Below are 242,847 nucleotides of genomic sequence, written 5' to 3'. Positions count from 1 at the left end.
GGTGCAGTGCCTGGCACATACGGGTAGTAGGCACTCAATCGCTGTTTGTCAATGAATAAATTTCAGCCAGGGAGAGATTAAGTAAGACCTTAAGAGGGTCTAAACACTAAGGATTATGGTGCTCCTCCCCCATATTTAATTCTAACTAGCAATTTTGGTGCTCCTTCCCCATATTTAACTCTAACTAAAAACAGTACTAAACCACACACTTACACGTACTGAAGCAAAAATAGCTTCTTTCTAGATTATCTGATTGTAAATCTTGGACTCCCTGCCTTGCTAGTGCCCTAAGTTTATGTGCTCTTCCTCCATCCTGGGGGAATCTAGCACTCAGCCCTCTAGATGTGTTGGACACTGTTTTAGTTTAAAATTGCCTATGACTACAAACAATCTTACTGGGATATTGATGAAAATTATGTTAAATCTATAGATCAATTTGGGAAGAAATAACATCTTTATTGATTCTTCCAATCCATGAATATAGTATGCCATTCCAATTAGTCTTCTTTAATTTCTTTCATCAGCATTTTATAATTTTCAGCACACAGATCTTGTACATGTTTTGTTAGATTTACATGTAAATATTTCACGTTCTTTGGAGCAATTGTAAACGGTTCTGTTTTTGTTTCCACATATTTATTGTTAGTATGTAGAAAACCTTTCTCAGTAAAAGAAAGAGAAATGTACTCTTCGGTGAAATAAACTTGTTTAGTGGTTTCTCCTTCACCTGCTGGGCAGGTAACAATCTATTTATTTTAACATTCAAGTACCTCCACAATGTGCCTCTGTATCTCTTAAACTTAACCTCATACCTAATTGCTACATACCGATTTCTACTGCTACTGGAAGGGTTTACTCTTCTCTCACCTGAATACACCTTACTCATCATTCATTCCACCTCCTTGTCTTGGTTCATTGCCATTTGCCCTCTGGAATTGTCCCTCCACTGGCTTCTTCACTGCAAACTAAATCTGAATTATCCTTCAAGGATAAGGTCAAAACTCTTTATAAGGTGCCTTCCCTTATAATCCCAGCCTACATTGCTCCTTTTCTCTTTTTTGAGATGGAGTCTCACTCTGTTGCCAGGCTGGAGTCTGGAGTGCAGTGGTATGATCTCGGTTCACCGCAACCTCTGTCTCCCAGGTACAAGTGATTCTCCTGCCTCAGCCTCCTGAGTAGCTGGGACTACAGGCGCCCACCACCATGCCCGGCTAATTTTTGTATTTTTAGTAGAGATGGGGTTTCACCATGTTGGCCAGGATGGTCTCGATCTCTTGACCTCGTGATCCACCAGCCTCGGCCTCCCAAAGTGGTGTAATTATAGGCTTAAGCCACCGGGCCCGGCCCCCTGACTCTTTTAACCAATATTGTACATCACTCAATCATTGATTTCGTTTTTAATGAGCTTTAATCTACGTCTTGTTTCCAGAAATAGATGAAATACCCTGAGAGGCTTCCATGATAGCTATGATGGCACCACATCATACATTACACACACTTAATTGTGTAACTGAGGAAAGGGGAGAAACGTTTCAAGCCATGTCAGTTAAAGCAAGGTTACGGGAACTTTGGCATGCAAAGGGGATACCATTAATTCTCACGAATCTTTCCTTCAGGCAAGATCCATGCTCTGTACCACTAGTAAAATGACTATCTTCTCTTTCATTCCTAAAAATCCCAACACCTCCAACAAAGGTCTACAGTTAGTAGATTTTTAGGGGTTTCCTGGTAGAGCAGAAATAATCCCAGGGAAGCTGCAGTAACACCTCCTGGCCAGCAGAGGACAGGCAGCAGTGGGAGAGATTTGCTTCGCCTAGCAGAAGTCTTCCAGAGGCCAGAGGCATAGGCTCCAAGTTGCTTCTCCATCTGTGGCCTTCAGGCTTTACCTACTACTGCCAGAGGTGCTAGGGCGCCTCCCATCTTCAAATGGGCTTTTTTCCCTCCTATAAAAGATGGGCCAGAAGTTCCCAGAACCTTACCCCGCAACACTAACCTTCAATGATTACCAATCATAAGGAATGCCCTTTAGTTGCAGGACTTAAAGGCAGAAAAGTAGTAACAGGGGTGTATTATCTTTCTAACCCACCCAAACCTGCTTCTCAGTTCTTTTGCTAGTGGAAAAAAGTGCTTTAGGCAGGGTGCACATGGATATGCCACAACAAACAGTGCCTTTAGGGTCCAGTGTCCCAATCCGGCACATTGCAAACGGAATATTTTAAGAGTTAGATTATCCCTACACATAAATTCTGGCTCATGGAGCAGTCCACTCGCAGGGGGCTTTTCCGTCATTAATCACATCTTTGTTATGTGATATCCACGTGAGTACTTCTCAGTAGAAGCAGCTTCATGCTCAAATGCTCAAAGAACATTGGAATAAAGCTCCGATTGTCCTATTCAGTGATTCCAAGTCCTGGTTTGTCACCACCTCAGGTCTCTCGTTTTCCAAAGTGTGTAATATCATCTCAAAACAAAGAGACTTTAATGAATTCAAATAATAAAATACACGAGGTACGTGGAGTTAAATCAATAAAGGGTTTTGTACCTCTCAAGAGGCGGTGAACCCCGGTCTGATTTAAAGATGTTTCAGCGCTGCGTCCTGTAGAAAACATTTTTAAAGAAAATGTAGGCTGCTATCCTTGTATTTGTAAATATAAGTAAAGTAATGTAGGAACATTTATGAGGGGGTTTTCACCATAAACATATAGGTAGCTGAATGCCTGACAACAGTAGTGTGATTTTTCTTGAAGTACCTGTAATTTCTGAGAGATGGCAGAGCCTTGCCTTTTGCATTCGTCAGGCTTTTTACCGAGCGATTGTAATTCTCTCAAATCAGTGTTTGCGTTTTTTGATGTTGGTGAGGCAGCTGGAAACAACTCAAGGAGGAGGGAAAGGTTCTGGGTCTGGGTGAGGAGAAAACCCTCCGATACCTGTTGGGGCGCAGCACTGGAGGGGGTCGGGGCCGCGAGCCCGGGGGGCGGCGGGCGCGCGGGCGCGGAAGGAGGAGGAGGAGGAGGAGGAGGAGGAGGGGTAGGAGGCCGCGGGGCCGCCTCCTCCGGCTGCTCCGGCTCCTCCCAGCGGCGCCCGCGGAACCTGCCTCAGAGTCGCCGGACTCGGGAAGAGAACATGACCTGACCCCTCCCCGAGCGGCCGGAACGAGGCGCGGAGCCGCGCTCCGGCCTCGGGCGGCCGCGGGATGGGCGGGCGCGCGGCCCCGCCCGGCGCCCACCGCCCTGCCCTCGCCTGTCTCCTCCTTTCCCCGGGGCTCCGCTGAGTTCATTCACTGGGATTGGTTTCAAGTGACGCCATCTCTTTATTTTTAAACCAATGACCTCATCCGCGCTTGAAGTTTCCTGACCAGCGACTCTTTCTCTTTCCCCCAACCCCCCACCCCACCCCCCCCCCCCGCCTTTGCCCCTCTTTCTATGTATCAGTGTTCGGGGGGCTTTAATCAGTTTTTGAACGATTATTACCACCTCTCCCTCCCCTCAGCCCCCGCTTTCACAACGCGACCCCCCACCTTTACCTCCCTAAGTTCTTCATCTCCTTCGACATTTTTTTTGAAGGCTGATTGGGGGGGAGGGTGGAAGAGAAAGAGTGAAGAAAAGTTGCGAGCGTCTCCTCTCTTCCTAAGCCTCCCGCCCCCACCCACCCCTCAGAGAAGGAGAAGATAATATAGTGAAAAGAAGAGGAGGAGGAGAGCGACGGGACGGGACGCGAGCGGGAGCGCAGCCGCCCTCTCGGCTCCGCGGCGGCGCCTCGCAAGCCCGGGAGGCGAGGGGGGCCCGAGGGGAGACGCCGTGACAACTTTCGTTTCCCTCTGAGGGAATTGGGAGGTCGGCGGCCCCAAAAGTAAGTGGCCTTGGCGGGCCGCGCTGGGTGTGCGGGCGGGAGGGTCCGGGGCCCGGGGCGCCTTGCCGCCCGGCCGCATGGACGCTCCGCAGCGCGCCCCGACTCCCGGTGCGGGGAGCCGCGCTCTGGCCCCGCCGGCTCTGCCTTCCCGGGCGTACCGGCCACCCTTTCGGGAGGCGGCGTGGGGGCGACCGCGGCCGGGGGCCGCAGGAGCGTTTGAAGCGCGGGTGTAGGCCTGGCTGGAGGCTGGCCGGAGCGGGAAGGGGGCGTGCGGCTGGACGCGGGGTCGCAGTGGGTGCGCTCCCGGCCGCTGCGCTGCGAGCGGGCTTGGACCGGGCCCCGCCGAGAGGAGCGGCCGCCGCGGGACGCGGCACCTTCGCGGGCGAAGCTGCTCACTTCCAGGCGCGAGTGTTACACAACACGCCTGCCAAGTGGGGCCCCGGCCTGACTGTTCCCATTATCCCCAATTCGCCTTTGGTGTAATCAGCGAGGCCACCTGGGTGGTGACGGTGCTGCTTTCTTCAACCAACCAACCAAAAAAGCCCTCAATTTTCGGACAGGGGCTCGGGTCTTGGCGTTGGGGGGCCCGATACCTAGTGACTTCTTTATTTACACTAGCTGCAAAACGTGAGAAATAAAAAAGCCCAGGGTCTGTGTATCACGTGTAGTTTCATGTAATGGAACACCACAGAGGGAAATATCTTCAGATGCTGGGTTTATTTCCTAAAGAATACCAGTAATGAACCAGAGAAAATGCAAGTAGATCTGAAAATGAATGGATACTGCAAAATCCTAAAGAAGTTTAGAAAACATCAGCTGCAAGGGTTCTTGGCGTTTTGAAGTCGTGGGTGTCTCAGATTGGAGAAAGCACACCTCTAACCAGCCTGTGATGAATAAGGTGGGGACGAAAAAGCCTGTTGCATAATCTCATTTGCCGTGGGGTTTGCTGTGCCGTCCCCTTGAACCAAAGGGAAGTGAGTTAAGATGCAGGGTTTTAAAACTGTGAAGTTTTTATTTACCCAGTGCTCTGGCTGCCACTTCTGTTTTAAAAGATTATAAGTAAATAATCTGCTCTTCCAAGTGAACCAAACCTATCAAACCTGTTTAGAAAATAAACCAGGTATGTTTCTTTCTCTTCTTTCTTTTCCGGGTGTTTGTGTGTGAAATTTATCATCCATGCAAAAGCTTAGGACTAGTGTTTGGGGAACTGAGACTGTCAGAGAAAATGCCTCTTTATGCCACTCACCTTATGGGGCTGATGGAGAGTCCATGTAAAGGACAACCGTTTCCTCAAAGGATTTTCATCTCCATCAAGAAAAGGCTTTTTAAAGTTAAGGTAAAATTGTAAAAGAAGAGATTTCGTACCAATTGAATTAATTACTCTTTAACACTTTTCCTTGAGAATCACATATATTGGTGGATACCACTTGGGAGGCTCGTGGAGTCTATTTGGTGAAGGCAGCAGCTTGGAGAAGTAAAATGAAAAGCAGAATGTATGGCTTTGTGTAGGGATTTTAGTAAAAATGTGAGTAGGCACGGTGAAAGGTTTTTGTGTTTTAAAATTGTGGAATTTACTGAGTTTGAAGACAATGTGGAAAGTTGCATTAAAATTTTTTTTAAATTTGGCTAACATTTGCAGTCTTATATAAAAATTTAGGCTGAATAACAGCAGCCCAAGAGTTGGATTTTAGGCAAAATAAGTTTTGCATTTATCAAAATTCTACATGGGGGGAAAAATTAGAAATGAACTTATTTTGAATTTTGTTAATGTGAATAGTGTATTGAAAATAACTCGGTTCAAGTACTATAAATGTACATTCAGATAAAAAAATGTGTAAACTGTGGTAATTTTTTTTTTTTTTTAGTATTAACCTCTGCTATATCAGCAACTCAAAGTAAAATATCTCATTTGGCTTGATTATGGTGCCAAATGATCATAGTGCATGATTATGGAGGGGGCTAGGAACAGAACTGCAGAATTAGCCAGTTTTGCTCGTTTTTCAATTGAGAATGCCCTGTCCTTTTGTTCAGTTTGGTGGTTGTGTGTACCTATAAAATAAAAATAGACATGTAAAATTGGGCGTTGGAGTCTCTTGGGCCAAAAACTTAATGGCAGTGACTGAGAAGGCAGCAAAAGAGGAGATCCTGTTATCCCAGTTCTTTTCCTTTTTCCTACACATTTAAAAATTATTTGTGGGACACTTGAGAGTGGCAGTGAGGCTGAGATGGGAGGGGGGGAAGAGTAGGTGTGAGAAGGTTGCAGAGTTTAGGTAGGGATCAGGAGAAGAGGCAGGATTTATGTGTAAGTGTGTTTTGATGCTATTTTCTGTAAATTCCTGTACTGGGAATTTAATTTCATACAGTTTTTAGCATATGGGATTAATATATTGGTGAAGCAGACGTATATAGCTGTCCAGTATTAACTTTTTTCAATTTTCTGCTACTCCTAAAATCCTGCTAAACATAATTTGCTAGAATTACCAGTGTAATAATTTATCCTAGAACTCTAAGTTTTCCTAGACAAAAATAGTTTTCTACTTCGTGTTACCTGAACTAAAAATTTCACTGGACGTTCAGTGTTTTTAGAATGCGTTGAGTTCTCAAGCAAAAGGTACTTTAGTTTGAAGAAGTAAATTAATATAGGGTGAACTCATTTGGATCAGAATCCCAAGAAAATAAGGAGATAATTTAGAGGAAACAAAACAGATTTTATGACAGATTTCAACAGATGAAAGGGGCTAGTTAAAAAGATTTCACAGGAAAAACCATAGTTGATGCTTGATTGGCTTTAAAAGAAATTTCCTGATCATTTAAAACTGAGATATTCACCATTGTAAAAGAAAATCCGAATGTTGGCTTAAACAAAAAACATAATTAGGAAAATAAGTCTTGCCCAAAGCGACATATGATAAATTCCAAAACCAGATGTCAATTTTTTTTTCTGATTTTCTTGTGTTGTAGACAATCTGTTATTTGTATGCATTTCATTATCCTTGATGATCAAGGGTTGGCTGTGTGAAGAGAGGTTCATAAAGGTTGACTGAATTTAAAGAAGCAGGCTCAGGCTTTACGAAGAGGCAGTTCTCCTACACAGATGGATTGAGACGGGGAGTTAGAATTTTAATCAAATACATAACTGGAGGAAACAGTGGCTCAAAAGAAGGATGTAAGACAGATTACCTTGGTCTTGGACAGGTACAAAGAAATAATAAAAGCTTGCCAGAAGTATGATCAGAAAGGAAGGGAATGGAATACATCTTGTCATGAAAGGAAAGAGGAATAAATGGAAAAATGCCCTCTGATACCTCAGCAACAAGAGAGAGTAATGAAACTTCACGCCCTTCTTGATTGGGGTTAGAAACATCATTATAGGTATTGCTACAAACTGACAAGATTTTTTATTACATTAAAAAATGTAGGCCAGGTGTGGTGGCTCATTCCTATAATCCCAGCACTTTAAGAGGCTAAGGCAGGAGGATCACTTGAGCTCAGGTGTTGAGACCAGCCTAGGCAACATAGACCTTGTTTCCAAAGAAAATCAAAAAATTAGCCAGGTATGGTAGGCGGCTGTGGTGCCAGCTACTTGGGAGGCTGAAGTGGGAGGATTTCTTGAGCCTGGGAGGTCAAGGCTGCAGTGAGCTATGATCGTACTGCTGCGCTTCAGCTTGGGCAACAGAGCAAGACACTGTATCAAAAAAAAAAAAATCTTGAGGGAGAGTGATGGAGTAAATTATGAGCATTAATTATAATTATGAGAATGTAAAATTTAAAATTGTCAGAAATTAAAGAGGGATTCACTGTAATATCATGGCCTATTTTGAGTTAATTTTAAAGGGAGGGATACATTATAAAAAACTGAAATTATTAACTGAATTTCTGGATTAATTACTGATATGAATCAAGCAAAACATTTGTTAACAGCGTGCTGTTTACGTGTGCCGAGATGGATGCCAAAAGTCGGGGACGCTGGTCCATGTTCTTACGGAGAACAAGATTATAAAAATTTTAAGGGAGATACACATGCAAAGATAAACAATTACCAGACAGCTGGCAAGTGCCAAATTCAGGTACAAAAGAGAAAGAGGGCTCAGGGAGGTAATCTTCATAGAGATAATAGAGTTTGACCCTGGCGTTAAAGATTGGTTAACATGTGTATGGAGAAAGGGAAGTGGCGGAGGTCAAAGGCAGAAGGTATTCATTCACCCATCTCATTCAGCAAATTTATGCTGAGCTTCTACGAAGTGCTAGATCCTGGCCATACAGTGAAAAATAAGAGAAGGTTTTTGCCCTTACATAACTTACATTCTAGTGGGAGAAGACAGGACAATAAACAAAGACAATAAGCAAGTAAACAGTACATTAAAAAAGTAATGTTAAATAGTGGTAAGTAGTAAAGGTAATGATCAGGGTCAATAAATCGTACTTATTCTGTGAATCACTTGCTTTGCCTATCATAGTCTAATGAATAGTCTTCATGTTACAACTTTTTAATATTCATGTACAGTCCCAATGAATTTGAATAAAATCTACACATTAACCAGCTTTTAAAAAAAGAAACGTGAATTAAAGAAAAAGAAACCTGTGTGACTTTTTTCGGTCAAGGCATGGAAACTTAGTGTTTTTTTTTTTTTTTTTTTTTTTTTTGAGATGGAGTGTGTCTTGCTCTGTCATCAGGTTGGAGTGCAAGCGCCATCTCGGCTCACTGCAACCTCCGCCTCCTGGTTTCAATCGATTCCCCTGCCTCAGCCTCCCGAGTAGCTGGGACTACAGGCGTGTGCCACTGCACCTGGCTAATTTTTTTTTGTATTTTAGTAGAGATGGGGTTTCACCATGTTGGCCAGGATGGTCTCGATCTCCTGACCTCGTGATCCACCTGCCTCGGCCTCCCAGAGTGCTGGGATTACAGGTGTGAGCCACCACGCCTGGCCAGAAACTTTAGATTTTTTTTTTTTAATGCCTCATTAATTTATTCATAATTCTTTTGCTGCCATTTGCTAAGAATCTCATGTTTTTTACAAAGAGATTAATATCATTGTTTACTGTTCAGTTAGGTTTTTCATGTATTGGGCTATATTCTTAGGTTAGACTCTTTCTGTTAGGAACAATAATCACAATAGTGTCATAAAGTGAAGCTAAATTCCAGAGATTGTTTTGTATGGGAACATACAAAAGAAAAGATGTACAGACAATCAACTGTTGGGCTTAATTACCAGTAGGTAAACTAGGGTAAGGGATGACATCTGTTCAGCTTTTGTCCCGATGGCATATTTTTTTTCTGTATTACCCCAAATAGTAAAAACCTGAAGCAAAAATGTTCCAAAATGGGGAAGTTTTGATCTTTCCTGTGGTTATTTGACTACCAGATTTGTTTTGTTATTGTTTAGAAGATGTCCTTCATAGTGATCAACTAAAAACTGATATTATCAGGAGCTATTTCATGTTTTGGGGCACATTTTGTTCTTCTTAAGCATTCTTTAAGAAATATGTGCCCTTCACTCTTTTTGCAGTTTTAAATTTAATTTTTTTTTTTTTTTTTTTAAGAGATGGGGTCTGTCTCTGTCACCCAGGCCGAAGTGCAATAGAGCAATCATAGCTCACTGTAGTCTCAAACTCCTGGGCTCAAGCAATCTTCCCGTCTCAGCCTCCCAAGTAGCTGAGACCACAGGTGCATGCCACCACGCCTGCCTAATTATTATTTTTTATTTTTATTATTTTTATAGAGATGGGGTCTCTCTTTGTTGCCCAGGCTGGTCTCAAACTCCTGGCTTTAAGCCGTCCTCCTGCCTTAGTCTCTGAAAGTGATAGGATTACAGGCACAAGCCACTGTGACCAGCAAAACTTTTTTATAGGTGAAATTGAGGTGAAGGATTTTAAAAAGGGTTGATATTAAGTGTGTCTATAGAACCAAATCCCTCAAGAATTATTCTGTGTGCACCTAACCAATTTTCATCTATAAAATACTTGAGATAAACCTACGGGAAACAATTTCAATACAAGGTAGGAAATTCTTTAGTGCTCTCTTGATTTCCTCCTAAACTAAATGCTTGATTTATTTAATTTTTTTCAATTTTTATTTTTTTGAGACATGGTCTTGCTCTGTCACCCAAGCTGGAGTGCAGTGGTGTAATCACAGCTCACTACAGCTCTGACCTCCTCGGTTCAAGGGATCCTCCCACCTCAGCCTCCCAGATAGCTAGGACTATAGGCCTGTGCAACCATACCTAGTTAATTTTTTATTTTTTGTAGAGACAGGGTCTTGCTATGTTGCCCAGCTGGTCTTAAAACTCCTGGGCTCAAGCAATCCTCCTACCTCGGCCTCCCAAACCACTGGGATTACATATGTGAGCCACCGTGCTTGGCCTTAATTTAGAAAAGAATTACAGCTATAAATGCACTGGGTCTGTGGTATGTGTAATAAAAGTTAGTCTCACTTGTACTCTTCAAAAATATTTGGTTTGGGAAAGACAGAAGAATTCAAGTTTGTTTTAATGTCTGTATGTTGGGGTGGTGGGGCAAATTGCGTTTATAGAAAAAAGATAAATTGTAATGGTATGGCAAGATAATTAATATTTAATATATCCATAATTTCTCTTAAATGGGGAAAGATGTGTAGAGAAGTATATGCTACTTACTGTATACATTGTATACTAGTTTTTTAAATATACAATTTATATCCTAGGATAGTAAAGTAGGCTTTTGATAAATGTTTGCCGAATAATTTGAATCAGTTCTTACTACTGTTGCTTTTTTTTTTTTTTTAATTTTTTAATTTTTTTGAGACGGAGTCTGGCTCTGTCGCCCAGGCTGGAGTGCGGTGGCCGGATCTCAGCTCACTGCAAGCTCCGCCTCCCGGGTTTACGCCATTCTCCTGCCTCAGCCTCCCGAGTAGCTGGGACTACAGGCGCCCGCCGCCTCGCCCGGCTAGTTTTTTGTATTTTTTAGTAGAGACGGGGTTTCACCGTGTTAGCCAGGATGGCCTCGATCTCCTGACCTCGTGATCCGCCCGCCTCGGCCTCCCAAAGTGCTGGGATTACAGGCTTGAGCCACCGCGCCCGGCTACTGTTGCTTTTTATAGCAGTTCTGTTATATCTCTAGCTTAGAGCACTGTGTTTTGAGCTTTGAGTTGCAGTTTGCCAGGGGTTGACTTACAGTCTTGGGTGTGGACTCTTGTTTGAGCAATAGGCTTACTCTAGAACAGGGTCTCTGACCTCACCTCCAGCTTTGACTCTGTGGCTATCCTGACTTCTTCCTTTCCAAAATGATGGGTGGTGGTTTCCAGTCACCTTTTTCAGCTCATAGTGTAACAGCTCCTTCCCTCCCCGAGCAGCTGAGCTGTGTCCTCTTTGGATCACTTCTCAGAATACTAAGGTATATGTATCGCCATGCTGGCTTATTTTGTAGTGAGTTTATTTGTTGTTGCTTGTTTTTTGTTGTTGTTGTTGTTTGGTTGGTGGAGAAGAAAATTCCTTGGGAAGATAGTTCTTGACTTGTTTGTAAATTGTACATGGTATATGAAGCATAGTATTATTTCCTCTTCCTTCCTAGCTTTAGTTAAACATCTTGGGTTCACTTGAAAAAGAACTGGTAAGTGATATTTTGATAATACCCACCAACCAAAAACTAACAAAGACTTTTTTTGAGACAGTCGGGAAACTTGAAAATGGAATATATATTAGGTGATATTTAGTAATTACAACCGTAATATTTTTAGCTATAATAGTGGTATTGTGGTTATATTAAAATATTTTCATGTGTTAAAAATACATATAGAGGTACTTATAGGCAAAATAAAATGATGCCTAATACTCATTTTAAAAAACTTCAGGATGGGCCGGGCACGGTGGCTCAAGCCTGTAATCCTAGCACTTTGGGAGGCCGAGACGGGCGGATCACGAGGTCAGGAGATCGAGACCATCCTGGCGAACCCGTTGAAACCCCGTCTCTACTAAAAAATACAAAAAACTAGCCGAGCAAGGTGGCGGGCGCCTGTAGTCCCAGCTACTCGGGAGGCTGAGGCAGGAGAATGGTGTAAACCCAGGAGATGGAACTTGCAGTGAGCTGAGATCCGGCCACTGCACTCCAGCCTGGGGACAGAGCGAGACTCCGTCTCAAAACAAAACAAAACAAAACAAAACAAAAAAAACTTCAGGATGGGCACAAACACACAGAAGTAGGAAATGAATAAAAGAGTATTGGTAAATTTTTGAAAATTGTCGAAGCTGAGTAATGGGTAAGTTGGGGTTTATTTTCTGCACATTTGTGTATATTTGGAAATGTCCCTAATAATGAGTTAAAATATATAACCAATTATAACTGTAGGGTAAGAAATTAAATGCAATAAAATTATGTTGTTGGGTTGGGTGTGATGGTTCATTCTTGTGATCCAGCACTTTGGGAGGCTGAGGTGGGAAGATTGCTTGAGGCCAGGAGTTTGAGACCAGCCTAGGTAGCATGGTGAGACTCCATCTCTGCAAAATAAAATAAAATAAAATAAAATTATATGCTTGGACATTTAAGCTAATTGGCTACTCAAAAATCTACACTTGGCGTTTTTTTCTTTTGAGACCCAGTCTTACTCTGTCACCCAGTTTGGAGTGCAGTGGCGTAATCTCAGCTCACTGCAACCTCTGCCTCCTGGGTTCAAAAGATTCTCTCCTGCCTCAGCCTCCCAAGTAGCTGGGATTACAGGCGTGCGCCACTATGCCAGCTAATTTTTGTATTTTTAGTAGAGATGTGGTTTCACCATGGTGGCCAGGCTGTTCTCGAACTTCTGACTTCAAGTGATCCACCTATCTTGCCTCTCAAAGTGCTAGGATTACAGGCGTGATCCACTGCTCCTGGCCTGCACTTGGCATTTTCTGTAAGTTCTGTTTCTAGTAATAAAATTTTAAGAATAAGGAAAATTTCGTGACATATCATAAGACACAGGCAGGCATGGTGGCTCATGCCTGTAATCCCAGCACTTGGGGAGGCTGAGGTGGGCGGATCACTTGAGGGCAGGAGTAGACCAGCCTGGGCAACATGGTGAAACCTTGTCTCCACAAAAAATACAAAAAATTGACTGGGTGTGGTGATGCACACCTGTAGTCCCAGCCACTCATGGGGCTGAAGTGGGAGGATCACCTGAGCCTGGCAGGTCAAGGCTGCAGTGAGCTCTGTTAGCGCCAGTGCACTCCAGCCTGGGCAACAGAGTGAGACCCTGTTTTGAAAACAAGAAAACAAAACATCATAAGAAGTGTTTAAAATGCTTAACTTTGAAATCTTGTAATAATAATGTACCTTGTCGTTTATAAGTCACTTTTACATGTTTTGTCTCTTTTATCCTTAGAAGACATGAGTTATTCATTTTACAGATGAGGAAGCTAAGGCTTTAGAGAGATAAAGTAATTTATTGAAATCCTAGAGCAAGTAAGAAGTGGTGCTAGAATTAGAGCCAAGATCTTCTGATTCATATTCAGGTCTCCACTCTTATATACATATATGTAAAAGTGCTCTTTTGTTGTACTATAAACCAATGGTTTTCAAACATTTTGGTCTCAGGACACATTTATACTCCTAAAAATTTTTGAGGACTCCAAAAATCTTTTGTTTATATAGACTATATCTATCAATACTTAACATTAGAAATTAAAACTGAAAAATGTTTAAAATATTTATTTAAAAAATAACAAACATTATGCCGGGCACAGTGGCTCACGCCTGTAATCCCAGCACTTTGGGAGACTGAGGTGGGTGGATCTCATGAGGTCAGGAGTTCGAGACCAGCTTGACCAACATGGTAAAACCCCATCTCTACTAAAAATATAAAAATTAGCTGGGTGTGGTGGCGGGCGCCTGTAATCCCAGCTACTCAGGAGGCTGAGGCACGAGAATCGCTTGAACCCAGGAGGCAGAGGTTGCAGTGAGCTGAGATTGCACCATGCACTCCAGCCTGGGCGACAGAGTGAGACTCCATCTCAAAAAAAAAAAAAAAAAGAAAAGAAAAGAAAAAACAAACATTAGAGGGTTGATAAAAATAAGATACTTTTATGAAAAAGATATTCCAACACACAAAAAAATCTGGTGAGAAACATGGCATTGTTTTATGTTTTGCCATTCTCTTTAGTATATTTCTTTATAGAAGATAGCTGGGTTTGCATAATTGCTCCTGTATTCAATCTGTTGTGATACGTTGGTTGATATGTGAAGAAAACTTGGCTGCCCACAGATACATAGTTGAAGAAGGGTGGGGTATTTTCATAGTCTTTTCATGTAATTGTGAATATTTGTGTTACATCAAAACTCAACGATTGGTAAATTCTTTTTTTTTTTGGAGACAGAGTCTTGCTCTGTCGCCCAGGCTGGAGTGCAGTGGTGTAATCTCAGCTCACTGCAACCTCCGCCTCCCGGGTTTAAGTGATTCTCCTGCCTCAGCGTTGCGAGTAGCTGGGATTACAGGCGCGTACCACCATGCCCAGCTAATTTTTGTATTTTTTTAGTAGAGACAGGGTTTCACCATGTTGGCCAGGCTGGTCTCAAACTGCTGACCCCAAGTGATCCGCCTGCCTTGGCCTCCCAAATTTCTGGGATTAGCCGCCACTCCCAGCCAGATTCTTAAATATTAGTTGCGCTGTTGAACCTGAAACCATGTCAGTGAATTTTGTGTACTCTGTAACATTAAAATCTACTGGTCCGTCTTGCACTTTGAATGGATCTTTGACCTGTGTGTGATTTTGTAACTGCATATGTTGGTCATTCAAAAAATAATGGTTTACTAAGTTGACTGAGCATGGTGGCTTACACCTGTAATCCCAGCACTTTGGGGGTCCGAGGCAGGTGGATCACGAGGTCAGGAAATCAAGACCGGCCTGGCCAACATGGTGAAACCCCGTCTCTAGTAAAAGTACAAAAATTAGTCGGGTGTGGCAGCATGCACCTGTAGTCCTGGCTATTCGGGAGGCTGAGACAGGAAAATTGCTTGAACTTGGGAGGTGGAGGTTGCAGTGAGCCGAGATCGTGCCACTGCACTCCAGCATGGGTGACAGAGCCAGACTCCATCTCAAAATAATAATAATAATAATAATAATGGTTTACTAAGTTATGTACATCTTTGAAATGTTGGCACATTTGGTTACACAATATTAAGCAAATCACATTCATTAATATGACCATCAGTCTCATCCAAAAAATCTTTAAGAATTGGGAAGTGGTGAAGATCTTGGTGGTGAATTCAAAATTTCCAAAATTCTGGTTTTCTCTTGAAAGCTCAAGTTACATCATTGGCAACAGATATGGCCCTTTTTTTTTTTTTTTTTTTTTTTTTTTTTTTTTTTTTGAGAGACAGTCTCGCTCTGTAGCCCAGGCTAGAGTACAGTGGTGTGATCTTGGCTCACTGCAACCTCTGCCTAGCTCAGATTACAGGCATGCAGCACCATGCCTGGCTGATTTTTTTTTTTTTTTTTTTCTGTATTTTCAGTAGAGATGGGGTTTCGCCATGTTGACCAGGCTGGTCTTGAACTCCTGGCCTCAAGTGATCTGCCTGCCAAGGCTTCTCGAAGTGCTGGGGTTACAGGTGTGAGCCATGGTGACCAGCCCAATATTGTCGTTTTTTTTTTTAAAGTGACAGGTTCACTTTAGTCATTTTAGAGAAAATGTCTGCCAGATACCAAAGTCTGAATAACCATAAATTGTCTGCTAGTCAAAAAAGCAAAAATGGTGTCCTATGAAAAAAACTTGTAAGTCAGACGATTGCATAAATGCTTTTCCCCAAGGTAGTCATTGTACTTAGGTATGCAGCAGAAGTGCTTTATGTGTGCTTCCTATTTCATCATACAGAATATTAAAAAGGCCGAATTCTCAAAAGTTGACATTTTAAAAATTAATACTTTTTATTATTTTATCAAGGATGTTGTTAAGTAAAACTGGCTTTTTTTTTTTTTCATTATACTTTAAGTTCTGGGGTACATGTGCAGAATGTGCAGGTTTGTTCCATAGGTATACATATGCCATGGTGGTTTGCTGCACCCATCAACCCGTCATCTACATTAGGAATTTCTCCTAATGCTATCCCTCCCCTAGTCCCCCAACCCCCAACAGACCCCAGTGTGTGATGTTCCCCTTCCGGTGTCCGTGTGTTCTCATTGTTCAACTTCCACTTATGAGTGAGAACATGCGGTATATGGTTTTCTGTTCCTGTGTTACTTTGCTGAGAATGATGGGTGAAACTGGGTTTTTAAAAAATGATAGGCAGTGAAGAATATACAAGTACATGTTTTATTAGCTGTCAGAGTGATAGATACATCATCACCACATACCATGCATCCTTGATTCACTGTTGTACACTCATGAGGGAATGAAAGTGAAGAAGACAGATAGCATCTTCATATTATCAAAAATAGTTTTATAGATCCCTTGAAGGGGTTCCTTTCTCATCTCTGGATCACACTTTGAAAACTGCTGGTGTAAACTAGTAACATGTGCTGACATCTTTTTAGAGCAGGCTGATACACACTTTTTTTTTTTTTTTTAAGACGGAATCTCACACTGTCACCCAGGCTGGACTGCAATGGCATGATCTTGGCTCACTGCAGCTTCCACCTCCCAGGTTCAAGCGATTCTCTCACCTCAGCCTCCCAAGTAGCTGGGATTACAGGCACCCTCCATCATGCCTAGCTCATTTTTATATTTTTAGTGGAGACAGGGTTTCACCATGTTGGCCAGGCTGGCCTTCAACTCTTAACCTCAGGTGATCCACCTGCCTCAGCCTCCTGAAGTGCCAGCTGCGCCTGGTCTGATACACGCATGTAAATCAATAAAGTAACATGTCCAACTTAGTTGATGAATTTGTCAGGGAGAAGGGACTATACTAGTGTGTAGGATGAGCTATGTGGCCTGGAGACCATTATGAGTGGAAGATCATATAACATCAGAGCGTGTTGGATGAAGGGTAGACAGAAGGGAAGAGTCAGTGAGAGCACTTTATAACATAAAAAAGTGAAAATTTGCTCTTTTTTTTTTTTAAATAAAAAAGCACTGTGGCCATATATGCACACATACCTATTCATACTTACTTATATTTGTATTCAAAATCTGGGGTACTGAGTCATTTTTTTTCTTGGATGACGGAATGGGAGAGGTGGTAACATACTTGAGAGGAGAATGGACTTCTCTTGTCAGTCGTTTGTTTCATCCAACTGGGGAGACTGTTCACTGTTTTTTTCTTTTTTTCTTTTGGGAAAGCTAAGGGATGGCAGAAGATAAATGAAAGAAGAAATGGTAAGAGAAGAGTGCATGGAGTAGGCATCAGTGATTATGGAAATAGCTGTAGGCACAATGAGGCTGTGGACAGAGAGTGGAGCTAAGCATGGAGGGCACAGAGGAAGACTGCAGGGTCAGCTGGGCTCCCCTGTGTGCTGGACCTGGAAGAATGGAGCTGAGGAAGTGCAGGGCTAGGTGCAACAGGAGTCAAGGAGATGCACATGTAATTGAAGGATTTCTATCAAAACACGGTTAAAATAACTATAATAGTCTGCCTTTTAATAACTTACCAGTATTCCATTTCTGTTAGTAGAAATTGTGTCTTCAGTTATACAGGGGAAAGCAGCAGTGCCACTTTTTCAGTCATCTTGATGACTGGGTTGTATCTCTAATGATGATGTTGATGGTAAAGAAGGCTAAAGCTAAAATTAGGTTTTGGCTTTTGGGCAGTTATATTTCATTGAAAATGAAAGACTAATTGTATTTTTATTTTAATAGGGAAAGATATACATATGTGCATATTGTCTGTAATTAAAGTACTCTCAGTACAATGCTCTAAGGAAATGCCCAGGTATTTCATTAAAATACCTCCAGCAATCCCAACCAAAAAACAAACTCAAGTGAATTTTGTGGTAAATGAATGGCTTGTGTGGTTTTAGATGCTGCCAGTGACTGTCTCATTATATGTAGCTAATGTGATGTTAGTTCAAAGAGACACAGTTACAATGGGGGTGGGGTGGGGGTTTCCAAGTACCAAGTGTTAGGGAGTATGGTATTCACTTGCTTGGAAAAAGTAGTTTTATTGAAGTTTTAAGTTATTGTGAAATCAGTGGAGATTTTTATATGGAAATGACCCTAATTCACTCATTAAAATAAGTGCATTGGCTTTTAAATCTAATAGGCATTTTTCTGGGCAAAAAATATATTTAGCCCATAGCGTCCTTGTTACCAGCATGAATAAGTAGTTAGTGACTTCTGTGAGTAAGGCTTTAGAAGGGGTGCAGTGAAGATGCATATGGCCTTGGTCATCAGGAGCTTATGCTTGTTTTTAGCATTTCTTTATGGATTACTATTCACAGTTTAAACAAAACACGATAAAAGACTCATTTTTATGCCCTAGGGGTTTTTCAACTTGGGGTCCATCACCCTAGTCTCTGCTTTTTCTAGGCCAAGAGATAAAGTCATGATTAGAAGTGGAGGACAAGCCGCTTGAAATCCCCTGCTGATGATTTCCCCTTTTCTCCATGATTGCAGACCTGCCCTGCTTACTCTAAGAGCAGTGTGTTAGCTGGCTGCTTCTGTGGGATGGCTTGGGAGAAGGAAGATAGTATCCTGGAGCAGTTCTTGACACCTTTAGATTATAAAAGGTTGGGAGGAACACAGCAAAAAAAAGTAAGAGATTTATTGCAAAATCTTTCTTTTTTTTCTTTTTCTTTTTGAAACAGAGTCTCACTGTGTCGCCAGGTTGGAGTGCAGTGGCAGATCTTGGCTCACTGCAACCTCTGCCTCCCAGGTTCAAGCGATTCTCTTTCCTCAGCTTCCCGAGTAGCTGGGATTACAGGCGCATGCGAGTAGCCAGGCCCGGCTAATTTTTGTATATTTAATAGAGATGGGGTTTCACTATGCTGGCCAGGCTTGTTTTGAACTCCTTACGTCAGGTGATCCGCCTGCCTCGGCGTCTCAAAGTGCTGTGATTACTACAGGCGTGAGCCACTGTGCCTGGTCAACACTTGTTTTTAGCTGTACTAATGGGTGTGATGTGATACCTCATTGTGGTTTTAATTTGCATCTCTCTGGTGATTGGTGATGTTCAGCATCTTTTCAAATAGTTGGCCATTTATATATCATCTTGGGAGAAATGTTTATCAAGTCCTTTGCCCATTTTAAAATTGGATTATTTTAGATTTTTGTTGAGTTGTAGGATGCCTTTTTTAAAACTGTGAATCAGCTACTTAAAACTCACAGATTAGATGTGATATAGTTCAGGGATGCAAAAATGGAGTGAGTGGAGTAGAGTAACTCATCTCTGCTTCTCCTGCTCTTACCAGTACTGCTTAGTCAGGGTTTCATACTCCCAAGAGGATTTGGAGGGCTCGGGTTGATTCTCTTCTTCTTCCCTCTTCTCATTATCCGTAAACCAGAGGGATGGACTAGGTGATATCTAAGGTTTCTTCCAGCTCTAAAATTCTAAATTTTGCAACCATTGCCTTTTACCAACTAACTTCTTGTGTCTAAGATTTCCTTGGAATCTCAGTAGTATCTAACTCTTACACTGAGAAATCTTTGCTGCCAGCAAATAGCTAGAAGGTAGCACTCCACCAAAGCTTTGGTGGATCTTTGGTTTTCTAACTTTTGATCTTACTTTCCTGCTTATAGCATGGTATCACCTCAGAATCCTGGGCTTAAATGTTTGTTTTTTAACTGCTGCTGTACACAAGTCCTGTGGTGGGTATGTCCTAGAGTGGTAGAGCTTGTACTTGGGAGGCCCTGGAGATACATGGTAGTATGTTTTGCGATTTTTTTTAAGCCTACTCACGGTGATAGGGAAGTAGAAGGTGAAAAGTTCATTGGACGGTGTATTTTTGTTTTTTGCTTTTTTTTTTGTTTGTTTTGTTTGAGACCGAGTCTCGCTCTGTCGCCCAGGCTGGAGTGCAGTGGTGCTATCTCAGCTCACTGCAACCTCTGCCTGGGTTCACGCGATTCTCCTGCCTCAGTCTCCTGAGTAGCTGGGATTACAGGTGGGCGCCACCACGCCTAGCTAATTTTTGCATTTTTGGTAGAGATGGGGTTTTGCCATGTTGGCCAGGCTAGTCTCGAACTCCTGACCTTAGGTGATCCACCCACCTTGGCCTCTGAAAGTGCTGGGATTACAGGCACGAGCCACCACGCTGGCCTGTTAATTGTTTTAAATACGTAGAGCAAACAAAAGCACCAGTCCAAATTCACCGAATTTTTATTTCTGTTAAGAACAAGCTATATTTTCATGCCAGGTTTAAAGAAATATTTCTCAACCGATTTATTTATTCCTTGTCCATGGCTGTCATATAGACAATGATATCATAATAGTAATTAAAGGTAAGAAATAATGTGATTGTGGTTGAGGTTTAAGGGTACTGTTAAGATATAATTATTTTTAGGTTTCAAGCCCTGATGTTTTTAATTTTTCATGTCTTATAGATAGTATCTGACAGATAGCCAGTCTTTAGGAGCTTATTTTAGTTATGGAGTTATATATTATTGCCATATGGTGCCATGACTTAAAATGTTCTCATGCTGACAGTACTATAGGAGGAATAAAGTAAACAAGCAAAATCCAGTAAACCAAATAGGAATGGGTGAGCAATATGTAGGGTGACTCAGAATGCATGAGATGTTGGTAGTGCTTACACTAGAACACAGCGTATCTATGTATTGTTGTCTTTGTGCTTGACCATCTTGTGACATCTCTATTGCTTTCTGGCCTATTGCCAGGTCTTGATGATGGAACATTGCCAGTCCCTTCTTACAAGATACTAAAAACACCTGAGTGTGTAAATAGCAGAGGTAATGGAGGGACTGAGGCAGCTTCAAAGAACTACATTGTGGAAAGTTGCCATAATGGTCAGAGCCACCCTTGTTCATTCATTCTTAACCTCTGTTATACAATAACTCAAGGATTGAAATATATTTGGTAGTACTATGACAGTTTCATTGCAAAATACTATCTAGGCCCTTTGGGGCTACTTATCACCATCCCTCCCTCTGAGCATAGGCTGGTCATTTAATTGTGAAAAAACAACCACCAAACACAGGTAAAGTAAAAAAGATAAAACAGACTTATGGGTGATCATTAGTAGACCAGAATTCATTAACATAATCATTATCCAGAGGGTGTAGAATTCCCCCCCCCAAATGATAGCATTTCACAAATTTATAACATCGTATAAAGAACTCTCAGATGTTTTCATTATCCATTTATTTTGCATGGGAAATACAACTTATTTTTATAGTGTAATTTCATTTGGGTTTCTAAAAGTACATGATGTTACTGTTATTACATCAATATCACTTATAACAAGTCTTTTTCCATTCAGATACTTCAGAATCCGCATGTTAAATATTAGATTGGTACATTATGGCTCTGGAACTGTGATTTGGTTACCATTTCTCTTACCTGCTTTGAATTTGGTGGGGAAAGATTTGCCAGGAAATGAGACTGAAGCTGTCATATAGTTTTGGCTAGATCGTAGTTTATAGGATATCATTAGACTTTATTTATCCATGTACTCTCTTATCTGTTACAGGGTAACTTAAGATTTGACCGTGATTTGTTTTTGAATTTTTTGGAGTGATGGAAATGTTCTGCATCTGGGATTGTGGTGATGGTTACATTACCATGTACATTTGGTCAAAACTCATAGAACCGTACGCCAAAAAACATTAATTTTACTTTATGTAAGTTAAAAAATAATACTTTAAGAATAAATGTAGTGGCCAGGTATGGTGATTCACGCCTGTAATCCCAGCACTTTGGGAGGCCAAGGCAGGCAGATCACCTGAGGTCAGGAGTTTGAGACTAACCTGGCAAACATGGTGAAACCTTGTCTCTACTGAAAAAAAAAAAATACGAAAATTAGCAGGGCGTGGTGGTGCGTGCCTGTAGCCTCAGCTACTCAGGACACTGAGGCATCAAGCTGAGAATCGCTTGAACCTGGGAGGCGGAGGTTTTCAGTGAGCTGAGATCACGCCACTGCACTCCAGCGTGGCGTGCAGTGAGAATCTGTCTCAAATTCTGTCTCAAAATAAAATAAAGTAAAAATCAATTTAGTAAGATTATTGGATGCGAGGTTGTTGTACAAAACCTGTATTTCTATGTAACAGTAATAATCAGAAAATGAAATTTTTAGATGCTATTTATAATAGCATCAAAAATATCAAATGCTGGTAATAATTCTAAGAAAGAGACCTGAAACTTTTATAGAAGTTTATATAAGTGGATTCTAAAATTCATATGGCAGTACAAATGGCAAGAATAGTCAAGGTAATACTAAGGAAGACCAAAGTTGTAGGATTCACACTATTGAATATACAGTGTGGAATAAATAAATAGATCAATGGAACAGAATAGAGTCCTGAATCACACCCACATATATGTAGATACTAATTTATGATTAAAATGGTACTTTACAGCAATGTGGAAAGAAAGATCTTTCAATAAATGATCCTACGTCATTTGCCTATCCGTATGAAAAAAAAAAAAGAAAACTAATTTTGGTCCTTGCTTCCCTTCATTTACAAAAATAAATTATAGGTTAATTGTAGCTCTCAATGCACAAGGTTAAAAAAGAAAAGCTTCTAGTGGTGTTCAGCCCCATTAGTCATCAAAAAATGCTGAATGAAACTACAGTGAATTACCACTACACACTGACCAGAGTAGCTAAAATTGAGAAACAAACAAAAACTTGAAAATACCGGTATCAGCATGGATGTAGAGCAACTAGAACCCTCATGTATGGATTCTGGAATGGTAAATTGGAATAACTATGGAATACTGGTTGTATCTATTATACGAAAGTGTTACATACTCATCATGCCTCTAACCTAGCCAACCCACTCGTAGGTATATACCCAGCAGAAATGTGTACTTATGCTCCCCAAAAGACATGCCCAAGAATGTTCATAGCAGCACAATTCATAATAACTCCAAGCTGGAAACAACCTACATGTCCATCAGTGGAAGATTAGATATACATTGTTGTATATTCAGTGAGATACTATGTAGAAGTGAACATGAAAAACCTCTTGCTACTTACAACAACATGGATATGAACATAATTTTGTACAGAACATTTCAGACACAAAAGAACTCAAAAACAGGCAAAACCTCAGCCATGGTATAAGAAGTCAGGATTGTGGTTACCTTTGGGGAGAGAGATTAGTAATAGGAAGACATATGAAGCCAAATTCTGGAGTGCAGGTGGGTTTCTATTTCTTGATCAGGATGGTGGTTACATGAGTATGTTAACCTTATAAAAATTCTTTGAGCTGTACATTTCATGATTTGTGTATGCTTATTGGCATATATGTTATACTTGAGTTTTTACAAAATTTATTTTTAAATGCTTCGAGTTAACCATAGGAGTAAATGGCATACAAGATTGTATTAGTTTCCTTTTTCATTAGTAAAGTTTGTATTATCAGTGCTGTAAGGGAGAAAATTATTTATGTTACAAATAACTGGCCCCATAAACAAATAGAATAGACTTAGATTCTTTCTTAACCAAATCCAAACATTCCTAGGCTTCTTGAGTTTTTCATTGCTTTTTTTTTCTAGGGATAAACCAATTCTTTTTTTCTGTTCACAAAAGAATATATTTTTGGAAGTCGTTCTGTATCAGACATCTCTCTTTTTACATGTCCGTATGGTATATACTACATTGATGTAATATATTTAGCCAATTTATCACTCATTAACTTTGAAGTTGTTTCTTTTTATAGTTATAAACATGTTACAGGGGAAAATATTTCACATAATATACTTTTGGGCAGGTATTTATGTAAGACAAATTATTGGAAGTAGAATTTTTGGATCTCAGATTATGTGTGTTTTACTAACTTTTTTTTTTTTGAGACAGAGTCTCTCTCTGTCGCCCAGGCTGGAGTGCAGTGGCCGGATCTCAGCTCACTGCAAGCTCCGCCTCCTGGGTTTACGCCATTCTCCTGCCTCAGCCTCCCAAGTAGTTGGGACTACAGGCGCCCGCCACCTCGCCTGGCTAGTTTTTTATATTTTTTTTCGTAGAGATGGGGTTTCACCGTGTTAGCCAGGATGGTCTCGATCTCCTGACCTCATGATCCGCCCGTCTTGGCCTCCCAAAGTGCTGGGATTACAGACTTGAGCCACCGCGCCTGGCCTTTATTTACTTTTTTATCTTTTTGTTTGAAAATAATTTTAAATTTACAGAAAAAATAAAAGAACAGCATATACTATTACCAGTTTGCTCCCTTTGTTTTATTACTTGCTCTCTCTCCATATTTATATATGATATATTTTTCCAAACCATAAGTTGCACACATCATGGCCCACTATCCCCAAGCACATCAGCAGGTCTCCAAAGAACAAGGACAGTTTTCTACCCACAGTACAGTTGTCAACCCCAGTAAATCTGACATTGATTTAATACTTCTAACCAGCCCACACGTGTATTTCATTCAGCCCTGTAAGTTGACACAACATTCTTCATAGCATTGTACTGTCTAGTACAGTCTTAGTTTGGGTTGCTATAACAAGTAACCTTAGACTGGGTGGCTTATAAATAACAAATTGTCGTCTTACAGTTCTGAAGGCTAAAAATCTGAGATCAGAGTGCCAGCATGGTCTGGTTCTGGTGAGGGCCCTCTTCTGGGTTGCAGAGTACCAGTTTCTCATCATATACCCAAGAAAGCTTGCTCTCTGGGGTCTTTTTTATATAGCATTAATCCCATTCATGAGAGTTCCACCTCATGACCTAGTTACCCTTTAAAGTCTGTGCCTTCAGATACCATCACAGTGGACTTAGGGTTTCAATTTAAGAATTTAGTGGGGACACAAATAATTGGTGTTGCATACAGGGTCCAGTTGAGGATCATGTTCTACATTTACTTGTCATGTGTCTTCAGTTTCTTTACATCTGGAGTAGTGCCTTGGCCTGCCTGCCCTTTTTAAAAATGACAGTTTATTGAGATACAATTCATATACCACAAAATTTACCATTTAAAAAGAGTTGAGATATAGTTTCAGTTGTAAAATTCGTCTTTGAAAGTGTGCAATGCCGTAATTTTTAGTATATTCACAGTTGTGTAATAATCACCACTATCTAATTCCAAGACGTTTTCATCACCCCCAAAACAAACTCTATACACATTAGTAGTCATAACCCATTTCCCACTCCCAGCCCCTGGCAACCACTGATTTGCTTCCTGTCCCTATGCATTTGTGCCCTTTCTGGATATTTCTTTCTTTCTTTTTTTTTTTTTTTTTCTTTTTTTTGAGATGGAGTTTCGCTCTTGTTGCCCAGGCTGGAGTGCAATGGCGTGATCTCGGCTCACCACAGCCTCCGCCTCCGCCTCTGCCTCCGCCTCCAGGTTCAAGTGATTCTCCTGCCTCAGCCTCCCAAGTAACTGGGATTATAGGTATGTGCCACCATGCCCGGGTAATTTTGTATTTTGTATTTTTGTATTTTGTATTTTGTATTTTGTATTTTGTAATTTTGTATTTTTAGTGGAGATGGGGTTCCTCCAATGGTCAGGCTAGTCAAGAACTCCCAACCTCAGGTGATCCGCCTACCTCGGCCTCCGAAAGTGCTGGGATTACAGGCATGAGCCACCACACCTGGCCTTTCTGGGTATTTCATGTAAATGGATTAATATGTGGTGTTTTTGTATCTAGTTTCTTTCCCTTAGCGTAACATTTTCAGGGTTCCCCCATATTGTAGCTGGTATCAGTATTAATTCCTTTTTATGGCTAAATAATATTCCATAGTAGGGCTATACTTCATTTTGTTTATCCATTCATCAGTTGATAGAATGTTTTGGCTATTTATAAATCTGCTGTGAACATTCTTATACAAGTTTTTGTGGGTATATTTTCTTTTTTCTTAAATAATTTATTATTTTAGATTCGGGGGTATATGTGCAGGTTTGTTACATGTGCGTACATTTTCAGTGCTCTTGTATTTACATTTTAATCTGGGTGTTTTATCTTACTTTACATAATTTTTTTTCACTGTTATTTCTTTCTAGGGTTTGTGGTGGAACACATGTAGACAGAGAAATAGTAGACAGAAGACATAGACCTGGTAGTTTGTCACTCTGAAGTGGGCTGTCAGCTGAAAAGCTTGAGGACCATGGGGCTAGACAGACAGCTCATTCCAACTGCAACTATCATAGTGACCAACTCATGAGAATTTATGCCATTTACCTACCTTACTGGGCCTTCCAATAAGATGGACTAATTTTAATAAGAGTTTCTTATTTTTCCTCCTTAACGCTTTGTGGGAGAATACTGTTCGGTGGAAATAATGTCAGTGTAATCTTGTCAAGGCCTGTACCTCTTTTATTCTTCTCTTCATGTTTGTATTTGTGTGGGGCGGGGGACTGTGTGTACCTGGGGTCCAAGGGAAGATGAATTGTCTTCCTCTCTCCCTTATCAGTGCCACAATGAGAATCAGCAGCTGGCCAGGCGCAGTGGCTCTCGCCTGTAATCCCAGGACTTTGGGAGACTGAGGTGAGTGGATTGCTTGAGTCCAGGAGTTCGAGACCAGCCTGGGCAACATGGTGAAACTCCAGCTCTACTAAAAATACAGAAATCAGCCAGGTGTGATGGTATGCACATGTAGTCCAAGCTACTCGGGAGGCTGAGTTGGGGAGATCACGGGAGCCTGGGAAGTTGAGGCTGCAGCGAGCCATGATCAGCACCACTGCACTCCAGCATGGGCAATCAGAGTGAGCCCCTGGCTCAAAATAAAAAATAAAAAGAATCAGCAACTGTCTGCCTCCTGAAGAGAGATGAATATGTGCTAAGTGACCTCCTGGCAGGAAGCAGCCAGCCTTCAGGGACCAGCTGACGGGAAGTTGTCTCCAGAATTAGGAGAAGTTTGCTGGCTGGTGGTGTCCCTCCAAACCTCTTGGCCAGAGGTTATTTGTGAATACAAAGAGATTGTGTAGCACCCTAAGGAGTTGGGGTAGGAGAGCATCCAGAATAAATATATAGGTGAGATTGACCACCTCCTCACCTCCTCCTGTTGACTTCTAGACGTCACTGCTAGAAATCGTGTCCCCCCTACTCTTGCCACGTAATCTCACTGAGCCTTACAGATGTCTTATGAAATCGCTTTAAGTTTTGTCCTCCAAAAGTTCCTTGAGCAAAAAGCTTTGTACAATATAGATATTCAAAAACTGTTGTGTAAGTGAATGAAGCACAAGTTAGACCCACTGTACAAGGAAAATAGCTGAATGAGCATTTTCTAATCTAGTGTTCTTTGTATTGTATGTTAATATGTTATGAAAACTGACTCTGGTTAAAGACCATCTTTAAAAATTTTATTTATTTATATTTTTATATATTTTCAGACAGGGTCTCACTCTCTTGCCCAGGCTGGAGTGCAGCGGCAATCATAGCTCACTGTAACCTCTATCTCCCGGCTCAAGCTCCCCAGTAGCCCCAGTAGCCTCATAGCAACCTCCATCTCCAGGCTCAGCCTCACTAGTAGCTGGGACTACAGGCCCCTGTCAGCACATCCGGCTTATCTTTTTTTTTTTTTTTTTTAAAGTAGAGTTGGGTCTCAGTATGTTGCCTAGGCTAGTCTTAAACTCCTGGCTTCATTTTCTGTCTTTCTGTCTTTTTTCTTTTTTCTTTTTTTTTTTTTTTTTTTTGGATACAGAGTCTCAGTCTGTCACCCAGGCTGGAGTGCAGTGGTGCAATCTTGGCTCACTGCAACCTCCGCCTCCCGAGTTCAAGCGATTCTCCTGCCTCAGCCTCCTGAGTAGCTAGGACTCTGCTACCATGCCCAGCTAATTTTTTGTGTGTTTTTTAGTAGAGATGGGGTTTCACCAGGTTGGTCAGGCTGGTCTTGAACTCCTGACCTCAAATGATCCACCTGCCTTGGCCTCCCAAAGTGCTGGGATTACAGGTGTGAGCTACCGTGCCCCCTTTTTTTTTTTTTTTAAATAACTGCTGGCCCAACCTTGAGAAGGGTGGTGACGTCTTTTATTTAATGTAATATAGATTGTTTGGCTGGAGGCCCAAATCTTGGTTTCCATCATCGACTTAAGTGAAGTTTTACAGGATTGGATTAGAGAGGAATTCTAAAGGACTGTATGCCCTTGTAATGGTGATTAGCCGTTAGTAATGGGAAATTCCTGGGTGGAGATATTTGTTTAACTTGCGTTCAGAAGCCAGTGAACACTGAGCTCTATCTCCTCCCAAGCTTTAACAGTCTTTCCTTGACACATCTACATCTAAAAATTTGTAGATTTTTAAGAAGAAAGATTGGAAACTAGATTGCTTCACCCATAAACCCTGTCTTATTAAACCCTAATTGGGTTCTGTGCTGCAGCATACCCTTGCAGTCTTTTGTTGGGTATCATAAGTGAATTGTTGTGCTCCTTTATTATTATTCAAATTATAGAGGCTGTGACATTGGAGAACTGGATCTCTTACCTAATAAAATGTTCAGAATTCCAGACTTTAAACATAGAAAGCATCTCAAGTAATAGATTAATCACAGTGTTACATGTGCCACCAGATTTCTCCTCTGCTCTTAAACTGCCTTCCAGGTGGCCTGTCCTTTGTGACAGTTCTTTAGGAGAGGGTAAAGGATCCACCTCTGCTTGTGTGTGTGAAAGATACTGATGCCTGGGCCCATTCCTCAGAGATTCTGATTTATCATTCTGAGGTACATATGGATATTTAAGAGCTCCCAGGTGATTTTAATGTGTAACCAAGGTTCAGAGCTACTCTGTTAGTCAGAATGCTCCTTCATTTAATCATGTACTGAGTTGTTCCCTTTTTAGCAAATGTTGGAATTCCCAATAGGTGGGAGGATTACCTGAGCATTTATTACATACTTTATTACATATTTTATTACATACTTTATCTTACTGTATTTTCATGGTGACCCAGTGAAGTTGACGAGCATTTGCTTCCAGGGTTCCTCCCCGCTTCACTAGAGTCCTGCAGGGGCTGTTGCATCACCATTTGGTTCTCTATTTCATGCCTGGCATTTCATCTGTAACTTTATGGCAGGCTGGCATTTTGGTGAGGCCAACTCTCCAAAAGCCACAGCCACACACATCAGGTGTTTAAAAGAGTGCATTATTTCTCATCTTTTGAAATCTATTGCGTTCTGTGTTTTTCAGGAGCCTATTAACATTTTCAGAATGTTTGGTAAGCTCTCTAGGATTGGGGAAAGCACACTCCCTAGAAGCGAATTTCTCTCTTCCACCACTGATGAATTGTGTGACTTTGAATAAATATGTAAATTTTGTAAAAGGGACATTATTAACCTATCAGAAGACATGCACTAGACTAAATGGAAGTCCATCTTCGGCTATGAAATTTCAGTAGTCTTTGACCTTCTTGAATGACATGATGTGACTGACTTCCCATTTCTCCTCTTACCATTATTTTCAACTGAAATCCAGCTTTTGTGCCTCTATGTCCTCCAGGTAAGAGAGACTGAAAATCAGTAGGTCTTGACAACTGATTAAATGTGAACATTGAGAGAAAGACCAAAGATGTGTTTAGGACAGATGTCTTTAGCCAGGCATGGTGGCGCACGGTGGTGCAAGTTTTCAAACTTGCCTGATTCTCCGAACCTCCTGGGGCATTTGTTAAATATGCAAATTCACAGGTTCCACTCTAGACCCACGAATCAATCTCCAGAGGCGGGCCTGGTTGGGCATTTTTATCAAGTTTCTAAGTGATTCTTGTGATCAGATGAAAGTGGGAAAGTGTGCTATAGGAAATTGAATCTAGTTGGTGCTCGATAAATGAACATATTATATGTATTCCATTAGCTCATTTAATTTTTTTCCTGGAGTTTTACAGATTAGCTAAGATCCACACCCCAGAATTAATAGAACAAACACTATTTGCAAGAGAAAAAACTGAACATTTATTATCATGTTGTACTTAGAGGGGCTTTCAGTCTCTGATACTTAGTGATGCTTACATGACGCTTAAATATGTTGATAGCAAATGGTGATAGGTTTATTTTGAATGTATTTCATAATCTGTCCATTAGATAATTAGACTGTGGAGTTTGTGAGCATATTCTTAGGGTCTATGCCGTGGACTATGTTTTAAAAAGATGAGATGGTGAAATTAGATATTTTGGCATTTAGGCATTGAGTTTCTTAATAGACAATTCTATGGTCTGCTTTATACTAAGTTTCACGAATAGCAAGCTTACTGTATTTGTAATGATTTTGTTTATAATTTTAATTTTGAATATGCGTTCTTTGATACTGAAGGTTACGTTTGGCAAAGGAACATTGCCCGATACTGTATCATATATAGTTATGTTGCTTTGTGTAGAATACATATGAATGTCTCGTACCTTGTAGCATGGCTGTCATAGGGCTGTGTAATTACATTTAAAAACTTTTTAAAAATTTGCTCACACTATAGTCACTGTTGGATGAATGTCATGATAGTGTATTAAAACTCATTTAGGTTTCACTTTGACTTCCACATCTTTTTTTCATGACGTGACGTAAGTTATGTCTGATTAAAAATATATATAGTTTTCTGTTATGAAAGTTATCTGTAAAATAGGAAACTTAGAAATTACAGAAAAATATATTGAAGAAAGTCATCCTTGAAGAAATGCCAACCTTTGGAGTCTACCTATTTTTTTTTTGAGACAGAGTTTTGCTCTTGTCGCCCAGGCTACATCGAGTGCAGTGGCGTGATCTTGGCCCACCTCAATCTCTGCCTCCTGGGTTCAAGCAATTCTCCCGCCTCAGCCTCCCGAGTAGCTGGGATTACAGGCATGCACCACCATGCCTGGATAATTTTTGTGTCTTTAGTAGAGACGGGGTTTCTCCATGTTTGTCAGGCTGGTCTCGAATTCCCGACCTCCGGTGATCCGCCCACCTCAGCCTCCCAAAGTGTTGGGATTACAGATGTGAGCCACCGCATCTGGCTTTTTTTTTTTTTTGAAACGGAGTTTCGCTCTTGTTGCCCAAACTGGAGTGCAATGGCAGTGATCTCGCCTCACTGCAACCTCTGCCTCCTGGTTTCAAGTAATTCTCCTGCCTCAGCTTCCTAAGTAGCTGAGATTGCAGGCATGTGCCACCACGTCCAGCTACTTTTTGTATTTTTAGTAGAGACAGGGTTTCACCATGTTGGCCAGGCTGGTCTTGAACTCCTAACTTCAGGTGATCCATCAGCCTCAGCCTCCCAAAGTGCTGGGATTACAGGCGTGAGCCACTTTGCCCGGCCTATTTCAGCCTTTTATTATGCCTGATTATTCTGGTTTATAAACAGTGACCTAATTAGTAAAACTTGAGCCTGTCCCTAGTGCTTATTTTTCTTTACATTAGCTTATCTGAAGCCAGGACAGAATAAGATACTGAGATATTATCAGATATTATTATGGTGGAATAATAATTCAATAATGTAGTCTAGATAGCCATTTTCATGGGTACTTTCAGTGCCCATGACGTATAATAAGGGTATATTCTGTGCCAAGTACACTGCCTTGGATTTAGACTATTAACAATCTCTTGGCTCTCAGGTTTTATAGTTACCATTCTAGGCTGAGCGCATCCATAGATAACTAAAACTATATGGTACTGTAAGGAGACTAGTCAGTTAGTCTCCTTACATCTATTCTCTCCTCACCTCAGTCCATTCAAAATAGAGTTACCAGAGTGAAATTCTCTTAGTAATGTTCTTATGTTATTTTCATAAAGCTTACAGTGGCTTAGATGGCTTTAGACTTCCAGGATACTTTACCATCTAGCCCCTTTTACTCCACCAACTTATTTTGTTACTTGCTGATATAATCTGTAGCCGGGAAAGCCTGCATACAGTTTGTTATCCCTCTGCCTTTGCTCATGCGTGTTCTGCATCTGGAATCATCTTCCTCTCTTCTCTCTGACAGTTCATGTCCCTGTTTTCTTTCAAAACTCTCTTTGAAATTTACATTTTTCGGGAAGCCTTTCTCTTTGACTTGCTGGACATCCCACCGGCATGTTATCTTTTTATATTGGTTCAAAATGTCATTTTCAACATTTACTCAACTAATTAATATCAAGGACTTGCCATCTATTCTGTTTTTCCCTGCATTGGGTTAGAAACCTAATTTAACTTCACCACTGACATGTTGGTATTTTAGAGTGGGAAACTGAGAATTTTGATGGGAAGGTGTTTGCTGCTGCCGCAGGTAGTGTGCCTGAACCCAACTGACATCACACCCAGAATGTATGGAGGGCCAAGTATAGTACTATGTAAAGATGACAGAATAACCTCTTAAAAAAGAAAAAATAAAATCAAAAAGAATAGCAAATAGAAACACCATTCTCTCAAACTTTGATTTGTAGAAGCAGATGTTTTGTAAAAAAAAAGTTTTTTTCCCCTTAGACTCATTGATATTTCTCTTCTTCTACGGGATATAACCCATTACTATTTGTTTTGCTATTAAGATTGTTTGGGAAACCCTTCTAAAGAATTAGACAGTAGTGTTACTGGGAGCTAAGGTAAGGAGAACTAACGGCTCACCCGAGGCTGGTGGAGGAGGACGGGTAGGGCTGAGCGGCTGAGCCCTGGCACAGGTGTCCGTCCTAATGTGCCAGGCAGACTCTTGATGAAGCCAGCTTTTTCCTCATGTGCAGAGGTTACTTTCTGCTTTTAGAATCTGAGCACTAGATTATAAAGTAATTCAGATCCTGTTTTGTTTTTTAAATAATCTAGTGTGAAAATCCTGAGAATTTGTGTTTTCCTGTGAGGCTCAGGTGAAAGTCTGTCTTAGTATCTGGAACATCAGGTATTTAAGGGCTAATATAAATGTAAAATATTGAATTGATGATCTTTACTTAGTATAACCAACCATGTATGAAACACCAAACTGGAAAAATTTTACCTCTCTCCTCCAAAATAAAACTTTTTTTTTAGAGTAACAAATCAAAGATTTTAAAGGCTGATAGATGATAAAACACCTGAATTCATGGGTGACTGTCTCAAACAAGTCTAGAAAATATTACTTGTTATAATAGCAGTACATCAAGGGCCTTGGCAGTTCCCCCTCAAAAAATGGAAAATGAATTAATGATAAGAGCTTAACATCAGACAGGAAGAGGCTTGGTTATAATCATGAAGAGAGAAATTAAGATGAATATGAGGGGGAAGAAACAGCAAAGCCTCTAAGGACAAAAAAGGGTACAGAAACTACAGTTAGGTGATGTGATGGAGCCGAATTATAGAAAAAGATGAACAGTGAAAAGGACAAAGTGGAAAAAGTAACCAAGGGATGAGGACAGAGAATGTGCCGGCTCCCGTCTGGGGCTACTCTGCTAGCCTTTAGTGTCCTTGCTCTCCTGTGGTGCTGTGATTCTTCAGCCTAGGTCTTGGCCTGTCACTTTGTCCCTGATACAGCTTCCTGGTATCATTAACTCTCAGGGCCCCAGCAGGGGGAAGTGTGCGGACAGATGCAATGACTTAAATTAGCACAGCCTAGGACCCTGCGGTGAATGAACAGCGATGCTCTTGCTGCCTTCCTCTGCTACCTGGCCGCCCTTTCTTTTTCCCTTACCTGGTGGAGTAACAGGCCCTAAAGGGGTCTCCTGCATACTGTGGGATTGGAAGAGAAGTGGAAATAGTTGCTCAGAGCAAGCCTTGAAAATCCCCTGTCACAAAAGGAATTATCTGGAACAGTTACCCCAGAGTTACCCATTTTAGTTTGTGTGTTGTAGGGTGTAAACTCTCACACCATAATATGACTGCTTAATGATAAATCAGCCCTGTCCCTGTTAGGAGATTTTGCTAAGAACTGAGGCACACTTACAGCGATATCTTTTTATTCTAAGTGAAATAATCTTTAGATAGTAGTGATCACTGAATTCCTCATCATACAAGTAGGAAAAACACAGACTTGGGGAATGTCAAGTGACACTGTATATGCCATTTTAGCATTTTAGTAGATGAGTTGAAATTAGGAACAAGGTCTCCTGAGTCCTAGTCTACAGTATTTTTTAAAAACAATAACCTCACTTGTCTCTAAATTCCTAGGGTTAGTTTTGGCCTCATGGAGCAAAGAAACTGAGCAGGCCTAGGTTGTAGGTGACTGGCACAAAGAGACTGAGAGAAGGAAGCCTGTGGTGGAGTGTTTTGTGATTTTAGAGTTTTTGTAGCTCCTGCTTTTGCTGTTGGAGCTGAGCAAGGGGCCTGCAGCTACCCCTGGGCCTGGCTGATGTCCCATATTTGAGGCCCCAGAGTTATTTTTAGCCGCAGGGCCTTGGAAGCAGGTGTGGTCCGGGCTTGAAGGCCACGCCTGGAATGTGTTCAAACCTTGTTGTGCATGTCTGCTTAGGAGCTGAGAATAGTGACGAGGCCATTGCATATACTTTGTTAGAGGAATTTGCACTTTTCCAAGTGAGAGGAATGAAAGTCATCCTGTGTTGTATTTGTGACACTTTAAACAGGTTTATTTCAGAAACTTTATAAATTGAATGATATTTTGCAAGTGTTAGTGAATATAATTAAAAAATATATTAGCCATAAATCCTTTGTATGCCAAATAAACTTTTGTATTATAAGAGTCATACCCTAACTGACCTACTTTTGAAGTCCAGTTTCATAGTCATAAACATGTGACTTAAAATTTAATTTTTCTTCCCCCACCCCCTCAAACATTATTGCTGTTTAAAATAAAGAATTCTTTATAAGTCCTTTTGTGAAGCAGCATTTCAGCTTTTACCTTGAGGGTAAACATCAATTTCCATACTTTACATTTGTTCATTTTTTTTTTCTTTTTCTTTTTGTTTTTTTTAGACAGAGTTTCGCTCTTGTTGCCCAGGCTGGAGTGCAAATAGCGCAATCTCGGCTCACTGCAACCTCTGCCTCCCGGGTTCAAGTGATTCTGCTGCCTCAGCCTCCCGAGTAGCTGGGATTACAGGCATGCACCACCACACCCAGCTAATTTTTGTGTTTTTGGTAGAGATGGGGTTTCACCATGTTGGCCAGGTAGTTCTCGAGTTCTTGACCTCAGATGATCTGCCCGCCTTGGCCTCCCAAAGTGCTGGGATTACAGGCATGAGCCACTGTGCCTGGTCCTCATCTTCTTAACCTTAAGCTTAACCTTTGCACACCAAAACATTTATAATGTTAAATTTATAACATTATAAATTTAAGATTTATAATGTTAAATGTTGTTAACATTTATAATGTTAAATTTATAATTTATAATGGTCCTGAGAAGAAGGAGTACAGCAGGACCTGGTACTAGTTCCTGGGTCTGAATGTATGTCATGACCTTTATTAATATTTTTCATAATTTCCAAGGTGATGGAAAAGAATATGATAATTACCTAAGTAAAACTATTACTATGTTTTATACATATCCATCCTATGTGTGTTTGTATGCCTGTGGGTGTTTGAGGTTCTATTTTACCTAACTGTTCTGAGACTTGACTTTATTCTCAATATATCATGACCATCTTTGGCTGTCAAGAAGTATATTTTTACACCATCATTTTTAAATGTTGCATACGATGTTGCAGGATTTATCGTAAGTTATAAGTTACTTAAGCCAGTCCATCCCTTTCTTATACATCTAGGTCTTTTCCAGTATTTTTCATGTGTATTTTAACTGAAAGATAAAGCACTTTCTTGTAAGTCACTTTGTTTTGTTTTGTTTGTTTTAAGATGGAGTCTCACTCTGTCATCCAGGTTGGAGTGTAGTGGCGTAATCTCAGCTCACTGCAATGTCCACCTCCCAGGTTCAAACGATTCTCCTGCCTCAGCCTCCCGAGTAGCTGGGATTACAGGCGCGTGCCACCACATCTTGTGAATTTTTGTATTTTCAGTACAGACGAGGTTTCGCCCTGTTGGCCAGGCTGGTCTTGAACTCCTGACCTCAAGTGATCCATCCGCCTCGGCCTCCCAAAAGTAGTTTAAAGGAGATTCTTGAAACTACCTCCTTGTTGTAGAGACATTTTTCATGCATATATCTTACCTAATATGTCTTTGATATTTTACTACATTCCATATTGTAAAACTAAGATTCTCTTAGTAGATACAACACACTTGGGGCATTGGAAAAATTCTGGGAAAAAGTGCTGGGATTACAGGCATGAACTACCACTTTGAATTTATTCTTGTGAGCCATGTTGAAATTATCTTCAGGAGAATGTAGTTCAGCATTTTGATTTTATTTATTTTAGTGCTAAGAGATTTAAAACAGGTTAAATTCTGGAATATTACTATTGTGAGCTTAAGCTTGAGTGCAGGTGGGTGAGAGGTTTGGTGTTGGTGTTGCATTCCATTCCGTTGCTCCTAGAGCCTTCCAGTCCTCTTTGAAAAAATTAAATTATAACCCCTCTCCCATTAAACTGTGTTCCAAATTGTTCAGATGTTTACTCTGGTCTTAATGCCTTTAGTCAATTAGTTCTTTGTCAACAAAGTATACTATATCTTTCATGTAGTGGAATTTTGTTGTTTCGGGGCTGGTGTGGACTAAAGAGGGGGTGCATATATTAATAGATAAAGATTATAAACTTATATTAGTGTTATCAACCCCTTCAATACATTAATCTAACTTGTAAAGTCCTTATGTTAAGTGTTTGACCCTTCTGACAAGGAGAGAACCCTGAAAGCATTTAAAAAAATTTTAATGTAAAGATCCTTTAAACTACCTCCTTGTTGTATAGACTTTTTTCACACATATAGCTTGCTTAACATGTCTTTGATTTACTACATTCCATGTTGTAAAACTAAGATTCTCTTAGTAGATACAACACACTTGTGGGGTTGAAAAAATTGTATAATATTAACATTAATAGTAATCTTTCTTGTTACAGTATTTCTTTTCATTTCTTTGCCAAGAAATGCACTGTATAGGAACCACAGTTTCTCTGTAGTTTTAAGGAAGAAATTGTACTAAATTTTCTTACATATATATATATCTCTCTCACACTGAAGCTGAAAGTTCAATTGCCTGCCTCAAAAGCATGGACAACAAAAGCAAAAGTGGACAAATGGGATTATGTCAAACTAAAAAGCTTCTGCACTGCAAAGGAAACAGTCAACAGAGTGAAGAGACAACCTACAGAATGGGAGAAAATATTTGTAAACTACATATCTGATAAACAGTTAATACCTCAAAAACATCAGGAACTCCAACAACTCAATGGCAAGAACGCAAATAACTTGGTTGAAAAATGGGTGAAAGGCCTGAATGGATATTTTTCAAAGAAGACATACAAATGGCCGACAGGTCTATGAAAAAATGCTCAGCATCACTCATCATCAGAGAAATGCAAATTAAAACCACAGTAAGATAGTATTCCACTCCTGGTAGTATGGCTGTTGTCAAAAGACAGAAGATCAGTGTTGGTAAGGATGTGGAGAAAGGAAAACCCTTATACACTGTTAGTGGAAATGTGAACTATTTACAGCCATTATGGAAAACACTATGGAAGTTCCTCAAAAAAATTAAAACTAGAACCACCATATGATCCAGCAATCCTACTACTGAGTAAAGAAAATGAGATGTTTGCATACCCGTGTTTATTGCAGTGCTATTTGCAATAGCCAAGATATGGAATCAACCTAAGTGTCTATCAAAATATGAATTAATAGAGAAAATGTGGTATATATGTACACAATGGAATTCTATTCAGCCTTAAAAAATAAGGAAATCCTGTCATATTCTACAACGTGGATGAACCTGGAGGACATTATGTTAAGTGAAATAAACAAGGTACAGGAAGACAAATACTGTGTAATCTCAGTCATATATGGGAGCTGAAAAGTTGATCTCATGGAAGTAGAGAGTAGAATGGTTACCAGAGGCTGGAATGGTCAGTGGGGAGGGGAAGCCTGGGGAGATATTGGTGAAAGTAAACAATTACTTAGGAAAAAATATGTTCAAGGATCTATTGTACAGCATGGTGACCACAGTTAATGAAGATACATAGTATTCCTGAAAAATTCAAGGAGTGGATGTTAAGTGTTCTTATCACAACAATGATGGCTATGTGTGGTAATGCACTTGTTAGTAGAATTAACCATTCCACAGTGTATATATACTTCAGAATATCATGTTGTGCATGATAAATACATACAGTCTTATCCATTAATTTAAAAAGTTTGACTGGGCACAGTGGCTCACACCTGTAATCCCAGCACTTTCGGAGGCCAATGTGTGGGAATTGTTTGAGCCCAGGAGTTTGAGACTAGAGTCAGCAACGCAGTGAGACCCCATCTCTACAAAAAATAAAAATTAGCCAGGTGTGGTGGCACATGCCTGTGGTGCCAGTTACTCGGGAGACTGAAGTGGGAGGATCACTTGAGCCCAGGAGGTGAAGGTTGCAGTAAACTGAGATCACAGCATTGCATTCCAGCCTTGGGTGACAGAGCAAGACCCTGTCTCAAAAAACAAAAACAAAAGTTCAGTTTCCTGGAAATGCATCATTTCCAATAGATACAACCATAGTTCTGAACAAAGCATGAACACCTGCCACTTCTTTTATTGGCATTTGCCCAATTCAGCATTATCTTGACTAGTATATTCACTGGCCCCAGAGAGCTACTATCTTCCAGGTATCCACATAGCTCAGTCTCTTACTTCTCTCCTCTCTCATGTTCTCAAGGTAATGCCTTCTCTGACTACTCTGCTTACAATTTTAACAGCCGCCCCCGCACACCCTTTGCTGTTCCCTGCTCTATTTTTTCTCCCTAGTTCTTATCAGCATCTATCATAGGAAATGTTTTGTTTTTGTTGTTGATTGTATCCCCCATCACTAAATTAGAAGCTCCATAAGGGCAATAATTTTTGCCTTGTTAATTTATAACCAGGCAGTACATTAATAACTTACAATGAATACTTTTTTCATTTATTACTACATTTTCACAGCAGTGCCTGGCACATATTAGGTGCCAAATAAGTACTTGTTAGCTGACTGAATTAGTTACAGTAGGCCTGATGAATTATAGTGATTCTGGCAGATGTTCAAGAAAACCAGGATGCACAAATTAATCCCCATCTGACCTCTGTTTGTCTTATTCTAAATCTTCCTTCTCCTGCCTCCAGCCTACCTTTACTGAAGATACCCTTCTGAAACATTTTCTCCTCAATTCTCAGATTAAGCCAATCCCTGGCTATATTTCCTCTTGCCCAGTAACTCCATCCAGGGATCCTCCATTTCTACCCTCCCAAGACCACCTCCATACACCAGCCCCTCTCCCAGTAGGTAGGGTCCCGCATTTTCAGGCAGGGTGTCTGGAGGAAGCGTTAAGTGTAGAGAGGTAGGTGAGGGAGCCTGTGGGCCGGGAGGAGTGTGGGTAGGATATGTACATGGGTGGCAGAGGGAAAGAGGAAGGTTGGGAGGGGGAAGCAGGAGGAGAGCTCAGGTGTGTCAGGGAAGGGGAAGCTGGTGAAACAGGCGATCATAAACAGGAAGCAGTACTAAGAAAAAGACAAGAGCTCTGATTGAGCCAATACCAAGAGGGGAGTGCTCCTTGCCCTGAGCAGAAACTTTGGTGAAGGCTTCTCACAGATTTGGCTTCTACCTGGGCTGGCCTGTGCCTAAAAGCACAGGCATTATAGGTGGTCTTTGAAGGCTGACTGCTATTCCAGCCTTTATCTGTGGGTCCTTGAGATGTATGTAAACAACCTGCACCTCTGATTGGAGTGGTGGCTTTGAACAGTGCGGTATATCAGTGTGAGGCAACTGGGTTCTACGGTGCGAATAACTGCTGTCTCCAGGTCTAGTATCATCTAAATCGTTTTGCTTCAAGCAGTCTAATTCATTATTTCCATCACTTGTCAGAATATGTGTCCTCAATTTCTGGGTAAGGAAATATGATCAGACATTAATAGGCAGCTAAAAAGCACATTAAGTTCGTAGCTTTATTTTATTTTTTTAAATTATACTTTTAAGTTCTGGGGTACATGTGCAGAACGTGCAGGATTGTGACATAGGTATACACGTGCCATGGTGGTTTGCTGCACCAGTTCGTAGCTTCCTTGATTTTGGTGAGGATGATTTTTTGTGTTTGTTTTTATTTTTTTATTGAATATATTTGCCAAATACCAGACCTCAGAATTTCTATCAAGTTTCTCTTAACCCACAGCTTGTGAGATAAAGTTGCTTTAATCTGTGTAGAATTGAGGCAGTCAAAGTCTAAGGAGTTCTTGTTTGCAGATATGATAGCCTCCTTTTTTCCCTTTTGATTGGTTAAGTTTTTCCTGTTATCGAAAGCCTGTGTTTAGGGCTCTATTGAAATACATTTCAGTGTATCTTGTTGCCTGTTTCTTCAGTTTTATTGGAGGGAAAAAATTTAAGTCAGGCTTGTAGTTTAATAAAAGTAAACGTCTCACCTGATTACATCCTTTCTATAAACTGAGAATTTGAACTTGAGCTCTAGCCCAACCAAATAAAGCTAAATCCCTCTCCTCACTCGACAGACCTGTTAAGCACCCCATAGCCATGGGATCCTTTTTCTTCCCCTGATAATTTCTCTTTGTAAAAGAAAATATTTAAAATGGAGTTGTGCCTCTCTGAGTGGGAACCCCCGTTTCCTCCTGGAGCCCCATCCCATGCTGGGGGCCTTGATGCAGGCCTTGGGAGTGGGTGTTTTAGGGCAGCAGTAGCAGTAGCAGTAGCAGATGAAACTATTGCTGCCAGCAGAAAATAACCCATGGGTAGAAGGAAAGAAATTGTGTGCATGAGAGATGACCACTTTTTTTCTGAGTAGGATATAGTCAGTGTCAGTATGACTGACCTAGAACCCAGGATCATGTTTGGGAAGTTGAAGAGAAAACTCATCTGGGAAGCAGAAGAAGATCCTTAATATAATCACTTAAAAATAATCTTAATCTTAAAAAAAAGGATTCTCTGGCTGGGCACAAATTTTGAAGGCTACAAGTAATAAAAATCAAAACATTTTCCTTTTAAGTAATTAATGGCAAATATTGGTTTTATACATTCAGACTTTATGTTCTTTTAGTTGAAACAAGCCCCCGTTGTTCACTTTAACATAAAAACAGTCTTAGACTTACAGTTCTTAAACATAACTTATTCAGTAGCATACCTCATTGATATACCGTATTTGTGCAGAGTTGGATATAGAGTGAATTTCAAGAAATAAAACTCCAGTGATTTCTGTTATAGTCGTAGATACATTTCCATAGGTAACCAAATGGAATCTAAATAAAAATAAATTACATATTAAAACACAGAAAAAATTGTATATTAAAGGGGGAAGTTGTTATACAACTTGTGTTACATTAAATGTTATAAAATATAAAACATAAATCATTTGCTGAAAGGTAAAATATACCAGAAATGGTATTTCTTTAGGAGATTTGCTGATTTTATTCCATGATCTGGATAGTCACTTTGTTATACTAAGATGTTGATTCCGTTTATCTTTATTCCTAGATAAAGTCTTTTAAAACTTTTATTTTGAACTTGGGATACTTTGCAGTTTTTTTGTGTAGTAGCCCTGATTAAGGTTACTAGTCTTCAGTATGATAAATACTGCCTTGCTGACTTTCGGGTATCCTTTAAAAGATAATTTCCATAACTTCATGAATGTTCACCATCACATTTTAATTTTCTTTTAAGCCAGAGTGGGTATAGAGGGTCTCTAAATAAGATGTCATAAAACAGGCCAGTTGTGGTGACTCCCAGCATTTAATCTGCTAACCTTTTGAGCACACTATGATGAATTACTTGGCAGCTTCTAGGTACTCTGGTATGTAATTTTAGGGGGGAAATTTTATATATGTGTGTATACATATTTTTTTAATTTTTGTAGAGATAGGGTCTCACTGTGTTGCGGAGGCTGGTCTTGAACTCTTGGACTCAAGCAATCCTCCTGCCTCGGCCTTCCAAAGTGCTTGGATTACAGTCGTGAGCCACCATGCCCATATGGAGTTATCTTTTAAATTTAAGAATTTCGCCGGACGCGGTGGCTTACAGCTGTAATCCCAGCATTTTGGGAGGCTGAGGCGGGTGGATCACCTGAGGTCTGGAGTTCGAGACCAGCCTGACCAACATGGAGAAACCCCGCCTCTACTAAAAATACAAAATTAGCCGGGTGTGGTGGCGCATGCCTGTAATCCCAGCTACTGGAGAGGCTGAGGCAGGAGAATTGCTTGAATCGGGGAGGCGGAGGTTGCGGTGAGCTGAGATTGTGCTATTGCATTCCAGCCTGAACAGTAAGAGTGAAACTCCATCTCAAAAAAAAAAAAAAAAAGAATTTCTATATGTTTTATTTAGATTTCCAGACATGCATATATGCAAGGCCCATAGAAATATAGAGTGATTCATTTTCTAATTAAATGTTGAAAAAAATCAGATTCAAGTACTGTAAGTGAAAGAAAAAGCAAGATATAAGACAATGTCTATACTGTGTAACCATTTGAACAAAGAGAAGGAAAAGTGTATATATTTGTGTTTTATTCTGTATTAATTTTAAAAAATCTTTAGAATAAATTAGATGAGACTGCTAAAAGGTGTTGCCAGTTAGAGGGCAGGGTTGGGACCCAGACAGGTGGAGGATAATGGTAGAAGAAGGATTTTGAATATATTTAGTTTTTTTCATTTAAATGTATTTGCTAAATTTTCAATATCATAGCAACTTTAAACACCTTTATTGAGGTATAAGTGACACAATAAACTGTACATGTTCATACTATATGTACATTTTTAGACTTTTTTGAACCATATGAATATATTACCTATTTAAAAATCTAAAGAAAATATTTAAAACTTTAACAGTTGGCTAAATAAATAGATAAATAGCAAAGCTGGTTTACTCTGGATTTTGTTCTATGGACTTGGGCCTTTGTGGTTCATTGTAAGAATTTTTATTCCCCTTGACTTACAGAAATTCTGGGTAAGGTTAGCTTGGTGATATTGCAAGCAAAATATTCTCTTGTCATCTTTCAAATGTTACCTAATGCAAAGGATTTTGAAAACAAAACAGTAAATACAGAGAAATTTTAAAAATTAGAGTTGTAGCCAGTGATGGGGATTTAACCAAAATTCTCTGTGTAAATAAAAGAGATTAAGGCCATTGTTACTTTACCCTCCATGATCCCTTGGCAGGGCTCTGCCTGTCACCTCACCCATTTAGGACTACAGAAAATTAAACGTTGGGCATGAAGTCCTACCAGGAGGACTCCGGCTGGCCTCAGTACAGCACTGAAAGAATGTAACTTCACCCTCACTTCACTTTCACCCCTGTGCTTCACTTACATTCTCAGGTTAGAGTCATTTTGACCAGGCCCTTTCTTGGTCAGGGAAAGGGTCTTTTTGTATCTGTAACTACACTCTGGTTCTGTGGGCAAGAATGACATTTTCTGCTCTGTAGAACCGTTTGTTGTAACCTGTCTTTGGGTTTATGAGAATTGGCTGAGGGCAAGCAAAGATGAGAACTTTCTAATTCAACTTTTGCATGTTTGCTGACTTCTCCCTCCTTCTGTCCCTTGATCTGCTAACCCAGATAATTGCTTTGTCCCATCCGGATTTTATCTCTTTGAGAGGAGTCAATCAGACTCAGAGACCCAGTGCCATTGTTGGAATCAACTTGCTCTTGTTCTCGGATTTCCACTTTCTGTGCCACCTGGGTACCCTCATGGACAATTGGCATCATTCTTTCCCAGTCCAGTTCCATTATGGGAACCAAGTACTTAGGGAAAACAGGGTAACCTAGTAGTAGAAGACCTGGTTTGGGAATCAATCTGAGTACAGGACCTTACATTGCCATGAATTCTGTCACTGAGCAGGCAGAACCTGATTCAGTGGTATGGCCTTGGTAGGTGCTTTGCAGAAGTTTATTAGTGGATTGACTAGGACAAATTCTCTTACAGTTCTTTCAGTTGAAAATAGAGATGACTTTTGTATTTCATTGCCATAGAGCTATACTGAAAATAATACATTAATACATTATAATGTATTAATTTCATTAATAATACATTAATGAAAGTTGTTTCTTGGAAAATAAGAAATGTATTTGAAATGTATTTAATACATATAATGTATTAAATGGAGCTGGTTTGTAAAATGTGGTGTGGTTGAGACAGTATCTCAGGTGCCTTCTAACTCCCTGTGTGTCAGCCTCTGTGAGAAAGGGCACAGTTTGGTTGCAGCTGTACTACAGGAGGATGGAATTACATCTGTTTTTATCTGTGAGTGATGTCTTTTAGATGCCAGATGCAAGCCAGCTTTGTTTGCCATTGGCATCTATAGGGTATTTTTCCTCCTGTCTCTCTGTGATGCGTGGTTGCTTTTTTTTCCCTCCTGTCTCTCTGTGATGCAGCGTTCAATAAATTATATTGTCTTGTCCTCAGACCAAAATTTGAAGAGACAATAATGTCTACATTTGGTAGGGGAAGAAACTGTGGTTTAGAGAGGTTATGTGATTTGTCCAAGGTTACATAAGTAAATGACAAAGCTGCATCTCTGTATATCATGCTCCCCCTTCTGTGTCCATGCTTTAGCTTCTAATTTGTAAGTACAGAATTAGGAAACATGACCTAAAGGTTTTTAAAGGCTCTGACATCCTGATCTGAAATCAGCTAATCAAATAATTATTTAGAGTCTTAAATTGTTTTTGGAACAAGGAAGAATTTACCTACTATAATAATAAATTGAGTATATTATGTCCAAAGTACTGTAGAAGTAAGAAATATAATAAACTTTTGCCATCAAATAGTTACCCTCTAGGCTAGGTGCAGTGGCTCATACCTGTAGTCCCAGCACTTTGGGAGGCTGAGATGGGTGGATTGCCTGAGCCCAGGAGTTCAAGACCAGCCTGAGTAACATGGCGAAACCTGTCTCTACAAAAAGTACAAAAATTAGCCGGGCGTGATGGCGTGTGCCTGTAGTCCCAGCAACTTGGGAGGCTGAGGCAGGAGAATCACTTGAGCCCCGGAGGCGGAGGTTGCAGTGAGCTGAGATTGTGCCACTGCACTCCAGCCTGGGTGACAGAGCAAGACCCTGTCTCAAAAAAAAAAAAAAAAAAAAAAATTTTACCCTCTAGAAGTTCAATGCCAGAAGTAGACATGTAGTTTTCTGTAGTAGAGGATTTCGTATAAGCAGAGATGGACTAGGAATCTGAGAGTATTGAAGGTCAAGGTGAAGTCCAAGCAATAAGCACCAAACTTCAACTAGTGTTAATTAGAAAGTGATTGATTAAAGGAGCTTGGCAAGAAAGGAAAGCACTGAGTCCAACTTTAAGGGCTCTGTATGTCTGGGTTGCTAACTTAAAGTTCCAGGTTAAGGGGTGAGATTTTTTTAAGACTAGGAGTTAGTGATTCTCTGAAGAATGAAGCAGGAAAAAGTGAAGGATAAGCTTCCTTAAGCAACTTGGTGGTAGGGAGGCGGCCTCCGGAAGGAGACATGCCAGGGTCATGGTTGTGAGCTTCGGCACTTCACAGTCCTAGCTCAGCAGCTGCTGTGACAAACATATCAGTTGTTTTTGTCCTTCCTCTTCCTTAAAAGATAGCTGAAATTTATAGAACTTCCAGTTTTCCTGCATCTTCTCTCCTCCATGAGGGCAATTTAAAAAGGCTGCTGTTTGCGCCCTGGTACTTGCGTGAGCTCACATGTGCACACATATACGCCTACCCACTCATGACAGGAATTCTCAAGCCATTTCAGAAGAGATTTTTTTTTTTTTTGTCCTGATAAGACAGGATTGCTAACTTGGTCCTCAGCTGCTATTTGTGGGGTTTCAATAAATAAGCAAATAAAATATAGGAAAACTATTTGGAATAATAATACTTCAAGCAGCTTTTGATAGCCCTTTTAATTCCATACTACAGGTCATTTAGTTCGGAGCCCTGGGTGTTTATAATTCATGATATGTCTTGTTTTGTTTTCTTTGAGTTTTTACATTTTGAAGTAAAATGGAATTATCACTAGTACATTTTTCTGAAGCCATACCAATTTGTCCTTTTTATTTGTTTGTTCAAATGAAGCAGTGCATCAAGTGTGGAATTAGATTAATGGAGTAAATATTATGAATCATACACTCTCTCTAATCTGACACTCTTTCTTCTTCTTTTGACCTCACGTTTTTGTTTTCTGTCTTTCCCTCTCCGCGTAGGCTTTCAGTCCAGTGTAAAGCTGTTGGAGCGCGGGAGCAAAGGTAAAGAATGATGTAATGCGCTGGCTGCCCCAAAGCATCTTTTGTTGTGGAATGGTTATTCCAGTCATCTCTTTATGAATCAAATGTGAGGGGCTGCTTTGTGGACGGAGTCCTTTGCAAGAGCACATCAACGGGAAAGAGAAAGAGACATTCACTTGGAGGGCTCTTGCTGAAAATGGGTTTAACTCTCCTTTTGCCAGTCACCACCAGCCTGACCTCATACACTTTTAGTACAATGGAGTGGCTGAGCCTTTGAGCGCACCACCATTACATCATCGTGGCAAATTAAAGAAGGAGGTGGGAAAAGAGGACTTATTGTTGTCATGGCCCATGAGATGATTGGAACTCAAATTGTTACTGAGAGGTTGGTGGCTCTGCTGGAAAGTGGAACGGAAAAAGTGCTGCTAATTGATAGCCGGCCATTTGTGGAATACAATACATCCCACATTTTGGAAGCCATTAATATCAACTGCTCCAAGCTTATGAAGCGAAGGTTGCAACAGGACAAAGTGTTAATTACAGAGCTCATTCAGCATTCAGCGAAACATAAGGTAAATGCTTTCCTTTTTGCCTTTTTAAAATAAATGGACACACTGAATGGGGAATAATTTTAATTGAAGCCTCCTCTTTAAGTAGAGAAAGTAATTTGAGGAAGTTTTGGTTGCTTTTTAAATTTTGATGCCTTGTGGTATCTCAAAATAATTTACTGTCCATATTGTCACATTTAATAATATTTCTAAACTATGCAGAAGGATTAACTTGCTTTAGTTTGGACAAGTGCTGTATTTTCTTGTGGCTTGCTATAATTATTTTATTAAACACTATTTTATATTATCTGCAAATTTACTGAAAGGAAAGTCATTCTTTTCAAGTTCTTTGGAAAGAAAGTAGGAACTAATTATTAGGGGTGCTTTTTATATGTCATAACACATGTGGTAACACTGGTCAAGACTTAATGATATTATCTTCAAGGAAAGTTATTCCTGGGATACTAAAATGTTGTCTGTGTAGTGAGGAAGGCTGTTTTTTTCTTGACTAATACAAATGAGCTCATGTTTTAATTCAAATAAACAACTGATATCTTTGTTAAGCTGTAAAAGTCATTTTTACAAAAGTTTGTTTAGGTCCAGGGTTATGTTTATTTGCGTATTGTTTGGTTTATTTTGAACTTTACCGTTTTATAGCATAAAGGATTTAAAACCAGGGAATTGTGAGACCACCTACACAGAAACAGCATTGGTTTTGGTTTTTAAGAGTTTTGTATGCTGTCTATCCATAAATTGACTACATCTCATTTTTATTCAAATTATTAATTGAAAACAGGAAGCAATTATTTGCCTCAGCACTGGTAAACGTGAGATCTTACGCAGTAGTTTGAGATTACTTTTCTCACCTTCTTCCTAAGAAGCCTCATGTTTGCATTTCAGGTTGACATTGATTGCAGTCAGAAGGTTGTAGTTTACGATCAAAGCTCCCAAGATGTTGCCTCTCTCTCTTCAGACTGTTTTCTCACTGTACTTCTGGGTAAACTGGAGAAGAGCTTCAACTCTGTTCACCTGCTTGCAGGTAAGGCTCGTGATGGAATTAAAAGGACTCAGAATCTTGTTGAGCTGTGTAAGTAAGCATATTTCACAGTGAGCTCACATTACAATAGATCATCCCAACTTTGGTGTGTAAAATGACTTATTTATAGCTTTTGATTGATGTCACTGTCGTATTTAACTGGAATACTATATCATTCTTCCACATGGGTCAGTGTATTTTTGACTTAGCTCAAGTGCCTCTTCACTTGGTATTAACTGGTAGTGCCACACAGATTTGCACACCCATATGGATAGCTCAAAGCCAGCTGCTTCTGTCTGCCTTTTTCCATTCACCTGTGATAAAAGAACATCAAATGACGAACACCTCAGCTCCCGCTGTTAGTTCCCGTCCCTGTGGCAAGAACCAGACCAATATTACAGTGTCAGACTCTTACTTAACGTTTATAGTTGGAGCGGACTCCAGAGATAAGGTCACCTTTCTGGGCATTATGAACAATGAAATAGAGGGAGAATGTGTGCAGAATGTTTCTTCTGGTAAGTAGGGGAACTGTTTTAAAAGTTACTTGTGTATTTTTATTTGTTTTATAATTTTTAAAAAGTCTCAATGTAGAAATGCTAAGCAACCAGATGATTTTATAAAATGTGTGGGAAGGACCAAATATTCTATATCTGTCCTGAAGGACGGCATCATAGGAGTTAATCCCATCAGATTCCAAAGAAGGCTGTTCATCCTTTGCTTCTCGTTTTGCAAATGAAAATCCTTTCCCTGGGAATATAGCTTGACAGCACACAATAACCTTAACATAAAGCTGCTGTGTTAGGCAGATTCAGCTTCAGTGATAGACAAGAGTGCTCTTAAATATTTGATCTAAGAAAAACAAAAGATTAATTAGTTGTTGGTGTGTTAATAATTTTAAACTCTGTGCAGGTTTAGATAAGATTTCCATGTCTCCCGTTCTCTCTCTCAAGGTTTTCCTCAGTTCTCTAAGAACCAGGATAGTTCCATCTTTTTCATTGTCTATCTGTACACCTTTCATTTATGCTGTGATTCTGTCTGATCTTTCAATTAGTGTTCTTAAGTGAAGCCAGCTTGTCTTAGAATCTAGTTTTCAGAAGTCTGTAACTGAGAATTGTAATATTAGATTCTGTCTCTGTTGATAGACACATTCGTTTACTGGGAGTATAAGTGTGTTAAATATAACAACTATTATTAGCATTTCACTAAACGAATGTGCTGAGTTTAGGAACTCATTTCATGTTTCACATGGCCACTGCATGAGGGACTTTACCTTGGAATCCTGTTAATGGGATCAGGGTATCAGGGTTTTTCTTCTTCTTCTTCTTTTTTTTTTTTTCGAGATGGAGTTTTGCTCTGTCGCCCAGGCTGGAGTGCAGTGGCGCGACCTTGGCTTGCTGCAACCTCTGCTTCCCAGGTCAAGCGATTCTCCTGCCTCAGCCTCTCGAGTAGCTGGAATTCCGAGCACCTGCCACCACTCCTGGCTAATTTTTGTATTTAAGTAGAGACCAGGTTTCACCATGTTGGCCAGTTCTAGTTTCGAACTCTGACCTCAGGTGATCTGCCTGCCTCGGCCTTTCAAAGTGCTGGGATTACAGGCATGAGCCACCACGCCCAGCCAGAGTTTTTCTTAAAGAAGCAGTATACCAAGATGTCCTTTGTGACAGAGTGGTTATCCTGCCCTGCTCTTGTTTGAGACACTTTTACCCCACGGGGAGCCCTTACTGAACATCTCGGTCAAGTAGACGCCCCCCAGAGGAGTGAGCTCACATGGAGTTTCTAGCACAGGTGCTTTAGCCACTTGTTGTTACTCCTTTACCAGAGAGCTTTCCTGTGTTACCTGGGAAGGTTCTTATCGATCCTGTGTAGCCTTGGGAGGGGCACTCACTGGGCAATAAGGAAGAAACAGGACTGCCTGATTAGCTATGTCAACTCTAGGGACACATGGTATGACACACTGAGTCAGAACACCCTGACATCCCCGTTTCATACAGGAAGTGTTTCTTAGGCCTAAAGGAAAGTCTGTGGAGGCCGCGCCAGGAGCCACTTTAACTGTATTAGTAGCACGATATCTTCATCCACACCTCCAGAATCCGGTGTTTCTATTAGCTTAGGAGGTGACTTCAGGGTCTGAATTGCTTGTTTGGGAGTTTCTGAGCAGCTGGATTTCTTGTGACACCTCAGAGGGGATTCTAGATGATTAGAAGCCTTCCCAGTCATCCAAAAGCAATTGGGGATTCTTTTGGTTAGTGAATTTGTTCCTCAGGTTAGGTAGATCATTGGGGTAAGTGGATAACAGTATTGGAGAAAGTTTGGCCATCAATTCTTGGGAAACTGTTTTATTGCCACGGTCCAGCTGCTCAGAGGACAAGCCAGGGATGTGGGACAGAAGGACACATTGACAAAAGTTTCTTAAATGTTTTGGTTGGGGAGAAATAACTGAAAAGCGCGCTAGTTTCTCACAGGGGCTACCGTAAGTTACACGGTCACTGGAGACGATTTTCACTGCTGAGTGCCCCTGTGACTTTCAGCATTTGGAGATTTTTGTCAGTCCCGTTTGGACATGGTCATAGAAAGACAGAGTGGTTTCTTGGAATAATTTTTCTATCAGGTTAGAACTTTCAGCCACCTTGAGAAAAGAAAGCATCAGATATGTGAGATGGTTTTTATGGTCATTAGCTGTGGCAGTGAGGAATTGTGGCCCCACATCTACTCACACTCTCAGGGCTACCTTACCCACAGAAGAATGACTGGGTAACAAGGGAACAAGAGGACTCCCAAGAAATTGATAAGCTCTTTCCTTCAAACAAGAGGACACTGACACTTACCTGGAGGACCTGCTTACATGGTCATAAAAAATGAAGGATTACTGAAGGAGGAGGAAGTGGGATATGGGGAACCTCTACAGGAATGCGGTAGGCTTAGTTCCTTAACATGGACCAGGTCTTGTGTATCTTTGTGTTCCCGCAAGACCTAGCCCTTCTTAAGTTTTCAGTAAATATTTTGATATTAGCTTACCTGAAGATTTTATACTGTTTATATTTCCTATGATTTATTAGTTTAGAATATAAGCGTATTAAGCAGTGATGAAGCCTGAAAGTAGAGAAAACTTCGGATTGTTTTGAAATAAATGATTTGGAAGGTGTATTTATTCTGATAAAGCAAATACATAGCTGCGATGGGAAAATATCTAATATGAAACTTTCTTCATCTATATGAGTAGATGTGAAGATGGTATTAAAATCTGATGAAAATGCTGCTGTAAACAATGCTAATTTTGTGTGGTCCTTAAATACTGGTGTTTGATAAAGAGCTAACAACCCTAGAAATCTAGCTCCACTCATAGGAAGATACAAGTCCTTGAATTCATGTTAATTGAGAACAGTCAGAATAATTATTGTACTTTTTAAAATGTAAATGTAAATTGATTGCTCGATTTAGTCATTAGTAAATAACCTAACCAAGTCAAACCAAACCATAGCATTGTTTCACTCCCAGTGGATTAAAGGGTTTAATATCAATAGCAGCTGGGTGTGGTGGTGCACCCCTGTATTTCCAGCTACTGGAGAAGCTAAGGTGGGAGGATTGCTTGAGAGCAGGAGTTTGAGGTTACAGTGAGCTGTGATTGCAATACTGCATTACAGCCTGGGTGACAGAGAGCCTGTCTCTAAAAAAAACAACAACAAAAAAAAAAAAAAAAGAAAAAAAATTATCAGTAGCAATCTCATCTTAAAAAAAAGAACAAATTTGGATGCCTTAGAAAGTTCTCCATCACTGCCCAGGCATGGTGACTCACGCCTGTAATCCCAGTACTTTGGGAGGCTGAGGTGGGTGGATCACCTGAGGTCAGGAGTTCGAGACCAGCCTGGCCAACATGGCAAAACCCCATCTTTACTAAAAATGTAAAAATTAGCCAGGCATGGTGGCACGGGTCTGTAGTCTTAGCTACTCGGGAGGCTGAGGCAGGAGGATTGCTTGAACCTGGGAGGCAGAGATTGCGGTTAGCCAAGATCATACCACTGCAGCCTCGCGTAGGCGAGACAGTGAGACTCTGTCTCAAAAAAATAAAAAATAAGTTCTCTATTACCATTAATGGGTGGGTAATGGCAAACCACTGTTTCCCTTTTTTTTTCAATTTTGAAGTCAGTTATTGAATAAATACAATTTAAAGACCTGTGTATATTCCCCACAACCCTCTTTGAAATTAAGACTTAAGAATTCATATTGGCTGGCGCGGTGGCTCACACCTGTAATCCCAGCACTTCGGGAGGCCAAGGTGGGCAGATCACCTGAGGTCGTGAGTTCATAACCAGCCTGACCAATTTGGAGAAACCTCGTCTCTACTAAAAATACAAAATTAGCCAGGCGTAGTGGCGCATGCCTGTAATCCCAGCTACTTGGGAGGCTGAGGCAGGAGAATTGCCTGAACCCGGGAGGTGGAGGTTGCGGTGAGCTGAGGTCGCACCATTGCATTTCAGCCTGGGCAACAAGAGTGAAACTCCATCTCAAAAACAAAGAAAAGCATATTAATAGAGTAACAAAATGGGTGTGACATCAATGTATCATAATAATGATTTTATAACCTAGGATGGGCTTTTGTAAGGGAAAAATGCTATAATTCCTATTTGACTAAAAAAATTACAGGATTTCTAATAATTTGAAAAGAATCTAATTCGATTGAGAATATTTCAGAAAAGTTTAAGTATGTTAAATAATTAGAATTGTAGGAAAATATTGACAGAATAAACTGTATATTTTTTCTTTTTAATAAAGTCCTTTGTGTCTGCTAAACTATATTTTGAACTTGTAATAAAAAGTCATAAACGCAGAGAAGACCAGCTTCATGGGAGCAATAGGTAATCTGGGTATAGAAATTATGCAAGGTGTCAGGCATGGTGGCTTATGCCTGTAATCCCAACACTTTAGGAGGCTGAGGCAGGAGGATCACTTGAGCTCAGGAGTTTGAGACTTGCCTGGCCAACAGAGAGAGACCTCATCTCTACTAGAAATTTAAAAAACTAGCCGGGTGCGGTGGTATCATAATTATAGTCCCAGCTACTTGGGAAGCTCACTTGAGCCCAGGAGTTTGAGATGGCAGTGAGCTGTGATTGCGCCACTGCACTCTAGCCTGGGTGACAGAGTGAGACCCTATCTCCAAAAAAAAAAAAAAAAAAAAAGAAAGAAATTACACAAGGTAGAGCTAAAGAGAGCCATGCTCTATGCCATGTGCTGGGCCTGTCTTTGTTTTTTCTCCTGCAGATACAAGATTTAAGATTGAGGGGAAGGGGAAAGATGGGGATTGGAGAATCCAAAAAAGGAACCATTTTCAAGGGTTGGTAATACCTTTCATGTTACTGCTAAACCTTAGATATCGACCAAAGAAAAAGGATCAGAAAAGAGCAGGAGGGAAGAAAAACTAGGTCCTAGTGGTAAAAGTGTTACCTGAGCACAGGATCTATATCTGCATCTGCAGAAGGTTTCAGGGTCTTCTGGTCAACTCAGTGCCATGCCCACACCCATTCCCTAGGTGATCTAACATCTGCATTGAGGAAATCCCTTTAAGCTGGAAAGAACAACGGATAAGGGATCAAAGCTGTAGCCTGTGTTTTCTGTGTGTGTGTGTCTCTGCTCCTTATGGCAACTTTGGATAAGTCATTTAACCTGAATTATCTTGTATTTTTTCATCTCCTAAAAAGAGATAGTAACGCTTGCCTTATTATGAGGATTGTGTTAGACAACAGATGCCAAATTTCTGTATCAATAGTCTAAAAGACTATCCTTTAAAAAAATAAGAAACTTAGCAGTATGAGTTTGAAAACCAAAAGAATCAGTTACCAACATTGACTTTTTGAGCAACCTTTTTTGGTATTTTCAACAACCTGGAGAAAACTAGTTCTCTGAAAAATAAACTTGTTTCTTGGCTTTTACTTAGTCACTATGTATCAGTTTATTCTACTTGTCTATTTCTAAGAGCGCCAGATTAGAAGTAAATACATGTGAAAAAAAGGAAAACGATTGAATTTGGGCTTTTATTTTATGCTGACATACGGTAAAGAGAGTAAATGGGTTAATTTAGTAGAAATAAAGATCAACCTGCATGTGAAAAATGCTGTTCTACTATGTCCTTCTCTCTCCCTAGTTATAGCCTGAGTAAAAGCAAAAGGGCTCCACCAGGCTTATTAATTCCACAGCACTCCTTTCTGTCCTGTGATGCGGTAGAGGATAACCCTACGGCGATTGGGGGGAGAAAACCATAAATGGACCACAGACTTCAGCCCTTTCATTTACAAATGAGGAAAATAACAGAGCTGCTGAGTGACTCTCCCAAGCTCTCGCTGCCCAAGGCCCACATCCACAAGAAATTCCAGAGTCTTCTGGAATTTTGTCAGGAGGCTAGATTGGGAATCAAGGGTTTCGGATCAGGCTTATTCTGAAAGGCTCTTTTTGTAATAGCTCTTTCTCAGTCTTTTTGAGAATTTCCGTCATATTCTTCATATTTTATAGAATATAGCAATCTATAAAAATATACTGTATATAAAATTTTTTAAAGCATTAAACTATGTTAGCCAGAAGAGATCATCAAGTGAAAGTCTACTCTGTTTTATGCTGGTGTATAGCTGTGAATAAGGGTAGAGGATACCATTTATTAACACAGCAAAGGTCTTCGATTAATGTTTGCTATGGTTAAAGACCAAATACTCATTTCTTTGTTTTGAGTTGGACTTACTATTGTAGCTAGACCTACAAGTGAACAAAAATGTATTAGACTCTTTACACATTTTCAATTTAACAAGGACCTAGATTCTGATAACTGTTCTGTGTAATAAATGTATAGTTTTGGTTTAATGGAATTACTATCCTTCCTCATGCAAGTATAATAGAACCTGATCTTCCTGGTTATGGATTTTGCTGTTTGTGCTCTTATAATCAATTCTGTTATCTAGTTTGGTATTTCTTCTTCTTTGTCTGGAGAAGGGAAACGTCAGTAATTCCATTTCGAATCCTGTAGCATTTGGTCAATGAGATTGAAGTTAGTGGATTTCAGTCAAAGTATACCAATTATTAAGGAATTGACCGCTCTTGTGTCTAAAAAACTGCAGTGACTGAGAGTCACTGAAAACAGACTAAAAATAGATGCGATATGCACACATACACACACAATGGAATATTCAGCCTTAAAAAAGAAGGAAATCCTACCATTTTGCAACAATATGGGTGAACCTGGAGGACATTACGCTAATTGAAATAAGCCAGACACAGAAAGACAAATACTGCATGGTATCACTTACATGTGGATCTAAAAGAGTCAAACTCATAAAATCAGTAGAACGGTGGTTACCCGGGGCTGGAGGACGGGGGTAATGGGGAGATGCTGCATAAAGAGTACAGACTTTCAGTTACATGATGAGTAAGTTCTAGAGACTTAATGTACAGCACGGTGACTATAGTTAACAATAAATGTATCATATACTTCAAATTTGCTGAAAGAGTAGATCTTAAGTGTTCTCACCACAACAAAAAGAGCGTAGCTATGTGAGGTAGTCATTCCAAGTGTATATGTGTATCACATCATCATGCTGTACACCTTAAATAGATAAAATGTTTGTCTGTTAATCATACTTCAGTAAAGCTGGGGGAAAAGGTGCTGTTTGCTCACTGGCTGCTGTGTATTTCTGGCTCTGTTTCTGAGTCTCAGTAGGCATGAATTCGTCTAAATTGGATCATCTTTTCTCCGATTGCTATCTGCCAGTGTGGAAAGTCAGTCATGTCTCTTCCCAGCTACCAGTGGCGAAGACATATGCTTGAGACCGTCTTTTGAAACAAACAGACTAGAGAGCCAACTAAAGATTAAAGATAGTCCCTTGGTTCCCCATCCTGATATTGTGCACAAACCAAACAGAAGCACCCCAGATGACAACAGTGACATCAGTCTTCCCTTGCCCCAGTTGTGGCAGCTGTGTGGTCTAGAGAAACACCAGGTCCAGCATATTCTTCAGCCCTTTCACTCACTCAGCCTCTCAGTGTTTGATGGGTACTTCCATGGTTGTGCCTTGGACTGGGCTCTCGGGGGTGAGGATATTGGAAAAGCAAAAGTCTTGCCCCTGCCCTTGAAAATCTAGTGGTTAATTTGGGAAAATGCACCTAAAGTGGATGAAACAAAGAGCAGTGTACGATCATTTGCTAAAATGTATGATACAGTGATAAGGGATGATTCAGTGTAGTCTGCAGAAGTCAGGGAAGACTTAATTAGGGCAATGGAATTTTAATCAAACCTTGAAAGATGAGTAAGATTTGGGTAGGGAGGGTTCTTCGAATTCTGAGGCGGAAAGAGAACATGATTAAAAATGTCAGGAATGAACATAGATTTGGAGGGGCAGTGAGGAGACCAGAGTGGATTTTTTGTGAAGGAGAGAACTGGGAATTGAGAGGATGTGAGAGAAAATTATGTAAGCTCTTTAAATCAGAAGGAAGAATTTGTACTTTAAGGTGATGGGTGTTGTGAGCTATTGGAGATATGGCTGCAACACCTGTCGTCTCTCAGTCACCAGATCTTTCTTCCAGCCTCTTGGGTCTGTCTGGTTTTCTGGTCTCCTGCTACCATGAAGTCAATTGAACGTTATTCCTCCCCCAGATTGCTCCAGGAGCCTCTTAACTGGTCCATTCACATGCTCTGTCTTGCCACCTTCCAATCCGTTGCTCACACTGCAGCTAAAGTTACATTTTTATTTTGTATTTTTAAACTAATTCAGATTATATCACTTCTCAGTTTAATATGCATCAATAATATGCAGTGCTCTTAAGATAAATTACAAAATTTTAACTGATTGACAAGGCCCCGCAGTGGCTGGCTTCTGCCTACCTTGCTAACTTCATCCAGTGCCACTTTAAGTCCTCAGTAGTTGTTTTGCCTTAGCTCCTTAGGCCTCCTCCCTGTTGCTCTAAACCTACAACATCATGCGCCCTGGGCCTTCGCAGAGGCTCTCTCCTCTGCCCTGGGCTCTTCTCTCTGCTATTTACCTAGGTGTTTCCTGCTAGATTCAATGTAGTTGTCCAGCCTTCCCTAGCTACCAGGCAAAGTTGGTTTCTATATGCCTTTGGCCACCTACCATAATTAGTTAATTATTCATCTAATTATTTGGTTAAAGTTTATCCCATAAAACTGTCAACTCCAGAGAAGGCCCTCTGTCTTGGTCACCACTGTTCTGTTACCTAGCACTATGTCAGACTCATAGTAGGTGCTATTAAATGTTTTTTGAACTTATATGTAAAACGCAGTTATCCCTTTCTCCCTCACTGCTCTGTGAGATCTCTTGTCAAAATGTGTAGTCGGCCAGAGAGAAGGACTGTAGACAGAATGGAATATACAGAAGTGGTCTTAGGGGAGAGCCTGCGGCTAGATGGCTTAGAAAGCTTTGCGCTTCACATGGATAGCCTGAGAAGTGAGCTGTATAGTGTGATTCATGGACAGTTTACAAGTTAGTCAGATTTTATTCTTGAATCATTCTCCAGACACTAGACTTGTATTCCTTTTTCCTCTTGACTCAAGTTTCCCCTATTGATAATCTCATTTCATTATCCATTTTGATGATGATTATAGACATGTCCAGCAGCCACACCATCCTCATTTGGGGTGTAATTGTAGTTGGTGTCTCATTGGTTTCCTATGGGATGTGCCCTGATTCCCTGAGCCATGGAGATGTATTACAGGACTCTCCACACCGTTACAGAGTCCTGCACCATTTAGGGGCATCAGAAAAAATTTTCTTTCCCTTTCATGTAAAGTCCTGTGGATATGGAAGAATCATAGTAACGATTGAATGTTGCTTTTGGATAACCAAAGTGGCACTCACCAATTTTATCTTTTTTCCTGTAGTAAAAGAAAAAATGTTTTTTTCTTGCCTTTTGCCTCCCCGCTCACCCTGAGAGTCTTCTGGGGCATTGTGGTCTAGGAATAGGAAGCAGATTTTGTGCCCCCACCCACACCAACTAGCTTTTGGCTTTGAATGGAATCAGGAAATCCTTTGGAACACCAAAAATATACAAGACTTATGTCCATCAACAGCTATTCATTGTAACAAGGAAGGATTCAATAAACATTTATTGAATTCTAATTATGTGCCAGGCACTATGCTAAATGCTGAGGTGATTACAAAGGAGTATAAGACATAATTCTTACCCATCAGCAGCTCACAATAGCTGGAGAAGTAAGACAGGTCACAACACATACAGTTATTTCACAGTTAGTAGGTCAGTGGTAGATACTGCCAAATGATTGGTATAAATTTTATAGAGCCTCTAAGCCGGCAAGACCATGTCTGGATACGCTGGTCAAAGAAGTTGTTTGTTTGTTTTTAAACAGAATTAGGGAAGATAGTATCATGAAACTTTTGTCTTAGTGGTAAGTATGTGTAGGTGTTCAGAGGGTTTGAGTGGAAAATGTATTTTGTTGATCATGCTAAAAAATTTGGGGAACATACTGCTATAGAAGAGGTGCAACTTGTGCTTGCCTGTAGTTTAGAAGGAAATACAAAATGGATTGGAAAGGTTGAATTTTCAAAAGCCTCAAGGCGGGAAAGCACAGATGTGTTAGGAAAACAGTAGGGAGAGTCTGTGACTCTGGCTCTCCTACTTACAGAGCTTGTTAATTCTATTCGGCCACGTGGTAGATTCTGGCTGTATTCCTTTTGATTGGTTATTCTGGTTGCACAAGTCTTTAGAACAATCTTTGTTTCAGGGCGTTTAAGAGGAGTTTTTCTGGGCATAGTTATGTATTGCCAATTTAAAAGATCAGCAGAATAGTATCACTCTACATCTTCTGAGAACTAGTCCTTGAATAACACATCTGAATGTTGCCGATTGAATTGATTTAACTATTATCCTTAGTTGGCCAGGCGCGGTGGCTCAAGCCTGTAATCCCAGCACTTTGGGAGGCCGAGACGGGCGGATCACGAGGTCAGGAGCTGGAGACCATCCTGGCTAACACGGTGAAACCCCGTCTCTACTAAAAATACAAAAAAAGTAGCCGGGCGCCTGTAGTCCCTGCTACTCGGGAGGCTGAGGCAGGAGAATGGCGTGAACCCGGGAGGCGGAGCTTGCAGTGAGCCAAGATCCGTCCACTGCACTCCAGCCTGGGCGACAGAGCCAGACTCCGTCTCAAATAAATAAATAAATAAAATTAAAAAAAATAAATATTATCCTTAGTTATAAGATCTGGACATTCTGAGTCATAAGAAATTACAAGTTGCATAATTTTAGTGTTTAGTGATTTGTCTGCTGGTGCTTTGAAAATTTTTCATTCATTTGTTGTATATGTGGTAACTGTTGTATATGTTTTAACTACCAAAATTAGATAGAATTTCCCATTTCCCAAGTGTGTCAGGTGATAGAGTTGTTTAATACAGGGTGAGCTTTTTTGGAGATGTCATTTATAGGATAAATTTTGTGAGATGTAGGCTACTTGTCAGCCTTCCTGAAAGAGAAATGCGTATCTCTCCACTCTTCTCTTGGTCTGTGCTCCAGTAGATGGTGGGATAGGGTGGATGGAATGAAAGCTTTAAATTAATGCTTTAGATCATTTGGGATTTTTCTTTTTAGTACGGCTAGTTGGAGAGTTGGCTATATGGGAAATAGATGAAATGCTGCTAATGTTGTGGAAAACACGTCACCGCTCTCTACCTTCCTAGGAGTAATTTACCAAACCTGTGTGGCTTGGCTTAGCCAGACCAAAGTGTCTACATTGAAACATTAGTTACACATTTTGTTTGCTTTCTTTAGGGGTATGAAATTATGTTGCTTTTTTTTTTTTCTTTTCTTCAACTAGTTTCAACTCTCCATGTTTACTGTCTGCTGATCCTGAAAGAATTGTGACCATACTTTAGTCTGTTTGTGAGTGTCTAGAGAACGAAGTTGCCTAAATCAGACATGTCAGACTGAGGCATAACAGAATTACTCTTAAGAGCAATTAAAGTACTTTACTGCAAAATAAACATTTTCATTATTTTCCATTTTTAATGTTAGAGTTGTCTCCTTTGTGTGATCATAAAGCAACAGATTTTCTTTCCAGTATGGAGAGAAGAGAGAACTGTCCTCTACAGGTGAAGGTGTACTCTAGTTTTTCACATATATTCTAAAATAAGCAACTGAAAGGATTGTGTTTATGTTACAAAAAGGGAGTTTTGTTTTACAAAATAATTAAACTATGTGAGAACTACAAAAGAATGTAATGGCCAGGCATGGTGGCTCATGCCTGTAATCCGAGCACTTTGGGAGGCCAAGGCGGGCAGATCACCTCAGGTTGAGAGTTGGAGACCAGCCTGACCAACATGGAGAAACCCTGTGTCTACTAAAAATACAAAATTAGCCGGACAAATTAGCTGGGCGTGATGGCGCATGCCTGTGATCCCAGCTATTTGGGAGGCTGAGGCAGGAGAATTGCTTGAACCCAGGAGTTGGAGGTTGTGGGTGAGCGGAGATTGTGCCATTGCACTCCAGCCTGTGCAACAAGAGCAAAACTCCGTCTCCAAAAACAAACAAAAAACAAGAATTTAACTGCATAGTTCAAAACTGTGCAACCATATGAACTATATGCAGATTATTTAAAATATAAAAGTTAAATTTGCATATGACTTTTTAGAAAAATGTCTTCCATAAAGTAGAGCTTTGTATCAATATTATTTCTTTGTATAACCATGGAATCCATTCACAATATAGGGTGGGAGGGCAGTTCTCTTTGATTCTGCCTTCCTTGAAGGCGGCTCTGTCAATTGATAAATCTCTAGTGACTTGCTCCCTATTTAAATGAAGGCATGAGTGGAAAGGTCCTGTCTCTCACTGCAGGAAACCATCTTTAAAGTCATGGAATTGCTAAAAGGATAGGGATCTATTTTTAGAACTTTGGCCTTAAAAACATTTTAAGAATATCACTAAGCCACAGTAGAGTACTACTTTTATTATGTAAATATACTTCCATTTTAAGAAAATACTGTGATTTATAACTGATTGCATGGGTGAGAGGGAAGAAAAAAGAGTGACCAATTAGAATTGTTTAGTAGAGTTGTTATATGTATTTTATTTTGCTTAGCAGATTTTTCCCTCCCAAAATGGAATGGTGGTTCACGTTTGCTTTTACAGAAAATCGTATTTATGATTGGAATTGTGAAGGAGGTGCTCCTAAGGGAAAATGTTTTCATGGCTGAATTAGGATAAGGTGTTATCTAAATCAGGAATGCCTTAGAAGCTGTATGTACCACATGTTTTCTGTGTCGGAAGTAGTATCTATGTTTTTATTTGTAAACATGCATTCTTTTGGTTGGATTTATGGAAGACTAACAAACAGAAACATGGGTTTTTAGCATTGCGGTCTGGCTGCCTGTGCACCCACAGCTGTGGAGGCCAAGACGCTTCTCTGCCTGCAGAGACTGCCCATCCCTGTTTCTCAGCAGGCTGGAAGTGTCTGCGTATTTGTCTTCCTTCCTCTTAGCACAGATACTTCCAGAATAGGGGGCACAGTCATTCTTAGGTTCAGGTCCATGTTAGGGAAACACATATAGGTTACTATGACTCCGTTTTCTGCATTCCCAGATGATAAACAGCATAAAATTAGGAACAGGAGAAACTTGGCAAGATTGGACAGTGAGTCAAGTCTTCAGACAACTTTAAAAAATATGCGCAAATTTTTTCAAGAAGCTTATCAGTTTTTCGGTACTGCTTTTCACAGTAAATAGCGGATAATGGTCGATGTTATGTCTTGTAATGGAATCTAGCTTGGAGTCCCTGGGACAACAAAGTTATGACGAGGGCAGATAAGAGGACGCTTCATTCTCTGTCTCCGTCAGCCATTTGGAGCAGAAAGTTTGCATGATTGAACTTTCCTTCTGAAGTAGATCTTGTTTGTAAGAGAACTTATGAAAGGAAGAGGGACATTTTAAACACGTTTCAAAACTGAGTTGCTGGTGAGGCCACAGATAGTTTTCAGAGGTTCAAGGGAATCAGGCAGTGTCTCATCTGTTGTTAATTAATGAAACGAAACTGGAGTCACTAGAGTGCAGCAGTGAATGAAAGGTCAGTGAATGGAAAAAACTGTCAATGAAGGAGGATGTCAGCAGAGTGGAACATTGTCATAGATAAAGATCAGTGAAAATGTACTCTGGCCGAGGTGGTGTTTTCTGGAAGTGACTAGGAGCCAGTTTGGGACATTTCAAGCCAAACTGAGCACTAAATGAATGTTCTGATTGCAGCTAAATCTGTTAGATATTTTAAAATATTTGTTTGTTTGAATTTGTTCTAGATATCAGTTGAAAAAGCTTCTTTTTGTTTTATAATATGTTTTACAGTGTAGTGTTGTTGTTATGTTTGGCTCTTTTGTTTTGAGGCTGAACGATGGTTTCTTTCTCTCCTTTGTTTCTGTTCTCTGTCTCAGAACTTTCTAGAGCCACATTTACTTTTGAGGTCCACTGAAGTCAAAGTGACGTAGGATTACTGTACTAATTAACGCTAGAGCTGGACCTCAGACAGCCTGGCTGATGGCTCAGTTTATGATTATTGCAGAATTGCGTCTCCTCTGAAAGTTGTTCTGTAGGGGGTGACCTGAAAGCCAAGACATGGCCTCAACTTTACTACCAACTTGTGTAAATGGTCATGAACAAACCAGTGACCATATTTACATTTCAACTAGTTCATCTGTAAACTTTGTTATTGGTGTCGTGTGAAATTGCCTTTAAAGAGATTCTCCTTTCTCTGGTCTTGTCAGATCTTCTTTCTTCTCCCTCATTGAAGCCTTTGAGCAATATGGCTTTGGGGAAACAAGGCTCTTCCATCAGTTTGGGAAAGGACCATGGCCGTTTTAGCCTGGTCACAGCTGGGAGGCCAGGACCCCGTGAATATCATCAGCAAGGCTGTCCCTGCATCCAAGGGAGAGTTGAAGGTAATTCCATAGGATTTAGAAAAGTAGACTTATAACCTGGCTCTTCCAGTTATTATATTACGTGATTCTGAGCCTATATTATGTGATTCTGAGCCTTATCTATGAATGGGATTAGTAGTAATACCTACCTCATAGGGCAGTTATAAGAGTGTGTAAAATACCTATAGAGTGCTTAGAGCAGCGTTTGTCACACAGTAAGCGTTCAGTACGTTCTAGGATTACATACATTATAAAAATAATCATTTATAAGGTTAAAATGAAATTCAAGTGGCATTTCCTTGGATTCTGTGGTTTCTCTTTGAGAACATTTACTGGAATATTGTTTTGTTGGATGTATGTATGTATTTTTTTGAGACAGAGTCTCACTTTGTCACCCAGGCTGGAGTGCAGTGGTGCGATCACAGCTCACTGCATCATCAACCTCCTGGGCTCAAACAATCCTCCCACCTCAGCCTCCCAAGTAGCTGGAACTACAGGAACACACCAGCATGCCTGGCTAATTTTTGCATTTTTTTTTTTTTTAATAGAGATGGAGTTTCTCCATGTTGCCCAAGCCGTTTTGTTGGATTTAAATGACAACCATTCCATGAACTATTTTAGAGCCAGAATAGAAAAATATATGAAGGCAGTTCTTTAGAGAAACACCAGAACTGGCAGGGTGCAGTGGCTCATGCCTGTAAACCCAGCACTGTGGGAGGCTGAGTTGGGGGGATCACCTGAGCCTACGAGTTTGAGACCAGCCTGGGCAACATAGGAAGGACCCTGTCTCTACAAAAAATACAAATATTAGCTGAGCGTGGTGGCGCCCGCCTGTATCCCTGGCTACTCAGGAGGCTGAGGTGGGAGGATCACTCACTATGGACTGGACAGTGTTAAGTTCTTTATATGTACTTAGCTTGGGAGGCAGAGGTTGCAGTGAGCTGAGATCATGCCATGCCACTCCAGCCTAGGCCATAGAGTGAGACCCTGTCTCAAAAAAAAAAAAAAAAAAAAGAGAAACACCAGAACTGCATGTTAATAGACATGACATTAAAATTTAATATCATACAATTAAATTAAAATAGTGCCTGTCAGTTGTTAGGTTGGGTAGGTGTAAGAAAAGCAAAGAATGATGAGAATCTTTAACATTTATTGTTACAAGAACTACCTTGGGGAAAAAACTCACTGTAAATAATGACTGTATTATTCAATTACAGAGACTGAAAAGGAACAAAACACGAATAGAAACAAAAGCATATATTCTAAACGGTGGGCACTCATATACCAATATTGGCTGACCCCCTTTTTTTGAGATTGTCTGTGGGTTATACTTGTAGGTATAGGAGTTCTGATTGACTCCATTTCAGTAGTCGCTTTGACCTTAGCATAGCATTTCGTAAGTGTGAATTCCACTAGCTCTTAATATATTTTAGGGGGAATTCCATGGTCAGATAAGTTTGGGGAAACTTACTAGACTTCAATAAATGAAACCAGTTTCTTTGAAGATACTTCTTAGAACCTTTAATAAGTTAATATGTGCTGTGACTCTCCCAGGGCGCTAGGATATACAATATTTTTCTCATGTTTTGGACCGCTATCCTATCTGTCAGCTTCTTTCAGGACGTTATTGCTCTGGGGCACACTATGAGAAGTTAACCTTACAGGCATTCTTTTTTCCACTTTGTGTCTCAGATGAATCCTAAGGAGGTGTAGCTAAACAATTGTGGATCAAAGGTGGAAGAAGGCCGCACAGATGGCGCTAGGTAACTGAATGTCTGATCACTATAACAAAAAAACAGGGAGACCGAGGCGGGCAGATCACCTGAGGTCAGGAGTTTGTGACCAGCCTGGCCAACTTGGTGAAACCCTGTCTCTACTAAAAATAAAAAATTGGCCGGGCGTGGTGGCATGCGCCTGTAGTCCCAGCTACTTGGGAGGCTGAGGCAGGAGAATCGCTTGAACCCGGGAAGCAGAGGTTGCAGTGATCTGAGATCACGCCACCGCACTCTAGCCTGGGCGACAGAGTGAGACTCTGTCTCAAAAAAAAAAAAAAAACCACTGATACCTCCTGAGTGCTTTACTATTTGCCAGGCACAAAATACTTTTGATATACTAACTAATTCTCTCAACAACTCTGTGAGATACGTGTGATCGTTATCCTCATTTTATAGATGAGGAAACTAAGAGTCAGAGGGCTTAAGTAACTTGACAAATCAGACAACTAGAAAGTGGTAAAGCCGGGACAGGAACTCAGGTACAAGGGCTTGTGCTCTTACTTCCTCTGCTGTATGATCAGGGGGCTTGCCCACATGTGTATGCTGTATGTACTATGGCTTCTACGTGTGCATGCATGGGGCGGTGTGAGGGTAGTATTCTTGGACAAGAGAACAGCATGGAAATGTGAAATAATAGTGAGTTTTGTGTGGCTGGAAGTCATAATTGGAAATGGTAAGAAATGAAACCGGAGGCCAAGGCAGGCGGATCACCTGAGGTCGGGAGTTCGAGACCAGCCTGAGCAACATGGAGAAGCCCCATCTCTACTAAAAATACAAAATTAGCTGAGCGTGGTGGCACATGCCGGTAATCCCAGCTACTCCGGAAGCTGAGGCAGGAGAATTGCTTGCATTTGGGAGGCAGAGATGCCGTGAGCTGAGATCACGCCATTGCACTCCAGCCTGGGCAACAAGAGCGAAATTTCGTCTCAATAAATAAATAAATAAATAAGAATTGAAACCATGAAACAGTAAGGTGCAGATCCTGAGGGCCTGTGACACAAAGGAATTTGTGATTTCTATAATGGATCCACGTATTCTGCCTATCAGGTTACCTTAAGAACTTCAGTTAGTGGAAGACCTTTAACTGCTTCTGTGTTAAAAAATATAGAGACAGACACTTGGTGATGTTGGAGGCCAGGCCACTCTTTTACATTCTGCAGGTGGCATAGTTGTCAACTGCCTACCATTCTAACTTGCTGCATTGAGGACCCTGCACTGAGCCTAGACAGTAGAGACAGGCGTCTGGCTGAATTATGCTTGAATTGAACATAATACAGGGCAGATGATTCCCTCTCAACTTCCTGCACTTCTAGCAGTTTTCAAGGGCATGTTTTGTATGTTTCTTGAAGTGGGAGAAAGTCTAATACAATGTAACTCAGGGAGATGAAGATAAATACTTTAGTGAGATTTCAGGGTCTTGTTCAAGGCTCAGTTAAGAAGGTACTATCTTCTTTTTTTTTTTTTTTTTTTGAGACAGAGTCTCGCTCTGCCGCCCAGGCTGGCGTGCAGTGGCCGGATCTCAGCTCACTGCAAGCTCCGCCTCCCGGGTTCACGCCATTCTCCTGCCTCAGCCTCCCGAGTAGCTGGGACTACAGGCGCCTGCCACCTCGCCCGACTAGTTTTTTGTGTTTTTTAGTAGAGACGGGGTTTCACCCGGTTAGCCAGGATGGTCTCGATCTCCTGACCTTGTGATCCGCCCGTCTCGGCCTCCCAAAGTGCTGGGATTACAGGCTCGAGCCACCACGCCCGGCCGAAGGTACTATCTTCTAATAAGACTTAATATGTTATTTGTTGTTGTTTTTTGTTTTTTTGTTTCTTTGAGATGGAGTCTTGCTCTGTTGCTGAGGCTGGAGTGCAGTGGCGCAATCTCGGCTCACTGCAACCTCCGCCTTCTGAGTTCAAGCGATTTTCCTGCCTCAGCCTCCCGAGTAGCTGGGATTACAGGCATCCACCACCATGCCTGGCTAATTTTTGTATTTTTAGTGGAGACGAGGTTTCACCATGTTAGCCAGGCTGGTCTCAAACCTCTGACCTCAGGCAATCTGCCTGCCTTGGCCTCCCAAAGTGCTGGGATTACAGACGTGAGCGACCGAGCCCTGCCTTGTTTTTTAATTTAATATTAAAAATATACGAGGATCCCCTGTCATCCAAATCTCCTTGATTCGGACTTAGTGAATAGTGAGGGTTCGGATAGGAAGGCTTTTATCTGAAAATTTATCAGAATCTGTTTGGTTCCTGTGTTTGGGTTTGGCTAGCAAGGAATATTTAGATTGGAAAGCAAATAACCTTACTCTTTTTTTTTTTTATTTTTCTCAGAGGCAGTGAAAGCACCTCCTTGGCTACATAGATTTCACGCCATTGAGTGGTGGCAAGACTGGCTTAGTGAAGGTCATAGAGCAGATCATTATAAGGACAGGACTAGAAAAAACTGAATTCTTCTAATTCTGAGTTCAGTAATCTTGCCACAAAGCCTTCCTGTACCCTAAGCAATTAGTCTGTCAGCACTTCTTTATAGTGCTTGCTGAGATGGACAGGAGCTCTGCAGACGTCAGTGGTAATTACGGAGACCTTGACTAACTGCCCAGGGAATCTCCAGAACTTGATAGAATGTGTGTTGGTGGGAGTATGTTTGTGATACCTTTGCAATGAAAAATTTGTATGGTAGGAAGATATAAAGTTAATTGTAGAAATAATTTTTGACTCAATTTTATTTTGAAGAAGTTGCATTCAGCCTCAGTTCTCATTTCTTATATCCCCATTTTGCTTCTGTGAATTATTGGCTTGGTTACTCGCTACTAACTTTAAATCCTCTTTATGTTCCACAAAAAAAAAACATTTGCATGGGGAGTGGGGAGCAAATGTTGTAGGGTATGTGAAGATGAAGAGAATGTCTGAGAGAGGAGTCATTTTAAGTGCCTTCAGGACTGGCCTATCCACATGGTAGCAATACAGGCCGAGCCTAGTGCTGGATTATGCTTCAGTCTTAGCATCAGCAGCTGTAGCCAGGAATAGGTGTGCAGTGATACCCACTTGGATCCATGGGTTCAGTTTTTATGTTTTAAACTGTTGTAGCTGAGCAGTTCACAGAAGGCTGGTTTTTATTTTGTGCGTGGCATAATTTTTTTATAATTTTATAATGTTTATTCTTAGGTGGGTTTGCTGAGTTCTCTCGTTGTTTCCCTGGCCTCTGTGAAGGAAAATCCACTCTAGTCCCTACCTGCATTTCTCAGCCTTGCTTACCTGTTGCCAACACTGGGCCAACCCGAATTCTTCCCAATCTTTATCTTGGCTGCCAGCGAGATGTCCTCAACAAGGTGGGTGCTTTGAAAATATCCTTCATTGCCGGGTTTATATTGTTAGCTGGAGAAACAGCAGTTACCCATTATGTCATTTGAAACACACTCCAGTCTCAGAAAGGAGCTGCTATGCCATTCTGAATGTGCTTCCCAGGTAACAGTTGCATCATCTCTTGGAGTGTTAATTTGTTTGATGTTACTTTTTGCCACAGGACACCTAAACTGTTGTCATGTTTTCTTGTTTTTCATAGGTCCAAGAGACCTGAAGTAGGACAGGATTTTTCAGAAGGTTAGCCTTATATTATTAGGGTATTAATCGATCTATTAAAATAATTGGGCACACTCAGAAAGGTAATACTTCCTGGATTATCACACATTTAGAAATGTATTTATTTATTACAACACACTAGAAAGGGATGCAGGTTGGACTTGCATTGAGGAAGGTCCTCATGATGACTGCTGGCTGGGGGTTAGGGAAAGGTGTTAAAAAGATGGTGAGGACAAAGGCTGAAACTATGCACTGCCAGCCTCCCTGAGCTAAAGCTCTTTGGAGGAGTTTGGTTGAGAAAGAAGAGGGAAGAGCATGGATTCTTGATGAAAAAGACACCGGCCCTACTGGACAAAGCATGCCCTAATGGAGAAACACATTGGATTGAGTGAGGCCTTTGTATATAATAGTACAAGCAGAACAGCAATAGAACTATAATCTGACTCCACAGCTTGTATGCTCTTAATTAGTAATGCTACAAAACAGTGCTCTTACTGCGTGGAAAAGTGATTTTTCTCTAAAATCTCTTAATTTACGTCACCATAAATTGAAAAAGCCGTCAGAGATCTTAATTCAACTATTGGTGATTTACAAGTGCCACTTTCCTCTACAAAGGAAGTACCCCTTAACACTTTCTCCTTGAGTAACTAGAAGAATTGGGCTGGTTGTAAAATAAGCCTCCAGACTGCCTTTCTTTAGCACCTGGAAGGCAAGGCTTCCTAGGAGGAAGAAAAATACCCTATCATCAGGTCATTGGGTAGCAATAAGGCATTCGTGTGTGTGTGTGTGTGTGTGTGTGTGTGTGTGTGTGTGTGTGTGTGTGTGTGTGTTTAAAACTCCTGCCTCTTCAAAATTTTGCCTCAACACTGTGTTGTTAATATGTCTGCTTTTACTGTGAGATCTGCTGACGTGAGATTTAATAGCTCAGGATTGTACCCAGCCTTTCTGGTGGGGTCACAATGACTTTGAGCATGTAGTTATTATTAATTCTTCTTAGAGATAAGCAGGCTGTGTTACAGAAAGCAAAATTAATTTCTTAAAGTCCCATGCCTTCCTAGGGCAAAGCTGGAGATGGTTTATTTAATCCTCAGATCAGAAAATAAAATAAAATTCCTAGTTAAGAGTTCTGTTTAATCCTGGTAAACCTTAACCAGCCATCAGCAGGTCATTCCACAAGCAATTGTGTTACAGATCATTTTTGTTACTTTCGACACTCAGTTAAATGACACATTCATTTTGCTCTATACCTTTTTCAGATTTAACAAATATGTTGGTTTAAAAAAAAGTGAGAGCAGTTAAACCAGAATTTGGAGTTGAGGATGGGAAAAGTAGTAGTTTTCTCTTTTTAACTCTGGCTTCTAAACGTATACAGCACTAAGCAGGATACATAGTAGATGTATTGAGAGGAAATATTTGCAGCAGGGAGAATGGGTTTGTGGAAGTTTATAGGACAACACCTCGGGCAAGGAGTTATTATAGAAGGCTTGTCAGGAAGCACCCTTAAAATAGATGTATAGACTTTTTATTCTGCAAGGATGGTGAGAAACAAGAATAAACTATTAGGCTGGATACCTTTGAAAGCAGTGACTATAAATTTATATTTGTGGCTCACACACTTTGGAATCCTAGCACCTTGCAAGGGTCAGGTGGGCAGATCACTTGAGCTCAGGAGTTTGAGAACAGCCTGGGCAACGTGGCAAAACCCCGTCTCGACAGAAATTACAAAAATTAGCCAGGCTTTGTGGCCCTAGCCTGTGGTTCCAGCTACTTGGGAGACTGAGGTGGGGGGATTGCTTGAGCTTGGGAGGCGGAGATTGTGCCACTGTACTCCAGCCTGGGCGACAGAGCAAAGCCCTGTCTCTAAATAAATAAATACATAAATAATAATAAATAAAGAAAGAAATGTATGTTTGACCTCTAGGTTCGTTGCCGACAAGAGCCTTAGGGCTGAAGGGGATTTCAGAGATCATTTAGTCAGCCACCAGCATTTGATACATGAGGAAATCAGTATTCCAGAAATGTTACATGAATTCCCCAACATCATCCAGTTGAGTTTTAGAACTAGATTTGCCTCTTTTTTACAAGTAGTATAAACTAACCTATCTATCATCCTGCTGAGCTTCCTGATTTATACTTTCCAAGAGAAATAATATGATTCTTTTCTTCCTAAAGATCTCCAGCCGGGCGCGGTGGCTCAAGCCTATAATCCCAGCACTTTGGGAGGCCGAGACGGGCGGATCACGAGGTCAGGAGATCCAGACCATCCTGGCTAACACGGTGAAACCCCGCCTCTACTAAAAAATACAAAAAAAAAAAACTAGCCAGGCGAGGTGGCGGGCGCCTATAGTCCCAGCTACTCAGGAGGCTGAGGCAGGAGAATGGCCTAAACCCAGGAGGCGGAGCTTGCAGTGAGCTGAGATCCGGCCACTGCACTCCAGCCTGGGCAACAGAGCGAGACTCCATCTCAAAAAAAAAAAAAAGATCTCCAAAGATGAACATTTTATAATCTTCCCTAACAGTACAGTTCTTTTTATTAAAATTCAGAAGTTAAAGTCTTTACAAACAGTAACCATGAGACCACTAATGTTATTAGTCTTTTGTTTTGTTTTGTTTCTTTGAGAGGGTGCCTCGCACTGTTGCCCAGGCTGGAGTGCAGTGATCTTGGCTCACTACAAGCTCCCCCTCCTGTCTTTAAGAGATTCTCCTGCCTCAGCCTCCCCAGCAGCTGGGACTACAGGCACCCGCCACCACGCCCAGCTAATTTTTGTATTTTTAATAGAGATAGGGTTTCACCATGTTGGCCAGGATGGTCTTGATCTTCTGACCTCATGATCCACCCGCCTCAGCCTCCAAAGTGCTGGGATTACAGGTGTGAGCCACCGTGCCTGGCCTATTAGTCTTTTTTTTTTTTTTTTTTAATGAAGTGCCACCAAAATATGTTGAAAGCATGTCACAGAAATTTTCTTGGGAAGATCATGTTTTCCGTTTAAAATGCTGGGCTTTTTGTATTATTGCATTTAACCCTTATAATAGGATTAGGAGATACGTTTGCTCTGAGCTAAGTCACCTACCTGAGATTATGTCATTGACTTCAGAGCTGGTCAGTGGCACAGATCAAATGTAAACCCAGGGTGCTGTAATTTTCAGTCCCATGCTTATGTTACACCAAACACGCCCATCTTCTGGAAAAAGGAATTCTCTATAGCAGGCTGTTAGGAAGGGCTGACAAATCTTAAGTCTATTGAGTCACAATTGAGAATTTCGTTCCCTGCTTTTTCTGCAACATCATCTATACCAGTACCATCCAACAGAAATATAATACAAGTCACATACATAATTAAAATTTTTCCAGTATCCTTTAAAAGAAACAGGCAAAATTAATTTTAATGTTTAATAATAACATATTTAACCTAGTATATCTCAAATAATATTTCAGCATGCAATCAGTATACAAAATTATTGAGATATTTTGCGTTCTCTTTTTGTACTGAGTCTTTAAAATCTGGTGTGTATTTTATACTTACAGCACATCTCAATTTGGAGTAGTCACATTTTAGGTGCTCAGTGGCCAGGCTTGTGGCTACCTTATTGGACAGTATAGGTCTCAGCATGTATTAATTTTTACTGATGTTTTAAAGACATGGTTCTTTTGTAGAAGACCATAAGAAGTCATTGGTACCAAAAACATACTTTTATTTTCCTTTTCCCTCACACTGTACTTTTGTTTCTCGGAGTGTGTTCTTTCATCCTCTAGTCTTTATACTAGCGCTGAAATGGGAGCAGCTTATTGTACTAAATGAAAGTCATCTGCTGATGCCCAGTTCATATTTGAAATGAGTGGGATTTGAGAAAGAATCTCTGGTTATTCTGTGAAAGACAAAAGTTCTTGATTGCTTTTCTCTCATATGAGTTACAATTTCAAATGCAGACTTCTGTTCCTATTTAAATATATGCAGCGTATGATGGAATTACCTGTCGGGAGTAGTTGTTAAGCAGAACTGTATCTGAGGTGAACCACTGCAGCTTCTTTTCTAAAGGAGCTCTGTTGCCCGCTCCTTCCCCATTTCAATAATCTGCTGTCTACATTCTTTGTGTAGCTTCTTATTTCAGCCTCTTAACATGCAAAATTGGTTTTCCTAGGCTTTCTTATTCTCCTTGGTGTGCAGTAGGAAGACTGCTCCTTTCTCTGTTGTTTTCTTAGAAGAGTTAGGCAACAAATAGCCTAAACACAATATAGGCTAAGAATGCTTTCAGGGTTTCCAGTGGAAATATATGATCTAGGAACACAAAAGGCTGTCAAAATAATCAGTAAAATATTTCTTCAATGTCTATTATGTCACTGTGTGTAGAATACCATACAGTGTTCAAGTGGGTTGGTTAGGCAAGACCTATTCATTAAACAACAATCCACATGACAAGGTGACTACAGTGTCCCTCCCAACACAGAGGCAGCACGGCATGATGGTTGAGAGCCAACTCTGGGGGTGGACAGTTTTGCATCCCAGTTCTCCACCTTACCAGCTGTATCACTTTAGCTGTTACTGCATCTCAGTCTCTTTACCTACATGCCATTATAACTCTGGCCTCCTGATGTTCATGTAACATTCAAATGAAATGGCATATGCCAAGCACAGTTCCTGGTTTATAGGGACACTTGTCACTGTCATCTTAGGGTAGACTATGTAGCATACCAGGGTGAGTAGTGGATACAGTGCGTTTTGTTGTTTGAGGAAGGCTTGATGGAGTTAAGTAGGACTTGAGGCCAGTTTTGAAGTCAAATGGGTGGGCACATGCAAAATTAGTCATGGAATTGACTTCGGAAAGAAAAGTTACAATTCTTTTATCTAGAATTGCAGTGCCTGTGGTTATTTAATGAGATCTCTGTCCTCAGCCTCACTGAACATAGAGAATTTGACCAAACAGAGCAGTTTCATTAAGGACATATATTAATCTGTTCTCTCTATATTACTTCACAGTCTGCATCAACAGATCATAGAACTCATATTTAGAAATTATTCCGACTACAGGAGAAAGTTTATTTCAGGGTTAGGAGAGAGAAAGTTTTAAAGGGAGAAAAGTTGGGAATGGAAATCATAGTAATAAAATTAAATTTTTCTTGATTCACAGATAATCATTTTTGAAAGTTTACTCAACTGTGTGTTGAAAGTAGAATCATTTTTTTAAATCCGTCGGGGGGTTATGTCTTCCACTTTGTAGATGAACCTCACCTGCTGTATTCAGTGTAATTTCCCTACTTAACACCAATTAGGAGAAAGGATAGTTTGGATTAGTGAAAAATACACACCATGGGCTTTTTTTTTTTTTGTAATGGCTTTATTGAGATATAATTCACATACCATACAATTTACAAGCAATTTTTAAGGTAAAATAAGAGAGCTAACATTTTAGGAGACTCTATATTATGTGTCCTCATACTGGCTTTACAAAATACACATCATTAGCCCTATTTTACAGGTGAGGAAATTAAAGCTACCGGAGGTTAGGTAACCTTCCCAAGATCACCCAGGCGATGAGTGGTAATGCGCTGGGCTGTGCTCTGGTTTTTCTGGGGCCACTACCCATGTACTTTACTTTATTCCCTGCCACACTGAGATTCCACACTAACCACTAATGAATTGTTTATAAGAAGAGATCCTTTAGGAGTTTGCTTTTAGTAAATCGATCAGTCTTCTCAGTATGGCATTTGATAAAGTTCTGTAGCTTGGCGGTAAAACTCTTTAGCTTGATATTTAAGACCCCTCTAGGACCTAATACCACCTTTTTAGTTCTTACCTCTCCTGTTCTCTTCCTCTGCTCATCCTCTTTCAATGTCTGGACACACCTAGTGAGTGCACCCCAGATATTTCTGTCCTGTCCTTGGTCTTCATTCATTTCTTTTTTTTTTTTTTTGGGACGGAGTCTCGCTTTGTCGCCCAGGCTGGAGTGCAGTGGCCGGATCTCAGCTCACTGCAAGCTCCACCTCCTGGGTTTATGCCATTCTCCTGCCTCAGCCTCCCGAGTAACTGGGACTACAGGCGCCCGCCACCTCGCCCGACTAACTTTTTTTGTATTTTTTAGTAGAGATGGGGTTTCACCGTGTTAGCCAGGATGGTCTGGATCTCCTGACCTCGTGATCCGCCCGTCTCAGCCTCCCAAAGTGCTGGGATTACAGGCTTGAGCCACCGCGCCTGGCCCATTCATTTTCTATACCCATTTGGAATGCCTCTACCGCCATCTGAGCTTCAGCTGACAGTTTTAGTTCCCATTATAAATAGTCTTCTCAGAATGCTTCCCTTTGTTTTTACTCCTGTTTTCCAATGCCATTTTGTTTATCCTGCTACATTATATTCATCGGATACCTCTTTGTATCATCATTATTTGTGCAACTGTCTTACATTTGCTAGTAGACTATTCATCCCTCAGTGGGAACACTTGCTTTTTTATGCCCCAGAGTACCTTGATGTGTAGTAAGCCCTTGGTGATTATTTTTCAAAATAGTTATATCCTAATTTGTAACCAGGGCAACTTGTATGAAATGTACATGTCCTTAAAAATTAAGTAAACACAGATTAATTTACTGTGTTAATTTACTCAGAAAATCTTCCGTTTATGAATTTGAGAAACTAAAATTTTCAACCCAGGAAAAATAGTCTCATAAATTATGAAATGAATGGAATGTAAGTTAATGATATTTTACAGTGACTTGTAAAATGAAAATGTACAAGGAACGCATATGAAGATTTCTCATTAGAAGATGCTAATAAACCAGTTACTAGATACTGATTTTAGTCAGCTTCAGGGATAAGGGTTCCTTCATGTATTCACCCAACAAATGTTTATTGAGCCTCTGCCATGTGCCAAACAGTGTTCTAGGTGCTGGGGTACACCAGTAAATGAGACAACAATCTTTGCTTTCATTAGCTTACATCCTAGGAGAAAGAAACTTGATAGGAAGCATAATAAATAGGTAAATTACATAGTATAGCACAGTATGAGTGCTATGAAGAAAGCAGGGTAAGAGGGCTGGGGAATACCTGTGAGGTGTGGGTTGTAGTAATTAAATGGGTGATCAAAGTAGTCCTCATTGAGATAGAGGCATTTGAACAAACACTCCAAGGAGGTCAAAGAGTGAGCCATTTGAATACCTGGAGGAAGAGCAGTACAGGCAGAAGAAGCCACCAAGGCGAAACACATGTGGTATGCTAAAGGAAGAGCGAGGCCAGTGTGGCTGGAGCAGAGTGAGCATGGGAGAGTGTCGTCAGAGAGGTAATGGGAGCAGATCCGGACAATACAAGACTTCTACGTAGGCCTTGTAAAGACAGGAGCTTTTACTCTGAGAAAGAGAGTTCAGAGGGAGTCATTGGAAGGTTCCAAGCAGAGGAGCAACGTAATCTGACTTACATTGTTAGGATCACTTTAGCGTTTGTGTTGAAAACAGGCTGAATTTCCTACTGGAGAGAAGCAGGAAGGCCGGTTAGGAGGCTCCCTGGTAGTGCGTTGGAGTCAAGGTGGCAGTAATGGTGGGATTTGGGCTCTATTTTGAAGGTACAGCCAATAGGATTGGATGGTAGGGGTGTGTGAAAAAGAGGTGTCAAGGAGACTGGGAGATGCAGTTGCCGTTAACTGAGATGGAGTCTGTAGGAAGAGCAGGAGTCAGTTCTGGACATGCTGAGTTTTCGAAATGCCTGTTATACTTCCAAGTGGAGATGTTGAGTAGACAGACGGATGTATGAATGGGGCAGGGGGATCCCTGAGGGAGGAGGTATAAAGGTGGGAGTCATTAACGTACAGACAGTGCTTAAGAGGGGATCAGATAATTACTAAGAGGCAAAATATAGATGAGAAAAAGATTGAGCCGTGAGCACTCCCACCCTGAAAGTCTGGGGAGTTGAAAATGACCCAACAAAGAATATTCAGAAGTAAATATTGAGGAAGGAAGGAAATCAAATAATCAGGAAGGCAAATAAACAATGTATTTTCCAGGAGGAAGGAGCAGTCAAGTGTGCCAAGTAGTACTTTAGGTCAAGGAAGATTAAGACTGAGAATTGGTCATTGGATTTAGCAACGTCACTATCCCTGGTGATCATGGAGCAGTTTTGGTAGAGTGTTGGGGGTGAAAGCCTAAATGGAGTGGGTTCAGGAGGTAACAGGAGGAGTGGAGTTGGAGATACCAAGTAGAGGGGTTCTTTCAAGGACTTTGAAGGAACAAAGATATGGGGTAGTGACTGGAGGGAGAAGCGAAGCTGAGAGGAGATATTTTTAAGGTGGGAGAAATAGTGGTTTGTTTGATTGCAGGTAGAAAGAATGATCCTGTGCAGTGGAAAATTGATGTAGAAGAAAGGAGAATCATAAAGCTATGTTCTTGAGCAAGAGGGGATGAATTTATTTAGCAAGCAGAGAGATTGGCCTTACGAGTGTGGACAGTTCATCCAGAACAACAGGTGGGAAGGCAGAGTATCTAGGTGCATTTGCTGGGAGATGGGTAAATGTGGTGATGGAAGTCTATCAAAATTTGCTTCTGACTGTTTCGATTTTTCCATTGTAGTAGGAAGCAAGATTGTTCTTCAGCTATGAGTGAGGATGAGTGGGGACATAGAGGGAGTTTGAAGAGAAAGGGAAATGGATAGAATGGCAAATGGGAAAGAGAAAAAGTGAATGGACTGGGGAAATACAGTGATTGCTGAGGAGTATGAATTGAAAGTGAAATCAGGTAGCATTGTGGAATGTTTTTCTCTGGCCATGCTCAGTGGTATGGGCAGTGCTGACTAGGTGGAGAACTAGATTTAACTAAGGTTGTAATCTTGCCAAGTGAGTACGAACAATTGATGAGGGCAGAGGAAGTTAGGGTAAAAGGAGAGGAGTGATTGTAATAACTGATGATAGAATTTACGCTGGGCAAGGAAGGCAGACATCATGGGGATGAAGGACAGAGACAATTGGTAGATCATCAGACTGTAGGTCCTCCTGCAGGGGTTGAGATTCTGGAGTGTAGTGTAAGAGAGAGTGAGCTGGAAAGTGGAAGAGTCATCCAAGAGTAGGGTGCATGAAATCAAGCTTATGGAGGGTTTGTGGTTATTGGTAGTGACAGAGACCAGGCTAGCTCTCATGGGAGTGAGTGGCCAAGATGAGGAGTTCAAAGAACTGTGAGGCCACGGTGTTGGAAGGATCTTTGAAGGCCGGTGAAGAAGGATTATCTAATCAGTAGAAAGTGTGTATTTGCACACTTAGCACAAAGTTGAGCTAAATATTTAACAGCATATGATGACTGCTCTCTAGAAGCTTAAAGATTGTGATGTTTAATTGTAGGACAGAGTAAATACTCAGCTGTGTATGTTTTATACAACATGCTGAAACTAAACTGAATGAATTATATAAATATCTCTTTATAATTTAGTAAGAAGTCATTGACACGTATCTATAAATAAAAGCAATCCTTATTCCACAAAAGAATCATTCTTCATAATTATAGTTCCATCTTAGTTTCACCATTACAAACAAAAAGATGAATCAGGTATGGTGGCACACGCCTATAATCCCTGCTACTCGGGAGGCTGAGACGGGAGAATCACTCAAATCCAGGAGTTCGAGGTTAGCCTGGACCACGTGGTCGGACCCTGTCTCTTAAAAACACCAAAAAAATTAAGATCCCTTCCCAGCTGTTTGTATGGAAATTTGTTAAAAAAAAAAAAAAATCTAAAAAAAATCAAGAGAGCAAACAAACAACAGTTATATGAAACTTCAGAAACTTTCTTAACCAACTCCAGAGATTCCACTTCATCTCTTCCCCATGTCTTTGGCAGGTGAATGCCTGCTGCATGAGTAGGCTCTTTGCTGTAGCACGTCTGCCTCCACCATCTGAATAGCATACTTACCAAGAATCATTTGTGTTTGTTCTTGAACTTGTTTAGGCCACTGGACTTATTATAATTATGTATGTTAATTAAAATATGATACATACCAATGAAATGTGAAGGAGGAGAGATGTTTTTCTGTGACCTAAGTTAGGTGTTTTGGAAAGATTCAGGAAGGACAGATTGCTTCATATATATATATATATATCCTTAATCCACAAAATAATCAGACTCATTCTTCATAATTATAGTTCCATCTCAATTTCACCATTACAAACAAGATGAATCATATATATATATATGTATATATGTATATATGTCAAATTAGGTGGGAATAAGGGAGCTGTAAAGTATTTGGGGGACGGTTATAATCTAGAAGGCTTTGGCACTGATAGTGCTTTACAAGTTCTTGCTCTTCTTTAAAAAATGAAAACTGTAAGTGGTAGATGCATTTAGGTGTGATTTGCTTAGGAACTCCAGTCAGCTAAACTAGACAAGAAAAAGCTGTGGTCCTGCATCAGAAATCAGTGTGTTCATGTCCATTTATTTGTTTTAAGTTAAAACAATGTTTTGAGTATGTATGTATCATTTTTAATGATTTCCCCCTTAACTGACTTTTTCCACTGACTACTAATCCAGATGAGAAGGCACTTATTTATGATATTTAATTTAGTAGCCAAATTATATTTAGTGTTTAAGGATTTGGTTTTTTTTTTTTTTTTTTTTGGTTTGTTTGTTTTAAAAATTGTGCTTGTTTTATGTATCAAGTCCCATCTTATCATTCCAAAAAAATTTTCAGGTAGCATCTGGATAGTAGATTTAATCAATAGATCTTTTAAGCTAAAAATTTTATAAATAAAGCCATTGAAATTAATTTTTTTCTCAGTTCATTTTGTATTTAAAATATTTTACTAGCTGCATGTAGTAGCTCATGCCTGTAATCCAAGCACTTTGGGAGGCCAAGGTAGGAGGATCGCTTGAGGCCATGAGTTTGAGAGCAGCCTGGGCAATATAGCGAGACTCTGTCTCTACAAAAAAATTGTAAAAAATTTGTGGGGAACCATGGCACATGCCTGGAGTTTCAGCTACTCAAGAGTCAGAGGCAGGAGGATCACTTGACCCCAGGAGGTCAATAATTGAACCCACATCAAAGGGTGGTTGTGAGAATTAAATGAGACAGTCCATTTAAATGCTTAATACAGTACCTGGCACATCGTAGGCATTCATTAAATGTTAGATATCATTTTCTTAATCAGTACCATGTGTCATTGTATAATTAATAGGTCTCTAACAAAGGTACTCAATAAATATTTTTTGACTTAATATAGGTTTAAGTTGTAATTTCTATAAAATGTAGGCTATTAAGGTTACTTGTCAGAAGTGTACATCGTTGTATTCTTTCTATGGAAAATCAATTTTGACAGTTCTTATTGACTTGCAACATGTTTTCTCTTAGAATTTCTTGTTGTCTTTTGATTGTGTACAGTATATAACACTATTAGAGTCACCTCATTTCTCAGAAACTTCTGTAATATCTTCATTATTGAATTGAGTGGATAGGGATATTACTAATTTCCTTTACTATTAATTTAACATATCTGTAGTACCATTGGTAGAAAGGACTATTGGTGAGAAAGTCCCCAAAGGCTGATTTAATTTAACTCCAGTGACCCACTTCTGTTCTTACATGGGTGATCCTGAACCAGTTCCTGTACCCTGTTGTTGATCAGATAGTACTAGATACACTCAGCTTGGGTTCACACATAGAAAAACAAATGTAACCTTTGCACATGTACAGAAGTTTAAAGGTTGTAGTAAACACCATTAAGATCTATGTAGCCTGATTGTTAACCTAACAGAAGCATGAGACCATCAGAAGACTTGGGCTCTGGCATATCTGAAGGGTGTTGGCCAATCTAAGAAATCCACCTAGTTCCAAAAGCTGTTTATTGACATTGTCATCTCAACAAGAGATGGTTGCATACACAATCTGGATTTATGCTGTCCACGTTTTTGTTTGTTTGAGACAGAGTTTTGCTCTTGTTGCCCAGGCTGGAGTGCAATGGCGCAATCTCAGCTCACCACGACCTCCGCCTTCTGAGTTCAAGTGATTCTTCTACAGGCATGTGCCACCACACCTGGATAATTTTGTAGTTTTAGTAGAGATGGGGTTTCTCCATGTTGGTCAGGCTGGTCTTGAACTCCAGACCTCAGGTGATCTACCTGCCTCGGCCTCCCAAAGTGCTGGGATTTACAGGCATGAGCCACCGCACCCGGCCGTTGTTCACCTTTTATGTAAAATAAAGTATATTTATTGTGCCAAATGTAGTAAATGAATCGATTAGGGAACTGGCATGTTTCAGAAGGATAATATAGGAAGAAAATTGCCAATTTTCTTTCAGGTAGTTGGAAAAGATTTGTAGAAAAGGTAGTATTCCAAGAGAAGGAAGAAATGACCAAGATGGCTTAGACTAATTATTCCAGGCTTGGAACATCTCCTGAGAGTCAGGAGGGGGATGACTAAATGAAACAGGTTTGTGTGGGCTTGCCTGCTAAATGGTGGATGGATGTCAGTTGAACAGATTCGTTTTGAGTGCAACTCTATACCTGGGCTGAAGGTGCGAAAACAAGACTCGGTCCAAGATCTCACTCATTACTTCATTACATAACAGGGGAGATGAGAATTATCTGTTAATGTTAACACACTATGCTAGGTGCTTAATTAATGGTGTGAACAAAGTACTTTGGAAGGACAGGGAACTGAATGGTTAATTATGCATCAGTGGGAAAGAGTTCATAGATGAGGTTACACAAAGTAGGAAGAGTGTCTTCCGGAAGGAGGACAGGGCTTTCTAAGCACGAGAACGGTGTGAACAGAAGCACAGAGGACGGGTATACATTTGATGCTGGGGGTGCTGTATGGGACAGGAGCAGGGAATGAGACTCAAGGAAATGAAAAGAATGTGGATAAAGCACCCAGCCGGGAGTTCATCATAACAGAGATTCCTCTAGTTGTTCAGAACATGGTTTGGAGAGAAAACCACTGCAAACTTCAGGAGCTCCTGGTGACTTTTTTGGTTATCTTGGCTACTGAGCAGTGAATTGGGTATAGAGAGGAGAGGATCAATGGAAGAGGTGATTCCAAAAGGATTTGGCAGCTGTTTGGATGAGGGTCATGGGGAAGAGAAAGCCCCATTTTATTTTCGAGCTCAGCTGGCTAGGTCGATGTTATTACCCTAAACCAATTTGGGGATTACAGAGATGAGGCAGGAGTTGGGGGCAGAACAGGAAGAAAGAGAGTATGTTTAGTTTCTGACATTTTAAATGTGAAGGGCCTGTGGAACATCCTGATAGCCAGTAGGTAGTTGGAGATATGGGTTGGAAATTTAAGAGGAGATACACACACACACACACACATGCACACACATGCCATCAGCATGTAGAACTGGTAATTAAGGCTATATAAATAAGTGCAGCCTTCAAAGAGAGTATTTAGAGTGAGAAGAATGACTAGAACTGTATCTTAGAGAACCAGCGTGTTCTGTGTGGGAAGAAAATGTTGTGTGTCCATATATTCTAAAATCGTATAAACTGTTGTTTTCTTTTGTATTCTTTGTTCCACTTCTCTAGTAATGAAGATAATAGAGATTTGACTATATGAATGATGTGTGGGCTTCCAGCATATTATTTTAAATAGCCTTTGTTGTTCTTAAATTTTTTTTTTCTTAAAACTTGTCTATATGTCATTTTGCTGGGTTTTTGGACTTCACTGATCTGAATGAGTTGTATTTCAAGGAAACTGGGCATTTTTATCATCGCATTAAACTTCACTCTTTCAGAATGATCATGTTTACCATATTATTAGTCACTTTAACTGCTCTTCCTCTCCATAGGAGCTGATGCAGCAGAATGGGATTGGTTATGTGTTAAATGCCAGCAATACCTGTCCAAAGCCTGACTTTATCCCTGAGTCTCATTTCCTGCGTGTGCCTGTGAATGACAGCTTTTGTGAGAAAATTTTGCCATGGTTGGACAAATCAGTAGATTTCATTGGTAAGTAGCTCAAATAATATTACAGGTCCTGTGGGTGATCGTCTCATGTGTAGGTGGACCCCCTCAGCCCTGCTTTTTTTCTTTAGAGAAAAGGAGCCTATTTCAGAGATTTCAAAAGTCTGAAAATAACACATGGTGCAGCTTACTCATCTAGTGGTCAAGGTGACGTGTGTGTCACGCTGTCCCTAAGGACTGACCTTGTGACATTCTAGCTAACATTTAACACCACCAAGGTTAAGCTTCACAGGATCTGTAATTATATATTTGCAAGTGTTTGAAAATCAGTTAAGCTTTTAGGGTTAAATTCTTCCTCCAACTTTTCCAAATCCTACACAAGCCTTTGGGAAACTTTGGTAATATTCCCTGTTGCCTCGTTGCTATGTTTTCCACAGAGAAAAGTTAAATCTTGTGAAAACAAATCCCACTACATTTAAGTCTTTATGTCAGTGTGTCTAAGCCGGGGTCCACATGCCAGTAATTTCAGGTAATATTTGATCTAATAGAATGTTGACACACACACACACACTCTCTCTCTCTCTGTCTCTCTCTCTCTGTCTCTCATTTGGTCACTTCCCTGGCAGTGGTCTTGACGGTATCTCCTCTGTGCCATACTTTGTTCTGCTTCCTGGGCCTGTTCAATTCTGGAGCTTCTCTGGCCCCTGGGTACTGTTGAGGCATTTTGGTGCCACAGGATCAGATCTGCTGGGTGGTAACTTGGTGACGTGTATTTGGAATGTGGCTTTAGTGGACAGTGGCTGAACAGAGGAGAAACACTACTAGCTCCTTAGTAACATACCACATGTGCGACTCTTGATGTTCCATGTAAGAATTTTTTTTTTTTTTTTTTGAGACGGAGTCTCACTCTGTCGCCCAGGCTGGAGTGCAGTGGCGTGGATCTCAGCTCACTGCAAGCTCCGCCTCCTGGGTTCACACCATTCTCCTGCCTCAGCCTCCTGAGTAGCTGGGACTACAGGCACCCACCACCATGCCCGGCTAATTTTTTGTACTTTTAGTAGAGACGGGGTTTCACCGTGTTAGCCAGGATGGTCTTGATCTCCTGACCTTGTGATCCGCCCACCTCAGCCTCCCAAAGTGCTGGGATTACAGGCGTGAGCCACGGCACCTGGCCCTATGTAAGAAATTTTTTCCTCCCCAGTTACATAAGTTTGAGCACTCTAATCCATAATTAAATACTCTGAATTGGTTACCATAATTAAAAATAAAAGAACCAGTTCCTTTAAAAAAGTGGAATTGGCCGGGCGCGGTGGCTCAAGCCTGTAATCCCAGCACTGTGGGAGGCCGAGACGGGCGGATCACGAGGTCAGGAGATCGAGACCATCCTGGCTAACACCGTGAAACCGTTTTTTTTTTCTACTAAAAAATAAAACAAAAAACTAGCCAGGTGTGGTGGCGGGCGCCTGTAGTCCCAGCTACTCCGGAGGCTGAGGCAGGAGAATGGCGTGAACCCGGGAGGCGGAGCTTGCAGCGAGCTGAGATCACACCACTGCACTCCAGCCTGCAACAGAGCGATACTCCTCTCAAAAAAAAAAAAAAAAGTGGAATTGGCCAGGCGTGGTGGTGGGTCACACCTGTAATCCCAGCACTTTGGGAGGCCAAGGCAGGCGGATCACGAGGTCAGGAGAAGGAGACCATCCTGGCTAACACGGTGAAACCCCGTCTCTACTAGAAATACAAAAAAGTAGCATGGTGTGGTGGCGGGTGCCTGTAGTCCCAGCTACTTGGGAGGCTGAGGCAGGAGAATGGCGTGAACCCGGGAGACGGAGCTTGCAGTGAGCTGAGATCACGCCACTGCACTCCAGCCTAGGTGACAGAGCAAGATTCCATCTCAAAAAATAAAAAAAATAAAAATAAAGTGGAATTGGCCAGGCACAGTGGCTTATGCCTGTAATCCCAGCACTTTAGGAGGCCAAGGCAAGCAATTACTTGAACCCAAGAGTTCAAGACCAGCCTGGGCAACATAGCAAAACCCTGTCTCTACCAGTGCACCTGTGGTCCCAGCTATTTGGGAGGCTGAGGTGGGAGGATTGCTTGAACCGGGAGGTGGAGGTTACAGTGAGCCAAGATTGTGCCACTGAACTCCAGCCTGGGCAGTACAGCCAGACCCTGTCTCAAAAACAAAAATTGAAAATATGTGTATTAAGCCCCGTACTATAATTTTCACCTGTGAGGGGAATATTCTGTTTAATGCTTTTGGAACTTTGAGTAATTCCAAAACACTTGTCTTTTTTTCAAGATTTCCAGGTTTCTGAGGGTTTCATCTTCAGTTAGGATTCATTCTATGAAACATGTGAAGATAAATGACTTAGTTCACATTAAAATAATCACAAACAAATGGCCAGGTGGCTCACGCCTATAATCCCAGCACTTTGGGAGGCCAAGGCAGGCGGATCACCTGAGGTCAGGAGTTCAAGACCAGCCTGGCCAACATATAGTGAAACCCGGTATACAAAAATTAGCTGGCCGTAGTGGCACATGCCTGTAGTCCCAGCTACTTGGGAAGCCGAGGCAGGAGAATCGCTTGAATCCAGGAGGCAGAGGTTGCAGTGAGCCAAGATCGTGCCACTCCACTCTAGCCGGGGCAACAGAATGAGACTATCTCAAAAAATAACTAAATAAATAAAAATAAATAAATAAATCACAAACCCCCACAAGTTAACACACACCCTCCCATTGTACTTCTAAACAACATTCAGCGAATCATTCAGTTTTTGCCTCTTTAAAAATAACAATTGGCCGGGAGTGGTGGCTTATGCCTGTAATCCCAGCACTTTGGGAGGCCAAGATGGGGGGATCACCTGAGGTTGCTGGAGTTTGCGACAGTGTGGCCAACATGTCTCTACTAAACATATAAAAATTACTGGGTGTTCTGGCAGGCACCTGTAATCCTAGCTACTTGGGAGGCTGAGGCAGGAGAATCTCTTGAACCTGGGAGGTGGAGGTTGCAGTGAGCTGAGACCATGCCATTGCACTCCACCCTTGGCAACAGAGTGAGACTTCGTCTCAAAAAAAAAAACAAAACCAGTTATGGTTAACGTTCCCATTGCATGTCACATTGATCCAGAGACACTGGCTCTAATTTCAGCTAAAAATCAGATTTCAAAATCTATCTAGAAAAGAACATGGTTTTCTTAAGTCATGACAATATGTAGGCTTTAGGAGAAAAAGTTTAAAGTTTAGTAGAAAAGAGTTAGAAGAGAAGAGAGAATATGAATAAGTTTGCTCCCAACTTATTTTCTCCTTTAATGAGAGATACTGGGGTCATCATGTCACTTTCATTCATACAAAAGAACTTTAACTGCTTTGTAACTTGGTTAAACACATGCACACAAAACACATACTATAATGTATTTGTAATATCTGCAAATACTTACCAGTATTTCATTTGCTTGGTCCTATTAGAGCCATCATCCTTATCCCACCCAAGTAATTCAAGGCAAAAATCTCCAGGCCACTTTTTGAATTCAGCCCGTATTCACTATAATTGCTAGTCCTCTCTCCTCCATGGCGTTTTAAGCCATGGTTAGTATGATGTACCCCCTTAATGACTTACAGGCTCATAGGGATTTTTTCTTTTCTTTTTGTTAGTTAGATTAGATTCTGGTAAGTCTCCGGGTTTGTTGGAGGGACTCAGGTTTATGTGGAGTTTTGTCTTTCTTTTTAGTTAATGTGCTAGTAACAGAGTTTGCCCATTTGTATTATGGGATACTCATGAGGTGCCCCCAAACCCAGCTGTGTATACAGCCTCTTGCTTCCTCTTCACTGTCTCCTGGGCTCTTGCTCCAGCTCTCCCATGCGCAACTCGTGACTGCATGGACACAACATAGAGAAGTGATTAGGACCATGTATTTTGGAGGCAAACTGTCTGTATTTGAGTCCTTCCTACCCTGGTTATTAAGTGAAGTGGTTTGAGTAAGTTACTTCAAACTTCTGTGCATTTCAGTTTCTTGATCTGGAAACTGAAGATAATATACCTACCTTGTAGGAATACTGCGAGGATTAAAATAGATAATGTAAAATGAAAAAAAGAAGAAAAAAAGTAAACCAAAAAGAGAAAATAAAAATAAGTAAAATAGACAACGTTATGTGCATTGAAGACCTTGTAAAGTACCGGACTCATAATTGGCTGTTAATAAATATTTTAAAAATTGTTACCTGAAGTTTCTCCTTTTTTCTGTCCTTTGAGCTGGACTCTGTAACCCCTCTTAGTTATGACTTACTTCTTTTTAGCCTTTGTAACTTCCCATCCTCACTACATCTTTGCCCTTTTCATGTGCAGTTCTCTCTCCCCTTTGTTAACCTAGATTTTAGCCTTAATTTCAGTAATGGCCACCTGCCCGTTTCCAGTTTTCATCATCATTGCCTTCTTGTTCTTTATTCAGAAACCTGAAGAGGCTCCTTAGTTTTGTACATTAAAAAGGTAGCCTTGGCCGTGTGCAGCGTGTGTAATCACAGCACTCTGGGAAGCGGAGGCGGGAGGATTGCTTGAGGCCAGGAGTTTGACACCAGCCTAGTCAACATAGCAAGATCCTGTCTCTATAAAAAAAATGTTTTTAATTAGCCAGGCATGGTGGTGTGCACCTGTAGTCCTAGCTGGGAGGCTGAGGCAGGAGGATCGCTTGAGCCTAGGAGTTCATAGTTACAGTGAGCTATGTTTGCACCATGGAACTCCAGCCTGGGTGAACAGAGTGAGACCCTGTCTCAGAAAAGAAATGTAGCCCTTAGCCTAACATTCCCAACACCCTCCAACACCTGCTTCCCGCCTTTGAAACCTTCTCTCTGGTTACTTCTCCAAGGCAGGATGTTTTCTGAGCACTTTGCTCAGTCCCACCACAGGGCTTTCTTGCACACATTTCCCTTCTCCTCTCTGCCAGGTCTGTGTGTATTAATTCCTTTGCTTGAAGACACAGTTTAGGGCTCATGTCTCCCAAGATGCGTGCTGATGAACCTCAACTCCAGTATAATCACTTGTTTTTTTCATTTTTAAAAGACGTCATCAAAAGAGTTGTGGTTATAAAAACAGTTGTAAGCACATTGCAGAAAATTTGAAAAACAGAGAAAAGGAAACCTATAACCTCAACGTTGTAACACATGTTACTGTCATTGTTTTATTTCCTTTCAGCCTTCTTATTTTTTATTAAAATCGCTTTAAAAATATGTATCAGCCAGTATCAGCTAGATGCCTACTATGTGCCTAGTGTTAAATCTTTTGGGGGATTGTTAGAAGCAAGCAAGATCCTTCTGGGTCCTTATAATCTAGTTTTTGAGAGTATTTTATTTAATTTTATTTATTTATTTATTCATTTATTTTTTTGAGACGGAGTCTCGCTCTGTCGCCCAGGCTAGAGTGAGTGGCGCAATCTTGGCTCACTGCAACCTCCACCTCCTGGATTCAAGCAATTCTCCTGTCTCAGCCTCCTGAGTAGCTGGGACTACAGGTGCCCACCACCATGCCCAGCTAATTTTTGTATTTTTAATAGAGATGGGATTTCACCATATTGGTCAGGCTGGTCTTGAACTCCTGACCTTAGGTGATCCACTGACCTCAACCTCCCAAAGTGCTGGGATTAGAGGCGTGAGCCACCACGCCCGGCCGAGATAATTATTAAAATTAATGAGAGAGTATTGTCAACGTTAAAAAACAAAAACCCAGACTACTTCCAGTAAGGATTTGAAGCAGTTTTCAATAATAGGTTAGAACCAAAACATACACATATTCTCACACATACTCATTAAAATGAGATAAAGGAGCAATAATCAAGTAATAAGGGGCTAGGAAATGTACAGTAACTGACAAAAAATCTGAATTGCTACTTCCTATTGAAATTGAGTAGAAACCTTAGCTTTGAGCTTCTTAGCAGCGGGGCAGAAGGGGAAGGAAACACTGAGAGTAACGTGGGATAAATGATAGCTGAGAAGGAAGGGGACGCTGGAGGCACAGGAAGGCATGAGACTGTGTACATGAGTTTCTATGTTCTTATTTGTATAGCATACAATTCTTTGAGTGTTGCTTGGTATTCATTTGTTATTGTTTTATTGTGTTTGGTTTCCCTATCTAGAAGGAAGCTGCTTGCTGCTTGATTATTCATATACTACCCAAAACCTCTATGTTGCTTTATATATGATGAATAATTGTTATATATAATAATCATTGCACTAGAAACTTATAAGTTTATATAAGTTATGTATATTTATAACATAGGCAGTGAGATTGAAGAGCCTTGTATTATTTAGCTGCCAAAGCAAGATTCATTGCATATCTGTGAATCGTAAGAATTTTAACAGAAGGTTCAGTAGACATTTGGTAGTATCTACCAAGAATGAAAAGGGAGAATTCAGCTTCATGACTGAGCACACATGTAATTATTTAGAATTAAGGTAGTCATGGAACTGGCCAAAATGTTAGTAGCTTCCAGGCTGTGTGGAATAACCTCATCCCCTGCCACATGTACATACTGTTAAGCCCCTCAGCAGTGAGAGATGGCAGCACTGCCTGGATTTCCCTGGTTCTTTGGTTCTAACAAAGTGTCCATGAGTCCTTCCACCGTGGTGTGGGGAATTGAGGTAATGCAACAAAGACAATACCTCCTGGGTATCAAGGAAGGGATGAAAGTTCTCTTGGATCTCATTAAAGTGAATGGCTAAACCTGATTCATAGCATATACAAGGTTTTCTTCTAAAATTTAATAAATAAAGTTGAGCCATTTTATGACATACAGAAAAGTTGTCTGAAGAAAAATAAGGAGGCCAGGGGCATTGGCTCACGCCTGTAATCCCAGCACTTTGGGAGGCTGAGGTGGATGGATCACTTGAGGCCAGGAGTTAGAGACCAGCCTGCCCAACATGGTGAAACCCCGACTCCACTAAAAATACAAAAATTAGCCAGGCATGGTGGTGCACACCTGTAATCCCAGCTACTCTGGAGGCTAAGGCAGGAGAATCACTTGAATCCGGGAGGCAGAGATTGCAGTGATCCGACATCACACCACTGCACTCCAGCCTGGGCGACAGAGCAAGACTATCTCAAAATAGTAGTAATAATATTAATAAATGTAATTATATCTCTTATGTAATCAGGGAAAATTTGAAGTGTCACATAACAGGAATAAATTAAACATTACCCATATCTTAGGGGAAATTACTAACATAAGCCAGGAAACCCGAGTTAGTAATAGCTTATTAACAGATTGCTTATTAACAAATAGTTTTGGACCCCAGTTGTCCTGCTGGGGTCAGTGGTGAGGGAATTACCTTCCCCTATCTCCTGAAAAGAATTTGCAAGGATAAATATGATGTACACAGAGGGGATTTGCGTAGAGGTTTTCAGGTGGAAGACATTGAGTAAGTAAATGGAAACAAGATTTCACTGCTGAACAAAATGGTTAGTAGTGACCTTTCTTGCATTTGACTCATACAGAGAAAGCAAAAGCCTCCAATGGATGTGTCCTAGTGCACTGTTTAGCTGGGATCTCCCGCTCTGCCACCATCGCTATTGCCTACATCATGAAGAGGATGGACATGTCTTTAGATGAAGCTTACAGGTGAGGGCAGGGAAGTGTCTTCTGTGACTGGCTTTTCATTGGACCTGAAACATAAAGAATTATGAGGATGGGTAACCAAAGTAAAGCAGGTCATGATTATTTTAGTCACACTTTTTACAGGTTACTGTGGATTTTTTAATGATCTCGCGAAGATTGGAAAAGAATGCTGTTTTACTGTTTAGCATTAATTCTGCCCTCACATGTGTCAGATTCATCCTCGGCCACTTTTTATGTTTAAGGAACAACAGATGCAGGCAGAGATCTCTATCCTGTTACATGAGTTTATGGCTTTCCCTAAATGCCAAAGTATCCTTGGTGTAAATGTGCCTGTGAGGGGGAAGCTGTAATGGAATGCTCACTGCAGAGTCTCTGTTCTGCTTCGCACTTTGGATTGCTGGGAAGAAAAAGCTTAATACGTGCACCTATGAACCAGATAACTGTCAGACTCCATTCTTCAGTAAAATGCCCCACATTCTAGAGTCGGCCAGGTTGTGTGTGTGTGTGATTTTGACTGGGTTGCCTCCAGTCTCTGATGAATCTGATTCCCCTGCATGTCTCATTGGGTAGAGATGGTTCATTGTTACCTGATCAGGAATCAGAAATAGAGAGACTTATGCGACAGGCCTGATTTAACAGTTGCATTTGTTTTTCCTCAAATTGGAAAGTTTGGAAAACAGAAATGAGCTGCCCAAACACCATCCCACGTAAGTCAGGACCCTGGAGGAGATGGGTCCTCTGGTCATCCGCATGAGCTCTCATGCCCCCGTTCAGGCCTCCCTGAAGTCCTCCTGCTCCATTTAGAAATCAGAAGAAAAGGCACCCTTATATCACGCCATGAAGTCTCATTATGAGGACCCTACATTTACACTAGTTATTCTTGAGCCAGTTACTTCTATTTTTGTGAATTTGCTTAGGTTACTTGATTTCCACGTTTATTTTTTGTTTTTCTTGTTCCTTATTCAAATGCAGATTTTCAGTGTAGTTCTACTCCTGCATCACCTGAAAAGCATCCATGAGGCGCAGGGGCTGCTGACGAATTTGCCTGTTAGCTCTGAGTCTGTATTTCCTCCATGAAACATGAAAGCCATCTAGTATTAGTTTTCATCCTTTGATGAATCTCTTTTAACATGGTAGTTACAAAAGTGGACCCAGATATTTGACCAGCCTGGTTTTGAATCCAGCACCGTCATTTAGTAGCTGTGTGATTTTGGGCAAGTCACTTAAGGACTCTGTGTAGCTAGCTATTTGATGGGGATAAGGACACCCACCTGATGATAGGGTAGTTTTGAGGATTAAATAATGATTCAGTGCATAAGCATAGTGCTTAGCACACACAGACCACTTTGTCGTGGGTATTCTGTCTTGTTGACTATAAAAAGAAGTGTTGCTTTGATACTTTGATCATCTGATACCATTTTCTTTTTGTCATTAAAATGTGAACTGTCTTGAGAAGTGACTGGTGACTTTGAGAGGGGATGACGTTGGAAATTGAAGGAGAGTGGCTGTTACACTGTACTTTTGATGGTAGCACCTGGTGTGTGTGTGTCAGGGCTGTCCTTGGTGGTGAATAGTCATCTCTTGGCCAGGCACGGTGGCTCACACCTGTAGTCCCAGCACTTTGGGAGGCCAAGGTGGGAGAATCACTTGAGCCCAGGAGTTCAAGACCAGCCTGGGCAACACAGTTGAGACCCTTTCTCTACAAAAGAAACTTTAAAAATTAAAATTAGCCAAGCATGTAGTCCTGTAATTCCAGCCACTCAGGAGGCTGAGGCGGAAGGACTGCATGTGCCTGGGAATTCGAGGCTGCAGTGAACTATGATCATGCCACTGCACTCCAGTCTGGGTGACAGAACAAGACCCTGTCTCTTAAAGACCACCACCAACAAAACCCCGTATCATCTCTTATCAGCTGCATTGGGAGCCCTGGGCCCTTGAAAATGAGGCACAAACTAGAGCCTCTGGGGCCCAGCTGCCTCTTTCCGGCATACCGCAGGGGTGCGTGCAGGGCCTTCCCAGTGCCTAGGCCTTTGTCTTCTCCACCTTGAGGCGTCTGCCTGAGCTTTTAAACCAATCACCTTTCAAAGTTTTTGAGGTCTGCCCGATAATTCCCTATCTCATTTATTCACTGAATATTCATCAGATAAAGTGTAATTGTGAAATTCGGGTTTTTGTTTTTTCCTGTCTCTGTAGATTTGTGAAAGAAAAAAGACCTACTATATCTCCAAACTTCAATTTTCTGGGCCAGCTCCTGGACTATGAGAAGAAGATTAAGAACCAGACAGGAGCATCAGGGCCAAAGAGCAAACTCAAGCTGCTGCACCTGGAGAAGCCAAATGACCCCGTCCCTGCTGTCTCAGAGGGTGGACAGAAAAGCGAGACGCCCCTCAGTCCACCCCGTGCCGACTCTGCTACCTCAGAGGCAGCAGGGCAAAGGCCCGTGCATCCCGCCAGTGTGCCCAGCGTGCCCAGCGTGCAGCCGTCGCTGTTAGAGGACAGCCCGCTGGTACAGGCGCTCAGTGGGCTGCACGTGTCCGCAGACAGGCTGGAAGACAGCAGTAAGCTCAAGCGTTCCTTCTCTCTGGATATCAAATCAGTTTCATATTCCGCCAGCATGGCAGCATCCTTACATGGCTTCTCCTCATCAGAAGATGCTTTGGAATACTACAAACCTTCCACTACTCTGGATGGGACCAACAAACTATGCCAGTTCTCCCCTGTGCAGGAACTATCGGAGCAGACTCCTGAAACCAGTCCTGATAAGGAGGAGGCCAGCATCCCCAAGAAGCCGCAGACCACCAGGCCTTCAGACAGCCAGAGCAAGCGATTGCACTCGGTCAGAACCAGCAGCGGTGGCACCACGCAGAGGTCCCTTTTATCTCCATTGCATCGAAGTGGGAGTGTGGAGGACAATTACCACACCAGCTTCCTTTTCGGCCTGTCCACCAGCCAGCAGCACCTCACGAAGTCTGCTGGCCTGGGCCTTAAGGGTTGGCACTCGGATATCTTGGCCCCCCAGACCTCTACCCCTTCCCTGACCAGCAGCTGGTATTTTGCCACAGAGTCCTCACACTTCTACTCTGCCTCAGCCATCTACGGAGGCAGTGCCAGCTACTCTGCCTACAGCTGCAGCCAGCTGCCCACTTGCGGGGACCAAGTCTATTCCGTGCGCAGGCGGCAGAAGCCAAGTGACAGAGCTGACTCACGGCGGAGCTGGCATGAAGAGAGCCCCTTTGAAAAGCAGTTTAAACGCAGAAGCTGCCAAATGGAATTTGGAGAGAGCATCATGTCGGAGAACAGGTCACGGGAAGAGCTGGGGAAAGTGGGCAGTCAGTCTAGCTTTTCGGGCAGCATGGAAATCATTGAGGTCTCCTGAGAAGAAAAACACTTGTGACTTCTATAGACAATTTGTTTTTCTTGTTCACAAAAAAATTCCCTGTAAATCTGAAATATATATATGTACATACATATATATTTTTGGAAAATGGAGCTATGGTGTAAAAGCAACAGGTGGATCGACCCAGTTGTTACTCTCTTAACATCTGCATTTGAGAGATCAGCTAATAGTTCTCTCAACAAAAATGGAAGAGCAGATGCTAGAATCCCCCCTAGACAGAGGAAACCATTTTATTCAGTGAATTACACATCCTCTTGTTCTTAAAAAGCAAGTGTATTTGGTGTTGGAGGACAAAATCCCCTACCATTTTCACTCTGTGCTACTAAGAGATCTCAAATATTCGTCTTTGTCCGGTCCTTTCCATAGTACACCTTAGCGCTGAGACTGAGCCAGCTTGGGGGTCAGGTAGGTAGACCCTGTTAGGGACAGAGCCTAGTGGGAAATCCAAGAGAAATGATCCTATCCAAAGCTGATTCACAAAGCCACGCTCACCTGACAGCCGAGGGACACGAGCATCACTCTGCTGGACGGACCATTAGGGGCCTTGCCAAGGTCTACCTTAGAGCAAACCCAGTACCTCAGACAGCAAAGTCGGGGCTTTGACCACTACCATGTCGGTAGCCCGTTTTCTAGGCATTGTGAATAGGTAGGTAGCTAGTCACACTTTTCAGACCAATTCAAACTGTCTATGCACAAAATTCCAGTGGGCCTGGATGGAGGTAATTTTTTTTCTTCTTCTCAGCTTTATGAAGAGAAGGGAACTGTCTAGGATTCAGCCAAACTGCCAGGAACCTGGTAATCATGATTTAAGCTAAGGTTGGGAGGCTAACAAGTCTACCTCCCTCTTTGTAAATCAAAGAATTATTTAGAATGGGATTGTCAGTCCTTTAAAGATGAACTTGGTTTCAAGCCAGATGTGAATTTATTTGGGTGGTAGCAGACCAGCAGTACCTTCAAGTTCTCCGCCAAAGTAGATGTGTTTGCCCTTTCTGCTTCACTGCATGGATACAGTTGGTAAAATGTAACAATATGGCAGAATTTTATAGGAAACTACCTAGGGAGGTAAAGTATGGGAAGATTAAGAAAGGTATAAATTGCTGAGGAGAAGCAGGAAACCTATTTCCTTAGCGGCTTTTATCCCCTCGGCACGTGATGGGGCTGGTGTTTCTGTAATTGCCTCAGACTTTCGAATTTACTAGTAGGGCTGAGAGAGACTTTAGTGAGGAAGGAATATTCAGAATAAAACTGTTGAGAAAGCTGAGAAGACCACTGAGTTTGGATCAGTCACTGTGAGTAGAGTGCAAAGCCATGGCCAGGCTGTTTCTGGAAACGCTGGCCGGCATGTCTTCAGTGGAAAGGGCACATCAAAATGGAGCGAGAGCAAGTCCTCAACTTACAATCACTGTATGGAATCGGTCCTGGCAGCTGAACATAGGAGGTCATTGGAACAAGTACACAAGTGATAGTGCAGATCTGCCTTCAAACAGCCTCCTGGCTTGAGTTTTATCAGCTACAATGTGGGTCGTCTTTTGAAGCCTTAATTCACGACAGCAGCTTTTTGGGGGTGGGGGTGGGGCTGGGCGGGTGTTGTCATTGTTCTTTCCCTTCCTGTAAGTGTCGCTAGTTGCTGCCTCGTATCTCAGGTTTTTCTCTGTTTGAGAAATGGACAGTTTTTTGACCAGGATGTGACTTCATGTTTCCTATGGTGACTTCTAAAACCAGCACAGAATGATATGACTCAACACAGACCGACTTGGTCATGGGATGATGAGCCGCACAGACATCACTAGTTGTGCACAAATAATGTACTATGATGGGGTGTAAAGTGAAGGCAGAAGAGGGTCAGCCGCGTTATGATACTGGGAAAGTGCTGGTCAATGATCTAATTATATACATTGAAATCTTTAATCAGACATTCTCGTTTCACACAGTAATTTTTGATGTTATGTACACACACACCAAACGTGTAACAGTTCACCACCTCCAGAATGTGGTCATATCCAAAGCATGTTGAAGGAAAGCAGGAGCTCCTTGCTAAGGATGTTTCAGGAGGTTTGGGGGACTTGGTTTTAATGAGCTTCTGTCATTCAGGGCTTCTCTTGGCCATGGTCCCCTTCCTTCTGGAACTGTGATGTAGTCACACCCTACAGCCTTTAGTGCTGGTTCACTAGTGTCAGATAATCAGTTCTTGGAAGCGAGACTGCGAGGCGAAGGGGTGGCCTCGGAGGCAGGCTCTGGAGCTGCTTGGGTGTCTTTAGGTGGGGTGGTGGCTGGCTCTCTTCAGCATGTAATCGGGGAAACCCTGGCGTCTACTAGGGGTGATACAGATGGTGATTTTAAAGAGCAAAACTAGACTTCTATGTGAGGAATGCTGGAAAATGATTTAGGACGTGTAAAGTTAGATGGAAAGACTGTAAATGTTTAATATGAATATAGTGTTCTTTTGAAGGCCAGCTGTTGAACGGTTAAATTGTGCATTTCTCATTTTGATGTGTCATGTATGTTAATGTATGAAATGATTAAATAAAATCAAAACTGGTACCTGTTTATACATAAAGATGAGAAAAGACCTATCTTTGCAGCCATAAACTCGGTGGGAACACCACCGCCCAAGCTGCCGAAGGAGGCAGTGGTGAAACCTGTCCTGTTCTTCTCACGTAAACGAGGATTTAGCTCAAAATAAAGTGGTGGTGTCATCAGGTTTATCCTGTGTTCTGTCATTCGCACGGAACACCGGATCGTTAGCTAAGTTTAGTGCCAGCCTTCATGCTTTACTGTGTACACGAAATGCACACTATGGCGTGGAAGCCTAAGGCACTTGGTCAATGTTTTCTAGCTGACTGACTCCAGAACACACAAGTACATGGTAGGAAGAAAAAGGCCAGCTACACACTCATGGTCCATTTCGATAGAACATGTAAACGATATTATGATTCCTACAGGAAACACAGGAAGGGCAGTTGTTGAAGAGCTGTCCTCTGTCCTTGCCACATACCTCTCAATGACCTCTCCGCTCATGACACTAGATTTGATGACTTAGGAGACTAGAAGCTCAGTCTCATAAAAAATAGGCATTGAAGGAATAAAGCTTCAGTGCAAGCAGATGGAATAATGATTATAGAAAGACTCACAGGTGACCTTGAGGTTGGTTGACTTGAAGTTACATTTAAGAAAATTTATAAGAAGGATTGGGCTGGGTGAGCTAGACCGGAAGAGCTGTCTTGGCCGGGACCCCGCAGAAAAGAGGTGGATGTGGGATACAGGAATAAAGGGAATTAGAATCAATCAGCCTCCAGAGACAGAGGGTAGCAGGAGGAACAGTTGTTTCAGGGAGAGGCTTCCAATGAGAAGATGCAGATCTTGGGAGAGCCTGAAGTTCAGGCCAGTTACTGACAGAGCTTGGAACCCCTTTGCGACCAGCCTCAGCAGGCTATTGTTGGAGGACTGGTTTGGATGTGACAACTACAATTAGACCAGGAATTAAACTAAGAGGGGAGGCCGGGCACAGTGGCTCACGCCTGTAATCCCAGCACTTTGGGAGGCCTAGGCAGGTGGATTACCTGAGGTCAGGAGTTTAAGACCAACCTGGCCTACCTGGTGAAATCCCGTCTCTGCTAAAAATACAAAAATTAGCCGGATGTTGTGGTGGGTGCCTGTAATCCCAGCTACTTGGGAGGCTGAGGCATGAGAACTGCTTGAACCCAGGAGGCAGAGGTTAGTGAGCCGAGATTTCACCATTGCACTCCAGCCTGGGCAATAAGAGCGAAACTCCCATTTTAAATAAAAAACAAACAGAGGGGAAATTAGGAAGGTGTAGATTAAGATGTGAAGAAAAATATGGCAAAATTGGAGCTGAGTGTCCAAAGAGATTACGTGAAGGGTAGAGGGTGTATATGGGACTAGTTGATGGAAAATTTTTAGCTTCAAAACATTCACTGTTATTTTGTCTTAAATACTCCTCTGGTTTTGTTGTTCTGAGAAGCAGGAATGTTTTAGATCTAGTAAAATTTGGCTACGTATTTTTTTTCTGTGAATATTAGTCTTCTGCATCTATAAATGGAAGCGGGAAGTAAACTATTTCTAGCTTCTGTGGGACCCACTCATCCTTGAACAGCCTAATGATACTTGGTTATATCTTTAAAGCTGCAGAATCAACTGGAAAATCACAGCACTGTCCTGGGAGATATTTACAAGTCAGTCATATTGTTGCACTTTATTTGCAGAGACAGCAGTATGTGTTTATGTAAAGACAGTTTCATTCTTTTGGTTCCAGCTCAAACACTAGAATCAGTTTGAAAATGCTGTTCCACAGGAAATGCAGGATGTGACCTTGTAGAAGCAATGTGACAGGCAAATAGGGTCACCTGAAGAGCATTCAGTAATGGTCTGGGTTCTCTTTGGTCGGAATTATGACAACTTCAAAGACTAGATTGAAAGTACTTGGTGCAGAAAAGCTTTTAGCATAACTCGCCTCAAGGAATGAGCCTTGATTGGTGAAGAAAATGGGGTCATCAGTAAATTCCATCAGATCTTACACTGACATTGATAACCCTGGAAAAATTCCGGAGGCACGGACACACACACCAGCATAACACTGGTCACCCTCGCAAGCAGCTACATCTAGTTGCCAACTTTTTTATCTTTTTGGTTTGAAGCATGTGGATAATTATCTGGCTACCCTTTCCCTCTGCAGCCATAGCATTTGAATGGATGACACATGCCTGGTGTGTCCAAAAAACCATAAGAAATTCAATATTATTGATGACAGCAGTCCCCAACCTTTTTGGCACCAGGGACCCATTTCATAGAAGACAATTTTTCGACAGACAGGGAAGTAGGGGGTGGTTTCTGGGTGAAACTGTTCCATCTCAGGTCATCAGGCATTAGATTCTCATAAGGAGTGCAAAACCCAGATCCCTCACATACGTAGTTCACAATAGGTTCGCGCTCTTAGGGGAGTCTAATGCCGGGGCTGTTCTGACAGGAGGCGGAGCTCAGGCAGTGATGTGAGTGATGGGGACGGCTATAAATACACATGAAGCTGGCCGGGCGCGGTGGCTCGCACCTGTAATCCCAGCACTTTGGGAGGCCGAGGCAGGAGGATCACAAGGTCAGGAGATCGAGACTATCCTGGCCAACATAGTGAAACCCCGTCTCTGCTAAAAATACAAAACATTAGTCAGCGTGGTGGCGGGCGCCTGTAGTCCCAGCTACTCGGGAGGCTGAGGCAGGAGAATGGCGTGAACCCGGGAGGCGGAGCCTGCAGTGAGCCGAGATCACGCCACTGCACTCCAGCCTGGGCCACAGAGCGAGACTCTGTCTCAAAAAAAAAATTTAGGCGGGTGTGGAGGTATGCGCCTATAGTTTCAGCTTTGTTTCCCCAGGGAAACAAAGACATGACATCTGTAGACTATCACTTGCTCTTAACTCCATAATTCATTTATTTTATATATATATATATATATATATATGTATTTTTTTTTTTTTTTTTTTTGAGATGGCATCTCGCTCTGTCACCCAGGCTGGAGTGCAGTGGCACGATCTTGGTTCACTGCAACCTCTGCCTCCCGGGTTCAAGCGAGTCTCCTGCCTCAGCCTCCCAAGTAGCTGGGACCACAGGCGCCTGCCACCACGCCTGGCTTTTTTGTATTTTTAGTAGAGATGGGGTTTCATCATGTTAGCCAGGATGGTCTACAATCTCCTGACCTTGTGATCCGCCCACCTCGGCCTCCCAAAGCGCTGGGATTACAGGCGTGAGCCACCGCGCCCGGCCCATTTATTACAAATTTATATACACGCCTAATACGAGGAGTGAAGGCCAGTTTCTAGCAATCTTCCACTTTGACCAGGGAAACCAGGAGACTGCAGACAGAGGCCTATTTGACAGTTTCATAAACAGAAATGAAGAGATCGCAAGATAAGCAAAACAGGCTCTAGAAAGCGCAGCCAGTGAACAGCTAATTTATAATTAAAAGGAAGAAAAGCAGCTCTACCTTGGGAGCTCGGAATTTAAAGTCACCACCAAGACCTAGGGTCACTGCTCCGAGACAACAGGTAAACATGCTCATTGTAGTCGAGAGCTTAGTATCAGAATCGTAGACTTGGAATCTTAGAGCTGGGAGGGCCGTGAGAGCCCACCCAGACCCGCTCATGCTGTAGGGAGGTGGAAACTGAGGCTCAGGGAAATGAAATGGCTTGCCAAAGATTAAGGCTAGAAACGTCCAGCCAAGGGCTTTTTCACAACTCCTATCCCTGAAATACCCCGTAATGGCCAGATAGGTCATGGGGTATTAACCAACAAAGAGAACCAGCATAACTGCTTCTTGAAATACAAATCACTCAGATTCTCAGTTTCCATCAGGAAATAGCAACACATCAGAGGGAAAGGACCTGGTAACGCATTGCTGCCAGTCAGAGGTTCCAGAGAAGAACCACTAGCAATGATGTAGAAAGAGAGGATTGTGAAAGGGGTTTGACCTAAGCAATTAGAGGAGCCGGTAAAAGTCTTGGCTTGGCTGTTTCTTCCTCACCAGACCACAGGCCAGGTGGCCGGGAAGGAGGGTGGGGGAGAGCAAGTACAACCCAGACCTGCAAGCCACAAGCCGGGACCTGCACCTGTCTCTCACCAGAGCCCGAGTTGGTCTCTCCTCATCCCCAAACCTTCATCCTTGTGGCTACAGACCAAGAAGCTGGTCCTCATACCGGCCCAGGGTTTGGAAAAGCCAAAGGCAGAGTTCTGCGGGAGCGGGAGGAGCTGTGGGCCCAGTGGCTGCCCACACCACAGGTGCAGATCCATGGAAACGTGCCCGAGATGGAAGAGGGCCTGACCTACATCGGCTTCCAGTGAAGACGCACGGCTATCGTTCTACTTCCACTTCCAAACCTCATGCAAATCTCTCTCGTGGCCAACCCTCACCAGAGAAACAAACAAGGGAGGGAATACTGGGAACACAGTTCCGTTTAGCCAATTTCACGACACTGCAAAAACCGCAACATGCCATCAAAATATTAAACTAACCAGAATTCTTTCCAGAAGTATTGAATTTGCTTATTGTTCTTCTGCCATACTTCTCTGCTTCCACCTAAGTAGCCTATCACTTACCTACTCAGGACCCCAATCTAAGTGAACCCCATGTTTTGTCTAACTTCTACTTTAGAAGTAGACACAGTTGGCTGGAGAGCTGGCTGACTGCGCGGTTTGTGCTGCGCTGGGTCTGCCATTCTGCCCTGTGCCAACCACTAGCCGCTGCGGCAGTGGAAAGGCTCGGCCATCCCAGGCTGGAGCTGCCGCCCACTCTGTGCTTTCGGCTGTCACTGTATTAAGTGCAGTGAGGATAATGGCACCTGAGCTGTTCTTGTAGCTCTGTAAACAGCCCTTCATTCTTCAAAGCTACAAACATATCCCTGTTCAGAACTGGGTTCTGTATACTCCAGAAGAAAGACAATGATGGTGATGTCTTAAAAATACCATTTTTTGTCAGTCGAGGTGAAAGAAATAGGAATATTCATTGTATTATTCTTCCAAATTTGAAAATGGAAAATTAAAAAAAAATTTTTTTTTATTAGCTGGATTTGGTGGCACATACCTGTAGTCCCAGCTACTCAGGAGTCTGAGGCGGGAGGATCACCGGAGCCCGTGAGTTTGAGGAGGCAGTGTGCTATGACTGCACCGCGGAGCTCCAGCCTGAGCAACAGAGCAAGACCCTGTCTCAAACCAAGATTAGAATCAGATCAAGTCTAGCCGAGATACAGTAAATTAAGTGGATCAGTTTTAATCTTGTGAATCTACTGAAGGCTCTTTCTGGCATCTGAAAACACACCTCCCGAGGCTTGCAGGAACACAGGGAACAGGGTGCTGGCCTGCATGGCGTCCTCGCCCCAGCAGCTCCCTTCAGCCCTGGCTCGTAGGCTCAAGGCGTCTGCCTAGGTCTGCTCCCTGCATTCCATTCTTTGCTTCTCCAGTCCTTCCTTCCATTAGAACACCTAGGATGTGCAAAGTACGACACTAAGCACTTTCGTTGTGACTCAAATCACTTCCTTTCCTAAACTCCCAGAGAAATTCAGCAGCTTTTTGAGTTTTTTCTTTTCAGAAACGAAGGCCTGAGGCTGTTCGGCCATATCTGTATCCCTGGCGCAATATCGGACACATCAAATGGGCGCAAGAAAGGTCTGTGGAATGACAGATCTCTGCAGTCAGCATCCAGAGCCTTCCTGTCCCACCGTTTTCTAGGCTAGTAAAACCACATGCTGGTTAAAACCTTGTTACAGAAACTGGAATCCTGCCAGTGTTGAAAAGAAAGCTAAACTATGTCTGCATCAAGGAAACCGGTTATCAGTGGAGATGAATCTGATGAGGGTGTGGAAAGGGAGGCTTCAGTTTCTGATGACGACTAAGGGACACCGTAACCTGACAGTCAACAAAAAGCCAGTGTTCCACCTGGGCAGGAAGACGCGCCCCAGATAAGGGCTCGGTGTGACGGAAACCGGGTAGAAACAGGAACAACACAGAGACCTAGATTCAGTGAGTTTTTCATGTTGACATGTAAACCAGACAGCCCACTGAAAATGTCATGAGGGCACTGAGAACACAGAGCTGCTTAAAACATTCTCCCCTTGTCTCCATATTCTCATTCCAGTACCTGGACTACGCTACATACTCTCAATTAAACAAACAAACAAACAAAAAAAACAACTAAATAAAAATAATTCTCAATGCAGAGTTCTTCAAAGAATTCCTAATAATTCACATGTTCCAGCTTCAGTTATCACCGAGAACTGGTTTGGTTCCTTTCACATAGGGAAACTGCATCAAGGAAAAGAGTTGGGCAAAGTCAGATTTTCACGCCTGCCGGACTCCTTCGCACCCACGTCAGGGAGTACCAGAGCCTCCCGCTGGCCTCCAGCCCTGGTCAGACGATACGATGTTGGCTCCAAACCTCCTCAGGGTGTCGGTGTCTGGGGCTCCCGGCCCCAGGCAGGCCGGGCGGCAGCTACAGCCTGAGCTCGCGGTCGGGCTTCATGCTGAAGGGCTCCAGCCGCTCGCTCTCGGGCAGCAGGCTGTTGAGCCTGTCCAGCAGGGGCACGGTCTGGTCCACGCCCATCTGTATGCGGCGGAGGATGGCGGACATCTCGTTCACTTTCTGGATCTGCTCGGCGTACTTGGCGTATCTTTTCTGGCGCTCCTGCATGAAGCTGAACAGAGTTTCTACAGACAGATCCATCTGTGGACGGGAAAGAAAAGTACATTACACCTCGCTTAATCAAGTCCTCTCCGCAGGGCCAGGTGTCCAGCCTGTGAGGGACAGAGTCCCGCCGGCCAAGTGGAAGCAGACAAGTTTTACAGAAAGCACCCAGGGCTAAAAAGCCCTTCAGGGACACAGCTTTATCAACTGCTGTGCCAGAACCACCTTTAGAAGAGAACTGAGAGGGGACTGTCCCCGGCTCTATGTTCTGGGAATGTGCCTTATTTGTACCTTGTTGAGATCCTGAGATTTCTATCTCCCTATATGAGGGGAATCATGGATGTGGAAATCCGTCAGGCCAGGGCTGAATCTGGCTCTGCCACATGCATGAGCTGCTAGTACTTATCCTTTGTGTCTCACGTTCCTCATCTAGAAAAAAACTCGGAGCAGATGGGCGTGGTAGTGTGGCGTGTACTCCCAGCTACTTGGGAGGCTGAGGTGGGAGGATGGCTTGAGTCCAGGAGGTCGAAGCTGCAGCGAGCCATGATCATGCCACTGTACTCCAGCCTGGGCGACAGAGTGAGACCCTGTATCTAACAACAACAACAACAACAAAACCCAACCCCCAAAATGCATGTTCTTCCCTCACTCTTCCCCGAACGGCTGCAGTTTGGCAGTGACTCGGGGAACACGGCAAGGGAAGGGTGGCTGTCCCTGCCAGGGCCAACAATGCAACCAAGGCTCCTGTTCTTACAATAGACCACACTGTTTTTTGTCAAAGTGTGAGGACTAGCTCATGTGCCCTTTTCCCCCATTAAAGAAACTGCAGGCTCTGGGCTCCCCTTGCGTGATCTTCTCTTCCCCTTAAGAGGCTCTTGAGTACCTACCGCCCAGATAAAAATAGGGAGAGGAGATGGCCATCATCCATACAGGAGTTCGGCACCTGTACCCCTTCCTCAGCATGGACCCCACTTCCACCCCCTCACCCCTTGTTTCCGTCCCAGGCCAGGAGAGAAACAGCTCAACTACCGAGACCCGCACTCCTATCCCGAGGTTCTCAGGCTCCTCCAGCCCTTCCTTCTGGTTTATTCCTGGAGCACTCCCCTTCCTCACCTTGCACCAGGACAAGGGCTCTACACCTGGTACCACAGAGCCTCGGAAAATGGCTTCGAGAGACACAAAAACAAACTAACAAGAACATGGGGGACCAAAGCCAGCCCCAAGAAAAAAGAAGTTCCCTTTTGCTATCGTGTGTGGGGAGGACATGAGGGGCGGGAGGCGACCACAGCACCTCAGTGCTGCTGTCCTCTGGCAGGCCTGCCCAGCTTGCTTGAGTGCCCGCAGGGCAGGAGGAGCAGCTAGTGGGGCAGGGGGAGAAGGAGAAGAAAAAAAAAAAAAACCATCAGAGCGGGAAACCCCAAATAATGTGGGAACAACGCACACGTTCCGGGGTTCTCTGCAGCCCTGTCTGGCGTTCAGCACTTTGGAAGCAGCGAGCCAGGAGATTCCTGCGGTCCCGACAGTCACCCGCCAGGCCTTTTCGGGGTGGCCTTGCAATGAGCACCGAGAAACACTCCAAACACCTGAGAGCCGGCGGGGCTCGGGGGAGCCAGGTGGGATCCTGAATTGGGAACCTTCTCGGGCATCATTTTACTTGGCGGGGCATTTCTGGCCCTCCACCCCGCCACCCTCCCAGACTAGACAGACACTTGAAGCGTTTCTATCTGAAACGGCCTCCAAGGCTCTAACTTATCAAGTGTAAAGTCCTTGGCAGTCAATCCATCCCCCTGATTCACACCTGATGAAGACTGTTCACAGCCATCTTCACCAGGTGCCTGTCAAATGGCATGTACTTCCCTACACGTTTGCACATCCAGTTGGGGCCCGGGTTTAATGTCGCCAGAGCTTTTGTAAAGGCACATTCTGTTAATGCTGAGATGAGCACACTGAGTTCAAACAGGGTGTTCATGCGTGCTGACATCATGTCTTACTTCCATTATGCTCCATGAAAGAAAAAAAAACACAAGAGGAAACTTGAGTTTGCGTGATTTTGAAGATCTCACAACGACAGAACCTACACTAGACCCCAGATCTCCGAAGTCCAGCAGCTCCCCTCTCTTACACGTATTTCCCGAGCAAGAGCCTGTACCACTGATGCTCTATGAGACTTCCGTTGGCACGTGGCATGGCATTACAGAAGACTGGATCACAGGTAGGGAAAGTTACTACCTTTTAAATGTTTCCCCCATTCTTTGTCACAAAGAAAGTCTGAACCTGGTGCAAGCAACAGTGGAATATCTGGAAAAGGACAGTAAAACGGGTGATGCCTATTTTTGATGTCTCTGCCCTTTGCTCCTGAGGTAACACTGTCCCTGATCCATAATCCCTACCTTTCCTCCATGAACCCCCAGACACACGCTCATCGCAACACATTTGACGTGACCGTAGGCAGTAAACCAGTATCTCATGCAATTCTCAATCACCATTTTGACAATCTAGAGATATATCCTTATTTACCTTTCCTACTTCTACTTTTGGCACATGGACTCTAACAGGATAGCATATATACTAACTGTCTTCTGGATAAACAGAGGTGTGATGATGTCACCTAGGGCTACCTCACTGAATACTCCACAGCCATTCAAAAGACCCAGCTTGGCTGGGCACAGTGGCTCACGCCTGTAATCCCAGCACTTTGGGAGGCCGAGGGCGGATTGCCTGAGCTCAGGCGTTTGAGATCAGCCTGGGCAACACAGCGAAACCCCGTCTCTACTAAAATACAAAAAATTAGCCGGGCATGGCCGCGTGCACCTGTAGTCCCAACTACTTGGAGGCTGAGGCAGGAGAATGGCTTGAACCCGGGAGGCAGAGGTTGCAGTGAGCCAAGATCGCGTCACTGTACTCCAGTCTGGGTGACAGAGTGAGACTCCATATCCAAAAAAAAAAAAAGATCCAGCTTCACACAGGGCAATCTAACCATCCAAGCTGGAGCTAAAGGGCAACCACGAAGCTTGTTTCTGAAATGGATAGTTACAATTTTTGTTCGCCCCACTCATCAATCCATTCATCTACCAATAAAACAACGGTTAAAACTGCAGGTTCTGGAGCCAGACTACCTAGGTTTAAGGGCTACCCTCGATCCAGTATCTATGTGATTTTAGAAAATTACCCAGAAGGGTGATTACATGAGAGCAAGGATTTGGTGTGCTTTAAACCCTGCTATATCTCCAGTACCCAGCACATAGCAGGTCCTGAATAAATATTTGTTGAACAAATGAATCAAAATACATGTAAGCCTTGGTTTCCTCATCTGTAAGGTAGTGGGGATAACAACAGTGGCTACTTAAGAGACTGTCCCGAGGATTAAATGAGATTCTGCAAGGAGAACATTATTATCCTGCCCAGCACACAGTTGAACACTGGGTGAGTGTGAGCTATTAACATACGGGCAACAGACAGTTACTGAGTAGCATCACGTGCCCTGTGCCATGTGCTATGCGAGGTCCTAGGATATAGATATTGAGAACCAAAACTACTTACACCCACACAGCTCACCGTGTACATTAACATGAATTTTCTTTTCCGCTGTTTCTGTTAACATGACTTTACTATTCTAGGAAACTCAGGCCCAGAAACATATGCATTGCAAATAACTTTGTTTCAGGAACTTAACAAAAATGAAATGAATAAACTAGCTGATTTTCGAATAGAAAGTGAACAACTCTTTATTCTCCACGACTCCTGCCTCAAAACCCTCGCCTTGCCGTGACACACGACCAAGTTCTGGTCCATAGTGTGTGCCAGGACGTGTCTCCTGGCAGCCTGCAGGCACCTTCCTGGAGAGTCAGCTGGCACGCACTCTTGGTCGCTTCTCTTCTCCACTGTCCCCTCCTCCGCTCTGCTGCTGCTGCTGCAATGCAAGTGCACCCCATGTAGACCATGAGAATAACAAAGGTTACATCCTGGAGTTGGCATATCATGAGCTAGAAGCAGCCTGGGTCCGTGAGGATGTCTATGGCTAAGAGTAGACCAGGCCTGAGAGAGAAGAATAAACTTTCATTTTGTAGAAGCCACCATCTTTTGGGGTTTCTGTAACACTAGTTAATATAATCTTATACTGATAGATATGAATGCTGGCCAGGCGTGGTGGCTCATGCTTGCCATCTCAGCATTTTGGGAGGCTGAGGTAGGAGGACCACTTGAGCCCAGGAACTCAAGAGCAGCCATGACAACACAGTTGAGTCCTCATCTCTACAAAAAAATCAAATAAAAATTAGCCAGGTGTGATGGAACACACCTGTAGTCCCACCTGCTGCAGAGGCTGAGGTGAGAAAATTGCTTGATCTCAGGAGGTCGAGGCTGCAGTGAGTTGTGATCACACCACTACACTCCAGCCTGGAAAAAAAGAGCAAGGCCCTATCACAGACCAAAAAAAAAAAAAAAAAATGCAATAAAGCCTTTGCCTTCAAGGAACTCATTTACTCAAACTCATACTTCAAACTTTGCCCTCCAGATTCATATATCATCTCTGGGGGCAGTCCATTTCAAAGGACAAGTGAAACAGAAGGGGAGATGATTTGAGGATAGAACTCCAGGCCTCATGACGGTATCAGGCATCTGCAGAATGTGCTCAGGGTTGTTCCAAATACCTTATACGGATGGTGCGGGCCCATTTGCCTACTTGGCTGGTCCACCCAATACATGAACTCAAAATATTAACAAAACCATCACGCTACGTGACTTCAAACTATACTACAAGGCTACAGTAACCAAAACAGCATGGTACTGGTACCAAAACAGAGATATAGACCAATGGAACAGAACAGAGTCCTCAGAAATAATACCACACATCTACAGCCATCTGATCTTTGACAAACCTGAGAGAAACAAGAAATGGGGAAAGGATTCCCTATTTCATAAATGGTGCTGGGAAAATTGGCTAGCCATAAGTAGAAAGCTGAAACTGGATCCTTTCCTTACTCCTTATACGAAAATTAATTCAAGATGGACTAGAGACTTAAATGTTAGACCTAATACCATAAAAACCCTAGAGGAAAACCTAGGTAGTACCATTCAGGACACATGCATGGGCAAAGACTTCATGTCTAAAACACCAAAAGCAACGGCAGCAAAAGCCAAAATTGACAAATGGGATCTCATTAAACTAAAGAGCTTCTGCACAGCAAAAGAAACTACCATCAGAGTGAACAGGCAACCTACAGAATGGGAGAAAATTTTTGCAATCTACTCATCTGACAAAGGGCTAATATCCAGAACCTACAAAGAACTCAAACAAATTTACAAGAAAAAAACAAACAGCCCCATCAAAAAGTGGGCAAAGGATATGAACAGACATTTCTCAAAAGAAGACATTCATACAGCCAACAGACACATGAAAAAATGCTCATCATCACTGGCCATCAGAGAAATGCAAATCAAAACCACAATGAGATACCATCTCACACCAGTTAGAATGGTGATCATTAAAAAGTCAGGAAACAACAGGTGCTGGAGAGGATATGGAGAAATAGGAACACTTTTACACTGTTGGTGGGATTGTATACTAGTTCAACCATTATGGAAAACAGTATGGCGATTCCTCAAGGATCTAGAACTAGATGTACCATATGACCCAGCCATCCCATTACTGGGTATATACCCAAAGGATTATAAATCATGCTGCTATAAAGACACATGCACACGTATGTTTATTGTGGCACTATTCACAATAGCAAAGACTTGGAATCAACCCAGATGTCCATCAGTGACAGACTGGATTAAGAAAATGTGGCACATATACACCATGGAATACTATGCAGCCATAAAAAAGGATGAGTTTGTGTTCTTTGTAGGGACATGGATGCAGCTGGAAACCATCATTCTTAGCAAACTATCACAAGAACAGAAAACCAAACACCGCATGTTCTCACTCATAGGCGGGAACTGAACAATGAGATCACTTGGACTCGGGAAGGGGAACATCACACACCGGGGCCTATCATGGGGAGGGGGGAGGGGGGAGGGGGGAGGGATTGCATTGGGAGTTATACCTGATGTAAATGATGAGTTGATGGGTGCAGCACACCAACATGGCACAAGTATACATATGTAACAAACCTGCACGTTATGCACATGTACCCTAGAACTTAAAGTATTAAAAAAAAAATTAACAAATCATATCCAGAAATACACAAAAAGGATAATACTTTATCACCAAGTAATGCTTATGTCAAGGAGACACGCTTTTTCAACATCTGAAAAATCAATCGAAGTAACTTGCCATTTCAACAGAATAGAGGTTAGAAATCTATGACTGTCTTAATAGATATAAGAAAAAGCATTCAACAAACTGAACATGCATTTATTATGGAAATTTGTTCAGCAAAGTAGGAACAGAAGGAAACTTCCTCAACCTGATAAAGGGTGTCTATGAAAAACCTCCAGCTAACAATATAGTTATTGGTGAAAGACATTTTTCTCCCTAAGACTAGGAACAAGGCAAGCACGTCTCCACTCTTACCACTTCTATTCAACATTGTACTAAATGCAATAGCCAATGCAATAAACCAAGTAAAAGGCAAAGAAATTAGAAAGGAATAAAAGGGTCTTTATCTGCAGATGACATTATACACTTAGAAAATCTTTAAAAATCCACTAAAAACTATTAAAGTGAAGTTAGCAAGGTTGCAAGATACATGGTCAGCATACAGAAATCAATTGTATTTCTACATAACAATGAATGACAAGACAGTGAAATAAAAGAATACTATTTACAACTGCATCAGCAACATGAAATACTTAGGGAAAAATTCAACGAAATGTGTACAAGACCTGTATGCTGATACTACAAAACATTGCTCTGAAAAATTAAAAGGGATCTTAGGAAATGAAGTATATCATGTTCACAGATTGTCAGATTCAACACAGTCAAGGTGTTGGTGTCAAATTGATTAAGAGGTTCATTTGTAATCCAAGTAAAAGTTCCAGAAGGCATTGTTTTACAGGAATTGGTAAGCTGATTCTAAGTACATAGAATGGCCAAAATAATTGGAAGAACAAAGTCTGAAGACTTATAGTACTTGATTTCAGGACTTACTATAAAGCTATAGTAATCAGGATAGCGTGGTGCTGGCATGGAGACACACAGATCCATGAAACGAAAGACAGTGTAAAAATGATCTAAAAATATACGGTTAATTGATTTTTTTGTTGTTGTTACAAAGGTTCCAAGGCAATTCAATAGGGGAAAAAAGTTTTTCAACAATTTGTGCTGGAATATCTAGATATCTACAAAGAGAAAGAATGAACCTGGACCCTTAACATCTCACCCTGCATACACAAGAAATTAACATAGAATGGATCACAGACCTAAATATAGAAGCTAAAACTACAGAACTTCTAGAAGAAAATATAGGAGAAAAATCTCTGCTACCTTGGCCGGGCTCGCTGGCTCACGCCTGTAATCCCAGCACTTTGGGAGGCCGAGGCAGATGGATCATCTCAGCTCAGGAGTTCGAGACCAGCCTCACCAACATGGTGAAATCTCATCTCTACTAAATACAAAAAGTTAGCTGGACGTGGTGGTGCATGCCTGTAGTCCCATATACTTGGGAGGCTGAGGCAGGAGAATCGCTTGAACCTGGGAGGCAGAGGTTGCAGTGAGCTGAGATCTTGGCATTGCACCCCAGCCTGGGTGACAGAGCAAGACTCTGTCTTTAAAAAAAAAAAAAAAAAGAAAAAAAAAAATCTTTACTACCTTGGGGTATGCAAAGATTTCTAAGTTTCAATAAGTGTTAACCATAAAATAAAAATGGTTAAATTGATTTTCATCAAAACTAAAAACTTCTCTTAAAAAGATACCATTAAGGCCGGGCGTGGTGACTCACACCTGTAATCCCAGAAGTTTGGGAGGCCAAGGCAGGTGTGGATCACCCGAGGTCAGGAGCTTGAGACCAGCCTGGCCAACATGGAGAAACCCTGTCTCTACTAAAAATACAAAATTAGCCAGGCCTGATGGCGCATGCCTGTTAATCCCAGCTACTCGGGAGGCTGAGGCAGGAGAATCGCCTGAACCCGGGAGGCGGAGGTTGCGGTGAGCCGAGATCGTGCCATTGCACTCCAGCCTGGGCAACTAGAGCAAAACTCCATCTCAAAAAAAAAAAAAAAAAAGATACCATTAAGAAAATGAGGCCGGGTGCAGTGGCTCATGCCTATAATCCCAGCACTCTGGGAGGTTCAGGCAGGCAGATCACCTGAGGTCAGGTATTTGACACCAGCCTGGCCAATATGGTGAAACCCTGTCTCTACTAAAAATATAAAAATTAAGCCGGGCATGGTGGCTCAAGCCTGTAATCCCAGCACTTTGGGAGGCTGAGACGGGCGGATCACAAGGTCAGGAGATCGAGACCATCCTGGCTAACACGGTGAAACCCCGTCTCTACTAAAAAATACAAAAAACTAGCCGGGCGAGGTGGCGGGCGCCTATGGTCCCAGCTACTCCGGAGGCTGAGGCAGGAGAATGGCGTAAACCCGGGAGGCGGAGCTTGCAGTGAGCTGAGATCCGGCCACTGCACTCCAGCCTGGGCGACAGAGCCAGACTCAGTCTCAAAAAAAAAAAAAAAAAAAAAAAAAAAAATTAGCCAGGTGTGGTGGTGCACACCTGTAATCCCAGCCACTCACGATGCTGAGGCAGGAGAAAATCTCTTTTTTTTTTTTTTTCTTTTTTGAGATGGAGTCTGGCCTTGTCACCCAGGCTAGAGTGCAGTGGTGCGATCTCAGCTCACTGCAACCTCCAACTCCCAGGTTCAAGCGATTCTCCTGCCTCAGCCTCCTGAGTAGCTGGGACTACAGGCGTGCCACCACGCCCAGCTAATTTTTTCTATTTTTAGTAGAGATGGGGTTTCACCGTGTGAGCCAGGATAGTCTCGAGCTCCTGACCTCGTGATCTACCAGCCTTGGCCTCCCAAAGTGCTGGGATTACAAGCGTGAGCCACCGCGCCCGGCCAGGAGAATCTCTTGAGCGCAAGAGGCAGAAGGTGCAGTGAGTCGAGATCGCACCACTGCCCTCCAGCCTGGGTGACACAGCAAGACTGTCTCAAAAAAAGAAAAAAAAAAAGAAAAAGGAAAAAGAAAAAGAAAAAGGAAAGGCAAGCAGTAGACTGAGAAAATATTCATAATATTTTATTCCCTATGAAAATAATGGGCAAAAATAGAAAGAAAGAAAAAATTTCACTATCTATCTATATCAAATGACAGTCTACACCCAGAATATATCAGTAACTCTTATAATTCAACACTAAGAAAAAATCCAGCATTTGGGATCGTTTCAGGAGAACTGAAAACATGACTGAATTACTGTTCTTGAGGGAGAAATATGGGGTAGAAATGGGTCAGAGGCTGGGGAAAAGTCCTGCAGGAGATCGCCTGGAAGTGGGATCTCACCTTCTTGGGACAAAGGAGCCAAGGAAGTGTTAAGAGTAAAACTATTAACAGTGTGGAGATTGCGCCCTTGGGCACTGTTAAGGAAGCTGGACTACAGATAAGGGAAAAAAAAAAGAGAGAGTAGGCAGATGTTACCCAGACAATTGTCACAACAGAACTCCTTTGCTAAAGCCCTGACACAGTATGGAAAGAAAAAAATTCTCTTCAGTTTTCAAATTCCTCTAAGGACTCTGGAGACTTCTAGCTTATGACCACAATTATCCCGAATCCCATCCTTTGTCTCTGGATAGTTACTGCTGCCAAACGAGGAGCGGCTATTCATGACACTGATGCCCACTGAGGCTGCACTCTAACCTCAGAGGGGCCCTGTCTCATGGAAGCGGCTGTCCTGCCTGAGCTGGAGTGGCAGAACAGAACTCAATTGCCTTCAGATCCACTGGCTTAAATTCGCAATGGTTCAGCCGCCAAGACTGAGCCAGAGCTTTTACCTCCGCTGTGGGTAGACCACCCAGACCCTGCAAATGACCTATTTAGACATCTGAAATCATTCCTGAGCTCAGGCTGAGTGACTCAGAGTTTGTGGGGGAGGGGAGAGAGCTTCTATAGAAGCAATAAAATAAAGAATTACTGTGAAGTTGAGTAACCATTCCAGTTTTCTAACTAAAATATACATCACTTACGGATACAGACAGTAGCATCAGACAGAACTGTGTCAACATCTTGCTTCTGCAGATGACTCATTACCTTCATGACCTTGAGCCAGTTACTTAACCTTGCTGACCCTCAGCTTCTTTGTCCCCTAAATTGGGGACATTGACAATGCCTACCTTATAGAGTTGACGTAGAATTAAACGAGATAACATATATAAAACTCCTAGAACAGTCCCCAGGAAAAAGGAGCTCCATCGATGATAAAATGTATGTGAACTGAAACAGAAACTCTGTCTAGAAACCTCTTTTACATGAAGAATGAAAAAGCAAGATAAGAAATGTAGTGCATGAAAGCAGAAAAAAACAACAAATGACATTTTGTGATATCCAAATAGACACAAGCTATCTATTGTGAAGGCAGGAGCTTATGTGGACGCCTCCTCTCGGTTACATTAACTATCTTCAAGGCTTACACAATCACTCAGATGACAACTTACCATTGTGTTTTTTGCTGATATGTTTTATTTTTGTTCTGTACTTCTGCTACCGAAAATCTTACAACAGAGTCACATTACTCATCCCAGTTTCCTGATAGAATCATTTCACACTACGTCACAACTGAAATCATTATTTACCTACAAGTCCTTCCATGTGTTTCTGATCTATATGTTGAGAGTAAAGAGTAACTATTACAACACTGTTTGATGCTACCCAATATGGTAAAAGTAAAAATACATACGTGTACATGCGTCCATGGATATTTTTCAAAAAATATTTTGAAAGCAAAACCAAAAGCTTTAATAAACGATATCCTCTCCAACAAGAGGATACAGTGCTTCAAAAACTTTTGTTACATAAAATTTCCTGATAAAATAAGCTTTGATGCTGGTTTGAAGCAGATGGGTCATGCCATTAAAGATGTCACTGTGGTTTGTTTTTTGGAGACAGGGTCTCGCTCTGTTGTCCAGGCTGGAGTGCAGTGGCCTGATCATAGCTCACGGGAGCCTTGAATTCCTGGGTCCAAGCAGTCCTCCTACCTCAGCTTCCTGAGTAGCTAAGACTACATGTGCATGCCACCATGCCTGGATAATTTTTGTTTTTTATTTTTTGTACAGATGGGGTCTCACGATGATGCCCTGGCTGATCTCCAAACTCCTGGCCTCAAGCCATCCACCCCCTCAGCCTTCCAAAGTGTTGGGATTACAGGCGTGATCTACCACAACTGCCCTCACTATGCTTGATGTAGTTCTTTTCAAAGTAAAGGTAAACTTTCCGAATTAGTGACATACTACAAGGGCTTATTTTAAGTTAGAAAAGATGTGCAACATAATAGTGAGAACTTCATAAAGATAGTGTACAACTTTTAAATTCTAAAAACTTAAGATGTAGATATGCACGAAATGATCAAAAGCAAATTTAATAACCCTCATGGGTCAAAAGAAAAATGAGCAGGTAAGCTGTGTTTCACAGTTAACAAAATTCACATCCATATGATCAATAGACTTATTTTTCTATCCCCAAGATACTTAAGTTTAAAAGAAATGTTAAAAACAAAGACTGCATATGGACCTAAGTAAGACTGCTTTTTTTTTTTTTTTTTTTTTTTTTTTAAGACCGAGTCTCACTCTGTTGCCCAGGCTGGAGGGCAGTGGTGCAATCTCGGCTCACTGCAACCTCCGCCTCCCAGGTTGAAGCGATTCTCCTGCCTCAGCCTCCCAAGTAGCTGCGAGTACAGGTGTGCATCACCACGCCTGGCTAATTTTTGTATTTTTAGTAGAGACGGGGTTTCACCATGTAGATCGGGCTGGTCTCGAACTCCTGACCTCAGGTGATCTGCCCTCCTCAGCCTCCCAAAGTGCTGGGGTTACAGACATGAGCCACTGTACCCAGCTCAAGACTGCATTTAAAAAGTCAACTCATCTTTCCCACCCTTTAAAGGTAATGTTTAGCTTTTAATGTGGTGTCTCTCAGTTAACATTAGTATCAAGGTTAATTTTTATTTGATCTCAACGGATATCTCACTTTCTCTACACTCATTCTACATTTAAATTACTGTTTCCCAAGGAGGTCAGTTTAGGAATATGGAGGCTGGGAGGAGGAGGCATGATGGGTTGAGGCCAGCTAACCAAACGCTGCCTCTTTTTAGGGTTCTAAATCCATCCCCGGCTTTGTTCTTTCTTTGGCTGGATTTCCTTCTGGGTTCAAAATGTAATGAGCAGGCAGGGATATGTAATTCTGCTCTTTTATTGTAAGCACTTTGTAGCTAAAGGGGCTAAATGGAAAAGTAACAATTCATCCTGTTGTACAGCTATTCAAATAACAACATTCTGAGGCCAGTAACAATCTGCTATTTGAAGACGGGCATATTGCTGATTTTTAGCAATGTAAGCTCACCCTTCAAATCCTTGACATCACTAATAATCCATTACCATTAACAAAGTAAGTCAGAAGACCTGAATTTAAACCCTACTAGTTGGTGAACTTGAGCAAGTCACAAGCTGACTCTCAGCTTCTACTTTTCAAAAGTGGGGCTAATAATGGCTAATATTCATCCTATCTCATGGCAGTGTTGTAATGGTTATAATGAGATAATATATGTAAGAATGATCTGAAAACACAACACTGCTATAAACATGTATGTTTATATTATTCTAACAATGAATGGCAAAATATGCTTGGAAGTTTTTTTATGGTAGTAAAACTAAGAAGTTCCCAAATCATAATCACCTTCGAAGAAAACTGCTACAATGTTTTATATAAAGCTTCAATATCCACCCTTCTCAGATGTTTCTGAAATTCAGAACTACCAATTCTCCCAATTAGGAAGCAGTTAGCCTAACTATATAAATCAGTCCTGTTCCTAGGGCAAAAATCTGGCCTTGGAATTACAACTGAAGCCATTTATCCAAAGAAGATATACAAATGGCCAATAAACACAGGAAAAGATGTTCAACATCGTTGGACATTAGAGAAGGGCACATCAAAAGCAAAAGAATACAACTTCACACCCACTAGGATGGCTCAAATGAAAAGGCAGACAATGACAAATGTTAGTGAGGGTGTGGAGAAACCGGAACCCCTGTGCATTGCTGGTAGGCACGTAAAATAGGACAGTCATTCTGAAGAACAGTTTGGCCGTTTCTCCAAAAGTTAAACATAAAGTTACTATACGGCCAGCGATTTCACTTCACATATATTCCCAAGAGAAGTAAATTGTATGTTCACCCAAAACCTTGTACACAAATTTTTATAGCAGCATTATTCACAATAGGCAAAGAGTAGACACAACCCAAATGTCCATCCGCTGAGAAATGGATAAACAAAACGTGATCTATCCATAGAATAAAATATTCTTCATCCATAAAAAGATATGAGATACTGATATAAGCTACAACATGGATAAACCTTGAAAACATTATGCTAAGTAAAAGAAACCAGACACAAAAGCCACATATCACATGATTCCCTTTATATGAAATACCCCCAACGGGCAAATCCATAGAGACAGAAAGGAGACTGGCAGTTGCCAGGGGGTAGGGGAATGGAGGTATGGGGAGTGACTGCTGACGTACACAGAGTTTCTTTCTAGGGAGATGAAAATGTTCTGGAATTACATAGTTGTGTAGCTGCACAATCTTGTAAGAATACTAAAACCACTGAAATGCACATTGTAAAAGGGTGAACTATGTGAATAACTCAATTTTAAAAAATAATAAAATAAACGTATTCAAATACATTTAATTCCTTCTCCCAGACCTCTGACGGATACCAGTAATGCATCATGGTTATTCTTTAAATCTGACTTGGACTCAGAACCCGTCTTGGCACTGAACCCCAGATGGCCACTTTCAAGTTGACAAAGATGAACAAACCTATCTGGGAATCCTGGACTAGACACTACGAAAGTGGCTCTGAAACAAATTGCTGAGGCTAAGTAATACATTTTTAATCACAAAGGAAGGTGGTAGCTGAGTCTGCAAGAGGAACAGTCCAAGGTAAAAAGCTGTGTTCATAGGATCCTGAATCTTTACATTAACTATACCATGCATCAACTAACCCCAAAAGGAAGTATATGATGCCAGTTCTCAGCAATTTCCTTGAACCTTCAAGCCTACTGATTTTTAAATGGACTCATACTGACAGCATTCATTTTTTTAAAAATAAAAACGATATTTACAGCACACAACACGTTTTGACATACATATACATAGTGAAATGATTTCTATAGTCACGCTAATTAAAATCTTCATCTCCTCACATACTTACCATTTTTTGCTTCTGACACCTTCTTTCAGACCTTTCTTCCACTTTGCGAACCCGGTGCTTGTGTTTTCATACATTGACTATCCCGTGATTTGGTCTTTGACTCATGGTAGTAGCTGTCTCCACTCCGAAGAGTAGGAGGCCCATCGCCACAAATCAAGATATGGCACATTCTAGCCCACCTGCCACCTCTATCCCCACCAGACCATGGTTACTTGCCCTGCAGTAGAGATTCAGACAGATTATAAAGGTTAGGCTATGACAGGCTGCAACAAAACCTTTCAGGGTGAACTGTGTGCTTTCTGGCTGTCCAACCCTCCTCCAGATCACCATTCCCATGGAGGGTTTGGGAGTATGAATCTTTTGTGGACGCCTCTCTCTTGCACAAGGGACAACAATGGGCAAATGTTTTCCTTAATGACACCACAGGCTGAATGGCACTAATTACTACATTTTGGACACTTTGAAGTGACCTTGTTTCTGAAGGCAGTAGTTTGCAATGGCAGCCTGTAAGAATAAACTCTTGCCGGTGTGCAGGAGGGAGTGGGTGGGGAAGGATCGCCGGCGAGATGACGGAGGCGAGGTTTGCCCGCCAGCCCCCACCCTGGCCCCCAGTGCCCACCCGGTGGGTCCGGCTCAGCCATGATCAAGGCGATCCCAATCTTAACAACCACGGGAAGCCGCAGCTCTCCAAGTTCTATCAGCCCTACGTATTTGTGGAAACATTAGACAAATGTTTTGAAAATGTGTGTGAACTGGATTTGATTTTCCATGTAGGCAAGGTTCACAATATTCTCGCAGAAATGGTGATGGAGGAATGGTATTGGAGACAACCACGAATGGGATTGTTACACAAATTGATGCACAAAATAAGCTGGAAAAATCTGAGGCTGGCTTAGTGGGAGCTCCAGCCTGTGCTGTACCAGCTGTAAAAAAAACCTGAATCTTCCTGAGATCCCAAGAAATATTAACATTGGTGACATCACTATAAAAGTGCCAAACCTGCCCTCTTTTAAATAAAAATTTAAAAAGGCTACTCCCAGGTAAAATCCAGGGAGGGGAAGTCATGTAAGTTTACCATGCAGTTGTTTACCAAAAATAGAGGAGGAGAGTCAACTTTTGCTCTTGGATTTAACTCAAAGCACTCTATAGAAGCTGTGTAAAGTCAATAAGAAAGTTCAATGTTGCTTTTTTTTTCTTTTTTTTTTTTTTTGAGACGGAGTCTTGCTCTGTCGCCCAGGCTGGAGTGCAGTGGTATAATCTCGGCTCACCGCAAGCTCTGCTTCCCGGGTTCACGCCATTTTCCTGCCTCAGCCTCCTGAGTAGCTGGGACTACAGGCGCCCGCCACCACGCCCGGCTAATTTTTGTACTTTTAGTACCAAAAAAAAAAAGTACTTTTAGTACTTTTAGTACAAAAATTAGACAGGGTTTCACCATGTTGGCCAGAATGGTTTCGATCTCTTGGCCTCGTGATCTGCCCGCCTCGGCCTCCCAAAGAGCTGGGATGACAGGCGGGAGCCACCGCGCCCGGCCAGCTCAATGTTGCTTTTCTTTCTCAGTGATTTTAAAGAAATTGAGTAGTTCTTATGTGATTTATTTTTCTAAACTGCGTTCCTGTGCCCACCTACGGCATGCCTCTATGTATTGGCTACTACAGTGTTTCAAAGTGTTTGAGATATTTCTTTAATAACGTACAACCTAAAATGTTGGTGTTTTGTATGGATCACAAGTGCGGCATTCCTTAATTCCTGCTGCTGTTTGTCACACAATTGTTAAAGAACCAAATATGTATTGCATGGAAACATTATGACGTTTTTCTCTTAGTTTAAATAAACTCCAAGGTAACCAGACTTCTAAAGCACCTTTCTGTTTGCCTGATACCTACTTTAGCAATAATTTTTTTACAACTCTCTGACTCAACAAAGTAATAAAAGTATATTTTATCACTGTTAAAAAAAAAAAAAGAATACATTCTCGCCATTTATTCTCACAGGCGTACCTTTGATCTGTCAACCAGAAAAGAGAAATCCCTCTCTGGTAAATCTCACTCCACACACTCTAACAGAAACAAAACTGGCATCCACACTGGTGGACTATTTCTTCTGGTAATCAATGCACATCACGTTACAATGATTTGGTAGGTAGAAGCCAGTACATAATACACACGAATTCTCTAGTTATTTTAATTATTGTAATAAAATAATGTATAACAGTTACAGCTGCTATCCATTAAGTACCTACTAAGTGTCAGATACTGTACTGTGTAGTTTGCATATATTATCTTTATACCTCATCACACTTCATAGGGAAAGTGTCACTCTCCTATTAGAGATGAGAAATTAGAGATTCAGAGGTGACAAAAGGTGCCCAGGGCCACATAGTTCGTACTAGCAAGTGAAGCCAGAATTCAAACCCATGCTTTTTGGCCTAATTTTTGCCTATCTTTTCTAAAGCGCTAATTAATTCAAATGTCAACTCATTTCAATTAAATACATACCATGTTGAGCAGTGTGTTTAATGCCTTTTTGAACTCCTTAAGAGATGGATTTAAATGGCAATTTTTTATGCTGTCAAGCGGAATGGAAAAACACTGGGGTTTACTTTTCTAATAAAAATAACAAATTACCAGACAAAACATGGACATTTACAAAACAAAAACTGAGAGGAGACCAAAGGGAGTAAACTATCTGTTAGCAGACAAACTTCAATGACATTTTCACTGGCAGTTCGTTTGTACACTTTGTACTCTTGACATCTCATGCGTACAAACATTTCACAATTCTTGACCTTACCAAGGGGGCTTAGACGAAGCAATCTTCAGCTGTAAAAGAACGAGGTACAAGGGTCCTGAGCACCCCGCTCCTTTTACAGATGAAGACTGCTCCCAGAGTGGGCATGCACTATCCCTAAGCTCTCATGGCTGGGACTGACGGGGCCAGGACTGAATTCCAGATCTCCCGATTCCAAGGGCCACCATACCTGTCCTAAGCGACCCAAGTCTACCAGTGACATTTCCTTTTCCATAGCTTGTTCTACTATGCTTTATAACTGTGTGTGAAAACTATGATCTAAAGTGAAGTTTTTCAAGACACTATTTCTGACCATAAGGGAAATAAAAATCTATCATTAGTCAGTGTCAAAAATCAAATGACAAATCCTATCAGACATCTCCACGTCCATCAGTCATAGGAACCTGCTCGGTGAGCCTGGATCTGCAGTGAGAGGGGCATCAGTCAAAACTGCACACACGTCTGCTTCCTTCTGAATTACATAAACCTCCCCTGGCTCCTTATTAGTGTACCACTTCCTGTTGCACCATGACAAACAATGGGGCCGACTGTCGCCGGTGTTTTCATTCATTACCCCACAGGCTGAACCGCATCGATTTCCACATACTGGACATTTTGAAGTCGCCCTGTTTCCTTTGTTCAAACAATGTATCTACATGTCTCAGAAAAAGAACACATTTTATTCAGGTCTTCAAGAGAATTCAGAGATATCAGAACGGCAGGAATTTGAATTGCATGACTGTTCCAATAATTACTTTAGAACTTGCCCAGTTTCCTCTGATGCCTTCTTACTCTTGGCATCATGTCTAGGTGGGAAAGTGGGAAATAAATCCTAAAACCATTCAGCAGCTTCCAAAACTAAACAGGCAGATTATACCTCCCCCAACAAAAGGCCTTGAAAACGGCATTGATGCCAGCAAATCAGGAAAAGAAAAACATCATGAGTAAAAATAAAAGCCTGAGGGTCCGAAGTCCCACTCCTCCCTTTCCTTGGGAGAGCTTTCCTCGGGTCCCATGAAAGACAGCGGTGACATCTGAGATCTTCTGCCTCCTGGAGAAGGCCCCGTCTGCAACCGAGCACCCCAGCCCTGACTCATTCGAGGCTCCCTCTCTGCAACCCCTCCAGAGCGGCAGTGGGGAAGGATGAAGCTCTTCCTCAGCACGAGTCCGCTCTCTGTCTACCTTCCGCAGACACAGACTGTGGAGTCCTCTGGGACGCTGGTGAACAGCTCCATTCTCCAGGGCACGGGTGGAAGGAGAAAAAAGTTATCCCCAAGGTAGGCAGAGTTGTCACTTCAAGAATGTCAATGTGGGGTCTTCAAGGCTATTTTAAAGTGTGGTTGCATCCTATAAAGACTGTTTTTGAGATGCTAAGTATACTGTGACACTAGGCGGCGAGTATTATAAAGGAATACAGGGTAAGGGAACGTGCTTGAACACTGGGCATGAGCAGGAGACAGGCTGGAAGAATAAGCCCTTAAAGAATTGAAGATGAAGCAGGGCACAGTGGCTCATGCCTGTAATTCCAGCACTTTGGGAGGCCAGGGCGGATGGATCACGACGTCAGGAGTTTGAGACCAGCCTGGCCAACATGGTGAAACCCCATCTCTACTAAACATACAAAAATTAGCCGGGCATGATGGCAGGCGCCTATAATCCCAGCTACTCGGGAGGCTGAGGCAGGAGAATCGCTTGAAACCAGAAGGCAAAGGTTGCAGTGAGCTGAGATCGCCATTGCACTCCAGACTGGGCCACAAAGCAAAACTCCATCTCAATAAATAAATAAATAAATAAATAAATAAATAAATAAAAATAAAAGAATTGAAGACAATGGACAAAAAGGTGGAAAGGAAGCACGGCCTAGAGTCTCGAAGGCGGACGTTAGCTCTGAGTTGGCATCCCAGCTCCACTTCCACAACTGTGTAACCGGGAACACATTCGGGTGTCTGAATCTCAGCTGATCGTGAAACACAGATGATATATGCAAAATGCCTATTCTAAACCTGGCACATGGCAAACATGTAAAACCGACAGCTGTAACACTATTGTTGCTGTCACTACTACATCACGAGAGGGGCTGGAGAAGCCTCACAGATGCAGCAGGCGGACAGTGAGGAAAGTCTCCAAGCCATGCCACTAACCTGGACTCCCCTTTTCCGATGTCCAGAATCAAAGAGAAATAAAAGTAAGTTTGTATGACTGAAGTGACACACTCAACATCTTAAAACCTGAGCTAAGGTAATGAAACAGTGTAAAACTGCACTATGTGCTCTGTAATTCCCTGGTGTATCCACCCAAACCATGTGTGAACACAACCCCTTTTTGACTCGGAGAACAGAGCTTAGCAGTGGTGCGTGGGTAAATATTTTACAGCTAAAATAATCCACCCTGTGCCTGAAGAAAGAACCAAGATACCGTACATGGGACGATGATATTGGCATAATGATGTGGTATACTGCCACCGGCGCTGCCTTATGCTCCCGGGCAGGATGCTAGACGGCTGCTCAGGACATCAGGCGGGAGCCTGATTTCCAGTCCAGAGGCCCATGTCATTCCCCATGCAGATGGCTGAGGCACCGACTGAATTTTACCACATAAACTGTTCCAGCAAACACTTCCTGTACACCAGGGAGGCATGAGGAAGGAGGTCCCCTGTGATCAAGGGAAACCGGGACCTCCGCATGTGCCAGGCTGTTGGCGGTTGCTGATGGGAGAGCAGGATTCCTCAGGCAGAGAGGGGGAGCAGATGCCAGAAGGAGGGGACACAGCAGACGCCGGGGAGCAGGAGTGGAGGCTGGGTATTTCAGGCCAGAGCCATCCGAATTTCACGCATTTTGCAGAATACAACTATGACTATTACAATACAAGATGGAGAGGCAGGTGAGTGACAGACTCCAGAGAATCTAGGTCTCCGCAAGGGCAAAGAGAGAATGTGTAAACTTCCAGGTAGAAAGGGGAAGAGAGGAGGCTGGGGGACTTTGGGATACAGGAAGAAACCATCACCGAAATGATGCTGTGTTACGCTACTAATGCTCATACTTCTATAGAACAACATTTTGCAATCCCTCCTTGTCTGGCTGCATTTGAAATAAATGACTTTTACTCTCCCAAAATAATCCTTTCTTTTACATAGCTCCGTACGGTCCTGCAGAGTCCTTCCACATTCATTATGCCTTTTGCTCTGGGCTGCAGGTTGGCTGTCATGGGCAGTTTCCAGCAATAGTGTGATATGGCCTTAGACAAGTGAAACGCTCTCTACTCATGTGTAGAATGAGAACGATGGAGGATCGCCAGGACATCGACTAAAGTCTTACGATATTATACTCAGTCTGTCAGCATGGGCAGAAGAAAATTAAATGCTGCTTCAAGCTTTAGGGACACCTCCTGATGAGATCCTTTGGAAGTCCCTGAAATCTAAAACAATTCAGAGATGTTTTTAAAAGGAGTATAGATCTGCAAGTCTCCTACCAACTAACAACAGAGATAGCAAGTAAGACTCTAGTTCGGAACATTCAGATAAACATGACAATAAGCAGAGTGATCGTAAAGAACAGAATCTTGGGAACTGGGATTGCCATTGGTCAAATAATCTGATAAATTTCAGATCCAGACAGAGTTATAAAGAAGAGCCCCCTGGCTAGCTCTGTACTGACGAGCTGGTCTTTATATTAAAAGTTCCTTTCTGGGAAGGCCTTCTGTGTCACCCCATGTCAAATTTCTACCCTACTGACATTTTGTATCTCCTTACTTTTTTTTTATTCTTGTACTTACCAACTTACCTGCCATCTATTTTATTTTTTTACTTTATTTATTGTCTGTGTCCACAATGGAGTGTAAGATCTCTGAAGGAGGGTCTTGTCTGTTTTGTAGTGATATTTCCTCGACACCTACAACAGGGCCTGACACAGAGCTGACTAGTTCATAAATGAAGCAGACACGTAAAGGCATATGCATACAAAGTTCTGAGGCATATTCTTATCTTGGTGAATCAAAAAGCTGCAGGCAGGGAGATGCAACTCTTATGAGGTTCATATATTGTGAGAACAAAAAACAACAAAAAACAGAAGCCACGTATGGTGGCTCATGCCTGTAATCCTAGCACTTGGGAGGCTGATGTGGGAGGATTGCTTGAGGCCAAGAGTTCAAAGTCAGTCTGGGCAACCTAGCAAGACCCTGTCTCTACAATAATAATAATAATAAAGTTAGCTGGGCATGGTGTCACACACCTGTAATCCTAGCTACTGGGGAGGCTGGGGCAGGAGTATCACTTGACCCTAGGAGTTTGAGGCTGGAGTGAACTATGACTGTGCCACTGCACTCTGGCCTAAGTGACAGAATGAGACCCTCTCTATAAAAAAAATTTAAATTAAAAAGTAAAAGAGCCAGTACTGGGCCTTACTCCAGACCCACTGGCACAGAATCTCTGAAGATGGAGCCTATCCATCAGTTTAACCAAAAAAAAAAAAAAAAGGTATTTCAAAAAAAAAAAAAAAAGTAATGCATGTTCGAGATAGAAATCTTGTAAAACACAGAAAAACAGACGCAGGCTAAAACAAACACCAATGATAATCTCATCTCTAAAGGGCAACCACAATTAAGTCACTGTCATGTTTCCTTCTGTCTAATCATTTATTAAGAATATTTACCACGGCCAAGCACGATGGCTCACACCTGTAATCCCAGCACTTTGAGAAGGTGAGGTAGGAGGATTGCTTGAGGCCAGGAGTTCAAGAACAGCCTAGGCAACACGGCAAGACACTGTCTCTACAAAAAAATTAAAAATTAGCCAGGTAGGTGGCACACCTGTAGTGCTGGTTGTGTGAGAGGCTGAAGTGGGTGGATCACTGGAGCCCAAGAGTTTGAGGCTACAGTAAGCTATGATTGTGGTACAGAACTCCAGCCTGGGCAACAGAGGGAGACCCTGTCTCTAAAACAAGGTTGTTTGGCTGCAGGCCACCTGCAGTCCGGGACAGCTTTGAGTGTGACCTAATACAAATTTGTAAGCTTTCTTAAAATATTATGAGTTTTTTTTTTTTAAGCTCATCAGCTACCCTTAGCATTAATATATTTTATGTGTGGCCCACAACAATTCTTCCAATGTGGCCCTGGGAAGCCAAAAGATTGGACAACCCTGTTCTAAAATAAACAAAAGAATATTTAATACAGTTGAAATCATATTGAATATAAACTATTACATCCTGATTTTTTTTTTTTTTTTTTTTTTTTTACTTATTGTTAAAAATATAAATCTTTTCCTAATGTCACTTGGTATTCATTGGCAGGAGGACTTAAACCAAGCAAAATTTACCATGGAACCTTGTATCAGGACTTCTGAATCTCAAAGTTGGGCTGCAGATACATTTTAGGAATCTAAGCTCGAAGATGACACAGATGTTCAAAATTTAGTGTACCCCTGGGCACACAATAGACTGTATTTCCCAGCCTCTTTGGAGTTAGCTGTGGCCATGTAATTGAATTCTAGCCAAAGTCATAGGCAACACTCATAGGTTTGGCCCGTAAGAACCTCCTATCTGTGCTAGTCTACTCTTTTTTCCCTTTTGCCACTGGACACTATCAACAACGTGGTCGTTGGGGACGGCAGAGTCACAAGATGGAAGGAACCTGAATCCCTGAACTCAATGGAGGAGAGTCACCTGCTAACCAGAAACATCCACCTTGAACAAGAGCAAGAAATAAACTTCTGTTGCATTTGAGCCATTACACATCTTTGAGTCTATTTTTGGCTGTAGCCTAGCTTACTCTACCTAATGCAACCCTCATAACCTTTATTTTCTCTGATAGAATGAGAAAACTTATCAGTCCCTAGGATGAAATAATTGAAGAATATATAAGTTGTTCATTAAACAAGTATTTATTAAACATCTACTACACGCCAGGCATTGTTCTAGGCACTGCAGCAATGCTCAAATTTGCTAAAATTCTTGTTTATCTTCATTGAAAGGGATACAGGACAGGGAATATCTTTTCCCAGCCCTGGTTTCATTTCCATAACCCAGGAGCCCTCGATACCGGCTAGTTGGCTTAGAGACTACAGGTCCTCTGGAGTTCCTCACAAGAGAGGAGACTACACGGGACCTCTGACACTGCCCACTCTGGCGGACTGGAAATGAGCAGGGGAGGGAGAAGAACAGGGGCTCTAGAACCTGGCATCGGGAAAGCTGGCAGAGCCAGCTGTCTGGGGGCATGTCTAGGGCAGGCAAACTGGGGGGAAATGGGGCTGCTGTTCACACACGCTCATATGTCATTGTCCAAAAACGGAATGGAGTTAAATCTCAGAGCAGTCAAATAACCGGGCTCTGCTCATGCCTTGCCAAAAAACACAAGCCTACATTTCCAACAGGCAAGTAATAAACTAGATTCGGCCCTCTTCCAGGATTTCTGGCTTTTGGCAGGACAGTGCTGGTGTAAAGGAAGTGTGGGGCCAGGCCCAAGGAAGCCCTGTGCAGCATACCTTACAGTCCGCCGAACCAGAAGCAGCCCATTCCCCCACCTGGATTTCCTGCCACCCAGGGGACCAGTTATATTTCTTACAGAAAAGAAAGGTTGCCCAAAGGACAAGAAGCGGGGAAACTATAATTACATGGTAAGGTTTCAACCTGGAATTTATGCCAGAGTCACTTGTGACATTCTATGGGAACATAAAATTTTCTTGAAATGTCTTGCCTCAGTATTTCAGCAAAAAGAAGCCGACATCTCAATGTTCTTGTCAAAATTTGTAGTTTTGCAACAGGTACTCCCAATTCATTTTATAATTTCAGGTCAAGAAAGCAGCAACTGAAGCCAAAATATGTTTAAAAGCGGCCACAGGACTCTAACAATGTTGTCATTTAAAGGAGATTCGGTTCACAGTGTCAGGGCGACAGCAACAGTTTCACCTGGCCAACAGCTCACGCTAACCAGGCTTTTAACCGAAGGAGCTCAAAGTGAATGCTAAGGCCAATTCAGACACTGATGCTCTGTGCATCACTCGGAACAACTCATTTAATCGGGATCAATCTCTCCCCCTGGGAGGACACACAGTACAGGAAGTCAGGTCAATACTTGGAAAATGACTCCAGCTGGGTCTTAAACATTACAGTACCGTTGACACAAAGAAATCCCTGCCCAGCCCTGCGTGTGGGCCCATGAAGGGCAACTCTCGCGCATTCTTTCAAACACCAGTGGAGGACTCACCAGGTGAAAAAGGAACCACCAAAAATGAAATGAAGGGCTCCAAAGAGGCAGAACGTAAGAAGTATGGTGCAGTGGGAAAGATGACTCACCTTCTAATACCATCTTGGTCATTAACTAATAGAAAGATATCTGGCAAATCCCCCGTACACTCAAAGGTCCTTGGTTGCTTTATTTGCACAATGAAAAGGCTAAATCAGAGAAACCTTAGGGCCTTTCTATAATCTTGTGTAATCGCACGGCTTTCCAAGGGTTGCAATTTTTTCTTACCGGTTCATTTGAACCCCCTCCATGCTTCACACTGGTTTACAGCAATACAGTATGCTTATCAATGCATCTAAGAATTAAAACAGGAGTTACCAGAATCATATCATGAACGTACTCTCAAGGCCTTTAAGCAAGCACACAGGAACTGTAACAAAATAAACCTTGTGGCTTTATCTTAGTTACGAAGGCGTTCTAATCTGTGAACATATTTACCCACTGACAGCAACTAGAATGAGGCCAAAAGAAGACCCAGGGCAGTGACAAGAGAAGCTCCAAAAGTCTGTGCTGCATCTTCCTGGGGCTGCGGATTTGCCACCGGCCTCGTCCCTTGCCCCCAGGAAAACCACACCTGGGGAGGAAGCACACTCCTTTCTTGTTGGCCTTTCAGTTACCCCACATTTCAATGATAGATGTAACCTAAAACAAAGTGTCTGTCAACTTGAATCCTTAACTAGAAATGAGGCAATATACAGGAAATCCCCCAAATCAGAGGCAGCCATGTATCCACAGCCTAGAAGCCAAGGACTAATGGTTTGCCACCATCCAGCTTCACATTTCTCAAGACCCATGTTCCCCAGGCACGAGTATGCTATCGACAAAGCAGAATAAACAGTAAAATTCACTACAGAAATTCCAAAAACTACATATTCATGGCACGAAAGAAATCCTGCAGGGTTTGAAGGAAACCACAGTGGGCTAAAAAAAAAAAAAAAAATTTTTTTTCTTTTTTTTTTTGCCTTGCCTCTATTTAGTTCTTAGACTTGGGTTGTTAAGAGCAGAGCTTAAAATCGGGCAATATTTAGACAGCTGCTGGTATCAAGTAATTTCATATGGGCCAATTCATGGCAATTAGGATAGGCCTTTCTCCTTAGTCATCATTTCTATTTAAAGCAATAACAAGAGCTAACACTACAGTGTCTACATGGCAGGCGTGGTCCCTAGTACTGAACCAAGAACAACTGATTGAACCCTCACGAAAACCTGAGGTGGATGTCATTCCGTTCTCACTGAACGGAAAAGGAAACTGAGGCTCAGAAGAATTAAGGGACTTGCCTGAGGTCACACAGCTAGTCAGAGATGGAGCCAGGATTGAACCTTGGCAGTGTGGCTCTGGATTTTACACTCAGAACCGTTTTGCCAGACTGTCCGCAAATACAAGTTGCCCTGCCTCAGCTGAGCCCTCAAGGCCTTATGGCACTCATGACTGTATCCAGTCACCATGACCACTCAACAAATGACCCCCCTCTTCTCCACAGAGGATACACAAGCTGCTGGGTGTGACCGATCTGTGCCGGGGACCCTTCTGCCGTAAGCTTGCCTGCGCCCTCCCTGTTCTCTCAAAACCAATGTCCCACAGGGCTCCAACTCTTGCCTCCTCAGGGATCTCGCTCTAAGAATCCCCCTTTCTCCTTCATCTTTGATCTTGTCTCTTCTGCCTCTTCTCCCTCATCCTGTAAACATGTTCTAGTGCACCACCTGCAAAACAAAAATTCCCCTTTGATCTTCATCCACTTTTAATTTAATTTTGGCCACTACCTCACCGTGTGACCTGGGCAAAGTGCTTACTTGCTCTAAAAGGCTTTAATTTCTGCATCTGAATAATGAGAGCACTGGACCAGAGGGTCTCTAAGGTCCTTCTAATTCCAACCTTCCATGGTTCCGAATGCAGAGATTTCTGTGAGCAAGCTCACCGAAACTCTGGCCAGTTTCTTCGTTGTCACTGAAGCCCCGAAGTTAATTTTCTTCTAAGACTGCCGAGCTGTTAGCCTGCAGCAATGCCCCCCTCTGCCTCTCATTTCCCAACTCCTGGGTTTTTTTCCCCAAATACCTAGCTTAAACCCCGTCTGCTCCAGGATATCCTGATCATTAACTCTTACAGAGCTTTAGTTATAAATCACAAATGAGCACCCCCTTCAACAGTGCCTTTTTCATACTTCTGTTCTGTGTATCTTCATTCCCTCATCGAGGCTAAACTCTCAAAGAGCAGGGACCAGGTTACATGTCTCTGGAACCCCCAAAGGACCTCCCACTAGGTGGGTCTGCAATAGCTGCTCAACAGTGCTGGCTGAGGGGCCATCCTATCGCTGTTAAAGAAACCAGTAGTCAAGGTACGTCACTAGACTCCCTGATTGTAAAGTAAATTACCTCCATTCTTCTCCCTCACATACACAAATCTATAAACATAAACTTTTCATTCAAGAGCATCATCCAAATTTAACATAAGGAAAGCTTAGCCAACTCTCTGATTTTCTTTTATCTGAATCAGAAATAGTTATAGCCATGTTTCCCTTTGATGCAGACTTAAGTGATCACAGGTACTGTCATCTTAGGGACTTCTAGGTGGTCCCAGTTCTATACTTCCACTAACAGACATTCTCCATGGTTATTAAGTTCCCTCACTTTTCAACACATAGTATTATGTTACTTCCTCACCTTTCCAACCAAATTTCCAGGAAACATCTGGAATAATATCAGAGAGTTGGTGTTTGATCAAAACGACATCCTCTGCTTTACTCATTTGGAAGTGACTAATTTCAACCCTTAGGTCTGAAGTGAACATAGACGGATGGATATGATTCAGGACTTTGCTAATACTCACCACCAGAGATGCAACGGACACATTACACCACCAATGAAAGCCCCAAAACTGTGCTCACCTCCTCTGCCCAAGCGCCCTGCTGGCTATTGCTCAGTACTGTGAGTGCTGGTCTCTGTTTTGCAATAGTCCTGGGTAACTACTGACTATTCAAAGTGAATCCCAAAGTTCTTCAAACAGAATTTCAAACTGTTTATTTTTTGAGACAGGGTCTTGCTCTGTCGCCCAGGCTGGAGTGGAGATCTCAGCATACCGCAACCTCTTCACACCTCCCAAGTAGCTGGGAATACAGGCACACACCTCCATGCCTGGAATTTTTTTTTTTTTTTTAGTCTTTTTTGTAGAGATGAGGTTTCACCATGTTGCCTAGGCTGGTCTTGAACTCCTGGGCTCAAGCAATCCGCCTGCCTTGGCCTCCCAAAGTGCTGGGATTATAGGCATGAGCCATGTCGCCTGCCAAACTCAGTTTATTTTTAAATGAATGCTCCAAAACACTGGTTCTCACCTGGTTACATATTAGAATCACCTACTGCACCTTCATAAATAACAATACCCAACATCCCACCGCCCCAACCCTATCACCCTTCAAAGATTTTGATCTAATCTGTTTGGAGTGAGACCCAGACATCAGTCTTTTCTTAACAGCACCTCAGCTATACTGAATGAATTAAGGTATCATTGTTAAATATTTTAGGTATACAGCATTGTGACTATATTTTTCAAAAGGACTGAGTCATTCATTTGTGGAATTACTGGTAAAATTCAAAATAAGGTCTCCATTTAATTGTTAGTAATTTCCTGGTGATCACTGTACGAAGCTTATGTAAAGTGTTAACTTTAGGGCAAGCTGCATGGGGCAGGGTATACAGGCACTCTCAAATTATTTCTGTGACTTTTCTCTAAGTCTAAAATTAATTCAAATTTAAAAGTTATTTTTAAAAAGCATCCTTCACTTTCAAAGATATATACTTAAATATTTATGAATGAAATCATGTCTGGGGATTTACTATAAAATATGCAGTTGGGGGTGGCAGGGAGTAGGGATACGGATGAAACAGGAGTATTTGCAAGTTGATGATTGTAGTGGCTGGTAATGAGTACATGAAGGTTCACTGTGTTACCTTGTCTTCTTTTACTCTGTCTTCTTCAGTATATGTGTAAAATTTCCCCTCATATATATGGGAGGAAAAAATTTCCGAGTAATTTTAACATGTAGCCAGGGCTGAGAAACACTGCTCTCAAGCCTTGAAAATGTGGTATAATAGAAGCTCTGTCTGGTATTTCCAGCTACAAAACACTTTCCCCAGCTCTCTGATATACAACCAGTCAGTTAATCTCTCTGTACTATACTTTGCTAAACTGCAAAACAACAGATATGGATTAGAGGGTTTTTGTTGTTGTTGTTGTTTTGTTTTGTTTTTGTGAGATGAAATCTGGCTCTGTCGCCCTGGTTGAAGTGCAGTGACATGATCTGGGCTCACTGTAACCTCCACTTTCCGGGTTCAAGTGATTCTTGTGCCTCAGCCTCCCAAGTAGCTGGGACTACTGGCATGAACCACCACACCTGGCTAATTTTTGTATTTTTAGTAGAGACAGTGTTTCACAAAGTTGGCCAGGCTGGTCTTGAACTTAGAGGACTTTTTAAAAAGAATAAGCACCAAAAAGCCAATTTATTATTATTCTAAGATCTCCTCTCTGAGCATTAATGTCATAGTTAATTAACTTCTAGCACAACAGTAAAAAATGGTAAAGTCTGGCTTGGGGCAGTGGCTCACACCTGTAATCCCAGTGCTTTGGGAGGCTGAGGCAGGAGGATTGCTTGAGCTCAGGAGTTTGAAAACATCCTGGACGACATAGCCAGGCATGATCGCATACACCTATAGTCCTAAGCTAGTCAGGAAGCTGAGGTTGGAGAATCGCTTCTGCCCAGCAGTTCAAGGTTGCAGTGAGCTATGAATGTATCACTAAACACCAGCCTCGGCGACAGTATGAGACTCTGTCTCTAAAAAAATTAAAAAGGTAAAGTCTTACGTCTACAATAGCATTTCCCAAAGAATGTTCTAAAATCACTACTTTATGGGATGTTAATAGATGTTCCCTAAGATAAGTGTTCTGAGGTCAAATAAGTTTCAAAGGTCTGGCTTTCTTTACTGTGAGACTCCTAAGAACTTTAAATGAAATAATATGCTTTGTGATTTTACAAGCGGTGGTGAGGGAATATGCAAAACGTTTGACCTTCTTTACATGGGACTAGTTTTATAGAACTTATTTTAGAAATAGTGCTTAAGACCACTGGTTCCCACATCCCAGCTAACAGAGGGTAGCATCAGTATCATTTGGTAACCTTATGTATTAGTCTGTTCTCACATTGCTCATAAAGACATACAAAAGACTGGGTAATTTACAAAGGAAAGAGGTTTAATTGACTCACAGTTCCACATGGCTGGGGAGGCGTCACAATCATGGTGGAAGGTGAAGAAAGAGCAAAGTCACATCTTACATGGTGGCAGGCAAGAGAGCTTGTGTAGAGGAACTCGCCTTTATAAAACCATCAGATCTCGTAAGACTTATTCACTATCACGAGAACAGCATGGGAAAGAGCCTCCCGCAAGATTCAATTACCTCCCACCAGGTCCCTCCCATGACGTGTGGGAATTACGGAAGCTATAATTCAAGAGGAGATTTGGGTGGGGACACAGCCAAATCATATTATCTTACTAAAATAATGATGATTCACAAACCACACCTAGACATACTGGGAGGAGGGGAGAACTAAGTATTAAAACAAACAAAAAACCCACATGATGCCAATGAATAGTCATGTTTGGAAATTAAAGCTTGGTAGACCATAATATAGTAAAATAAGTTTATAATATCTGCAAAGCCACATCAATGAAAAGCAATATCAAAGGTCATGTTTAATAGTTTTCCAAATAATAGTATTTCACCCATGAGAGAAGAGTATATGCATGCAACATTTTATGAAAGCTAAGTACTAAAATGTTGGCGACATTGGCAAATTTAAATCTGCCAATACAACTAATGACTACTTTGTAGTCTCAAGGATGTACTACCTCCATTGCTAAATAAAAATTGTTAATCTGCAGTGATTCTTGCCCCATTGCTTGTTTCTCCATGTCCATCATCTTCTTTCACCAGAGTTAAAGGGACATGTTGTTATAACAAATCTGGGAGTGCCATTCACATAAGTGGTTTCTCCAATAAACAGCTCCTAACATTCCCTTGATATTACAGTACATCGAGGTGTCAGAAATATAAAGCTTTTCTTGACTGAAAACTTTGGAAAATGTATTCACTTATTCCTTTGTGCCCCTAGAACTGTGCTGTGCAGCAGCTGGTCAATGATACATTTAAGTGCTTAAAGGAAGTACCTATTTACTGCGATTGATAATTATACAACATTTGTAGCATGCTCTTCAGTTTACTAAGTACTTTCACATGAATTACATTGCTTCTTTCCTTTAAAAACTTTGTGGGTTAAATAGGCGTAATTGTTTCCATAAAACCATTAAGAATCACTGGAGCTTTTCGTATCAAGACTCCTGCTTTGAAAGAAATTATAATGTACTGGGAAACAAAATATAAATTACACACAGGAAACGATTACAGTCAATTCAAAGATAGAATGGTGGCTAGAGCAAATTAGTATGGCAAGACTTTACACAAACTAATAATAGCTAACACTTACTGAGCAATCTGTCACTCAACCCTTGGGGTAAGTTACTACTATTAGCCCCATTTTTCACATGAGGAAACTGAGACAAAGAGAAAGAAGTTAAGCAACTTGGCCAAGCAAATCGGTGGTGATCACGATTCAAACTCTAAATTAGCCCAGCTCTGTGGACCACTATTTTCATCATCACATTTTACTGCTAGGAAAAAGCAATCTCCTCAAAGCAATAGTGACAAATGTCAAGTTTTAAGATGGCATCCAGAGTTGCAGAGAATCATAATAACCAGTCAGTAATGTTATTTTCCCGGAGCACATTACCTCTTTGATACGTTTAACCAAAGCATTCTGGTCAAAAGCAACAGCCTCTGCACACTGATGCAGGTGATCTTGATATCGGAGGCAGAGCTGCAACACCTGCTGAGAGTCCAGTTTCTCCAATTTGGCATTTGTTGGGGAAGTCTGGCCACTCAATAGCCCTTCGAAGGAGAAAAAAATGAAATGAAATTAAAATTACTACTAACAAACTTGTGAATAAAGTAGTTTAATAAGTTCACTGAAGACAGGGTAAGACTTCAATTTAATCTTCCATCTTTTGCTATATGTTAATGACAATCGTTGCAATTATTATTTATGAAGCATCTGTTATGTGCCAAGCACTTTTGCTAACTGCTTCCTGTGCACTATTTTTCATATTCACAACTGCCCTGGAAAGTGAGGTATTATTAGCTCCATTTACACAGGAGGAAGCCAAGACGCAGAGAAGTTAAGTAACTTTCCAAAAGTCGCATAGCTAGTGAGTGGTTTCTCCAAGAACAGAGCTCCTGACTTTATCACCTCACTTCAAGGTACTAGGAATATAAATCCCATATTAATTGAAAATGTGGGCTGGGCGCGGTGGCTCACGCCTGTAATCCCAGCACTTTGGGAGGCCGAGACACGCGGATCACGAGGTCAGGAGATCAAGACCATCCTAACACGGTGAAACCCCATCTCTACTAAAAATACAAAAATTAGCCGGGCGCGGTGGCGGGCACCTGTAGTCCCAGCTACACAGGAGGCTGAGGCAGGAGAATGGCGTGAACCTGGGAGGCGGAGCTTGCAGTGAGAGCAGATCTCGCCTGTGCAACAGAGCAAGACTCTGTCTCAAAAAAAAAAGAAAGAAAAGAAAATGCGTGAATATAATTTTTTAAAATAATTAAAATGGTTTTCTGAAAAACTGAGAAAAAGAAATCAAATGTATACAGAAACTGCTAGGAGATGCTAAAATGAAGACATTTAACAAGTAAACAGACTGTCACCTAACAGGCCAGAAACTCATTCTTTACATTTTCTTTCAGCACCAGTTTAGCCATGTAGCCATTAATCTCCCCTATATTTGCATAGAGGATTATCTTTTCATAGGTATGTAGCAGGGCAATTAATAGCATTTTCAGGAGAAGAAATCAATTGAAGAGGCCAAATGATGCCCACATTCACAAAGCAAAGCCCAGTCTAGAAATTAAGCCTATTGCTTTCTGCCAAAGAAACAATTCTCAATTATCAGAACCCCTACACTCTCAAAAATTACCAAGGACCCCAAAGAGCTTTTATGTGAGTTATATCTTTTGATATTCACCTATAAAAATTAAAACGGAGAACATTCTTAAATATTATATCATTTAAATATAATGATAACCCCTTTATACATTAACAAAAGTAACATTTTAAGGAAAATATTCTTCCAAAACAAAAAAGTGAAATGATGCCACTGATTTACTTTTTTAAATGCCTTTTTAATGTCTGCCTTAATAGAAAACAGCTGGAATCTCATAGCTGCTTCTGCATTTAATCTGTTGCCATTTCACATCATTGAGCCTCTGGAAAACTCCACTGGACACTTGTGTAAGAGAATGAGCATGATTTGCAAATAATGTCTAAGTATTATTACAAAAATAGTTTTGACTTCAGAGATTCCCTAGCAGGGTCTTGGGGATCCCAGTGATCCCCCTACCATATGCCAGGCCACTCTGTCTCATAGCAGAGCCAATGCTACAGCATAAGGAACACAGAATACATATGACAGTAGGTCACGTGCAGGGCACAGCAAAGCTCTTTTTTTTTTTTTTTTTTTTTGAGACAGAGTCTTGCTCTGTTGCCCATCTGGAGTGCAGTGGCGCGATCTCAGTTCACTGCAACCTTGACCTCCTGGACCCAAGCCTTCCTACCTCAGCCTCCAGAGTAGCTGAGACCACAGGCACTTGTTACCACACCCAGCTAGTTTTTGTATTTTTAGTAGAGATGGGGTTTTGCTGCCCAGGTTGGTCTCAAATTTCTGGGCTCAAGCGATCCTCCCGCCTCAGTGTGAGCCACCTCACCTGGCCAAAGCTCATCTTGGGAACCCTTCCCCACTGTCCCCAACCACCAACATCCACCCCACACTGTTCTGATATATTAGAGCTGAAGCCAGTATTCTTTCCCTCCAGACAGGCTGTATGAAGGGCTACCCAGCGGGGCTGTCCCAGAGAATCCTGGGAAATGCTGGTCGATGCTCTCAGATCTTCTGAGACAGAGCAGAGTACAGGGCTGGAACCCAAGGCACTGCTAGGCTCCTCCACATTCCACTGCTCAGCCGCTGCACTGCAAGTCCTAACACAGGAAAGCACCAGTTACTTGAACTGAACCTGCTTCCAGGCAGTATGTTTTGGTGAATCCGGTATTAGCAGAAATTGGGACTTTTTAATTGAAATTTTTATTGAGATCCTATGTACAGGATCCCGTGACCCCTTTACCCAATTTCACTCAATGGTAACATCTTGTTAAACTATGGTACAGTATCACAACCAGGATATTGACATAGATATAATCCATATATATAATCTGATCTTATTCAGATTTCCTACCCATCCCTCCCTTTTTTGGTTTAGAGATGGTATCTCCCTTTGTTGCTGAGGCTGGCCTCAAACTCCTGAGCTCAAGAGATCCTCCCACCTCGGCCTCCCAAGTAGCTGGGACTACCAGAGTACGCCGCTGCACCTGGGCAGATTTCCTTTTTTTTTTGAGACACGGTCTCACTCTGTCTTCCAGGTTGGAGCACAGTGGAATGATCTCCTCAGCTCACTGCAACCTTGTTCAAGCAATTTTCACGCCTCAGACTCCTGAGTAGCTAGGATTACAGGCATGTGCCACCATTCCTGCCTAATTTTTGTATTTTTTAGTAGAGACAGGGTTTCACCATGTTGGCCAGGCTGATCTCAAACTCCTCACCTAAGGTGATCCGCCTGCCTCAGCCTTCCAAAGTGCTGGGATTACAGGCATGAGCCACTGTGCCCGGCCCAGATTTCCTCATTTTATTTGCACTCATTTGTGTCTGTATTTAGTTCTGTACAACTTTTCCCCATACACAGGTTCATGTATTCACCACTATGGTCAGATGCTGAAAAGTTCCATCACCACAAAGATTTCTTGTGCTGCTTTTATAACTAGACCTACCCCACTCTTCCTCTCGTCCCCCTTTCCATCTTTAAAACACTGTTAACCATTAATCCGTTCACCATTTCTAACATTTTGTCCTTTCAAAAGTGTTATATAAATGAAATAATACATCATGTAAGCTTTTGGGATTGGATCTTTTTATTTGCCCAACATAAAACTTTAGAGATTTGTCTATGTTGTTGATATATCAGTGGTTAATTCTTTTTTTAATTCTGAGTAGTATTCCATGGTATGTATGTATCAGAGTTTGTTTCACCATTCACCCACTGGAGGACATCTGGGTTGTTTCCAGTTCGGGGCTATTACAAGCAAGTCTGCTGTGAGCTGTCATGTACAGGTTTTTGTGTAAACAGAAGTTTTCATTTCTCTGGGATAAATGCCCAAGAATGCAACTGCTGGGTCATATGGTAATTTCATGTTTAGTTTTATAAGAAACTGTCAGTTTCCCAGAGTGCCTGTACCAAGAAAATGGGAATTCTACAGACCACTAAAATCTCCTAACAAAACTATCAAGGGCTACCCTATCACTGACGAGAAATACATTTCCAGGAACGCAAACTTGGGGGAAGATACCAAAAGTGCTTTGCTGTCAATCCGAAATTGAAAGAGGAAAAGAGGAAGGAGGCACCACGGAAAAAGGAATGAATGATTGTGTGCCATTAATAGTGAACCAGGATAACGCAAAAGCCATAAAGGAAACAGTGATAAATTCAACAATACACAAACCAAGACTCCTCATGACAACAAACACAAGTTAAAATTTAAAATACAAAGAGAATACCCCAAATCTGGGGAAAATTAAAAGCCTGCAGAGACCCCAGGAAGCCTTTTTCCTCCTATTGTGATAACTCATATCACATAGGGTAAACTTCCTAATATATAAAAAGTGCCTAGAAATTGGCAAATAAGGCTGGGCAGGGTGGTTCACACCTGTAATCCCAGCACTTTGGGAGGCTGAGGCAGGCAGATCACCTGAGGTCAGGAGTTCAAGACCAGCCTGGCCAACACGGTGAAACCCCATCTCTACTAAAAATACAAAAAGCAGCTGGGCGTGGTGGCGTGCGCCTGCAGTCCCAGCTACTTGGGAGGCTGAGGCAGAAGACTCTCTTGAACCCGGAAGGCAAAGGCTGAAGTGAGCCAAGATCGCGACTCCATCTCAGGAAAGGAAAGGAAAGGAAAAGGAAAGGAAAGGAAAGGGAAAGGGAAAGGGAAAGGGAAAAGGAAAAGGAAAAGGAAAAGGAAAAGGAAAGGAAAGGAAAGGGAAAGGGAAAGGGAAAAGGAAAAGAAAAGGAAAAGGAAAAGGAAAAGGAAAAGGAAAAGGAAAGGAAAGGAAAGGAAAAAGAAAAGAAAAGAAAAGAAATTGGCAAATTAAAAATCAGCAAAAGGGCCGGGCATGGTAGCTCACGCCTGTAATCCTAGCACTTTGGGAGGCCGAGGTGGGCAGATCACGAGGTCAAGAGATCAAGACCATCCTGGCCAACATGGTAAAACCCCGTCTCTACTAAAAATACAAAAATGAGTTGGGCACGGTGGCAGGCGCCTGCATTCCCAGCTACTCAGGAGGCTGAGGCAGGAGAATCACTTGAACCCACAGGCGGAGCTTGCAGTGAGCCGAGATCATGCCACTGCACTTCAGCCTGGGCAACAGAGCGAGACTCCATCTCAAAAAAACAAAAACAAAAAAACAAAAACATTAGCAAAAGAAAGATGAACAAAAGATATGAAAAGATATTTCACAGAAAAGGAAATGCCAATACCTCAACTATAAAAAAAAAATGCACAACCTCACTTATAGTAAGAAAAACAAATGGAAACTTTACCGCAAGCCCATTTTTCACCTGTCAAATCGGTAAAAATGAAAAGCATGAAAAATACTTTGTAGGTGGAGCTGTGAGGAAACTGGCTTTGCTGCTTAGCGTGTAAGTTGTTAACACCATATGGAGGAGGGCAACTTGGCATGGATAACAAAATTACAAATGCATAGCCTCTGATGCAACAACTTCACCACTAGGAATTTACACACACAGTAGCACACATGCTAAATGATGTCTAATGTATATACAAGAGTGTTCACTGCAGCAGTGATTGTAACAGCAAAGGTCAGCAAACACCGCAATGTCCCGGAATAGAGGGTTTGTTAATTAAATCAAGGTAAATCTATAAATGGTATTACAAGAACAAAGAAAAGAATGAGGGCGCTCTCTATGTACTTACATGGAAAAAATCTCCATGAGACATAATTTTTTTTAAAGGTATATAGATGCATAGAGTGTGCTATCATTGCATAAAAATGGGGGTTGGCGTGCAAATAAATAAGAGTATACGTTCAGATTTGCTTATATTTACATAAATAAACTCTGAAATGACATATAAGAATTACATGGAGGCAAGGGGTAAGGAGGGGGAATTTCATAGTATATTTTTAACAGAACTTTTTAAACCAAATGAATGCATTTCCCCCTTAAATATTTTTTAAATAAATAAACTCACTTTAACAAAAAGTAGCTGAGGTCTTTCCTCATCTATGAGTAAGACCTTTAGAGGGAGTTCTCCCTTCTTCACCCATCCCAAGTGCCCCCTACTCTACAAGTAAAAACCTCATCTTTAATTCTCACCAAAGTTCATATGGCCGAACACATCTTAAAACATTTTCTCGGCTGGGCACGGTGGCTAATGCCTGTAATCCCAGAACTTTGGGAGGCCGAAGGACGAGGTCAGGAGATCGAGACCATCCTGGCTAACACGGTGAAACCCCATCTCTACTAAAAATACAAAAAATTAGCCAGGCGTGTTGGTGGGTGCCTGTAGTCCCAGCTACTCAGGAGGCTGAGGTAGGAGAATGGCATAAACCCAGAAGGCGGAGCTTGCAGTGAGCCGAGATCATGCCACTGCACTCCAGCCTGGGCAACAGAGCAAGACTCCGTCTCAAAAAAAAAAAAAAAAAAATTTCTCTAACGTGATTAAAGTGGTATAACAAATGGTGAGCTGGTTGAAGACAGGGACCACATTTTGCTTATCTTTTATCTCATATCTAGTATAGCACCTGGTACATAAAAGGTTCTTGAACTAGGGTAAGAGTATGCAGTTCTATTGCTGGAATTCCAAGGAAAGCATAAGTCTAGAAGATATTAGGAGGAAAAAGGCTTCTCAGGGTCTCTGTAGGCTGCATATATGCCTAAGAGTGAGTCCTTATCTCAGTCTGGACTCATGCTCTTCTAACATGCATGAGGAAGCTCTTCCACGCTTCAGAAGACTATTGGGAGCCTGAATTGCAGAATGAGGTGGAGGAAGGCTACAGGGCCACCCCAAGCTGCCAGGTGGCTCCAGCAGAGGGCCCAGAAGCCAACCTTAGCTCACAAAACAAAACTCTCACTTCTACCTCTTGAGAAAAAAGGTGGAGGGTGAGGGAAATGAGTAAAGTAGGAGGGGGATTTTGAGAAAGCTGTCAGGTCTAACAGGCACACTAGGGTGTTCAAATTAAGTTGCCTAGCCAACTTCAAAATCAAAGGAATTACACTTTAAGTCATTCTTATAAATCACAATTGCACCCTCCCTCTAACCATCTAAAAACAAAACCCAGGTGCATGAGTCTATCCTCAGAATGTGCTTCCTTGACTCATAGGAATCTCCATAAACCCACCGCAAATCCTGCCCCAGGTCATAGAAGGAGCAAGACAGGACAGAGAAAATTAGAAGATGGGCCACATTTTCCATTCCTGAAGCAACAAAGTTGTGGCAACCCAGGCAAACTCTAGAGGCATTGGATACAATGTTTTCCCATCACCCTCTTGTGCCAGGAAACCATCTCCTTCTAGTATTGATAGCTACGCCTCTCCTGCATCTTCTTAAAGTAGAGAGAAGGACAGAAAGCTGGGTAAATTCAGAGATGGTAAATTTTGTCATTTTTAGGAGACAATAAACCGCCAGCCCTCTGAAGTGTTTCATTCTGAATGCACATTAAGATCTTTTAAATTTTTGGAATGCTTTCAATGAGTTGTCCACTTGCCTGTTTGCTCAGTCCCCACCATCTCCCTCCTGTCTAATGCCTGGCAGCTCCACTCACCCATATTACCCACCTGGCCTCTGCGGGCCTCTGGATTTATACTCCTATTTTAATTATTTCCTACCAACTCCAATAATTACCTAAACCCTTACCATTAATAGAGAATGAACCACATACCACCCTTGAAATTATTTTTTGTATAGTTTTATAAATGTTATTTATACTTAGGATTTTTCTGCTTTACCCTTTATTATGAAAATTTTTAAATGTAGAAAAGTAGGGAAAAAAATGTATACCCAAATACGCACCATCTAGATTCAACAACTAATATTTTGTCATATCTACTTCATCTCACTATATAATTTTTTTCTTTTACTGAGCCGTTAAAAAAACCATAACATCATGACACTTCACTCTTAATATTCCATAAAGAAGAATGTTGATCCACGTACTTATGGTTAGTTTTTCATGTTAAAGAGAAGAAGTTTCTAAATTACATGTTCCTTACAGTTAAGGAACAGGGCCATTGCCTTCAGTTTTCTACTTCTTTAGTTTAACACGGTGATGCACCCAAAGATGTTTATTGAGTTAAAAACCTGATCTAACAGATTCCATATATTAAGGGTTAGGTGTGCAAATGGTAAATACTGGAGATATTTCCTAAGATCCTGTTTAAACCACTTTGTTTATAAAAGAACGAGGAGTAGGGCTCCAGGGAGTGAGTGAAGACCAAGACTGAATATTCCACAGATCCAGCAAACTACCATCTGTAACCACCTCTTTGTGTAAAGTGTTGAGTGGAAAAATCATCAGGGTTAGAAGTGTGGGAAATATTCTGCTGAGTGATCTTTTTCATTCTGTAATGTCAGGTGGGAGGAAACCCCCAGTTTTTCTATAGCACAGTGCAGAGCCACATAATACCAAACTGAATTCCTTAACTCTGAGAGGCTTAGATACTTCTCGGACTAGAAATCAGTATTACAAATATTGGGGCACACAACAAGCTCCATTTCCTGCTACAGAATCCAGGAAGCAGAAATTAAATATAACTTTGACAAAAGTTACTGTGAAGGTACAATTAAACATCAGATTCTGAAAAAAGAAATTCCCCTGTATGGACTGAATGTTTGTGTTCCCCCAAATTTCCTATGTTGAAATCCTAATCCCCAGTGTCATGGTATTAGGAGGTGGGGACCTTAAAGGGTGAGTGGGTATATCATGAATGTGGAGGCTTCATGAATGGGACTAGTGTCACTAGAAGAAGAGACACGAGAGCCTCCCTTCACTCTTTCTGTTCCCGACCATGTAAGGCCACAGCGATGGCCATCTGCAAACCAGGGAGCAGGTCCTCGGCAGAGGCAAAATTGCCGGCACCTTGACCTTGGATTTCCCAGCCACCAGAACTATCAGAGATAAATGCTTGTTGTTTAAGCCACCCAGTTTATGGTATTCTGTTATAGCAGCCCAAACTGACTCTGATACCCCCAAAACTAATAAGAAATTTATTTTCGAGTCTATTGGTCATAGTATATTTCAAAGATAAAAGCATTTAAGCTATGTGTATCCTTTACTTAAACTCTAGTTTCCAAAGGCACTCCCTTCTCTTCTTAAAGAAAAGGAAAGTCTAAAAACATCTTCCCAATTTAGAGAGAATTTTGTGATGTGTGTTAGTGACTGATTCCTTCAGGATACTTAGAAAAAGGGTGCTTTCTAAAGCGGATTCCTTTCGAACTTTTGTCCCCACTCTGTCACCTCAGAGGAGTACTAACCTCGAAGGGGCAATGGCAAACATCGTTGCTTTGGTTAAACCATGTGGCAGAAGAAACTGCAAGTGCAGAACAAGCCCCAGGTAAGATGCTCACCCACCACAACGTTTGCTGAGGATACAAACATTTCTCCCAGGACCTCCGAAGCCCACCAGAGGGCAAGAAAGAGGAACTTTTTAATGGAGGCAGCATGGAAAAAGCTGAATTCAGCTCCCCTATTTATTAGCTGCGTGCATCTGGACAATTTACCTTACAGCTTTGAGCCTCAATTTTCTCATATGTAAAAGCAAGATAATAATCACGTCTCTTCTAGAGTTTGCCTAGCACACAATAGGATTTTGATAAAACTCTGTTCCTTTTACTCTTGCATTTCTTAAGTCTCAGAGAAGTAAAGGGTTCAAGGGAATTTGTGGTAAGCAATGAAAAGCACTTCATCCTTCTATGTTAGGCACCCATTTGGCACTAATTTATGGTACCAAAGAAGCAAGAACAGAGGATGTCACACCCAAAAGTAGACACAACATTTCCAAAGGTCATCAGCATCCACAAACAACACACCTCAGTGTCTTCGAGGGATCCTGTTCACTGCTATAAAATTAGCTTTTCACAATCTCTACCTTTTCCTCTCAAATAATTAAGTAAAATGGAGTAGGCTGTAGTTACCAACTACTTCGTAGAGAGAGGTGAGAGGATTGCTTAAGCCTAGAAGTTCAAAGCCAGCCTGGGCAATACAGCAAGATTCTCTGTCTCTTATTAAGTAAATCTTCAACTGCTCACCCACCCTAACAATTTTATGGGCTTGCTCTCTGAACTTACCAGACTAGGGAAGAGAGACAGCACGGTATAATGAAAAAGTGTGGAGTCAGGTAGACCTGGAATTGGAATCCAAGGATTGCCATTTACTACCTGTGTGATGTTGAGGGAGTCTAAATTTAACTTCCCTTAATTCAAATCCTTCATCTGTACGTGTGACATGTATTAAAGGAGTATTACGGGAACCATATAAAGTTATGCCTACGCAGCACCTAGCACAGAGGCGGCACACAATTTGTATTAATTTCCTCACTGTTCCAAAGTCCCCAATCACCAACTGTAGTAGTCAATTAAGCAGGCTTTTAAAACTTGGCTGTATCACTGGCCTATCCTACCTCTGTAAGTATTTACCAGGCACACACTACTATGTACTATCATGGTAGGAAATAGCAAAGAAATGATCTCATCCTCAAGCAGATTACCAGAAGAAGCAGGAGTTATTTATAAGGAAAGCAAACATGAAAAGGAGCTAAAATTAAAAAGATAAAACAACAAACCACCCAATTGGGCAAAGGACTTAAATAGACATTTCTCCAAAGAAGATATACAGATTGCCAACAAGCACAAGAAGGATGCTTGAAATCACTAATCATGAGGGAAATACAAAACACAATGAGATACCACTTAATCATTAGGATGGCTATTTATCCAAACAACAGAAAATAACAAGTGTTGGCAAGGATGTTCTCCATATCCTTGGAACCCTTGTGCACTGCTGGTAAGAATGTACAATGGTGCACCTGCTGAGGAAAACAGTATGGGAGTTCTTAAGAAAAGGAACTATAGAGGGAATTTGGGGAAGATTGTGGTAGGAAGCACCAGGAATTTGTCTTCCCAACTAAATAATTGCACTGGTGCACTCCGTCTGATACAACTATCTTGTAGCTCTAGAGTCTATTGAAGGTTTGCATCATCCAGAGGAAGGCCTGGATGATAAATTATAATTACTTTCAGTCAATTTCAGCTGTCATCATAATAGCACCTACCCATCCCAAAGCTCTCAGCCCCACTGCAGGCAACTATGCATATTCCTGGAGTGGCTTGCACACAGTTTGTGGGAGACAGTGGGGGAGAAAAGGACCCTGTCCTCTAAATATGGATCTATGCTCTGATCAATGATGGCTGCTTCTGATTACAAAGGTGCAGACAGACAGACAGTAGTCACTGTTATTACACCTCCACCACACTGCTGCAAGGTCCTCCCACTCATGTTGAAGTGACTTCCAGAGGATTAAAAGGGGCAGCATCTATTTTCCCCTCCTTCACTTTTTTCTTTTTCCCTCTCTGGGAGCCGGACATTAAAGACCAGGATATTCAAAAGCAACCACATATATAGGGGAAATGAGAAAGTTGCTGTGCATGCCCAGGGAAGAGCACAGGCTCAGAAAAGATCTGAGGAGACCTAACATGTATACCTCAGGCTGATTCTTGGCACAGACACATCCTGTAACAATCAAAAACCAAAAATAAACCCAAAAAACAGCAAACCCAGGGAAGAGGGAGAATCTGTTTCCAGAGTTACCATATTACAGGATTTAAATGTCCAATTAAAAAAAAATCACAAGTCATACAAAGAAACAGTAACGTATGGCTCATTCAAAGGAAAAATATAAACCAACAGATATTGTCCCTGAAAAAAGACAATGGTAAATCTACTAGACAAAGACTTTAAAACAACTGTCTTAAAGATGCTCAAAGAGCTAAAGAAGACATGGAGAAAGCCAAGACAACAATGTATAAACAAACGGAAAATATCAGTAAAGAGGCAGAAAACCTAAAAAGAAATGAAAAATAAGTTCTGGAGCTGAAATAACTGATAGGAAAAACTCACCGCAGGGATTCAAAGGCAGATTTGAGCAGGCAGAAGGAAGTATGAGTGAATAATGAAGGACAGTGAATATGATCTAGTCTGAGGAACAGAAAGAAAAAAGATCAAGGAAAAGTGAACTGATCTAAGGGATTGATGAGACACCATCAAGTGGATAACCATATGCATTGTGGGAGTCCCAAAAGGAAAACAGAAAGAGAAAAGGAAAGAGAAAACATCTGAAGAAACAATGGCAAAAAACATCCCAAATTTGATGAAAGAGATGAATATAAACATCCAAGAAGCTCAACAAACTCAAAATAGGATTCAGAGACCCACACCAGGACACATTATAACCAACCTTTAGAAAGGGCCAGGCGCAGTGGCTCACGCCTGTAATCCAAGCACTTTGGGAGGCCAAGGTGGGCAGATCACTTGAGGTCAGGAGTTTGAGACCAGCCTGGACAACATGGCGAAACCCCATCTCTACAAAAAAATATAAAAATTAGCCAGGCATGGTGGCAGATGCTTGTAGTCCCAGCTACTTGGGAGGCTAAGGCAGGAGGATCATTTGAGCCTGGGATGCAGAGGTTGTAGTGAGCTGAGATTGCATTACTGCGCTCTAGCCTGGGTGACAGAATGAGACTCTGTCTCAAAAAACAAACAAAAAGACAAAGAAATTTGAAAGCATCAAAAGAAAACCAACTGATCATATAAAAGGGAATCTTAATAAGATTATCAACAGATTTCTCATCAGAAACCTAGGGGGCCATAAGGTGGGAAACTGCTAAAAGATAAAAAAAACAAAACCTGTCAAGCAAGAATTTTATATCCAGTAAAACTATCCTTTAAAAGTGAGGGAGAAAGTAAGACAGTATGAGTTAGGGGGAAAAAAAAAACAACCAAAAAACAAAAACAAAAAAGCAGAGGGAGTTTCTTAACACTACACCTGCTCTGCAAGAAATGCTAAAGGGAGTCCTGCAGGTTGAAATGAAAGCACACTATACAGTCCAATGAAGAAATAAAGATCTCAGTAAAGGTAAATATATGGCAAATTACAAAAGCCCATGTATTGCTCACGCCTGTAATCCCAGCAGTTTGGGAGGCCGAGGTGGGCGGATCACGAGGTCAGGAAATTGAGACCATCCTGGCTAACACGGTGAAACCCCATCTCTACTAAAAATACAAAAAAATTAGCTGGGCGTGGTGGTGGACACCTGTAGTCCCAGCTACTAGGCAGGCTGAGGTAGGAGAATGGCGTGAACCCCGGGAGGCAGAGCTTGCCATAAGCCAAGATCGTGCCACTGCACTCCAGCCTGGGTGACAGAGCAAGACTCTGTCTCAAAAAAAAAAAAAAAAAGCCCATGTATTTACATGGGTAAAGCTACAAACTCTACTTTTGGCTTTCTACATTGTAAAATTAGTCTAAAAGCTAATGTTATTGTAACTTTAGTTCATAACTCCGTATTTTGTTTTTTTTTTTTTTAACGTAATTTGAGAGATTACTACATTAAAAAAGTATTAGTTTATATTTTGGACACACCCTGTATAAAGATACTATCTTGTGACATTAATGACTGAAAAGGATGGAAACCAACCTGGAAAGGAGCAGAGTTTTTCTATGTTATGAAAGTTAAGCTGTCACTGCTCTGCCTATGGAGGCCATTCCTTATTCTTTTACTTTTTTTTTTTTTCTTTTGAGATGAAGACTCACTCTGTCACCCAGGCTGGAGTAGAGTGGCACAATCTCGGCTCACTGCAACCTCCACCTCCTGCATTCAAACAATTCTCCTATTTCAGCCTTCCAAGTAGCTGAGACTACAGACATGTGCCACCGTGCCTGGCTAACTTTTGTATTTTCAGTAGGGATGGGGTTTCATCATGTTGGTCAGGCTGGTCTTGAACGCCTGACCTCGGGTGATCTGCCTGCCTAGGCCTTCCAAAGTGCTGGCGTTACATGCGTGAGCCACTGCGCCCGGCCTCCTTCACTTTCTTAATAAACTTGTTTTCACTTAAAAAAAAAAAAAAGAAAATAAAAGAAAGCTAAGCTGGTATAAATTCAAATTATTGTGTTACAACTTCAGGATCTTACCTATAATCCTCATGATAAGTACAAAGAAAACAGCTGTATAAGCACTAAATGCCCACAACAAAGAGCAGTAAAGATCCAAAATCAACACCCCAACATCACAATTAAAAGCAGCAAGAGCAAACAAATTCAAAAGCTAGCAGAAGGCAGCCAGGCACGGTGGCTCACGCCTGTAATCCCAGCACTTTGGGAGGCCGAGGTGGGCAGATCACGAGGTCAGGAGATCGAGACCATCCTGGCTAACATGGTGAAATCCCGTCCCTACTAAAAAAAAAAATACAAACAATTAGCTGGGCATGGTGGCGGGCGCCTGTAGTCCCAGCTACTAGGGAGGCTGAGGCAGGAGAATGGCGTGAACCCAGGAGGCGGAGCTTGCAGTGAGCCGAGATAGCACCTCTGCACTCCAGCCTGGGTGACAGAGCGAGACTCTGTCTCAAAAAAAGCTAGCAGAAGGCAAGAAATAACTAATATGAGGGCAAAACTGAAAGAGATAGAGACACAAAAACTCTTCAAAAAATCAATGAATACAGGAGCTGGTTTTTTGGAAAGATCAACAAAATTGATAGACAGTTAGCAAGACTAACAAAGAAGAAAAGAGAGAAGAATCAAATAGATGCAATAAAAAATGATAAAGGGGATATCATCACCAATCCCACAGAAACACAAACTACCATCAGAGAATACTATAAACATCTCTACACAAATAAACTGGAAAATCTAGAAGAAATGGATAAATTCCTGGACATATACACCCTCCTAAGACTAAACCAGGAAGAAGCTGAGTCTCTGAATAGACCAATAACAGGCTCTGAAATTGAGGTAATAATTAATAGCCTACCAACCAAAAAAAGTCCAGGACCAGACGGATTCACAGCTGAATTCTACCAGAGGTACAAAGAGGAGCTGGTACCATTCCTTCTGAAACTATTCCAATCAATAGAAAAAGAGGGAATCCTCCCTAACTCATTTTATGAGGCCAACATCATCCTGATACCAAAGCCTGGCAGAGACACAACAAAAAAAGAATTTTAGACCAATATCCCTGATGAACAGTGATGTGAAAATCCTCAATAAAATACTAGCAAACCGAATCCAGCAGCACATCAAAAAGCTTATCCACCATGATCAAGTTGGCTTCATCCCTGGGATGCAAGGCTGGTTCAGCATATGCAAATCAATAAACGTAATCCAGCATATAAACAGAACCAAAGACAAAAACCACATGATTATCTCAATAGATGCAGAAAAGGCCTTTGACAAAATTCAACAGCTCTTCATGATAAAACTCTCAATAAACTGGGTACTGATGCAATGTATCTCAAAATAATAAGAGCTATTAATGACAAACCCACAACTAGTAACATACTGAATGGGCAAAAACTGGAAGCATTCCCTTTGAAAACCGGCACAAGACAAGGATGCCCTCTCTCACCACCCCTATTCAACATAGTGTTGGAAGTTCTGGCCAGGGCAATCAGGCAAGAGAAAGAAATAAAGGGGATTCAGTTAGGAAATGCGGAAGTCAAATTGTCCCTGTTTGCAGATGACATGATTGTATATTTAGAAAACTCCATCGTCTCAGCCCAAAATCTTCTTAAGATGATAAGCAACTTCAGCAAAGTCTCAGGATACAAAATCAATGTGCAAAAATCACAACCATTCCTATACACCATTAACAGACAAACAGTCAAATCATGAGTGAACTCCCACTCACAATTGCTTCAAAGAGAATAAAATACTTAGGAATCCAACTTACAAGGGATGTGAAGGACCTCTTCAAGGAGAACTACAAACCGCTGCTCAATGAAATAACGAAATAAAAGAGGACACAAACAAATGGAAGAATATTCCATGCTCACGGATAGGAAGAATCAATATCGTGAAAATGGTCATACTTTCCACAGTAATTTATAGATTCAATGCCATCCCCATAAAGCTACCAATGACTTTCTTCACAGAATTGGAAATAACTACTTTAAAGTTCATATGGAACAAAAAAAGAGCCCGCATTGCCAAGACAATCCTAAGCCAAAAGAACAAAGCTGGAGGCACCACACTACCTGACTTCAACTATACTACAAGGCTACAGTAACCAAAACAGCATGGTACTGGTACCAAAACAGATATACAGACCAATGGTACAGAACGGAAGCCTCAGAAATAACATCACACATCTACAACCATCTGGTCTTTGACAAACCTAACAAAAACAAGAAATGCGGAAGGGATTCCCTATTTAATAAATAGTGCTGAGAAAACTGGCTAGTCATACATAGAAAGCTGAAACTGAATCCCTTCCTTACACCTTATACAAAAATTAATTCAAAATGGATTAAAGACTTAAATTTTAGACCTAAAACCATAAAAACCCTAGAAGAAAACCTAGGCAATACCATTCAGGACACAGTCATGGGCAAGGACTTCATGTCTAAAACACCAAAAGCAATGGCAACAAAAGCCAAAATAGACAAATGAGATCTAATTAAACTAAAGAGCTTTTGCACGGCAAAAGAAACTACCATCAGAGTGAACAGGCAACCTACAGAATAGGAGAAAATTTTTGTAATCTACCCATCTGACAAAGAGCTAATATCCAGAATCTACAAAGAACTCAAACAAATTTACAAGAAAAAAACAACCAACCCCATCAAAAAGTGGGCAAAAGATATGAACAGACACTTTTCAAAAGAAGACATCTATGCAGCCAACAGACACATGAAAAAATGCTCATCATCACTGGTCATCAGAGAAATGCAAATCAAAACCACAATGAGATACCATCTCATGCCAATTAGAGTGGCAAACATTAAAAAGTCAGGAAACAACAGATGCTGGAGAGGATATGGAGAAATAGGAACACTTTTACACTGTTAGTGGGACTCTAAACTAGTTCAACCATTGTGGAAGACAGTGTGGCAATTCCTCAAGGATCTAGAACTAGAAATACCATTTGACCCAGCAATCCCATTACTGGGTATATATCCAAAGGATTATAAATCATGCTGCTATAAAGACACATGCACACATATGTTTATTACAGCACTATTCACAATAGCAAAGACTTGGAACCAACCCAAATGTCCATCAATGATAGACTGGATTAAGAAAATGTGGCACATATACACCATGGAATACTATGCAGCCATAAAAAATGATGAGTTCATGCTCTTTGCAGAGATATGGATGAAGCTGGAAACCATCATTCTCAGCAAACTATCACAAGGACAGAAAACCAAACACTGCATGTTCTCACTCATAGGTAGAAACTGAACAATGAGATCACTTGGACACAGCGGGGAACATCACACACTGGGGCCTGTTGCAGGGTCGGGGGCTGGGGGAGGGATAGCATTAGGAGAAATGCCTAATGTAAATGACAAGTTGGTGGGTGCAGCAAACCAACATGGCACATGTATACCTATGTATCAAACCTACACATTGTGCACATGTACCATAGAACTTAAATAATTAAAAAAAAAAAAAACAGCTATATAACATACACAAAAGGGAATGAGAAAGGAATATAAATGTTTCACTGCAAAAAATCAACTAAACACAGAAGAAGACAGCAATACAGAAAATGACAAACAAAAAAAAAGCTATAAGGCATCTAGAAAACTAATAGCAAAATGACAGGAGTAAGTCCCTCTGTATCAGTTAAGTACTTTAAATGTATATGGATTAAACTCTCCAATCAAAAGACAGGGATTGGCAGAATGGATTAAAAACCTGATCCAACTATATGCTTGTCTACTAGAGACTCAATTTACATCTAAATACACAAATAGGTTGAAAGTGGAAGGATGGGAAAAGATATTCATCCAAATAGTAACCGAAAGAGCTATATTAAAAGAGAGTCCTCACTCTGTTACCCAGGCTGTAGTGCAATGGCATGATCATAGGTCACTGTATCTTCGAACTCCTGGGCTCAAACAATGTTCCTGCCTTAGACTCCCAAGTAGCTGGGACTACAGACAAGCAGTATCACACTTGGCTAATTTTTAAATTTTTTTGTAGAGATGGGGTCTCACTATGTTGCCCAGGCTAGTCTCAAACTTCTGCCTCAACTGATCCTCCTGTCTCAGCCTCTCAAAGTGCTGGGATTACAGGTGTCAGCCACTGTAGCTGACCAAAATAGACTTTAAATTAAAAATGATTACAAAAGACAAAGGACATCATGTATTAATAAAAGGTTCAGGCCAGGTGAGGTGGCTCATGCCTGTAATCTCAGCACTTTGGGAGGCCAGGGTGGGCAGATCACGAGGTCAGGAGATAGAGACCATCCTGGCTAACACAGTGAAACCCCGTCTCCACTAAAAACACACACACACACACACACACACACACACAATAGCCAGGCGTGGTGGCGGGCACCTGTAGTCCCAGCTACTTGGGAGGCTGAGGCAGGAAAATGGCATGAACCTGGCAGGCGGACCTTGTAGTGAGTTGAGATTGAGCCTGGGTGACACAGTGATACTCCATCTCATAAATAAATAAATAAATGGTTCAATATAGCAAGAAGATAAAAAAGAACTATAAATATTCAAGCCAGGCCTGGTGGCTCATGCCTGTACTCCCAGCACTTTGGGAGGCTAAGGCAGGTGGATTGCTTGAGCTCAGGAGTTCGAGACGAGCCCAGCCAACATGGTGAAAACCCATCTCTACTAAAAATACAAAAATCAGCTGGGTGTGATGGTACTAGTCCTGCCTACTCAGGAGGCTGTAGCCGAGGATCATTGAGCCTGGGAGGCAGAGGCTGCGGGGAGCCAAGATCTCACTACTGCACTCCAGCCTGGGTGACAGAGTTAGACCCTGTCTCATAAAAGAATTAAAAATTATAAATACTTATACACCTAATGACAGACCATCAAAATTTGCCAAGCAAACATTGACAAAATTGAAGGGAAAAATACTTCAATAATAGCTGGAAGTCTCAATACCCCACTTGCCATAATGACTACAACCACCAAACAGAAGATAAATAATCAAGTAGAGGACTTGAACACACAGCAAACTGACTCAACTTCACAGACAGACAGAATATTGTACCTAACAACAACAGAATACACATTCTTCTCAAGAGTACATGGGACAGTTTTCGGGATATGCCATATGTTAAGTCACAGATTTCTCAACAGATTTCAAAAGATAGATATTATACAAAGATTATAGATAGACAGATATTATACGAATATTATAGATAGATATTATACAAAGTCTCAATAGATTTCAAAACATAGATATTATACAAAGAATCTTCTTCCACCACAATGGAATAAAGTTAGACATCTATAACAGAAGAAAAACTGGAAAATCCACAATTTGTGGAAGGTAAAGAACATACTATAAACAACCAATGGATCAAAGAAGAAATCACGAAGGACACTGAAAAAATACCTAGAGGTGAATTAAAACAAAAACACAACATACCAAAACTTATGAAATGCAGTGAAAGCAGTGCTAAGGAGGAAATTTATAAATGTTCACATTAGGCTGGGCACAATGGCTCACACCTGTAATCCTAGCACTTGGGAGGCCAAGGCGGGTGGATCACTTGAGGTCAGGAGTTCAAGACCAGCCTGGCCAACATGGTGAAACACCATCACTACTAAAAACAAAATACAAAAAGTAGCCAGGTGTGGTGGCGCCTGCCTGTAATCCCAGCTGCTCCAGAGGCTGAGGCAGGAGAATCGCTTGAACCCGGGAGGCAGAGGCTGCAGTGAGCCGAGATTGTGCCACTGCACTCCAGCCTGGGTGACAGAGCAAGACTCCGTCTCAAAAAAAAAAAAAAAAGAGTTGGGTGTGGTGACTCAAATCTATAATCCCATCTACTCAGGAGGCTGAGGTGGAAGAATTGCCTGAGCCCAGGAGTTTGAGACCAGCTTGGGCAACCTAGTGAGACTCTGTCTCTTTTAAAAAAATAAGTAAATAAATAAAAATTAAAAATTAGCCAGGCAGAATGGTATGTGTCTGTGGTCTCAGTTACTTGGGAGGCTGAGGTAGAAGAATGACTGAGTCCAGGAGTTCGAGGTTGCAATGAGCTATGACTGCACCACTGCACTCTAGCCTTGGCAATAGAGTGATACCCATCTCTAAAAAACAAAATAAAATAAAAAATAAAAAGAAAGATCTCACATCAGCAACCTAACTTTATAACTTAAGGAACTTGAAAAAGAAGAACAAACTAAATCCAAAGTTAGCAGAAGGATAGAAATAATAAAGATTAGACCAAAGATAAATAGAATAGAGAACAGAAAAAAAATAGAGAAAATCACCACCACCAAAAGTTGATTCTTTAAAAAGATAAACAAAATTGACAAACCTTTTGCTAGAGTAGAGGAACTAAGGAAAAAACAGAGAGACAACTCAAATACTAAAACGAGAAAGTGTGGACATTAATACCGATTCTATAGGAATAAAAATGACTTTACAAGGTACTATGAGTAATTGTACAGCAATAAATTAGATAACCTAAGTGAAATGGACAAATTCCTAGAAACATAGAACCTACCAAGGCTAAACCACAGAGAAACTCTGAATAGACCTATAATTAGTAAGGAGATTGAATAAGTAATAAAAAATATCCTGATAAAGAAAAGCCCTGGACCTGATAGTTTCACAGGTGAGTTCCACCAATCATTTAAAAGAACTAACATAAACACTTCTTAGGCTTTCCCAAAAAATTGAAGAGGAGAAAACACTCCCTAACTCATCTATGAGGGCAGCATTACCCTGATTCCAAAGCCAGACAAAAACACTATAAGAAAAGAAAACTGTAGACCAATTTACCTTACAAACATTCCTGCAAAAATCCCAAAGAAAATCCTAGTAAACCAAATTCAGGAGCATATAAAAGGACTATACACCATGACTAAGTGAGATTTATTCCTGGAACACAAGGATGATTCAACACACGAAAATCAATCCATGTAACAGACCATGTTAGAAGACTAAAGGGAAGAAAACCACAAAATCATTTCAAATGATGCAGAGAAAGCATTTGAGAAAATTCAACACCCTCTCCTGATAAAAACAAACAAAACCCTCAACAAACTAGGAATGGAAGGAGACTATCTCAACATAATAAAAGCCATATAAGAGAAATGCAAGCGAACTTTGTATTCAATGGTGATGACCTGAAAGTTTTCCCTCTAAGATCAGGAATGAAGCAAGGATGCTTGCTTTCACCACTTCTATTCAGCATAAAAATGGAAGTTCTATCGGGAGCAATTAGACAAAAGAAATAAAAGGCATCGAAATTAGAAAGAAAGAAGTTAAATTATGTCTGTTGACGGATGATATGATCTCATATATAGAAAACCTGAATGTTCCACAAAAACACTGTTAGAACTAATAAATAAATAAATTCACCAAAGTAGCAGGATACAAAGTCAACACGCAAAAATCAGTTGCATATCTATACACTAACAAACAATCCAAAAAGGAAATTAAGAAAACAATTCCATTTCCAATTGCATCAAAAAGAATAAAACACTTAGGAATAAACTTGACCAAGGAGATGAAAGACTTGTACAACAATAAAAACCATAAAATACAGCTGAAAGGAATTAAAGAGGACACATACAAATGTTAAGACACCCTATAGTCATTGATTGGAAGATTTAATATTAAGACGTCAATATTGCCGAAAGTGATTTACAGGTTCAATGCAATCCCTATAAAAATCCCAGTGACTTTTTTTTCAGAAATAGAAAGACTCATCCAAAAATTAATACGGAACCTCAGAAGATCCTGAATAGCCAAACAATCCTGGAAAGAAGAACAAAGCTGGAGAGGACTCACTCTTCCTGATTTCAAAACTTAAAATTACAGTAATCAAAACAGTGAGGCATTGATATAAAGACAAACAGACCACAGAAATGAGTAGAGGGCCCAGAACAAACTCTCACATATGAAGTCATATGATTGTTGACTAGGGCACCAAGACCATTCAATTGGGAAAGGACAGTTTTTTCAACAAATGCTGCTAGGAAAGCTGGCTATCCACACGCAAAAGAATAAGGTTGGACCCTTACCTACCACCACATACAAAAGCTAATTAAAAATGAATCCATGACCTAAATGTAAGATCTAAAACAATAAAACTTTTAATTTTTTTTTTACTATAGTTTCCTACAGTGAGAAAACGCAGGCAAAAGTTTCATGACACTGAATCTGGCAATGATGTTTTAAGTATGACACCAAAGGCACTGGCAACACAAAAAAAGATAGATTGGACAATGAAAATTTTAACATTTTATGCATGAAAAGATACTATCAACAGAGTAAAAAGGCAGCCCACAAAATGGAGAAAATACTTTCAAATCATGTGTATTTTATTATATACATTTATTATATACATGTATATTATATCCAGAATATACAGAGAATTCCTAAAACTCAGCAAAAAATCTCAAACAACCCAATTCGAAAATGGGCAAAGGACTTGAATAGACCTTTCTCCAAATAAGAGACACAAATGGCCAATAAGCACATGAAAGAATTTCCGACATTCCTAATCATTAGGGAAGTGCAATTCAAAACTAAAATGAGATGCCTCCTCACACCTATTAAGATGGCTACTATCGGCCGGGCGCGGTGGCTCAAGCCTGTAATCCCAGCACTTTGGGAAGCCGAGACGGGCGGATCACGAGGTCAGGAGATCAAGACCATCCTGGCTAACCCGGTGAAACCCCGTCTCTACAAAAAATACAAAAAACTAGCCGGGCGAGGTGGCGGGCACCTGTAGTCCCAGTTACTCGGGAGGCTGAGGCAGGAGAATGGCGCAAACCCGGGAGGCGGAGCTTGCAGTGAGCTGAGATCTGGCCACTGCACTCCAGCCCGGGCGACAGAGCAAGATTCCGTCTCCAAAAAAAAAAAAAAAAAAAAAAAAAAGATGGCTACTATCAAAAACAAACAAAAACAGTGATGGCAAGGATGTACAACCCTTATGCACTGTTAGTGGAGACGTAACATGGTATAGCATAGCCGCTGGGGAAAGGGGTGTGGTGGTTCCTCAAAAAATTAAATGTAAAATCACTATAGGATCCAGCAACTCCTTCCAAGTATATACCCAAAAGAATCAAAAGCAGGGTCTCAAAGAGACATCTCTACACTCGTGTTCAAAGAACATGATTTGGCCGGGCGCGGTGGCTCAAGTCTGTAATCCCAGCACTTTGGGAGGCCGAGGCGGGCGGATCACAAGGTCAGGAGATCGAGACCACAGTGAAACCCCGTCTCTACTAAAAATACAAAAAATTAGCCCGGCGCGGTGGCGGGCGCCTGTAGTCCCAGCTACTCAGGAGGCTGAGGCAGGAGAATGGCGGGAACCCGGGAGGCGGAGCTTGCAGTGAGCCGAGATCGCGCCACTGCACTCCAGCCTGGGCAACAGCGTGAGACTCCGTCTCAAAAAAAAAAACAAACAAAAAAAAAAACACAAAGAACATGATTTACAATAGCCAAAACATGGAAACAATTCAAATTGCTATCAATAGAAGAATGGATAAGCAAAATGAGGCATTCCTTAAAAGGGAATTCCCTTTTAAGACTGAATGATATTTTTCTATATATGTACACATGTGGTATTCAATCTTTAAAAGAAAATTCTGACCTATGCAATGATATGGGTGAATCTTGAGGACATTACACTAAAGTGACATAAGCCAGTCACAAGCAAACACTGAATGATTCCATTTCTATGAAGTACACAGAGAAGTCAAAATCATAGAGAAAGAAAGTAGAACAGTGGTTACCAGGGCTCGGAGGAGGAGAGGAAAGGAAGTTGCTGTTTAACCGATATAGAGTTTCAGGTTTGCAAGATGAAAAACATTCTGGAAACGGACAGCGGTGATGGTCACACGACAGTCTCAACGTACTTAATACCGCTGAACTCCATACTTAAAAATGGTTACGGTGGTAAATTTCATGTCAAGTGTATTTTACCACATTGTGGGTAATTACAAGGGAGAAAAAAATTAAACAGAATTACCACATGACCCAGCAATTCCACCTCTGGGTATGCACCCAAAAGAACTGAAAGCAGGGACTCATACAGATATTTATGTATCAATGTTCACAGCAGCATTATTCACAACGGCCAAAGCAGAAACAACCCAAGTGTCCATCAGTGGATGAAAAGTTAAACAAAATGTGGTACATACATACAGGGCTAGGGGTAGACACTGGGAAATTACTATTTAATAGATATAGAGTTCAATTTGGGATAATGGAGAAGTTCTGGAGATGGATGATCATGACACTGCACAACAATGTGAATATACTTAATGCCACTGAATTGTACACTCAAAAAAGGATTAAAATGATAAATTTTATGTTATATTTTATGATTAAAAAGTCAGGTATATTGATTTTAATGTTTACTGAGCAAAAATATTCCACAATACCCCTCTAATAAGGAGGCCAAGAAAAAAAATATGTGACCAACAGGAAACAAAATGAAAACTATAGAAGGATAAACAAAGGAAAAAATATATTCTGTTTCCTTCCCTGAACATGGAGAGAATTGAACCAGGTTTTCTTCCATGTGTAAACTTTGAAAATTTCATGTTTCTAAGGGAAAGGGGATGAAGGATTCTTCTACAATGACATACCATGTTTCTTTTAATACAGGATCAGGACTACCTCAAAATTATTTGCAAAAAGGAATATATTCAAAGTGAGAAGACCCTCACTCTTACTGTGAAAATAAAATAAACATTACTAACATTCACAATTCAGATGAGAAAATCTTTCAACAGCTCTCACCGAGTGAAGGCAAAGAGCCCACGTTGTCCACTAGCCTGGAAGAATGAATGCCATCTGGAAGAACAGGCCACTTGGGTGCCTCCCACACTTCAGCAGCTGGTGCTCACCAGACCCAGGTGTTCTCCACGTGTCAAAACATCCATAACCCCCAAAACCTTAGCTTTCCAGACCAAGCAGGATGGATGGCTGCAGCACTCAAGGATTATCTCCTTCCCAAAAGAGCTTGCTTTAAGGAGCTGAAAGTGTCCTTTTTATTTTTTTAAAAAATGGTGTTTAACACATGCTCACAGTAGTTTGAAGTATACACAACTTAGACATAGAGACTTTGCAAGGTGTACCAAGACTGATTATAAAAGAAGGGAGGTTATTTTTATATGGTTAACAGCACATTAGGGACCTGACATGTTTTTCTCTTCTCTTTTTTTTTTTTTTTTTTTGGAGATTTTCAGCAAGATAAACCCTAGGTCTACTTTAAATGAAAATAAATAAAATATCAGAAAAGGATGCAAGAAAAAAATCTGAAATACTAATGCCAGGACTTTTCTTGCTCAAAGGGGTCACCCTTCTTGCACATGTTAACTCATCATGGCTTCCTTAGCTCCAATGGGTAACGGGAAACAGGACTGTTTACACTGGAGAAGACGCCCGGATGATATGGAAAGTTCTCGTTTAGTAGTAACCTAAAAAGCTGAGGCAATACTTATAGAAGATAATTGCTAAGAACAAGATCAATTTTAGAAAAAACTAACTTTTCCACAAATGAAGTCCACTAATAAGGAAAATAATCTCAACTTCTACTCAGTTTATATCCAATTAAAAGAAAATACTAAACGAAGTATTTCTTTCACAGAGAGGTAAGATACAATGAGTTGGCAATAAAGCAAAATGCCACCCACTCCAGACTGTAAATAGGGGGCAAATGTTGCAAAATAGGGCCTTCCATGAAGTACATTCCTTGGTGACAGCAGTTTCTGTAAAACAGTTTCCAAGGGAGCAGCAGAAGCAAGCCCTGTGGCAAAGTCCGGTCACCAGTGCCAGCCAGCATTGTTTGCTGTGCAAGGCGCCTCAGGTACTTGGCAGCGGCTCAGTTCTGTGGTATAATTTTCGCCATTTTGCTTGGCTAGGTAGCCCAAAACAGGCTTCTAGAGCTCTTCTGCTGATTCTGTGAGCTATCCACCAACCTTTTAATAATTTCTTTATCTGCTTAAATCAGCCAGAAAAATCTGACCAATACACTTAACTTCAATTTCTGTATTAGTACAGGAGGAATTGCACTATATACCTTGAAGGTAGCTGAGAGTATTAAATGATAATACATGTTAAAAATCCTTTGGATAACAATAAACAACATTATTATAATTTACTAAAATTTAACTACATGCCAGGCACTATATAAAACACCATATTTAACGAATAAGAAAAATAATGCCTAATATTAGTGATGGCACTCTCCCAGCCAAGCATTGTGCTAAGCATGTTCTGTATTTTGTCTTAATTGTCAGGATGACCTTACGAGGCAGGTAATGCCCTATATTAAGTAAAAATAATTATAATCATAACCAAAAAAATCACAGTGATGGAAATAAGTGCTAGAATTAACAGAAAGAATGTTATTAATTAATGATTTTTGGTGACAGAAATAGTACCACACCTTGAGGGAGATAATACAGTAGCCAAACCATGAAAGCTCTACAGTCACCAATTCTTAAAATTCTAGTGTCAATAATTTGGCAACTTACTTGAGGAATTACTTTAAAATATCATTTTCCTCTTAATTCAGGCTTAAGACAGTTTTTGCTTGGTTGAGATGTGGTATACTTTAGAATCAAGATGTTTTCAGTAGCAACATAGCTCATGTATGACTAAATCTTTACCTTTCCGGGTTGTCTCTCTGGAACTCACTTGGTTGAAGGTTCACTTTTGGCATTTACCATAGAACCCTTCTTCTGTATTACTGTTGACATTCCTGCTCTCTCTCCCCAGTTATTCAGTAAGGTCCTTAAGGGAAAAAGTGTGTAGTGTTATCAAGGCCCAAGGCACATAGTAGTTCTCTGGCCGGGCCAGGTGGCTCATGCCTGTAATCCCAGCACTTTAGGAGGCCGAGGTGGGTGGATCACTGGAGGCCAGGAGTTTGAGACCAGCCTGGCCAACATGGTGAAAGCCCGTCTGTACTAAGAATACAAAAAAATTAGCTGGGCGTGGTGGCGGTCGCCTGTAATCCCAGCTACTGGGGAGGCTGAGGCAGGAGAATCACTGAACCCAGGAAGCAGAGATTTTAGTGAGCCAAGATCATGCCACTGCACTCCAAACTGGGTGACAGAGGGAGACTCTGTCACAAAAAAGAAAACAAAAAACCAAAACCAAACAAAAAAGTAGCTCTCCACAGGCTGCTGTTGGATACACTGAGGAGTGCTCCTATGTGGATGAGTTATGAAACACACTATTGGTGCTCGCTATGGTTTGAATGTGTCCCTTCCAAAATGTAGGTGTTGCCAATGATAGCAATAGGAGGTGGGGCTTTTAAGAGGTGATTAGGCCATAAGGGCCTCTCTGGGTAAATGGGATTAGCTGCCCTTATAAAAGGTCTCAACAGGGGAGTTACTCCTGTTTTTGCCCATTCTCCTGCCAGTTGAGGACAGTGTTCTTCCCCTCTAGAAGACGCAGCATTCAAGGAACCCTAATCTCGAACTTCCCAGCCTCCAGAACGGTGAGACACAAATTTCCGTTCTTTATAAACTACCCAGTCTCCAGTATTTTGTTATAAATGGACCAAGACAGTGCTCCCTGGGGCCTTGACTAAAGATCCCTAATTTCCAAGAGGCTCAAGTGCCCAGTTCCTCCATTTCATTTCCCCCAAGTGAAGTTGTGAATTTAAATTTATATCTCACCCAGAGCAAAAGACACACATTCTGTTCACATCTCTCCAAATAAATGAGCTCATTTCTGTTTCTGAAGTAAACTTACGTCACCCATATTTGAAGATATGGGCTCTTCTTGTGCAAGTACTGAATGATTCCTTATCTATAAATCACTTGCCTTCAGCCTTTTGAAGCGTCTACAAAGGCAGTTATTTGGAACTACAAGATAGAAGGTCAACAAAGGCAAGGATTAAACTTTGTTCCTTTCCTCTAGCAACTACGTAAAAATACACAACATATCCTGCCATCACTAAGTCAAAGCTTGACTGATCTAGGGTAATTAAATCATATAATCTAGCAAGTCCACTCCTTGGTTCTCTGACCAGGGCCCCACGTTCAGAGATAACATATCTGAATACTCATGTGACCATAAACACAAAGATTCCAATCCCAGGGTTGAGGGAGGGAACGGGTTTCCACGTTCCAAGTCCATCAAGTGTAGATATCACAGCCTTTGTTGAAGATAGCTGAGTCATAAAAATTCAGACCTTTCTCCCTGTTTCTAAAGCACACAGCTGTGAAAACATGCTCCTTTACGGAACACGTTGGTTGATAATACTCAGGAAAAAAAAAGTACGTAATTAATTGTTACCCTTTCCTTGTCTCCTGTTTCAGTTTCCTCAGAAGCAGGAAGGTGCCCCTAAGGGGACTAGGGAGATATGGGCAATCCCAGAAAGGAAATCCTTGGTGTGCCCAAGCCACGGGGAGAGCAGCTGGGATAGCCACAGAAAAGCCAGCAGAAGCAACAGACGTCTGACAATGAAACAGCCAAGTAATCCAACATGAACATATTTTGATGAGAAATACCTTTGATTTTATGATGCAATTAAGTCAGGAAGACAGATGTGCAAACTAGTTAAATATACAGGTTTTAGAATTAGACCTGAGTTTAAATCCCAGCTCTGCCTTTAATAGCTGTGTGGCAAGAAAGGTCTTTTATCTCTCTGAGCCTCAGCACCCTCATCTGCCAAATGAGGAAAATACCTAACCTAATAGGTTGTACAAGGATTAAACGAGAAAATACATGTAACACTTTTGCGCAAAAAAAAAAGGGAAATGTGGTTATTATTAATGAAAAAGTGGGACCGTGTATACTGAAGCTGCTGCTTCTATTCGATTTCTAAGAAATAATAATGAGTAGCACCTAAACACTTTGGAAGTTTTCTGGGCACCAAGTATAAAACTATGTGGAAAGTTTTTCTATCCTACCAATGTTCACATATATGATTTTCACTATGAAGACACGATAAAGCTAAATTATACCTTGGAAGGAAACAAAGACTTTAAAACAGGTTTGTTTTCATGGTAATTACAGTAGAAGCTAATAAAGTTGAAACACTTCCAGAATGATTTTTAGGGAGCCTTTTGTTTAAAAACAAGTTAAAGAAGGTGAAAGGGAATCAAATTTGGACTTACGGGAAAAAAGGCAACTCAGCTACTCACAGATGTTCCACAAAGGAGCAGACTGACAGCAGATACATGACAATGAGTTGCTTCTGATTAGATGTTGAGCAAGTCAAGGTTGAAAGTCTACTTCGATGAGATATTCCACAAAAGACACTCAATTCAGGAACTCTGAAGGAAGCAGAATATTGGATAAAATTCTTGAACACTACAACGCACAACCAACTCTCTGGTGTCCACGGTAGAGCGGAATTTCCCTCTAACAACATCCCTAATTAGAGAAGAGTCTCCAAATTCAGGTACGAGACAGAGTTGCCACTCAACTCAAATATGAGAGAAGCTGAATTCACGAATCTCATGATCCTGAAGCACATTGTTTTGCTCCCTTGACTCTTTTTTCTCCCTTGATGCCCTGCTTTTATCATCTATGCAGTCTAATTCCATGAATAGTTACTGGCCTCTTCTAGAAATCTATCCCAAAGAAACAAACTCAGATGAAATTTATGTACCAAGATTTTGTACTCCAGTATCATCTGAATACCCAAAATGTCCTCCAATGGGAGAATGATTAAACTATATTTACATTTACAGAAAGAAATGTTATCCAGCTATTTAGATGATGTTATCCAGCTATTTAGATGAGCTATTTAGACAATATCGAATAACATGGGAAATGTCACAATAGAATTTTAAGTAAAATTGTGATATAAAATGACAAATTTTAATTATAAAGTAAATGTATACTTTACATAGGTCTACACTAGAAGGAAAAATACAGCAAGTTATTAACAATGGCTATGTCCAGGTAGTAGAATTTTTTTTTTTTTGAGATGGAGTCTCGCTCTGTAGCCCAGGCTGGAGTGCAGTGGTGCGATCTCGGCTCACTGCAAGCTCTGCCTCCTGGGTTCACGCCATTCTCTTGCCTCAGCCTCCCAAGTAGCTAGGACTTCACGTGCCCGACACCACGCCTGGCTAATTTTTTTGTATTTTTAGTACAGATGGGGTTTCACCGTGTTAGCCAGGATGGTCTCAATCTCCTGACCTCGTGATCCGCCCGCCTCGGCCTCCCAAAGTGCTGGGATTACAGGCGTGAGCCATTGCGCCTGGCCAGTAGTAGAATTTTTAATTTTCTTTTTTGTCATTTTGTTTTCCAAGTTCCTTAAAATAATCATATATTCATTCTGTGATCATAAAAAAAAATATTAAAAAAAATAAATATGGCAGGCCGGGCACAGTGGCTCACGCCTGTAATCCCAGCACTTTGGGAGGCTGAGGTGGGAGGCTCACAAGGTCAGGAGTTCAAGACCAGCCTGGCCAACATGGTGAAACCCCGCCTCTACTAAAAATACAAAAATTAGCCGGGCATGGTGACACACGCCTGTAATCCCTGCGACTTGGGAGGCTGAGGCAGGAGAATTGCTTAAACCTGGGAGGCGGAGGTTGCAGTGAGCCAAGGTCGTGCCATTGCATTCCAGCCTGGGCAACAATAGCAAAAAACTCCGTCTCAAAAAACAAAAGAATAAATAAAATAAATAAATAAGTAAATATGGCAAAAAAGCTATGTTATAGTTATCTTGGATTTGTAACTCAGAAATCAAAACAATTCTTTTAAAAGGAAGAAGCATGGTATAAGAAAATTAAGTTTGCTTCTGACCCTATGTTTGAAATGGTTGCTAAGCACAATGTTGTCTTTAAATTAATCAATAAACAAGGAACAGCTGGGACAATATCCAATTTTATTGAGGATGTGGAACGACAGGACCTCTCATATATAGCTAGTACGGTGATAAAAGAACATAATTACTTTGAAGAGTAAATTGACTATATCTAGTAAAGTTGAAAATACATGTGTCCTACTAGACAGCAATTTGTTCCTAGTTACATACCCTAGAGAAAACTCTCATACATGTGCAAAAGGAAACATGTACAAAGATGTCTACTACAAAACTGTTTAATAGTAAAACAACTGGAAACAACTCAAATATCCATTAATAAGTCAAAGGATACACTGTGAAATATTCATTTGATGGAATACTATGCAGCAGTGAAAATAAGTGAGGCATATATCAAAGTGGATAAATCTCAAACTTGAAAAAAGAAAGTTACACAAGTAGCTGAAGGATACATATAGAACATAATTTATATAAAGTCAAAACAAGTGAAAGAATATTCTGTATCGCTTAGATACACAAAAATATGTAGGAAAAAGACCACGAAGAAAACACATGGGCATGATGAAAGCCAAAATCAGATCAATAATTCCCTGTGGAGTGGGAGGAGGAGGGAGTATCAGGGAAGGATATAAAGGATGGGGAGGGGGCGTTAAGTTTATTTGAAATACGTATTTTTCTTCCTGCAGGGAAAGAGATCTGAAGCAAACATGGCAAAATATTAAAATATGACAAATTTGGTGAATACACGGGTGTTTGCTATTTTTCTTTTTTCTGTAAGCTGACATACTGCAAATGAAAAAGAAATTCTAGGTAGCAGCTGATAATCTCTATGGAGGACAAGGCATCCTATCCACAGCAGTTTCTTAAACCCCGTTGGGTCTACCGCCCCTCTGCAAAGCTGATGGAATCTATGGCTCCACTTCCCATGGGGTTTATTTTCCTACCACCACTCCACCCTTGGTCACCTCAGGAGACATTCAGGAAAACCTATGCCCACTCTTTTGTCATGTGGTTGACCAAGGTAATTTCTACTCTTGCTAAGAGTTACCAAGGCTAGACAATTAAGACAAGGAGAGAGCACGAAACATTGGCAGCTCAGAGGAACAGCGTGTGACAAAAACAAGACTTTCACTGAATCAAGGCTGCCAGGGTAGCAACTAGTGAAAAAGCTGAAAGTCCAGTGGTATGCATGCAACTGAATGTTTTCAAACCAACTTAAAAGGTAGGGGAAGCATTACGAAAAACATTCTTCTACTTAATTCAGCCTTGGTGAGAAGCCAAGGTTCTAAGTAGTGACTGACAACAAAGATTAGGGGGATTTGTTCATATTTCTCAAAATGTTCCTCTATTTGCACATCTTATTTAATAACATTTAATTTGGTTAATTTTTAGCAAACATTTGGCTAATGTCTATGCTTAGCTTTTCCAATAAAGCACTGTGTTATTTTCAGAAAGTCCAGATGAGTGAAAAACAATGACAGTTTGAGTTACTGACTCAGTTAATAAAATCCAAGGGAAAAATGGCTGTTCAGACTTAGAAGTCATAATGAAAACAACTGGTGACAGTACATCTAAATTACTGGCTAAGCACCTAGAAGGACACAGTCTTTTGCAGGACAGGCTTAAAAGACTGAAACCTACAAAGGGACATTAAATACTATTAATTCAACATGTATGTGAAGGTCTTTAACTGCTGTAATTATCGCAGAGGGTTTTTCTTTTAGAAGTTCTAGATCTGTGTTACTCAGAATTGTCCCCAAAATGCTAACATTGTAAGCTTAACAATGCCATATAAAATCTCCAGTTTCGGCCAGGCGCGGTGGCTCACGCCTGTAATCCCAGCACTTTGGGAGGCCGAGGCGGGCGGATCACAAGGTCAGGAGATTGAGACCATCCTGGCTAACAGGGTGAAATCCCCTCTCTACTAAAAATACAAAAATTTAGCCAGGCGAGGTGGCGGGCGCCTGTGGTCCCAGCTACTCGGGAGGCTGAGACAGGAGAATGGCGTGAACCGAAGAGGCAGCACCTGCAGTGAGCCAAGATCGCGCCACTGCGCTCCAGCCTGGGTGAGAGCGAGATTCCATCTCAAAAAAAAAAAAAAAAAAAAATCTCCAGTTTCTTTGTTATGGTCTTTCAATACCTCCATTGTCTTCCATCTTTATATTCCAATCCAAATCTTTTATTCGTGCCTGCCTCTTCCCCGTCCTCTCTTATTTCCCCTCTACCTTACCTCCAACCCTGACCTCCACCCCAGGCTACCCATTGGCTGCCTCTTGAAAATGAGGAGCAACCACCCACAGAGCTAGAGAGTGAGTATTGATTTGGGGAACAAGAGCGGGCAAGGTAAGAAACCCTTTTGCAATTCACCTTTTTTTTTCCTTCCCTCCATCCAATTTTTCAAAACTTTTTCCGCCAACACTGTTGTTTTTCACTGAAATTCACTCTGAGGAGTGAATAGGAGTGATAGGTTGAATGAAACCTATGCTACGGTATAAATGCACAACTTCTTAAAACTTCCCAAGATCTTTATGCAAATGAGCAACAAAGAAAGCTGTGCTGCTTAGTCATACTGTAAAACACATACTGTTCTAGCCCGCCTGAAACACAGAGGGAATTTGGAAGAAGGAGGGCCTCTCCTGGCCATCACAGAGACTGGGGCACCACTGGCAATTCAGTGGGCAGGGACGACAATTGCCAATACAAGGCAGTGACACACAATAAAGGCTGGCCCACGCAAGATGCCAGTAGCACCCCAACTCTCTCTCCCACTCTTATTACGATACACCGGAGCACAGACACTCATGTAGCCAGGTAACTCCAGCTAATTTTAATAAATATTTGGCTCATCTTGACATTCTCTGCCTTGTAGGAAAATGTAAAATCAGCCATTGATTGGGCTGCCTAAGTTCCCAATATTGCACAGATATCTGGGAAGGGGGAGGCAGGTGGTGGCACACGGTCTGCACAGTATTGCCTCCTGGTGTTTGGAAATTCTCATTCAAAGGACCATATTTTGAGTTTGATAGCACTGTATTCCAGAGACTTCTTCACTCATACTTGATGCAGCATTATATTGAGCCAAAAGAGCTACAGGGGCCATTCTTCCCTGAAAATGAGTCAAGATGGTTACACAACCCTCCGCAGGGATCTGCGCACAGCGGCCCTCTGAGGGTGTGGGGGAGGACATGGTAAACATCTCTCCCCTTCATCAGCTAAGGTTCTCACTCAGATTTTTCCTGACAAAACAAACATGGCTTTGATTGCATATTAATTATTTTTGTAGCAAGCAACTCATTCTCACATTCCTTCTCCTGCTCATTTTCCCTCCATAATTCTTTACCCTTTGCCCGCAATCCCTCCTCCCAGCCATGTTGTACTATTTGTATGGGAAAAAAAAAAAATTTTAAAGAGTTGCTTCTTGCCAAGTGTGACATCAACTCATTCTTATTCAGTGATGTCCAGCAAGAACTTGCTCTCCCAAAACGTTTGCTCAGTTTTGAGGCAACAAGATTACTAACTGCATTCTGTTTTCCCTGTCACTTGTTTTTGATGCATTAGTGTATCTTCTGAAACAAATGACATAATACCTAATTTCTATTACCCAAGGCACTATACACATGTACACGAGTATCTTTTCAGACAGCTTCAGGAAGACAAAGCATTGCTCCTAACTTACTAAGAAGGAAAAAATAACGCAATAACAAGATAACGATAATTTTAACCTCCCTGAAAAAGCTCTCTCTGCTTTCAGTAACAGGAAAGAGCTATATGATATTAAAGAAAATGTAAGCCCCAAATTCCATTCTAGGTGAAGAGCTTTGGTTACTTAGGGGAAAGAGAAGAGGAAAACTAAGGAGTGACCGCTAAAATAGTAAGACAGACATATTATACTACTTCATGCTTAACACTTCTTAGCAAGGCACTTCTTAGCAAGGCACTTCTTAATGAATGCTCTTGGAAAACCAATAATTTTATTCTACACCTAAAATAAGCCATTTTCAGTTAGCTCATTGAAAAAACTGGCAGTGGTATTCTTAAAATGTGTTCAACGATGATGGAATTACCCAACTATGTCAGGTACTAATCCTCTCTCATGAAAGTCTTCTTTAAAACCCTTTCCATTCCATTCCTCTGTTAATTAAAAGTACAAGTGGAAATGATATTATTCCCTAGCCCTCCTTCCTTCAGGGAACAATATAAGCAGCACACCAGACTTAATTATCAGAATGCAGAAGCGATTCCCAGCGTGGGCTGTTCCTGGGCACAAATGCCAGTTCCGTCACATTCCGGTACTGGCTGACCCGGATGGCACTGAGGAACCTCAGCCACATACAAAAAATTGTGTAACAACTTGAGCATGTTCCTGGTCATTCTCTAGGATGTCGGCATTTCGGCGTTTCCAGTATTACCCTAGGGGAATCAGTTTAGATCCAACGAACCTAGAAATGCTTTAGGATGGGGCATCCAAGGTTGGAAGTCTAGGTGGACATCTAGCCTATTCTGGGGGTTCCAAAGTTCTCAGAGATAAAAGGTTTCAAATAAACTAGAGAAGGAACAAGAAAACACATACCCTCCTGGGGAACTGCAATTATTTGACAAAAACAAGGCCAAAAAGTCCGTAGAGAAAATGCAGAAAATCACAGGTTTGTACTGCTGTCTGTGTGAGTGTGCACATGCATGCGTGTGTATTTTAGGTTAGCTGGAAAAAGACAAAGGAAAAGGCCTTGAAAGTTGTAATTATAGAAAATTGCTCAGGTGACTTCATCCCACCCACACGCTTTTGATTTTCAAAAAGTATGATGAGCACTTTTTAAGTTAGTGTTCCGGAAAGACCACAGCTGTTCAACACAGATTTCATATGCTCAGTTAAGAACATTATTTTATTAACATAAAGGTTAATGGTTTCTAAATGAGGGTAGCAATTTCCAACATAAGTACCGTAAATTCATATTATATTCACTCTCAGTTTAAACATACAGACCCAGAAGGATGAACTGTTCTTTGACATTAACAGAAAAATAATAATACAAAGATTTATAACCCCCGCCCCCCACTCCCTCCAAGAGTTTTAGCATAACCTCTAGAAAACATTACATCTGTGTTAAGCACATCAGTACAATGACATTTGCCATGACTGTGACCGCATTCAGTGGACCTAGGGCAAAACAAGTTAGGAGAACCGCAAACTTTGGAAGGTATCTGCCCCTCCCATTCCCTACCATGCTCCTCTACCCTCCCCACCCTCCGCAGGGCCTCCTTTTGAAGTGTTCTCCTCCACGGCCAGAAGAGGCATTGTGCGGATGCTAAGCTAGGGAGTGCTGAGTATGCATCCGTCACATGGCTCCTACTAGTTGTGGTTTTGCAAGGCCACAAGGCCAAAATTCAAAATTAATCTCCCACTGGGCGTAGTTGCTCACACCTGTAATCACAGCACTTTGGGAGGCCGAGGCGGGTAGATCACTTGAGGTCAGGAGTTCGAAACCAGCCTGACCAACGTGATGAAACCTGTCTCTACTAAAAATACAAAAAGTAGCTGGGCGTGGTAGTATGCACTTGTAATCTCAGCTACATGGGAGGCTGAGGCAGGAGAATTGCTTGAACCCAGGGGGTGGAGTGAGCCGAAATGGTGCCACTGCACTCCAGCCTGGGCGACAGAGCCAGACTCCATCTCCAAAACAAACAAACAAAATTAATCTCCCTTCCCCATTCTGCTCCCTCAATCAAGCAACCCTACGGCTATTTCCCCATCTCTTCATTCCTGGCACCCAACTTGCCAAATCCTGTCATTTCTTCCTTGAAAATGCCTCCCAAGTTTGCTCTTCCTTCCACTATCCCCACCCCAGCCCAGGCTTTAATCAGCTCATCACCAGCAAACTCCAACAATCTCCTAATTGCATTGTCCATCTTTGGCCATTGTCATACCAATTCATTCAAAAAGCGCAGTTGTCAACATGTTAATACCCTGCTCCCTACTGCAACAAACAAAACTACAATCACTTCCTTATGGCATCACCTTCAAATTCCTTTCCCTATCCTTTAGGAGCCTCCATAATCTGGCCCTAACCTAATTTTCCCACCTTGCCAGACGTGGTAGCTCACCCCTGTAATCCCAGCATTCTTGGAGGCCAAGGGAGGTGGATCACTTGAGGTCAGGAGTTCGAGACCAGCCTGGCCAACAGGGTGAAACCCCATCTCTACTAAAAATGAAAAAAAAAAAAAAAAATTAGCTGAGTGTGGTGGTACGCACCTGTATTCCCAGCTACTTGGGAGGCTGAGACAAGAGAATCGTTTGAACCTGGGAGGCGTAGGCTGCAGTGGCCAAGATCGAAACACTGCACTCCAGCCTGGGTGACAGACAGACACTCTTTCTCAATAATAATAATAATAATAATAATAATAATAATAATTTTCTCACCTTACTTCTTACTCCCTCTCAAATTTCAGCCTTCTCTTTGGTCACAGAGTGATCACTTCGCCTCCACCCCACTTCCTCAATGCAGGATATTCAGGTCCACTTTGCTCAGACTCTCTTCCCAGCCAAAGAACTCCTTCATTCACCTTCCCAACCCAACCTAACACATTACACCAAAACCCCACCTGTCCTTTTAGGTCCAGCTCAATTAATCATTCCTCTCTACACACAGTTGTTTTCTATGACTGTGGTCCACCTCGTCCCCTGTGGTAAAAACCATCTGGCCTTTGGACTATGACAGACCTGAGTTTAAATCTCTTAGGAAGGTGAGTAAGTTGTCTAACCTCTCTGTAGTTCAGCATTATCTATATGAGATGATGTTAATATTTCCCTCATAGGATTGCTTTGAAGACCTGCAAAGGTCCTGTATGAAGTACAACCAGTGTAGCACTTGGCACATGGTAAACAGGCACTCCACACAGAAGGTATTATACCATTATACAATACTAAATGAACACTATGCTTGTAAAATCCTGCACTTTAAGTCAATCATGAGGTTTGTTTTCTATACTAAATTGTAATCCTCAGGAGCCAAAATCATCCTGGCAAGGTGGAACACATCTGTAGTCCCAGCTACTCAGGAGGCCAAGGCAGATACTTGAGCCCAGGAGTCTGAGTTCAGCCCAGGCAACGTACTCTGTCTCTTTAAAAGGGGGACAAAAATCGTGTGACATCCAGTTATATCTTACTTATTTAATAATTCCAACTCCCTGAACAGCTAAGAAACAGGGAAAAACAAAAATGGCCTACAGGTCACCAAAACAGTTAAATCCCGTGTATTAATGCCTATGTATTTTAGTAACAGGAAGGCCTTCAGACTACCTCAGAGACCTACTGGTTTGTCTTTTCTGTTTGTTTGTTTGTTTGTTTGTTTTGAGATGGACTCTCAATCTGTCACTCAAGCTGGGTGCGGTGGCATGATCTTGGCTCACTGCAACCTCTGCCTCCTGGGTTCAAGTGATTCTCCTGCCTCAGCCTCCCGAGTAGCTGGGATTACAGGTGTGCACCACCACACCAGGCTCATTTTTGTAGAGACAGGGTTTCACCATGTTGGTCAGTATAGTCTAGAACTCCTGACCTCAAGTGATTCACCCACCTCAGCCTCCCAAAGTGCTGGAATTACAGGCGTGAGCCACCGCACCGGCTGAGGTCTATTGATTTTTATTTTGTTTTCCAAGCTGACAGCACCAAATTGGGATGGCTGCTACTTGCTATGAGCAAGGGGGATGACAGAAAAACCATAAAATGTAAACATACACACCTGATGTGTACAAAACTGTAAATGAAATCAAGTCTAGCAACCAAAACTTCTGTTCTAATTGGTATATTAGCAGGTATTATATGAAAGATAATGTAATTCTAATGTTCAAAAACAGAGACAAAGGCCAGGCATGGTGGCTCACACCTATAATCTCAGCACTTTGGAAGGCCAAGGTGAGCAGATCATCTGAGGTCAGGAGCTCAAGACCAGCCTGGCCAACATGGTGAAACCCCGTCTCAACTAAAAATACAAAAATTAGCTGGGCATGGTGGTGTGCGCCTGTAATCCCAGCCACTCAGGAGGCTGAGGCATGAGAACTGCTTGAATCCAGGAGGCAGAGGTTGCAGTAAGTTGAGATTGCGCCACAGCACTCCAGCCTGGGCAATGGAGTGACACTCCATTTCAAAAAAAAACAGACAAAGCTAAAATGGTGAAGCTCTAAGTCCAACGATCATAATTGTTTAAGTTAAAGGGTTTTCTGCATACAGCAATTATTTGTTGAGTCCCCAATACGTAACAAACACATACTACTCACATAAATTAATCCTCCCAATAACCTTCTGTGGTAGAGGTATTAGTGTCCCTTTCAGAGATGAGGAAAATATGATCCAAAGAGGTTAGGTGACTTGACCAAGATCCTAAGGCCAACATGTGACATTTTCGGTCTCTGGATCATCTCCGAAGTCTGTGCGTTTTCCTATTATGCCACACTGCCCCTCTGCGCTCTTATGAATTGCAGGAATTTATTCCAAGTTACAAAGAAGAATCATTCCAGTTCTGCTCAAACATTTCTAGTAATTAAGATAGTTTAATACTATGCAAGGCAGCAAAAAGGTTACAGACATAGACTTTTGAGAACAGTCAGATCTAGATTAAGAACAGCTGCTCAGCCACTTCCTCGCAGCACAACATTGAACAAATCATTATCTCTAAACAACAGTATCCTTATCTATAAACTGAGACTAAAAAGTGCCTGCATGACAAGGATGCTATGAGAATTAAATGTGAGATGCCGCCTGAAAAGTGCTTAGCTCACTGTCTGACGTACTGCGATTGCCCTATAAAAATTGCCATTCAAATTATTAGAGAAAGTTCTTTTTATCAAACCAAACTCTATATCTCAATAATCTCTCTCTACTGATCTCAGTTCTGATCACTGGGACTTTATAAAACAAGATCAAATCCTGTATCTATTTGGCACCCATGTAATATTAGAAGGGGGTTATATTCCGAGTCATCTCTTCTGCAAACCAAAACTGTTATCTACTTCAAATCTCCTTCATAAGAAAAGGTCGGCCAGGTGTGGTGGCTCATGCCTGTAATGCCAGCACTTTAGGAGGCTGAGATGGGCGGACTGCTTGAGCCCAGGAGTTCAAGACCAGCCTGGGCAACATGGCGCAACCCTGTCTCTGCAAAAAAATACAAAAAAATTAGACCAGCACAGTGGTGCATGCCTGTAATCCCAGCTAGGTGGGAGGCTGGGGTGGGAGGATCCTTGAGCTCAGCAGGCAGAGGCTGCAGTGCGCCGAGATCATGCCACTGCACTCCAGCCTAGGTGACAGAGTGAGACCTGGTCTCCAAAAAATAATAATAAAACAAGGTTTCCAGACAATGACTTCTATCACTCGACTCAGGATGTACCCTAGTTTAAAAATCTCTTCTTAAACATGACACCCGGAACACTCTTGCAGGTGTACAGTAACCAGTGCCAAGTGCCTGGGACTACAGATTCTACTTTCTGAACCTGAGCTCAAAAAAGCCCCCACTGAATTGCTGTTGACCCAGTTTTCCCACATCCTATTCTTATACAACTGATTATTTTTCATCTAAATGCAGGACTTTACATGTATTGCTTTTAAGTGTTTTTGTTTTGGTTTGGTTTTGGTTTTTTTGAGATAGGGTCTCACTCTGTCACTTAGGCTGGAGTGCAGAGGCACAATCTTGGCTCACTGCAACCTCTGCCTCCTGGTTTCAAGTTATTCTCGTGCCTCAGCCTCCTGAGTAGCTGGGACTATAGAAGCACACCACCATGCCTGCCTAAATTTTTTTTTTTTTTTTTTTGTAGAGCCAGGGTTTCACCATGTCGGCCAGACTGGTCTTGAACTCCTGAGCTCAAGCGACCCACCCGCCTCGGACTCCCAAAGTGCTGAGATTACAGGCATGAGCCACTGCACCCAGCTGTATTGCTTTTAAATGTCATTGTGGTTTCAGACCATCTTTTCAGTCTGTTAAGATCATTTTGGGCCGGGCGCGGTGGCTCACGCCTGCAATCCCAGCACTTTCGGAGGCCAAGGCAGGCACATCTTTTGAGGTCAGGAGTTTGAGACCGGCCTGGCCAACGTGGTGAAACTCTGTCTCTACTAAAAATACAAAAGAAATTAGCCAGGTGTGGTGGCGTGCGCCTGTAGTCCCAGCGACTTGGGAGACTGAGTCAGGAGAATGGTTTGAACCCAGGTGGTGGAGGTTGAAGTGAGCCAAGATCATGCCACTGCATTCCAGTCTGGGTGACAGTTAGATTCCGTCTCAAAAACAAAAAAAAGAAAAAAAGAAAAAAAATATATCATTTTTGACCCTTGGTTCGGATACTCTGTCCAACACTTTATCATCTACCAATGTGATTGATATGCCTCTACCTCTTTAAGTTCAATCTACAAATCTTCAATAAGTATCTAGTATGTATAGGGTCCTTTGCTAAGGATGGCAGGAGCCAAGCTAATTGACATGATCTTGAGTAAGGTAGAGGCCAAGGTCAGAACCTTGCAGTAACTTACTTATGCTCTTCTTCTGGACTTACCTTGAAATTTTTAGTGTGACAAAACAAGACTGATGGGATGCACAATAATAGTCTATCAATATTTTAAAAGAGAACAAGCACTGAAGGCACAGAGTTGGAACCAATGGATGGAAATTTTGAAATCACGGCCCCTCTTTCAATTACCCGCTTCCCCCTTTCAATGTGTACCTTTTTCTACTTCTAAGCTTCCGGTACCTCTTCGTTCTTTGCAATTCATTAAAAATGGCAGTTTAGGCCAGGCGTGGTGGGTTATGCCTGTAGTCTTAGAACTTTGGGAGGCCAAGGCAGGTGGGTCATCTGAGGTCATCCTACTTATTACTGCTTTTACTCTGACTCTGTGTGTGTGTGTGTGTGTGTGTGTGTGTGTATATATATATATGTATTTTTTTTTTTTTTTTTTTTTTTTGAGACAGGGTCTTGCTCTGTCACCCAGGCTGCTATGCAGTGGCGCAGTCTGACCAACACGATAAAACCCCGTTCTACTAAAAATACAAAAAATTAGCTGGACGTGGTGGCATGCACCTGTAATCCCAGCTACTCGGGAGGCTGTGGCAGGAGAATTGTTTGAACCTGGGAGGCAGAGGTTGCAGTGAGCCAAGATCGTGCCACTGTACTCCAGCCTGGGCGACAGGGTGAGACTGTCTCAGGAAAAGAAAAAAAAAAAGGTAGTTTAGTAATTTAATCCTTAAACCCTTTCAGGACTCTGGACTGGAGGGGTGGGGAGGGGAGAGGAAGAGGGAAGAGCGGGAGGGAAGAAACAAGCACCAGAAAACAGTGCTTTTTTGATCAGCTAATTGTAATTACAATGTCTTCTGTCTAGGATTTTATCTACTTCTTTGTCCTACCATTTCCAGTTAATTATCTTTTTTCCCCTCCATTGCCCAGGCTGGAGTGCAATGGCACAATCACAGATCACCGCAGCCTTGACCTCCTGGGCTCAAGTCATCCTCCCATCTCAGATTCCCAAGTAGATGGGAATACAGGCACATACCAACATACCCAGCTAATTAAATTTTTTTTGCAGAGACATGGTCTTGCTGTGTTGCCCAGGCTTATGTTTCTTCTTGATGGAAAATATAGAAGCAAAAGAGGTGCTGAGGCCAGGCACAGTGGCTCACGCCTGTAATCCCACCACTTTGGGAGGCCAAGGCGGGCAGATCAAGAGGTCAAGAGATCAAGACCATCCTGGTCAACATGGTGAAACCCCATCTCTACTAAAAAATACAAAAATTAGCTGGGCGTGGTGGCAGGTGCCTGTAGTCCCAGCTACTCAGGAGGCTGAGGCAGGAGAATTGTTTGAACCCTAGAGGCAGAGGTTGCAGTGAGCCAAGACTGCACCACTGCACTTCAGCCTGGGCAACAGGGCCGAGACTCCAACTCAAAAAAAAAAAAAGAGGTGTTGAATAGTTCTGCTCTGTCATAAACTAACACGGCCTCAGCTGGCCCAAGAAGCTGACTATACCTACTTAATACTGCTTTTGCTCTGTCCATAACTTGTTTTTTTTTTTTTTTTTTTTTTTTTTTTTTTTTTTTTTTTTAGAGACAGGGTCTTGCTCTGTCACCCAGGCTGCTGTGCAGTGGTGCAGTTGTAGCTCATGGCAGCCTGGAACTCTTGGGCTCAAGTAATCCTGATGCCTCAGCCTCCCAAGTAGTTGAGACTACAGATGCATCCACCACACCTGACTAATTTTTATTTATTTATTGAGATAGGGTCTTGCTATGTTGACCAGGCTGGTCTCAAATTCCTGGCCTCAGGTGATCCTCCTGCCTCAGCCTCCCAAGAAACTGTAATTACAGGTGTGTGCCACCACCCCCAGCTTTCAGACCATAACTTTCTGTATTTCTAGTTATCCTTCATGCCCCTTACCTCGGAAGCCTCTGGTTAGCCTAGCTTTTATATATCCTGAAATTATTCATTCAAGTCCACATCACTCTTTTATACCTGTCTCTGGTTCCATTTGCTTGCTTCTACATTTTGGAATGTTCTGTGCTTGGCCACAGTGGTCACTTCAAATATATTACCTCCTTCTTCCTCATCATGATCTATGTAAAGATTATCATGTCAATTTAGGAAAGGTAAAAAAGATGATGAAGGAGAGGGTCTAAGACAAACTTGCATTCTAGTAGGATGAACTATTCAAATGTAAGCTCTTTGAAAGCAGAGATTGTGTATTTGGCTATAGCCTCACCTCCTAGAACAGTGCCTAACACATAGTAGCCCTCAAATATTTGCTGAACAAATGAATAAGCAAAATCTTGAAGGAATGATAGACTAAAGGAATCTCAAAAGGAATCATTAAAGGAATGAAAAGATTTTAGCAGGTCTACATGGAGAAGATGGCTTTCTATCAGATAGAAGGGCATGGGCAAAGTTTAGCGGTGGGAAAGCAAAGAAAGCAGTCCAATTTGGCCTGGAGCTCAGTACAAAGCACACACTGGGAAATGAAGATTTAAAGGCTGCCTGAGGCCAGGCACAGTGCCTTATGGCTGTAATCCCAGCACTTTGGGAGGCCGAGATGGGAAGATCACCTGAGATTAGGAGTTCAAGACCAGCCTGGCCAACATGGCGAAATCTGGTCTCTACTAAAAATACAAAAATTAGCTGGGCGTGGTGGGTGCCTGTAATCCCAGCTACTTGGGAGGCTGAGGCAGGAGAATCCCTTGAACCTGGGAGGCGGAGTTTGTAGCGAGCCGAGATGGCGCCATTACCCTCCAGCCTGGGCGACAAGAATGAAAATGCGTTCCAAAAAAAAAAAAAAGTATTTACTTATAAGGACCTAGGAGAAAAACTCTCGTCAGAGATAGTTAACATCTAGTACTTTCTATATGAACCCATAGTATTTGCCTCAACAATCTGTGTCCTGTCCCTATGCTAGAATGAGTGAGACTCAATGAATGTTACCAAAGTAAAAGTAGGGATAAAATGAGGCCAAAATAAATAGGCCTCGGAACTGTAACTTCTTGCAAGAAGGCAAGTCAGAAGACTGGCTTCAACCATTGCTAAAAGAATGGCTTAGTTGTCTAGCCAAAGGGAGTTATGCTCATATCTGGAACATTTTTAAAATTTCCACCTCATGCTTTTAATGTGTGGGGTTGCCTTGATGTTCTGTTTCAATCTCTTCCAGTATATTGCCAGGAAAAGAGAAGAACAGCTGATAGACTATCTGGCCCCAAAAATGTCAGCCATCCTCTGGTCCTCAGACCTCAGATGACTCTTACCTTTTCCTATATGTGCCCTCCACCCCACTTAAGAGTCTGGTTTCCTTTCATTAATTATTCATGCCTTGTCCTATTTTCATTTTTTGCATAATTATAGAACAGTGCCTAACACAATTGTTTCATTAATATACTTATCTACTACGGTTCGAAGACCACATCCAAAAAAAGCAGTGGATATTATAATGAGATTTATTTTATCTTCTTTACTTACAGAAACATTTCTTTTGCTTTTGAATATTAACTATCCCCGGCCAGCAGTTCCTTTTTGTTGATTTCATGCCATCTAAATGAGGAGCAGCCATGACATTGCTATCCTATTTGAGGTTTGGGGTGGGTCTTAGAATCATTACTCTCTCCTCAATGGTGTGATTTTTATGTCTCTGGTCACTGCTACTGTATGTTTGGGAAGTGTGGTCTTAGGATGTGGTTTAAAGTCTCAGGGAAAACACTTCGATATTTTAAATTATACTAGTAATAAATATAGTCTGTGGTAATACATAAAATGCCACAATAAAAACTGCATTAATGATAAAAATAATCAACATGGTACTGATAATGAGATATCAAAAGGAGTCGCAATCCATATAATAATCACAAACATTAGTTCTCACTAATCACATGTGAGGTAGCAATTTACTTCCCACAAAAATACCCAATAGAAATTTGAAAATAAAAAAGTCTTCTTAACAGAAAGAATTCTGCGCCTGTGGACTGTGATGAGCTTTCCTCTGGATCTCTGACCTAGGTTCTGTCGTGTTAAACATTCTTTAATGACTTGAGTGAGGCCACTCACAGCGTGTTAATCGTGGGGATTCAAAAAAGGCTTCAACAAGCTAGAAACTGAGGTTACACGTGACACTGAACTGTGGATGAATGTGAGTCTTGCACTGAAGGTCCAAAGACTATCTGCAGAAGTACAGGATGGGGGAGGTGTGGCTTAACGTCAGCACATGCGAAAAACACTTTAGAGTTTTAGATGATTCAACATGACTCAAGTACATGTGGCTGCCAAAAAAGCTACTTAAACTTTGGCTGTATTAAAAGGAATATATCATGCAGAGCAAGGCACTGGATCCAATCCACACCTGGAATACTATGTCAGTTCTGGGGGTCATGCTCTAACAAAAGGGACAAAATGGAGTATATTTAGGTTTCGGATCAGAGGGCTGAGTGACATAAAATCACGAACACGTGTTACTTGCATGATCAGAATAAAAGATACTTCCATTCTGGAGAAAACAAATCTTTTTAAGTAATGCCCAGTGTTGAAGAGGGTATTAGGAAATGGAAATGCTCAGACAGTACTGCTTTTACTACGAATTAGTTTATTACATCCTTTGGGAAGCAATTCTGCCATACGTTGTAACTGCCACAAAACTTATGTTGGCTTTACTTATAATCACCAAATAACTGGAAACAACCCAGATTCCTTCAGCTGGCAAATGGATAGACAATCTATGGTATATCCATAAGAAGGAAACAATACAAAGAACATATTATTGATACAACCACATAATGAATCTTGCTAGACATGGGGGCTCAAACCTGCAATCTCAGCTACTCAGGGGGCTGAGGCAAGAGGACGACCTAGGCCAGGTGTTTAAGACCAGTCTGAACAACACAGTAAAACCACATTTCTAAAAAATACTTTTTTTAATTAGCTGGGCATGGTGGTACATGCCTGTAGTCTTAGCTACTCAGGAGGCTGAGGCTAGAGGATCACTTGAGCCCAGGAGTTCAAGGCTACAGTGAGCTATGATTGTGCCACTGCACTCCAGAAAAAAATACACATTCACACACACACACACACACACACACACACATATATAAAATAAGCCAATAGTGCAGATAAATACTGGAACATAAAAAGACTCAATCCTAAAGCAGACAGAAAAAGGTATGGGTGGGCAGAGAGGAAGGAATAAAGAACAGGAACAAAGGCCAGACACGGTGGCTCACACCTGTAATCCCAGCACTTTGGGAGGCCGAGGCAGGCGGATCACTTGAGGTCAGGAATCCAAGACCAGCCTGGCCAACATAGTGGAGCCCTGTCTCTACTAAAAATACAAAAAAATTAGCCGGGAATGGTGGCACGTGCCTGTAGTCCCAGCTACTCGGGAGGCTGAGGTGGGAGAATTGCTTGAACCCAGGAGGTAGAGGCTGCAGTGAGCCAAGATCGTACCACTGCACTCCAGCCTGGGTGAAAAACTGAGACTTTGTCTCAAAAAAAAAAAAAAAAAAAAGAACTAGACCAAATAAAAAGCAATAGCAAAACAGTGGACTTTAACCCAACCATACTGAAATTACACTAAATCTAAGAGTGTTAAAGATATCATTAAAAAGACAGATTTTCAACATATATAGAATAGCAGCAAGACAATTATATGCTGGCTACTTTAAAAGCTAGAGTAAAAGCAAATGGAGGGCCAGGCGTGGTGGCTCACGCCTATAATCCCAGCACTTTGGGAGGCCGAGGCAGGCAGATCACTTGAGGCAAGGAGTTCATGACCAGCCTGGCCAACATGGCGAAATGCTGTCTCTATCTAAAAATACAAAAATTAGCCAGGCATGGTGGTACACACCTGTAAGTGCAGCTACTCAAGAGACTGAGATACAAGAATCACTTGAACTCAGGAGGCAGAGGTTGCAGTGAGCCAAGATTGTGCCACTGCACTCCAGCCTGCGTGACAGAGTGAGACACCATCTCAAAACAAAACAAACAAACAAAAGCAAATGGACATGACAAGTGTGACTTCTTGATAAAGCCAAATGAGGAGATCAACATATCCTCTCTGCAAAAGGTAACTATAAAGCTGAACATAATTCATACCATTCAAACATAATTCAAACCATTTTGAGGCTTGGAAAATCAACCAACAGCATATAAAAATTTGAGAAGCATTTATGCCTTAAAAATGAATGAACGTGGCCAGGTGCGGTGGCTCACGCCTGTAATCCCAACACTTGGGGAGGCCGAAGCAGGCAGGTCACGAGGTCGGGAGTTTGAGACCAGCCTGGCCAATATGGTGAAACCCTGTCTCTACCAAAAACACAAAAATTAGCTGGGCGTGGCGGCATGCACCTGTAGTCCCAGCTACTCAAGAGGCTGAGGCAGAAGAATCGCTTGAACCTAGGAGGTGGAGGTTGCAGTGAGCCGAGATCGCGCCACTGCACTCCAGCCTGGGTGACAGAGTGTGACTCCATCTCAAAAAAAAAAAAAAGAAAGAAGAGAATGAACTTGGGTAAAAATAGTGAGAATCTGTGGCATTGAGACGTGAGGCTTCTCCCAACCTTCCTGCCTCAGTTGAAGCAGATGTTGTACCAGAATGGGACAGGTAATGAAAACAGGAAGCTTTACTGCTTTAGCAGGAAGAGGATGCTGACTTATTGGGAACAACAGGCAACATCCACATCCAGCAGTGTCACCAGTAGAATCGACTGTCTCAGAGATGGGCAAGTGGAAAGCGCCAAAAGCTAACACGAGGTTGTGGCCGTGGTCAGGGCAAGTTCATTCCTGGCTAAGGCTGTAGGCATTTGCAGCAGAGACCTGAAAAGGTGCAACCAGTCACGTGCTCCTAGCTGATCGTGAGGCTGTATGTATTCCAAGGGGAGAGGTGAATGGGTTCAGCAGTGAACAAAAGATAAGATTTGAAAATGGCCTGAACTTTGAATGTGCTACCCTGCCACGCAGAGCCATTTACAGATGACAGAAGCCTTCCTGATCAAGGTGGTTAAGTGCAACCTCTGATCAGTAACTGGCTGTTAACACACGCAGACATAGGGACAACCCCTAGGAAAGCAGATGTAAAGATATAAGCAAGTTTAAAAAGCGAGCAGACACACGGAGAGGACCTGAGACTACACAAATAAAGAGAGCTGCCCAGACGGCCCCCAGCTGCTCCAGCCCCTGTTGTTTCAGCTCCAGCCACCAACTGACTGCAGCTGCACAACAAAGTCAGAACTGCCCAGCTGAGCCCTTCCAGAATCCCTGACCCACAGAAATCTGAGAGATAATAAAGTGATTGTTGTCTTTTAAAAAGGAGGGTGTGGGGTGGAGAAGTAGAGACATTAATGGCCACAAGCCACAGGAAAAAGATTTCACAGGTTTGACAAACATGTTACTAAACAAAGAGCAATGAACACACAAAAAAGTAACAACAATTTGGAAGGATCAGAATCCACAGCTGCTATATTATCTAAAATGCCCAGTTCTTAACAAAAAAATTACAAGATACGCAAAGAAACAGGAGTGTGACTCATACTCAAGAAAAACATGCAGGCAATAGAAATTGCCTCTGAGTATCGAAGATACTAGATACAGCAGACAAAAATTTCAAAGCAATTATAAGCTCACAAAACCACAGAAAATCACAATAAAAGAATTAAAGAAAAATATAACAAGGAATCTACAAATTCAGATTCCCCATAAGGAGACAGAAATTATATGTATATTTTAAAAAACAGGCCAGGCACGGTGGCTCACGCCTGTAATCCCAGCACTTTGGGAGGCCAAGGTCAGCAGATTGCTTGAGCCCAGGAGTTTGAGACCAGCGGGGCAACATGAGACTTTGTCTCTACAAAACAAACAAACAAATACATACATACATAATATTTTTTTAAATAAGATAAGAAACAAAATAGAAATCTTGGAGTTGAAAAGTGTAATAATGGAAATGAAAAATTCACTGGGGCAACTCAATAGCAATTTGGGGATGGCAGGAAAAAGAATCAGTGAACCTGAAAATAGAAATTATCTAATCTAAAGAGCAAAGAGAAAAGATTAAAGAAAATAAAACAGTGCCTTAGAGATCTGTGCAACAACATTAAACATGCCAACACACACATAATGGAAATCCCAGAAGGAAAGAAGAGACAAACTTACCAAATCTGATGAAAAATATTAATCCACACATTTAAGAAGATAAAAGGACCCAAGTAGGGTAAATACAAAGAAATCAAAACCTGGACATACCACAAACTATGGAAAGCTAAAGGAAAAAAAAATCCTGAAATGAGCAAGAGAAAAGCAACTCATCTGAAACAATGGAGGCTACAAGAAAGTAGAATGGCATATATAAAGCGCTGGGGGAAAAAAAATTGTCAACCAAAAATTCCATTTCAATCAAATTTATCCCTCAAAAAAAAAAAAAAAAAAGACAACATAACGACATTCCTAGACAAACAAAAACTGAGAAAATCTGCTAGTGAATTTGTAACATTAAATACTAACAAAAGTCTTTTCAGGGTAAAAGGAAGTGACAACGATTGGGGACCTGAAGTCCAAGAAGAACTGAGGAACACCAAAAATTGTAAATAGGTAAGTTAACACAGAAGATTCTACAAATGTATTTTTTATTCACACCTTCTCTTGATTTCTTTAAAAGATAAACATCCTTAAGGCAGTAACAATGACACTGTGTTTTGGGTTTACAAACATATACAGATATTATACATGAGAATAATAGCACAAAAAAGGGAGAAAGAATGAGGCTATAATGGAGCAAAGCACATACATTTTACCAGAATTAAGTTAGCATTAATCTGAAGTAGACTCTGATAAATTAACATGTACACTGTAATCCCTACAGCAACTGCTAAGAAAACAACCCCAAAAAATACACAGTTAAAAAACTCAATGGAAAAGTTAAAACAGTAAACTAAAAATACGTATTTAATATAAAAGGAGGCAGTCAAGGAGGAACAGAGAAACAAAATGACAAGAATATATAGAAAATAAATAATAAAAAGGCAAATCTAACCAGATTGATAATTACATTAAAAGTGAATGGTTAAAAGGTAGAGAATGTCAGACTGGATAAAACATCAAGATCCAACTATATGCTATTTACAAAAGACACACCTTAGATTCAAAGACACAAAAGAGTTGAAAGTAAACAGATAAAAGAAAGATACATACCCACTGGGCGCTGTGGCTCACGCCTGTAATCCCAACACTTTGGGAGGCCGAGGCAGGTGGATCACCTGAGGTCAGGAGTTCAAAACCAGCCTGGCCAACATGGCAAAACCCTATCTCTACTAAAAATACAAAAATTAGTCAGGCATGCTGGCACACGCCTGTAATCCCAGTTACTTGGGAGGCTGAGGCAGGAGAATCACTTGAACCCAGGAGGTAGAGGTTGCAGGGAGCTGAGAGCATGCCACTGCACTTCAGCAGCCTGGGAGAGCAAGACTTCGTCTCAAAAAAAAAAAAAAGATATATACCATCATAGAACCATAAGAAAGACAGAATAGTGATATCGTTTGGCTACCTGTCCCCTCCAAATCTCATGTTAAAATGTGGCCCCTAATGTTGGACGTGGGGTCTAGTGGGAGACGTATGAGTCATAGGAATAGATCCCTCAAGAATGGCTTGGTGCCTCCCTGTGGTACTGAGCAAGTCTCCCTCTATTCGTTTATGTAAGAGCTGGTTGTTTAAAGGAGTGTGGCACCTCCCCCACCTCTGCCTCCGTCTCTTACCATGTGACATACCTACTCCTCCTTCCCCTTCCTCCATGATTGAAAGTTTTCTGAGGTCCTTACCAGAAGCAGATGCTGGTGCCACGCTTCTTTTTTTTTTTTTTTTTTGAGACGGAGTCTTGCTCTGTCGCCGGGGCTGGAGTGCAGTGGCCGGATCTCAGCTCACTGCAAGCTCCGCCTCCCAGGTTTACGCCATTCTCCTGCCTCAGCCTCCCGAGTAGCTGGGACTACAGGCACCCGCCACCTCGCCCAGCTAGTTTTTGTATTTTTTAGTAGAGACGGGGTGTCATCGTGTTAGCCAGGATGGTCTCAATCTCCTGACCTCGTGATCTGCCTGTCTCGGCCTCCCAAAGTGCTGGGATTACAGGCTTGAGCCACCGGGGGTGCCACGCTTCTTATACAGCTTGCAGAACCATAGGCAAATAAACCTCTCTTCTTTATAAATTACCCAGCCTCGGGTATTCCTTTATAGCAACTCAAAATGGACTAACACGAATGGCTCTACTCTATTAATATTAGATAAAATAGAAATAAAGACAGAAAGTAATATTAGAGGACAGCATTTCATGATGAAAGTTATTACATCATGAAGATATAATAATTCTAAATGTATCCACACCAGCAATATAGCCTCAAAACAAATGAAGGAAAAGCTGACAGAATCAAAAGGAGAAATACACAATTCAACAAAACAGGCTAATAATTCAGTACCTCACTCTCAATTGATAAAGCTAAACACAAAATCAGTTAAGAATATACAAAACTCAAAAAACACTATCAACCAATATAACTGACATATATAAAACTCTCTACCCAATGACTGCAGACTATATAGTCTTTAAAAGCACATATGGTTTATACCTTTCACAAAAATTAACTCAAAATGGATCACAGACCTAAATGTAAAATGCAAAACTATAAAAGTCCTAAGCAGCGACTCAAGAGAAAATTCAGGTGAGCATGGATTTGGTGATGACTTTTTAGATACAACACCAAAGTACAATCCACGAAATTAAAAAAGGGACAGATCAATGGAACAGACCTAAGAGTCCAGAAATAAACCCTTACATTTATGGTCATTTTTTAAAGGTGCTGAGATAATTCAGTAAGGGAAAACACAGTATTTTCAACACATGTTACAGGGTCAACTGGATACCACAAGCAAACAAAGCAAAATGAACTTAGACCTTTACACAACACACAAAAAGTAATCCAAAAAGGATCACAGGCCTAAATGCAATCACTAAAACTACAAAACTTCTAGGAGAAATCTTTATTAAAAATATTGATACATTGAACTTCACCAAAATTAAAAATGTTGTATTCAGCCGGGCGCGGTGGCTCAAGCCTGTAATCCCAGCACTTTGAGAGGCCGAGACGGGCGGATCATGAGGTCAGGAAATCGAGACCATCCTGGCTAACCCAGTGAAACCCCGTCTCTACTAAAAAATACAAAAAATTAGCCGGGCGAGGTGGCGGACGCCTGTAGTCCCAGCTACGCGGGAGGCTGAGGCAGGAGAATGGCGTGAACCCTGGAGGCGGAGCTTGCAGTGAGCTGAGATCCGGCCACTGTACTCCAGCCTAGGCGACAGAGCAAGACTCCGTCTCAAAAAAAAAAAAAAAAAAAAAATGTTGTACTTCAAAAAATATCAGCCAGGTCAGGAGTTCCAGACCAGCCTGGCCAACATGGTGAAACCCTGTCTCTACTAAAAATACAAAAATTAGCCAGGCGCCTGTAATCCCAGCTACTCGGGAATCTGAGGCAGGAGAATTGCTTGAACCCAGGAGGCGGAGCTTGCAGTGAGCTGAGATCACGCCAGTGCGCTCCAGCCTGGGCGATACAGTGAGGCTCCGTCTCAAAAAAAAAAAAAAAAAAATCCAAAAAAAATGAAAAGAAAGTCACAGTCTGGGAGAAAATATTGCAAATCATATATCTGATTAAGAGACTGCATCCAGAATAAAGAACTTGTTATAACACAATGTCAGTTAAAGACTTAATTTAAAAATGGATAAGAGATTTCACTAATAAGCACTAATAAGGTATTTCACTAATAAGCACACAAAAATAATAGCAACATCATTAGAGAAATGTAAATGAAAACCATAATGAGATACACAACCACTCTGATGGCCATGATCAGAAATAAAGAGAATACTGAATTCTCATACATTGCTGGAAGGAATGTAAAATGGTACAATAATTTTGAAAAAAGTTTGGCAGTTTTGTAAAAGTAAACAGAGTTGCAATACAACCTACCAATTCCGTTCCTATGAATCTACCCAAAAGAAAACACATTCACATGAACACATGCTCACAAAGGTTCATAGCAGCATTATTCATAATAGGCAAAAACTGGAAGTCAGATTCAAGAGTATGTGTTGTATGATTCCATTTAGATGAAATGTCCAGAAAAGTTGGCCTGTAGTTGCCTAGGACTGGAGACTGGGAGCAGAATTAACTGCAAAGTGGAAATACTTTTGATGTGGTCCTCATTCATCTCTTTTTTTTTTTTTTTTTTTTGAGACGGAGTCTCGCTCTGTTGCCCAGGCTGGAGTGCAGTGGCATGATCTCAGCTCACTGCAAGTTCTGCCTCCCAGGTTCATACCATTCTCCTGTTTCAGCCTCCTGAGTAGCTGGGACTACAGGCGCCCGCCACCACACCCGGCTAATTGTTTGTATTTTTAGTAGAGACAGGGTTTCACCATGTTAGCCAGGATGGTCTCGATCTCCTGACCTTGTGATCCAGCCACCTCGGCCTCCCAAAGTGCTGGGATTACAGGCGTGAGCCACTGCGCCTGGCCCATTCATCTCTTTTTATCTCTGATTAGATCAAGCCATCTTCCATATACAGGCATACCTCATTCTATTCCACTTCGAATTTTTTTTTAAATTGTGCTTCACAGATACTGTGTTTTTTTAACAAACTGAAGATTTGTGGCAGGGTGCTCACTTTATGTCTGTCACATTTTGGTAATTTTTGCAATATTTCAAACTTTTATTATTATGATATCTGTCATGGTAATCTGTGATCAGTGATCTTTGATGTCACCATTGTAATTGTTTTGGGCACCACAAACCACACCCATATAAAACAGCAAACTGAAATTGGGAAATGTTCTATGTGCTCTGACTGCTTCACAGACCAACCATTCCCCCCTCTCTCACCCTCTGCTTGGACCTATTCCCTGAAATACAACAATATTGAAATTAGGCCAATTAATTACCTTACAAGGATCTTTATGCATTCAAGTGAAAGGAAGAATTGCACATCTTACTTTAAATCAAAAGCTACAGTGAGGAAGGCATGCTCAAGGCTGAGATAGGGTAGAAGTTAGGCCTCCCGCACCAGTTTGCCAAATCGTGAATGCAAAGGACAAGTTCTTAAAGGGAATTAAAAGTGCTACTCCAGTGAACACACAAAGGCAAAAACTACTGCTGATATAAAAAGTTTTAATGGTCTGGATAGACAATCAAACTAGCTCCAACATTCCATTAAGACAAAGCCTAACCAAGGGAGCACCTCAGAGGTTCTACTTCTTTGTCTTCCAGGGAACCCACTTGTGCCTTAAGCCATCTTAGTGGATTGCTCAGTGGGCTTTAGTGGATCTTAAAAGCTCTATAGGGTAGGAGATTCTAAACTCTTTCTGTTGACATCTGACCTCTCAGTAGATAACTTAGTTCAAACACCGAACTGTAATCTTTTTTAAAACAAAATTTTATTTTTAAACCTATTATTTTTAAATAAGAAGTTAACAAAAAGAAGAAGTTAACAAAAAGCAAAAGAAGTTAAAGAAAAGTTGCAGGCTTAGGTGCGGTGGCCCATGCCTGTAATCCCAGCACTATGGGAGGCCGAGGCAGGTGGATCACTCGAGGCCAGGAGTTCAAGACCAACCGGGCCAACATGGTGAAGTCATACTAAAGATACAAAAATTAGCCAAGCATGGTGGCGCATGCCTGTAGTCCCAGCTACTCAGGAGGCTGAGGCATGAGAATCACTTGAACCTGGGAGGCGGAGGTTGCAGTGAGTCAAGATGGCTCCATTGCACTCCAGCCTGGGCAACAAAGCAAGATTTTGCCTCCAAAAAGAAAAGAAAAAAGAGAAAAACGAAAGAAAGAAAAAAGAAAGAAGAAAGAAAGAAATAGAAAAGTTGCATAAAGTATAGGATTCCAGATGGGTGCAATGGCTCCCGCCTATAATCCCAGGCACTTTGTGAAGCAAAGGTGTGAGGATGTCTCGAGCCCAGAAATTCAAGACCAGCCTGGTCAACATATGGAACCTTCTCTCTACAAAAAAATTCAAATATTAGCTGGGAGTGGTGGCACACACCTGTGGTCTCAGCTACTCAGGAGGCTGAGGCAGGAAGATTACTTGAGGCTGGGAGGTCGAGGCTGTAGTGAGTCATGATCTCACCACTACACCCTCACCAGTTTCCCCTTAATATTAACACAGTATGTAACTACAATACAATGATCAAAACCAGGAAATTAACGCAGATACAATATAATCAACTAAACTACACAACTATTCAAATGTGCCCTTTTTTCCCCACCAACATCCTTTTTCATTCTAGGACCCAATCCAGGATCCCACACTGAATGTCTCCTTAGTCTCCTTAAATCTGTGACAATTCTTCAATTGTTCCTTGTCTTTCAAGACCTTGACTCTTACGAAGAAAACCAGTTATTTTGTAGGATGTCTCTAATATTTTTACCTGATTTAATAATATTACTATCAACAAGAAACATTTACTGAGGGTTTATTAAGTGCGAAGTACTATACTAAGCCCTATGCCTATGTTCGCTCTTTTAAATAAAAGTGTTTCTAGTAAACTTTATTTATTTTTTGGGGGACAAGAGTCTCACTCATGCTGGCCAGGCTGGTCTCAAACTCCTGACGTGAGGTGATCTGCCCGCCTCAGCCCCCCAAAGTGCCGGAATTACAGGTGTGAGCCACCATGCCTGGCCTGTGATAGACTTTAAAACAGAAGTATTCTAACATCAAAGAGCAATCATCTTTAATTCATTCTTCTTCAAGTGCTATTGTTTTGTAAATTACAAATTATCATGCAACATATTATTTTCCCACACCAATATCCTTCAATGTCCCCTCCAATACCCCTAAAAAATATTAAACCTAAATGTATGCTTTAAATTCAGGGCCCTTGAATTTTTATCTTTCTAAATCTTTACTGCCTGCAGTTTCCTATCCTTAAACCGTGGCTCATTGCTTTCTTCACTTGTAACTGTCCTACTTTTTCATCTCTAAATATACTTTCTCTTAAGGACACCTTTGATCACTACCGCTAGCTCCCAAGAGCTATTGATCCCCTGAAATACTACAGAAGCTAGTGAATGCACTACTCATTTGGTTTACACACAACACCCTGTGCTGTGGGCACGTGTTGTCTCCCAAATGAGACTTCTTGAGAACAGACCTGTGAGCTATCTTTTCCCCCCATGATATCTAGTATACTACCCTAATGCTTAATTGCATTTACTGAATACCTACCAAGTGCCAAGCTTTGTGCTGGGCCCTAAGAAATCCGAGATGTTTAAGACAAAATTCCTACTCTTGGCTGGGCATGGTGGCTCATGCCTGTAATCCCAGGACTTTAGGAGGAAGAGGCAGACGGACCACCTGAGGTCAGTGGTTCGAGACCAGTCTGGACAACATGGTGAAACCCCATCTCTACTAAAAATACACAAAATTAGCCAGGCATGGTGGTGCGTGCCTGTAGTCCCAACTACTCGGGAGGCTGAGGCACAAGAATTGCTTAGCCTGGGAGGTGGAGGTTGCAGTGAGTCAAGATCACGCCACTGCACTCCAGCCTGGGCGACAGAGCGAGACTCCGTCTCGGGGGGAAAAAAAGGACAAAAATCTCAACTCTTCAGAAATCTGAGGTGTGATGATAAATGTTTCTTTGAGTAAAGTGATAGACTGAAAATAGTTTTCTCTCCAAAAAATTAAGGTCACTAAAAAGTTTCCTGTGGTAGTAAGTTTTTTTCCTTTTCTGTCTTGATAAACATTAAAATAAGTAATTCCAGATTACTAACATGTCACAGAACATGTATATTTTCCAATCAGCTTGTGCTTGAAGCAAGCTGTGACTTCGTTTTATGAGAAGTCCAGGTGCTACAGAGGCAGCCTTATTAACCAAAGGCCTTTGAAAAGATGGCACCAGGTTGCAGCAGTTTCAACAAGCTTACCGATTGTTTTAGTTTAGTGACATCTAGTGGTAGAAGTGTTGTTAAACACAGGACTGCTATAAATTTAATTACACTAAAGGAAGACCATCTTATTTAAAAAACGGCAAAATATCAGAAAGACCTATGGTATTTATTATTAATTTGCCTTTGGCCCATATAACTGTTAACTCTCTGTTGCACTTATATTTTTCCTTCTCTTATGGCTGATAAAAATTAATTTTGATACAACATAAGATTTACTGAAATAAAAGACACTGATACTTTAAGTTAGAGAAAAGCCCTCAATTAAAAAAGATTGAAGAGCAGGCCAGGCACGGTGGCTCACACCTGTAATCCCAGCACTTTGGGAGGCAGAAGCAGGCAGATCACGAGGTCAGGAGATCGAGACCATCCTGGCTGACATGGTGAAACCCCGTCTCTACTAAAAAATACAGAAAGTAGCCGAGCGTGGTGGCGGGCACCTGTAGTCCCAGCTACTTGGGAGGCTGAGGCGGGAGAATGGCGTGAACCCAGGAGGCGGAGCTTGCAGTGAGCTGAGATCACGCTATTGCACTCCAGCCTGAGCAACAGAGAGACTCCGTCTCAAAAAAAAAAAAAAAGACTGAAGAGCAAAGCAATCCCAATTGTCACCTGTTCCAAAAATTCTGCAAATCAAAACAGACTTTTTATTCATAAATATTTACTTATTGATACTTTCATACACTGCTAAAAAATGTTTAGAAACAGGATTACAGACAAGATGTGGTAGCTCATACCTGTAATCCCAGCACTTTGTGAGGCTGAGGTGGACGGATCATGAGGTCAGGAGTTTGAGACCAGCCTGGCCAACATGGTGAAACCCCGTCTCCACTAAAAATACAAAAATTAGCTGGGTGTGGTGGTGGGCACCTATAATGCCAGCTATTCAGGAGGCTGAGGCAGGAGAATCACTTGAACCCAGGAGGCGGAGGTTGCAGTGAGCTGAGATTACACCATGACACTCCAGCCTGGGCTGGACTCCGTCTCAAAAAAAAAAAAAAACATGATTACTAACTTTTGCTGATGATTTTCACCAGTTTGTAGAAGCAAATTATTATCTATCCAAACTCATTCTTTAAAATGTCACTTTGCATTTCACTGGCTTTCTGTGAAACTGAATGTTGGTGGAAAAAATATTTAAACATTATTAAATACCTATGACTGTGTTGTTGCTCTTGTTTCAGAGACAGGGTCTCACTCTGTTGCCCATGCTGGAGTGCCACGGTATGACTGGAGCTCACTGTAGCCTCAAACTCCTGGAATCAAGAGAGCTTCCCATCTCAGCCTCCTAAGTAGCTGGGACTATAGGACTACAAGCACATGCTACCATGCCCAGCTAATTTCCAATATTTTTGTAGAAATGAGGTCTATGTTGTCCAGGCTGGTCTCAAACTCCTGGCCTCAAGCAATCCTCCTGCCTCACCTTTCCAAAGTGCTATGATCACAGGCATGGGCCACTGCACCAGGCCAACTCTGACAGTTTTAAGATTCCTCTACAGGCCGGGCACAGTGGCTCACGCCTATAATCCGAGCACTTTCGGAGGCCGAGGCAGGCGGATCACCTGAGGTCAGGAATTCGAGACCAGCCTGGCCAACATGGTAAAACATCATCTCTACAAAAAAATACAAAAATTAGCCGGGCATGGTGGCAGGCACCTGTAATCCCAGCTATTCAGAAGGCTGAGTCAGAAGCATTGGTTGAACCCATGAGGGAGAGGTTGCAGTGAGCCAAGATGGCACCACTGCACTCCAGCCTGGGCAACAGAGACTCCAGCTCAAAAAAAAAAAAAAAAAGAAAAGAAAAGAAAATCAAAGTAGTATATCCCAAATACAAACTTGGTTAATAATTTTTTTTTTTTTTTTGAGACAGTCTCACTCTGTCACCCAGGCTGGATGCGGTGATGCAATCTCAGCTCACTGCAACCTCCGCCTCCTGCTTTCAAGTGATCGTCCCACCTCAGCCTCCCCAGTAGCTGATTACAGCTGTGCACCACCATGCCCGGCTAATTTTTTTGTTTTTAGTGGAGACGGGGTTTCACCATGTTGGCCAGGCTGGTCTCATAAACTCCTGACCTCAAGTGATCCACCCACTTCAGCCTCCTAAAGTGCTGGGATTACAGGCATGAACTACCACGCCCGACCTGGTTAAGAATTCTTTTTGGCATCTTTTTTTTTTTTTTTTTTGAGACAGGGTCTCATTCTGCCGCCCAGGCTGGAGTACAGTGCTATGAAAACAGCTCGACCTCCCAGGGTCAAGCGATCCTCCCACCTCAGCCTCCCAAGTAGCTGGGAGTACAGGTGTGCACCACCACAACCAGCTAAACTTTTTTTTTTTTTTTTTTTGGTAGTACAGACAGGGTCTCACCATGTTGTTCAGGCTGGTCTCGAACTCCTGGGCTCAAGTAATCCTGCCACCTCGGCCTCCCAAACTGCTGGAATTAGAGGCATGAGCCACTGTGACTGAACAGCATCTTTTAATTATATGTTTTTAAATATGTATAGAAGACTTTTAAACTAAGAATACCCTCGGCTGGGTGCGGAGGCTTACGCCTGTAATCCCAGCATTTTGGAGGCTGAGGCAGGCGGATCACGAGGTCAGGAGATGGAAACCATCCTGGCTAACACAGTGAAACCCCATCTCTACTAAAAATACAAAAAAAATCAGCCAGACATGGTGGCGGGCGCCTGTAGTCCCAGCTACTCGGGAGGTTGAGGCAGGAGAATGGCGTGAACCCGGGAGGCGGAGATTGCAGTGAGCCGAGATTGCACCACTGCACTCCAGCCTGGGCGACCGAGTGAGACTTCTCAAAAAAAAAAAAAAAAAAGAATACCCTCTGTGACCCTGCCTTCTCTATGTGGCTACCTGCTATTCATCCCTCAAAGCTCAGCTCAATGTCACTTCCTCTGGGAAGCCCGCCCCAAATTCCCAGGCCAAATTAATAATTATCTCCTCCATGTTTATCTCCTCTTTGGGACATGAGGCCAGTATTACTAATACGATAATATCATGAGTACTTGCCTGTCTAAATCACCCACAAAACAATAAGGTCCTAAAGGGCAGCAACTATGTCTTCTATTTTTTGTATCTGCACTGTCTGACCACATCAGGCATTTAGCAGGTGTTTATCAATATGTTGCAGAAATGAATGACCAATTAAAGGCTGCTGGCAGGAGGCTCTGAAAATGGAAAAAGTGGTATCAGACAGAAAAATATGCATTAAAAAGCATTTTTTAAAGGATTTCTGCTTCTGTCTATGAAGGATGAACTGCTATTATGCGGTAATAAACAACTAGAACACCAGACAAAAATACAGAAACACTAATTTCTGATATTGTATAACAGGCAGCACAGGGCTTTGATCCCTGATAGAAGGAAAACAAGCCCTACCATTTTCCCAGCTTATTACCTAAAGGCAGTTTCCAAGAGGCAGACCCGGGAGGTGGCTTGGTCAGTACAGGCTGCTACAACAAGAACACCATCAACTGGATGGCTTAAACAATATACATTTATTTCTCACAGTTCTGGAGGCTGGGAAGTACAAGACTTAGGTGCTGGCAGATTTGGTATTTGCTGAGGGCACTCTTCCTGGTTTGCAAATGGCTGTCTTCTCCTTGTGTCCTCACATGGCTAACAGAGCGAGGAAGCAACCTCCCTCCTGCTCTTCGTGTAAGGATGTGACTCCCAAGATATGAGGGCTCCACCCTCATGACCAAATCCCTTCCCAAGGCCCATGTCCTAATACAGCACACTGGGGATTACAATTTCAACCTGTGAATTGGGGGGAGACAAAATCATTCAGTCCATAGCAGGATGGACATCAAAAAAAGCCTAGCAGCCAGCCGAGCATGGTGGCTCACGCCTGTAATCCCAGAACTTTGGCAGGCCGAGGCAGGCACATCACGAGGTCAGGAGATCGAGACCATCCGGGCTAACACGGTGAAACCCTGTCTCTACTAAAAATACAAAAAAATTAGCCAGGCGCGGTGGCGGGCACCTGTAGTCCCAGCTACTCAGGAGGCTAAGGCAGGAGAATGGCGTGAACCCGGGAGGCAGAGCTTGCAGTGAGCCAAGATAGCACCACTGAACTCCAGCCTGGGCAACAGAGCGAGATTCCACATCCAGAAAAAAAAAGGCTAGCAGCCTCACTGAGTTAGAGAAAGAGCAAAGTTTGCAGAAACTAAAGTGGGCAGGATTTACACAGCAGAATATGGGAGAGAAGGGGGCAGTCTTTAGATCTGCACAGGATACCCTTAAATCTCTGAAAACATCATCTGCAAATTTGCAAGGTGAAATTCCAGAGACTGGAGAAACAGCTAGAGAGAAGCAGTAGGCCAAACACTTTCTGAAGAGCTCATGTTCCCACTAGCCACCATGGAGAGACTTCATAATACACAAGGCAACAGGTAGAGTATTCAGAAGGATTTCACCTTAGTAGTGAGGCTAAATTAAACTAGGCAAAGACTGCACTAGATGAGCCCTAACGATATTTAAAAGAAAGCATGGGAAGGGTCCCAATGACTACAAGTAACTTAACCATATGCGTATGCCAGAATAAAGTCTGATATCCTTAAAGGAATAAAACAAAATCCAGGCCAGGTGTGGTGGTGCATGCCTGTAATCCCAACACTTTCGTGGACTGAAGCAGGTGGATTGCTTCAGCCCAGGGGGGTTGAGGCTGCAGTGAGCCATGGTGATACCACTGCACTCTAGCCTGGGCAACAGAGCGAGGTCCTGTCTCTAAAAGAAAAAAAAATTTAGTAAAGTAAATTTTAAAATAAACGCACTCTAATCCCAGCACTTTAGGAAGCTCAGGCAGGTGGATCACCTGAGGTTAGGAGTTCGAGACCAGCCTGGCCAACATGGCTAAACCCCGTCTCTACTAAAAGTACAGAAATTAGCTGGGTGTGATGGTGGGTGGCTATAATTCCAGCTACTCAGGAGACTAAGACACGAGAATTGCTTGAACCCCGGAGGCAGAGGTTGCAGTGAGCTGCGACTGTGCCACTGCACTCCAGCCTGGGCGACAAGGGCGAAACTCCCTCTCAAAAATAAAATAAAAATAAAATAAAATAAAAGTACTCATATGTTCAAAAAGTAGAGGAAAACATAAGCATGATAAGCAGACAGATCAAAGACATTTAAGGGGGAGAATCTAAAGCTGAAAAATACAGCATCTGAAATTAAAAACACCTTGGATGAGATTAAAAGCAGTACAGACATGACAGAAAAAAAGACCACTGAACATGGAAACACAGCAGTAAAAATTATTCAAAGAAAGAACAGAAAGGAAAAAACTAAAAATAAAAATTGAAAGGCGTGTCAGTGACCTGTGAGAAAATATCAAGTGGTCTAACATAGAATTGGAGTCCCACAAAAAGCAGGTGGTGGGAACAGAAAAATATTGGACGACATAATAACCACAGTATTTGATTAAAAGTACAAACCTGTGGATCAAAGAACATAGAGAACACATTAGTGTGAACTTATCATTTTCAATATATAGGAAATATACGCCAGGCATGGTGGCTCACACCTGTAATCCCAACACTTTGGGAGGCTGAGGTGGATGGATCGCTTGCGCCCAGGAGTTTGAGACTAGCCTAGGCAACAATGGGAAACCCCATCTCTATAAAAAATACAAAAAGATTAGCTGGGCTTGGTGGCATGCACCTGCAGTCCCAGCTACTTGGGAGGCTGAGGTAGGAGGATTCCTTGAGCCTAGGAGGTCAAAGCTGCAGTGAGCCATGACTGTGCCACTGCACTCCAGCCAGGGTGAAAGGGCAAGATCGTGTTGTCAAATATATGAACATATAAAAATAAACATAGGTATAAATGTGTGGGTGTGTATCTATGGATTCCCTAGCTAAATCTTCTGAGAAGGTCTGGAAATGGATTCTAAATACGACCCTCCATTAAAAGAACCAGGGTTCCTTTAAGAAATGCCTGATTCTAGAGCTGGGGCCATGGAAGAACAAGGTAAGTCTGGAACATTATATTGTGCCAGAAAATAAATATATTTTCAAAGAATAAGGGGAATATGTTAAAAGGACACAGTAAGTTAGATTGAAGATGCTGTCACTGGCCAATTTTGGAACATTTTGAGATTGAAAAGAAATAATGATAATAACAGATTACGTACAACTCATTGGATAAAATAGGAGTTGACTGTTCCACACTGATTTGAATAAATAAACGGGGAGATGAGAAACCTATTCCTTCCAGTAGAATATAAACTAATAAATGTAGAAGGAATGAAAAAATTAGAAAACAGTTATTTGGTAGCCATCACAGCATAATTAATTCAAGCAAGAATCATCAATAGATATGATAACTAATGAAATAAAGGTAGATTAAAAAATGAGATTTCATGGAGTCTCACAATATCTCTTCAAAAACTTAGTAATTACACCAAAAAAATGACTTTATAACAAAAGTGGGCAAACAAAATGTTCAGATAGATAAAAACAGGACTTTTTTCCAGCTGACCTATACTGCAAGATATGCTAAAAGAAGTCCTTTAAACTAAAAATAAATGACATCAAATAGAAACTGGAGAAGGGGATTAGGAATTCTGGAAATGTTAACTATGTGGGTAAACATCACATTCTATATATAGTTATTTTCTTCTCTTAATCTCTTCAAAAGATACATTATTGTTTAAAACAAAAACGGGTATGTGTGTGTGTGTCTGTGTGTGTAAAACCACTATGGGATTTCTAACATATGTAGATGCAATATACATGAAAGCAATAGCACAAAGAAGTGAAGGTGGGCCAAGCGTGGTGGCTCATGCCTGTAATCCCAGCCTTTTTGGAGGCCGAGGCAGGCAGATCACCTGAGGTCAGGAGTTCGAGACCAGCCTGACCAACATGGAGAAACCCTATCTCTACTAAAAATTAAAAAAATTAGGCATAGTGACACATACTTGTAGTTTCAGCTACTCGGGAGGCTGAGGCACAAGAATCACTTGAACTGGAGAGGCAGAGGTTGTAGTGAGCTGAGATTGTGCCAGTGCACTCCCTCCTGGGCCACAGAGCAAGACTTTTTCTTTAAAAAAAAAAACAAAACAAAAGAAGTTGGGGGGTGAATGAAACCACACCATTGAAAGGTTCCTACATTTTACATGAAGTGATACAATAGTAATTCTAAATGAACTATGATAAACGAAGACTATATTGTAACCTCAAGAGCAACCACTAAAAAATAACGCAAAGGAGTATAACTTAAAAAGCCAAAAAAGAAACTAAAATGGAATACGTACTAAAAAAAAAAAAAAATGAAATTGATCCAAAGGAAGGAGGAAAGGAGTATGAAAGTAACCAAAAGCACACAGCACAAATAGAAAATGAAGAGAAAGGCCAGGCGCAGTGGCTCATGCCTGTAATCCCAGCACTTTGGGAGGCCAACGTGGGTGGATCACAAGGTCAGGAGATCAAGGCCATCCTGGCTAACATGGTGAAATCCCGTCTCTACTAAAAATACAAAATTAGCCGGGCAGGGTGGCGGGCACCTGTAGTCCCAGCCACTCGGGAGGCTGAGGCAGGAGAATGGCGTGAACTCGGGAGGCGGAGCTGGTAGTGAGCTGAGATCATGCCACTGCACTCCAGCCTGGGCGACAGAGCGAGACTGTGTCTCAAAAAAAGAAAAAAAAAAAAAAAGAAAAAGAAAAGAAAGAAAATGAAGAGCAAAATGGGAGACCTAAATCCAACCATATCAATTTACACACTAATTAAAAGGCAGACTATCAGCCTAGATATAAAACCAAGACCCTACTATATGCTGTCCACAAGAGATGCCTTTTAAATATAAAGACATAAATCGATAAAAATAAGTAAAGAATAGTAAAATGTATACTATGCAAATACTAAGTGTAAGAAAGCTGGAGTGGCTATATTGATACAAGACAAATTAGACTACAAGACAGGGGTAATAACACATCGATAGGACATTTTCATAAAGATGGATCAATATAATAATCATTAATGCATATATGCCTAATAACAGACTTTCAAAACATACAAAGTAGAAACCAATGGAATAAACGGAATAGACAAATTAACAAAAATGGCTGGATATTTGAACACCTCTCTTTCATTAAGTGATCAAATTAATGAAATAAATCAATACAGACAGACAAGATTTGACGATCACCCTTTCTTGACCTAATTGATATTTATAGAACACTACACCCATTAACTACAGAACACATTCTTTTCAAGTGCACATTACTCGCCTAAGAAGATTCAGTATTTGTTGAATAAATAAAATGAATAAATACATAATACACAAGCGGAAGATGGAACATGCTGAATTTAAAGTGACTGTATGGGCCGGGCGCGGTGGCTCAAGCCTGTAATCCCAGCACTTTGGGAGGATCACGGGCGGATCACGAGGTCAGGAGATCGAGACCATCCTGGCTAACACGGTGAAACCCCATCTCTACTAAAAATAATACAAAAAACTAGCCGGGCGAGGTGGCGGGCGCCTGTAGTCCCAGCTACTCAGGAGGCTGAGGCGGGAGAATGGCGTAAACCCAGGAGGCGGAGCTTGCAGTGAGCTGAGATTCGGCCACTGTACTCCAGCCCGGGCGACAAAGCAAGACTCCGTCTCAAAAAATAAATAAATAAATAAAGTGACTGTATGGACAAACAGAACGAGTCATTGGACAAACAGAACAAGAAGTTGCAGCTGGCCAGGTGCAGTGGCTCACACCTGTAATCTCAGTGTTCTGGGAGGCCAGGGTGGGAGGTTTGCTTGAGCCCAGGAGCTTGAGACCAGCTTGGACAACAAAGTGACACCCCATCTCTAAATTAAAAAAAAAAAAAAAAAAAAAATTAGCCAGGTGTGCCACATCTGTGGTCCCAGCTCCTTGGGAGGCTGAGGTGGGAAGATCACTTGTACCTGGGAGGTCAAGGCTGCAGGGAACTATGATCGTGCCACTGCACTCCAGCTTGGATAACAGATCAAGATCCCATCTCAAAAAAAAAAGAAGAAAAAAGGAAAAGAAAAAAAAGTTGAAGTTGATGACAGAGACTTACGATCATCTTGATGTCTATATTTCAGAATACTTAAAGCTCCTTAGAATCTTGGTTTTCCAAAAGAACACTAGGCAAAATGCTGTGCAGAGAGGAATAGAGACTAATGAATAGATTTAAAAAAACAAGAAAAACAGAATACCATTGGGTGGGGAGGTATCACAAGCTAAAGGAAGGGAGTTTTAACAAGTGGGATGGAAATCTGTGTTAAATATGGAAAAGAGGAGGAGGATGTGAACTGAGAAAATAACTTCATGCATGAAAAGAAAACACTAGTAATCCTCCAAAGCAGCAAATATGGATGAAACTATATATATGAGAGCCTATCCAGGGGAACTTCCCAAATGGCAGAGGTATCAAGGATGCAGGGACAGCATGTAGCAGCCATGGAGTCAGTGAGTTTAGCAGAAGAAATGAGAAAAGAGAAAGCACGGTAGCCAGGAGGGCAGCTAAATCGAAAGGAAGTGTTTGTCTCGTTTTTAAGATGGGAAAAGCTATATATTCCAACAAGAGGAAAGAGGTCCACTAAGCTGGTTGCTAGACCCCAAAAAAAAAAAAAAAAAAAACAACAAAAAAAGGCAGGAGCAAAGTCCCAGCAAATGGAAAGAGTGAAACAGAATGGCATTAAGTTTCAGAGAAAGGCATGGATACCCTCTCTGAGATATAATGGAAAGAAACAAGAATGGATGCAGGCACACAGAGATTTATGGGAGTGAGGGGGAAAATGAGGGTGTTCTGGTGAGACAGCTTCACTTTCTCAATCGGTTGAAAGCAACCATTCACCTAGTACTTCCCCATCTTCTGAGTAAGGCTAACTCAATGCTGGTAAACAGCTATGTTTATTCTTGTTTTTGTTTTTACACACAACTCACACTTCTCTGAACAGCCATGATTAACAGCTTAACTGAAGAGCTATTACAAATACAAATCTATAAAGTAATCAGGAATAAGTCATCAATCTTTCCGACATGGTATTTGGGGGAAAATAGACTTAGGATTACCCCTGGGTTTAGAGATGCCCTTTAAGCCATCCAGAGAAGACTGTGGCTCTGATTAAGATCCATTTTCTTGTCCCCTCCTTTGGCTGCCATTTTCCAATGCAATGATAAGGTCTGACAGCTGGTAGAGGCAGACATCTGATGAATGCAAAGACTTTTATTTGTCCAGATGATAGAAGAATGTGAAGAAACTGGTCATTTGAAACCTAGCTTCATCATGCTCTCCTTATTTATTGCCCTTTTTCCATTGCTTCATTCTCCCCTAGCTACACTTTCAAGCTCTAATTCTCAATGTTCCGTGTGATTTGAAAGCTTTCACTGCTGTTCCATGAGATTTCGCTCCACTATGAAAGCCCCAGGCTCTTTTTAATGATCAAAATCTACTTCACATGCATCATGTTCTTAACCAAACACCAAACTCCCAATAAAGTTGCTTAGTATCATTTCAGTATCTACACTGTATATGTTTGATCATCCTTGTTACTAACAAAGACAGTGTCTTCCCTAGGCAGCAAGACAATCTCTTATGTTGTACCCAAGGTCAGTAACAAAAATGACAGCTCAGTTGCAAAGAATGTCACATGCACGCATGTGTGTAAATATGCATATATTCATCTACTAAGAGTCAACAGAATAATTATTTTTGTAACTTTTATATATAAAACATCAACAATATTACTTTTGCAAATATTTCCTTTCTATGGAATGACATACAATAGAGCGGGATTCATTAAAAAATATAAGTGGTTGAATTTCAAGTAAGAAATCTATACAGGGTTTGTTAACTTCTTGGAATCTTGCTAACTTACATCAAATCTACTATTTTGTCTTTGTGTTCTGTCACAGCCATTTGTGGCTACTTTCTAATTTTCTAATCTTTAATTTCCTATAAAATGCTTTACATGTCAAAATAAATTACTGATTCAGACATTGCTATGAAAAACAGAAATCCCTTTGATCAAAAAAAGGAACAGATATTTGGATTATGGAGCATAAATTATACTCTGGTATATTTATGCAAAAGGGTTAAGGCCAAAGAATCTGCTTGCTTATTAAAAATGCAAACATTACCTCAGTCATACAAATAGCCCCAAACTCGCCCAGCCACTGCCTCTGCAGATCACCCACCAGCATTAGCATTACATCATATGACATTATGAAACAATAGTGAACTCTGTGTAATACTTGAATATATTGTTTTGAAAGAATAAACTGTCATTAAGTTGAATAAAAGCTTTCTGAAATCAAACCTGGGGGGTACAGCCTTCACTGTGTGGCCTTTTTACTATTTTGAGGAATGGCCTCATCCTGAAAGCAGGAAAGGGGGAAAAAGAGATCAGAGTATAAAGGCGACAGTGATGTGTGGCCCCTGAAGCAGCTCAGGAGGCAGAGGGCAGGGCTTTTAATTATCAGGCAGAACAATGTCAAAGCAGGAGGCTCTGCAACAAATGCTGCACCTAAAAACCCAAACAACCTCACACCCACCACGCCAGTTCCTGTATATCCTAGTGATTTCTATAATGGGCTTTGCTGGAATTGGAAATGAAGTCTCATTCTATGCCTTGATGCAATCTTAAAATGTGCTATCACTTACAGCCATGTGACTTCAAGCAATTAATTGAAGCTATCTAGGCCTCAATATTTTAATCTATAGGCCGGGCGCGGTGGCTCAAGCCTGTAATCCCAGCACTTTGGGAGGCCGAGATGGGCGGATCACGAGGTCAGGAGATCGAGACATCCTGGCTAACACGGTGAAACCCCGTCTCTATTAAGAAATACAAAAAACTAGCCGGGCGAGGTGGCGGGCGCCTGTAGTCCCAGCTACTCGGGAGGCTGAGGCCGGAGAATGGCGTAAACCCGGGAGGCGGAGCTTGCAGTGAGCTGAGATCCGGCCACTGCACTCCAGCCTGGGTGACAGAGCGAGACTCCGTCTCAAAAAAAAAAAAAAAAAAAAAAAAAAAAATTTTAATCTATAAAAATGGAAAGAACAATAGCTATTATGTAGAAGCATGGGGGATAAGATACCATTATCAAAATTACACTTATCATTCCCACCCCCTTTGCCTATCTTTCCTAATCACTGCCCAAGATGTTTCGTCTTCACAAGTGAAACATGAGCATTGCCTTAAATGCTCACTGGCTTTTTGCTTGCTGTAGTCTGGCCACAGCCACATGTTGTCATTTCTAGATTCATGCCATTCTCATCAAGTGGGGGTGCAGTGAGAGGATGAATTATAGAAACTATTTTCTATAGTATTTTTTAAAACTTGGGCCAGGCATGGTGGCTCATGCCTGTAGTCTCAGCACTTTGGGAGGCTAAGGTAGGAGGCGCACTGGAGTCCAGGAGCTTGAGACCAACATGGGCAACATAGTGAGACCCTGTCTCTACAAAAAAAAAAAATGCATTTTAATTAGTCGGGTGTGGTGGTGCACACTGTAGTCCCAGCTACTCTGGAAGTTGAGGTGGGAGGATCACTTGAGCCCAGGAGGTTGAGGCTGCAGTGAGCTATGATCTCATCTCTACCTTCCTTAACCAAATCCCAGATAACCTCTTCCTATAACCTGCTCCTTACTAGCCTTCCTCCTTCCTACACCTATTCTCAATGTTCTTAATAACCAAGGCTCAAGGAAGTGGAAAAACAAAGCCAGACAACCTAATAGTTGGTGGCAAAGTCCCAGTTAAAACTCATTTATCAATGAAACCAGGTCCAGTTGCATTGCATTAACTGTATCACATTAATTATTCACTTTTAGGGCACTCGGTGATGATTTATTTATTTTGAGACAGAGTCTTGCTTTGTCGCCCACACTGGAGTGCAGTGATGCAATGTTGGCTCACTGCAAGCTCCACCTCTTGGGCTCAAGCGATACTCCCACCTCAGCCTCCTGAGTAGCTGGAACTACAGGTGCCCACCACCATGCCCAGCTAAGTTTTGTATTTTTTGTAGAGACAGTGTTTTGCCATGTTGGCCAGGCTAGTCTCAAACTCCTGTGCTCAGGTGATCCAACCGCCTCGGCCTTTCAAAGAGCTAGGATTATAGGCATGAGCCACCATGCCCAGCCCTCAGTGATGACTTCAAATCTGAGGTTAGCTTCCCTTAACACCAAGTCTTCTCCTACATATTTCCCCTACTAGTGATTATCATAAAACGAATTACAGTTAATCCTTGAACAACATGGGTCTCAACCCCATGGGTCCACTTATACGTGGATTTTCTTCTGCCTCTGCCACCCCTAAGACAGCAAAACTAACCCCTCCTTTTCCTCCTTCTCAGCCTACTCAACGTGAAGACAATGATGAAGATCTTTCTGATGATCCACTTCCACTCAATGAATAGTTAATATATTTTCTCTTCCTTTTAATTTTCTTTTCTTTTCTTTTTTTTTTTTTTTTGGAGACTGAGTCTCACTCTGTCGCCCAGGCATGATCTCAACTCACTGCAACCTCTGCCTCCTGGGTTCAAGCGATTCTTGTGCCTCAGCCTCCCAAGTAGCTGGGACTACAGGTGCACGCCACCACACCCAACTAATTTTTGTATTTTCAGTGGAGATGGGGTGTCAGCATGGTGGCCAGGCTGATCTCGAATCCCTGACCTGAAGTGATCCATCCTCCTCAGCCTCCCAAAGTACTGGGATTACAGGCATGAGCCACTGCGCCTGGCCTTCCTTATAATTTGCTTCATACATTTTCTTTTGTTTAGTTTACTTGATTGTAATAATACAGTATATAATACATATAACATAAAATATGTGTTAATCAACTGTTTCTGCTATCAGTAAGGCCTCTAGCAAACAGAAGGCTATTAGTAGTCAAGTTTTGGGTAAGTTGAAAGTTATATGCAGATTTTTGTGGGTTTTTTTGTGGTTTTTTTCCCCCTGAGATGGAGTTTCACTCTTGTTGCGCAAGCTGGAATGCAACGGCACAATCTCGGCTCACTGCAACCTCCATCTCCCGGTTCTAGCAATTCTCCTGCCTCAGCCTCCCGAGTAGCTGGGATTACAGGCGCGCGCCACCATGCCCGGCTAATTTTTTGTATTTTTAGTAGAAACGGGATTTCACCATGTTGGCCAGTATGGTCTCGATCTCCTGACCTCAGGTGATCCACCCACCTCAGCCTCCCAAACTGCTAGGATTATAGGCCACCATGCCCAGCAGACTTTTTTTTTTGAGACAGGATCTCACTGTGTCGCCTAGGCTGAAGTGTACTGACACGACTACTGCTCACTGCACCCTTGACTTCCTGGGCTCAAGCGATCCTCCTATGTCAGCTTCCCAAGTAGCTAGGACGACAGACATGTGCCACCATGCCTAATTTTTTGTATTATCTGTCAAGACAGAGTTTCACTGTATTGCCCAGGCTAGTCTTGAACTCTTGGACTCAAGTGATCCTCCTGCCTCAGCCTCCCAAAGTGCTGGAATTACAGGTGTGAGCCACCATGCCCTACTATTGTTAGCTTCTTTAGAGAATCACATTATTCCTCAAAATCATGAAAACTAAGAAGATGAATAGGCCAGGCGAGGGGGCTCACGCCTGTAATCCCAGTGCTTTGGGAGGCCGAGGCGGGTGGATCACCTGAGGTCAGTAGTTCAAGACTAACCTGACCAACATGGTGAAACCCCATCTCAACTAAAAAAAAAAAAAAAAATTTTAGCTTGGCATGGTGGCAGGCGTCTGTAATCCCAGCTACTTCAGGAGGCCGAGACAGGAGAATTGCTTGAACCTGGGAGGCGGAGGTTGCAGTGAGCCAAGATCACGCCATTGCACTCCAGCCTGGGGGACAAGAGCGAAAACTCTGTTTCAAAAAAAAAAAAATATATATATATATAGTGTTATTTTACATAAAAGTCAGAATGTTTACCAAAGTCTAACCCTGAGGTCTGTAGGGAAGAAATTGAAAGCTTGTATTTCCTTATCTATGAAACAGATGAAGCACTGGTAAGAATAAGACAATATATGGATCATCTATAAAGCACCATTTGTTTTTGTTTTTTAAATAGTGTGGAACAGTGTAACATAAGATTTGACATCAATGAAGAAGGTTCAAGTTCAACCTCTCTATATGCCAGCTGCCTGATCTCACCCTAATCACTGAAACACGTTTAACGATGTAAGAATTAAAGGGATGATATGTGTATGAGGAGGGACCTCTTAATACAAATAGCTATGTAAATGTAAGATGTTTTACATTGTATTATACCAAGTTAAATAAACCAGGGCCTTATGTTCATTATTTCCTAATCTTTAGTGGGGGTGAGGGAGGAGGGAACTAAAGGACTCTTACAGCAGAAACACCAGTTAATATAAAATCATCTCCACCACTTAATGGAGACACGAAAATAATAAAGTTGTGGCCTTGGTGTCAAAAGGTAACTACCACAATATATGTGGTAGTAATCTCTAACTGGGTGGGTAATCTCTCTTTTCAAACACACACTCTCACATAAAACAGCCACCAGGATTAATTACAAGTGTATCAGTAGTGATGGAGATTTTCTCTATGGATCTGAACTAGTCCACCCACTGTCCGGATCACAAATAACAATGAAAATCTTTTCATGGGAATATAACAGGAAAGGGCCATTTTCGACCTCATTCATTCACTTAGTCCCTATCTTATACCAGGTTCTATTTCAAGTGCTGGGAATTCAACAGTGAGCAAAAGAGGAAATACCTGCCATCATGGAGCTCACATTCTAGCAGAGAAATATAGACAGTAAACATATTTGCAATAGGTCAATGATAATTAAGGGCTATAGAGAAAAACAGGTAGGGAAAGGTCTGCAATTTTTAATTAGGGAAATCAAGAAAGGCTTCACTGAGAAGATGCCATTTAAACAAAGACCTAAAGGAGATGAGAGAGCAAAATAAATGCATACGTAGAAAGAAAGTAGTAGGGCTACACAAATCTCTCCAGCAAGTTCAGATAAAACAAAATGCAATCCTTTACCTTTCAGAAGGGGCTGGAAGGTTGGAATCTCTTGCAACTTGATGACATCGGGATCGTTGCTGACGTTCCGTGAGGCCTGGGAGCCCTGAGCTACAACCACAATATCATCCATCTTGGCTCTATGCTTGGCTGGTGAAGGAGTCACTGAAAATAAAGTTACACTGCTTAGGAGATGCGTATTAGTTAGGCACCTCTGCCTCACCAAGGCAGTTTTCGGTGTAGTGATTAAAAACAATAATTTTATACAATGTAGCTATCTTGCAGTTGGGATTGGGGTGGCGGGGATGAATTATAGAAACTATTTTCTATAGTATTTTTAAAAACTCAGGCTGGAGCCAGGCACGGTGGCTCATGCCTGTGATCTTAGCACTTTGGGAGGCCAAGGCGAGCAGATCACCTAAGGTGAGGAGTTTGAGACCAGCCTGGCCAACATGGCGAAACCCTGTCTCTACTAAAAATACAAAAATTAACAGGGCATGGTGGCGGGTGCCTGTAATTCCAGCTACTCAGGAGGCTGAGGCAGGAGAATCATTTGAGCCCAAGAGGCAGAGGTTGGGGTGTGGTAAGATCACGCCACTGCACTCGAGCCTGGGCAACAGAGCGAGACTCTGTTGCGGAAAAAAAAAAAAAACACCACCTCGGGCTGGGCGTGGTGGCTCATGCCTGTAATCTCAGCACTTTGAGAGGCTGAGGCAGGAGGATCACCAGCGTCCAGGAGTTCAAGACCAACCATAGTGAGACCCTGTCTCTACAAAAAAAAAAAAATTATTTTAATTAGTCAGATGTGGTGGTGCACACTATAGTTCCAGCGACTCAGGAAGCTGGGATGGATCACTTGAGCCCAGGAGGTCAAGACCGCAGTGAGCCATGATCACACCACTTCATGGGTAAGAGAACGACAGTCTCAAAAAACAAAACAAAACAACAACAACAACGAAAACCCTCAGACATTACAGGAATTTATTTTATTTTGATGCAGAGCCTCACTCAGTTGCCAGGCTGGAGTACAGTGGTGCAATCTCCGCTTACTGCAACCTCCGCCTCCTGGGTTCGAGTAATTCTCCTGCCTCAGCTTCCTGAGTAGCTGGGACTATAGGCACATGCCACCACACCCGATTAATTTTTGTATTTTTAGTAGAGGTGGGGTTTCACCATATTGGCCAGGCTGGTATCACGAGGTCTCAAACTCCTGACCTCGTGATACAACCGCCTTGGCCTCCTAAAGTGCTGGGATTACGGGTGTGAGCCACCGCACCTGGCCCATTACGGGATTATATAACATGAATAAACTTCTTTCGTAACTAAACGTTTTCTTTTTCAGCACATAAAAGTATAGGCAGATTGTTTTCATTTTCTCCTTCTTTAATTATCCTGATATCTTGACATATATATATATATCCCTATTTCTAAAACGAGAAATAAAGGGTACAAAATTTAACTGGGACTTGCCCAAAGTCAGCAGTGCTAGAAAGTTAGGAAAGGAATTAGAGGTCTCTAAGTTACTGGTACACAAGGCCCATCTCCGCGACACTGGAGTTGCAAAGCTGTCTATCCACCCTACCACATCAAGCCAGCTATGTTAAGTCCAGGAAAACACCCTAGTCTCAACCCCCAAATGACTGGCCTATTCCAGAGGCTTCAGCCTCTTTTTTTTTTTTTTTTTTAAGTCAACGTGGCTGGGCACGGTGGCTCACGCCTGTAATCCCAGCACTTTGGGAGGCCAAGGCAGGTGGATCACTTGAGGTCAGGAGTTCGAGATTAGCCTGTCCAACATGGTAAAACCTTATCTCTACTAAAAACACAAAAATTATCCAGGCGTGAGGTCCCTGTAATCCCAGCCACTCAGGAGGCTGAGGCATGAAAATTGCTTGAACCCGAGAGGCAGAGGTTGCAGTGAGCCAGGATCATGCCATTGCACTCCAGCCTAGGCAACAGTGAGACTCTGTCCCCTCCACCCCCCAAAAAAAGTTTATTATTTAAACTCCTGGACTCCAGCAATCCTCCCACCTGGGCGTCCTGAGTAGCTAGGACTTCAGCCCCCTCATTCTTAAAATTATAGCATTAGTCCAGGGCAAAAATAGCCAGTAAGTCCATTCTAGGCTGAGGCAAAAATCAGAAATTTGGAGGACAAAGGAGGAGATCAATTCAGGTTCCTTGGGAGAAAGTAATCCATTTGGAGGGAAGTGATTCATATTATAAAGGACTCCCTGGACCAAGAAATCATCCTCTCCCCCAAATATCTTCCAGACTGGGGCATGAATGAATCTTTAAAGTGTTTTATGCTCTAGAAGGTAATATTCGCAGGCTCATTATAGTCATATCTCAAAGGTTAATCCAGGGATGCCATAGAACTGCTCTGTCTCCTAGAAGCTCGTCTCCAGAAGCTTGGCATTCCCTTTTTTAGAAAAATCTCTGCTGCTTTTATTTCTTTTCAAGAAATATTTCTTTACCTGTTTTGGTAATTTACCTAGCATTTTACAAAAGCCATGCCAGAAATCTTTCCTGCAATAAATTGTGATTCCTCCTTCCCCAGATGCCAGAGCAAAGGGGAGTTCGAAACATTCCAGCTAGCCTCTACTACCTTATCTGTAAAATGGGATTACTGCAAAAATTCTATGTAAATGTATGTAAAGTACTTGGCACAGGGGAATAGGCAAATTCTTTTTTTTTTTTTTTTTTTTTCTCTGTGGCCCAGGCTGGAGTGCAGTGGCCGGATCTCAGCTCACTGCAAGCTCCGCCTCCCGGGTTTACGCCATTCTCCCGCCTCAGCCTCCTGAGTAGCTGGGACTACAGGCGCCTGCCACCTCACCCGGCTAGTTTTTTGTATTTTTTAGTAGAGACGGGGTTTCACCGTATTAGCCAGGATGGTCTCGATCTCCTGACCTCCTGATCCGCCCGTCTCGGCCTCCCAAAGTGCTGGGATTACAGGCTGGAGCCACCGCGCCCGGGGGAATAGGCAAATTCTAACACCGGAAATGCGCAAATGCTGCTGGTTCATGGGCAAGCAAGCATATTAAAAAGATGCCACACCGCTTCCCCCCAAAATATGTTTCTGCCCTGCCATAGAGGCAAGAATGTCAGATGTCACAATGATTATATTTCTTACAACAAATATGACACTCTGGGCCTTCCAAGGAAATAGAAAAACGTAGCAAAGCTAATAGACGCTGCCCACCATTCAAAGCTGCCCCAATCCAGTCCCCCAGAATGTAGGTCTGAACTAGTCTTGAAGGTCACACTTCAAAGTGAAACACCCTTAGATCTATTAGCTTGCCTATTTATGAATTACAAATCCTATCAAGAACAGAGAACTTCTAAAATCGGGGACTCTTTTTAGGACCCAATTAACCAATTTGCATTAGCAACCCCGGAGCTTAGCCAAAGCACTCCCAGCTGTCCTGGCCTGCGTGGGTAACAAAAAAAGCAGCAAATGGTCCTCAATTAAACATCAGCTGTTTTATGTATTGAACACTCACTGTATCGCAAACACAATAATCCTCCCATTCTTGTCTCAAACGCTTAGAGGAATCTAAAATTCATGGACAGGGAACAACAATGGAAAACACCAGAGCCTGCTGTCTGGTCAACCTCTGTAAGATTAGAAAAGGACCAAGACACCTTCTGAGAAGAAAAAGCTGTTTCGGAGACCTCTGCACTCAAGAGTTCAAATAAGTGGACACCTATCACATATCCCTTCAGAAAAGGAACCTCTAACACCCGTTTTTAAGAAACAGCCTGTTCTTAGAGGTCCTATAATCCATCCACCGTGTGAGCCAAATCTCACTACATCAGCCATGAGCACTGAGCCAAAAATTAATTAGGTCGTCTTTTAAACAGTAGGCTGTAGCTGGGAGAAACGGCTGTTTTGAAAATAAATAATGGGCACCGGCGCCCACGCTGGCTTAGCTTGCAGTCACAGGCACTTCCATCAGGGGAATCGAGGCCAGGACAGATGGTGACTTTTTTTTTTTCCCCTAGTAACATGGTGAGGGATTTTTCTGTGCGTTCCCGTCCGCAGTCCCAGACCCCACTAGTCTGGGAGGCAGCCCGCTCTGCAAGCAGACAGGGCGGGCTGGATGGGGGGGTGGGTTAGGACACCGACCTGAGGAGTTCAGATCGTTGGGTCGGCTCTCGGCCTCGGAGCTCTGCTCACTGCCCATGATGCCGGCAGCGGTGGCAGCAGAAGAACGGCGGGCCGGGCGGTCACCGCTCCGGCGGCGGGCGACAGGGCAGGGGCCAGGGACCGGGACGGGGAGGCAAGGCAGAGTCTGGGCGGCGCAGCGAGGCTAATGTGTGGGGCTGACGCGTCCAGCCCACGCAGGGGCCTGGGCGGCGGGGGGAGAAGCCCTATTTGGGGAACAGAAACGCAAGGAGGCGCGGCGCGAATGCACCCGGCTCGCCCTCCTTCTTTCCGGGAGCCCTAAGAGAACCTGCAGATGACACTGGCTTTGCCGCACCTGCGGCCGGCGGGCGGCGCCGCTTTCACTCACTGGTTCACGCGCCGCAAGCTCGCTCCTTCCGGGATGCAGATGGGCGGTGCCGGCTACGCCCGACCGTCAGTTCCGGGTTAGGAGGCCCCGCCCCCGGCCCGAGGGAGGGGCGGAGAGACCCCCTCCTGCGACTTAGGGCGACGCCACCTTAAAGGGCCTGACCTCCTTGAAGCCAGAACTGCCGAAAAGGGTAAGCCCTTTCCTGTTGCGTCGCCTTGCAAACACCAACCACGCTATTAAGCGCTTCAATACCCACATGTGAGAACAACTTTACAAACAAGATATTTTTAACCCCGTTTTACAGATGGAGAAAAAGACGCTAGATAGACCCAGGATTCGAACCCACAACAGCGTGGATGCAAAGTTCATTTTTAATTCTGAAGAGCTGGGAGTTTAGCAGTGGACGATCAAACAAAAAAAATACCAGAAGGCGGTGAAGGCAGCAGCTGGAAATGAGAGAAAAATTAAGAAATAGAAAGTGCTGATTCACGTATTAGGGAGTGCACATCTTTAAAGAGAAGAACCTTTTTGGCTAGGCGCTTTCTGGGGACCTTGACAGTTATCAACAAGTCACTCTGAAACTAACAAAAGGTGAGGAGGGAGTAATCCAGAAAGGAAACTGCCACTTTTACCAGGGCAAGGAAGTAGACCTAGCAATGCAATGCCATCAAGGAGTTAGCTGGCTCTGGAGTTCTCCGAACTTTGCAACTCATTTTATATTACGTTGTTTGCGTCAAGAAATTTCAAGTAGGCCAGACGCGGTGGCTCACGCCTGTAATCCCAGCATTTTGGGAGGCCGAGGCGGGCGGATCACGAGGTCAGGAGATAGAGACCATCCTGGCTAACACGGCGAAACCCCGTCTCTACTAAAAATACCAAAAAATTTAGACGGACGTGATGGCGGGCGCCTGTAGTCCCAGCTACTCGGGAGGCTGAGGCAGGAGAATGGCATGAACTTGGAAGGCGGAGCTTGCAGTGAGCCGAGATCGCGCCACTGCACTACAGCCTGGGCTACAGAGCGAGATTCCGTCTCTTTAAAAAAAAAAAAAAATTTTTTCAAGTAAATGCCTTGAGATTTTATATGCATAAAATACAGTCTCAGAAGAAGTGTCAAGTAGACTAAATGATTTTTAAGTCCCTTCCACTCTACTATATCACAATAATTTCCCCTATTTTACCTTATTTAAGTTTCACAACAACCCTGCAGCCGGTAAGTAGGTGACTCCTCCATGGTCAGCAGGTGGTAAGTGGTGGAACTATTTAGGACTGTCTGATGCTCTTTCCTCACCATTGCAATACAATGAGAAAAATGCAAATGAATCTAAGTACGCTGGTCTCTGGGAATATGAAAATAGAACGAAAAACTGCCTGAGAGATCAGGGCAGGCTTCTAGAAGGTTGTGTCTGACTCGTCTTGAGGTTTACATAAACCACACCAGGCTGATGGGACTGGGAAGGGCCCACTAAGTAGTGAGACCATTGCCTTTTGGAGAGTCCTTGCTTCGCCTCCCAGATTTCCTCTTTGAGGGTTAGGTGAGAGAAGAGGTAAAAGGGGTGAGGAATGGAGAATAACTCATTCTGGCTCTTGTTTCCCCCTTTCCACATAAAAGTATATTTGCCTTGTGTTCCATACACCAGTCCATACTGATGTAATGGTGTTTTTTATGCTTTCTTTTGGATAAACATTTCATTCTTAAAAAGATCTTCTATCCCATCAACTGATGAATGGATAAAGTATGGTATATCCGTGTAATGGAATATTTATTCAGCCAAAATAAGGGAAGGATGAAATACTGATACATGCTACAACACAGAGTAACCTTGACAACATTATTCAATATGAAAAAGGCCTGTCACAAAATACCACATATTGTAGATTCCGTTTATATGAAATGTCCAGGAGAAGCACTACAGAGAGAGAAATATATTAGTGTTGCCTAAGGCCAAGGAGGGGTAGGTGGAAGGGAAATGTAGACTGACTATTACTGGGTATGGAGTTTCTTTCTGGGGTTGATGAAAATGTTCTAAAATTGTAATGATGAGTGCACAACTCCGAATATATTAAAAACCACCGTAGAGTACACTTTACCAGGGTAAATTGTATGGTATGCAAATTCTATATCCATAAAGCTATATTCAGAAAAAGAACATATGAAGATAAAATTCCTTTCTTCACTGGCTTAACATTTCTTGGGAACCTGAAATGTTCTAGGCACTTGCTACACGCTAAGAATAAAAAATTCAACAAGGCCCAGCCCCTGTACTTACAGTCTGGTGGCAAGAAAATTAAATGAGCATTTATATAACATAAGGAGTCTGCTGGAAGAGCTTTATAGCTAGGAAACATTTGAGATTGATGTCTTTTAGCACCTTTTAAATCCCTTCTACGTGAGCAGCAGACTATGTTGTTGTATATGTAATAACTAGCAATTGAACAACCTTTTTGAGTTTACAGGTCTACAGGTCTATATGTTAGACCTACATAAAAAGGTCTATATTATGATCTGTGTATAACGTAGATAACACTTTCCTAATTTTACAGAAAAGTTAAGTGATTTATTCTTGGTCACACAACTAGTAAGTTATAAAACCGGGACTCATGTTTTCAAAACTCATCATGTGTCTGTCCACTCCAGACTGACTCCTCTTCCCATGTCTTTATATGACCTGGTACTCCTAACCAACCAGGCTCCCAAGCCAGAAGCCTGCTTACTCTCAGCACCACATCCAACCAATTGTTGCATCCTGGAGAGCCTCTCTGTTAATTTCTCCTCTATGTCCATGCCCATTTCAGGGCCTTATCACTTCCATTTCTTGGAAGAGAGGCCTCTGGCCTCACATCCTTCAATCCATCCCTCCTGTGGCAGGTAGAGAGAATTTTCTAGAATATTAATTAGGTCTCTGGACTTGTCACTGCCCTGCAAAAAACCTTCAGAACTCCCCATGCCTTTAGGATAAAGTTTAAGATTTAACATGAAAACCTTCCTGCTCTGACCCCAGCCTCTCTCTCTGTTCTGTGTACACTGGTAACCTTCCTAACAGGCTGAATTTCCTGTGGTCATGCACTTTCCTCTTCCTGAAATATTCAGCCTTTTCCTCCTCATCTGCTAATAACTTCATTCTTCAATAATTAACTAACACCGCCTCCCAGAAATTGGGATCAGATATCCCTTCTCTGAGCCTTTTTAGTTGCCATCTTCTATTATAACATTTATTCTTTTCTTGGGGAGGGCAGGGACAGGGTCTCACTCTGGTGCCCAGGCTGGAGAGCAGTGGTGCTATCATGGCTCACTACAGCCTCTACCTCCTAGGCTCTTAGGTGATCCTCCTGCCTCAGCCTCCCAAGTAGCTGAAACTACAGGCGTGTACCACCACACCAGGCCAATTTTTATTTTTTGTAGAGATGGAGTCTTGCCATGTTGGCTCAGGCTGGCCTCAAACTCCTGGGCTTAAGTGATCCTCCTGCCTTGGCTTCCCAAAGTGCTGGGATTACAGATGTGAGCCACTACACCTGGCCTTCATCACACTTATTGTTTACACAGCCGTTGATTTACTTGACTCTTTCACCTTCTGAGCTATGAACATCTTGAAGGTAGATCCCATTGACATTATTGGTCTTTAATTTCCCCTGCAGGTGTGTAATACATGTTTTCTGATTACTTTTTAAAAAAATCTAAGCTCCACATAGATGAGACTTCTAACCCTCAGAGAAGAGTATCAAGAATCTCTTCAGGAAGTGAAGTGACAATGGATATAATTTCTAAGTTATGACTCAGGCCAGAAATTAAAGGTTTTTTATTTTATTTTTTTAAGTAATCCAGGTGCAGTGGCTCACACCTGTAATCCCAGCACCTTGGGAGGCCAAAGCAGGAGGATTGCTTGACCCCAGGAGTTTGAGACAAGCAAAGGCAATATAGTGAGACCCCATCTATACAAATAATTTAAAACACCGGGTATGGTGGGTCACACCTGTAATCCCAGCACTTTGGGAGGCCAAGGTGGGCAGATCACTTGATGTCAGGAGTTCAAGACCAGCCTGACCAACATGGTGAAACCCTGACTCTACTAAAAATATAAAAATTAGCTGGGCTTGGTGGCATGAGCCTGTAATCTCAGCTCCTCAGGAGACTGAAGCAGAAAAATTGCTTGAACCTGAGAGGCGGAGGTTGCAGTGAGTTGAGATCGTGCCACTGCACTCCAACCTGGGCAACAGAGTGAGATTCCATCTCAAAATTTAAAAAAAAAAAAAAATTAAGAACAGTAGCTGGGTGTGGTGGTGTGCATCTGTGGTCCCAGCTACTCAAGAGACTGAGGCAAAAGAATCACTTGAGCCCAGGTGGTCAAAGCTGCAGTGAGTGGTGATTGTGCCATTGCACTCCAGTGTGGGCAACAGAGCGAGACCCTGTCTCAAAAAATGAATGAATAAATAAATCAATGATATTTATAAATTAAACACATATCAATAGAAAATATTTCTTTAATCATTATTTTAATCAGTATCCTTTGTTCACTGTCATACCTGAAAAAATAACATATCACTTCAATGAAAACAGGTTCAGGCCGGCTCGGTGGCTCAAGCCTGTAATCCTAGCACTTTGGGAGGCCAAGGCGGGCAGATTGCCTGAACTCAGGAGTTTGAGACCAGCCTGGGCAACACGATGAAACCCCGTCTCTACTAAAATAGAAAAAAATTAGCCAGGTGTGGCGGCATGTGCCTGTAGTCCCAGCTATTCCGGAGTCTGAGGCAGAAGAATTACTATAACCAGGGAGGCAGAGGTTGCAGTGAGCCGAGATCGCTGTACTCCAGCCTGGGCAACAGAGCGAGACTCCGAGACTCTGTCTCTTAAAAACAAACAAAACACAAAACAAAGGAAAAAAACAGGTTCATTGTATTAAAGCACTGAATATGAAGTTTCTAATAATGGAAAGGTCTACTTAGTAACTAGCATGGATTACCCCATGTAGAGAGATTCAAAAACTGATAGCTCTACACCCTGAACCCTGAAGTGTATATCATCTGTAGAGATAAAACACCCTTGCATATCAGTCCCTTGTTGCATCAGGAAAATCACTGCAATGGGAAATTACTCTGGAGTTTCCTTTGCTTTGGTAACTCTTTCAAACCTAGCTTTAACAACATTGTAATTCAAGAGTCATCTTTTGGTTACAAGTAGAGTTAGTTCTACACAATGGACCTTTGTTCACAAGCATTCTCAGTCAACATAATCCTCCTGTAGTTATTGGTTAAGACTAGGGTGTAGCTGTTGGGTGTACAGGCCTAGACTTACTTGCAACTGCATAGCACTTCAGGTCTGCAAGCTCTTTCAAAACAGAGGTGAAGATACTGTCAAAGGTTAGACCATATGACAAACTAAGTGTCAATGGTTTAGTAATGTTGCATTTGTGTGTTTATGGAGGTGGGGATGGAGCCAGCAGTAATTTAGAAACTTCCACAACCTATGCCCTATGCAGTTGTTTTCCATTCATTCAGTCAACAAAAATATTTTAGTTAAATATTTACTGAGTGCCTATTGTGTACCAGACACTATGCTGTTAGGTATACAGTTTTAATATATGTTACAGACACCAGCATTTTCACCATTATTATCCTATCTACAAACAATAAATCCTGCAGAAAGCCAAATACCTTCGCTGAAGTGTGTGTGGAACATAATATTTAACTCAAGAATTGCCATCTTTAATTGAGGATTCCATCCTCCCGTTATGGAAAGAGGATTCTCAGAACTATGCCAATAGGATGCACCGTAAGCTCTTGAACATCAAAAAACTGCTATCAGTGGTTGCCTCTGCAGAGGGAGACTAAGAGACTGGGGTGCGGGGGTGAGGGGTAGACTTGTCACTGTGTATATTTTTGTACTGTTTGACGTTTTCCCCACGTGCAATTATTTTAGTTTGCGCGGGCTCCGGCCTCCGCCAGGCAAGGCTCACCTGCAGACCCTCGGGCCACCAGCAGGGAGGCACGCACTCCTCCTCGCAGCGCGCGCAGCCGGGGGTCAGCGGTGTGGCTGAGCTGGCGGGGAGCGCGGGGCTGGGGGGCGCTACCTCCCTGTGGAGCTCAGCGCTGGGGCCGGGAGCCCGGAGCCTCCGCGGGGAGGGACGCGCTAATGTTGCCGGGAAGCAGCTCCGGGTTGCAGGGCAGGAACGTGCCCTTCCCCCGCGGTAAACTTTCCGTCGCTGCGACGGAAGCAGGAACTTGCTAACCACAAAACCCGCCAGGCCGGTGCGGGAGCTGCGGAGCATCCCCTGCGGTCCTCGCCGAGACCCCCGCGCGGATTCGCCGGTCCGTCCCGCGAGCGCGACAGAGCTGTCCTCGCACCCGGAGGGCAGCAGGGGCCCCGGGGCCCTCTCGCCTCCAGGTAAAAGGGTCTCCCCAATACCCACCCCCGACCGGCCGCAGGCGACGTCACCACCTGCGGAGAGAGTTGGTCCTCTCCTTTCCAGGGGCCGAGGCTCCTTCACGCACACCCGAGCATCCGAAGGACCAGCTGGGGCCAATAAGGGCTGAGCAGGATCCTTGAGTCGCTGCAGTATTCCAAAGGCGACCTCTAGGCGCGCTCAAGGCACCTGCCATAAATGGCTCTGTCTCTGCGTTGACATCAGAAGGAGAGGCAGAAGAATAGCTCAGTAGGCAACACGCATTTCCTCAAAGGAAGATAAAATGTTCCCTGTTTTCTTGTAGTACTGTATTCATTATTGAAACTGCTAATTGTCTAATTCGCTGTAGTGTGTGTGTGTGTGTGTGTGTGTGTGTGTGTATACAGTTATAAGCATCTTGGTAAATTATAGTGTGCTGCAAGATGATTTCCAATGTTTGAACTAGTTATGTGCGAGTAAGTTTTAGCGACTCTTGTATGCAGGCGTTAAAACTCAGGGGCATCCTCTCTCACCCACCTGTATCCTTTTCCCCTGTCGTTCAACAAGATTCAACTCGACTTCAGGCCCTTAAAGCCTAAATAATAATGGATTAGAAAACGTCACTAACCTAATACTGCTGAGGTATTCTCTTTAATGATATAAAACTGTTAAACACTTCTCTCAATGCTGCATACTGAAAACAACTCCTGCCCCATCTCCTTACATAGTTCAGGTTTCTTTGCAAACGCTTGAAAAGAGGCTACATTAGAATCCATTCAAAATAAAGTATTGGCCTGGTTTTCTCTTGATTCTCTAGAGGCTTGCAAAATATGGCAGCGTATTAAGTACCTTGGCCAGAATTATTAACTTGGGGAGTCCATGATAAGGTATCCATGGATAGAATTCAGGATGTCTGTGAACTTGGGTGGAAAAATTTATTATTTCACTGACTTCTGAAATGGAATGTAGGCAAAAGCCACAGTTGAAAGTATTAGCAGTAGCTATGATTTGCCCCTCGTAAATATTGCTGATATTTTTGTATCACTTGTTGCACATATTTCAAAATATTATTTATACTTAATACCACGTCAAAATTATGGCAGTTATTAGATGACCACTTGTTACTTAATAGGTTAATAAAGAAGCACATATTATGTCCCACAACTTTTTATAAGTTTTAACTAAAATGAGGATAATCATAGGATCTGTAAAGATTAAATAACATGATATGTATAAAGTGCTTAGCATAGAAACTGGCATTTCAGAAGCAATAAATGTTACTATTTTACTGTATACAGAATGTTGACAAACAGCAAGAGAGGTATTAGACTTGTGTTTTATTACCATATACTGGTTTGTTTCTGGGATTTTTTTTTTTAACCATTTTTTAAAACTAAAAGTCCATAGTTCACATAATGTTCACTCTGTGTGTTTTACATTTCTATGGGTTTTGGCAGATGTTCAATAACATGTATCCTCCATTACAATAGTATACAGAATAGTTTCAATGGCCCAAATATCCCTTGCACTCCACTGATTCATCCTCCCACTCCTGTTCTCCTGGTGACCACTGACCTTCTTACTGCCGCTGTAGTTTGCCTTTTTTAGAATGTCATATAGTTAGATTCATATCTCTTCACACTGGCTTCTTTGACTTAGGAATATGCAGTTAAGATTCCTCCATGTCTTTCTGTGGCTTGATAGTTCATTTATTTTTATTACTGAATAATATTCCAATGTATGGATGTATCTCATTTTGTTTGTTCATCTGTTGACTGGCATCTTGGTTGCTTTTAGTTTTTGGCAGTTATCAATAAAGCTACTATAAATATTCTAGTGCAGATTTTTGTGTGGACATAAGTTTTCAGTTCATTTGAGTGAATACATGGGAAGACAATTGTTGAATTGTACCGTAAGGCTACATTTAGCTTGGTAAGAAACTGCCAAACTTCTCCCAAAGTGGCTGTACCATTTTGCATTCCCCAACAGCAATGAGTGAGCATTTCTTTCTTTCTTCTTTTTTTTTTTTTTTTTTTTGAGATAGGGTCTCACTCTGTTGCCCAGGCTGGAGTGCAGTGGCACAATCTCGGCTCACTGCAACCCCCATGTCCCGGGTTCAAGTGATTGTTCTGCCTCAGCCTCCCAAGTAACTGAGATTAAAGGCACCTGCCACCACACCTGGATAATTTTTGTATTTTTTTTTAGTAGAGACAGAGTTTCATCATGTTGGTCAGGCTGATTGCGAACCCCTGACCTCAAGTGATCCGCCCACCTTGGCCTCCCAAAGTGCTGGGGTTACAGGTGTGAGCCACCGCGCCCAGGCAAGAATTTCTGTTGCTCTATGCCCTTGTATTTGGTATTGTCCAATTTTTTTGATTTTAGCCATTCTCATAGGTGGGTAGTGGTATCTTGTTTGAATTTACAATCCCCTAATGACATATGATGTTAGATATCTTTTCATATGCTTATTTGTCATCTGTATCTCTTCCTTGGTAAGGTGTCTGCTCAGATCTTTTGTCCATTGAGTTTGTTTTCTTATTGCTGACTTGAGTTCTTTGTATGTTTTGGATACCAGTCCTTTATTACAGGGTTCCCCAACCCCTGGGCCACAGACCAGTACCTATTAGGAAATGGGTCACACAGCAGGAGGTGAACAGTGGGACAAAGCAAAGCTTCATCTGTATTTACGGCCACTCCCCATTGCTTGCATTACCAGCTGAGCTCCGCCCTCTGTCAGATCAGTGATGGCCTTAGATTCTCTTCAGAGCACAAACCCTATTGTGAACTGCACATGTGACGGATCTAGACTGCACACTCTTTATGAGGATCTAATCCCTGATGATCTGTCACTGTCTTCCATCACCCCCAGATGGTACCGTCTAGTTGCAGGAAGACAAGCTCAGGGCTCTCACTGATTCTACATTATGGTCAGTTGTATAATTATTTCATTATATATTATAATGTGATAATAGAAATAAAGTGCAGAATAAATACAATGCACTTGAATGATCCTGAACCATACCCCCCCACAATCCCGTCCATGGAAAAATTGTCTTCCATGAAACTGGTCCCTGGTGCCAGAAAGGCTATGGACTACTGCTTTATCAGATATGTGTTTCACAAATATTTCCTCAAAAAACAAACAAACAAACAAAAAAACTCAAATATTTCCTCCAAGTCTGTGGTTTATCTTTTCATTCTCTTTAACAGTATCTTTTGTAGAGCAGAACTTTTTAATTTTAATGAAGTCCAACATCATTTTTTTCTTTCATGGAGTGTGCTTTTGGTATTGTATTTAAAAACTCATCACTTAAGCTAAGGTTACAAGGATTTTCTTCTGTTATTTTCTAGAAATTTTATAGTTTTATATTTTACATTTAGGTCTGTGATCCATTTAGAGCTAAATTTTGCAAAAGGTGCAAAGTATGTGGCTAGATTTATTTATTTATTCATTTTTGCAAATGGGTATCCAGTTGTTCCAATACCATTTTTGGAAAAGACTGTCCTTTCTCCATTGAATCCCCTTTGCTCCTTTGTCAAAGATCAGTTGACTGTCTTTGTGAGGGTCTATTTCTGGGTTTACTATTCCATTCCATTGATCTATTTGTCTATTCTTTTTTTAATACCATACTTTTTTTTATTACTGTAGCTTTACAGTAAGTGTTGAAGTCAGGTAGTATCAGTCTTCCAACTTTGTTCTTTAGTGTTCTGGACTGTTCTAGGTCTTTTCTGCATTTCCATGTAAATTTTAAAATCAGTTGGTTGATATCCAAAAAATAACTTTGGGCTTTTGATTAAGACTGCGTTTAATGTGTAACTCAAGTTGGGAAGCACTGATATCTTAACAAAATAAAGTCTTATCCATGAACACGTAATATGTCTCTATTTATTAGCTCCTTTTTGATTTCTTTCACCAGGATTTTGTAGGGACATTCTTTCAATATAACTGGCTTCTTTTGGAATCCTACATATTTCATTTTATGCGTTTTTAAATACGTCTTGCAAAAGCTTCCTCAGACTATCAAAGGGGTTAATAAACAAAGGTTAAAGAAGTAGTAATTCTCCTCTAAGCTATCATTCAGCAAACAATTTGTATTCTGCAAATGTGGAGGTTGATAGGTGAGGATAATTTATTATATTGTCTTGCCAGTTTAACATTTATTTTTCCTAAAAGAACCAGCATCTCAATAGAGTTGGCATTATACATAGTGTGACTTTTGTATTTTTAAGGCTGTCAAAAAGAAAATCTACCCCTAAAGTTTCCTTTAACTGAGCCAGAATATTACTCCTGCTGACTGGCTAATTTCTAGAATAGATTATTAGAGTTATCTAACTCTGGTTTGGTACTTCTTAAGGAGAAGCAGCAATAGAAAAGACTGTCTCAGTTTCCTCATTATAAAATGAGGAAAATAATAGCTTTTTTTTTTTTTTTTTTTTTGAGACAGAGTTTTGCTGTTGTCACCCAGGCTGGACTGCAGTGGCGTGATCGTGGCTCACTGCAACCTCTACCTCCCTGCCTCAGCCTCCTGAGTAGCTGGGATTACAGCTACCCGCCACCACACCCAGCTAATTTTTGTAATTTTAGTAGAGATGGGGTTTCACCACCTTGGCCAGACTGGTCTCGAACTCCTGACCTCAGGTGATCCGCCCGTGCGACTCGACCTCCCAAAGTGCTGGGATTACAAGCAGGAGCCACTGCACCCGGCCAATAATAGCTTTTTTGCAAGGTTGTTGTATTAGGGTTCTCTAGAAGGACAGAACTAATGGAAGAGCTATACACACACACACACACATACACACTATATATATATGTATATGGGAGTTTATTAAGTATTAACTCACACAATCACAAGGTCCCACAACAGGCCATCTGCAGGCTGAGGAGCAAGGAATTTCAAAACTGAAGAACTTGGAATCTGATGTTTGAAGGCAGGAAGCATCCAGCTCAGGAGAAAGATACAAGCTGGGGCCGGGTGTGGTGGCTCACGCCTGTAATCCCAGGACTTTTGGAGGCTGAGGCAGGCGGATCATGGTCAGGAGAACAAGACCATCCTGGCCAACACAGTGAAACCCCGTCTGTACTAAAAATACAAAAAAATTAGCCGGGCGTGGTGGCATGCGCCTGTAGTTCCAGCTACTCGAGAGGCTGAGGCAGGAGAATCACTTGAACCGGGAGGCGGACATTGCAGTGAGCCGAGATCGCGCCCCTGCACTCCTGCCTGGCGATAGCGAGACTCCGTCTCAAAAAAAAGAAAAAAAGATATAGCCCGGGAAGCTAGGCCAGTCTCTCTTTTTCACGTTTTTCTGCCTGCTTATATTCTAGCTGCACTGGCAGTGGATTTGGTGGTGCACACCCAGATTAAGGATGGGTCTGCCTTTCCCAGCCCACTGACTCAAACGTTAATCTCCTTTGGCAACATGCTCACAGACACACCCAGGATCGATACTTTGTATTCTTCAGTCCAATCAAGTTGATACTCAGTATTAGCCATTACAGTTGATATAAAGATTAAAGATGGTAATAAATTAATTAAAGAGTAATAATTCAAAAGAGTAGTAAATTCCTTAGTATAATGTCTACCACTTAGTATACTGTCACCTATTTTTGTTTTTTAAGTTTTTTTTGAGACACGGTCTCACTTTGTCACCCGGGCTGGAGTGCAGTGGTGTAATCACGGCTCACTGCAGCCTCAATGTCCTGGGCTCCAGCGATCCTCCCACCTCACCCTCCCAAGTTGCTGGAACCACAGGCATGCGCCACCATACCCAGCTAACTTTTTGTATTTTTAGTAGAGAAGGGGTTTCACCATGTTGCCCAGGCTGGTTTCGAACTCCTGACCTTGTGATCTGCCCGCCTCAGCCTCCCAAAGTGCTGGGATTACAGGCATGAACTATTACCATGCCTAGCCCCTAGTAGATGATTTTAAAATGCTGATTGTTATTACTGAGAAAGGAAATATGCTTAAACCTATTACTACTGCTTCATCAACGACTAGAAATGTGTGCCCTCTCTGCTCTGAGTTAGAAGAGGGAAGGATTGTAGAATTCTGAGGCAGGCCTACTGTCTATACCTGTTCCTTCATAAGCATTGTCAGCTTTTAAGCATTGATGAGGTAGTATGTTTGTTTATGCATATTAGTTTTTTGCCAAATGTTTAATGAAAAGTTGTCTTAAATTTACTAAAAGTGAAACAAAAAGTACTTGTTTCTTTTCTTCTCTAAATTGTATGTGGATCCTTTTCATTGACTTTAAGGAAATGAAATATTTCTTCCCTTGTTTGTTAAAGAAACAAAACTCATTGATGATTTTCCATTTTTGTTCTAGAGAGAAATTTCGTCATCTGTGCAACTTTCTTAAAGCAAACTAAGACCAGAGGGAGGATTATCCTTGACCTTTGAAGACCAAAACTAAACTGAAATTTAAAATGTTCTTCGGGGGAAAAGGGAGCTTGACCTACACTTTGGTAATAATTTGCTTCCTGACACTAAGGCTGGCTGCTAGTCAGAATTGCCTCAACAAGAGTCTAGAAGATGTTGTCATTGACATCCAGTCATCTCTTTCTAAGGGAATCAGAGGCAATGAGCCCATATATACTTCAACTCAAGAAGACTGCATTAATTCTTGCTGTTCAACAAAAATCATATCAGGTAAAAAGTGGTTTCTTGGCAATCCTTTGTTCCATATGTTTTGTGGCTTCAGTAGCTGGGGGATGTGGCTGAATAACTTATGCCAGTGATTCTCAACAGGGTATGAATGTCAGTGACAAAAACACTGGAGAATTTTCTACAAGTGTGCCCTCCCATCCCCTAAGCTGAGTCCAAGTTATTGATGAATGTATGTATATATCCGTCAGGTGACTGGGTACACAAGAGATTGAGAATCACTGGTGTTATATCCCAACCGGTATCTCGAATATTGAAAACAAAAATCCTATTGAAATGGTTAGCTGCCGTCAGCATGGAGTATTGGAATACAGTGTGATATTACAAAGAAAATGTTAACAGAGAAAAGGAGTTGAGAGAAAAAATAGAATTCTTATCTCATGGGAAAATCAGCATTTGATCTTTAAGTTGGAAGCATAAAACCTCCACTTTGTCTCTTTCCTTGGAGCTGATGGCATAGGATAAGTCAAAAAAAAACAACCACTGACTACTAGGTAACTGCAGCTTCTAGAACTCTAATGGAATGGGGAATCATTTAGTCTGACCCCTTTTCATGACACCGGAGGAAACTGAGACCCATAGGTTTGAACCAGGCCTTTGCACATTTTAGGATTTAAATCTTGAAACTGAAAAGAGAAGTATACTGTGTATCTTAGTAAAACAGTGGTCTTTTTTCAATTTTACTTATGACTCTGTCCGAGTTCTCTAAATGAAAAAAAACTAAATTTATTGAGTACTTAATACTTTACTAGTTGCTAGAGAGAAAACACTGAATAAGATGGACAAAGCTTTGCTATCAAGGAGCCTAGAAAAGCTAGTGAATGGCTGGACATGGTGACTCATTCCTGTAATCCCAGAACTTTGAGAGGCCAAGGCAGGAGGATTGCTTGAGACCAGCCTGGGCAACATAGCAAGACCCTGTTCTCTGTAAAAAGTAAAAAATTAGCCAGGCATAGTGGTGCATGCATGTAGTCCCAGCTACTGGGAGGCTGAGGTAGGAGGATCATTTGAGCCCAGGGGGTTGAGGCTACAGTGAACTTTTTTGTTTGTTTGTTTGTTTGTGATGAAGTCTCACTCTGTTGCTCAGGCTAGAGTGCAGTGGCGCAATCTCGGCTCACTGCAATCTCCGCCTCCCAGGTTCCAGTGATTCTACTGCGTCAGCCTCCCCAGTAGCTGAGATTACAGGTGTTCACCACCACACCCAGCTAATTTTTACTATTTTCAGTAGACACGTGGTTTCACTATGTTGGTCAGGCTGGTCTTGAACTCCTGACCTCAAATGATCCTCCCACCTTGGCCTCCCAAAATGTTGGGATTACATGTGTGAGCCACCGCACCCAGCCTGCAGTGAGCTTTGATCGAACCACTGCCCTCCAGCCTGGGTGACAGAGCAAGGCCTTGTCTCAAAAGATGCATATTTGATCTTTGTCTCCAGTTCCTGGCACAGAACTCCTAAAGACCTTGGAATTTCCCAAGTGATGGGAGCATGTCTTTGGTTATTCATAACCAACCCCTTTCAGCTATACTTGAGTTTGGGCTAGTGAGGCTTCACCTCGGTGGAGGAGCCAGAGATTGAGTTCAGTCACAGTGGCCCATGACTTAATCAATCATGCTTGTGTAATGAAACCATCATAAAAACCCCTAGATGATGGGGGATCATCCAATTGGTGAACACATCCCAGTGTCAAGAGGATTATGCACCCCAATTCCCCAGGAACAAAGTCTCCTGTACTTGGGACTCTAGGAGCCTCTTTTGGCTGTTCATTTGTATCCTTTATTATAAAACATAATAGTAAATACAGCATTTTCCTTAGTTCTTTTTTTTTTTTTTTTTGAGACGGAGTCTCCCTCCGTCACCCAGGCTGGAGTACAGTGGCACGATCTCCGCTCCCTGCAAGCTCTGCCTCCCAGGTTCACGCCATTCTCCTGCCTCAGCCTCCCGAGTAGCTGGGACTACAGGTGCCCAAAGCCAGGCCCGGCTACTTTTTTGTATTTTTGGTAGAGACGGGGTTTCACCGCATTAGCCAGGATGGTCTCGATCTCCTGACCTTGTGATCCACCCGCCTCAGCCTCCCAAAGTGCTGGGATTACAGGCGTGAGCCACCGCGCCCGGCCCCATTTTCCTTAGTTCTATTAGTTGTTCTTACAAATTATCAAATCTGAGGGGGTAGGATCAGGGAATCCCTGAATTAGTAGTAGCCAAGTCAGACAGAAGTGTGGGTGACCTGGAGACCTGATACTTGCTACTGGCTTCTGAAGTGAGGGCAGTCTTGTGATGCTGAGCCCGTCATCTATGGAGTCTGATGCCAGCTCTGGATAGTTGGTGTCAGAATTGAACTGAATAGTAGGACAGGTGGTTATTGCTGCAAAATGGTGTGGAGAAGACACCGTATACTTGCTGTCAGGAGGAAAAATCCCTTCGATGGTCTCATTGAGCAGTGCGTTTTGGAACACTTTGTGCAAGTAATTTACGGAAATGACAGAGGTTTAATTTACATTTCGAGTTTTTCTTTAAATGTTGACATCGACATGTATGTGAAATAGAAAGATCACCTGCAAGCAGGACTGAATACTGTAAGTGTGGGTATTTACAGGCATCGGCAAAGCCCTGCATTTCTCCTCAATTCTAAGAAATGAGGGTTTGCTGTTTTATTCTATAAGCCGAAGTCCTATTACTGCTTTGCTACAAGCAGAGGTACTTGGGACCTCAGTTAATGGATCTCAAACATTTTCCTCACTTACTGAGAAATGGTTTCACCACTGAGGGTTCAAAAGGCACTATGATATCTTGATGATACTCTAGAAAAATATACATAACACGATGGCCACAATATCTTGCATACAATTTTGAGGCTTATGGACCCTCCCCTTTACCTAAGTGCTAAAAAGAAAGGTATTTCTGGTATCACATTGTTGAGAAAGAAAAGGCAGGAGTACTCCTGTTATTTTCCGAGTAATGGGGATATGACTTGATAAAATTCCTGCAGAGGCTAACTAAATCTTCCTTTCCATCTGGGGAGCTGGAGTCGATCTCTCACCATTACCTGACTAGCACCAGTGGTGGTGATGGTCGACAGAGCGTGTGTTTTTAACAGTTAGCCTATGTGCCTCTTAACCTTTAACCTGACCAGGGATATGCTGACCTCCCAAAGGTGTGAGACTGTACCAAATGGAGGACAAAATCTAATCTAGGCCATGATAAATCGAGAGTTTCATTTCTGTTGGACACAAAAGGAACAGAAAAAGAAGCCAGCAGCTAGGTGCAGTAGCTCATGCCTGTAATCCCAGTACTTTGGGAGGTTGAGGGGGAGGGACTCAGCCTAGGCAACGTAGTGAGACCCTGCCGCTACAAAAAACAAAAAATTAGCCAGGCATAGTGGTGCACGCTTGTAGTCCCAGCTACGGGGGAGGCTGAGGTGGGAGGATTGTTTGAGCCCAGGAGGCCAAGGCTGAAGTGTTCCGTGATTGTTCCACTGCACTGCAGCTTGGATGACAGAGCAAGACCCTGACTCAGAAAAGAAAAGAGACCAGAAATTATAGTTAAGAGTGAAAAGTGAGGAAGGAAGGAGCATAGAAAAGCAAACATGATAAGGAGAGAGGGGAAATTGGAAGAAAAACACAAAGAATGGTACAGATAAAAATTAAAGGATAGATTGTATTCCTTATACTACTCAGATCCTGTGTGGAAGGAGCCATGATAGCGATAATAATTTACTGACTCCACTCATGACTTTATTAGGCATCTGAGATGCTTTCAGAATCCAAGAGATGGCCAGGTGCGGTGGCTTACACCTGTAATCCCAGCACTTTGGGAGGCCAACAAGGGCAAACAGCTTGAGCCCAGGAGTTCAAGACTAGCCTGCGCAACATAGAGAGACTCCATCTCTACAAAAAATACAAAAAAATCCGGGTGTAGTGGCTTGCATCTGTGGTCCCAGTTACTCGGGAGGCTGAGGTGGGAGGATCTCTTGAACCTGGGAGGTGGAGGTTGCAGTGAGCTGAGATCATGCCACTGCACTTGCACTTCAGCCTGAGTGACAGAGCAAGACGTTATCTCAAAATAAAAATACAAATAAAAATAAATCCCAGTTTTGTAAGCAACACGTAAAGCATTGTGGGCAGGGGCCAGCGGAGCACATGCCTCCTTCTCTCCATCAGGCCTGCTCAGGGTGTGACCTTGGCCACATGAGTGTCAGATGTTTGGTGCTAGAATGCTGGCCCTGGCATCCGCAGTGAACACCAGTGTGTGGTTGTCTTCTATCTTCATAGCTCATCAGTAGTCAGGGCTTGATGATGGCAGAGTGGTCAAGCTTGTGGGAGCACTCTTCCCAGGATATTTGGGCTACCTCTGGAGCCACAGTGTCTTGGGCTGCTGGAGGTGAGTGACATGCAGGGGTGTGTGTGTGTGTGTGTGTGTGTGTGTGTGGTTGTGGACACCTTTCAACCCTGCCTTCTTGGCCTTTAAAGACTTTGCTTTGACTTGGACTTTAGGAGGGACAGGAGCTTCCTTCTTCGCCTTCGGTGCCATCTTATGGAAAAAAAAAGCTAAACCCAATGTCTTTTAAAATTGCCTTAAGCGACTAAACTAAGGAAAAGGAAATGATTCAGCGGTCAGCAAACAAGTGAACAAAATGAACAAAGGTGTTTGTGTTGGACTCCATAATAAGTGAAGCTTTTCCTGCTTGCCCTACTCTTTAGAAAATCTCATTTCGAAATCATGCTTATGAAACCTTTCATTGCAGGGGACAAAGCATGTAACTTGATGATCTTCGACACTCGAAAAATAGCCAGACGACCCAACTGCTACCTATTTTTCTGTCCCAATGAGGAAGCCTGTCCACTGAAACCAGCAAAAGGACTTAGGAGTTACAGGATAATTAGAGGTAATAAAAGCATTATACTTTTTCTTTTGTGATTGGAATAACAAGACTGTGGTTTATGGAAAGATTTTCTACAAGAGTCTAAATAAAACTACCAGAAAGGGTCACAAATACTGAGACATAACAGAAAATCTCATGATTGGAAATTCAATTTATTAAACCAAAATTTGATTTCCAATGAAAGGCATGGTAGTATTTGTTCTGGTTTGTTTCTGTTTTTACCTTTATGAGATAAAAGGCATACAAACCTTTTATGAAACATTTCTGAAGCACGTCTTTAGAACAAGGTCTGCAACACTGGAATAAGTATACAGGTCTCCAGGGTGACTGTTTTGAAAGGGTGAAGACTCGTGTTAATATAGAAAGTTCTAGTATATTTGTTATTAAGTTCCCATTATAATCACATTATCTGAAATCAAACTTGTTTATGGCCATATCACCCTGAAGGCACCCAATCTCATCTGAAATCAAACTCACTGGATTTTATTGTCTAGACCTGAAAGGAAATTCATTCAAGAGATATTTATTAAACATTTACCACGTGCCAGATTCTGTGCAAAGCACTAGAAGTACAGTCTCCACGTTCATGGAACTTACATATTAATTCAGAATGGAAAATGAATAGCAAAAAAATTAATATAATTACTGGGATATGTTTTGCTGAGACTTTGGCTTGTTAATTTTTCAAGTTGAAATAGTTTCAATATCAATTTTTCTTTTTTTTTTGAGATTATCCATATAAAAAAGGTGAAAACAAATATAATGTTGCTTAAGTAATTCTGTGGACCCTTCATAGACAATATTTGCATAAAATCAGAATTACAGAATTTAGTGGGGTTTTTTGTTGCTGTTTGTTTTGTTTTCTTTTCTGAGACGAAGTCTCGCTCTGTGGCCCAGGCTGGAGTGCAGTGGCGCCATCTCGGCTCACCGCAAACTCTGCCTCCCGGGTTCACACCATTCTCCTGCCTCTGCCTCTCGAGTAGCTGGGACTACAGGCACCTGCCACCACACCCGGCTAATTTTGTTTTTGTATTTTTAGTAGAGACAGGGTTTCACCGTGTTAGCCAGGATGGTCTTGATCTCCTGATCTTGTGATCCACCCGCCTTGGCCTCTCAGAGTGCTGGGATTACAAGCGTGAGCGTTATTGTTGTTTTTTGAGACAGAGTCTCACTCTGTCGCCCACGCTGGAGTGCAGTGGCGCGATCTCAGCTCACTGCAACCACCTCCTCCCATGTTCAAGCAATTCTCATGCCTCAGCCTCCCAAGTAGCTGGGGTTACAGACACCCACTACCATGCCCAGCTATTTTTTTTTTTTTTTTTTTTTGTATTTTTAGTGGAGACGGGGTTTCACCATGTTGGCCAGGCTGGTCTCAACTCCTGACCTCAGGTAATCCACGCTCCTGGGCCTCCCAAAGTGGTGGGATTAAAGGCATGAGCCACTGCACCCGACCTCAATTTTTCTTTTATTTAAGTTTTAGAAAGTTATCATCATAGTCTTGATTTTTAACATTCTACTCGTTCATTTATTCAACAAATAACAAATATTTAGCATCTTCTATGTGCCAAGTACTTTCTATGCCCTAAGGAAACAACACTTAACATGAAAAACAAGGTTCTGGCCAAGTGTGGTAGCTCATGCCTGTAATTCCAACACTCTGGGAAGCGGGAGGATCACTTAAGCCCAGGAGTTCGAGACCAGCCTGGGCAACATGGTGAGACCTCATCTCCACAAAAACTTTAAAAAATTAGCCAGGAATGGTGGTGTGATCTTATAGTCCCAGCTACTTAGGAGGCCAAGGTAGGAGAATTCCTTGAGCCCAGGAGGTCAAAGCTGCAGTGAGCCGTGTTCGTGCCACTACAGTCTAGCCTGGGTGACAGAGTGAGACTCTGTCTCTAAAAAAAAAATAGGAAAACAAGATTCTCCCTTCTGGAACTTATGTTTTAGGGGAGAGAGACAATAACCATAATAAATAATCGGCTGGGCGCGGTGGCTCACGCCTGTAATCCCCGCACTTTGGGAAGCCAAGGCGGGCAGATCACAAGGTCAAGAGATCAAGACCATCCTGGCTAACACGGTGAAACCCCGTCTCTACTAAAAATTCAAAAAATAGCCCGGCTTGGTGGCGGGCGCCTGTAGTCCCAGCTACTCGGGAGGCTGAGGCAGGAGAATGGCGTGAACCTGGGAGGCAGAGCTTGCAGTGAGCTGAGATGGCGCCACTGCACTCCAGCCTGGGCGACAGAGCGAGACTCCGTCTCAAAATAATAATAATAACAATAAATAAAAAATCAAGAAAAATATAGTCACAAGTGCTATGCAGAGAATTGAGACAGGACAGTAGAATAGTCAATCAGTAAGTAAAGATGTAACCCCTAAACTGAGATCTGAACAGCGAGGAGCCAGATGTGAGGAGATCAGGGGAAGACCTTCCAGGTCTAAGGTCCTCAGGCAGAATGGTTTGGAGTGTTTGAAAAACCAACACTCCAATCCCAGCTGGTTGACTCATTGTGAAATATGTAGAGAGTGATATGCAAAACGGCAGGGAGGGCCAGATCACATAACATCTTGTAAGTCATAGGAGGGAGTTTTTTTGTTTGTTGTTGTGGTTTTTGCGACAGAGTCTCACTCTGTTGCCCAGGGTGGAGAGCAGTGGTGCAATCTCAGCTCACTGCAACCTCCACCTTAGGAGGGATGTATGCCACCACTCCTGGCTAATTTTTGTATTTAGTAGAGACAGGGTATCACCACATTGGCCAGTCTGGTCTTGTACTCCTGACATCAGGTAATCCCCCCACCTCAGCCTCTCAAAGTGCTGGGATTATAGGCATGAGCCTCTATGCCTGGCTGGGAGTTTTTAGGTGTGTGGTGGGAAGCTGTTGGGAGTTTTATTTTTATTTTTTTGAGATGGAGTCTCACTCTTTCGCCCAGGCCGGAGTTCAGTGGTACAATGTCGGTTCAATACCACCTCTGCCTCCCAGGTTCAAGTGATTCTCCTGCCTCAGCCTCCCAAGTAGCTGGGATTACAGGCAAGCATCACCACGCCTGACTTTTTTTTTTGTATTTTTAGTAGAGATGGTCTCACCGTGTTGGCCAGGCTGGTCTCAAACTCCTGACCTCCTGACTCACATCTGTAATCCCAGCACTTTGAGAGGCTGAGGCGGGCAGATCACAAGGTCAGGAATTCGAGACCAGCCTGGCCAACACGGTGAGACTCCGTCTCTAATAAAAATACAAAAATTAGCCGGGTATGCTGGCATGTGCCTATAATCCCAGCTACTCGGGAGGCTGAGGCAGGAGAATTGCTTGAACCCAGGGGGCAGAGGTTGCAGTGTGCCGAGATTGTACCACTGCACTCCAGCCTGGGCAACAGAGCAAGACTCCATCTCGGGGAAAAAAGAAAAAAAAAAAAAAAAGGTGATTTCTCAAAGCTCACCATAGATGCCCTCTTGGGAATGGACAGTGACGCAGCAGCAAAGTGGAAATGGAAAGACTGGTTAGGAGGCGCAGGTGAGATCTGGGTGAAGAAACAGGGAGTGGCGGGCGAGATGGAGAGATGGACATATGGGCTGTTCCGAAGTAGAGCTAACAGGACCTGCTGGTGGTGTGGGTCTGGGGGACCAGAACAAAAGAACCGTCAAGGCCAAGTCCTAGTTTTTGCCTTGAGCATCCAGATGAATGGTGACCCCATTTGCTGCATTGGGGGAAACTTGAGTGGTTTTAGGGTGGTGGAATGGGATCTAGGTGGAGTGGAATCTAGGGTTCTCTCTTGACTGCCTTAAGTATGAGGTGCTTTGGGGAATGATACCGCCCAGGGTGCGTGCGTGTTGACGCTGCTTTGCCCCCTAGCTGAGGCTGTGTCTGAGTTTTGTTCATGTGCCAGGGAAACCTCATGTGTCAAACATCCTCTCAAACAGGAACACGAAGCAGAGTATTGTGTAAATAAATTGTTGTTAGGATATGATGATAGAAATTACAGCTGAATTTGTTTTCTAATACTTCTGGAGTGTTGTTGCTTTTGTAATGCACATATAAAAGAGCATGTATGGGATGAAGATCCTTGCCAATGGAAATGGGAAAAAAGGGAACTTGGCATGTGCATAAATCTTCTTAGGGCGAGTGTGAAGGTTAACGAAGTGAAATTAGAATTAAACGTTCTTGTGGTAGCCACCAGGGGGCGTTGCCAGCCCCTGAGCAGGTTGATGGACACCTAGGGGCAATGTGGCACCAACCCCGGACGTAGTATTCAAAGGACTGTTTATATCTACAGGATGTGTGCAAGTTGTGTTTGTAATTCTGTTTATGAATCTGTCCATGTTGATGAATTCATATTACCCCATTAAAAATGAATTATCTGCCTCCTGCCTGGAGTGAAATTAAATATAGATTATCTGTTTGGTGGTTTGTTTCCGAAGAACTCTATTTCTTTTTCTTTTCTTTTCTCTTTTTTTTTTTTTTTTTTTTTTGAGGCAGTGTCTCACTCTGTTGCCCAGGCTGCAGTGCAGTGGCGTGATCATGGCTCACTGCAGCCTCCACCTCCTGAGCTCAAGCAGTCCTCTCCATTCAGCCTCCCAAGTAGTTGGGACTACAGATAATGCACCACCATGCCAGGCTAATTTTTTAAAAATTTTTGTAGCAATAGGGGTCTCAGTATGTTGCCCAGGCTGGTCTCAAACTCCTGACCTCAAGCAATCATCCCGCCTCAGCCTCTCAAAGTGCTGGGATTACAGGCATGAGCCACCGTGCCCAGCCTCTATTTCCTATATCCCATTGACTAATATTTACAGACCAAGAGTTTGAAAGATGACAGTGGATTCTGTTCATTCTCTAAAGCCATTGCAGTTTGGTATTTAATCTTTTATTGTTGTTGTTGGCAGCTTCATGACATGTCATTTTTACCAAGGACTGGAAGAATAGGATAATTCAGACATAGAATAAGTTGGGAGTCTGTTTGCTCAGCTGGGGTCCAAGTAATAGTCAGTCTCTCATTTTTCAACTCAGTGAAGTCGTTTGAAAATAAAACTCCAAAGAGGAGTTAAGTTAAGGGTGCAGAGCTGCTGTGCGGCTCCCTTTGTGGCTCATCTCTGCGTGACTGAGAGGAAGCGCCATGCCCCAATGGCAAACATGAGTGGGTGAGGCGAATGGAGCAGGTGTGGAGGATCCCTGTGTGGTTCTAGGACCTCTGCCAACAGAGGAATCTTATCAAGAAGTGGGACTGGCCCTAGCTGTGCTTTATTTATGAGCTTGCATGCTTGAGAAGGAAAACAGCTGTTTTGGCCATTCTTGTCAATGGCCATATTTAAGTTCTGATTTCACACACATCACAGAGTGTTTACTTAAACCGTCTTTTTCTTTTTTAACTTTAAAATGAATTATAGGCCAAGCATGATGGCTCACACCTGTAATTCCAGGACTTTGGGAGGCCGAGGTGGGTGGATTGCTTGATTCTAGGAGTTCAAGACCAGCCTGGGCAACGTGTCAAAACTCTGTCTCTACAAAAAATACAAAAAATTAGCTGGGCATGATGGCATGGCACTGTGGTCCCAGCTGCTCAAGAGGCTGAGGTGGGAGGATCACTTGAACCCAGGAGGTTGAGGCTGCAGTGAGCTGTGTTTGTGCCACTGTACTCCAGTCTGGGTGACAGAGCAAGACCCTGTCTCAAATATATATATATATATATATATTTTTTCAAATATACTTCATTTGACCCAAATTCTATTTTACGGTAGAATACTATATCCTAGAGCAGATGTCCACCAACTTTTTCTGCCAAGGACCAAATAGTATTTTAGACTTTTCACACGAGGACTTTAGGTTTTGAAAGACAGAAATTTAAATTTCGTATACTTTTCCTGTGTCACACAATATTCTTTTGATTACTTTTCAGCCATTAAAAGAAATGTATAAACTGGCCAGGCATGGTGGCTCACCCCTGTAATCCCAGCACTTTGGGAGACTGAAGCGGATGGATCACCTGAGGTCAGGAGTTCGAGACCAGCCTGGCCAACATGGTGAAACCCCATCGCTACTGAAAATACAACCCAGGTGCGGTGGCACGCGCCTGTAATCCCAGCTACTCAGGAGGCTGAGGCAGGAGAACCGCTTGAATCTGTGAGGCAGAGGTTGCAGTGAGTCGAGATCATACCACTGCACTCCAGCCTGGGTGACAGAGCGAGACTCTGTCTCTAAACAAATAAAAATTTTTAAAAAATGTAAAAACCATTCTTAGCTTGGAAGTCATACAACGACAGATGGCAGGCCAGATTTGTCCATCAGGCCGTAGTTTGCTGAGCCCTGTTCTAGATGGATGAATAAGTGACAGTGCAAAGAACCTCTCAGAGGGGTAAGGCTTAGAGAGTAGTCACGAGATGGCATGAATCCGAAGCTGCCTCTGGATCCATTTGTAGGAAAGAGGAGACTGAGGACCAGTTTGGAAACTGGCATGGAGGTGAGTTGAGGAAGGAAAAGGACAAGAGAGCAGGAGTGAGTGGACTGAGAGATGCCAGGACATTCCTCTGCTTCTTTCCTTGTGTTTTCTGCAGTTCTAGTCTACGTGAGATGGTTAGCCTAGCAGCAGCGATACATGGCAGTTCACCTGGTCATTGCCTGCCCTTGATTGCTTGAACAGCCCTTTCCACTTTGAGCTGTGATCAGTGGGGTGTGTGATCAGGGGCACAATTCTGAGCTTCCTGGAGCAGGAGCAGGATCTGGGGCTGGTTTCTCCCCAGCAGGCATTGGGACTGTATGGATTTCTGCTCTCTGTGTCTGTAGTGTGGTCATCATGATTTCAAATATTGGTCCCATCGTCCTCATGACCTACGACATTGGCTCCAAAATTCGAATCTTTGAGAGTCCAAGTGAAATCTCCCAGATAGCCTCGGTCCTCGGAGCACAGTGCTGGAACCATACGTCTCTGGTTTTTGTTGTCATTGTCCTGCTGCTGCTGTGGCCTCAGTGCTCAGAGGGGAGACCAGACCCTGCCTGGCCCCTCCTCTTCCTCCCTGTCAGAGACACATAACAGGGATTCTGCTCCCTCTCTCCTGCTCTATCGCCTCTTTTCCCACGGCTTCCACTTACCTTTCTTGCCTGCCCCATGCCCCCACTGAAATCCCCCCTGATGATTACTTGCTTCCCAATTGTCATCTCAGTCTTAGTTGGTATGTCCTGCAGAAACCCACACCTTCCCCCACATTCTCCCTGCCAGCCCTTCCTGCTCAGGTCACCCTCCGGCCCACTTTTTTCCCTGGCCTTGACCCCTTAGGAAGATGGAGAACCCTCTCCATCTTCCTAAGCCTCTTGCTTCCCTGCTGAGCCCCTCCGGCTTCTCCGCTGTGCAACTCCCACCTTTTCCTTAATTTGCCTGGTCCTCCTCCACACATTTCTCTTATCTTCTGTCCTTTCATGCTAGAAATAAACCATAGCATCTGGTGGAGAGGCGGCGTTATCAGATTCTCATTTAGCAATTTGTGTTTTTCCATTTTGCACACATTTCGATGAAATGTCAAGTATCAACGGTTTGGAGATTTGTTTAAGAGATAGGATCTCCCTGTGTTGTCCAGGCTGGTCTTGAACTCCTGGCCTCAATCCATCCTCCTCCCTTAGCCTCCCAAAGTGCTGGGATTATAGGTGTGAGCCACCATGCCCAACCGGTTTGGGGATCTTTTGAACAAGCTGATATGTTTATATTTTTTAACTTACCTTAGCATGGAGTTATATAAGCCCTCCTTTTATTTTCCACATATTTTCAGATTTTCCATCTTTGACCAGAAATTTGCCAAGCCAAGAGTTACCCCAGGAGGACTCTCTCTTACCTGGCCAGTTTTCACAAGCAGTCACTCCTCTAGCCCGTCATCACATAGTTTATTCAAAGCCCACCGATATCTCATGGAGAGAGACACTTTCTCAGAAGTTTGGATCCTCAGATCACTTGGAGAAACTATTTAATATGGACAAAGCAAGTGCCCAGCTCCTTGTTTATAAAGAAAAAGGCCATTCTCAGAGTTCACAGATTTCCTCTGATCAAGAAATAGCTCATCTGCTGCCTGAAAATGTGAGTGTGTTCCCAGCTACAGTGGCAGTTGCCTCTCCACATACCACCTCGGCTACTCCAAAGCCCGCCATCCGTCTACCCACCAATGCTTCAGTGACACCTTCTGGGACTTCCCAGCCACAGCTGGCCACCACATCTCCGCCTGTAACCACTGTCACTTCTCAGCCTCCCACGACCCTCATTTCTACAGGTTTTACACGGGCTGTGGCTACACTCCAAGCAATGGCTACAACAGCAGTTCTGACTACCACCTTTCAGGCACCTACGGACTTGAAAGGCAGCCTAGAAACGATACCGTTTACAGAAATCTCCAACCTCACTTTGAGCACAGGGAATGTGTATAACCCTACTGCACTTTCTATGTCAAATGTGAAGTCTTCCGCCACGAATAAAACTGCTTCCTGGGAAGGTAGGGAGGCCAGTCCAGGTCGTTCCTCCCAGGGCAACGTTCCAGAAAATCAGTATGGCCTTCCATTTGAAAAGTGGCTTCTTATCGGATCCCTGCTCTTTGGTGTCCTGTTCCTGGTGATAGGCCTCGTCCTCCTGGGCAGAATCCTCTCGGAATCACTCCGCAGGAAACGTTACTCAAGACTGGATTATTTGATCAATGGGATCTATGTGGACATCTAAGGATGGAACTCAGTGTCTCTTCATTCATTTAGTAACCAGAAGCCCAAATGCAGTGAGTTTCTGCTGACTTGCTGGTCTTAGCAGGAGGTTGTATTTTGAAGACAGGAAAATGCCCCCTTCTGCTTTCCTTTTTCATTTTTTTGTTTTTGTTTTTGTTTTTTTTTCTGAGATAGAGTCTTGCCCTGTTGCCCAGGCTGGAGTGCAATGACACGATCTTGGCTCACTGCAGCCTCCATCTCCTGGGTTCAAGCGATTCTCCTGCCTCAGCCTCCTAAGTAGCTGGGATTACAGGCATGTGCCACCATGCCCGGCTACTTTTTGTATTTCTAGTAGAGATGGGGTTTCACCATGTTGGTCAGGCTGATCTCAAACTCCTGACCTAGTGATCCGCCCACGTTGGCCTCCCAAAGTGCTGGAATTACAGGCATGAGTCACCACACCCAGCCCCCTTCTGCTTTATGTTTGGTTTTTGAGGAGGAGTGAAGTGGGAACCAAATCAGGTAATTTGGGGGTAATCTGTCTTTAAAATATTCGCTGAAAACAAAGCTCTACCTAAAAATTTGATTGGCTTTTATGCAAAGAAACAGTTTAGGACAGCTAGGTTCCAATTAATTCACATTCTTGGTTCCAGATAAAATCAACTGTTTATATCAATTTCTAATGGATTTGCTTTTCTCTTTATATGAATTCCAATAAAACTTATTCCAGAGGTAGTTCCTTCCAATTAAATATTTGAATAAATCTTTTGTTAGTCAGTAATGTTCTTGTAAGTAGCATGTCCAGCTGGATAACTTTCCATTTATTTCCACTAGCAAAATGATTATGTGAAGAAAATATGTGTTCCATGTTAAAATGACAAACCCCCTTTTTCTCATCAGTGAGCAAAGAGCTTCACTTGGGAGCATTCTAGCAGAATGTTAGCCTACATGGAGACAGTGGTAAGTCAGCTCTGATAAATGGCCAAATCCACTTGGGATCTGTTCTAGTTAACTTTTTAAAGAAGTATTATAGACATTTTCTAAAGTTGTACTAAGTTAAAAATGTACCAATATTATTTTATATCCTTACCTAAATTGACCAGCAGTCAGTTTAAGCTTAATGTAGAACAACATTGGAAATAATAACTAGCACTAAGATTGATGCTGCAATTTTTACTGGTTACCAATTAAAATTTCTGAGAAAGGCTTTTAATAAAGTTTTCCAGACAAGTTACAGATGAGGCAACAAAGAGTCCAGAAGTCCCCTGGGTCAGTTTGACACCTCTTTTCTCTGGACTTCAATACGGTTATCTGTAAAACAGGACATTTGGTCCCGTCCAAGTGTTATCAGAGTTTTTACAGATAAAAATGGAATTCAGATGCGAACTTAATACAGTGAGCACTAGAGGGCAGTAGCCGGTCAGTAAGTACAGCAATTAAGACAAATGCAGGACATGACAGAAAAGGCTTTTCTTCTCCTTCCTCCTCACCTCTTCCTTCCTCCCCATCTCCTTCCCCTCTGCTCTCCCGGTACCCCTCCCCCATTTCCCTGGTTTACACTAAGCTCATAAAGTACATTAAGAGTGTACATTAAAGTACATTAAATAATACTTTTCTTATATTTTCCAACTTAACAGCTTGACACAAATCTCCAAGGGGTTTACATAAGCTTTAAGTAGGTTGAATAAATAAAACCTTGAGTCAATTTAATCTAACAAGTATTTATTGAATATCCGCATCTAGGCCAGAATCAGATTAGTAACCAAGTGCCTTGGAATTTTAAAATGTCTCCTCTCTTTATTAATGGATTTAGTGAGTGGAAATAAGGCTTTCTGTGGTGGTTTATAAAGGTATTTTCCTGGCTCTCTTGGAGTTCTCTGTCCACCTTGCTGCAGCCTTTGTTGTGATGGAGAGACCACACAGCAGCTGTCCAGATGAGTGATGCTACAGGCCCAAACTGGCAGTGGCTGTGAGGATGTAGGTTGTAGGGGGACATCTGGAGTGGAAAGAGTGTTCTTCTCACACAGCTCTGTCTACTTACTGCCCCTAGGACAGTGGGCGCAACGGTAGCAAGGGCCGTCAGGGTAGAGGAATCCCTTAGAGGAATTCAGCAGTGACTAGTGTGGTCAGCCTTTCAGACAAGGCCCATTGAGTTATGAGCCCCATCCTTTGGTTTGTAGAAAGAGAAGGTGGCAGCCTAGAACAGGTGAGACGAGGAAGGTCCTTCTGCTCAAACATACTCTCTCCATATTTTACCAGCACGATGCTGACCTAGGTTAAAAAGCTACTCCTGGCCAGGTGCAGTGGCTCACACCTTGTAATCCCAGCACTTTGGGAGGCCGAGGTGGGTGGATCACCTGAGGTCAGGAATTCAAGACCAGCCTGGCCAACATGGTGAAACCCCATCTCTACAAAAATACAAAAATTAGCCAGGCATGGTGGCGGGCACCTGTAATCCCAGCTACTCGGGACGCTGAGGCAGGGCAATCACTTCAGCCCGGGATGGGGAGGTTGCAGTGAGCTGAGATCATGCCATTGCACTCCAGCTTAGGCGACAGAGTAAGACTCCATCTCAAAAAAAAAAAAAAAAAAAGCTACTTTTAGCCAGGCACACAGCGGCTCACATCTGTAATCCCAGCCCTTTGGGAGACCGAGGTGGGAGGATCACTTGAGCCCAGGAGGTCGAGGCTGCAGTGAGCCATGATCATGCCACTGCACTCCAGCCCGGGCGACAGAACTAGAGCCCATCTAAAAAAAAAACAAAAACAAAAAAAGCTGCTCTTAAAAAACCTGAGGACTCCTGGATGAATACTGCTGTGTGCCTGTTTCTCAATTACCCCTGGCCTGAGCGAGGCACTTTCGGAACTCTTTGGCTCCCAGTCTGTGGTGGACGCTACCGATCACCTGCCCCGCAGCCAGCTCCAGTCCCACTCCTGCCTCATTTGTTACAGGCTGGAGGTGCCAGGTTCAGGGAGGGACTTGTGACCCAAGTTTTAGCTGAAAGGAAACCTACTAGGGGCTTCTAGGAGAGATTTTCTTGCTTGTAAAGAGAAGGCTGCAGAAGGAGAAAAGCTCTTTTTGCCCACATCCCCTTATTTCATGGTTGGGATGCTGACCATGTGAGGACTTGGTCGTTGGAGCTATGGTGGCCTCCCTGCCATGATGAGGGGAGAAGGCACTGCCACACTGAACATGGCACTGGGTACAGGAAGAGTCCGGTCCGGGATGCCTTGGTTAATTGACGGGACAAACCCTGGAACTGCCAACTTCCATCTTGTTCTGTAATAATAAATCTCTAATATTTGTACCACTTTTAGTCGAGTATTCTATGATTTATTACTTATTGAGAGCAAACACTTAGAAAATACTTACACTATGTGCCAGGTTCACTTTTACGTATACTAACTCATTTCAATTCTACAACAAACTTTTGAATAATTTTAATCCTTATTCTGTAGATAAGGAAACTGAGACAGAGAAGTTTAAGGGCCTTGCCGGAGGTCACTTGCCCAGACAGTCTGGCTCCAGAATTGCCACTTTTTACATTGTTATAACTGGAATGATACACGATGTAACCAAAAAGAGGTTTGCAGTAGATTGGAAATGTTCTAGAAAGCTTTTTGTTGTTGTTTGAGACAGAGTCTTGCTTTGTCACCCAGGCTGGAGTGTAGTGGCGCAAACACAGTTTACTGCACCTTCCAACTCTCAGGCTCAAGTGATTCTCCCACCTCAGCCCCCCAAGTAGCTGGGACTACAAGTGTATGCCACCATACCCAGCTAATTTTTGTATTTTTGTAGATACAGGGTTTTGCCATGTCGGCCAGGCTGGTCTCAAATCCCTGGACTCAAGCAATCTGCCCATTTCAACCTTCTGAAGTGCTGGGATTACAGGCATGAGCCACCATGTCCAGTCCTCGATAGCTTTTATTTTTATTTATTTATTTAGAGACAGAGTTTTGCTCTTGTCGCCCAGGCTGGAGTGCAATGGCACGATCTTGCCTCACTGCAACCTCTGCCTCCCGGGTTCAAGTGACTCTTCTGCCTCAGCCTCCTGAGTAACTGGGATTATGGATGTGCACTACCATGGCCAGCTAATTTTGTATTTTTAGTAGAGGAGATGGGGTTTCACCATGTTGGCCAGGCTGGTCTGGAACTTCAGACCTCAGGTGATATGCCCGCCTCGACCTCCCAAAGTGTTGAGATTATAGACATGAGCCCGCCCCTAGATAGCTTTTTGTTTGTTTTTTAGACGGCATCTTGCTCTGTCGCCCAGGCTAGACTGCAGTGGCACGATCTCAGCTCACTGCAGCCTCCACCTCCCGGGTTCTAGCAATTCTCCTGCCTCAGCCTCCCAAGTAGCTGGGATTATAGGTGCCCACCACCACACCCAGCTAATTTTTTAAATTTTTGGTAGAGATGGGGTTTCACCATGTAGGCAAGGCTGGTCTTGAACTCCTGACCTCAAGTGATCCACTCGCCTTGGCCTCCCGAAGTGCTGGGATTACAGGTGTGAGCCATTGCGCCCGGCCTCGATAGCTTTTAAATGGTGTTGAGCTGAACGATACCTTGAGCCAAAAGCATGGAAATGAAGAGGTCAGTGGTCTCATTCTGGGGTGGGCTTCATCCACTTTCCCAGTTGCTGATCACCTGTGCCAAAGTTAAGAGTGACTCCTCAGGGACACACCACAGCAGAGAACCCAAGCTGTTTCCGTGTCCTGTCACCTGGGTTAATAGTACTACCAGCCACCCAGTCCCTCCTGTATTGAGCAACTTCAAAGTCATACTCTTTCTCCTGCGGCCTCAGCCTCCACATCCCAACGTCTACCAAATATTCCCTATTCTCTTTCAAAGATACCTCTCAAGGTCAGCCGTTCCCACTGCTGCCTCCTGTTTGGTCTCCCTAACTTGCTTGTCCTTGCTCTGCTCCCACATCACATATTCCCTCCTTATGACTTCAAGTTACATTAAAAGCACAACACACAGTACATGTAACTCCACACATGACACTCTGTGCTCCCGGTACCTCTGGGGATGATTACCAGTTGCATGTGGCAGGTGTACCAAGGCTCCCCATGCACTAGCCCCAACCTAACCACGTTGCGTCTACCTCTGTCCCGTGAAACCTGGGCTGTAGCTACACCACCCTTTTCAACATTTCTCAGTATTGCCAGACACTATGACGAGCCATCCTATTCCCTCTGCTTGTAGATGCCTTTCCCCCTTGTTCACTTGGCAAATTTCCGCTCATCCTTCAAGACCATGCTCACACGTCACCTCCACCAGGGTCTCCCCACACTGTCCCGGGAGAAGTATCAATTCCTCCTGGGGTTCTGACACAGCTCGTGATGTATACCATTAGTGAAACACTTCCATGGAATCATCATGTATCAGGTTATATATTACCCCGCTAGACTGGGATGCGTTAGACAGCAACGTTTCTCTGATTCCACCATGCCTAACAGTGTGTCTGGCACATAGGCATTCAATAAGTGATCATGAGTGAATTTTATAACCTGTTCATTGAAGGTCATTTCTTTCAGCAATGGGCAGTAATGTGATTTGGCTGCATACAGAACAGCTTCTATATCATGCAGTGAAAGTGAAACCACTGACGTGCATTTTTTTAGTAAAATGGGATAAAATCCGGGTAATGAAGTGTATACTCTTACTTTAACTAAGCCCATGTGCAGAGGGATGGGTAGATAAGTATTTGATTTTGTTTATATCTCTCCTTTGGGTTCAGATAGTATAGTTTCCTTAGCCTATAGAGAGGAGGAGCTGACAGAATGTGCTTTTGTTTGTGTTCTTATATTTTTGATTAATTTTTTTCCCTTTCTTTCCTACTTTCTTTCCCTCACTTTCTGTCTCTCTCTCCCTTCTTCTCTCCCTCCCTCTCTCTCTTTCTCCCTTCCCTTCCCTTTCCTGCCCTCCCCTCCCCTCCCACTCCCACTCCTCCTCCCCTCTCCTCCCCTCCTTCCCTCG

The 242,847-nt window shown here is 42.1% G+C and overlaps 3 protein-coding genes and 1 pseudogene across 14 annotated transcripts; 3 read left to right on the top strand and 1 right to left on the bottom strand.

Moving 5' to 3' along the window:
• The first annotated feature begins 3,063 nt into the window (after positions 1-3,063).
• Positions 3,064-95,146, top strand: DUSP16 (dual specificity phosphatase 16). Of its 7 annotated transcripts, none has more exons than XM_065523767.2 (8): positions 3,064-3,849; positions 45,890-46,482; positions 47,359-47,497; positions 62,241-62,414; positions 67,319-67,482; positions 81,477-81,636; positions 89,072-89,195; positions 91,386-95,146. In XM_065523767.2, exons 2-8 carry the CDS (start codon positions 46,255-46,257, stop codon positions 92,566-92,568), a joined length of 2,172 nt encoding a protein of 723 aa, XP_065379839.1. In that variant the 5' UTR covers positions 3,064-3,849; positions 45,890-46,254; the 3' UTR covers positions 92,569-95,146. The 7 variants fall into 7 exon arrangements, with proteins under 7 accessions (XP_065379839.1, XP_065379840.1, XP_005570234.3 ...); XM_065523768.2 differs by having other exon boundaries at positions 3,064-4,969; XM_005570177.5 differs by lacking the exon at positions 62,241-62,414.
• Positions 95,147-101,102: 5,956 nt separating this feature from the next.
• BORCS5 (BLOC-1 related complex subunit 5) lies at positions 101,103-210,339 on the bottom strand. 4 transcript variants are annotated; one of them, XM_045364771.2, is made up of 4 exons: positions 209,907-210,339; positions 205,805-205,948; positions 132,983-133,140; positions 101,103-101,810 (listed from the first exon to the last, which is right to left on the bottom strand). In XM_045364771.2, the coding sequence occupies exons 1-4, from the start codon at positions 209,962-209,964 to the stop codon at positions 101,580-101,582; spliced, it is 591 nt and encodes a 196-aa protein (XP_045220706.1). In that variant the 5' UTR covers positions 209,965-210,339; the 3' UTR covers positions 101,103-101,579. The 4 variants fall into 4 exon arrangements, with proteins under 4 accessions (XP_045220706.1, XP_073862396.1, XP_073862398.1 ...); XM_074006295.1 differs by having other exon boundaries at positions 210,295-210,339; XM_074006297.1 differs by lacking the exons at positions 205,805-205,948; positions 209,907-210,339 and adding an exon at positions 138,751-138,955.
• LOC107126648 (AP-3 complex subunit sigma-1 pseudogene) lies at positions 116,769-117,176 on the top strand (annotated as a pseudogene).
• A 69-nt stretch (positions 210,340-210,408) lies between the features above and the next one.
• On the top strand, positions 210,409-237,628 carry MANSC1 (MANSC domain containing 1). Of its 3 annotated transcripts, none has more exons than XM_015430179.4 (4): positions 210,409-210,484; positions 222,993-223,315; positions 228,073-228,213; positions 235,956-237,628. In XM_015430179.4, the coding sequence occupies exons 2-4, from the start codon at positions 223,093-223,095 to the stop codon at positions 236,885-236,887; spliced, it is 1,296 nt and encodes a 431-aa protein (XP_015285665.3). In that variant the 5' UTR covers positions 210,409-210,484; positions 222,993-223,092; the 3' UTR covers positions 236,888-237,628. The 3 variants fall into 3 exon arrangements, with proteins under 3 accessions (XP_015285665.3, XP_073862395.1, XP_045220703.2); XM_074006294.1 differs by lacking the exon at positions 210,409-210,484 and adding an exon at positions 210,507-210,885; XM_045364768.3 differs by lacking the exon at positions 210,409-210,484 and adding an exon at positions 216,510-216,670.
• The last annotated feature ends 5,219 nt before the right edge of the window (positions 237,629-242,847 follow it).

Source organism: Macaca fascicularis, chromosome 11, assembly GCF_037993035.2.
Source record: "Macaca fascicularis isolate 582-1 chromosome 11, T2T-MFA8v1.1".
Lineage (NCBI taxonomy): Eukaryota > Metazoa > Chordata > Mammalia > Primates > Cercopithecidae > Macaca > Macaca fascicularis.
Note: the sequence above shows the minus strand (reverse complement) of the source record. Positions and strands in the feature narration are given on the sequence as shown.

Excerpts from the sequence above, each read along its gene's own strand:
- DUSP16 (XM_065523767.2), top strand. The coding sequence starts at position 46,255 with ATGGCCCATGAGATGATTGGAACTCAAATTGTTACTGAGAGGTTGGTG. Across the intron at positions 46,483-47,358 it reads AGCATTCAGCGAAACATAAG|GTTGACATTGATTGCAGTCA; the intron begins GTAAATGCTTTC and ends TTTGCATTTCAG. Across the intron at positions 81,637-89,071 it reads CAAATCAGTAGATTTCATTG|AGAAAGCAAAAGCCTCCAAT; the intron begins GTAAGTAGCTCA and ends TGACTCATACAG.
- BORCS5 (XM_045364771.2), bottom strand. The coding sequence starts at position 209,964 with ATGGGCAGTGAGCAGAGCTCCGAGGCCGAGAGCCGACCCAACGATCTG. Across the intron at positions 205,949-209,906 it reads CAACGATCTGAACTCCTCAG|TGACTCCTTCACCAGCCAAG; the intron begins GTCGGTGTCCTA and ends CTTTATTTTCAG. Across the intron at positions 101,811-132,982 it reads TGGTTAAACGTATCAAAGAG|ATGGATCTGTCTGTAGAAAC; the intron begins GTAATGTGCTCC and ends TCCCGTCCACAG.
- MANSC1 (XM_015430179.4), top strand. The coding sequence starts at position 223,093 with ATGTTCTTCGGGGGAAAAGGGAGCTTGACCTACACTTTGGTAATAATT. Across the intron at positions 223,316-228,072 it reads TTCAACAAAAATCATATCAG|GGGACAAAGCATGTAACTTG; the intron begins GTAAAAAGTGGT and ends CTTTCATTGCAG. Across the intron at positions 228,214-235,955 it reads GAGTTACAGGATAATTAGAG|ATTTTCCATCTTTGACCAGA; the intron begins GTAATAAAAGCA and ends ACATATTTTCAG.